The sequence below is a fragment of the Schistocerca gregaria genome, chromosome 3 (assembly GCF_023897955.1).
Source record: "Schistocerca gregaria isolate iqSchGreg1 chromosome 3, iqSchGreg1.2, whole genome shotgun sequence".
NCBI classification, from domain to species: Eukaryota; Metazoa; Arthropoda; class Insecta; order Orthoptera; family Acrididae; genus Schistocerca; species Schistocerca gregaria.
Window position 1 is genome coordinate 232,007,007 of NC_064922.1, and position 288,358 is coordinate 232,295,364.

Genomic DNA, 288,358 nt, shown 5'->3' on the forward strand with positions numbered 1-288,358 from the left:
AAGTTTCCTTTCTCATTCTTGTTCAGCTTAACAGACACTGGTGAGAAAGATGAATATATGTTGAATATCAGATATGAGTTTAAAAAAAAAAAGAAACAAATATCTTATGAAATGAAATGTATGACATTTTAATTGCGTAAGTATTTGTTCTAGTATCTATCCTCTCGTTTTATCTATCGTAAGAATGTGAAAACATTCTGCTCGATTATTCATCGGTACATACATACACTCCTGGAAATGGAAAAAAGAACACCGTGAATTCATTGTCCCAGGAAGGGGAAACTTTATTGACACATTCCTGGGGTCAGATAGATCACGTGATCACACTGACAGAACCACAGGCACATAGACACAGGCAACAGAGCATGCACAATGTCGGCACTAGTACAGTGTATATCCACCTTTCGCAGCAATGTAGGCTGCTATTCTCCCATGTAATTGTATTTCAGTTGGATTTTGATGAATATGTAATTTTAATATTGTGACGCACCACCATAATATCCTACACTCCTGGAAATGGAAAAAAGAACACATTGACACCGGTGTGTCAGACCCACCATACTTGCATGGACACTGCGAGAGGGCTGTACAAGCAATGATCACACGCACGGCACAGCGGACACACCAGGAACCGCGGTGTTGGCCGTCGAATGGCGCTAGCTGCGCAGCATTTGTGCACCGCCGCCGTCAGTATCAGCCAGTTTGCCGTGTCATACGGAGCTCCATCGCAGTCTTTAACACTGGTAGCATGCCGCGACAGCGTGGACGTGAACCGTATGTGCAGTTGACGGACTTTGAACGAGGGCGTATAGTGGGCATGCGGGAGGCCGGGTGGACGTACCGCCGAATTGCTCAACACGTGGGGCGTGAGGTCTCCACAGTACATCGATGTTGTCGCCAGTGGTCTGCGGAAGGTGCACGTGCCCGTCGACCTGGGACCGGACCGCAGCGACGCACGGATGCACGCCAAGACCGTAGGATCCTATGCAGTGCCGTAGGGGACCGCACCGCCACTTCCCAGCAATTTAGGGACACTGTTGCTCCTGGGGTATCGGCGAGGACCATTCGCAACCGTCTCCATGAAGCTGGGCTACGGTCCCGCACACCGTTAGGCCGTCTTCCGCTCAGATCCCAACATCGTGCAGCCCGCCTCCAGTGGTGTCGCGACAGGCGTGAATGGAGGGACGAATGGAGACGTGTCGTCTTCAGCGATGAGAGTCGCTTCTGCCTTGGTGCCAACTGAGGCGCCAGGTGGAAATGGCATGGCAAGCCGTTGCACAGGACTACATCCAGCATCTCTACGATCGTCTCCATGGGAGAATAGCAGCCTGCATTGCTGCGAAAGGTGGATATACACTGCACTAGTGCCGACATTGTGCATGCTCTGTTGCCTGTGTCTATGTGCCTGTGGTTCTGTCAGTGTGATCATGGGATGTATCTGACCCCAGGAATGTGTCAATAAAGTTTCCCCTTCCTGGGACAATGAATTCACGGTGTTCTTATTTCAATTTCCAGGAGTGTATATAGTGACCTATGAACGTGTTTAAGAATCACGATTAAACGTAATATTTTTCACATACAGTGCACGAAACATTGACAAAGGTGACAGAAATATTATGAGACTGGAATAGGGACTGAATCTATGACTTTGGATTTTTACGAACTTCCAGAATGATGGGGCCGCTTGCGTCAATAACTTCTGTTAATCAGTAGAACCCAAAACAAGTACAAGTTGTAATTTTTTTTCTTTTTATTCACTCGATGACTAGCTTTGGACCGAGACCCATTCTCAAATCATTATAACATAGTCGAAAATGGCATTTCCGAAGATATCAAAAATGTGCAATGAAGATTTACAGTTCATATAGATATCTGTATGTATAGTAAATGTTAGTTGCACATTTTTGACATATTCGGAAATGCCATTTCCGACTATGTTATGATGATTTGAAAATGGACCTCGGTCCGAAACTAGTCATCGAATGACTAAAAAGTAAAAATTTGCAAATTGGACTGGTTTTTTTGTTCAGCTGATTTGGATTGTTAGTTTAACACACACTCACCCATTTACAGATGTTGCAGAGTATTAAACAGTCAAAGATTTCCAACCATTGTAAATCTACGTCAGCCGTGACGCCTTCTCTTTCTCTCTGGCATCACCATGTGCGTCGGCAATTGGCCTTAGCTGGCTTTGCCGTTGCTGATCGGCCACGTGCAGTTTAAAAGAAGCGGGCTAATACGGCCTCAGAGGTCGGTTTTCAGCGAGGTTGCAGATGCTTAAGATCTCGTCCGGGGGAGGGCAGTGCTCTCGTGTGCCGAGCGTGGTGCAACTACGGTGATCGTAGAGATCTGGCTGCCCTGTAAACAGTGTGGGGCCCCTGTTGGTTTGGCGTGATGCGGGGGAGCGATACATCTGAGCGGGTCGGCGTGGCGAGGCTACTATGGCGTAGCAGAGCTGGTGTTGGCAGTGTCCGCAGTGAAGCCACTGCTGTCCGTGGGCGATTTCGGCATAGCTGTGGTTGTGTCTGGTCCTGTGGCATCTCGCAGTATCTTCAACCATCGGTCTGCTGGTGCCGATTGCGTCCTTTCCAGAGGCTGAGCCGTTTTAAGTTCTGTGCTCCGAAATACCAAGTTGGTGGTTACTTTTTTGTTGGAAACCTTACCGTGTTGTGTTTGCACTGCTTTACTTTGTGACTCAGCAGTACCCGAGTTCTGCCCCTTCTATTTTGTTATTCATTTTTAAATCAATTTGTTGTAAATTTTCATGTGGCCTGTGTTAACAGTTGTGCCATTAAAATGAGTTTCTAAGGTTGTGCCAGGCAGGTACCATTTTAAATATTTTAATGTGAAGCCAGTGAAAAACGCTAAGCACCTGTAGTTCTGATAGTGATTGTTAAACTACACTATGTGATCAAAAGTGTCCGGACACCCCGAAACACATACGTTTTTCATATTAAGTGCACTGTGCTGCCACCTGCTGCCAGGTACCCCATATTAGCAACCTCAGCAGTCATTATACATCGTAAGAGAGCACAATGGGGCATTCCGCGTAACTCACGGACTTCGAACGTGGTCACGTGATTGGGTGTCACTTGTGTCATACGTCTGTACCTGAGATTTCCACACTCCTAAACATCCCTAAGTCCACTGTTTCCGACGTGGACACGTACAGCTCAAAATCGTACAGGCCGACCTCGTCTGTTGACTGACAGAGATCGCCGACAGTTGAAGAGGGTCGTAATGTGTAAGAGGCAGGTATCTTTCCAGACCATCACACAGGAATTCCAAACTACATCAGAATCCATTGCAAGTGCTATGACAGTTAGGTGGGAGGTGAGAAAACCTCGATACCTGTTCTAAGTGTAGCACTCCGTGAAGATTGGGCTGCCATTCCCCAAAAAACCTTCCAGCACCTGACTGAACGTATGCCTCCGAGAGTGGAAGCTGTCAAGGCTAAGTGTGGGCCAAAACCATATTGAATTCCAGTATGACCGATGGAGGGCGACACGAACTTGTAAGTCATTTTCAGTCAGATGTCATTGTAGACACAGTAAATTTCAAATCTTACTGCTGAACGTTACTGGTATTCGGTATTACTTGGGTTAGTTAAGCCTCTTAATCACCCACTGCTTCTATAACTTTTTATATGTAGTTAAGTACTAATATGTCGTCAGTTTTCACTGTGGTTATTTAAAGAGGAAATGTATAATCCGACCAGTCGCAATTAACTTTCACGTACTTCTCTGGAAGTTGGTCTGTATGAGCCACAATACGTGCGTGTTTGTATTTACCGAAATAATTGATTCGTCTGATCGGTTAATTCGGTGTACGCTATCTTAAATTAGTGCTCCGTAAAAGGCTCATGGCTTCCAAACAGTCCAACGCTTGGATATAAACTTACCGGTTTTTCCATATGTTTTAGACTGCAACTTGTTTGTCTGTGGCGTGTCTGAGGCTGCCTTAGATGCTGCTGCCGTCGGGCGCAGTCAATGGGGCCTATTCTCTCCCAAAGATAAAAAATGTAAATGTCGTGTGGCTAGGGCGTCCCGTCGGGTAGACCGTTCCCCGGGTGCAAGTCTTTCGATTTGACTCCATTTCGGCGACTTGCACGTCGATGGGTATGAAATGATGATGATTAGGACAACACAACACCCAGTCCGTGAGCGGAGAAAATCAACGGCCCAGCCGGGAATCGAACCCGGGCCCTCAGGATTGATATTCTGTCGCTGACCACTTTTTTTTTTTCTTATCGTTGCGGTCGTCACATGATATCCGTTCAAGTTCGTTGTTGATCCTTTCACTCAGTTTTTTTATTAGAGAGGCCAACCAGCTCTCTGAACGAACACGAGCGACCATGCTGGCTTTTTTAACCTGACTAAGCTAAGGACATCACACACATCCATGCCGGAGGCAGGATTCGAACCTGCGACCGTAGCAGCAGCGCGGTTCCGGACTCAAGGGAAGAGAACCGCTCGGTCAGACCACTCAGCTACCGGGGGCGGACCTCCCAAGGGTGACGTAGTGCAACAACACAATGTTGATGAGAAAGTGCTTTCTTTACTGAGCCCTTCAGGCAGCAGAGTACACAGACTAAGATTTCTGTTTGAAAGTTTTCGTTTTTCCTACGCTTTAAAATTGTCTTGCTTAAGGTCACTTGACAAGGGATTGGTTGCGTCATTGTGATGATTAATTTTTATGGAATTGAGATATTTGAATCCGAAGCTTAAGTTCAGGTGAAATATAATTTCACTAGTCCTACTTATAAGTGATTTTGTTTTACGTTGATGTATTCATGGATAAACATTATATTTTCTTAAGAATTTATAGTTTTAATTATTGTATGTGCTATATTTCACGGGCTAATTACAGGTGCCTCCAATCTACAAATTCAATATATTGTCAGTTTTAGTTTTTCATTTTATTATTGCATTTTATTTAAATAAATTTTACTAGATAATAACCAGTTACTGTAGTCCTGAATATCTATGCTGAACCAATGATCCATGCTGTTATACTGAAGGAAATGAAGGAAGTAAAAAGAGTACTATTATATTGTATCCTTAAATGGGTTAGGTCCTCCAACTCCCTCAGCCGTGTGTTTTTCAATCACCTGTCACTATCCTTCTTTCTTATTCTCTTTCAGTGTTTTTTTTGGGTATGGTTCGTAGGATGGTAGTCTGAAATGAATAGGTTATGTCTAGCCAAAACCTGCGATATTGCAATAGATATTACGTGGTCTTCGGTGAAATGTTTGGCTTACATTGATTCAAATAAAAGGATTTACATCATTAACTGTGGTTTTATTAAAGCGGTAGTTGAAATTCATATCTCAATGTCAGTGCTGTACTTGCTCGTTACATCACAATTGTGTACCTACTCAGTGGCTTGCTATGAATTTTAATAATGTTTAACAATATTCTGGTTGTTGCTTAACACATTTAACTCCCAGTATTCGGGTCCTCAGCAGTCTGATCTCTCCGCAATCTGGCCCATATCAGGTACCTAGTCAGCCAAGGAGAAATGAAGTGGACTACAACGAACTATCAGACGCAACAATGTTGTGACGTAATTACTACGTTGAACATTGCTCTACATTCGAGGAGGAGCAGAAATTGACGAAGAATACGTTGCGAAGTGGCTGGAAGGGGATAACTGTGAGATAGACCAGATTTTAACATATGAAGAAATAATCAAAAGTGTGCAGAAAAGTAATGATGAAAGTGATGAAGGAGAGGACAAAGGAGGAGAGAGCGTGAAGATTTCTCACACTGTTGGTGTTGAAGCTGTAGACATATCCTTATGCGACAAGCAGATACACGCTGTATTGGTGTAATGCTTGTAAAGAGGTTGCGTGCTGGCATCGCGTATCATCATTGAGACAAGTATAAGTTGGGGACATGTTTCATAGTGAGTGATACTATTGTATACGTACACGCTCGAAAACTAAGTTTTCTATGAACATGAATGTATCCCCGGATTTAATAAAGTATAATCGCTATGTATCTAAACTAAATTTCAAACACAATCAATAATTCAGCATTTTCACTAATGCGGTACTCATATGTGCAAAGAATGACTGTATTATCGAGAGTCTAGTGTAATTCTCTACATTAGTCATCAACATAACAATGAAGTACAACTTCTCAACTGCCGATGGAAGACTACCTTCCATATAGAGTAAATTTATAGTTGTCAGGCTGCCTTTCTGTGAATCATATTCACTCAGCACTCTGGTTCTAATTTCCATCATAACAGATTTCTTCACTTTTGCTGACGGCGCATTTACTCTGCGCCCACATAAAATAACACAGGTCTAACCTCCATTTTAGTGCAGACGACTCCACCGCATTTTATTTATTCTATACTGTCGATGTTTTCTCGGCTACACTCAGACCTGCAAAAATGGGGCAAACAACACAATATAGTTCCAGAAAATACGATGTCAAGTAAAATCCCGCTCGACAAGAAGTGTGAGAGTAGAGATTGAGAGATATCAGATCAACAATGCTTTCAGAGGATTAGAAACCTTTTTAAGAAAAATACTCCAACACGGGAGTGGTAAAAAGTAACGCCACCGAATTTTTTATGTGAAAACTCTTAGATCTTTTTTAAATACAACAGATGCTATTAACATTCTCCTTATCTGCTCTTCATGTCTATATATCTGCAGTCGTCAGTTGCTAGAAGGCTCCAAATTGCACCATGTAGTATGGCGGTGTGTAACGTAACCATTTCGGTGCGTGAGAAACAGTGTACTGTAATCGAGCTTGAATTCGATGAGTTCGTCCACACACGGACGAACCTCTCCTTCATCATGACAATGGCAGACCACACACGAACTCTGCAACATCTACAACAATCAGACACTTGGGTTCAGTCACTGTATTCAATCATTCGCCGTTCAGATCCGCCATAACCTCATCCGCTTTTCAGCTGTTTCCAAAACGTGAACACCTTCGAGTACTTCACTTTCATAGTGATAAAGCGGTGCAAACAGAGGTGAGGTTGTGGCTCCGTCAATGGTTTCAAACGTTCTACAGTGATGGTGACAACAAACTGATCTCTCGCTGGGAGAAACGTGTTCGTCGCCTGGAAGACTATGTTGAGAAATGAATATGTAGACATGAAGAATAAAGACGTAGAATGTTAATAACTTCTCTCCTTTAAAAAGCTTTAAGAGTTTTCACATAAAAATTCGGAGGCACTACTTTTCAGTAAGAAAATGGTTTGGCATGTGAGAGGATGGGAGAGGGAAGAATACCAAGGAGAATGATGGAGTTCAAGATTGGGAGCAAGAAGCCATGAGGAAGACAGAGAACAAGATGGATTGATACAATAAAGATGAGTTTAAGGAGGAGAAACCTGCTATGGAACCAAATTGTTTAAGAAGAATGGTGGGGAAAAAAAAGTAAAGTGGCGAAGTACCATTGATACTCCAACCCGACCAGATGTTGGATAGAGGGGAACAAAGATGATTTACTTATCAGTACAACCTCGTATATTGGAAACTCTAAATTCAGAATTTTAAAACATACCTCCAACATCTTCAGTTCCTACACCTCACCAGTGCATAATGAAAGCAGATAAGAAATCTAAATTATAATTAAATTTTATAAGCCCTATTTTTTAAGTTTCAGAATAGATAATCTTAGCTGAAAAGCAGATATGATAACTGTAGGAATCAGCAGCCCACGAAAACTACAGCAACTGTCACATACACACGCTATAAAAATCTATAGTTTACCTGTGTGCAGTTTCCCAGTCGCTGTGCAAATGCACTTTATACCAGAGTCTAGAAATGTTTTGAACTGACTTGGCAGTGACCAACATAAGCGAAGCAATCCAAAATGCGCCACGAAGATGGAAGTTTTCTTTAAAATCTGCTACGATAGTAAAAACTTGTTAAGACTGAGTAATTACGATGTTTTGTGTATAAAATCCAAGATTTATACGTTTGTAAAAAGAACTGCAAATAATGAAAGGAAAGAATGTTGTGTCAGGCCTTTAAATGATACTTACTCTTTGGCTATTACAGCACGGCTGTGAACCTTTATGAAAACGTCAACCAGCTGGTTACCTCGTTACCAGAATTTAGTAATCTGTACGTAGAAGGAAGCACCACACCTCGGCGGCTGTAGGAAAAAGAGCTTAAACGTCTCCTCACCACGAAAATATGTCTCCTTTTTCAACACAGATTACGTACCAGAATATTGCATACACCCGATTTAAGGTTCACGAAAATCCCTTCAAAAATTCTTTTGGTACAAAATATTTATATGTCTATGAGTGAAAACGAGTTGCACAGCAAAAAACTTTCACAATTCAGGACGTATGAATGTTTACACGATACCTTTCAAAAACGAGTTCAGTGGGTCTCCATTTTACCTATAAAAAGAGCAGCACTCATTCATCAGCGGCAGCTGAATTGCTCTCTCGCAAAGGGGAGTTTAATTAGCCGACGGTGCGCACGCTATGCCGTTCGCCAGATTTTTCGTTAATTTAACGAATGCTAGTGCTGCTTTCATGTTTTAATCAATGAAGAATGTCAGCGCCAGCTTTATTAGCAAGAAATTAATATAAATAGAGACGTGTGAAATATAGGCAAGTTATCGCTTTGCTGTGAGCTGCAGTTTATTTCAGAATGACACAAATCATATTTCTAATATTCGCACAAGTACTCGAGGAGAACTACAGAAAAAATACGTTATACCTAATATTTGCATAAGAATAAAATATTAGTTTCAGTGGCAGTGCATATAGGAATTGTTTTATTTGTGGATAAAAAAGGGCAAGAATTTTAATTAATAATAAAAATAATAATAGTAAGCAGAAGACCCGGGTTCAAATCCAGGTCTGGCACAAGTTTTCAACTTGCCTCATTGATATAAATTAATGCCCACTGGCAGCTAATGTCTTTAATTCCTTTGTGTCTTGACTCATAGTAGCTGAAAGATGAAAGTGGTGTCTGCTCTTTTGGACATATCCGAAAGAACAGACACCATGTATAAAAAAACATGCCGCGGGCGATTAGCCGAGCGGTCTCAGGCGCTGCAGTCATGGACTTTGCGGCTGGTCCCGGCGGAGGTTCGAGTCCTCCATCGGGCATGGGTGTGTGTGTTTGTCCTTAGGATAGTTTAGGTTAAATAGTATGCACGCTTAGGGACTGATGACCTTAGCAGTTAAGTTCCATAAGATTTCACTCACATTTAACGTTTCTTTTCTAAAAACATGTGTTACTTGAAGAAATGCCTCTCTCTTTGGATTTTATCAGTCAGTTACAGAAGACGCATGGATGAACATGGGTTAAGTAACCGTGTGAAACGCCTAGTGCAAGGGATAAAACGCAAAAAGTTAAGTCGTGACCATCAGCTAGAGAGCTTGTATTTCCGCTTAAACCATCCTAAGACCATTTCTGCAGGTTTCCTAGTATTCGTTATTGTATTTACTTACCAGCTGAAAGTATGTAAATAATACATGACATCATGTGAAAAATCACGTATTACTTAAGTCTTGCTGATAATAAGACAGCAATCAGCGACTTTTATTAATTTTTACAGAACAGAACCTTAACCTATTTCTATGCTGGAAGATTTATCATTACACAACTGTCCACGTTTAATACAGTTTTTTCTGCGTCTTATTCTTTACAGCGGAATGTCAGTTTATACGACACTTTTAATACTAATAGCAAACGATTTCCAAGGTGGTAGCGTGGTGGTAACTTCGGGACTTAACTGAAAATCGAAAGTCTGAGGTTATAATGCTTTGTATCGCACAAGGCGGAAAACCCGAGGCGAATATTAACTACTTCAAAAGAGTTACATTACTCTCTTTGTAGACCCACAATTTGGATTCTGTCACATCGAAGTGACGTGTCACACGTCAGTGTAAGATGTGGCGTTCCTTAACGTTTCTTCTATTGGATGGAGCGCGAAAGAATTTTGTCTTACGGACTTCTGAACGTTATGCCGATAAAGTTACGCAGAGGGCTGCAGAGTATTCCTGGATTGAGCTGCTGCACACTAACTCTAGATTTTTTTGTGTAAATTTACGCAACATATTACACTTTTATCTATGAGTCTGTCACTTGAAATTTTTTAACGGGTCTTCATCTACATCTGCATCTACATGTACGTGATTACTCTGCTATTCACAATAAGATGCCTGTCTCTCTACCGTTCCACTCTCGAACGGCACGCGGGAAAATTGAGCAATTAAAATTTTCTGTGCGAGCCCTGATTTCTCTTATTTTATCGTGATTATCATTTCTCCCTATGCAGGTGGGTGCCAACAGAATGTTTTCGCAATCTGAGTAGAAAACTGGTGATTGAAATTTCACTAGAAGATCCCGTCACAACGAAAAAGTCTTTGTTTTAATCATTGCCACTCTAATTCACGTATCATGTCTGTGACACTATCTCCCCTATTTCGCAATAACACAAAACGAGCTGCCCTTCTTTGTACTTTTTCGGTGTCATCTGTCAGTCCAACCTGGTGCGGATCCCACACCGCACAGCAATACTATAGAATAGGGAGGATAAGCGTGGTGTAAGCAATCTCTTTGGTAGACCTGTTGCACCTTATAAGTGTTCTGCCAATGAATCACAGTCTTTGGTTTTCTCTACCCACAATATTATCTATGTGGTCGTTCCAATTTAGGTTATTTGTAATTGTAATCCCTAAGTATTTAGTTGAATTTACAGCCTTCAGATTTGTGTGACTTATCACGTAATCGAAATTTAGCTGATTTCTTTTAGTACTCATGTGAATAGCTTCACACTTTTTCAGGGTCAATTGCCACTTTTAGCAGCATACAGATATTTTATCTAAATGATTTTACAAGTATTTTTGATCAGCTGATGACTTTAAAAGACGGTAAATGACAGCATCATCTGCAAACAATCTAAGACGGCTATTCAGATTGTCTCCTATGTCGTTAACATAGATCAGGAACAATAGAAGGCCTATAACACTTCCTTGGGGAACGCCGCATATTAGTTCTGTTTTACTCGGTGACTTTCCGGCTATTACTACGAACTGTGACCTTTCTGATAGGAAATCATGAATCCAGTCACACAATTGAGGCGATATTCCGTAGGCACGCAATTTGGTTAGAAGACGCTTGTGAGGAACGGTGTCGAAAGCCTTCTGTAAATCTAAAAATATGGAATCAATTTGACATCCCCTGTCGATAGCACTTATTACTTCATGAGTATAAAGAGTTAGCTGTGTTTCACAAGAACGCTATTTTCTGAAACCGTGCTGACTATGTGTCAAGAAATCGTTTTCTTCGAGGTACTTCATAATGTTCGAATACAGTATATGTTACAAAACCCTACTGCCAGTTGATGTTAGTGATATAGACCTGTAATGACCTGTAATTCAGCGGATTACTCCTACTTCTCTTTTTGGGTGTTGGTGTGACTTGAGCAATTTTCCAGTCTTTAGGTACAGATCTTTCTGTAAGCGAGTAGTTGTATATAATTGCTATTCTTATTACAGTTTACTGCGAGATAAAGAAATCTTCGTCTACATCTACACTGTGCAAGTCAGCTGAAGGAGTCTGGCGGAGAATACTTCTGGTACCACTGAATCATACCCCAGTCCCTGTCCATGTTCGCGAATGGCGCTTGGGAAGAATGGTTGTCGGTAAATCGCTGAATTAGGTCTAATTTTTCAAACGTTTTCACTGTTTTCATTTCGTGAGACGTAAGTGGGTGGTAGTAATTCGTTTTCGGGTTGTTCCCGGAACATAGTCCGTCGTAATTTCAATAGTAAACTACTCTATGATGCACAATACCTCTCTTGTAGTGTCTGCCACTGTAGTTTCTTGAACATATCCGCAACATTCTTGGGTCGACTAAACGACTCGCTGACGAAACGCACCGCTCTCCGTTAGATCTTGTCTGTAACTTTCATGAAACCTACATGGTTACAGTATTAAACATAACCGGTACCTAAAAATCGGCCCAACAAGCGCCTTGTGAACCACTTATATCGTAGATGAGTTACATTTCCTTAAGATTCGTCCTACGAATCTCAGTGCGACATCTGTTTTTCCTGCTATCTGGTTTATGTGGTAATTCCACTCAGGGTCTCGCTCGATGGTTACTCCTAGATATTTTACGGCAGTTGCTGTTCCCAGCATGTTACAATAAATAGTGTAATTGTGCAGTAAAGGATAAATTATCTTGTCTATCTGTAATATGTCACATTTATTTACATTCAGTGTCAACCGTTAGCTCCTTCATCGTTCTTCAATGACCTGTAATTCTTTTGCGATTCACCAGCCGGTGCGGTTCTAGGCGCTTCAGTCGCTGGTTCGAATCCTGCCTCGGGCATGGATGTGTGTGATGTCCTTAGGTTAGTTAGGTTTAAGTAGTCCTAAGTTCTAGGGGACTGATGACCTCAGATGTTACGTCCCATGGTGCTCAGAGCCATTTGAACCCTTTTTTTATGATTCGCTATAGTCTGCTAGCGTTGCTACCTTCTTATATACAACCACATCATGTGCGATCAGCCTTATGAAGCCCACGAGATTTTCTACTATTTAATTTTTACAAACTATAATCAGTAACTGTCGTATCATATTTCCTCAGGGCACTCCAAAAATTACCTTTATATCCGTCGAATTTCTTTCTTTAAGAGTGGTGTGTTGAGTTCTCTCTGCAAGGCAGTCTTAACTCCAGTCGCAGATCTGTTCCGATGGTCAGTAGGCTAGTATTTATTTCACTAAACAGAAAATTTGGAACTTTTTGGTAAGGTCTTACGGGACCAAACTGCTGAGGTCATCGGTTCCTAAGCTCACGCACTACTTAAGCTAACTTAAAGTAACCTACGCTAAGGACAAAACACACAACCATGCCCGAGGGAGGACTCGAATCTCCGACGGCGGGAGAGGGGGGGGGGGGGGGGGGGGAGCCGTGCGTCCCGTGACAAGGCGCCTTACACCGCGTGGCTGGCCGGTGCGACACTAAACGGCAATACGTGGCTGTCGTAAATGACTTCCTAAAGTCAAGAAACGTTGCATCAACGTGAACGCCGATGTACTACAAACCTTCGTCAATGACATGCGCTGCTTTCCGGTCGGTAGGTATCATTCGTTGCTCCAGGAATCTACGGTAAACTGCTGCTGGAAGGAGGCTCAACATCACACTCGTTATGGAGGGATGTTGACTCAGTTTTTCAGGGTAGCAAATGGGAAGTGCCGTACAGAAAATGTCCCAGTGATCACCAGTGTGTGTGTGTGTGTGTGTGTGTGTATGTATGTGTGTGTGTGTGTCTGTGTGTGTGGGTGGGTGGGTGAGTGGGTGTGTGCGTGTGTGTGTGTGTGTGTGTGTGTGTGTGTGTGTGTGTGTGTGTAGTGAGTGAAGTGTTATGAAACAATGTGTGTATAGTGTGTGCAGTGACTGATAGTGAGATATGAGTGAACAATGTGGCATTACATTGTTTAATAAGTTATATATAAAAAAAGTATTGTGTACCAGAAGTAAATCTAATCATTGTCTCTAATTAGAAGTCTGTAAATATATGTGTATAGGAATTAGCTTATTTTAAATTGATCTAAATTTTTAAATACTTTGACGTCCTATAACCTTGTAAAAAGAGAGCTACCGATGAATAAAGCTGCTGTTACTACTACTACTAAGTTTTTTCGGATAATCTTAGTTGAATCTTACCGTAACTCATCTGGTCCGGATGCCTTTCCACCACTGTGTGATTATAGCTGCTTTTCTGTCTCACTGTCTGCCCTTTCGGAGTTCGAGAAGAGATTGAAAAGAGGGACTGTGTCACGATTTTTAGCGATTAAATGTTTTCGGAAAATCGAATTCAGTATTTCGTCGTTCTCGCTGTCTTCTTGTTTTTAGATGTCAGGATGGTCACTGAATGAGTTAACAATTGATTTCGAAAGGCTCGCTGATTTTACACAAGACCAACAATTTTCAGGGTTTTCAGTCAGAGTGGTTGGCAAAATTTTACATGCAGCAACTTCTTGTGTACGTTTCATGTGCGCTGCTCATCATAATCCGATTCCAATCACAAACCAGTGCATGCTGAGCAAATGTTTTGTGGGCAATTTGTTCCTGAAACTGACTTCAGCTTCCCAGTGCCCTACAAATAAATAGAAGCTTGCCAATTGCTTTGTCCACAATTAGATCTATATGGACGTTCCACATCATATCTGCCACGTATGTTTATGATTTGTTTACTTCCATATTCCATCGAGGGCACTTCTGGTTCCCCCATCATTTCCCCCTCCCGTGTTACATTCGCGATTGGTGCTGGATGGGTAGGGGGATGGTGGGGGAAGAACGACTCTTAGTGACACATGAGCTCTAATTTTACAAGACGTATCTGAAAGGCAATATGCAATGTCCTACTCTTCTTAAGACCTTCTGTTGAAACTCCTTCCTCAAGCCAGGTAATACGTACTTTCAAAGTATTTCATTAGAATCTGTAGTTTGAGGCAAGCTCTTTCTTATCTAATTTACAAAACAGTTCTCCATAGTTCACGTAAGGGCTATGTTGTGACTAATTTATAAAACGGTTCTCCATAGTTCACGTAAGGATTATATTGTACCTAAGTAGAAGTAAGGGATGGTTCCTAACAGCGGATAGTAATAGGTTGCACTATTTCGGATACCCGAAACTTGGCATGGGATTATATAAATAGACGTTCCGAATATTACTCCAGTCGGCGCTTTTCCAGTGTTTGAGGGACAAAGACGCGGAGCCGTTGGTGAGTTGGGCGTACTGCAGAGCCGCTACAATGGAAATTTCTGCAAATGGTTTCAAGAACTGTCACATCTACCCTTTTGACTCCCTGGTTTCATCATCTGTGGCTTTTCCTCCTGAGTAATCTGCAGCAAATTCAGATAAGACCTCAGAAGCCACAGCAGTACCATTATCGACGGCAGTTACTGAAGCGCAGGAAACAGCGTTTTCTACTTTTGAAAGTAGCCCAACTCCTGTAATTCCACCATGAAACTAACACCGAGAGCAGGTAAAGCAGTAGAGCTGACGTTATCTCGTTTCCAAAACGAGTCCGTCGCTAAAAGGAGAAAGAATGTACCAAGACAACAGAGAAGACACCACCCTCAACAAAACCTACTCCACGAACTTTATTTGATGCATTTGATAGACCTTCAACATCTGGGGCTGCTAAAAGGAAGCTCTTCGAAAGACAGAATGAGAGAAACATGAAGCAGCAGGTCATGGCGAGGAATACTCCGATTCAAGAGTTGATGAAACGATGTTGAGAGGCCCATCATCTGAATATGAAGAGGAAGAAGAGTGCATTTACTGCGATCTCTAAACAGACCTGGGCTAAGTGAATCGGTTGCTTTCGCTGGTGTTATGAGCTCTCTGCAGGTATCGACGATGATACTTGGGGAAGTTTTTAAATGTGATTTCTGTATTAAAAAACACAAAGGTTGAGTATTTTTCTTGTGATGACTGAAACGTCTGAGGATTAACCGACAGTTAAGCAGCACTCTTTGCCGTTGAAACGTACATTGGTGCAAATAAAGTGAAGGTTACCAATTAATTAAATATTAGTGTTAAATAGGGAACACGAACACCCGATACTAGAAACCATATTTTCTGGAGGTAAAAACCACACGTTTTAATGACACTACTGGCCATTAAAATTACTACACCAAGAAGAAATGCAGATAATAAACGGGTATTCATTGGACAAATATATTAAACTAGAACTGACATGTGATTACATTTTCACGCAATTTGGGTGCGTAGATCCTGAGAAATCAGTACCCATAACAACCACCTCTGGCCGTAATAACGGCCTTGATACGCCTGGGCATTGAGTCAAACAGAGCTTGGATGGCGTGTACAGGTACAGCTGCCCATGCAGCTTCAACACGATACTGCAGATCATCAAGAGTAGTGACTAGCGTATTGCGACTTGCCAGTTGCACGGCCACCATTGAGCAGACGTTTTCAGTTGGTGAGAGATCTGGAGAACGTGCTGGCCAGGGCAGCAGTCGAACATTCTCTGTATCCAGAAAAGCCCTTACAGGATCTACAACATGCGGTGGTGCATTATCCTGCTGAAATGTAGGGTTTCGCAGGGATCGAATGAACGGTAGAGCGACGGGACGTAACACATCTGAAATGTAACGTCCACTGTTCAAAGTGCCGTCAATGTGAACAAGAGGTGACCGAGACGTGTAACCAATGGCACCCCATACCGTCATGCCGGGTGATACGCCAGTATGGCGATGACGAATACAAGCTTCCAATGTGCGTTCACCGCGATTTCGCCAAACACGGATGCGACCATCATGATGCTGTTAACAGAACCTGGATTCATCCGAAAGGATGACGTTTTGCCATTCATGCACCCAGGTTCGTCGTTGAGTACACTATCGCAGGCGCTCCTGTCTGTGATGCAGCGTCAAGAGTAACCGCAGACATGGTCTCCGAGGTGATAGTCCAAGCTGCTGCGAACGTCGTCGAACTGTTCGTGCAATTGGTTGTTGTCTTGCAAACGTCCCTATCTGTTGACTCAGGGATCGAGACGTGACTGCACGATCTTTTACATCCATGCGGATAAGATGCCTGTCATCTCGACTGCTAGTGATACGAGGCTGTTGTAATCCAGCACGGCGTTCCGTATTACCCTCCTGAACCCACAGATTCCATATTCTGCTAACAGTTATTGGATCTCGACCAACGCGAGCAGCAATGTCCCGATATGATAAACCGCAATCCGACCATTATCAAAGTCAGAAACGTGTTGGTACGCATTTGTCCTCCTTACACGAGGCATCACAACAACGTTTCACCAGGCAACGCCGGTCAACTGCTGTTTGTGTATGAGAAATCAGTTGGAAACTTTCCTCATGTCAGCACGTTGTACGTGTCACCACCGGTGCCAACCTTGTGTGAATGCTCTGAAAAGCTAATCATTTGCATATCATAGCATCTTCTTCCTTCGTTTAAATTTGGCGTCTGTAGCACGTCGTCTTAGTGGTGTAGCAATTTTAACGAACAGTGGTGTACATTGAGGTGACGAAAGTCGTGAGATACATCATAGTATCGTGTCGGGCCTCCTTTTGTCCGGCGTAGAGCAGGAACTGACGTGGAATGGACTCAACAAGTGGTTTAAAGTCCCCTCCTGCCTCTATAGCCGTCCATATTTGCGAGAGCGTTGCCAGTACAGGATGTTGCGCACCAACTGACCTCTCGATTATGTCCCATAATTCTTTGATGGGATTCCTGTCAGGCGGTCTGAGTGGCCTGCTCATTAGCTCGCCTTTTCCAGAACGTTCTTCAAGCCAGTCAGGGATAAATGTGACCTGGTGACGTGACATCGTTGTTTGAGAACATGAAATCCTTGAGTGGCTGCAGTTGGTCTCCAAGTAGCCTAAAATAATCATTTCCAGTCAGTTATCGGTTCTGTTGGACCAGAGAACCCAGACCATTCCATGCAAACGCAGCCCAAATCATTAAGGCACCACCACCAGCTTGCACAGTGTCTTGTTGACAACCTGGATCCTTGAGTGCGTGGGATCTGCGCCACTCTCGAACCCTACCATCAGCTCTATCAACTGAAATCTGGACTCATCTAACAAGAACACGGTTTTTTAGTCGTCTAAAGTCTAACCTATGTGGTCACGTGCCCAAGGGCGGCGCTGCAAGTAATGTTGAACTGTTACCGAAAGCTCTCGCATCGGTCGCTACAGTAGCCCAACAACGCCAGATTATGCGAGACTGTCCTTACGACTACGTTCGTCGTACGTCCCACATTGATTTCTGCAGCTGTTTCACACAGCGTTGCTTGTGCGTTAGCACTGACAACACTACAAAAACGCCGCATTCGGTTCGTAAGCAAAGACCGTCGGCCACTGCTTTGTCCACGGTGAGAGATAAAGCCTGAGATTTGGCATTCTCGACACACTCTTGACATTGTAGATCTCGGCTGGCTCCACTACCATTCCGAGTTCTAAGTCTGTTAATTCCCATCGTGAGGTCATAATCACGTGGGAAATCACGTGAGTACAAACGACAGCTCGGCCAGTGCACTGCTCTTTGATACCATGTGTACGTGACACTAATGGCATCTGTATATGTGCTTATCGCTGTCGCACGACTTTTGTCATCTCAGCGTATTTGTTCAGCTATTAAAGAATGAGAAAATGTTCAGAAGATTTCTTGCAGTGGTAGCATTTAAATATTCCTTCGTAATGGTGTAACAGATTTTCCTCAATTTAAGGACTTCTCATTTATCAGTAATTTTAAATTCAAAAAGGGTACCAGACAATAGTACTTTTACCCTACTGTCGGTAGTGATTTATCGGCAACAGCGTAATCACACATTAATGTATCTCTTCCCCTATATAGTCGCAAGCCGTGCACAGCTCCGCGTTGTGGCCAAACGACGGCAATTAATAGACTTTTTACGCAAATTCATAGTCGGAGCTAGACGCATGGCACGTTCCATTTCAGAAACCGTTAGGAAATTCAATATTCCGAGATCCACAGTGTAAAGAGGGTACCAAGAATATAAGATTTCAGATATTCTCTCTCACCACACATAAAGCGGTGTTCGACGGCCTCCACTTAATGAACTAGAGCAGCGGCGTTTCTGTAGAGTTGTCTGTGCTAAAAGAGAAACAACACTTCATATATAAGCTCAGATATCGATGTGGGACGTACCAGGAATGTATCCGTCTGAACAGTGTGACGATATCTGGCGTTGTTGAGCTATGGCAGCAGGCGACCGAACTCGCTAACAGCCCATCACTTGCAGTGCCTCCCTCGCGCTCGTCACCACATCGATAAGAGTTTAGACGACTGGAAGCCGGCCGCCGTGGGCGAGCGGTTCTAGGTGCTGAGGTCTGGACTTGCGCGACCGCTACGGTCTCAGGTTCAAATCCTGCCTTGGCCATGGATGTGTGTGATGTCCTTAGGTTAGTTAGGTTTAAGTAGTTGTAAGTTCTAGGGGACTGATGACCTCAGATGTAAAGTCTCATAGTGCTCAGAGCCATTTGAACCATTTTTAGACAACTGGAAAACCGTGGTTTTATTAGATGAGTCCAGATTTCAGTTGATGGAACTGGTGGTAGGGTTCGAGTATGGCGCAGATCCCACGAAGCCAAGGACCCAGGTTCTCTACAAGGCACTGTGCAAGTTGTTATTGACTCCATAACGCTATGGGCTTTTTTTACATGGAATGGACTGGGTCCTCTGCTCCATCCGAAGCGATCATTGATTGTAAATGGTTATCTTTGGCTACTCGTGGACCATTTGTAGCCATTCATGGAATTCATGTTCTGAAACAATGGAATTTTTATGGATGACAATGCTCCATGTCACCGGTACAGTGGTTCGCAATTGATTCGAAAAACATTCTGGACAATCTGAACGAATGATTTCGTCACACAGATCGCCTGACATGAATCCCATGAAACATTAATTTTACGTAACTGAGAGGTCAGTTCGTACACAAAATCCTGTAGCAGCAACACCTTCTCAATTATGGACAACTATAGAGGCAACACACTTATCTTAGAAGCTAGATAAAGAAAAGGCAAACCTACATTTCTAGCATTTGTAGACTTGGAGAAGGCTTTTGTCAATGTTGACTGGAATTATCTCTTTCAAATTCTGAAGGTGGCGGGAGTAAAATACAGGGAGCGAAAGGCTATTTACAATTTGTACAGAAAACAGATGGCAGTTATAAGAGTCGAGGGACACGAAAGGGAAGCAGTGGTTTGGAAGGGAGTGAGACAGCGTTGTAGCCTCTCCCGATGTTATTCAATCTGTATATTGAGCAAGCAGTAAAGGAAACAAAAGAAAAATTCGGAGTAGGTATTAAAATCCATGGAGAAGAAATAAAAACTTTGAGGTTCGCCGATGACATTGTAATTCTGTCAGAGACAGCAAAGAATTTGAATGAGCATTTGAACGGAATGGACAGTGTCTTGAAGGGAGGATATAAGATGAACATCAACAAAAGCAAAACGAGGATAATGGAATGTAGTCTAATTAAGTCAGGTGATGCTGAGGGAATTGGATTAGGAAATGAGATACTTAAAGTAGTAAAGGAGTTTTGCTATTTGCGGAGCAAAATAACTGATGATGGTGGAAGTAGAGAGGATATAAAATGTAGACTGGCGATGGCAAGGAAAGCGTTTCTGAAGAAGCGAAATTTGTTAACATCGAGTATAGACTTAAGTGTCAGGAAATCGTTTCTGAAAGTATTTGTATGGAGTGTTGCCATGTATGAAAGTGAAACATGGGCGGTAAATAGTTTGGACAAGAAGAGAATAGAATCTTTCGAAATGTGGTGCTACAGAAGAATGCTGAAGATTAGATGGGTAGATCACATAACTAATGAGGAGGTATTGAATAGGATTGGGGAGAAGAGGAGTTTGTGGCACAACTTGACTAGAAGAAGGGATCGGTTGGAAGGGCATGTTCTGGGGCATCAAAGGATCACCAATTTAGTATTGGAGGGCAGCGTGGAGGGTAAAAATGGTAGAGGGAGACCAAGAGATGAATACACTAAGCAGATTCAGAAGGATGTAGGCTGCAGTACGTACTGGGAGATGAAGAAGCTTACACAGGATAGAGTAGCATGGAGAGCTGCATCAGACCAGTCTCAGGACTGAAGACCACAACAACAACAGAGGCAACATGGCTCAGTATTTCTGCAGGGGACTACCAACAGCTTGTTGAGTCCATCGACGTCGAGTTACTTCAGTACGTGGCTCAAGAGGAAATCCAACACATTATTAGGAGGTATTCTACGACTTTTATCATCTCCATGTTAAATCCTGAATTCTGTCAAAAATACGGTGCGATACTCGGCGAGTTGGTATTTTCGTCAATAAAAGACAGAGCGAACCAGTATCGAATGTCATCCGGAAGTCAAGGGAAACGGCATAATCTTACAGCAAGCGGCATCTCATGAACGAAAAGAACTAGTTGATTTCTGCAGGATCTCTGCAGAAACCATCTAGCTTTTTGTAAATGATATTTTATTTCTCCAAGGAGATTTACACGAGAGCATGAAAAGCGTTCCATAGCTCTGGAACACATTAACATCAACTGAGACATTGAATTATGGGCATCTGTCGGACGACCTTTCTTGGACAGTGGATACTCCATTTGCGGCTTAATCAATGATCTCATGTACACCTATGTTTTGTTGTGGGTTTCAGTCCGAAGACTGGTTTGATGTAGCTCTCCACGCTACTGTGCCCTGTGAAAGCCTCTTCCTCTCCAAATAACTACTGCAACTTATGTCTTTTTGAATCTGTTTGCTGTATTTATCTCTTGGTTTTCCTCTTCGATTTTTCCCCACAACATTTCCCCCCCAACTCTACATGGTGATCCCTTGAAGTCTCGGAATGTGTCCTATCAACGAGTCCCTTCTTCTGTTTAAGTTGTCCCACAAATTCCTTTTCTTTCCAATTCTATGCACTACCTCGTTATTAGTTATGTGATTTATCCATCTTATACCTGTATACAATTTAAAATTCCCCTTAGCGTTTTTCTACCTGTTAATCTCAGGAACTACTGTAGGGATTTCGATACGGTTTTCATTAATAGCTGGAGTGATTTACAAGGAAGCTTTATGTATATAATTTATTGCCGCTACAGGAGGCAAGTCAACTAGCTATAAATACTTACCTTTGCGAAGGTCGCTGGTTATTGTATAACTTCTTGAGAGTTAGCTGCAAATATTTGAATCGTACTGATTTTTGTCACAGTGAATTCGTCATAGAAACGAGTAATTTGAAAATATCTGAGACTACAGCTACTACCATTTACTACATCATTGATATATAACGTGAATATTAACGCTACCATCACACTTCTCTCAGACACATGTGCACTTGTGTCATTTTGTATGATTTTCCGTGCACAGTAATGTACTGTGTTACTTTAAAAAATTCTCAGTACAGACATAAATCTGACTTTATATCAATACAATTTTTTTTTACTAATTATCGGTGGGTTACTGAATTACAATATATCGGAAATTCAATACGCACTGAACCCTCAGTTTTACGTCTGTGAGTGTCTCTTAGTATACTTTTTCATTTAATTGGAGCAAATCATTGTCTTCTCAAGAGATATGCATTAACTTATAACTACATATGGAGTTATTCTCACTAGAATAATCCCACTTCTCTTATGCTCCAGAGGAGACTGAGTTCTTGGAATTAGAAGACGAATAGTTGATTAAATGTGCCATTCCAATGGATTCCTGCCAAACTGGTACGATGGGCAACTCTTTTTTTCTTTCATTTTAGGAGTTCTTATTTTCTTTCCCTCCCTCTACCCCTCTTCCAACGCCATCTCTTTTATTTTGCTCACTTGTTGAACGTGTACAAGCCAATGTTGTTTAAGAAATTGGTTTAAACTTCTGTCTTCATTCATTTTCGTTTCTAGATAAGGATTACAAAAAAATTAATTATCTGCATACTAATTTAGCATGTGGATGTAGTGTGATACATTTATTTATCATTCCATATCTTGCTGCTGTGCTAGTGATATACTAAAAATGGTATGAGCGCTAATGATTCTAATGTCGTACGCCCGAAAGATAATAATAATTCTCATCTGAACGATCTGCAGCTACTCCTATTTTAAACTGCAAGAAACTCCAACTATCTTCCATGTAGCTATCGTAAAGCTGCACAGAAATAAAAGCAGTGACAAACTTATCATCATATAGCAGTTCTAGAAATAATGGCTGCACTTCATGCAACACTACTATAAACTCCTGCTGAGTTTCCAGCATGATTGATCTCACCCCTACTCGAACTTTACTCGTGGTCTTGAAACTGTTCAAGACAGTCCGTTTTATTAACTCTCTGTCTTGTCAACGGGATTACATGAACTGTGATATTTTAATGTGTCTAGTTGGGGCGTCCTAATTTTTTTGTGAATAGTATGTTCAGAATTCAAATATTGCAATTTTTGAAGGCGTTCGATTGCCAGTGGATGAAAAAATGCCAGTGTTGTTGCCACAGTTCTCATTAATATGCGATGAGGGCGATTTATGATATCAAATGAAAAACAAAAGAACATAGACAGCACATAAATGCTCCATTAGTGTCATGGTCCATTGGATGCGTTTATTTGTATGAATCTATTACAGTTCCGAAGTCGTAATTCAGTGAGCATCGCTGGCTGATGCATAACGCCCGTCCGGACTAGAGTAGCGGTCGTTGCCCTCCCATCGCTTAACACCAAATGACGTACGTTTGACACCTACACTATATTCTCTCGCCCGCAGCTCGTTCTCGAAAAAGTTTCTCTATGGCCGATAACGTGGATGACGTGCCGTACATTCTGTATGGTCTCCACCCCCAGTATCGCAAGCAACTTGTCGCTGATGCTCCCAGTGTGTGACAAAACAGCATCCAGTTACTATGAAACTAATAACTACAATTATTACTTAAATAAAATTTTAAAATATTAAGTCCATAGGTAGTGTGGGGTGGTGGGTGAATTAATAGCTCGATGCTGTTACAAGAGCCTGAAATTTATTTTTGTGTTCAGCCAGAAAGCGATGGAGAACATAATGACCATAATTTCCAGTCTGAAAATCCACGTTTTTCATGTACTCATTCAAATAAAATACTCCTATTTGCTATTTACTCAGCGGGATCAGGAACTATGACTATAAATAAAAGTAGTGAGTTGTAACTGATTAATATATTTAGTAAAAGTTCAAACGTACAAAGCAATGTTCCAGATGATAATAATAATCCAGAATGAGATTTTCACTCTGCAGCGGAGTGTGCGCTGATATGAAACTTCCTGGCAGATTAAAACTGTGTGCCCGACCGAGACTCGAACTCGGGACCTTTGCCTTTCGCGGGCAAGTGCTCTACCATCTTTTTTTTTTTTTGTAATCTCATTTTGTTCGTTATTGTTCGTTTCAATTGTTCGTGGCGGACGCCACCTGACGCCCATTGAAGTTCGTTATTGATCCATTCACTCAGTTTTTTTATTACAGAGAGCGAATTTTTCACTTAAGGGAAACCATCTGAGCTACCTTTGCCTCCTGGTTCGCAGGAGAGCTTCTGTAAAGTTTGGAAGGTAGAAGACGGATACTGGCAGAAGTAAAGCTGTGAGTACCGGGCGTGAGTCGTGCTTCGGTAGCTCAGATGGTAGAACACTTGCCCGCGAAAGGCAAAGGTCCCGAGTTCGAGTCTCGGTCGGGCACACAGTTTTAATCTGCCAGGAAGTTTCAATAATAATAATAACAATAACAATAATAATAATCGCCCTATAGGAAACAGCACTATTAACAGTTCAGAGGCGACCTCTGCGGTAAGTTCCATGTAAAATGGACTATCGCCCTGACTTCTAATCATCTAAGTTAATTGCTCGTAACAAAAGTGGAAAATAATATCACCACTTGCCACGCAGTTTTCTCAACATAACGAGCACCACACAGACAGTTACTTCCGTTAAAACTCTCTTGGACGATGTACAGTTCTCGCGAGTTCACTTTCTGTTTTTTCCGGAAAAATGGGAGTCGTTATTATCAAGAAATATCCCAAATAAAGGGATCGGTAATTTTATTCGAATACATATGTTGAATTTCATTTGTTATCTTAAGTAAATTTCAGAGGGCCTTATTCACTGACATTGTTCTGGGCTGACCTTTGAACCATTTGGGTTCTGTTCTTCCTATAGAGCTATTTCAATAATGTTGTCTTTTTTAAGTTCCATCTTTAATTAATACGTTAAAGAAGCATGTGTTAATTTATAGCATACTTTCATACAGAAAATCTAAGATGGAATTCATGAAATCAGTGGTTCATTACCATCAAGTTTGTAGTCTGTAATGAGCGGGTACATCTCTGTTGGCTGGTTTGCAATTCAGTCTATAGAATATTGAGATGCACCCGCCGTGTCTGAAATTACGTTAAATTCTCTTGAAATCAATATTCTTTATCTGGCGATCACTTCGATCGGCCACCACGTGTGTAGATGAGAAGAATAGGTCGCCCTAGCACACAATGATGTTGAATAAAATATGTAATGAGGCAGTATAAAAGGTGGGGAGATTACTATATCATGCGCAGATTAAATCAAACTGCGGTCCAGATCAAGATATGGTATTTTGCGTGCCCTCTTGCCACTAGGTAGGTAGTGTTATACATCTCGCAGACGGCAAGTCACCTAAAATCTACAGAACAGAGCGAGAAGTGGTAATCGTGTGAAGTTATAATTAGTTATTTTGGGGATTAATTGTTTGTGTGTAGTGCAGCGGCGTGCTTGGACAGGAACTCATGTCATGATTCCCTAAGAGTAAGCTGTAATAATCACCAAGTCATAGGACGAGTCTTCATTTACCTACTGCCAGTCTGGAGTAGGTCCCTAGTTACGTGATACTTTTGCATTCAGTTTATCTGTTCTCGTGGTGCCAATTGCCTAAACACACTTTGCGATTACTCCTGCAGTGTTTAGAATATTTTGTCCCATACTGTCACTGAAATCATGTTCTCATGTGATAGGAGTATATGAGTGTCGAAGCATAACTGTGAAATTAGAGAACCCTATAATCCACAGAGTTCCGTATATTGGACTGCATCTCAGCATTCAATGCACATGGAATCATGTGTACATTTATTCAGTTACATTTACGAGCAGTAGCGCCATAGAGCGCATTTCATCTTACTCAGTATTATTCAGTATGCCAAGTGACAAACCGAATTATACGTACAGGTCACAAATGCTACCAAATTCAAATCACTTATATACCAAGCTTTTAATGTTCATCAGGCTCATATAAGTATGCTTGTCAATATACTTTCCTTGAAAGTATGAGAAACTGATAAAGTGGACCCACGATTTGGGGCCTCAAGGAGAGAAAGTTGTTCCCTCCTTTGGTCTGATAAAATATACAGGGTGGTCCATTGATTGTGACCGGGCCAAATATCTCACCGTCAAACGAAAAAACTACAAACAATGAAACTTGTCTAGCTTGAAGAGGGAAACCAGATGGCGCTATGGTTGGCCCGCTAGATGACGCTGCCGTAGGTCAAGCGTATATCAACTGATCATTTTTAAATAGGAACCCTAATTTTTATTACATATTCGTGTAGTACGTAAAGAAATATGAATGTTTTAGTTGGGCCACTTTTTTCGGTTTGTGATAGATGGCGCTGTAATAGTCACAAACATATGACTCACAATTTTAGAGGAATATTTGGTAACAGGTAGATTTTTTAAATTAAAATACAGAACGTAGGTACGTTTGAACATTTTATTTCGGTTCTTCCAATATGATACATGTACCTTTGTGAAGTTAACATTTCTGAGAACGCATGCTGTTACAGCGTGACTACCTGTAAATACCACATTAATGCAATAAATGCTCAAAATGATGTCCGTCAACCTCAATGCTGCGGTATGTTGATAATTTTTACTTATGGACGTCTGAAAGCAACTGAATAAAACACAATTTTAGTGCCATACGCGTTTCGCCTTTATTTTCTGCAAGGCATGATCAGTGGCCTGAAATATGTACATATGTTTGCTATTTAATTTACATTTTTGTCACTGTGCCTATAGGATATAAAAAGTTCTGGTGGTTTGCTATATCCTATTAAGTAGTAATGTTTTGATCTGTACTTACAGGTTGCGTGGACAATTTCTTACATATTACGCATTTTTTGTGTTGTTCTTCTTCTTATGAATGCCAATTTGCGGTTTTTTTTCCACATTCCACAGCACTATGAACTGAACGCTTGTTTCAATATAAGGTTTTGGTTTCCGTTGCCGACTGTCAAATGTTTTTGCCAAAGATCGAATGTTATTGCCAAACTTTCGAGTGTAATTATTGAAGTATCTGTGATCTGTTCGTATACGCATTTGTGTGTGCGTTTGTGTTTGTGTGTGTGTGTGTGTGTCCAGATGGTGAAGGGGGAAGAGTTTTTTTTTGTTTTATGTTATCATTTCCTTTATTAAGCGTAGTAGGGAGCCTGTGCTGATGTGTGTTTGTTCCTTTATCACATGTTTGTTTTCTGCTATGGCTTTCTGGATGTGGAAGTTTTCTTGCGTTTGTATAAGATGTTTGTCATGGTTGTATCGTGTTTCAAAATTCCTGCATGTTATGCCTATGTATATTGCATCACAACTTTGCCATTCAAGTTTATATACAGCGTGAGTCACCTAACAAAGTGAAATAAGTCCAAGTAAGACATTCATATTTTTTTCGTACTACGCGACTATGTAATAAAAAAATGGGGGTTCCTATTTTTAAAAACGCTGTTGATATCCGTTTGACCTATGGCAGCGCTATCTAGCGGGCCAACCATAGTGCCATCTCGTTTCCCCCTTCATGCTAGACGAGTTTCGTTCTTTGAATTTATTTCGTTTGACGCTTATTTAGTGAGATATTTGGCCCGGCCACTATCAATGGACCACACTGTAGAGAAAATTTATCGAGAATTCTCTCCAAAAGAAATCAGTGTGTCTCATCCACGCTATTTTAAGTAAAGTCGTTACCCGTTACCATTTGAATATTCATAGCTAGATACACTCATACACACACATTAAAAGAAAAGGGGGAAACAACGAATTCAAAAGCTTCCATTCTCTTCTCGCCTGAGTTGCTTATCATGCACGTCTCACTTCACAAAAAGGATATATTTAACACAAATACCTCCAGAGAAGACTCCCTACCGCTTAAATTTATATTTGATATTAACAAGCTCCACTTTTTCAGAATTCCTATTCCTCGTTATTGCCTGTCTGGATTTTATGTCCTCTCCGCATCAGGTATTTTGCTGCCCAAACAGTAAAACGTTTAGTGTCTTGTTTTCTAGTCGAATTCACTCCATATCTTTTACTCTTATAACTGCATTCGAATTACTACTGTAAATAACTTTTCACTAGCTGTATTTCACCCGTGGTACCATCAGAATTTCAGAGTGCATTGCAGTCAACATTGTCAAAACTTCCACTAAATCTAAAAATTCTGTAAATGTAGGTTTGCGTTCCTGTAACCTATCTTCTAATGTAAGTCTGTCTCTCCTGAACCCAAACTGATCTTCCCTATTTTTTCTCTAAATATTTTGAGTTTGTCGGGTCAACGCTGCGGGAGTCAGCACTGACACGAACAAGAAAGGAGAGTAGTTACAATGGCCGGTAACAGGTATCTAAAATTATCCGTAAAAAGAAAAGAAATTTAAATTCTTGATTCTTGGGCTTCCTGTGCCTCCTACATACAAGTACTTTGCTCTCTATTTCTACTTGCAGAACGCAGGCTAAATATTGGAAATTTGTGGTAAGGAGTATGGAACCAAACTGCTGAGGTTATCGGTCCCTTGGCTTACGCACTAGTTTATCTAACTTTAACTTACGCTAAGGACAATACATACACCCATGCCCGAGGGAGGATTCGAACCTCCAACGGGGGTAGCCACGGGAACCATGACAAGACCGCACGGCTACCACGCGCGGCCAGGCTAAATATCATCTTCCTATTACTCAGTACTGATGCTCTCGGAGTCTGCGGCAGAACTGGACCAAACAGCGATGGTCGGCAGGTGAAATCAGCGTTGACAGGGACCGCTGGAGGTATGCCGCTGTCCGCTCTTTCCACTGGAGCGCAAGTCAGCACTTTCTCGTTGCCGTTTCGCGGCGGTGCACTGGTCGGTGCGCAGTCGATGCTCCAGGACTGTACAGTGTCAGTATTTTTCAACCCTTTATTTACTAAACCGATGGTTAGTACTGACACTTGTTAGCACCTGCATTCTTTGGGAAAGGAATTACTACATCCTGACTGAAGTTTAAGGGTATTTCGCCTGTCTCATATGATTTGCACACCAGGCGGAATGATTTTGTCACTGCTGTCTCTCTCTCCCAAGTACCTCAACAATTCTGAGGAAATGGTTACTCCAGGGGGCCTGTTCTCACTTAGATATTTCCGTGCTCTGTCAAACTCTTATCGCTGTAATATACCTCCCATCTCATTTTCATTTGTTTACTCTTGCACTTCAACCTATTGCGTCAACACATCCGCTAGCGGCTTCACAATCTGTTGCTGGGGTCAATGCACGCCATCGACTGTATGAATTCTACTGAATAAAATACTTTGTTGTCACCACCACGTTTATGATTCGACGACAACTAGGGAACTGGTTCCTACCGTCCAGTCTAACATCATGGGAAGTCATATTGGCATTCTGACACCAGGAATATCTTGGCGTCATAATACATTATACTGCCTTCAAGCTCACTTTCCCCGTATAGTACTGCCGCTTGGTTAGAGGCGACATGTCACGGATTACGCGGTCACTCCCTCCGGAGGTTCGAATCCTCCCTCGGGCATGGGTGTGGGTGTTGTTCTTAGCATAAGTTAGTTCAAGTTAGATTACGTAGTGTGTAAGTCTAGGAACCGATGACCTCAGTAGTTTGGTCCCTTAAGAATTCACAGGTCCTGATATTCACACAGGTACTTCTATTTTCTCCAAAGGCCCCTTTAATTTTCCTTCTGGCTGCATCAACGTTCCTGTCTAGTTAGGCAAACTTCTACAACCCATTCTAGCCATTCTCGTCGACAAGGGAACGGTAAAAAATTCCACATACCAATTTGATTCATATTGACAGGATGTGTAGAGGATGACTTGGACTTGAACATACGAAAACGGAAAGACCCAGCTCTCAACCGCTTTCGAGAAAACCGCGTTTCGAAATTTTATACATTCTTATGTACACTGTATGGTCGCTAGTATTCAAGGAGTTAGCAACCGCGCGATTAAGCACTTAATAGCAGTCTGCCTTCGGCAGGGTAGCGGCAAGGATGTCTTGTTTGCGCCGCATCAAAAATGGTTCAAATGGCTCTCAGCACTAAGGGACTTAACCTCTGAGGTAATCAGTCACCTAGAACTTACAACTACTTAAACCTAACTAACCTAAGGACATCACACACATCCATGCCCGAGGCAGGATTCGAACCTGCGACCGTAGCGGTCGTGCGGTTCCAGACTGCAGCGCCTAGAACCGTTCGGCCAATCCGGCCGGTTTGCGCCTCATCCGCAGGTACGCGAGCGCGTGCGTTCTCTTCATATCTTCGCCACCGCTTAGTACTACGAACGTTCATCGACGTGCCATTGCCCACGTATTTCGAAAATCCACGATCAAGTTCAGTTTTTAGTCGATATATGCACTTTCCAGGGCCTTTGAAATTGAGTGCTTCCTTCTAAACGAAGCTCCATCTGATCACAAGGACATAGTAGGCATTCACCTCTCTATCACCGGTGGCGTCGTTTATGTCAAAATAACAAGCGACGCCACCTGTCATGACGTCGTGGCTAGATATGCCAGCGGCCTCGAGTTCAAACACAACGACGGACACATTGGAGCAGTCACCATCGATCACGCAAGGCTCCGGTTATGCTCCCTGTCTTCGAGCTTCCCTCTGGTGCCACTTAACGTTGTCGTTGCTGCCTTAAAACCATACGTAAAAGTGCTTTCCATGTAGCCAAAAAATGGAATACGTTCACAACATATCCAGTGCTTAACGGGGTCAGGGAATAAACGCGTGCCGTCATATATCAACATTGGTGGCCACCGAGCAATGATAATGTCTGACGAACAGCCACAAAGTGTTCCAGATGTAGCCAGGAAGGTAACGTCAGGCCAGCGTGTCTCTAACGACGCCTTACGCAACTCCCACTACCACACCAACTCCCATTCTCGCCTGCCTAAGTATGGGCTCTTTCCCTCCTGAGACGTCACCTTCCGACGTCAGATCAAGGACAGATTTGATCAATGACATGCTACGGTCAGAGAAAAAGCCAGACGCCGTTGCCAGCAGTCATTGCTGGCCCTAGCTTTTGATGCTATGGACGCAGAAGCTAAGATTGTGCTCACCTCTGCTTTCCTTTCGGAGACAAGTGCGACGGAAACCTACCATCCGAGTTCTGATTCTGAGTCACGTGTCCGCATGCAACACGAGCCGAAGAAGCAGAAAAAGCGACGTCGGACATACTCTGATGACTGTCTCCTGTGAACATCAACCAAGGAAGATGGACCTTTTGTGGTCACCAAGAGCAATGTGCATGCCGAGGCTGTACAACACTCCGTGGGCCTAGAGGCCGCAGCGCCCTATATTCTTCTCCCAGCCATGTCTCCACCCTACCATTGCCCGCAGATAACTCATGGGCTGACGACGCCGAAGAGGCCGAGATATCGAAGGCCGACAATGACAGGCAAGAGGGTGCCCCCCACGCTACCCAGGGACAACTCCGCCACAGCTCACAGGTCGCCTTCGCACCTTAGCAGCTGATGGTGACCTTTCACATAGGAGATGGAATTCTGGTGTACATAACTGCGAGCATCAAACAACACGTGTTACAGCTGTCACAGGACACGGTACACGCAGCTTCCATCGATATAGCCTCCATCCAAGAGGGCAACACAGCATTCTTCCCCGACACACACGATTACAATGCACTTACATCCCACGTATCACCCACTGCAGCGACATCGCGACACTCGACAAGGAGGAGGCTTTAGTGATACATGTAATCCTTCGCCGGCACAGGGAATTTTTCCAGACAGATTGAAACACGCAAATGTCAAATATCTTCATAAGAAAGGGGCAAGAGTGACTTAAATAATTATAGACCAATCTCATTGCTGACTTCATTTTCTAAAATATTCGAAAAAATTATGTATTAAGCCTAGCCTCACATTTAAATGAAAATAATTTACTCAGAATGTCACAGTTCGGATTCCGGAAGGGTTACTCGACTGAGGATGCTATCTACACATTTACTCATTAAATAGAACAAGCTCTAAATAACAAATTATCTCCAGTTGGTATTTTTTGTGATTTGTCCAAGGCATTTGACTGTGTGGATCACGTTCACTTTTAGAAAAACTCAAGTTTTATGGAATTGCAGGCTATACACACAGCTGGTTTGAATCATAATTAACGAACAGAAAGCAAAACATTGTGCTGAATAACACAAATAATGTTGGGAGGGCGGTAAATTCTAGTCAATGGGGAGTTATTACATTAAATTTTGGGTCCTCTGCTGTTCCTTATTCATGTGGATGACCTCTCACTTAACTAGTACTTTTTGCAGATGACACGAGTGTTATAATAAATCCCATTCCAGAAAAAGCAGCTGAAGATATTGTTAAGGATGTCTTTCAAAGAATTATTAAGTGGTTCTCAGAAAATGGACTCCCCCTTAATTTTGAAAAGCTCACTACACCCAGTTTTGTACACCGAATAGAGTCATACCGACAATTTATCTAGCATATGAACAGGGCACAGTTAACAGGGTAGATTTCTCCAAATGTTTGGGCGTTCACATTGATGACAACTTGAACTGGAAGAAGCATATTACTGAGCTTCTCAAACAATTAAGTTCAGCTTGTTTCGCTCTTCGTATAATCGCTAGTCTTGGTAATAAACAGGTCAGCCTCCTAACGTACTTTGCATATTTCCACTCAAGTAATGTCTTAAGGAATAGTTTTCTGGGGTAACTCACCACTCACCACTTTGATTGCTCAAAAGAGAGCAGCGAGAATAATTAACGGTGTTCACCCAAGGACGTCATGTAGGCACCTATTCAAGGAGTTACGTATTTTAACTGCACCATCAGAGTACACATATTCGCTAATGAAATTGGCTATAAATAATCCATCTCAATTCGTGAAGATTAGTGATGTTCATACGTACAGCACTAGAGGAAAAAATGGCCTGTCCTATCCGTTATTGAAGCTGTCAGTTGGTCAAAGAGGAGTACATTATTCAGCACAAAAATCTTTGATCATTTGACCAACAACATAAAGTGTCTGGCAAGTAGCAGATCAAGTTTTAAATCTAGCTTAAAATCATTTATTTTGCACAACTCCTTCTATTCCATGGGCGAGTTTCTGTTTCAGAACTGGTAAAATAAAAAAACAAAAATTGTTGCTCTAAATGTAGTTACATGTGTAGAACTAAAAATTTCAGTAATATCAATATTACAACTATTCATATATATGTAACCTCACTTGTTCCACATCATATCGTTAAAATATTCGTGAAAATTATCTACGGAACATGACATAAATAAACTAAAGTAAAATACAGGTAGATAATCTGTTCTGCCTCCTCAACGACAGAGGGATGGCACTCGCTGTGCTAGGGGTACGACTTATCAATGTCTGCACTCCATCAGGTTCTACACCCCGACGTGACTGTGCGCAACTATTTTTACGGAAGAAGTTGCTCCACGTTTACGGAACAGACATGATGAGATCAATCTTGGTAGCGAGTTTCATAGCGTCCTAGAGCCAAATGACCAGCTCCCATTAGATTCTCCACGTGCCAAACTAGGGGCTCGTTTCCAGGACCTTGGACAGGGGGATACTCAGGACCATACAAGGAGATCGTCCCGGGTTCACCCACTACACGAACCATTCATCCAGCCACGTAGATAGGATGTATGTATCTCGTCCACTTACTCTCGCGTTGCGAGATGTAGAGGTGTGGCCAACTACCTTTCACGACCATACCGCCTACATAAGAGTTGACGCCCTCCACCGCTAGTCGCCCTCTACAGCTAGCAGATTTGGCGAAGTCGAAGCCGCTGGAATCACAACACTGCTCTCTCCGAGTGCAAACTCGACCCGCCTCACAGGAGCGTTTCCCACAACATTAGACAGGTGGACTGCTTGAGCCAGACTGATCATCCGTCATACCATAATTGCATACAGCAGCGGTACTGCCGCATGGGAACAGCCGTCACTCGAATTAAACGTCTTACATGACTATACTTCGACGCCGTCCTCCCCAGAGAGACAGTGGTAAACAGAGCGAAGGGACTAATCGTGGCACACGTGCGCCGACAATTACAGGATGTAATTTTGTTCGCACACCGACGCCTGATAGGTTTGCGATGGACGACTCCGATCCATGTCACAGATGCGGATGACGGGCGGCGCTTTTCAACACAGCGGGACATCAGTGCACCATACTCTACTCGGCTCAAGACCCCGACCGACTGATGGTGATGGAGTCACACAGCAGATCTATGGCACGTTAACTCCTACCACGGCTGACGCCTTGATGACAGACGTTACGAAGAAGGAAGTGCTTGATGCCATCAGTAAAGGCGAGACACATACACTCCTGGAAATGGAAAAAAGAACACATTGACACCGGTGTGTCAGACCCACCATACTTGCTCCGGACACTGCGAGAGGGCTGTACAAGCAATGATCACACGCACGGCACAGCGGACACACCAGGAACCGCGGTGTTGGCCGTCGAATGGCGCTAGCTGCGCAACATTTGTGCACCGCCGCCGTCAGTGTCAGCCAGTTTGCCGTGGCATACGGAGCTCCATCGCAGTCTTTAACACTGGTAGCGTGCCGCGACAGCGTGGTCGTGAACCGTATGTGCAGTTGACGGACTTTGAGCGAGGGCGTATAGTGGGCATGCGGGAGGCCGGGTGGACGTACCGCCGAATTGCTCAACACGTGGGGCGTGAGGTCTCCACAGTACATCGATGTTGTCGCCAGTGGTCGGCGGAAGGTGCACGTGCCCGTCGACCTGGGACCGGACCGCAGCGACGCACGGATGCACACCAAGACCGTAGGATCCTACCCAGTGCCGTTGGGGGCCGCACCGCCACTTCCCAGTAAATTAGGGACACTGTTGCTCCTGGAGTATCGGCGAGGACCATTCGCAATCGTCTCCATGAAGCTGGGCTACGATCCCGCACACCGTTAGGCCGTCTTCCGCTCACGCCCCAACATCGTACAGCCCGCCTCCAGTGGTGTCGCGACAGGCGTGAATGGAGGGACGAATGGAGACGTGTCGTCTTCAGCGATGAGAGTCGCTTCTGCCTTGGTGCCAATGATGGTCGTATGCGTGTTTGGCGCCGTGCAGGTGAGCGCCACAATCAGGACTGCATACGACCGAGGCACACAGGGCCAACACCAGGCATCATGGTGTGGGGAGCGATCTCCTACACTGGCCGTACACCTCTGGTGATCGTCGAGGGGACACTGAATAGTGCACGCTACATCCAAACCGTCATCGAACCCATCGTTCTACCATTCCTAGACCGGCAAGGGAACTTGCTGTTCCAACAGGACATTGCACGTCCGCATGTATCCCGTGCCACCCAACGTGCTCTAGAAGGTGTAAGTCAACTACCCTGGCCAGCAAGATCTCCGGATCTGTCCCCCATTGAGCATGTTTGGGACTGGAGAAGCGTCGTCTCACGCGGTCTGCACGTCCAGCACGAACGCTGGTCCAACTGAGGCGCCAGGCGGAAATGGCATGGCAAGCCGGTCCACAGGACTACATCCAGCATCTCTACGATCGTCTCCATGGGAGAATAGCATTCTGCATTGCTGCGAAAGGTGGATATACACTGTACTAGTGCCGACATTGTGCATGCTCTGTTGGCTGTGTCTATGTGCCTGTGGTTCTGTCAGTGTGATCATGTGATGTATCTGACCCCAGGAATGTGTCAATAAAGTTTCCCCTTCCTGGGACAATGAATTCACGGTGTTCTTATTTCAATTTCCAGGAGTGTAGATCACCGGGCTTGGACGGGCGCGCTTTGGAGTTCTCTCGAACGTTCCAGTATTTACTCACACTGCATTGGTGATTCACCTTTCAAGACCCCTAATGTTCGTGGAGACATGAAATACCGCTACCTTCGTTGAAGGGATGATCATCTCCATCCCAAAACCGAAAGGTGGAGAATAGATTCATTATTATCGCTCATTAACTCTTCTTAGTTGTGACATGAAAGTATTCATCCACCTCTTGGCGGCACGAATCCTGTCGGAGTCTGTCTAGCGTCAGCTCATACGACCAAGCATCATTAGGAGGACCTAATATTATACAAGCTGCTTTATGTACATATGGTGATGTGATAGCTCTGGGGAAGACGGACAAATTACCAGGTACTCTGGCATCCCTAGACTTTATCCAGACCTTTGACCGACCATACTTACTTGACGCACACTCTCCTGAACCGCCATTCATTACCGTGGTCATATGGTTTCTTCGAAGGGCGACCTCCTAAGTCCTGATCAATGGCTGCCTTACGTGCCCTATTCCCCCCGTGCGTTCGGTGCGGCTGGGATACCCATTATCAACAATCCTGTGAGCACTGGCGCTTGAACCTCTGTTATGCAGCCTTCGTTAGAATATTAAGGGGAAAATGTTCCGCGGAGTTACATTTCGATGTACAGCCTAAGCCGACGATCAGATGGTTGTGCTTCGAAATGTCTCTGTCACAATGGAGTGAATACACACGTGCGGTATGGCCTCAGGTAGCGTCATTAATGTCGAAAAATCGGTCGCTATGAATGTAGAGGCAGGATTCAAAACGGTCTTTGACACCCCTCAGACTTTGTAACACAATTAAGTGTCTAGGCATCGAATCCAGTGGCGGCATACGGTGCGCAGGGGCCCTTAATTATCGGTGCCATCTGCAAAACATCAGGGCCCTCATAGTCGACCAACTGTCGCCGGCCATGGACATCATTCAACGAATGCACCCTGTCAATACCTGCCTGGTTTCTCGTCTCCCTCACCTGAGCCAGATGGTACCTATGCCAGCCAGGATTGTGCGACGTTCGTTAGCAACCTGCGGATCTCTCGTCACTACTGGAATGCTATCCAAGTTCTATTACGGATCCCTCACCCTCCCCCTTAATTGAGGGGGAACTCGGTCTCTCTCATGTCCATGACTAGGTGATGACCCTGTTCCTGAACATGCAGCTTAAGCTGTGGAGGACTTGAACCCACAGGGCCTAACAGGCCTCTTCCTGGAATCGCTTAAGCCATCTTCTCTCGCGCCCCTGGCGACCGAATGTTACTCCATCTTTATACCATCTAAGCCATTTTACATCGAATTTAGCTACGTCACATGACGACATGGGACATTTATCGTGTCCTCCAAAGGGTTCAACCCCCGAACGTCATAAATTTTGAGACACGTCCAATGGAAGGTCGTGTGGAAAACGATAAGGACGGGCCTGATGGATACTGATGTTCTGTCCACGTGGTGTGTAACTGTCAAATGCAAAAATGGAATACAATCAAAACTCCACCCGGTCAACATGGCAGACACACACAATTGCAGATCCCGTGGAACTCGGGTGCCCATCGTTCTTGCTGTGGAGAGGTGGGCGACATCCGGCACCTGGTTTGAAAAATCCAGGCCTACTTTCTCTGATTGACACCGGCGCATGTTTCTCCACAGGCCCTCCTTTCTCCCGAACGCTAGGGCAGGCGTGTCGATCAAGAGATACGCGGTTCATTATCTATGTCGGAATGATAACCAAAGACACCTTGGACTTCGAAATTACTTGCAAGAAAGACAAGCCAAAATTGTTTGCAACCCGAAGTATCAGCAGTTCTTTTTAAATTACATAGGCAGTGCTTACCGCAGTGAGAGACGACACCTGTCCATGAACTGAAGACTCCGAACATGCAGAACCACACTCTATGGAACTAATACATCTTTCAGTGAAGACATACCAAGCACCGGATGCATGAGGCGCCAGGGGTCGCTAAGGACCCCAGCCTTCTATCATCCCCTCCCCCCGTCGGAGAGGCTGTCTTTGTTTATTTCTTTTTCTTCCCTTTTCGTCGTAAAATAAAAATAACAATAACAACTAATAAAAAGTAATGAAAAATACAAACATAAATAAAACATCAAAATAAATTCTCGTTTCCCTATATTTACCCTTCCTTCGTTCCCAAAGTCAGTCACTGTATTCCCTGTGGGTGCACGGGAACACTGTGACCAGGCCTTGACATCCGATCCCTGTCCATTCCACCCCCCCCCCCCCTCCCCCCAACTCGTAGCTAAAGTGGTTCAAAAGCGCAAGATCTTTGTATCGAATCTGCGTGCCGGCACTACCTTTTCTTTCATTACCACGTAATCAGTACCACATTATCAGTATTTTCGTAACCTTTTCGTAACAATTTTCATAAGGACATTGGGCATAAAAAAGGATACATCTCTTTATGAGATCAGTATAGTCATTTTATTTGTATTATCGGATCTACATTTGTGACAAGTATAATATGCAACCTATGGGATAATGGACCAGTCAAAGTGATACTGATGACAGAGACATGGGAAAAAATAATTAATGCGAGAGATTGCGCTTGTAATTAACGCCAAATTTTTGGATGTGCATGTTTTTTATTTATTTGTTCTTTTTTTTTCAATGTATCTATTGCAAAACAAACTTGATTTATGTTCATAAACGGTTCTATGTCATCACGCAATTTTGTAACGTACCACGTACATCTATTGTCAGAATTACATCGGAATGGAAAAAAGTAGAAAGAAAGCGCAGCGAGATTCGATGCAAAGACCCCGTGCTTATGAAACTAAGCACTTACTCGCTCGGCTGCGGGGTCCGTAATTACTGTCAACCGTACAAAGTAGAAAGCCACGCATTAAATTTTCAAACTCGAATTCCTCTGAAACCATTTATAGTTGCGTCTTCCTCTTTACGTATGCTGAGGTCCCAGTCATGCCCTACACACCCATTCAATATAAATCAAATCCGCTAGGGGAAGTACGTACAGTCCCCTTGTTAGCTAAAAAATGGTTCAAATGGCTCTGAGCACTATGCGACTTAACTTCTGAGGTCATCAGTTGCCTAGAACTTAGAACTAATTAAACCGAACTAACCTAAGGACATCACACACACCCATGTCCGAGGCAAGATTCGAACCTGCGACCGCAGCGGTCGCCCGGTTCCAGACTGTAGCGCCTAGAACCGCACGGCCACTACAGCCGGCAGTCCCCTTGTTAGCCGCTTTACACTTTCTGTCAATCTCCGTTTCCTGATTGGCATATTCCGCTTCATCTGCTTCATTGTTCCATTTTTATATTAATTCAGTACCTCTTGTGTTTCCAAGGCTTTCTACTAGGTCTCGTCTTTTCGCCTATTTGCTCCTCTGCCTTCACTATTTTATATTTGAATGCTACCCATTCGTCTTCTGTTTTATTTCGTTCCCCTGTTTTAGTCAATTGTTGTCTAATGGTCCTCCTGAAACTCTCAACTGTTTCTGATTCTTCCAGTGCGTCCAGGTCTCATTCCTTTATTTCTCTGCTTATCTGTTATCTCTTCGTTACATTAACAGTTTTAGCTAAGCAATGACATTACTTTCTACATGAGGAATCTCTGACGAAACAAGCAGTGTCGCCTTTGGCGTACGGGAGACGTTCATAGAGAAAACTGTTCGCAACAGCTTCTGAAGGCCCCACGCCTGAAATAGTCGCAGTTCGCTGGACCTACCTGTTTGTTTGGTATTCCTTCCCGTGCAGGTATACGCTCCCGCAACATATTGCGTCGCTGACGGGGCAACAGCTCCCAGTATAAACATTCGACTTCGTATTTACGTTCACCTGCAGGCGCGAACGATCGGGAAAACCTATCCAATAAAGCGGCTGAACGTGTCTTTCGGGGCCTTCCTGCCATTCACGCGATACGACTTTACTTCTTACCCTATTCCTACGTCATTTGTAGCAACAGATCGCCTGGTACGAAAAGAAATCTCGCTAATTTGACACTAAGTAGTTCGTAAAAGCGTACTACGCCTCTGGTCACAAATATTTTTTCACATAAATTTTCATTACTGTCTGCAGTTTGGAGTAGTTTATATTGTTCATGATACGTAATTATACCCCAAATTATCAAGCCAGCTGTTCGATGGATATTACACTGGATAGTGCACTCTGGAAGATGTTTACATCTACAAATATCAAACTGGGCAATTCTAAATGAACTTACCGATCACTGACAGCTACAACTGCTTTATGCATAGTTATACATCGATAAAAAAATACAGATAATGGAAAGGAAGTTCAAAATTTCGATCTTTGTGTAAGCGATGTGAGTAGGAAGTCAGAACATACGCAGTAATACCTAAATGTAATATTCCGTCTCGTAAGTGAAAATGACAATCCCGTACAGAAGGCATTCGTGTTTGAATTTAACATCTGTAGTTCTGCCATCATAGAGAGGAGAAGATTTCGTCAGCGCTACAGTCAAGTACCTACAAATGCCAACAAGATTCGCAAATGGTATCGGCAGCTTGATGAAACAGGATGTTTGTGGAAACGGAAATGTACTATCTAGCCATATGTATCACCACAAGACGTTGAAAGACTTCGCCTTTTGTTTGAATGTAGTTCATAGAAATCGACGTACGAAGGCAGTATGGAGTTACAAATAACACAAACAACTAGCTGGCCTCTCCTCAAAACGAAGCTGAAATTGAAACAGTATGTAATTCAGATGAGACAGGAATGGACACAGGAAGACTATGTCATACATGTTTGCTTCAGAAATGTTGGTAGCCATGAAGGAAGGAACATTCGCTGAACATCATATTTTTAGCGATAAGGCAACCTTCCATACTAGTGGTCTGGATAACTGGCACAGCATTATAATATTGGGTACACAAACATCAGCGTGGCTCACCGAAACTTACTGTGTTCTGTGTAATGTCAGCTCAGAAGTCTCTGTGTTTCAACAAACATGTACCTGGGCATGTATGAACAATGGTTGATGCCGCAGATTGACATAAATTCCATAGATAATATCTTTCGATTTGACGGAAAACACCGCCCCAAATTTTCATGTGGAAGTCTGCATATTTATAAATCAATATCTTCCAAACTGTTGGTTCAGTCTAATAGGACATAGTGCCAATTTCTCACGTAGAAATCCAGACATTACACAGATGGATTTCTTAATACGGAGGTAAGTGAAAGATCTTACGTTTGAGTCTCCTTTCCCAAAAACATTTCCAGAACTCAAAACGCATATTTTCGCATGTGCTTGCGTCGGTTACTTCACGTATGCTACAGTAACCTAGCCTAACGTAAATGGACTGTCACTTTGACGTTTATCGTGTAATGCCGGAGTGTCATACAATACACCCACAATGTACGTAAAAAAACTTTTCAGAGAAATCAGGACTTCAGCCGCCTACAGGCATTCAAATAAAGCGATAGTGAGCGAGCGAAGTGGCGGAGTGGTTAGCGCACTGGACTCGCATTTGGGAGGACGACGGTTCAAACCCGCGTCCGGCCAACCTGATTCCCCTAGATCGCTACAGGCAATTGCCGGAATGGTTCGTTTGGAAGGGCATGGCCGATTTCCTTCCCCATTCTTTCCTAATCCAATGGACCGATGACCTCGCTGTTTGGTCCCCTCCCATAAACCAGCCAACCGACCAAATGAGCGGTGAAGGTTGAAAATCAGTGTCGCAACACGAGACGAAACAGAATGCCTGTTTACCTGAACACGCTTCCGGCCGCCTCGAATTCTGAACCTGTCAAACGCAAGTAGCGGCGTCATCCATTAGCCACACTACTCGTGCATTCGCTAAGTCCCGCTGCGTTTCGGAAGTCATGCTGCTCAAATGGTTCAAATGGCTCTGAGCACTATGGGACTTAACATCTGACGTCATCAGTCCCTTAGAACTTAGAACTACTTAAACCTAACTAACCTAAGGACATCACACACATCCATGCCCGAGGCAGGATTCGAACCTGCGACCGCAGCAGCAGCGCTGTTCCGGACTGAAGCGCCTAGAACGCCTAGAACCGCTCTGCAACAGCGGCCGGCATTTCAAGATCACAGGCTAATGCAAGCACCAGGTGCATCAGCACTGAGAGTACCTCGCTCATATGTATACACATATATGCATGGATTCCGTTTTTTCGGACGTTTGTATATATATGTATGTAAAAAGTCTGAACTCTCTTTAATATTCTCCATACCTGTATGCATTTTATAGTTATTTCTGTTTTACTCAATGTATTCATTTTAAATTTCTCTATGTCACACAACCTACATTACAGGGCACCATTCATCTGCATCTATTTCATTTGTGAACGGCGGTCGAGTAGAAGGGATTTTCAGGAGACAAAATGGTTCAAATGGCTCTGAGCACTATGGGACTTAACATCTGAGGTCATCAGTCCGCTAGAACTTAGAACTACTTAAACCTAACTAACCTAAGGACATCACAAACAACCGTGCCCTAGGCAAGATTCGAACCTGCGACCGTTGCGGTCGCGCGGTTCCAGACTGTAGCGCCTAGAACCGTTCGGTCACTCAGGCCGGCTTTTCAGGAGACCACCATAGAAATGCCGCGCGGGGTAGGCACGCGGTCTCAGGCGTCTTCACACGGCCAGCGCGGCTCTCCCCGTCGGGGCTTCGAGTCCTCCCTCGAGCATGGATGTGAGTGTGTCGTTCTTAGCGTAAGTTGGTTTAAGTTAGATTAAGTAGTGTGTAAGCTTAGCGAGCGATGACCTCAGCAGTTTGGTCCCATAAGACCTTATCACAAATTCCCAAATTTTTACTATACGGAGTTTATCTAATATTACCGCTATCGTTTCCGGTGATGCTTCCGGTAAGCAAAATAAAGCGAAGCCGTAAACTTTTTACGATAATACGTAATAAAAAGTACCACTACAACTGTGTCTTGAGAAAGTCTTGCTACACTACTGGCCATTAAAATTGCTACACCAAGAAGAAATGCAGATGATAAACGGCTATTCATTGGACAGATATATTATACTAGAACTGACATCTACATCTACATCTACATGACTACTCTGCAATTCACATTTAAGTGCTTGGCAGAGGGTTCATCGAACCACAATCATACTATCTCTCTACTATTCCAATCCCGAACAGCGAGCGGGAAAAACGAACACCTAAAACTTCCTGTTCGAGCTCTGATTTCTCTTATTTTATTTTGATGATCATTCCTACCTATGTAGGTTGGGCTCAACAAAATATTTTCACATTCGGAAGAGAAAGTTGGTGACTGAAATTTCGTAAAAAGGTCTCGCCGCGACGAAAAACGTCTATGCTGTAATGACTTCCATCCCAACTCGTGTATCATATCTGCCACACTCTCTCCCCTATAACGTGATAATACAAAACGAGCTGCCCTTTTTTGCACCCTTTCGATGTCCTCCGTCAATCCCACCTGGTAAGGATCCCACACCGCACAGCAATATTCTAACAGAGGACGAACGAGTGTAGTGTAGGCTGTCTCTTTAGTGGATTTGTTGCATCTTCTAAATGTCCTGCCAATGAAACGCAACCTTTGGCTCACCTTCCCGACAATATTATCTATGTGGTCCTTCCAACTGAAGTTGTTCGTAATTTTAACACCCAGGTACTTAGTTGAATTGACAGCCTTGAGAATTGTACTATTTATCGAGTAATCGAATTCCAACGGATTTCTTTTGGAACTCGTGTGGATCATCTCACACTTTTCGTTATTTAGCGTCAACTGCCACCTGACACACCATACAGCAATCTTCTCTAAATCGCTTTGCAACTGATACTGGTCTTCGGATGACCTTACTAGACGGTAAATTACAGCATCATCTGTGAACAATCTAAGAGAACTCCTCAGATTGTCACCCAGGTCATTTATATAGATCAGGAACAGCAGAGGTCCCAGGACGCTTCCCTGGGGAACACCTGATATCACTTCAGTTTTACTCGATGATTTGCCGTCTATTACTACGAACTGCGACCTTCCTGACAGGAAATCACGAATCCAGTCGCACAACTGAGACGATACCCCATAGCTCCGCAGCTTGATTAGAAGTCGCTTGTGAGGAACGGTGTCAAAAGCTTTCCGGAAATCTAGAAATACGGAATCAACTTGAGATCCCCTGTCGATAGCGACCATTACTTCGTGCGAATAAAGAGCTAGCTGCGTTGCACAAGAGCGATGTTTTCTGAAGCCATGCTGATTACGCGTCAATAGATCGTTCCCTTCGAGGTGATTCATAATGTTTGAATACAGTATATTCTCCAAAACCCTACTGCAAACCGACGTCAATGATATAGGTCTGTAGTTAAATGGATTACTCCTACTACCCTTCTTGAACACTGGTGCGACCTGCGCAATTTTCCAATCTGTAGGTACAGATCTATCGGTGAGCGAGCGGTTGTATATGAGTGCTAAGTAGGGAGCTATAGTATCAGCGTAATCTGAAAGGAAGCTAATCGGTATACAATCTGGACCTGAAGACTTGCCTGTATCAAGCGATTTGAGTTGCTTCGCAACCCCTAAGGTATCTACTTCTAAGAAACTCATGCTAGCAGATGTTCGTATTTCAAATTCTGGAATATTCCATTCGTTTTCCCTGGTGAAGGAATTTCGGAAAACTGCGTTCAATAACTCCGCTTTAGCGGCACAGTCGTCGATAACAGTACCATCGGCACTGCGCAGCGAAGGTATTGACTGCGTCTTGCCGCTTGTGTACTTTACATACGACCAGAATTTCTTCGGATTTTCTACCAAATTTCGAGACAATGTTTTGTTGTGAAACCTATTAAAGGCATCTCGCATCGAAGTAAGTGCCAAATTTCGCGCGTCTGTAAATTTTAGCCCATCTTCAGGATTTCGCGTTCTTCTGAACTTCGCATGCTTTTTCCGTTGCTTCTGCAACAGCGTTGGGACCTTTTTTGTGTACCACGGGGGATCCGTTCCATCTCTTACCAATTTATGTGATTACATTTTCATGCAATTTGGGTGCATAGATCCTGAGAAATCAGTACCCATAACAACCACTTCTGGCAGTAATAACGGCCTTGATACGCCTGGGCGCTGTCAAACAGAGCTTGGATGGCGTGTACGAGTACAGCAGGTGCCCAGGCAGCTTCAACACGATACCACAGTTTATCAAGTGTAGTGACTGATGTTTTGTGACGAGCCTGTTGCTCGGCCACCATTGACCAGACGTTTCCAATTGGTGAGAGATCTGGAGATAGGTGCTGGCCAGGGCAGCAGTCGAACATATTCTGTATCCAGAAAGGCCCGTTCTGGACCTGAAACATGAAGTCGTGCATTATCCTGCTGAAATTTAGGATTTCTCAGGGATCGAATGAAGGGTAGAGCCACGGGTCGTAACACATCTGAAATGTAACGTCCACTGTTCAAAGTGCCGTCAATGCAAACAAGAGGTGACCGAGACGTGTAACCAATGGCACCCCATACCGTCACGGCGGGTGATACGCCAGTATGGCGATGACGAATACACGCTTCCAACGTGCGTTCACCGCGATGTCGCCAAACACAAATGCGAACATCACGATGCTGTAAACAGAACTTGGATTCATCCGAAAAAATGAAGTTTTGCCATTCGTACATCCAGGTTCGTCGTTGAGTACTCCATCGCGGGCGCTCCTGTCTGCCTGTCTGTGATGCAGCGTCAAGAGTAACCGCAGCCATGGTCTCCGAGCGGGTAGTCCATGCTGCTGAAAACGTCGTCGAACTGTTCGTGCAGATGGTTGTTGTCTTGCAATCGTCCCCATCTGTTCACTGAGGATTCGAGACGTGGCTGCACGATCCGTTACAGCCATGCGGATAAGATGCCTGTCATCTCGACTGCTAGTGATACGAGGCCGTTGGGATCCAGCACGGCGTTCCGTATTACCCTCCTGAACCCTCCGTTTCCATATTCTGGTATTAGTCATTGGATCTCGACCAACGTGAGCAGCAATGTCACGATACGATAAACCGCAATTGCGATAGGCTACAATCCGATCTTTATCAGAGTCGCAAACGTTATGGTACGCATTTCTCCTCCTTACACGAGGCATCACCAACAACGTTTCTCCAGGCAACGCTGCTAAACTGCTGTTTGTGTATGTGAAATCGGTTCTAAACTTTCCTAATGTCAGCACAATGTTAGTGTCTTGACCAGTGCCAACCTTGTGTAAATGCTCTGAAAAGCTAATCATTTGCATATCCCAGCATCTTCTACCTGTCGGTTAAATTTCTCGTCTATATCACGTCATCTTCGTGGTGTAGCAATTGTAATGGCCAATAGTGTAGTTTCGGTGGCACATTACCGCCGTCCTCACGCCCCACCACTGCCAGGACTAGTAACAAAGATCCCACAGTAAATGTGCCAAGGAAATAAAAAACTCTTCTGGCGGTGGTGGTGCTTGAGAATGTCAGTAATGTGCCGCCTCAATTAGTCGCGTGATAGAATAGAGACATTCTCAAGGTACAGCTGTGGTGATACTTATTCTGTATGTACCATCAGCTGAAATCCCTCGTCTATACAATAAGATGGGCAACCACAATTATTTATAATAAGACTGTCGCGGAACTGACGCTTGTTAATGAATAGCACAGAACATGCTGGAAATAGCCACCGTTGACGTCGATGGGGTGCTGTACTCGGTTTATCAAACTACACGCATAGAAACTCTGCCTGAGGTCTAGCACCAATACCGTTTTCAGTGTCCTGCTGTAGTACTTCCAGCGCGTGTGAGGGCTATTTGAGTGCACCTGACCCTTCAATTTGATCCACAGGTTAAAATCACAGGGAAGTTCGGCCGTCGAGGACGAGTACTTATTGCATTCGACGTCACATTGGGCGACTTGCGCTTTGGAGATGGGGATGAAATGACGATGAGGACAACACAACACCCAGTCCCTGGGCGGGGGACATCTCCTGCCCCAGCCGGGAATCGAACCCGGGCCCCTTGGCGTGGCATTCCGCCGCGCTGACCACTCAGCTAACAGGGCAGACATCACAGGGAGAGGCATCAATCGATCGAGATGGGAAAGGGATGGCACTGTCTCTGCTAACTACCCTCTCCTCATCGAACATCTCATGCACTCGTGACAAGATTGTTAAGGCGGTGTACGATTTTGCGCGTCTTGCTGGGAAGCATCGTTTCGTGCTGGATTCAACAGGCCAATAAACAACTCTGCTTCACTCACTCGCTCAAATGCAAAGACACGAAAATGTACTAGGAACGGAGCATGTGGGAGATGCGTATGTGCAGAAACCTGACAGCAACCGATGGAGGCATCGAAATCACGGTTTACAGCAGCTTCGTGTCGTCGGCAGTTCTTACGTTCATTAACAAGTGTCTGTTCCACATCAGTTTTGTATTTTTCTTTTGTAATAACCATGCATCTGACTGATGTTTCGCGCCACTATTTAGTAAATATGACGAACAATATACTTATTATGTTTTAATAAAGGGAGATATAATATAAAAACAAATATATTTAAGCCATATCAACCAATAGATGTATACAGTAGGTGTCTTCCAGTATTCTATAAATTTAAAAAATGTTTTTAAAAATTAAAAAGTTTTGCCCACCTGACATAATGTAAATGTTTTAATAATAATAAGACTCACAAGGAGTGAACGTGGAAATTTTATTACTTGATGATAAATATGAAATAAGTCGGACGACAATGTAAGAATTTTACTTATGTTCCATTTTACATAATTAAATTTGAAGAGGTTTACATTCACTGAGGTTTATATGGAGTTCACATATGTGGCGCCATGTAACCAGCCGATGTGTTCTCTACACTGCCCGCCTTCCGCAAACATTAGTATTCAATGAACTGTGGATGAAGCCGGACCAACAGGCATTACATGAATTGATCAAAAATGATATGAGCTAAGACATTAATTGCAACTTTTTTATGACATCATCTAACTAGGTACCTGTTGTATTCTTAGCATTGAGAATAGCCAGTTTCTAGCTGAAATCTAGATCTGCCAGTCAAATTTCAAAAGGACGACTGATAGCTGAAATCTATTATTTACAAGTCAGTATAACAGTCGCTGCGTGCAACAGCCTCTGAATGGAGGGTAATCTGATGAGTTTTGTATATATTTTTCTGACCAGTTTTATTTACCCATCCTGCATGTGTGGACTGAAGAAATAGGCTTGTGTGCAAAACGAAAGTAATTTTCGCATGATGTTTCACAGCCACAAAGATAGCTTGATAAAACTTTGACCATACATGGAAACAAATTCTACAGTATAGTACAGGAGGAAACTGAAAAAAATACACAATAAGACATAGAGCCATGACGCTTTTGTTCAGAAACATTAACTATACTGAAGTCATCACGATTGATGACGGTCTCTATTGGACATTACAGAGGGCGGAACATGGTTCTTAATTGGATGTCTGATCACCAGAGTCGGAAACTCATGGTCTACAACGCGCTCCCATTCTGACTACAAGGTTGATGAGTTCTAATCAAGATGCGGCTGGCAACTGCTCTATTTTCTTTGGTGCAAATGGGCATGCTGTGGTTCGTCTCACCAACGCATGTCACACATTGTGGATGCGATTTAAGTCAGAGGAGCGGACTGGCCAGTCCAGTCATCAAATACCTTCTCATTCCAGGAGATGCTCCATCTGTGCAGCTCGATGGGGCAGCAAGTTGTCAAACTGAAGTCAGCGCCGAATGCACCCTGAAAAGATGCACATGGAAAAGGGTTACTGGTCCACAATAACGTTGACCGGTGAACGTATCGTGTTCAAAGATTTGGACGGGTGTATACCCAGGCAGTATTATGCCGCCACACAACACATTAACTGAGTCACCGAAACGGTTACGTTTAACACTGCTGGATGTACCCTCATATGGCAAGAGATGGTATGGGGAGACATAATGTTGCATGTTCCTACTTACCTTTGAAATCTGTACACTGACCAGTCAACGTTATCATGATACGGTACTACTTCTCCTACACAGGCGTCTTTTCAGGGTAGCATCTGTGTTGACTTCATTTTTAAGCTGACAATAAGAGATCACATCGAACAGGGCAAGTGGAACAGCTCTTGGAACGAGAGGATGTTCGGCGAATGAACTGGCTTGCCCTTTTTCCCGACCTAAATCCCATTGAACACAAGTAGGATGCGTTGGGAGACGTGTCAGAGAACGTCCACATGGGACAACGACCATCCAGTAATTATCAAACGTTTTCGTTAAGGAATGGAACGCCGTACCACAACAGTTCCTTACAAACCTTGAGGCCAGAATTGAGCACGTTGTAGATCATGCATTACTGTACGTGGTGATCACAGATCATTTTGTAATTCCCACTGGACTATCACACATCGCGGTGACTCCAGAGTAAAAGTGTCAATCCTGTCTGTCTCATTGCGTATTTCTTTCATTTATAATCTATACTACATTGTTTCTATGTATGGTTTAGGTTTCATAGAGATGTGTTGTTTGGCGGTAACACATCATGCGAAATTACTTTCATAGCTATGTTTTGCAAACCAGAGTAGTATTTTGGCATCGGTTATTTGTCCTAAGGACTGTTGTATCGCCATCACATGCATTAAGGGTTATCGTAGCTATCATTTAGATTGTTTGCTTTGATTTCTGCGAAATATATATGACAATAATTGCTGGAAAACGTGGCGCAAGTCACTTTATGCTGAAGTTTTATTTCAAAATAATCTAGAACATATGTCGGCATTTGTTTGCTGATACAATAGCGTCCAGTAAAACAGTCGATTGCTACCACGCGCGTATTTTGCACAACCTATTATCTCATAAACTGGCTATGTTTTGTCATGAAACTCGATGCGAGATAACGCCGTCGGAGGTATAGCGGGGCTTCTAATAGCCCCCACATAACAGAGCGTTTGTTGGCGTCAATTTGATTGTAACGACACAGATGCGGAGCGTTCAGTACTGTATTTTTGCCCAGTTTAAAAATTATTTTGCATAAACAGGGCCGTTACTGTTCGATTACACTAATGGTGAACAGTCGTTGCGCGATGCAACCTATGCTGTTTAACCGTGCCACTCCTTTTGAAGCTATACCGCAGTCTTCATACAAGAATTCCAACCTGCTATTATACCCTGAAGTATACCAGGACACTGAATGTGACCCATTAATAATGCAGTCTTACTTCGAAGGAAGTAATAAAATTGTGTATTCAAGCAAAACATCGACTGTAAATTGTGGCGTGGCCTTGAAGAGTGTTAAAATCGCGCCGTATAGGTTTAACACTCAAACGGAGTGGTGACTTCTTAGTAGCATAAATGGTGTTGTGGGGTCGAAAAGGATACCACTAAATTTTATCCATGAAAATTAATTTACTTTACTTTCATTGGAAATATTTATTTATGAATTCCTTAATTGCCTATGTTACAACACAAAACTTGAGTAAAACTAAACAAATCTCTATAAAAATCACAAAAGGAAAACAAGTTTATGCAACACTACTTAGCATTGAAATGAAATGCAATATAAAAGTTCAAACTAGTTTATTGTATCAGAAATAACACGAAACAGTAACAGATTGCTGTGAGATAAATATGTAGTGTTTAAAAATTAGCTGCATGTAATGAACATCAAGTATGAATTGATGCAGAGTTTTTCACAAATCGTCAATAACCACCCGCATTCTGCTCTCCACACTCTTTACAGACAACCGAAAGACAGGTTTGGCAAACAGGACGACTGCAGCAGGTACAATAATGGTTTGTCTTTCTCTCACTGGCACGTGGACAAAGAGTACATCGTTTCCTCATTGAATCCAGAGTGGATATTTGTGACTATGGGAGAGGTTTCTTCAAAAGTCCTGAGACTGTTACTCTTAGTTATTTTGGTAGTCTGCCTCTCATTGAGATAGGGTTCAGTAAGCTGCCTGGCAAGTATCTTGATGAATTCAAACCGGGAAATAGGTATCTACTTCTTGCAGGACGTTTGTATTACATACGAGTTACCTAGGCAGTAAAATAACCAATGACGGACGGAGCAAGGAGGACATCAAAAGCGGACTCGCTATGGCAAAAAAGGCATTTCTGGCCAAGAGAAGACTACTAATATCAAATACCGGCCTTAGTTTGAGGAAGAAATTTCTGAGGATGTACGTCTGGAGTACAGCATTGTATGGTAGTGAAACATGGACTGTGGGAAAACCACAACAGAAGAGAATCGAAGCATATGAGATGTGGTGCTATAGACGAATGTTGAAAATTAGGTGGACTGATAAGGTAAGGAATGAGGAGGTTCTACGCAGAATCGGAGAGGAAAGGAATATGTGGAAAACACTGATAAGAAGAAGGGACAGGATGATAGGACATCTGCTAAGACATGAGGGAATGACTTCCATGGTACTAGAGGGAGCTGTAGAATTCAAAAACTGTAGAGGAAGACAGAGACTGGAATACGACAAGCAAATAATTGAGGACGTAGGTTGCAAGTGCTACTCTGAAACGAAGAGGTTAGCACAGGAAAGGAATTCGTGGCGGGCCGCATCAAACCAGTCAGTAGACTGATGAAAAAAAAAAAAAAAAAAAAAAAAAAAAAAAAAAAAAAAAACGAGTTAACTCCGAGTATGTTCAGAACGGCATAAAATACAGCAAGAGGCCATCTGAACATGGCTGGAATTCGGATGGGATTTCCTTTTTGTTTTTCCTCAATGTACAAACATAGGTCAACTTTCATTTTCTCAACTCCGAAACTAATTCCATAGAGCCAAAGTAGTTGTCAGCTGTAATGTTACGGTTTGTACCGTAAATGGGCTTCGCTAGTCTCGGGACAGATTGAGTAGGTTTCTGAAATTTCTTTTCTTCTGGTGTCAAGCCAATGCCATCACTGTCTTTTCCAGTGTATAAATAGGCATTCAGAAGGTAATTTGTTTGAGCATCAGGGAAAATCATTATTTTCAGCGCATATTTCGCTGGTTTACTAGCCATTGTTGTTGTTGTTGTTGTTGTGGTGTTGTGGTCCTCAGTCCTGAGACTGGTTTGATGCAGCTCTCCATGCTACTCTATCCTGTGTAAGCTTCTTCATCTCCCAGTACCTACTGCAACATACATCCGTCTGAATCTGCTTAGTGTATTCATCTCTTGGTCTCCCTCTACGATTTTTACCCTCCACGCTGCCCTCCAATGCTAAATTTGTGATCTCTTGATGCCTCAAAACATGTCCTACCAACCGGTCCCTTCTTTTTGTCAAGTTGTGCCACAAACTCCTCTTCTCCCCAATTCTATTCAATACCTCCTCATTAGTTATGTGATCTACCTATCTAATCTTCAGCATTCTTCTGTAGCACCACATTTCGAAAGCTTCTATTCTCTTCTTGTCCAAACTATTTATCATCCATCTTTCACTTCCATACATGGCTACACTCCATACAAATACTTTCAGAAACGACTTCCTGACACTTAAATCTATACTCGATGTTAACAAATTTCTCTTTTCCAGAAACGCTTTCCTTGCCATTGCCAGTCTACATTTTATATCCTCTCTACTTCGACCATCATCAGTTACTTTACTCCCTAAATAGCAAAACTCCTTTACTACTTAAAGTGTCTCATTTCCTGATCTAATTCCCTCAGCATCACCCGATTTAATTTGACTACATTCCATTATTCTCGTTTTGCTTTTGTTGATGTTCATCTTATATCCTCCTTTCAAGACACTGTCCATTCCGTTCAACTGCTCTTCCAAGTCCTTTGCTGTCTCTGACAGAATTACAATGTCATCGGCGAACCTCAAAGTTCTTATTTCTTCTCCATGAATTTTAATACCTACTCCAAATTTTTCTTTTGCTTCCTTTACTGCTTGCTCAATATACAGATTGAATAACATCGGGGAGAGGCTACAACCCTGTCTCACTCCCTTCCCAACCACTGCTTCCCTTTCATGTCCCTCGACTCTTATAACTGCCATCTGGTTTCTGTACAAATTGTAAATAGCCTTACGCTCCCTGTATTTTACCCCTGCCACCTTTAGAATTTGAAAGAGAGTATTCCAGTCAACATTGTCAAAAGCTTTCTCTAAGTCTACAAATTCTAGAAACGTAGGTTTGCCTTTTCTTAATCTTTCTTCTAAGGTAAGTCGTAAGGTTAGTAATGCCTCACGTGTTCCAACATTTCTGCGGAATCCAAACTGATCTTCCCCAAGGTCCGCTTCTACCAGTTTTTCCATTCGTCTGTAAGGAATTCGCGTTAGTATTTTGCAGCTGTGACTTATTAAACTGATAGTTCGGTAATTTTCACATCTGTCAACACCTGCTTTCTTTGGGATTGGAATTATTATATTCTTCTTGAAGTCTGAGGGTATTTCACCTGTCTCATACATCTTGCTCAGCAGATGGTAGAGTTTTGTCATGACTGGCTCTCTCAAGGCCGTCAGTAATTCTAATGGAATGTTACTAGTCATATAAATCCTAAATGCGCATCTCCCACGAAAACCAAACAGCATTTCATCCATGCATGCATATGAACATATGTTACAAGATGCCTGAGAATTGTGAACCATTCTATCGAAAATCCAAGAAATCGCTGCTGCAGTGTCATTTTTCTTCCTTTCATCTCTGCTAGTAATGTCATCAAATCTTAGGCAGTAAAGCAATATCAGCACTCTATTCATGGATAGTGTAGAGCGGAAAATATCTCTTCCAGTGTCGTATGTTGCAAACATAGACTCCAGATTTTCATGATTAGATTTGAAAATGGCACTGGAGTATATTAATCCAAATAGTGCCCTAAGTTAATTGACGTTCAAGTCTCGTAGTTCTATGCGCTGCTGATCAGAAAACTTTGATCGATATGTAGAAATTTTCACATTGGTATGACTCACAATTTCTTCTAACGTATCTCTGGTAAACAAACACGCACACGCTTCCAATGGACTGCATGAGTCTCCCAATCGGCTTGCAGGGTCTTTCAGTGTAGGAACTTTTGTTATCAATTTGTGGGCTGGTGTTCTCACATTGCTTTGAGGTTCTAGAGTGGACCACTTACACCTATTTCTGCCAATGGAATTAGCTGATTCCCCTCTATGTTTATTTCCCTCTAATTTATCTGATTCTCTAGAGTCACGACTATGTTCTGTAGCAGTTTCATGTTCACTGTTGTAAGAAGAGTCATTTTCATCATCTAGATAATTTGCATCACAACCCTCTTCTCCTTCTTCTAGTTCTTCTACCGTTTTTCTCACACAGTTTGGAAAACTGACATACGTGAATGAGAGCTCGAAGCCATAGTAACACTGAAAATAAATGAAAAGACTCACTAAGCCTAAAAATAAAATGACATTTCGTTGGTAAGTAAACTTTTGGCGTAGGGAAAACAGAAACACTTAAGGTGTCGCGTGATCAATAATGGCACCACCCAAACTATACAGTTGTGCACTCAGAAAAAGAACAACTCGACAATGCTGACAGTTCGTCAAGACGTGTGTACAGTTTGACAGGTATCAACAATGACCCCACAACTACGTTTGAGGGTTAAGTAGGCTGTTTAGCGTTTTATTTTGGTAACGCCACATAGCTCTCTGTATGAAAATCACTGACTGTGCTGTGTACAGTCTGTGGCTGGTTGCCATTGTTGGAATGTTCGCTATTGTAGTGTTGGGGCCGGCCGCGGTGGTCTCGCGGTTCTAGGCGCGCAGTCCGGAACCGTGCGACTGCTACGGTCGCAGGTTCGAATCCTGCCTAGGGCATGGATGTGTGTGATGTCCTTAGGTTAGTTAGGTTTAAGTAGTTCTAAGTTCTAGGGGACTGATGACCACAGCAGTTGAGTCCCATAGTGCTCAGAGCCATTTGAACCATTTGTAGTGTTGGGCAGTTGAATGTGAACAGCGCGTAGCGTTGTGCAGTTGGAGGTGAGCCGCCAGCAGTGGTGGATGTGTGGAGAGAGATGGCAGAATTTTGAGAGCGGATGATCTGGACGTGTGTCCGTCAGAAGAAGGAAATTTGTAAGACTGGATGTCATGAACTGATATACGCCTTTTGAACACTATTAAGGTAAATACATTGTTTGTTCTTTATCAAAATCTTTCGTTTGACAACTATGCCTATCAGTTGTTAGTGCCTTCAGTAGTTAGAATCTTTTGTTTACCTGGCAGTAATGGCACACTCTGTATTGCAGTAGTTTGAGTAACGAAGATTTTTGTAAGTGATTCATGAAAGTCAGGGCAATTCTTTTGTGGGAGTTTTTGAAAGTCAGACTGCGTTGCGCTAAAAAAATTAAAAAAATAAAAATAACGTAAGAGGTTTACCAGCACAGTCATTCATAATTTTTCCAAAGGGACGTTTCACAGGGTGTTTATCATCTGTTGCATACATTGCCCAATAGCATGGAACCAGAGAACTTGTATGGTGCAAGCAATAATTTATGATGACGCCGTCTCCACCGCAGTATGACTCGAAGAACTGCATCAGCCTTGGGCTACTGGGATTGCTGAAAATACTCTCTTCGCTGGTCATCGGGACTCAGTTCGAAGTGAAACTCGTCAGTGATGGCAGTTCTACACCAGTCATCGAGATTCCAGGCCGAAGACGAGTCTGGAGACGCCCTGAACAACGGTGGCATACCAACGTGACTGTCGCCAACAACGGCCCAACAACCGGGGATCGTGGTCTGGGGTGCCATTCCTTTTCGCTGCAGGATCCCTTTGGCAGTACGTCGGCGATATTCTACTCCCCTTTTTGTTGCCCTTCATGACAAGCCATCCTGTGTTTACATATAAAGAAGATGGGCTTATCTTTTGACTAGAGTTTCTACTGCTTGTTTGCATGCTTCCCAAATCCTGTCTTGACCAACAAAGGCGACGGATCTCTCCTCTGTTGAGAACGTTTGCAACATTATGGGAACGCCCTCCAACCAGCTCGGGATTTTGACTATCTAACGCCCCAATGGTGTAAATGTTATTAAAAACTCGGTCGGGCACACAGTTTTAATCTGCCAGGAAGTTTCATATCAGCGTACACTCCGCTGCAGAGTGAAAATCTCTTTCTGGAAACATCCCCCAGGCTGTGGCTAAGCCATGTCTCCGCTATATCCTTTCTTTCAGGAGTGCTAGTTCTGCAGGTTCGCAGAAGAGCTTCTGTAAAGTTTGGAAGGTAGGAGACGAGATATTGGCAGAAGTAAAGCTGTGAGTACCGGGCGTGAGTCGTGCTTCGGTAGCTCAGATGGTAGAGCACTTGCCCGCGAAACGCAAAGGTCCCGAGTTCGAGTCTCGGTCGGGCACACAGTTTTAATCTGCCAGGAAGTTTCATATCAGCGCACACTCCGCTGCAGAGTGAAAATCTCATTCTGGGAACCTTGTCAATGTTCAGTGAAAATACGGATATTGGCTCACAAGGGGAAGGCCTCAGACACGGCCAACCGATTCGACTCAGATTTGGCAGGTCGCTTGTGTACAACCTAAAACGAAGGATTCTATTTTGGGTCAACACCTTCGCGTTTTTGAGAAAATCGCCCCTAAACGTTATGACAAGCGATCGACTGAAAATTGGCGGGATCGATAGATAATTGTAAATAGAGCATTTTTCATCATCAGGTGTGGGGTCCGAAAACGGATACTTTTCCAAAACTCGAGGTAAGAAACTTTTACAACTGCCGCTTCTGTACCCAAATGGTCAACGGCTTTCGCCAACAGCACCGATAGCGCCAACGGTCAAGGTAACTGGCTGCGATTCTCGAAAAAACGTAGTGGATGTTATTCTTTTAGTTTGTATTTTTCCATATCTCAATTGATAGGGATAGGAGGGTTAATAAGGTAAATAAATCAACAAGGAATGATAATAATAAGGTGGGCAAATAAATTTCTCAAACCTCTTGGGATAGTAAATAACTAAAATGTTACTCCAGGTCACTTTACAATGGCTCTTCCAGTCATTGTTACGTGTCCTCACTTTTCTTCGAACAACTAGATCGATGGTACTTGTCATATAAACATTCCAAACAAATGTACTCACGGCACCAAGACATTAAATGAATGCAATCTTTCGACAGCTAGACTGTTCCTTCTCTATGTTATGACGGAGAGGCAACCCGGGCAACATAACTCTCACCACGTGCATTCTACCCGTGCCTCGCTGTAAACAAGCGTCGCACGGTTGGCTGTCTGTGATCCCTCGTGAGGAAGTCGCAGCACTTTTACTCGGAGTTGTTTTCATGTGACAAGGCTTAAAAGTTTGATACTTTACTAACTCACGGCGTTTGGGAAATTAGTTTGCCTACCTTATTATTATCACTCCTTATTGATTTAATTACCTTATTAACCCTCCTATCCCTATGAATTGAGATATGGAAAAATACAAACCAAAAGAATAACATCCACTACTTTTCTTTGAGATTCGAACCCGGGATTTCCGATTCGCAGCCAGTTACCTTGGCCGCTGCGTTATTTTTTCTTTTTTTTACGATTACCACTTTTTCTTTTATTTTTTTGTATTTCTTTAATTTTTTTCGTTAATTTTTTTGAAAGCCCCTATAAATAAACTAAGTGCCACCGCCACTTTTCATCCTATAACAAAAAAAAAACTGGTCCACTTCAGGCGTTGGCTCCTAGCTAAACCTTCTCCAGAGAGCTGCCTATATACCAGGGAAATATGGGATATCAAGGTTAGGGCTATCTTTACAAACAATAAAATCTTCCTTTTTTAAAATTTTATTTTAATTTTTTTGTGTAGTTTTGTTGTGTATTTGTTCAGAGGCCTTCTGCGCCCCGATAGTAATATGTTGAGTCACGTCTTCTCGAAATTGATGTGTTCCGTTGAATTGTTAAGAAATGTTCATTGGCTCAAACAGGAAACCTTCTACTCTCTTGCTTAACACATTCCAGCTGCGAGGCGGCTCGTGGAAAGCACTCCCAAGGAAGTTCGAGAAAAATTGTCTGTATTTTGGGTGACGGACAACGACATAATGACGGTCATTGAGGTATGTCCAAAAATCGAGTACAGAGTCTACAGTTTGTCCAAATAGGTAGTGAATGGCATGTCCGTGAATCCAATTCATAGCATTGGTCTTTGTCCGAGGAAAATAGTCACGTTCCGGAAATACTAATGAAAGGGGAGTAATTCGATCCGGAATGTCCCGCGTTAGAAAAGCCACAATACGACGAATCAAGTGCCAAACCTCCGCCGCCGGTCCGCAAACAAACCAATGTTCATCATTGTCTGGCACTCCACACGTGGAACATAGAAGTGATTGGGCAAGGTGGATACGATGAAGGCGAAATTGGTTGATTTGCTTACCATTGACAGTTAGGTACCAGACAGATTGAACATTCGTGTCAAGGTAACAGGCGAACACCGCGCGCCATACTTGACTCCAGTCAACCCGGGGGAACTTTTATCAATCGGGTTAGGTGGACGACCTAATTGGAGGACATTGTACACTGCCTTTGTGTTGAGTAAAAGCTGTCTTGGTAAGGTGAGACGTAGATAACTGAGTTCAAGAAGGAAGTATCGTATATAATGTAACTGGGCCGGAACATCCGAGATCATCACTGGGGCTGACAGTGAGACCGGCGTATATGCCGTCAGGAGGAGACCAGTGAGGCTCGCTGGGCAACGTGTCCGTACCGTCAAATGGGAGCTGACAAATAGGGCTCGAGCTCTATCCGGCACGTGAAACAGACCTGTCCTACCTCGTTCACGGGGAAGAGTAAGGGTTGCATAGTTGACTTTGAACAACAGCCCAGAGCTGACGAAATATGCCATCGCTGCCAACATGCGACGAGTCACAGTAAGCGGGAAGGGTAGAACTTGTGCTACATGGGGAACTCGGGATGCGATATATACACTCCTGGAAATTGAAATAAGAACACTGTGAATTCATTGTCCCAGGATGGGGAAACTTTATTGACACATTCCTGGGGTCAGATACATCCCATGATCACACTGACAGAACCACAGGCACATAGACACAGGCAACAGAGCATGCACAATGTCGGCACTAGTACAGTGTATATCCACCTTTCGCAGCAATGCAGGCTGCTATTCTCCCATGGAGACGATCGTAGAGATGCTGGATGTAGTCCTGTGGAACGGCTTGCCATGACATTAACACCTGGCGCCTCAGTTGGACCAGCGTTCGTGCTGGACGTGCAGACCGCGTGAGACGACGCTTCATCCAGTCCCAAACATGCTCAATGGGGGACAGATCCGGAGATCTTGCTGGCCAGGGTAGTTGACTTACACCTTCTAGAGCACGTTGGGTGGCACGGGATACATGCGGACGTGCATTGTCCTGTTGGAACAGCAAGTTCCCTTGCCGGTCTAGGAATGGTAGAACGATGGGTTCGATGACGGTTTGGATGTACCGTGCACTATTCAGTGTCCCCTCGACGATCACCAGATGTGTACGGCCAGTGTAGGAGATCGCTCCCCAAACCATGATGCCGGGTGTTGGCCCTGTGTGCCTCGGTCGTATGCAGCCCTGATTGTGGCGCTCACCTGCACGGCGCCAAACACGCATACGACCATCATTGGCACCAAGACAGAAGCGACTCTCATCGCTGAAGACGACACGTCTCCATTCGTCCCTCCATTCACGCCTGTCGCGACACCACTGGAGGCGGGCTGCACGATGTTGGGGCGTGAGCGGAAGACGGCCTAACGGTGTGCGGGACCGTAGCCCAGCTTCATGGAGACGGTTGCGAATGGTCCTCGCCGATACCCCAGGAGCAACAGTGTCCCTAATTTGCTGGGAAGCGGCGGTGCGGTCCCCTACGGCACTGCGTAGGATCCTACGGTCTTGGCGTGCATCCGAGCGTCGCTGGGGTCCGGTCCCAGGTCGACGGGCACGTGCACCTTCCGCCGACCACTGGCGACAACATCGATGTACTGTGGAGACCCCCACGTGTTGAGCAATTCGGCGGTACGTCCACCCGACCTCCCGCATGCCCGCTATACGCCCTCGCTCAAAGTCCGTCAACTGCACATACGGTTCACGTCCACGCTTTCGCGGCATGCTACCAGTGTTAAAGACTGAGATGGAGCTCCGTATGCCACGGCAAACTGGCTGACACTGACGGCGGCGGTGCACAAATGCTGCGCAGCTAGCGCCATTCGACGGCCAACACCGCGGTTCCTGGTGTGTCCGCTGTGCCGTGCGTGTGATCATTGCTTGTACAGCCCTCTCGCAGTGTCCGGAGCAAGTCTGGTGGGTCTGACACACCGGTGTCAATGTGTTCTTTTTTCCATTTCCAGGAGTGTATATTGACATATCGAGCTCGTTGGAGAATATCTAGGGATCGAAGGGGATGGTCCATAAGACCTGCTCCGATCATTAAAAGGAGGCGTCGGCAGTTGATGGCGGCTGAACGCCGGAGATCAGATGAAAAATCTATTCGCAAACAGGGAATGGTATCAACGGTGGTGAGAGGTGTAACGCACTCCACGGGGAGTCCCGTGCAAATGAACATAACTTGTGACTTACGTACGTTTAAAGAGCAACCCGACGCCTCACCATAAGTCGCTACCCACGTCAAAACAGCTCGAAGCTCGTCGGCTTTACGTAAACACATGACTACAGCGTCAGCATAGGCCGTGAAACAGAATCGGTAGCGATCTATGGACAACCCTACCAAACGTTGTCTTAGTCCACATAGCAAGGATTCGAAGGAAAAGGCGTACAAAATCGCTGATAGAGGGCAACCTTGACGTACGGATCGACCTATTTTTATCGGTGGAGTGAGTCTGCCATTGTACATAATCCTGGAAGAGGCACCCCGCAGAAGGCGCATCACTACCGTGATAACGGCGACTGGGAAACCCATATGGTGGAGAACGGCCGTAAGGAACGAATGGCCAACCCTATCAAAAGCTTGACTAAATTCCAAAGACAAGGCGTTGTGGCTGGGTAACGGCGATCATATCCCTGTAGCGGCATAAAGCCGTGCGGATATTATTATCCCCTCCTAAAGATGCTTGGTCTGTGCGACACAACATATCGGGCAACGTTTTTAAGTCGTGCCGCCAAGAGGCGAGTGAAGATTTTCATATCACTGTTAAGCAGGGTGAGGGGGCGATAATCACTGATATTGTTGCCACCATGCGGTTTATGTACAGGAATAATAATTCCTTCCATGAAAGCATCCGGCACAGGTACTTCCGGAGACATCAGTTCCCGACAGATGGAGGTGAAGGTGGACTCTAGCAAATCACGGAAGGTGTGATAAAATTCGAGGGGAAGTCCGTCGGGTCCTGGGGAGCGATTGATGGTTCCTGCCCGGATCGCATCGCGGACTTCAGTCACCTCTGACGTCAAGTCAATGGCCGCATCTTCTGGGATACCACCGAAGTTGAGCTGTGTGACTTCCTCGATCAACTCTGGGGAATGTGGAATTGTGGCTTATAGCTGCTGGTAGTGGGCGTGAAGCACATTCCCTATTGCAGATTGGGTTACGTAGCAACGCCTCTCTTGATCTGTTAGGACGATTTTGGCGTTCTTGGATGATATGGTACATCGACGGATGTTCATGAGGCAAGCGATCAGCAGTACGAGATCGTACTATCTCTCCTTCCAAATGCCTTCGCATGAGATTGGAGATTTGGGCCTTAGCATGGTTCATCCTTGCATGGCGCTCAGGGGAGGCTGGCATCGTGGAGCATTCTCGTAGGATCCTGTAGTAAAAGTCGATAGTGCTCTTCCTCCAGGCGACAACATCTTTGCCATACCGGATCAAAGTTTTTCGAAGAGCAGGTTTTGCACACTGGATCCACCAGGATATGGTAGACCGATACGTGGGTCTGCGTCTATTACATGTGATCCAAGTGTCTTCCATTAAAAGTCGACAGTCAGGTGAATTAAGAAGCGCCGTGTTCAGTTTCCATAAACCACGTCCGTGCCATACTGCCTGTCTTGTGAGAACAACATCACAGAAGTAAGCCTCATGATCTGAGAAAGCAACAGGCCAGATTTCAGCCTGTCGAGTGTGTTGCATTAGGGATCGCGAGATCTAGATGCGATCCAGTCGGCTAGAGGAGTGCGCAGTGTAGTATGTAAAGACCAAAAGATCACCGTGAACATGTCTCCAAATGTCAACAAATTGAAGCTACGTGACGACTGTTTCCAGAGCTGCGCATGGTGAGTGACGAGGCAATTGATCCTGAGGTCGCTGGGTGCAGTTCGAAGTCTCCACCCATGACCCAGTCATCGTGTGGTCCCATAAAAAGGGGTGTAACTTCATTCGCGAAGAAGGCATTGCGTTCACGACGGTAGCTGGAGCCCGACGGCGCATAAATGTTGACGACGCGTACACCAAAGAGAGTAAGGGTCATACCTCTGCTGTTGGGGAGGTATAGGACATCTTCGGCAGGAAGACCTTCGCGTAAAATGATGGTAACACCACTACCGATGTCCGAAGTGGGAGAAAGATGCGCCGTGAAGCCATGTGGTGGTGAAAAATCGGTGACATGCACTTCCTGAAAAAGTGCAATATCTATGTCCGCATCATAAATCATATTACGGAGCAGCGCTAGTTTGTGGGGCGCACGAATGGTCGCGAGGTTAATCGTTGCGACACGATAATGCTGGTGTTGGAGTCCCACAGGCACAGGTGGGGCTTCTTCGTCGATCTTGCCGGGCCGCCGAAGAGGTTGCTATTGTGGAGAGTTTGCGGGCGCGGGAGCAACAGATGGGGGCGCCTCATCATCAGCACCGTCCATCCCAGTCCCTTCGATCTCCACGTCGTCTGCCCAGGAGACTGATACTGCGGTAGGGCATCGGCTGTGCACATCATCCACGTGGAGAGGAGACGTAGTTATCCGTATCTTTCTCTTTCGTGTCGACCATTGTTTTCGAAAATGTCGTTCAGAGTCTGATTGCGGGTGGCTTTCGTCTGACTCCGGACCAGTCTGAAGGAAAGCAGAAGTAGGCACCACTCCCGGCACTCATCTCAGTAGCATTTTCAGTCACAGTGCTGTAAAGATTCGGCAGGTCAGGCACCTCAGAAGGAATCTCAGTAGCGATTGCATCTACCTGATGAGACGACGTCAACAAAGCAGGAAGAACCTGTGGAGAGGTGCTACCTTCCTTGGCAACCTTGGCATATGTGACAGGGATCTGAGTGATCACCGCTGGGGTCGCTTCCCCTCCGGCCGGCGTCTGGATCAGGTGGCGTCGCATGCAGGCGGATCTGACGTGGCCTACTTGTCCACAACCCGCACATGTTCGGGGTTGGCCGTCGTACATGACAATGGCTCGCACCCCGCCAATTGTCAGGTGTGGTGGTATATGTTTTTTCAGTTCAATTTTGACCTGACGCACACCATTAAGGACATGGTAGGTCGTGAAGGTTTGCCATTCCTTCCTCTACGTAACTGATGACGTTACCGTATGGTTGTAACGCACAGACATCTTCGTCCGTCGGCACTTCAAAAGGTAGTACAAACACCCTAACCGTGCATTGACCGTAATCTGCGAGTTCAGGTGTTACAGCTCCGACGTGACCATCAGAGTATTTGAACTTAAGTCCATTGGCATGGCGGCGAATAACATCTTCACACACCTCGGTGTTTGTCATTTTAATATAAACGGCACTGCTCGTGATCGAAAAATGGATTCCGATAACGTGGTTAGGATCTAAACGAACTTCTTCACGTATGAACGTTTCAACTTCATGTGCACGAGGTCGCGCATGTTCAGCTGGGAAGGAAGCTTTAAGGGTCGCACGGCGGTAAGCGCTCAACATGTTGTTCACGGTGGACGGACACAAGCCTTAAAGCTCCGACGCGGAAGTCAACAACGCCTGCAGCGGAGCACGGGGCCGGCGCGCGGGGCGGTCCGCACGCTGCCACGGCTGAGAGCCGACTGTGCTATCGGCGCTGTAGACGACAGGCTTTAACCATGTGGTTACAGAGGCGGGAGTTGTAAAAGTTTCTTATCTCGATTTCTGGAAAACTATGCGTTTTCGAACCCCACACCTGATGATGAAAAATGCTCTATTTACAATTATCTATCGATTCCTCCAATTTTGAGTCGATCGCTCGTCATAACCTTTAGGGCTGATTTCCTCAAAAACGCGGGGGTGTTGACCCAAAATATCTGAGATTCCTTCGTTTTAGGTTGTACACAAGCGACCTGCCAAATCTGAGCCGAATCGGTTGGCCGTGTCTGAGGCCTTCCCCTTTTCTGATTCTGATTGAAAAACGATTTCTTTTAGAAAAACATTAATTTGATTTAAATAAACAAGACACGGACGACGATGATGATGATAATGATGATGATAATGATGTACTGATAAGGGGATATGCCAACACCTAATGCTTCAGTTTGAGAATTGTATTCAAAATAAAGTTTCACCTTCACAAAATTCTGATATGAAACATTTTATATTAACTTCAAAATTAGTGAACTTCTCAACTCTTCTACAATTATCACTTACCTTCGTAATTAAAAACACTTGGATTGCTACATGAGAAAAAGCCTGAGGTCGTTTGACAAAATAGTTTCCAAAATTTAACATCTCTGTATCAGGATTACAACATGTAAAATACAGCCAAATCCACATATCGCGTTGCTGCATACTTAAAACTAAATATACAAAATTTCACTACCTTACAAATTTTTTGAAGCTGCTTTCCCTTTGAGTTACAGTATAAATCGATTACTCTTCTATAATTTCCAATATTTGTTAACGATCAGTATCACTTCAATTCTTGATAATCTTATAACCTCACAAATTAATGATACATATTTAACATTTTTATAGAAATAACTACAACGTAACATTTACTGGCTCTGTGTCAGCATAAACAATATCATTCATCACTTCATTTTATAAAAACTGTGTTATGGTCAACAACTAAATTCTTCCAACTAGCCAATAGCTTTATGTCTTACATCCTAACTATAACAGATTGCAAAGGCAACTCCTAGTGCGCTCCGCGCCATCCTACTTACAACCGATTCTGCCACTCAGTCAGTGGTGTCAAAGACACAATCTCTCCTACGTATGCCAACCGTTACAGGCCATTTTTCTTGAATAATGTTACAAACTCGGGCTCCACGTACAAGTTGACCCCTCACAATTACACAGAATTTGTCGCGAAATTGAATGGCTCTGAGCACTATGGGTCTTAACATCTGTGGTCATCAGTCCCCTAGAACTTAGAACTACTTAAACCTAACTAACCTAAGGACATCACACACACCCATGCCCGAGGCAGGATTCGAACCTGCGACCGTAGCAGTCGCGCGGCTCCGGACTGATCACCTAGAACCGCGAGACCACCGCGGCCGGCTGTCGCGAAATTCCTCAGGAGGACAGCCAACAACATTGTCAATCAATTCCGAATAACTGACTTCATTAGGGCCATAGGTGGACAAAACCGTTATTGAGTTGCACAATGTGTGAAGCTCTTTTTCTTGAACAAGCCATCCATTTTTTCTGAAACTGTGATAGTTTGTTTGTCTGTACATTTACATCACTTTGTACTGATTTCCGTTCCATTCGGGCAGTTCCTTCATGGTGCCTCGTTATGTTTTTATTTTTTTTATTTTTATCTTATAGTGTATCTTGCGGAAAATAAATGCAAGCAAACGTAGCGTAACACTTGAGCAAATTGCATTAGAAGTGAATGGTACACAATTTGTACGAAACAAATATGTAATATTAAAACGAGGAGGTAAGGCAGACGCAGTAAAAACTGTGAACGAAGGAAAGGTGTAATATAATGAATTCGTGAAGTCCAGATGTAAAATCCAGTATAATGGGGCCTACGTTAACATACCTGACAAATTATGGGTAAGGACAAACGTCGAATCAGAACATCAACAAAGAGACTGATACCGCGCACCAAGTGCACCGCAGCAATTGAAAACCAGAACAAAAAATGGTTCAAATGGCTCTGAGCACTATGGGACTCAACTGCTGTGGTCATTAGTCCCCTAGAACTTAGAACTACTTAAACCTAACTAACCTAAGGACACCACACACATCCATGCCCGAGGCAGGATTCGAACCTGCGTCCGTAGCAGTCGCACGGTTCCGGACAGCGCGAAACCAGAACAAAGACACAACATGCATGGCAATTCCACATTCGAAACGCAACGCCGTAAAGGACACTATTTTAGCTAACTTCAACGATAACGTGGTTTCCAATCATATGAATACTCGCAGTTGCTGCAGTGTCATTGTTCTGTTGACAATTGTCGGCCGAATGCCCTCACATCAAATACACAAGACGAGAGTCACAAAACTTCTGCTCCCGTGTGCTACCCAAGTCCAGAAACAGGATGAAAGTGATTTTTTGCTTCACACTACGGGAGTCGACCAATCGAACTATTCCCTCCCAGTTCCCTCCCAGCGCCCCGAACTGGATGCACCGGTCAAAAGCTCCAGCGTTGCTAGAAGACACCTGCTCTTTCCTGTTTGCCGAAGAAGTGTCGCTCCCGCAGACATGGCCAACTGCTGACTGATCGTCTTTAAGTTGTCAAGTGACTTACACGTAGCACAAGTGCGCGATGTATGAAAGGAGCTCGCGACAAAAGCGACCGTCTTTCAACCGGAACGGCTACAAGATGTCTCATAAATGTACACACGCTTTTTACGACTGTGACACTAATATTTATTAAGATACGAGAAAAATTCAAAATTTTAAATAATGTGAGCAAATGTAGAAACGAACCGTTTACCAAAAGTGTTCAAATTGTTGATCATTGTGGTCGAGACACAGCTGTCAACGCAGATCGGTGGAATCCAACACGTTCCTAATTGTTGCAGTTGGTGTTTTCATTAACTTTAGCTGGTCTTCACGAAGGCAGTGGGGATGAGATTCAACCTGCTGGGAATACCATGGATTATTCATGTTGTAGGTTCAGGTAATTCTCACGAGTCACTGCATGCTCAAAAGACAAAGGTCCAGTCAAAATCAAATGCTAATAAAGCACGCCACAATGAATCTCCCTGTTGGTTTACACGGCGTTCCATTGTCGCGTGACAATTCTCAGTTGCACAGTAGGTGCAACTTTGACGATTAATTGAAGCATTTAACTTCAAAGTGGCCTCATAACTCCAAAGAACCTTGTATGGGAACAGGTTATCCTATGCGCTTCTTGATTGAAACCGCTCAAAAAATTCAATTCTGCGCTCATTATCATCCTCACTCAGAGGATGGAATAATCTAGGAATAAAATTTTCCATTGGATGCCCTTCAAAACGCGATGAACGCTCGTTTTTGAACTTCTGTCTCAAGAGCCGCTTACCGCACAGGCACTCTAGGGGACTGCTTCAATCTTTCGATAATTTCTTTTCCTGTTGTGGGATGGGTGGATGTTCGTGAACTTCCTGAATGCGGGCGTTCAGGACAGTTGTTCATCCTCAGACTTACGTTGCGAGTAATTGTGAGTCATGTTCGTGCATCTCGTTAAAACTTAATTTTGAACTGTCTTTGCACTTCACTTTCATTCTCAGTCTTGCAGTAGCACTTTAGGATGAACTTCGTTAATTGTTTATTTAATTACGACCCGAATTTCAAGTGACTGATTCTATGTCATTAACACATATTGCTGGACATCAAGCTCAAAATTGGCCACAATGAAGAAAAATATTAGCTCTCCACGAAATGCCAGATGTAATATGACCATCTTGTAATAATATCAGTAAATAATAGTGGGAGCACGTCATATTTGATAGAAACAGTTTTATGTTGGTATGTACACTCCTGGATATGGAAAAAATAACACATTGACACCGGTGTGTCAGACCCACCATACTTGCTCCGGACACTACGAGAGGGCTGTACAAGCAATGATCACACGCACGGCACAGCGGACACACCAGGAACCACGGTGTTGGCCGTCGAATGGCGCTAGCTGCGCGGCATTTGTGCACCGCCGCCGTCAGTGTCAGCCAGTTTGCCGTGGCATACGGAGCTCCATCGTAGTCTTTAACACTGGTACCATGCTACGACAGCGTGGACGTGAACCGTATGTGCAGTTGACGGACTTTGAGCGAGGGCGTATAGTGGGCATGCGGGAGGCCGGGTGGACGTACCGCCGAATTGCTCAACACGTGGCACGTGAGGTCTCCACAGTACATCGATGTTGTCGCCAGTGGTCGGCGGAAGGTGCACGTGCCCGTCGACCTGGGACCGGACCGCAGCGACGCACGGATGCAAGCCAAGACCATAGGATCCTACGCAGTGCCGTAGGGGACCGCACCGCCACTTCCCAGCAAATTAGGGACACTGTTGCTCCTGGGGTATCGGCGAGGACCATTCGCAACCGTCTCCATGAAGCTGGGCTACGGTCCCGCACACCGTTAGGCCGTCTTCCGCTCACGCCCCAACATCGTGCAGCCCGCCTCCAGTGGTGTCGCGACAGGCGTGAATAGAGGGACGAATGGAGACGTGTCGTCTTCAGCGATGAGAGTCGCTTCTGCCTTGGTGCCAAAGATGGTCGTATGCGTGTTTGGCGCTGTGCAAGTGAGCGCCACAATCAGGACTGCATACGACCGAGGCACACAGGGCCAACACACGGCATCATGGTGTGGGGAGCGATCTCCTACACTGGCCGTACACCTCTGGTGATCGTCGAGGGGACACTGAATAGTGCACGGTACATCCAAACCGTCATCGAACCCATCGTTCTACCATTCCTAGACCGGCAAGGGAACTTGCTGTTCCAACAGGACACTGCACGTCCGCATGTATCCCGTGCGACCCAACGTGCTCTAGAAGGTGTAAGTCAACTACCCTGGCCAGGAAGATCTCCGGATCTGTCCCCCATTGAGAATGTTTGGGACTGGATAAAGCGTCGTCTCACGCGGTCTGCACGTCCAGCACGAACGCTGGTCCAACTGAGGCGCCAGGTGGAAATGGCATGGCAAGCCGTTCCACAGGACTACATCCAGCATATCTACGATCGTCTCCATGGGAGAGTAGCAGCCTGTATTGGTGCGAAAGGTGAATATACACTGTACTAGTGCCGACGTTTTGCATGCTCTGTTGCCTGTGTCTATGTGCCTGTGGGTCTGTCAGTGTGATCATGTGATGTATCTGACCCCAGGAATGTGTCAATAAAGTTTTCCCTTCCTGGGACAATGAATTCACGGTGTTCTTATTTCAATTTCCAGGAGTGTATATTACTCGTACTCATAATAGTGAAATCAGACCGTATGAGTAATTACTTACACTCTTTGATTTCACCATCATTATGACTCAAAGAGTATGTGCTCATCTTTTATATACCAACATAAACCCGTTTTCACTAAATATGACGTGCTGCTAGTACTCATATTATTTATTGATCTTGTTACTAGATTGTGATTTTACATCTGGCATTTCGTGGGGAGCCAATATTTCACTTACATTATGGCCAATATCGATATGATGTCCTGCAATATATGTTAATGACATAAACTCAGTCACTTGAAAATGTCATAAAAGGCCGAAACCTGAGTCGTAAGTAAATAAACATTAACACAGTCGAATTGTTTTCATTTAAAAATTATTGCATGACTGTTGCTCAGAAACATCAAGAACTGTGTTCACTCTAGGTTCAGCCTGCCTTCATCCATTTTTCAAGCCATCGCACCTGAAAAAAGAAAAAAAAAGTTGTGCTTCTGAGTTGTAAAAGAATGTATACATTTTTTTATGGACGTCTCGTATATAAATTACTTGAAGGAGTAGCAAATGCCAGAGTGTGGTTTATTTGAGGAGCCCTAAGGAAATTTAATTCATTCACAAAATGCTAGTTTACATTATCTTCATTTGACTTACTCACGATTATTGCTCGTCTGTCAGTAACGCTTACCTCGTACGATTAACAGAGACCACAATGCAGTCGCCGTACCAATGTGGGGCGCGAGATGATGAGTCCACGACACCCTTACAGCACAGCGGTACATCGGCGATTTTCTACGTTCCGTGTTTGTTGCCGTACACGGAAAGCCATACTAGGCCTACGTTTCTGAAAGATGCTGCCCACCCGCACCCGGCGAGAGTTTATAATTCTTGTTTTATGTTCGCCAGACCTCACCTCGGCCAAATTTAGAGTATTACGGACAGGAGCCTCCACGTAGCTCGGGTTTTGACGATCTAACGAGCCAGTTGGATAGAATTTGTCACTATATCCCTTAGGAGCATATACAACAGCTCTATCAATTAATGTCAAACGGAGTAAGTGCTTGCATAAGGGCTAGTGGTTCAAATGGCTCTGAGCACTATGGAACTTAATATCTGAGGTCATCAGTCCCCTAGAACTTAGAACTACTTAAACATAACTAACCTAAGGACATCACACACATCCACGCCCGAGACAGGATTCGAACCTGCGACCGTAGTGGTCGCGCGGTTCCAGACTGAAGCGCTTAGAACCGCTCGGCCACACGGCCAGCCCGAGTTATTGACTTGCTCAACCAATTTTTCTGAAATTTTAATCATTTGTTTGTCTATACATGTTCATCACATATACCGATTTCCATCGCATTCAGTTAAATCCTTCGTGGTGCATCGTTAATTATTTTTATTTATTTACTTCAATTAATTTATTTATTCTTCTCACCGTGTATATTTTGGACCAATTGAAGGATGGAGGCGACTGGAGGATAAGGAAAAACTGCGAACTGTAGTTGCTGTACAAATCACTGGACGTTGTGGCTGTGATTGTAAGCAGTAGACTGAAGTTGACATGGACATGTAATTCGTCGAGAGGGCCAGATCACCAGTTGGTCAAAAAGACATCAAAGGTAACATACCAAGGAGAACACCACGTATGAGATGGTCTGACGGGATCAGAGAAGATATGATGTGAATAGTTAAAGAAGACACATGGACCGGAAAATATAGCTCAGGGCCAGATCGTTGGTCAAGAAGACATCAGAGGTAACGGATGAGATGGTCTGACGGGATCAGAGAAGGTATGATGGGAATAGCTGGAGAAGACACATGGACGGGAAAATATAGCGCAGGTCTACATCACCAGTTGGTCAAGAAGACGTCAGAGGTAACATACCAAGGGGAACACCATGGATGAGATGGTCTGACGGGATCAGAGATGATATGGTGGGAATAGCTGAAGAAGGTACAGTGACCGGAAAATATAGAGCAGGCTGATTAGCGAGGCCAAAGACCTAATGGGGTTTGTGTTGCCAGCTTAGTAAGCATTTCACAAAGTTTTTGTGAATCGTCGTTGTTTCACATCCTACGAACGCTACTCGGAAAGTAAGGCCCGATCGGCCACTAAATGGAAACCACAATGAAAACCAAAAGTGTTTTATTTGGAAGAGTTTGACACACCTTCCAGCCACGTCTCAACATAGTCGTAGCATTGTGCCGACTTTCCAGCGCGCTCGTCGTAGAAGGGCATTTCTCTACGCTGGTGCAGTTCGTTGTCTGTGCCAAAATGTTATCTTCATAGCCAGCGGTTTGTGTGAGCAGAGATGAACATCAGAGGGAGCCGAGTCCGCGCTGCATAGTGCGTTATCAAACATTTCCAGGGCCCGCCTGGTAGCCGCGCGGTCTGGGGCGCCTTGCCATGGTTCGCGCGGCTACCCCCGTCGGAGGTTCGAGTCCTCCCTCAGACATGGGTGTGTGTGTTGTCCTTAGCAAAAGTTTTTAAGTTAGGTTAACCTCAGCAGTTTGGTCCCATAGGAACTTACCACAAATTTTGCAAAAATATAATGTCTGATAGGATAGCCGCAATCAGTGATTTTACAGTGTTACTTATAATCCGGCTTGATCGCAAAATGTTTATTCGTATGACCGGTTTCGGCTCATCTAGAACCATCTTCAGATCTGTAACCATAATGATACTAATTTACTATTTCACGAATGCAAATCTTTTTCATCCTATCTAATCAACATAAAATGTACCAGAACGTACCTCATATTTCGGTTACAGGAGTAACCCATCCAAATACAGAAACTTTCACATGCTGCGTCACATTACATATGCACATATTGCATTCAGTAGATTTTTGTGATTAACTTCTATCTCCAAAAATACTAAATTAAAATCTCTAGATTTCAAGGTTAAAATCTGTACTTACCAAAATTAAAAAAAAAACACGCAGTAAAATTATCATTCTTATACGATCTAAAAACATAGGGCGGTTTCTACAGGGTGTTACAAAAAGATACGGCCAAACTTTAAGGAAACATTCCTCACACACAAAGAAAGAAAATATGTTACGTGGACATGTGTCCGGAAACGCTTACTTTCCATGTTAGAGCTCATTTTATTGCTTCTCTTCAAATCACATTAATCATGGAATGGAAACACACAGCAACAGAACGTACCAGCGTGACTTCAAATACTTTGTTACAGGAAATGTTCAAAATGTCCTCCGTTAGCGAGGATACATGCATCCTCCCTCCTTTGCATGGAATCCCTGATGCGCTGATGCAGCCCTGGAGAATGGCGTATTGTATCACGGCCGTCCACAATACGAGCACGAAAAGTCTCTTCATTTGGTACCGGGTTGCGTAGACAAGAGCTTTCAAATGCCCCCATAAATGAAAGTCAAGAGGGTTGAAGTCAGGAGAGCGTGGAGGCCATGGAATTGGTCCGCCTCTACCAATCCATCGGTCACCGAATCTGTTGTTGAGAAGCGTACGAACACTTCGACTGAAATGTGCAGGAGCTCCATCGTGCATGAACCACATGTTGCGTCGTACTTGTAAAGGCACATGTTCTAGCAGCACAAGTAGAGTATCCCGTGTGAAATCATGATAACGTGCTCCGTTGAGCGTAGGTGGAAGAACATGGGGCCCAATCAAGACAATGCCTGCCCAAACGTTCACAGAAAATCTGTGTTGATGGCGTGATTGCACAATTTCCTGCGGATTCTCGTCAGCCCACACATGTTGACTGTGAAAATTTACAATTTGATCGCGTTGGAATGAAGCCTCATCCGTAAAGAGAACATTTGCACTGAAATGAGGATTGACACATTGTTGGATGAACCGTTCGCAGAAGTGTACCCGTGGAGGCCAATCAGCTGCTGATAGTGCCTGCACACGCTGTACCTGGTACGGAAACAACTGGTTCTCCCGTAGCACTCTCCATAAAGCGACGTTACCTTGTACAGCAGCAACTTCTCTGACGCTGACATTAGAGTTATCGTCAACTGCACGAAGAATTGCGTCTATTGCAGGTGTCCTCGTCGTTCTAGGTCTTCCCCAGTCGCGAGTCATAGGCTGGAATGTTCCGTGTTCCCTAAGACGCCGATCAATTGTTTCGAACGTGTTCCTGTCAGGACACCTTCGTTCTGGAAATCTCTCGATACAAACGTACCGCGCCACCGCTATTGCCCCGTGCTAACCCATACATCAAATGGGCATCTGCCAACTCCGCATTTGTAAACATTGCACTGACTGTAAAACCACGTTCGTGATGAACACTAAGCTGTTGATGCTACGTACTGATGTGCTTGATGCTAGTACTGTAGAGCAATGAGTCGCATGTCAACACAAGTACCGAAGTCAACATTACCTTCCTTCAATTGGGCCAACTGGCGGTGAATCGAGGAAGTACAGTACATACTGAGGAAACTAAAATGAGCTCTAACATGGAAATTAAGCGTTTCCGGAGACATGTCCACATAACATCTTTTCTTTGTTTGTGTGTGAGGAATGTTTCCTGAAAGTTTCGCCATACCTTTTTGTAACACCCTGTATATCTATGGCGCTGGTATAGACTTGTTTTCCTGCACGTTCTGCATTCGTGGTTCCCGCCATTTCGGTGCTGTGCCGCGATCCGCTCGGTTGTCTGGCGTCCATCGCCGTGGGCAAGCGGGTCGTGCAGGAGGGCCTCGTCAACGACGCCAGGCGCTGCACGCATCTTCCAGCTTCTCCATCACACACCATCTCTCATCCCTCGGCCTGGACCTCCACACGCAACAGTTGTCATCTTAGTAAGTCGTCATAAATACTAAAATAGGCGTTATGATTGAACGCGCTTTGCTCGTTGAGGATTAAATGCGAATCTTTCTTTTTGTGGGTGTATACTTCAACAGGATGAAAAAGATTTGCATTCGTGAAATAGTAAATTAGTATCATTATCGTTACAGATCTGAAGATGGTTCTAGATGAACCGAAACCGGTCATATGAAAAAACATTTTGCAATCAAGACGGATTATAAGTAACATAACCACAAATTTCCAAATTTCAAACATTTCCCATCGAAAGCGCTGCTGTGGAATTCTCATTGCCCCTGTAGTATGCGACTGGGAATTTATCATGAAGAAGGAGATTCATGACAGGTGGGTTATGTTAGGTTGCATGAAATCAGTCGAAACTTAGCAGTGGGCAACCACACTTGGCCGGAGACGCTGTTGTTCTAGACACCTTGCGTGCACACTGAGTGCTCAGTAATGAAAAGAGCGACGTGATGCGACCGACGGGCACACCAGAGAGACTGCCCAACACATCTGTGCAAATCTTCATCGTTTCCATTTCGCGACCTATCGAGCCTTACTTTCCGAACAGTCCTCGTACCGTTAGACACTCTTAATGAAGGTAAAAACGATAGTATTTTTCGAAGAGAGAGTACTGAGCACTGCACGGCTTGTGTTCATGCCATTTATTGATTTTCATCTTCTATTACGGTACTGCCGCCTCCTTTTCTTATTCCATTTACTGGCGTCACTAACTTCCTGCCTTACTGGTCCGTGAGCGGCAGCAGCAGCAGCAGCGCGTATCGATAAGTGCACTGTCGTATCATCTGTGGAGCGACCGGTAGTATTTCCGGGTCCTTGTGTGTCTAGCAGTCAGTTGGAGACGGACCACCAGTGCAGTTGGGATCCAGCAACAGTGAAGTCGGGGACGGAGCGCCGGTGAGGCGCCGACGGCCAGTGCTCGCCGACCGCTGGCGACACACATGAACTGTCCGACGGAGGCGGATTGGAGCGGGACCACCGTTGGTTGGTCGTTCGGTTGGCCGTCTCACAGGCCGACGTATATTTGGTACTTTCACCGTTTACGGGCCTGGACAGATGGTCGGTTGGTGTGGAGCAACGAGGAAATCTCCGTGGCGCGTAGTTTGGCCGAGACCGCTGGAGGCGTCGACGCGTGGTCAGAGTGTGTTCTGCTGTTCCCATTGCTACGAGGTCCGTGGCTCACCGATCGTGGAAACGAAAGTTAAGTTTTGACTTAATCTACCAGCAAGTCACGACTGTTCACACTGTGTCGTTTGAATTACGTTCTCGGCTGTTGGGACATTCCCGCGAGCAACAACGTGTGTTTTCAAGTTGGCAAATTTTAGCCACCCTCCGGTGGAGTTTAACTGTACTCGGTAATTTTGAACTGAAGTGCACTAGCGAAATATTCTGCCTTGTGGCCGTTAATGTTCCACTTACCTGCCCTGGCCTTTGACGTAAATTCAGGCAGTGTATTTCCTCATCGTGTTGTTGCTGTCTAGCGTAGCGTGTAGTTTGACAGCTCAATGTATCATTGGTTGTGGGAGCCAATACTTTCTCCGTTGTTTCATTAATCTCCTGTTGTGTGCTGGTCGGCTGGAGCGGAAGTTATCGGTGGGTCCGTTGTCTGTCTGTCGGTTGGGTTGTCGTCGGATCGAGAATGGTTGGGCCGACTGCCTGTCTCAACCAAGCAGGCGTTAGTGTTTGAGTTACAGGCTGTCCCTTGGAAACTTCTGAGCGCCGTTGCGTGTACTGCCTTTTCTTATTTGTTCTTGTTGTTTGTATTTGTATGGCTTTTAGCCGATTTTTAAATTGAGGTTGTGTTTCCGCGAAGGCGTAAGATTGTTTGGGTCTTCAACCTAATTTAAAGAACTACTTTAAGCGAGGCCTTTGGCCTTTTTAAAAATCTGCACCTACATCTACATACATACTCCGTAATCCACCATAAGATGCGTGGCGGAGGGTACCTCGTACCACAACGAGCATCTTCTCTACCTGTTCAACTCCAAACAGAACGAGGGAAAAATGACTGCCTATATGCCTCTGTACGAGTCCTAATCTTTCTTATCTTATCTTTGTGGTCTTTCCGCGAAATGTAAGTTGGCGGCAGTAAAATTGCACTGCAGTCAGCCTCAAATGCTGGTTCTCCAAATTTCCTCAGTAGCGATTCACGAAAAGAACTCCTCCTTTCCTCTAGAGACTCCCACCCGAGTTCCTAAGACATTTTCGTATCACTCGCGTGATGATCAAACCTACCAGTAACAACTCTAGCAGCCCGCCTCTGAATTGCTTCTATGTTCTCCCTCAATCCGACCTGATAGGGATCCCAAACGCTCGAGCAGTACTCAAGAATAGGTCGTATTAGTGTTTTATAAGCGGTCTCCTTTACAGATGAACCACATCTTCCCAGAATTCTACCAATGAACCGAACACGACTATCTGCCTTCCCCACAACTGCAATTACATGCTTGTCTCACTTCATATCGCTCTGCAATGTTACGCCCAAATATTTAATCGACGTGATTGTGTCAAGCGCTACACTACTGATGGAGTATTCAAACATTACAGGATTCTTTTTCCTATTCATGTGCATTAATTTACATTTATCTATATTTAGAGTCCCCCCCTCCCATGAACCATGGACCTTGCCGTTGGTGGGGAGGCTTGCGTGCCTCAGCGATACAGATGGCCGTACCGCAGGTGCAACCACAACGGAGGGGTATCTGTTGAGAGGCCAGACAAACGTGTGGTTCCTGAAGAGGGGCAGCAGCCTTTTCAGTAGTTGCAGGGGCAACAGTCTGGATGATTGACTGATCTGGCATTCCAACATTGACCAAAACGGCCTTGCTGTGCTGGTACTGCGAACGGCTGAAAGCAAGGGAAAACTACAGCCGTAATTTTTCCCGAGGACATGCAGCTTTACTGTATGATTAAATGATGACGGCATCCTCTTGGGTAAAATATTCTGGAGGTAAAATAGGCCCCCATTCGGATCTCCGGGCGGGGACTACTCAGGAGGATGTCGTTATCAGGAGGAAGAAAACTGGCGTTCTACGGATCGGAGCGTGGAATATCAGATCCCTTAATCGGGCAGGTATGTTAGAAAATTTAAAAAGGGAAATGGATAGGTTAAAGTTAGATATAGTGGGAATTAGTGAAGTTCGGTGGCAGGAGGAACAAGACTTCTGGTCAGGTGACTACAGGGTTATAAACACAAAATCAAATAGGGGTAATGCAGGAGTAGGTTTAATAATGAATAGGAAAATAGGAATGCGGGTAAGCTACTACAAACAGCATAGTGAACGCATTATTGTGGCCAAGATAGATACGAAGCGCACACCTACTACAGTAGTACAAGTTTATATGCCAACTAGCTCTGCAGATGATGAAGAAATTGAAGAAATGTACGATGAAATAAAAGAAATTATTCAGATAGTGAAGGGAGACGAAAATTTAATAGTAATGGGTGACTGGAATTCGAGTGTAGGAAAAGGGAGAGAAGGAAACATAGTTGGTGAATATGGATTGGGGCTAAGAAATGAAAGAGGAAGCCGCCTAGTAGAATTTTGCACAGAGCACAACTTAATCATAGCTAACACTTGGTTTAAGAATCATGAAAGAAGGTTGTATACGTGGAAGAACCCTGGAGATACTAAAAGGTATCAAATAGATTATATGATGGTAAGACAGAGATTTAGGAACCAGGTTTTAAGTTGTAAGACATTTCCAGGGGCAGATGTGGACTCTGACCACAATCTATTGGTTATGACCTGTAGATTAAAACTGAAGAAACTGCAAAAATGTGGGAAATTAAGGAGATGGGACCTGGATAAACTGAATGAACCAGAGGTTGTACAGAGTTTCAGGGAGAGCATAAGGGAACAATTGACAGGAATAGGGGAAAGAAATACAGTAGAAGAAGAATGGGTAGCTCTGAGGGATGAAGTAGTGAAGGCAGCAGAGGATAAAGTAGGTAAAAAGATGAGGGCTGCTATAGATCCTTGGGTAACAGAAGAAATATTGAATTTAATTGATGAAAGGAGAAAATATAAAAATGCAGTAAATGAAGCAGGCACAAAGAATACAAAGGTCTCAAAAATGAGATCGACAGGAAGTGCAAAATGGCTAAACAGGGATGGCTAGAGGACAAATGTAAGGATGTAGAAGCTTATCTCACTAGGGGTAAGATAGATACTGCCTACAGGAAAATTAAAGAGACCTTTGGAGAGAAGAGAACCACGTGTATGAATATCAAGAGCTCAGATGACAACCCAGTTCTAAACAAAGAAGGGAAGGCGGAAAGGTGGAAGGAGTATATAGAAGGTTTATACAAGGGTGATGTACTTAAGGACAATATTATGGAAATGGAAGAGAATGTAGATGAAGACGAAATGGGAGATACGATACTGCGTGAAGAGTTTGACAGAGCACTGAAAGACCTGAGTCGAAACAAGGCCCCCGGAGTAGACAACATTCCATTAGAACTACTGACGGCCTTGGGAGAGCCAGTCATGACAAGACTCTACCAGCTGGTGAGCAAGATGTATGAGACAGGCGAAATACCTTGAGACTTCAAGAAGAATATAATAATTCCAATCCCAAAGAAGGCAGGTGCTGACAGATGTGAAAATTACCGAACTATCAGTTTAATAAGTCACAGCTGCAAAATACTAACGCGAATTCTTTACAGACGAATGGAAAAACTGGTAGATGCGGACCTCGGGGAGGATCAGTTTGGATTCCGTCGAAATGTTGGAACACGTGAGGCAATACTGACCTTACGACTTATCTTAGAAGAAAGATTAAGAAAAGGCAAACCTACGTTTCTTGCATTTGTAGACTTAGAGAAACCTTTTGACAACGTTGACTGGAATACTCTTTTTCAAATTCTAAAGGTGGCAGGGGTAAAATACAGGGAGCGAAAGGCTATTTACAATTTGTACAGAAACCAGATGGCAGTCATAAGAGTCGAGGGGCATGAAAGAGAAGCAGTGGTTGGGAAAGGAGTGAGTCAGGCTTGTAGCCTCTCCCCGATGTTATTCAATCTGTATATTGAGCAAGCAGTAAAGGAAACAAAAGAAAAATTTGGAGTAGGTATTAAAATTCATGGAGACGAAGTAAAAACTTTGAGGTTCGCCGATGACATTGTAATTCTGTCAGAGGCGGCAAAGGACTTGGAAGAGCAGTTGAACGGAATGGACAGTGTCTTGAAAGGAGGATATAAGATGAACGTCAACAAAAGCAAAACGAGGATAATGGAATGTAGTCAAATTAAATCGGGTGATGCTGAGGGAATTGGATTAGGAAATGAGACACTTCAAGTAGTAAAGGAGTTTTGCTATTTAGGAAGTAAAATAACTGATGATGGTCGAAGTAGAGAGGATATAAAATGTAGACTGGCAATGCGAAGGAAAGCGTTTCTGAAGAAGAGAAATTTGTTAACATCGAATATAGATTTATGTATCAGGAAGTCATTTCTGAAAGTATTTGTTTGGAGTGTAGCCATGTATGGAAGTGAAACATGGACGATAACTAGTTTGGACAAGAAGAGAATAGAAGCTTTCGAAATGTGGTGCTACAGAAGAATACTGAAGATAAGGTGGATAGATCACGTAACTAATGAGGAGGTATTGAATAGGATTGGGGAGAACAGAAGTTTGTGGCACAACTTGACTAGAAGAAGGGATCGGTTGGTAGGACATGTTTTGAGGCATCAAGGGATCACAAATTTAGCGTTGGAGGGCAGCGTGGAGGGTAAAAATCGTAGAGGGAGACCGAGAGATGAGTACACTAAGCAGATTCAGAAGGATGTAGGTTGCAGTAGGTACTGGGAGATGAAGCAGCTTGCACAGGATAGAGTAGCATGGAGAGCTGCATCAAACCAGTCTCAGGACTGAAGACAACAACAACAACATATTTAGAGTCAGCTGCCATTCTTTACACCAATCACAAAATTTTATTTTGTTAAGTCTTAAGTGATGGGCCTTCAGTCGATTTTGATTTAAAGTTGTTTTGCTCTTAAGGTGTCAGATTGTTTCGGATTTCAGCCGAATTAAAGAACTAATTTTAGGTAAGGCCTTCTCCCTTTTAAATTTTTTGATTTTGGTTGAAGTTTTAAGTTGTTGGCTTTCAGACGATTTTTAATTAAAGCATGAGATTGTAGGGCATATTCGGCCGGTTATTAACTTCTAAAAATTAATGCTGTGTTGTTGTTGTTTTTTTAATTTTCTTGGCTCTTGTAATGTTTAATCAAATAAATAAAGTTGTATGTTCGAGTGTAACTGACAGCCGCTTATTTTGGCCCCTTTCCACAATTTAAACTACCTGTCCTGTCCTGAGGGTTCTAACAACCATACCACAACAAAGGTCAAAATTTAATAATGATTGTAGTATTGCTCAGGCTGCTAAATTTTGCATTTTCGGGCAACAACAAAGTTATATTATGTGGCAGGTATCACTAGAGCACAGTTAATAAAGTCATTTCTTGAAATAATGGATAAACTAGACACTCATCTTTTCGTGTTTCCCACGTTGTGAACTCATGGCTCAATCGTCGAAAATCTAGGTAGTGATGATTCCAAGCTCGGATGCAAAGAAGCCTGCGATATTCAAAAGTTTTATAGGTGTGTTTCATAAACCATTCTTGAAGATTAAACTTTTGCAAGTTAGGGCAATGGTGATGTAAAAAATTGATCAGCATTCCGAATTTAAGTTATTCTTTTTTTATTACTTTTGTTGCAATATCACGTAACTGGTTGCAAAACATCACTTCACAATATAAAACATACTTGAAAATATCTTCCTCACTGTTCAAGTTCACATTTCATAAACTGACTACAATTTGCGTCTTTTTAACATGACGACCAAAGCTTGACTCTCCAATAACCGCTTACGCGCCCAAAAATTAGAGTTACAATTACATCAAAGGTCATAGTGACAAATGAAAGAATACACATAATAATAATATCCTTGTAATATGCAGGGTGTTACAAAAAGTTACGGCCAAACTTTCAGGAAACATTCCTCACACACAAAGAAAGAAAATATGTTATGTAGACATGTGTCCGGAAACGCTTAGTTTCCATGTTAGAGCTCATTTTAGTTTCATCAGTATGTACTATACTTTCTCGATTCACCGCCAGTTGGCACAATTGAAGAAAGGTAATGCTGCAATTGTGCAATCACGTCATCAACACAGATTTTCTGTGAACGTTTGGGCAGACATTGTTAGTGATGTCTTGATGGGACCCCATGTTCTTCCACCTACGCTCAATGGAGCACGTTATCATGATTTCATACGGGATACTCTACCTGTACTGCTAGAACATGTGCCTTTGCAAATACGACACAACATGTGGTTCATGCACGATGGAGCTCCTGCACATTTCGGTCGAAGTGTTCGTACGCTTCTCAATAACAGATTCGGTGACCGATGGATTGGTAGAGGCGGACCAATTCCATGGCCTCCACGCTCTCCTGACTTCAACCTTCTTGACTTTCATTTACGGGGGCATTTGAAAGCTCTTGTCTACGCAACCCGGTACCAAATGTAGAGACTCTTCGTGCTCGTATTCTGGACGGCTGTGGTACAATACGCCATTCTCCAGGGGTGCATCAGCGCATCAGGGATTCCATGCGACGGAGGGTGGATGCGTGTATCCTCGCTAACGGAGGACATTTTGAACATTTCCTGTAACAAAGTGTTTGAAGTCGCGCTGGTACGTTCTGTTGCTGTGTGTTTCCATTTCATGATTAATGTGGTTTGAAGAGAAGTAATAAAATGAACTCTAACATGGAAAGTAAGCGTTTCCGGACACAAGTCCACATAACATATTTTCTTTCTTTGTGTGTGAGGAGTGTTTCCTGAAAGTTTGGCCGTATCTTTTTGTAACACCCTGTAGATGTGTTTTATAAACGATTCTTGAAGATAAAACTTTTGCAAGTTAGGACAACGGTGACGTAAAAAAGTAATCAGCACTCCGAATTTAAGTTACACTTCTTTTTTATTACTTTTGTTGCAATATCACGTAACTCGTTCCAAAACATCATTTCACAATATAAAACATACTTGAAAATAGCTGCCGGCCGGGGTTGGCAGTGCGGTTCTAGGTGCTACAGTCTGGAACCGAGCGACCGTTGCGGTCGCAGGTTCGAATGCTGCGTTCGAATCCTGCCTCGGGCATGGATGTGTGTGATGTCCTTAGGTTAGTTAGGTTTAAGTAGTTCTAAGTTCTAGGGGACTGATGACCACAGATGTTAAGTCCCATAGCGCTCAGAGCCTCGAATCCTGCCTCGGGCATGGATGTGTGTGATGTCCTTAGGTTAGTTTGGTTTAATTGGTTCTAAGTTCTAGGGGACTGATGACTTCAGAAGTTAAGTCGCATAGTGCTCAGAGGCATGTGAACCAATTTGTGAAAATATCTTCCTCACTGTTAAAGTTCACATTTCATAAACTGACTACAATTTGCGGCTATTTAACATGACGACCAAAGCTTGACTCTCCAATGACCGCTTACGCGCCCAAAAATCAGAGTTACAAGTACGTCAAAGATCATAGTGACAAAAGAAAGAATACACATACGAATAATATCATTGCAATATGTACATATCGATGTATCGAAGTACCTCTACATTAATGAAATCAAATCGGAATTATATTGTAACAAATAAGCCCTCGGTCACAAATATTAAGTCAAAATTGACCTGGTTTCGACGCTACTATGAGCGTCGTCTTCAGAATTACACTAACTGTACTAAAACATTAGGTATATAGTACATTAATAAAATTAAAGCAGTACTTACAAGTCATATATTAAAAAAGATGTAAGCCGTAAAGGCGACGTCATGAACACCTTTTTATAGCCCGTACGACTGCTCCAAATCTGAATGTTGTCACAGAAATATGTTAGCTATTTTACAGAAACACAATAGAATACCGCAGGTATCGAGCGGTTGAGGTGAGGTGCCTCAATGGTTACGTAATTCAAGTACCATTACAGGGTGTATCAGGGTGTCTCGAGTACGTTTAAGTCAAAAACAAAAGAGTGTGCCGATGTTTGTGCCTTCCCCTCTAAATTGGCTGGATTGTGGAGGTGATGACGATCTCTGAGATCGAAACTTATGATGAGTAATATGTTTTTTTTAATTGAGGCACCGTTGAAGATTTTAAATTTCTGACCAGAGTTATCAGTACGATTACATTTGGGGTCCTGGCTTGAGAGCGCAGCGGCGTGTCCGGGCCAGCACCGTCCACCGCCTGGGTCCCCCTCCGTGGTCGGCGCCGGCGCTCTGGTCGCGGGCCCCGCTATATAAAGGCGGACGCCGAGCGTCGCGACGCACCGGCCGTAGCGCTGCACGCGGGACGGCAGCAGCAGCGGACGCAGACGCCAGCTCCACCACGCCGGCGACGGCGACGCCGACAACCACTGCACGACAGCTCTCCGGGAGCACCGCAAGGTTAGTGCGCTCGCGAGCCCTGCTGCGCCTTCGCCCGGCACTCGTCTTCACCGCATTGCGCCGTGTCTTTTCTGGTCCATCTGACTTTCGGTGCTACTTAGTCGTAGTACGACATGCTATCAAGTGCACAATACGCCATGCAGGTCTTTCATACCGAAGAAGCTGGCGGCAATGCTGAAGACAGTGGACTCGTATTCGGGAAGGGAAAGCTTACAATTTCCCGGGTTCTTCAATGCGCGTTATCCTTATAGATTTAAACGGTATTGTGTCCTTACTGATGGCGACGAGAGATCAAATCTGACCTATCTTCCTCTGGGTATCCTCTGATGTCGGTAATCTCTTACTGAATCTCGCGATGTCCTGACACTATAAAATGTGCTGTTACCTTTAAACCGGTTTCAGAACCCTTTTTCACTTGTTAAAATTGTTTCAATAAAACAGTTAGATTGCATGTAACTTGTAGACCTGATGACTGGTGTTGGTATCGTATAAGACCATCATATCACCTTTCTTTACTTACTCTCGTTTACAGACTAAAAAAGAATCGTCTGATAACGGTGTTACAAGAGACCGAAACTGGTCACCAAGCACATGCAATCTAGAACTTGAAATAATTTTAATATAATTTTATCGGTCACTGTGCTTCCCTAAGGGCAATGTTAAACAATTATTTTGTCATTTGACTGCTACTTTTATGAACTCTTCGAATACTACTTAGAAATCTCATTTCTATTGCAGTGTAAATATTGTACTACACAAGTCAGCAGTACGTGTGCTGCGAAACATGTCACAAATCTGCAACACTTCCTACAATGTTATAAGCTCGAAGTTAGCCTTCCGATTTCGTCCAAGTAACTGCAAAAATTCTAAATGGGTAGTGTTTAGTTATCAGTTAGCCTTTCTGCGGTTCTAGTGTCCCTTAGCTGAGAATTTAGTATTTTACGTAGTAAAGTAGAAAAAAGCATGTGTATTGCTTGTCATATTAACAAACGTAGCAACGATTCAAAATAATACTTAGAAAACTCATTTCTATTGTCAGCGTAAATATTGTACTAAGCTAGTCAGAAGTACGTGTGCTGCGAAACATGTCACAAATCTGCAACACATCCTACAATGTCATAAGCGCGAAATTAGCCCTTCGTTTAGGTCCAAGTAACCGCTAAAATTCTAAATGGATATTGTTTAGTTATGAATTAGCTTTTCTGCAGTTTTAGTGTTCCTTAGCTGAGAATTTAGTATTTCACGTAGTAAAGTAGGAAAAAACATGTGTATTGCTTGTCATATTAACAAACGTAGAAACGATTCATAATAAAAATATTACCCTTTCGTCCCTTAGACGGAAATCTTTGTGTGATAATTTGCGTTATCATAAACTCATGTTACAGATTATAGTGTGTGACATGAAATAATTGTGTAGCAAATTAAAATTCGTGCGACTCCTAGTCTTTAATTCAAATTTATTTTTAAATTTGGTTTCTAGTGTATAGTGTGTAGATTAATACGAACCTATCGCCTGTTAACCTAGGTCATGGTCGAATAATTCAAGAGGCTGACGTTGTATCCTCTGCCAACCAAGCGTTGACATGACGATAAGCATAACCATACGCAAATTATCTACTAGTGGGACTTTACAAATGCACCTCAGAAGCTACAAAATCAAAATACACCATGAGGCTGATAAATTCTTTCTACAGATTCGGTGGAACTTTTTATCTTCTGTTTCGTATCGTTCTGGCTGTGATTATATTGCATTTTACAGTAGCATATGTACTCCCAGTATAATTTTAATTTTAATTCGTTGTTTTTTTAGTACTTTTCAACTTACTTTGGAGCAAAAGCGTTTTGAAAAACCCTCGTGTGATTGTTTGAGCCTCGTTAAGGGGACTGTTATTTCTAGCCTTACTTCTTGCCCTGTACCCCTAAAGTAAATAACTAACGAAGAGCTAAATATTTATACAGCTGCAATAAAATATACCATTCTGCTTAATTAATGTACGTTATTAGTATTATTATGGCTTTAAAGGCGAGTTAGTCAATGTGACGTCTTTCGATCAATATCTTTTTCCTAAGTTCTTGCAGTTCTCTTTACGCTTATTCCATACTTTCTCGAAATTTTCTCATGCATTTGCAACTATGCAAGTCTCAAATAGTGAATTTTATAAATTTTTTTTGTATGTGGGACATTATTAATAACCACTGCGCTGTAGTTAGTATTTCAAGTAATGTACATCTTCGACTGAACTTTGGTTCATAACGCTGCTGTCTCCACAGTTCTATAGATACTAAGAAACAATTGAATTTAATAGAAATTTCGTTTGGGGAGTGTTTCCTCTGTATCACTTTACTTTTTATCGCTCTGTGCGTAATGTGTCGTTATGTTGTTTGTCATGTGACTTAGTTAAAATATTGCTATTCCATTAATAATCGGCTATTTGACAATTTATGAAACTTTAATCTTCGCAACGCCTATGAGACTGTGTTAACAGCAACGTTCTGGTCAAAAGGTTCCCCAGGGACGAGATCATAAGGTCCCTTAAACCCACAGAAGCACATGTAATTTCAACAAAGTGTTTCAAACCTTTTTATCTGTAACTTTCACAACTGTATCATATTATTGCCCATGCAATGGTGAGGTTAGGAACACGTGCAGGCTCTAGGTGCTTCAACTTTTTATAGGTTACGGAAGCATTTCACTTTTTTTATTAAAGCATCGGCAGTGACGTTTCAAATTCATTGACCAAAACACGATCGATGATGGTAAATACCATGTTTCGTACACGTCTCGGTTGTTTTCAGAGTGTAGATGCTATGACACAAAAAGTGAAACGGTGCGTTCACACAGCTCACAAGGTATGCCGAAAGGTTAATATGATGAGTAGTGCACCGATTCTTTCTGAACGACTTGTTTTTGCTGTAGTGTTTGTCGCACTTGGTTGATTCCCCTCAAAAAATGTAAAAATGAAACACACGAAATATACCTGCTTAAACATTCATATTCAGACTTGGATGTCAGTGCGAAAATCCGTTGTTTAATCGCACATCAGGTTTGAGTTATTTTAGAATTAATATCGGAAGAAAAGGCGTATGGCTACAAATGTCAATGCCGTCACTGAAGTACTGCATCAGCTGAATAAAAAATAGAGTAAGATCGAGTGTAGCCTTGTACTGAACGGGATTCTACTTTCGTTGACATATCTGTGAAAACATCGTGGTTAAGGAAATAAATTTGCATTGCAGAAGCGAAGTCCTAATCCATCGCTGATTTAGTTTTTCTGTGACTTTTCTAAATCTATTTTTAAAAAAATACCACGAGGTTTCCTTTTAAACCGAAACGGTCGATTTCCTTCATAAGCCGCTATTCCGTCGAATATTTAGACCCCGCTCACGTGGCATAGGAGTGCAATTGTTTAGCCAGTACAACACTTCTCAAAGTTTCTTACATCCACAAAATAGTAGGGGGTTAACAAATACGTTTTAAGAGTCAAAAAACATTTATATGCACTCAGAAAGATTGTTATGCTCATGCATGCTAGTTGTGGGAACAGACCTGTTAGTTCTTTGTCAGAATAGAATTGAAGAGTTTCCGACAATACTAAACAATGGTTTAGCCAAAAGTAGGACTATCGATGATGAATCAACGATGAACAGTAGAAAAGACCTGGACTTAACTAGGCAAGAATAATATAGTTTATCATATGTTTGACCGGTGCTCACACCAGCGTAAATTTTCAGAGAATTCCACAACAGCAGTTAGTGTCATTTGGGAAATAATCACTTGTAATTTACTGGCATTTCACCTGCAGTTTTTTCTTCCTTTATAGTCAACGAACATTTTGATTTCCCGTCAATCATTCCCTTTAGTCTGGTACTGAAGTATTACCATGTCACTATATTAGATTTAAGATATTTAGCACAAACCTTGTATTTTCCTGTAAGAAACATCTTAGATTGCTTGAATTCTTTAACTAATTTAACGATTCCGGGTAACAAATCTTTCTATATGAAGAACATGGAAGATATGTGTCTACTCTGCAAATCACACGTAAGTGCTTGGCAGAGGACTCACCGAACCACCTTCACAGTAATTCTCTATTATTTCAGTCTCGTATGGTTCGCCGAAAAGACGAAAACATATAGCTTTCCGTTCGAGCTCTGATTTACCTTATTTTATTGTGATGATTTTTCTATGTAGGTGGCGTCAAGAAAATATTTTTGCATTCGCAGGAGGAAGTTGGTGATTGAAATTTCGTGAGAAGGTTCTGCCGCACCAAACGCCTTTCTTTTAATGATGTCCACCCCAAATCCTGTATCATGTCAGTGATACTCTCTCCCCTATTTAGCGATTATGCAAAACGTGCTGCCCTTCTTTAAACTTTTTCGATGTATTCCGTCAGTCCTATCTGGTAAGGATACCACACCGCGCAGCAGTATTCTAAAAGAGGATGGACAAACGTACTGTAGGCAGTCTCCTTAGTAGATCTGTTACATTTTCTAAGCCAATAAAAAGCAGTCTTTGGTTAGCCTTCCCCACAACATTTTCTATGTGTTCCTCCCAGTTTAAGTTGTTAATAATTGTAATTCCAATGTATTTAGTTGAATTTACGGCCTTTAGATTTGAGTGATTTATTGGGTAACCGAAGTTTAACGGATTCCTTTTAGCACTCATGTGGATGACCTCACACTTTTCGTTATTTAGGGTCAACTGCCAATTTTCTCAGTATTCAGGTATCTTTTCTAAATCGTTTTGCAATCTGTTTTGATCTTCTGATGACTTTATTAGTTGGTAAACAACAGAATCGTCTGCAAACAACCTAAGACGGCTGTTCAAATTGTCTCCTAAATCGTTTATATAGATAAGGAACAGCAGAGAGCCTATAACACTACCTTGTGGAAAGCCAGAAATCACTTCTGCTTGATGACTTTCCCAGTTACCATGAACTATGATCTCTCTGACAGGAAATCACGAATCGTCACATAACTGAGACGATATTCCGTAAGCAAGCAATTTCACTAAAAGCCGTTTGTGTGGTACAGTGTCAGAAGCCTTTTTAAAAACTAGAAATACGGAACCAATTTGAAATCCCTTGTCAATAGCACTCAGAACTTCGCGTGAGTAAAGAACTAGTTGTGTTTCACAAGAACAATGTTTTATAAACCGTGTTGACTGTGTGTCAATAGACCGTTCTCTTCGCGTTATTCATGACGTTCGAACACAATATAGGTTCCAAAATCCTGCTGCATATCGACCATTATGATATGGGCCTGTAATTCAGTGGATTATGCCTACTGCCTTTCTTGAATATTGATATGACTAGTGCAACTTTCCAGTCCCAGTCTCTGGGTATGGATCTTTCGTCGAGCGAACGGTTTTATATGGCTGTTGAGTACAGAGCAGTTGCATCAGCATACTACCTAATTGGTATACAATCTGGAGAGGTAGACTTGCAAATAATACGGTTGAACAGAGAAAAAAATGACTAGAACCGCTCTCTTGCGATATGCAGTTAATTAACAGTAAGCGGCAAACTACATCAAATCTAAATCATGATTTTGGCTCTGAGTGCTCGCCTCAAAACATGGTTCAGTGTTTCGAATGAAATTAGACTTTTTCTCTATATCTCTTCACTCTCTCCATTTATTGTTCTTTTTTTACCTTTATTTTTCTAATCAAGTTTCACGTTGACCTACGGCATGGTTATTTTGTAAGGCTTACTGCAGCGTAAGAAATTGCACTCTACTACTGTATTGTGATGAACCCTTCCACACAGCTGACAGTATGTGATGGAGTGTTGCCTTGCTGGAATACGCACCTGCGAGTATGACGAGGATAATGTACGTTTGTATGGCTATGTTGCTGGAACTCTCTCAGACTTAGCTCATGCTATGGGTATATTAGCTGCATTTATGGGGTCTTTCAACCTCCGGAAGCGGCTCTAAATTTAAATAAGTAGATTTATATACATATATGTGTTGAGTACGATTCACCATGTCAATAGGCACATTTGCTCTAGCGGTGTATCAGATACCATCACCCTCTCTTCAATATGACGTCTGTTGTATGGTGTACCACGTTGTCACACTGCTCTCTGCAGGTACCGGCAGAAGATCGTCAGTGGAGATTTGTCTATAACTGTATGAAATTGTCTCCATATTGCAGTTTTTCACTTTGTGTGGAAATCAATGTAATGGCATGTACTTGTGGCTGTCCAGTGACTGAATTTCACTGATGGATAGCTTCCTTTTATGAACTTTTAAGCCGCGTCTACTTCATTCATTGTTAATAGTAGTTTCGTATAGTTTATTTCACATCCGGTTGCAATTGGTTCCTAAGTTTTGTACCGCAAAATTTTAGGAAATTTTGAATCTGTCAGGCATCGAATAGCCACCAAGGACTGGGGAAATGGTATGCAGATTTATGTAAATGCATTTGTCATGACATCGAAGATCACCTAACTTAATATCAGTATTGATAAAAGTATCTGTATTACCAGTAGTATCAGTATCAAGGAGAGAGAACGTGCCACAAAAAAAAGCAACTCAGTAGTCACGTTCCAGAGAATGGACAAGTGTTTCAGGGCGAAGTTACGAGTTATTATTAGTTTTCCTCTAGAAATCGAGATGATTATGATTTGCAATCTACAAATGAAACCTTTTGTTCACATTGTCGTTATAAGATATAGAATGTCAGTAGTGCCCATAAATGAGCTACATGTACGTAGCCTCTCTTCACAAAGTAGTAAATTCGCACCTGTATTTGGCTATATGCAGCCATTGTCCCAACAATTTGGAGAAACGTGGTACACGATATCCTGTTATCTCCCAGCTTCGGATCATTTCACGGTCTAATCTGGATACCGCGGGACTAATTGGAGGTTTCGGCGAATCGATTTCAATGTTTATAATCGATTTACCTGTGGGAAACCGACCTCTCGCCTCTATCTACGGTCAGATTACCTCAGACTACCTAGGCGGCGATACTAGAGTTATTGTTTTATGTTTGTGGCGAGCGGCGACAATTGACATAAAATACAGCTCTTTGCAAAGAACTGTTTTTATGTGCATCTGCTTATAATTTAACCTCATTTAAATATTGGGTTCGTTTTATGCTGCTATCGGACTACATTGGAGTAGTCATTGCGTTATCAACATGACGAGAAATCAACGGGAAAATTACGCCACAAAACGAGACATTCGTTGAATGACTTACAGCCTCTAGATGTTACTGTACCACTGTCAAATTTCTATGCAATGCAAGCGAACATTGAGACTGTTCACTACGCAACTCCAAAGTACAAATGAGCGCTACGAAAACCTACGTAAGTGCTATCCTCGAGAAGATTCTGCACTTAAAACAGCTCATTCCAGGTTATTATGCACGAATATATACAAGTGTGATCCGCATTTTTCTATGTATTCCAGTTTCATTAAAACCCAGAGAAATGTCTGTATGTTCCCCCCTTTTTCACTGTTTCAGCAGATAGTCCAAACACATAACACCTGTTTTCTGTAGTTATGGTACGATAACAGCTTTTGCCGGTACAGTGCTGTTTAACCGCTCAGCTTTCATAAAATGTTTAATTGTATGTGTTTGTTAATTTTTTTATTACAGATATGGTCTTAATATGTATTAATCTTTCTGAGTTCTCCCGCATTTTATAATTTCCAGATGCAATTTATGACAGTGCTGAAAATAGGTCCACGGAATTCTAAGACCATTTCGAATGATTTACTGAAAGATCCTTAAAAACTACACTAACATCATAAACAAATACATGATTGGAGTTTTTTCAGATGCACCTCCACGAGAGAACATTCATATTGCCAGGAATTCTTTTTTCTCATATTCTGGATCATCTTTTGTTTGCTTCTTTATCAAGCCCATTCGATCAGATCCATTCACCAAGACACTTGAATTTATCTGTCCTCTTGATTCTGCCAAACTTTATATTCCGGCGAGCTTCTACATCATGTTCGTATTCCACGTATTCCGTTTCTTCGTCGAAGGTAATGAGTCCTCTTTTTCTGGTATTTCGTATAGTTTTTATTAGAGGTTCTGCTTTATCGTTGGCTAACAGTACAAATCATTATCGAAAGTCGGATACTACACTTTCGAACCCTGTTTCTTTGGGTCTAAACAAATTCCTTCTACTCCATTTTCTTTCTTAGCTTCCTTGCAAGTTTTCGTTATTATTTCCAGACGATGTAAAAACAAAATTGGTGATAGTTCATCTTCCTGTCCAGTTTCTGTCTCAATCTGAATGGACTGTTACACTTCTCCATGGCAGTTTCCTATGGATATGGTTTCCATTAGCGTTTGCTTTATAATTGCCATAGTTTTTTCATCTACTTCCAACGCTTCCGAAATACTGAAAAGCGCTGCCCGTCAGTCGAGTCATCTGCTTGTGTAAAGTCAACGGACGCAAAAACATCATTTCTACCTCTTATTGCTTCTATTCTGAGGATGCTCTTCAGTAATAAAATCTGTTACGCTCTATGTCTTCCTTTCCTGAGGCCTCGTTGGTATTCGTCTATTTGATGGCCCGCTTGCTCTTCTATTATTGTGAAAGGTTGAAAATAATTTTTTTAATAATCTGGAGCTTCTCCACGCCCGTATTTGCAAGATGACAGTCACAAAATGTTCTGCACCCATACTTGCGAAGGTGGTAGTTTGCTATCGTGGGATTCACAGGATACCAATCTTCGATGTTACCCATAACTCTGGTTACCCAACAGGATGGCCCCATTTGGGATGTATTGCGTAGGCGGTTTGAAGGGCAAAGCGGAAAAAGTGCCAGGGTAATCCGTGGGAGACAATCCTCAGCGGCAGTGTAGACTGATAGTAGGGCTGTTGGTGGAATCTGTTGTTGGAAGCGGTAGTCATGCGAGGCTGCGTGGATACCTTGGTTCCCGTCATATCACCGAAATTAAGCTATGCCGGGCGCGGCCAGTATGTAGATGGGTAGCCATTGCGGTACGCCGTGCATTGTTAGCATATTTACCTTTACGGCAGAGAGGACAGAAGATTGGTTGGCGTGCAATTCCTGATCACCGAACCCTCCGCTAATGTAAACAATTCCGAACGGCTCCGCAGCATCTCTTGGAGTGAGGGCTTGTGCCACTGTTGCTGGCGACCGGATGGGGAGGTTAGGCTCGGCGGCTCCCCTGGTGCTCTTGGATAGGAGTAGCCTATCTGTAGGTTTTTCCGTCTCCTTTTTCTTATCGTCTCCAACACGAACATGGCAATACGCTACATCCATGTCCATTACAGTCATCTGCACTTAACAGATACCCTTGTGCACTTCGCGAAGGAAAGGTGCCTGTGGGCACGAAGGAACCTGCCATTTACGGTCTCCCAGCCATTCATGACAAACTACTTTATGCGAAGATGCAAGATTATTAGGGGGTGAGTTAGCGTTGTTGCTGGGCACATAAGATGACTGTTTGGTCAACGGCAGCGACCAAGATCCTGTAAGACGCCCAGCTCATCATCAGCAAGTTCAATTTGATTATAAAATCGACCGCTCAGTGAAAACTATCGTGTGGATTTTCTTTGAGGTTTGCATGTTGCCAGCTTCCCTGTGAAAGCCTGATGGTGGATTGTGTAACGGTAGATGGTGGAACCGATCAGTTGTTGCTGAAAGACTGGAGCACTGCGTCTTCGTATTTAAGCTTGCCGTAGGTGGTTAATTGTTCCTACAAAAGAGTGATTTTTGGTTTTTCATGTCTCAACCCGCGGTCGTGATCGTAGATCCCTTGGTTATCCCGAAATCACTTGTGTGGCGATTTTCTCGAATCCCTCCACGAGCGTTCCAAGGTGGAATTGTGGAATTCATCGAGAATGTGATCTGTGAGTGTGTATTGTCGAGCATTTCTTACAGTTCGTAGTACCTTGTTCTATATGCACTGTCCAATAACTATTAATGTGACCACACCCTACATTCGAAGTCGTCATGCAATAACCACTCACCGGCGGAAAGCGACCGCGCTAGCAGTGGAGGACTTGCAAAGTGTGCCCGGAGAGGGGGGGGGGGGGTAGGGACCGCGATAAAACTCGGTAGACGTTATCACAATGTGGAAAAGGGGCGATTTCAGTTTGTAACCTGTTCGAGTGCCGCCGTTGTTTAAGTATACCGTGCATGGCAAAATGGCACTATCCAAAACCGGCGCCTGGGCAACTGTGGTGAAAAACCGGCTGTAGACGACAGGGGTGAACGACTGCACAGGAGAAGAGTTCGGGCGAACACACGCTCAACTGCTGAGTAACTGAGCGCCCACATCAACCAAGGCACTACCAACAGCGTCTCCTCGAGTGTTCAGTAGGCGCCTGGTTTGTGCTTTCACGCTCACTGCTGCTCATCGGCGACGAAAGCTGGATTTGGCACGTCAAGACCGTACCTTGATTTCCGCTGGGTGGCGACAGGTGTCCTAGTCAGATGAATCACGTTTTATGTTCCATCAGACACATAGCAGTTGGCGTGTACAGCGTGAAACGTCTGAAAACAAACAAGGAAAGAGCGTTATAGTATGAGGAATGTTTTCGTGGCATTCCCTGGATTATCTCGTCATTGTGGAAGGCACAGTGGATCAACACAAGTATACATCTATCCTTGGGGGCTACGTAGCTACATGCAGTCTGTTTCTTTTCACGATGGCATCTTCCAGCAGGACAATGCACCGTGTCGCACAGCTCGTAATGTACTTGCGTTTTCCGAAGTGCAGCAGGATGAGTTTACCGTACACCGTGGCCATCAAACTCACAGGATTTAAGGGGGCACGTTAATGAAATTGACCAAACATGTCAATTTTCTATTTATTTTTTATTTGGTAGCACAACTCGTGGACAATAAGTTCCCAAAGTTTCAATGTTGAAATCGCATCCAAAGTGCCTGAAAATTAATTAAAAGTGCGACGCGGTCTCCCTGCCACGCCCACGTTTTGAAGTAGCCTTTCAACACTAGCTCAGTGAACAACGATTCTGTGTATTACTTTCAACAAAACGTGTGCGGGATACACCTAGAAGGGCGTGATACATATTCTTTGGTTTTATAGATCATCTCTGGCCGACCTGCATTTCTCAAAAAGTGTGTTCATGGCAAAACCCAAAATCCAGATGAGTCTCTAAATTCACGCATATGGAAACGATGCCCTAAAAACGCATTTGCATCTGCTACAGTTGTCAGAATTGCAACTTATGATGCAGTTATTGTATTTAATGATGGGAACGTCGGGAGGATGAAGGTATTATAAAGAATGAGTTTCAAGACATCCTGAGAAAAATAGATTTACAGCGCGTCTCTGCAGCTGAAAAGTCAGTGGAAGACCTGGTAAAGGAATGAAGACAGACAACAACAGACAACGAGAAACGAGAGGAGAAGCCTTGAAGAGAAAGACGACCCAGACTACAAATGTGGTGCCTTCTAAAAATGTGACGTAAGGAAAAAAGTTACGTTGAACTTTTAATTGGGTTTCCTAAAAAGTTTGTTTTTTAAAGTTTATGTACCTTTTCCTCAGATTCTATGAATGCTTGAATTATGAAATTTTGTACACATTTCCTGTAAACATAATAAACGTTGCCTCAAGAGCAAATTTTGAAATTATGATTTCAAGCTGAGGTATGGGGCAAATTGCTTGGAATTTTGCATGAATTTAAAATTGTACTTGTTGAATTACAGTTAAAAAATTATGAAAATTCTCCTATTTGATCTATTCCGAAAACCTCATGAGAGACGTTTCCAACATATAAAGAGATGAGACAGAGAAATTTATCTAGAAATCTCTTGAATAGTTTCTGAGAAAAAGGAACAAACAGTATTTTTTAAATAAAATTTCAAATTTCATTTAAAAAAAGAGTTGAATACATATAATAAAAGTATTTTATATGTAAATATGTTACTTTCATGTAAAACATGGTACAAAATTTCATTGCCATATCTCCCAAACTGTGGATTTGGTGCACTTATGAAATATTGTGTGTTTTTCATCAACGTCCCCCTTTAAACCCAATCAAGAATCTGTGCGAACAGTTCGATCGGACTATTCGCACCACGGACTCTTAACCGAGAAATCTAGCGCAGCCAGCAATGGCACTGGAGTAAGCATGGCTGCACATCCCTGTTGGTATCTTTCAAACGTCACTGACTCTCTTCCTGCATGTCTTGCATCGGTCTGTGCCTAGTCACATTAAGTAATTTCGAGGCGGCGCAAATGTGTTCATTTCATTTCATTTTGAGCTACATACCTCCAGTTTGGAACTGCATTGGTCGTCAGCCGACTAAGAAGTGCTATGTACATGGAACTAGTGACCCTTTTATTCAGAGTCCTTTGCTGTTAAGCATTGTATAGAGCTGTTTGTGCCTAGCGTGTGTTCGGTTGGTGACGCATCGAATGTGGTCCTTCAAGTAAGTTTCGGGTCCAGCCAGATCCCGAGGGACCTGACTTCCTCACAGAAGCATAGCAGCTGTGTGTGTAGTGTTCTTTTTTTACTACATTTTTTATGTTAGTGCAAAACGTTTCGGCCTGTGTGTGAACAGAACTGCTTCGAACTCGACGAGATTTATGATAAATACGCCTTTTTTTCAGTCAAGGCTCCACAGTTCTGTGTGCAGTCTGTAATTGTGATTTAAGTTTTAATAATTTCCAGTCCTGAGCCAGGGTAGGTGTGTTGTCAGCATAGATGGCTACCAAAATATTATCGGTTGTGGGACATCGATAATGTAGAAGCGAAACGGGAGCCCAGAATGCTACAGCCTTAATACCGTGATATGTCATTTGTTTGCCTTAAACGTCAAGTGTTGGAAGTTCCGCGAGACACGATTGTGTGAAACAGAAGATTGCGTCGGGGAAACAAACAAGACCGTTATGTCACAACCCGTAGAAAGCCCTTTCAGTGTCTAGAAATACAGACCGTTTTTGGAAAGAAAAGACCGCATTAGCTGTAAGTCACCTATTCAGAGGCGTGACCCGTTTCGCACCGAATTAGCTGCATTGTCAGGTGCAATAAAATCAAGTCATGTTCAGATCGAGAAAAGCTGCTTAGCCAAACTTTGCTGATTATGAGCGCTAGGTCACGCAATTCTATTTTCTCGATCTGAACACGATTTTATTGCGCCTGATGATGCAGCTGAAAAGCTGCGAAACTGGTCGTGCTTATAAATAAAGGGCTCGCTGCTAACGCGATCTTATCATTTCCAAATGATATATCCAGGTTGCGGCTGCCCCGACTTCAGAATCTGCTGCGTAATACCGTCGCTGTTGCCTTGTTTGTATCGTAGCTGTCGGCTACGTTTTCCGCTACGGGAATGAGTAGTTGTGCCGTCGATGATTCCCATCGGCGAACTGCTCTGACATCAGAGTAGTGATTAAGTGACTGGTGTACGTTAAGAAAATGTGAAATGAATAGACTTAGGCATTGGGCTTATGCATCTACACTAGGACTATAGTAATATCCACCTCGGTTACAGTTATAAAATTAATTCACTTAAGCTACAGTCTGATACACGAGGACGTATTGAAAACAAACGCCTCGGAATTTTTTATGTTAACACTCTTTAAGCTTTTTGCACTACTGGCCATTAAAATTGCTACACCAAGAAGAAATGCAGAGAACTTACATGTGATTACATTTTCACGCAATTTGGGTGCGTATCCTGAGAAATCAGTACCCACGACAACCACCTCTGGCCGTAATAACGGCCTTGATACGCCTGGGCATTGAGTCAGAGCTTGGATGGCGTGTACAGGTACAGCTGACCATGCAGCTCCAACACGATACCACAGTTCATCAAGAGTAGTGACTGGCGTATTGTGACGAGCCAGTTGCTCGGCCACCATTGACCAGACGTTTACAATTGGTGAGAGATCTGGAGAATGTGCTGGCCAGGGTAGCAGTCGAACATTTTCTGTATCCAGAAAGTCCCGTACAGGACCTGCAACATGCGGTCGTGCATTATCCTGCTGTAATGCATGGTTTCGCAAGGATGGAATGAATGGTAGAGCCATGGGTCGTAACACATCTGCAATGTAGCGTTCAAAGTGCCGTCAATGCGAACAAGAGGTGACCGAGACGTGTAACCAATGGCACCCCATAACATCACGCCGGGTGATGCGCCAGTATGGCGATAACGAACACACACTTCCAATGAGCGTTCACCGCGATGTCGCCAAACACGTATGCGACCATCATGATGCTGTAAACAGAACCTGAATTCATCCGAACAAATGACGTTTTGCCATTCGTGCACCTAGGTTCGTTGTTGAGTACACCATCGCAGGCGCTCCTGTCTGTGATGCAGCGTCAAGGGAACCGCAGCCATGGTCTCCGAGCTGACAGTCCATGCTGCTGCAAACGTCGATGAATTGTTCGTGCAGATGGTTGTTGTCTTGCAAACGTCCCCATCTGTTGACTCAGGGATCGAGACGTGCCTGCACGATCCGTTACGGCCATGCGCATAAGATGCCTGTCATCTCGACTGCTAGTGATACGAGGCCGCTGGGATCCAGCACGGCGTTCCATATTACCCTCCTGAAAACACCAATTCCATATTCTGCTAACAGTCATTAGATCTCCACCAACGCGAGCAGCAATGCAACTGGAAGCAGTTAATTCCATAAATTATCTGGGAGTACGCATTAGGAGTGATTTAAAATGGAATGATCATATAAAGTTGATCGTCGGTAAAGCAGATGCCAGACTGAGATTCATTGGAAGAATCCTAAGGAAATGCAATCCGACAACAAAGGAAGTAGGTTACAGTACGCTTGTTCGCCCAATGCTTGAATACTGCTCAGCAGTGTGGGATCCGCACCAGGTAGGGTTGATAGAAGAGATAGAGAAGATCCAACGGAGAGCAGCGCGCTTCGTTACAGGATCATTTAGTAATTGCGAAAGCGTTACGGAGATGATAGATAAACTCCAGTGGAAGACTCTGCAGGAGAGACGCTCAGTAGCTCGGTACGGGCTTTTGTTGAAGTTTCGAGAACATACCTTCACCGAAGAGTCAAGCAGTATATTGCTCCCTCCTACGTATATCTCGCGAAGAGACCATGAGGATAAAATCAGAGAGATTAGAGCCCACACAGAAGCATACCGACAATCCTTCTTTCCACGTACAATACGAGACTGGAATAGAAGGGAGAACCGATAGAGGTACTCAGGGTACCCTCCGCCACACACCGTCAGGTGGCTTGCGGGGTACGGATGTAGATGTAGATGTAGATACGATAAACCGCAATCGCGATAGGCTACAATCCAACCTTTATCAAAGTCGGAAACGAGATGTTACACATTTCTGATCCTTACACGAGGCATCACAACAACGTTCGTGTATGAGAAATCGATTGGAAACTTTCCTCATAGCACGTTGTAGGTGTCACCACCGGCGCCAACCTTGTGCGAATACTCTGAAAACCTAATTGTTTGCATATCTCAGCATCTTCTTCCTGTCGGTTAACTTTCGCGTCTGTAGCACGTCATCTTCGTGGTGTAGCAATTTTAATGGCCAGTAGTGTAATAAAACAAACGTTATTAATATTCAGCATCTTTATTCTTCATGTCTACATATTTGCAGTTTTCTGCCTTTAGAGGGCTTTGAATTGTAGCGTGTACCATGGCGGTGTGCAACGTAGCTACGCCGATGTGTGAGAAACGGCATGCAGTAACCGAGTTTCGAACGAGAAGGTTTCGGCCGCACGTGGAGCATTCTCGTCTTCAGCGTGACAATACAAGATTACACACAAGCGCTGCGACATCTCCAACAATCCGATGCCATGGATTCAGTGTCGTCGATCATCCTCCAAACGGCCCCGACTTGGCTCAATCCGATTTTCATCTGTTTCCAAAGCTTGAAGAGCGCCTTCGAGAACTTCATTTTGATAGTGAGGAGGCGTTGCAAGCAGAGGTGAGGCTGTAGCTGCGTCAACGAAGTAAAACATTCTACAGTGACATCAACAAACTGGTTTCTCTTTCGGAGAAATGTGTTCATCGCCACGGTGACTACGTTGAAAAATAAGTACGTAGCAAGCAGTATAAAGACGTATAATGTTAACAACGTTCGTTTAATTTAATAAGCTTTAATAGTTTTCACATAATACATTCAGAAGCATCACTTTTCATCACGCCCTCGTATTTCATATTTCTGTCTGATGGGATGAGATTATTGCTAGTCAAAGTATCGTTTCAGGCAAAAACCTAATTTTTTTTCAATGATGCATCCTTGTTTAGGAGGTTAATATCGGAACTAGAAATCTTCTGACATATACTCAGCAGTGGGAAGCCCTTTGGCCCGCTCCTAGTTCCCTGGAACCTGGCAGTAAAGTCTACGATCCGCTTTGCCAAACTGGCTTGCCAACAAACAGCACGACGAAACAAATACTGTGGAATGCACTGAGGCACATTTCAGTGCAGGTCGCACAAGTAATCAACGTTACTGTTTTCACACAAATCTACAAATGTACGTACATACGCCATGCTCAGGTACTTCTCTCGGCAAATGAATTGATAAAGCGCCAACACAATACATCGAACCAAATTTCATGGATTTTTTTCTTAAATGTAAGGGAAATGTCACAAATCGAAGAACTCTTGGCAAAAATTCTCTGTAGGGATTTCTCTTTCCCAAACTCGCTGAAACTAGACAGCTAACGTGAAGTGATACACAAATACAACAAACGCCTCCTTTATTTTATGAACTTTCATCCAGAATTTGCATTCAGCTTTTTGGTCTTGGTGTGGCGTGGGTGAAATTATTTTCAACTGGTCAGATCTAAATAACCACTAAGCGTGTTTCACATTCAGATCATTTTCGTATTCATTTACGTACAACTTTACTTTTCGTCTATTACTGTTACGGTTGTTATTGACATGTCTTACGCTTTTATGTAATTTACATGCTGATGTGATTCGTTCATTACTGCTTGGCTGGCATTTAACGTGACGTCGAGAATCTCCAATCAAGAAAAATGATTCAGTATATTTTCTGAAAAACTCTCCTAAAAATAGTAACTACTGTGAAATGTACCATACACACAAAGCTTAATCCCAACCTACGTTTCCACTAACTGTTGTCATAATTAACGTCATTTATTAACAATAAACAGTGCTCAAACACCTTCCCACAGAAGTAAGATCCTTTTCTCCACTATACTGAATAATCGATTACACTGGTTTCTAATAGAACCTAAACAAGGTTCTGAAACTTTGTCGCGTGTTGAAAATTGATTTATTCAACTGTCGGTGTGTTAATCATCGTACTGTATTGCGGTTGCACGGACAACGTGAACACAAACATCACCTCCGGTTGATCTATCACTGCTGAAGCCATGGTATAAAAGGAGTCAGCCGGGCAGAAAATAGATAGAATATTCAGTGGTATAAGTCCAATAGCTTGTGCCATGTTTGTACTTGCTGCTCAGTTACTCAAACGAAGCGCCCACTTAATTTCCAAAATCATTTATTTTGTGTGGGCTTTTAATGTATTTGTTTTACGATTGCTGAACTGCATAAACTGTGGTACCGTGCCTCTTGACACACTTCGTTCTGAATGATTTATTGACGCCAGAAATACGTCAAAAGTTGGTTATGGCTTCTAAAGACCGCATCCTTTCATTTTCAACCATGAAGAAGTGGGTGATCAAATTTAAACGCGCTGTGCTTCTTCTCCCTTATCTACATTCTAATAAAATTCCTTTAATATATTTTAGTGTCGTGGATGTTTCTGAGGGAAGGTACAATAAAGATATCCATTCGTGTCTGTCGTCAATTCTTTTGTATCTAACTTCCAATAAAATTCCTTTCCTCCAATTAAATGCAGTAGCTCGCTTGAATTTCCGCTACGATTCTCTGCTAAGCGCTCGTTAATGAGTCTTCTTAATCACACGTCTCATTTGGTCCTCTAACAAGCCTAAAAGCTCCTTCCGCGTTCCACTTCCTGCAAAAATGCTGCACTGCCGATAGACACTGACTCAGTTGGTATGGGTCCAAACACTAACGATTTCTTGAGTTATGTAGTACAGCTAATAATCGCATAGTTATAAGCCAGGGAACAACTATTGAGATTTATATTTCCGGCTGATGATATTACCAGGTTTAAGCCAGCGGTCCTGTTACAGAGTTCACAGGTAGCATACGAGGGTCGTTCTATAATCAATGCTCCACAATTTTTTTTCTCAGAATACATTCATTCTTAAGAATTAGAATTTTGTGTCAATATCAGTTAACATTTCTGTTACATGTACTGCTTTTCTACGTAGTGTCTGCCACAGTCTATGATGTAACAACTGCATTGTGTAACAGCATATGTTCTCTGTTGGTACAAGCCGTTGACCTATGCTCGAAGCCATGTTTTCACTGCGTGAATTACGCAGTCATCATCTTCAAAGTGTGTCCCACGTAATTAATTCTTAAGTTGTCCCAACTGCTGGAAATCCGAGGGAGCCAGGTCTTGCGTGTAGGGTGGATAAGGTAATGATTTGCAATAAAACTTGGCGATGCGTTTACGGATTGCAACGGATTGTGAGACTTCTGTCTGGGCGTGCTTTCTCCTGTTAGAGCAAGTTTTCTTTTATTTTTTTTATTTTTTTTTAATTTTCTGATTTTGTTCAGTGGTTTCACATATGCCCCTGAATTATCGCTTGACCATTTTGGCAACACATCCACGAGAATGACACTTTCAGTGTCTGAAGAGAGTGCCATTATCGCTTAACCAGCAGCAGCAGATGCCTAGAATTTTTTCCTTTCTGGTAATTGCTGGTGATGCCACTCCAGTAACTGCCTTTTTGTTTCAGAGTCATAGCGATGTACTTGGGTCTCGTCACCTGTAACAATCCTTGTCACAATGGCCTGTCCATTGACCTTGAACTGCCCCAGCAGTTCAGATAAAATGCATTCTCTTTAAAGCTTGCGGTTTGTTCTGGCATTCGTGGAACCCATCTTGAGCACACCTTTGAATATCCAAGAGCCTCAATCATTGCACACGTACTTACATCGCTCACCGATAGCTGTAGAGTCATATGTCGAGCTGTAACGCGACTGTGAGCACGAATAACGGCATCCGCACGATTCAGCATGTCGGGAGCAGTGGCTGTGACAGGACGACCTGAAGGTGACGAATCATGGAGCTCAGTTTCTGCTCTTCCCGACGCTTGAAGTCTCTTTAGCCATTGCCCAACTGTACTCCTGCCAACCGCATCAAAACCGTACACTACATTCAAACATTCAAATGTTTATACACTCCTGGAAATTGAAATAAGAACACCGTGAATTCATTGTCCCAGGAAGGGGAAACTACATTGACACATTCCTGTGGTCAGATACATCACATGATCACATTGACAGAACCACAGGCACATAGACACAGGCAACAGAGCATGCACAATGTCGGCACTAGTACAGTGTATATCCACCTTTCGCAGCAATGCAGGCTGCTATTCTCCCATGGAGACGATCGTAGAGATGCTGGATGTAGTCCTGTGGAACGGCTTGCCATGCTATTTCCACCTGGCGCCTCAGTTGGACCAGCGTTCGTGCTGGACATGCAGACCGCGTGAGACGACGCTTCATCCAGTCCCAAACATGCTCAATGGGGGACACATCCGGAGATCTTGCTGGCCAGGGTAGTTGACTTACACCTTCTAGAGCACGTTGGGTGGCACGGGATACATGCGGACGTGCATTGTCCTGTTGGAACAGAAAGTTCCCTTGCCGGTCTAGGAATGGTAGAACGATGGGTTCGATGACGGTTTGGATGTACCGTGCACTATTCAGTGTCCCCTCGACGATCACCAGAGGTGTACGGCCAGTGTAGGAGATCGCTCCCCACACCATGATGCCGGGTGTTGGCCCTGTGTGCCTCGGTCGTATGCAGTCCTGATTGTGGCGCTCACCTGTACTGCGCCAAACACGCATACGACCATCATTGGCACCAAGGCAGAAGCGACTCTCATCGCTGAAGACGACACGTCTCCATTCGTCTCTCCATTCACGCCTGTCGCGACACCACTGGAGGCGGGCTGCACGATGTTGGGGCGTGAGCGGAAGACGGCCTAACGGTGTGCGGGACCGTAGCCCAGCTTCATGGAGACGGTTGCGAATGGTCCTCGCCGATACCCCAGGAGCAACAGTGTCCCTAATTTTCTGGGAAGTGGCGGTGCGGTCCCCTACGGCACTGCGTAGGATCCTACGGTCTTGGCGTGCATCCGTGCGTCGCTGCGGTCCGGTCCCAGGTCGACGGGCACGTGCACCTTCCGCCGACCACTGGCGACAACATCGATGTACTGTGGAGACCTCACGCCCACGTGTTGAGCAATTCGGCGGTACGTCCACACGGCCTCCCGCATGCCCACTATACGCCCTCGCTCAAAGTCCGTCAACTGCACATACGGTTCACGTCCACGCTGTCGCGGCATGCTACCAGTGTTAAAGACTCCGATGGAGCTCAGTATGCCACGGCAAACTGGCTGACACTGACGGCGGCGGTGCACAAATGCTGCGCAGCTAGCGCCATTCGACGGCCAACACCGCGGTTCCTGGTGTGTCCGCTGTGCCGTGCGTGTGATCATTGCTTGTACAGCCCTCTCGCAGTTTCTGGAGCAAGTATGGTGGGTCTGACACACCGGTGTCAATGTGTTCTTTTTTCCATTTCCAGGAGTGTAGATCTTCTGTCTCCGCAACCAAGGATCAATTATAGTACGTTGCTTCTAACAGGTGTCTAGCATAGGGCCCCTATAGTTCTGCTCCACACCAGACAACAAATTTGAAGCACCTACATGGGCGTTTTCTTAAATATACACTGATGGCCGGCTAGGGTGGCCGAGCGGTTCTATTCGCTACAGTCTGGAAGCGCGCAACCGCTACGGTCGCAGGTTCGAATCCTGCCTCCGGCATGGATGTGTGTGATGTCGTTAGGTTAGTTAGGTTTAAGTAGTTCTAAGTTCTAAGGGACTGATGACCTCAGCAGTTAAGTCCCATAGCGCTCAGAGCCATTTGAACCATACACACTGATGAGCCAAAACATTACGATCACCTGCTTAATATGTAGTCTGTCCGTGCATGGGACGAAAAACATCACAGATTCTGCGTATCAGGGATCCGAAAGTTTGTTGGTAGGTTTGCGGACGTATGTGGCATTAGATGCGTACGCACGGGTCCTGTAATTCCCGTAAACAACGGGCCGCTGATTGCTGTACGCGCTGCTGGCGCTTGATAGCGACCCAGATGGGTTCCATAGGATTTACATCAGGCGAATTCGGTTGCCAAGACATCAATGTGAGTTCACTATCATGATTATCAAACCACTGTAGCGCGGTTCTGGCTCCAAGACATGGACAGTTATACTACTGAAAGATGACATCGCCATGGGGGAAAATAACAAGCATAAAAGGATGGAGGTGGTCCGCAGCTGTACGCATGTCCAATGCAAGCACAGAAGAATGTCTTCCATAGCATCATACTGCTCCCATCACCCTGAGTCCGTGGCGTGCTGCACGTTTCGAGCCACCGTTCACCTCGATGACGCTCTTTGTGGAGACGCCCGGCGACCTAGTGTAGCAAAAATGTGGTTCACCCGAAGAGCAGACACTCTTCCATTGATCGACATTTGAATCCCGATTGCCCTGTGCCCCCTGCAAACGTAATTGACGATGTCGCTGGGTCAACATGTGAACACGTAGGAGTGATCTGCTATGGAACACGCTGTTCAACAATGTACGATGTACAGCGTGCTCCCAAGCACTTGTGCGTGCACCAGCATTATACTCTTTCGGTAGAGATGCTACAGATCATTATCTGTCCTACTTTACACAGCAGACAAGCCTCCGAACCCGATGTTCTGTGAAGAGTCGTGGACGTCCATCCATTTAGCACCTAATGGTGGTTTCACTATCCTTCTAGCTCTTTCCACAGATGCTCACGACAGTAGCACATGAACATTCGATCAGCTTCGCCGTTTTCGAGATACTCGTTCACAGGCCTTGTGTAATAATAATCTGTCCTTTGCCAAAATCGATTATCTCAATGGATTTCCGGATTTGGGACCCATATCTTCGCTAGGGTGATCCCCCGTCCATGTCTGCTCAGCTTACATAGTTTTGATACCGCGTCTCGTGCCTGAAACACCTACAGGCGGCATCCAATGTCGCGATGGCATGATGGCGTGTATTAGCGACTGTAAAAGAAATTGGAGCATTCTTTATTGAACGATACTCGTGATAACTAAGGCAGTTGTTATTATAACCTCACTACTCTTCGATAACGCTGATCACTGCCCACATCTCGTGGTCGTGCGGTAGCGTTCTCGCTTCCCGCGCCCGGGTTCACGGGTTCGATTCCCGGCGGGGTTAGGGATTTTCTCTGCCTCGTGATGGCTGGGTGTTGTGTGTTGTCCATAGTTTAGTTAGGTTTAAGTTGTGCTAAGTTCTAGGGGACTGATGACCATAGATGTTAAGTCCCATAGTGCTCAGAGCCATTTGAACGATTTTGATCACTGGTACAAGCCATTAGACAGGAAATTGTTAGTACATAGGTCGGGCCAAAAATCACAGATATGTACCATGTTATTAAAATTAATCACGCTGCATTAAAAACATAAATAGTTTTGACAGTAAAATATTAGTTGTATGCTGTCTAGATCATGTGGACAATTTCGGTCGACAAGATGTGAAGCGAGCTAGTTTACATTGTTAGTTTGTATTTACGGCTCTATGCTGGTCGTTTAGAAGTTGTTTAGTCGTGGGCAAGTAAAGTTATTTATTTCTCTAGTGTTGCCAGTCTAGACGTTGTTGTTCTTCTCAATTCGCAGTTGATTGTCTCATCATCGAATGTATGTTGTTATCAACATAGTACAATGAAATACAGTGCAAACCATTATAACAGTCAAAAGACTCGTTTCGGCAGTGATATACTGAAATGAAAGGCCGACAAAAGTATATTTATAACTCATACTTTTTATGGAACTCAACAGACACTTCTGGAGCTAAGACTCACATTTTATTTGTGTAATTTGTGTTATTAGTGCTTAGGATTCAACTCTGAACGTATTGCAGTTAAAATTAATCTGTATAAAGATAATAGCAAATACACATTCTCGGTATTACCTGATATTTAAGCGATAAAGGCTTTTGAATGAAAAAGTTTTCCAATTAATAGAGTGAGACAGGAAGAATTCCACATTTTTTCAATCTTTTCACAACCGCTTCCGATCGTGTCACAAATAAAATAACATTTCATGGTTTCCAGGAGTTTATTGCAATTTCGAAACAATGATATTGCGCCTGAAGTCTATGAAAAGGCCGAGTTCCGAGAAACAAACTTGACGAATTCTTCAGTCTTCTAGTGGATTGGCCGACCAGAAATGAGCTGTCATGGAAATCCCGATCCGAAACCATAGAAACGTGCTCAGTGACAAAAAACAATTTCCCCCTTATTAATTGCAGTATTCTAGTTTAAATGCACTTATGACCCAATAATCTTGTGATGTGAAGTCGTTAAATAGATTTAGCTCAAGTTGGAACACTATTCCTGGGAAACAGCGATCAAACAGTTAGAACGAAAGTTTTTAAACACAGTCTAGCATTGCATGTAAGCTGTTAAAATTTAAAATTTATTAATGAGGTAACTGGTTTCGATCTTGGTACTATTATAATGACATTATTAGAGCTCTGTGAAAAGAGTAATGCAAAATTTAAGACGACAAGAGTGATGTACACAATTAATAATGTAACTAATCTAAGGTACGATTCCATATCTGCCCATGATAACTGACTGAGAGATTTACGAGGGGCAGCCCGCTACGTAGCGACAATAAACAGTGCTGACAAAGACAGGCGGGCCTAGATTATTTGTATTTTAAAACTTTTAGAGAAATAGATTGTTTTCATGAAGTGTATAAAATATGTTCCTGTGTACATAACTACTGCGTCAAAGCGTGTGAGTAATTCTGATTGTATACAGAAAGAAGATCAAAGGCAACCACTGAAACACACACGTCATATTCCTTAAGTAAGCGAACAGACGCGCGTTTCGTGTAACCCAGATAGATAGTCTGTCTACTGTCACGAATGTAAATATTTTTTAAAATTAGTGTCTGGTGTTATTTTCGCTCCATCGCGCTGACGTGAAGTGTCTAAACCTTGAAAGCATGACACAGGTGCTATTAGCGATGATAAAGACCTGGCTGTTAATACGCTGACGATATGTGACATCAATGCAAAACACATTGTCTGTGCCGTAAAACGTACAAAAACTTTGGTCGACTCGCTGCTGATTACCATGTGTGTGGTTCCCTTACGCTGAAGTCTGGTTGCGTTATTCGTATTGTCATTACTTGGATCAGACAAGAGATGTGCACAAACTAGACTGAAAATACCACTAGCCAGATGCATCTTTTTCCTCAAAGCTAACATTAAATTTTCGTGAAATGTTCTTCAAATAACTTTTTTTCATCTTCTGATTACATACACTAATGATCCAAAACATTATGACAATCTGCTTAACAGCGTGTTGGTGTACCTTCTGAACGAAGTATACCCGCGATTGTGCGCGAAGTGGATCCGACAAATCCTTGCTAGGTCTCGGGCCAGCTTTCTACACACAGTTCACCCAATTCCCGTATAGTGCGGCCGATGCTTTGTGTGTGCAGAGCTGTTGCCATATGTCGTGCCAGATGTTTTCCATCGGGTTGAGATCAGGCGAATTAGGTGGCCAAGACATCGACGTGAGTTCACTGGCAACCTCCTCAAACAACTGCAACGCGTTTCTGGCATTATGACGAGAACAATTATACTGCTGGAACATGCCATCGCTGCCGAGGAATATATCAAACGCGGACGGCTGCAGGGGATCCGAAATATCATCATCATCACCCTCTTCCTAACCTTCCAGCGAGCCGGGCGGCGTGTCTGTGAAAAATTTGCTTCCGTTTTGCTCTAACATGATACTGGGTGAGGTGCCCTATTTTCGGCTACGTAAAGAAAGCTAAGGACACGGTTGATTAAAAAGCTCCTAGAAATGACTGACGTATGTACCACATAATAGATTTTCGGTATACATAGACTTTTATAGCAAAATCCAACAGATTACGTTTCATAATTTGTGAAAGAAACTTGTGCACTTTGGAGAGCGTATTAAAAGTTTGCGCAGTTTCAGATAGTGTGGTACCTAATTTCGGATAGCGTTATTTCGTAAGAAAAAATCAAGACTGCATACCTGTAGGAATACTGTTTTATTACAAAAAGTAATGTTGGGATATTCCAATACGTTTACAATAACGACGCACTTAATAACTATATTGAGGATATCATCTGCAGCTTTCACATTTGTACACCTTCTAGCCAGGTTGCTCAGTCCTAGCAGACAGTTCATGTACCCAAAGGAAACATCCTAAACACCTTCTCCTCAAGTTTTCCGCTGCCCAACACTTTCTTTTCTTCCCAGTGTTCTCCTGAAAGGAAATAAAAAGCGAAATCTGTAAGGGGGCCCATTTCTCATATGGTCGATATGAGACACGTTAGCAATATCGAAAATTAGGCACCGGTACCACTTGACAAACAAGTTTGAATTAGCGAAACATGCAATGAATTATAGCAATTAAAAGCGACTTTCAATAAATATATGACTAATAAACGAGACTAAAATATCGAACTAATTGCAATCGAAGTAAGGAACCTTAGCAATATCCGAAATTAGGCACAGGAACCACTTGAAAAACAAGATTGAGCTACCGAAACATGTAACGAATTTTTTCATTTCAATGCTGCTCACAACTTTCATTAAATATTACATATCGGTGGTAAACAAGACTAAAATATCAAACTACTTACCATGCAACTCTGATGCTTAAGCAATGTCTACAAAGTATTACACTGAAGTGTAAGTTCTTAAGAAAAAAGAATCAGCTGCTAGCATGGAACGCGACTGGTGGTTAACGGAACGCTAAAATGGCGGAAGCACAAGGAATTCAGCCACATTTCGAATGGGCAGCACTGTCCAGGGAGCAGATACCCACCAGTCTGGTATTCGGCTACCAGCCGAAAATAATGCATGGCTAAGCCATGTCTCCAGTATATCCTTTCTTTCAGGAGTGCTAGTTCTGCAAGGTTCGCAGGAGAGATTCTGTAAAGTTTGGAAGGTAGGAGACGAGATACGGGCAGAAGTAAAGCTGTGAGTACCGACCGTGAGTCGTGTTTCGGTATCTCAGATGGTAGAGCACTTGCCCGCGAAAGGCAAAGGTCCCGAGTTCGAGTCTCGGTCGGGCACACAGTTTTAATCTGCCAGGAAGTTTCATATCAGCGCACACTTGCTGCAGAGTGAAAATCTCATTCTGGCATCTTGTTATTGTTTCCCAGATTTCTCCTACAGTCTAAGATCTTTCTTAACCTGATTCAGTGATCAGCCATCTTTTTTTTTGTCTTTTTACGTGTACATTTCTGTCCAACTATTGTTTTGGCAAGCAGTTATCCTTCATATTCTTCACATGTGAAGACCACCTGAGTTGTGCAGTACTCGGTCTCCCAGCCATTGTCAGATCCAGTTGCATCTCTGTTCTGGTGTCTCCGTTCCTAATTTTATATCTTCCTTTCTTCTGCAAGGCTGAACGCAGAGTGTTCATTTTGCATGCTTGTAACTTGCTCAGATCTGCCTTGTTATTTACTCAACACTCCTAGCTGTATGTCGTAGACACCAGGAGATACGTTTACTCTCACAGGAAGTGCCTTGTCCCAAAAAAGGTTCCGCACTTGAAAAAAATTACACAACATTCTTACTCTGTTTCTTACTTCTAGTTTGGAAGTTCCATTTCTTGATATTGTACTTCCCAGGTATACTACTGGCCATTAAAATTGCTTCACCAAGAAGAAATGCAGATGATAAACGGATATTCATTGGACAAATATATTATGCTAGAACTGACATGTGATTACATTTTCACAAAATTTGGGTGCATAAATCCTGAGAAATCAGTACCCAGAACAACCATCTCTGGCCGTAGTAACGGCCTTGATACACCTGGACATTGAGTCAAACAGAGTTTGGATGACGTGTACAGGTGCAGCTGCCCATGCAGCTTCAACACGATACCACAGTTCATCAAGAGTAGTGACTGGCGTATTGTGACGAGCCAGTTGCTCGGCCACCATTGACCAGACGTTTACAATTGGTGAGAGATCTGGAGAATGTGCTGGCCAGGGCAGCAGTCGAACATTTTCTGTATCCAGAAAGGCCCGTACAGGACTTGCAACATGCGGTCGTGCATTATCTTGCAGAAATATAGGGTTTCGCAGGGATCAAATGAAGGGTAGAGCCACGGGTCGCAACACATCTCAAATGTAAAGTCCACTGTTCAATCTGCCGTCAATGCGAACAAGAAGTGACCGAGACGTGTAACCAATGGCACCCCATACCATCACGCCGGGTGATACGCCAGTATGGCGATGACGAATACACGCTTCCAATGTGCGTTCACCGCGATTTCGCCAAACACGGATGCGACCATCATGATGCTGTAAACAGAACCTGGATTCGTCCGAAAAAATAACGTTTTGCCATTCGTGCATCCAGGTTCGTCGCTGAGTGCACTATCGCAAGCGCTCCTGTCTGTGATGCAGCGTCAAGGGTAACCGCAGCCATGGTCTCCGAGCTGACAGCCCATGCTGCTGCAAATGTCGTCGAATTGTTGGTGCAGTTGGTTGTTGTCTTGCAAACGTCCCTATCTGTTGACTCAGGGATCGAGACGTGACTGCACGATCTTTTACATCCATGCGTATAAGATGCCTGTCATCTCGACTGCTAGTGATACGAGGTCGTTGGGATCCAGCACGGCGTTGCGTATTACCCTCCTGAACCCACCGATTCCATATTCTGCTAACAGTCATTGGATCTCGGCCAGCGCGAGCAGCAATGTCGCGATACGATAAACCGCAATCGCGATAGACTACAATCCAACCTTTATCGAACTTGGAAACGTGATGGTACGCATTTCTCCTCCTTACACGAGGCATCACAACAACATTTCACCAGGCAAAGCCGGTTAACTGCTGTTTGTGTTTGAGCAATCGCTTGAAACTTTCCTCATGTCAGCACGATGTAGATGTCGTCACCGGCACCAACCTTGTGTGAATCCTCTGAAAAGCTAATCATTTGCATATTACAGCATCTTCTTTCAGTCGATTTAATTTCGCGTCTGTAGCATGTCATCTTCGTGGTGTAGAGTTTTTAATGGCCCGTAGTGTACATGGGCTAAAATTTCGCATCTGCCAACAGAAATTGGCAGTGAAAAAAAGTGTTGTATTACTTATTGAAAGCCTCTCGTATCTCTGAAAATATACTGAATGTTAATTCTTTGGACAAATCAAACTGGAGTTGCTTTCTCCTGAGACTATTTCGCTAGTATCGTGGAGGAAACATTAATACTGTTGCAATTAGCAGGGCTGTCGACGACTCTTCATCTGTCTTCATCTGGTGATACTATGGCAAATAGATGCTGACTACTAATGTTCCAACTGTCAAGTCTCTTGTCGATATCGTACCGCAGACTATTTCTGCTTTCCACATCCAAGATGGCCGCCGAGTGAGATCACAGGTATTTTCTTCATCCGCTAAAATAACTTATTTAAGAGGAAATAGTGCCAAGTTTAAATATTCTTTGTTTTTATTACTTGCTGTAGTGTCCGTTCTTGTCACACAACTGAATATTAGCGTCCAAGCAGAGCTTGTTCTTGAAAAAACTTGTTCTTTAGCTGAGGTCCCGATAATCGCGACATAACCCGTAATTTTGCGTGACATAAACACAACAAATTCTATTCAAGTTTTCTTGATAGTGCAAAAATCGTTTAAAAAAGACAGCTACTAGTTTCATCAGTGTCTATTGTGTCAATAAAAGTGTAATTAAACATTTCTAAATCGTATTTAACTAACACATTTCGTATTGTTTACTAGTTAGATAGACGCGATCTAGGTCTAAATTTTCCGAGTTATAAACGTTTAAAAACCTGACCAAACACGCCTGATAACTTAAATTCTCTAAAAGCAAAGTAATTACAAATTCATTCTTCTGTTTTTGCATCTCTAAATCAGTAGAAAAACAACAACCACCGCACATAAGATCTTTGTGTCGTTTTTTTTGCTTGCAGACATACAATCTCGCGACCTTGACAAATTTAAAACATTCTTTAAACTTAACTATTCTTTCGAAACTGACCATGAGTGAGAAATGTGGGAGCTGTTATAGGGTAGTGAGTAGAGGGATTTGTTGCCAATCTTGTAGGAAATATTTTCACTGGGGGGGGGATGCAGTGGGGGGAATGTTGGGAGAACAGAAGAGGCTCTCTCCTGGAACTGCAGAGTATGCAGTAGGAACATTTTGATTGGGGAGCAGGAAAGGAAAATCTGTGCCCTTCAGGCACAGTTGGAGGAAGCAAGGAAGGAACTGATAAGGATCAAGGGAAATAGGGGGGAGGAGGGTGGTTGGGAACTGGCAGCTGGTAGGAGGATAGGAAGAAAGAGAACGCGATCTGATAGTTTTATCATCAACACCAAAAACAGGTATCTGCCACTGCCAGAGTTAAGTGGAGAAGAGCCTCAGGTAGAACGAGGAGCAGGAAATGTGCAGCACACTTCAACCGAGGCCAAGAAGCCTAGGAATGTACAAAGTGTTAGGAAGAAGAAAGTGCTGCTGCTAGGTAGTAGCCATGGGCGAGGTGTAGGCCCTCAGTTACAGGAAAGTTTAGGGGCAGCGTACCAGGCCACCAGTATCTTCAAACCAAATGCAGGGCTAAGTCATGTGCTAGAGGACCTAGGGTCTTTATGTAAGGATTTTACAAAAGAGGACCATGTAGTGATAGTCGGTGGGGCGGGAAACAGTTTGGACAGGGATGGGGCATATGAAATAGGTGGTGACCTGGACAAGATAGCTTCCCTGACTCATGGCACCAATGTACACTTTGTTGAGCTGTTCCGGCGTCATGATCAGCCACGCCTTGATGGAGCTGTGAGGCGAATCAATGTGGGGCTGGGGATGGCTCTGAGGACGGCCAACTTTGCTCATGTTTCTCTGGTGCCCGTCGGGACTATCAACAGATGGGGTTTCACTAGGCATGGCCTACACCTAAACAGAACTGGGAAGGGAAGATTGGTACAGCTGATTCATGAAAGTATAGGGGGTGGATCTTGGGCCACACATGGTCAAATACCTGTTGTCATAGGTAGGAAAAGTAGGTCTTTTTTAGGATAAATCCAGACAACAGGTTCCCCTGCCTAAAGAGTATCTCTAGCAGTTCAAAAAATACTGAAACAATCACTCACAAGACAGATTATAACACTTCAAAAATCACACATACCAGATGTCACAAAGAAAAACAAACCATCGGAAAGAGTAACATGGGGCATTTCACAGACTTAACAATCCTCCATCAAAACATGCAATCAATAAAAAATAAAATACAAGCATTAGAAGTTGAGCTCCAATCTTTGAACTGCACAGTAGTTTGTATTACTGAGCACTGGTGTAGAGACACAGAAATCCAACATGTAGTATTATCATTGTATGAAAGGGCAAACTCTTACTGCAGAACTACTTCAAGGGGTGGAGGATCATGCATTTATATCAGAAAAGGAACACAGTTCAAATCTAGACATGACCTCAGTACAGTAAGTGAAGACAAACACATTGAAATATCAGCTATTGAATTATCAGGGCTCGATATCACCAAGAAACTAATTATTTTGTGTGTGTATAGATCTCCCAGTGGTAGTGTGGACACTTTTTTCAATAAATTAACAGAAGTTCTAGATAAAGTCTCAAGTACAAAGGTCAACATAATTCTGTGTGGGGACATAAACATCAACACTAATATCATAAATGAATCCAGCAGCACCTTCATAAATATCCTTCAAAGTTTTGGCATGTCCCTATTGGTCAATAGTGCAACAAGGGTTACTACAATGACTGCATCAGTAATTGACCATGTGGCCACAAATATAGACAGGGAAAAATGTGATGTAGCTGTAAAAGATCTCGGACTATCAGACCATCTCTGTCAAATAACAACAGTAAAATCAGGCATCCCTAAACTACAAGCCTATAAACGACATCTATCAGAAATCAAAATAAAAGATTTTTCAAAAGAACTAGAAAAACAAAGCTGGGATGAAGTGTATAAGGAAACCAATGTGAATATGAAATTCTCCAAATTCTCCACATTGTTTAAATTGAACTTTGAAACAGCATTTCCAAAAGTATGCATGACTGTATCAACATCTCACAAAAACAGATGGATAACAGCAGGTATTAAGAAGTCCTCCCAAACACTTAAACACCTCAGTTCCATGAAAAAGATTCACAATGATCCAGAATTCTTAAATTTCTATCATAGATACAAAAAGATTTATAGGAAGGTGCTGATTGCTGCAAAAAAGTCATTTAATGACAAAATAATATATAATGCAGAGAATAAAAGCAAAGCAGTCTGGGATGTTATAAAAAAGGAAACGGGGAGAGGAAAACAAACGCAGAATAACATACTGCTAAGGGAGGGGGATAAGGTAATAAATGATCCACAACACTTAGCAAACTATGTAAACGAGCATTTTTCAAGTATTGCAGAGAAGTTACAGCAAAAATTCCCCAAAACAAATATAACACCTGCAAAAATTGTTGCACTAGATACAATGATGTTACTTCCAACCACAGAGAATGAAGTCAATAAAACTGTTCAAAAGCTAAAAAATAAAAATTCAGAAGGCTTAGATGATGTACCAATGTGTGTACTGAAACAATGCATAGGGATTATACAAGGCCCATTAACAAATATAATAAATGAATCCTTCACATCAGGGACATTTCCAGAGCAGCTAAAACAGGCAAGAGTTGTACCTTTGCTTAAGAAAGGTAATGCAGAAGACATAGAAAATTACCGGCCCATTTCCCTGCTGTCAGCATTCTCAAAAATAATAGAAGCAATTATGAAAGACAGATTAATGAATTATCTGAATAAATACAATCTTTTAAGCAAATCACAGTTTGGTTTTCGAAGTGGCAAAAATACGGAGTCAGCCATAGTAGAATTCACAAAAGTTGTACTTAATGCTCTTGATAAAGATGAGTGTGTCACAGGCATATTTTTAGATCTTTCTAAGGCTTTTGATACAGTCGACCACAAGATTCTATTAAATAAATTAGAAGCATTAGGAATAAGAGGGGTAGCTAATGACTGGTTTCGAGCATACCTAACAGATAGGGTACAAAGAGTAGAGATAACACATACTTCAAATAGATCTAAACTTTTAGTAAAATACTTATCAGAACCAAAACATATTAATATAGGGGTTCCACAAGGTAGCATATTAGGACCAATACTATTCCTGATATACATCAATGACTTTCCCAGTAGTGTTACTCATGGTGAGAAAATTCTCTTCGCTGATGACAGCAATATTATAGTCACTGAGAGAACAAGAGAACTCCTTACCGAGAAAGCAAATGAAACTCTCAAGGAAGTTTACAATTGGTCAATAAGCAACAAATTGACATTAAACATAAAGAAAACTAATGCCATGTACTTCAGTTTGAAGAGGAAAAATGACAATGTTAAATTAAATGTAGATGGCACCTCTATAGACTGTGTAACAAATGCAAAATTTCTAGGAATGAATATTGACTCTCAGCTGAAGTGGTGCAAACACACAAAGGTACTTGCAAACAGAATGTCATCAGCATGTTAGGCCCTTAGAATTCTATCATCTGTGTGTAACATGCAGTGTCTTTTAGTTACATATTATTCATATGTACACTCAATTCTTAGCTATGGCATTCTTTTTTGGGGAACAAATCCACAAAATATGAACACAATTTTCAAACTCCAGAAAAGAGCCATAAGAATAATAACCAGAAATAGTAGTCGAGCTCATTGTAAAGATCTGTTCGAAACACTGGGAATTTTAACTGCTCCATGTGAACACATTTACCAGTCAGTTGTACACATCAAAAGTAACATTGGCAATTACTGCACAAACAGCTCTGTCCATGACCATGGAACAAGAGATAGACTCAACTTACATTTACCAAGAAAAAATAAACATAAAACTCAAAACAGCATTTTCTACCAAGGAATAAAACTGTACAATAAATTACCAAAAGAGATTAAAGAAATTTCAAAAATACACTTATTTAAGAAGGCAGCTAAAAAGTACCTGTTATGCAATACATTTTATACATTGAAGGATTACTTAGATAAAGCAGAGTAGGGGTTTGATAAAAAAATGTTATACAAACAAATAATAATAATAATGATGATTATAAAACATCCAATATTCCACATAACACCTTCACTTTATTATTTTTCTTCTTTTTTCCTTTCTAGAGACACTCTCCCCTCAAGCTATGCATAGCACAATACTAACACCTCTTCCTCTTTCTGAGCTCAACATCTCACTCATTATGAAGGGATGCTGACTCAGTTTTTCAGGATAGCAAATGGGAACTTGCAGTACAGAAAATGGCCCAAGGATCACCGGTGTGTGTGTGTGTGTGTGTGTGTGTGTGTGTGTGTGTGTGTGTGTGTAGTGAGTGAAGTGTTATGAAACAATGTGTGTATAGTGTGTGCAGTGACTGATAGTGAAATATGAGTGAATAGTGTGGCATTACATTATTTAATGAGTTATTTGTAAATAAATTATTGTATACCAGGAGTAAAATCTAATGATTGTCTCTAACTAGAAGTCTGTAAATATATGTGTATACGAATTAGCTTATTGTAAATTGATCTAAGCTTGTAAATACTTTGACATGTCCTATATCCTTGTAAAAAGAGATCTACGGATGAATAAAACTACTACTACTACTACTAACACTTTTAAATAATTGCAGGCGAAAAAAATTCGCGCTTCTTCTCCGACTTTCGAATCTCCTTTTATTTAATCCAGCAAAATCCTCTTAGGTTCGAGCTAACTTTTAATTTCATTGCGAACAGGCAGCTTGTTATCTCTCCTGCTTTCATTCTTCATTTTATGAAGTTATTTGACGTTTCTAGAATGCGACATGACCTGCAGAAGCTCACAAAAGATTCCAGAGAGCGGAGATCTCGCTTTAATGCACGTGATGTTCTGCCAAAACACTCGTTCGTTGGGAAATGTGGAGGGAAATATACTGAATACAGTGGACCAAATCTGTTGTTCTAGCAACGCAGCTGACTGCATTACACACAGTTAGCACTTCCCCTACTGAAATACAAGACTTTGCTGGTGGATTTTTTACGTACGCTCTGCTGTGTGATGAACCTAAATATGAACGCTTCACTCTATGCTGGAATTTCGTGCTTTGTTATCAACGTCGTTCTTTCCTGAAGGAAAGGACAGCTAAAAATAATGCACGACGCAACGTGGTTAGACATTTGTAAACACTAAGGAAATTAAATGCTGTAGATTGAAAAACTGATCGTTTTGTCATTCGGAAATACAACTCAATGTACGATAAAATCTATTCACTCCCACGCCACAAATACACTATCTTCGGCTCTTGAGGTCTCTCACTAACCAGTATTTTTCAGACTCGCAATGAGACCATTGTCATCTCGAATCGTTCTCCCACGCAATGGCCATTCATCTACATAAGTAAAAGATTGATGGCGTTTCATCATGGCTGTATGGAGTTGTAGTAGCAGCGTCCATTGGCCAATTATCTGAAGTATACAACCTGATTTTTGATGCCCCTTAAAGTTAAACTCGAGACTCTTTCAGTAGAACGAAAAATCAGTCTGAAGTCGCAAATTTTAGGTTTGTTATTCACTTGGTTGCTAGCTTCAGGCCGAGACTCATTTTAAAATCATCTAAATATAATGAAAAGTGGTATTTTCTGAAACGTGGAAACCATGTCAAAAATAGGTAACGAACAGTTACAGCGCATACAGTTTTATGTATGAGCTGTAAGTGTTTGTTGCACAATTTTGACACAGTTTCCACATCTTCGGAAATACCAATTTTTACTATGTTATGATGATTTCAAAATGGGTCATCGAGTGAATAAAAAAAGTAAAATTTGCGACTTCGGACTAGTTTTTCATTGCACTTATTGACAGAAGTTGCTGACCCACAGCTACTCCACTATGCCGGAAATTCGTCGAGAATCTTCGTCCGTAAGCTGGTTCTAAGACTGAAAGTATCGCTTTTTTGGTCTATAAAACCTAGCCGTCTCAGGAATCCCTGTAACCATCTATTTGTTGCGTAACCTGGCCAGTCACGAATTCTCTTCACGCGGTGACCCTGAATGCCTGAATGACGATGATTTGAAAATGGGTCTCGGCCCAAAACTAGCCATCGACTGACTTTTGCACTCTGGATCGCAATGAAACATCACACGTAATGGATCAGTGAAAGCGTTGTACCCACAGGAACTTCGAAAACCATCACAAACGTTTTTCCTGCGAGCACAACTATTTTTCCATCAAAATCGTTCATTTACGCTTAACTCAGATCTTTCTGCGATAGCGTGTGATTAATTATCTTTCTTTCTGTGATGCATCTGTCTTCTTGAGTAACTGCGTCAATGATTGCCCGTTTCTGCAGCTAGTGGCATTTGACAATGTACCTTGCTGATCACCGACGCTGCCACCAATAGACCGGACCGTCTGAAGCTAACAAAATCCAGAATAGCAACAACTTAACTGTGTAAAGGTTTTTTAAATTACCGCTTCCCCCACAAACTTTATTAACTATTGCATTACTTATTTATTTGGCGACATGTTTAGAGGGAAAACCTCATCTTAAGGCTAAATGGCATAACAAAAAAAATTATAATAAGGTCAACTGATGTTACATAGTCTTTACATAAATACTGTGGTTATCCTGTGGAAGAAGAGAATACTTAGTAAGAGGCGATCTCACTTTGGATGTTGGACTGAAGTTCGCATGAAAATGTTTTTTAGCTGTCACTCACTTTATTCTTCTGGCGTGGCAGTCTTGTTGTGATGCGCTGATGTGTTTCCATTTCCGTGGCCCTCTTGGCTTTCTTGGACAATGTTCATAAATTTTCACTGACGTAACAGTAACTTGGAAACACTATCACCAAAACAAATCTGTAGTGCAGTGGACAAGATGGCGGTCGAAATACAGCTGGTTTCGATTTGACTATCGATCTGTCAGATGTTTACATGTCTTCTGCACGTATTTTTATCGTATTACAGGAGTAGGTTGGCGAAATACATTACAAATTTAGCACCTTTACAATACTAGTGTACACATCATGATATAAACTATTTATTTTACATAGTTCTAAGCTATTGCTGGGGCTGGAGTCAAACGACTGTTACGTTATGTATCTTTTATTTTAAGAGTAGTGTAGTGAAATTGGAATAGACATGTGAATTTTTGATGTCTGGCATTTCATTCAGGATCTCGTTATCCCCCATGTGGCCATGGATGAATATTTCCATTTCTTCCAAGATGTCCATTTTCCAGCTCTTTTCTAAATTGTGTACTTTGAGATCGTTGTCTATTGTAAGACTGTGTCCTGTTTCATTTATATGTTTCGCTGCAGCTGATTCATTCGGTTCGCCAAGTCTCAGACAGTCAATGTGTTCTTTAAAGCGGGTTTTAAAATTTCTTCCCATTTGGCCAATGTAATATTTGTTGCCATGACTGCATGTAATCTTATAAATTCCTGATTTGTAAAGTTTCTATGTTGGATGTGAGACATCATGTATCAGTTTTTAAAGTTGTTGTTGGAAGCAAAGGCGATCCTGATGTATTTTTTAAACAGTTTGGCTATTTTGTCTGATATGACACCTAAATATGGTAACGTTATGTACGTGAGTTTTTGAATGTTGTGTGAGGAAGGTGTGTCACATTGTGGTTATATTTTGTTGTGCGTTGTGATAGTGTGTCTAAATCACATGATTTGTCAACTAACTCGTCTCGGTACATTGGCTCAGTGTGGTGTCACGTTGTAAATACATGGTGGCTTACTACGAACAACAGGAAAAGAGAATGAAGTATAGCTTAGGTACTAAGGGATCACTTCTCTCATATGCAAAATTATTCCCTTTGTTGCTTTACGCTACCAAGCTATAGTAGATTGTGCGTTGCGCTTTTAGCCAACTCTCACACATTTTTTACAGCAATTCTCCATCTTCATTACGTAATTTTCACAACACACAATTGTATGTCCACTTTTTCCATTTGCCACGTAATTTGTTAGAGTATTCAGTACAAAACTGAACTGTCGCCATATTACCACAATTTCCCCCCCCCCCCCCCCCAATTCTCACTTTCCCCCACCCAAATGAGTGAATTCCAAATCAAATTTGGTCTCGCTTAATGAATGGAGTATCTGGTCCTTCTGAAGATGCACTGCAAAGCTTTGTCTTCATGCAGAATTGTGACTCGTCAGGCGCTCTTGATTCGATCCTATTCATCCAACGAAATGTTATACACCTGGTAGCTCTCAACAAAGAATCACGACATCTGCGGAAAACTAATGTAAGTTCCCAGCTGCAAAACATATTAAAAATACTCTTTTCTGCCTTCGATTGCTTCCTGTTAAGAAAAAAATACCATAATCTGGAAATCAGTTCGACAAAAACACAGTGTATGCCAAAGTAGCTGGGTCGTAAATGAGAAAAATATTTTGGGCATAGTCTCAATCACTAAACTACAAGCACCTTTTTTTTCTCGCTCCTATGCCAATAAATGACACTGTCAATGAATTCCAAAACATTAAGGGAACTTCTGAGTGTTCCTCTGTGCTTGCTTACGTAAGATGGGAAGAGCAGTGCCACTGTTGGCAACGGATGGTTTATAGCTTCGTATACGATTGCTCGTTCTCCATGTCGAGATGGGCCTTTCCCTCAGTTACTCAGCCCAAAATGATACAAATTAGGACTCTGGTTTGTCATGCAGTTTATCTGTGAGACAATAATACGTCAAGAGCTTAGGCTCTCTAGTATCTCCTTAAATGATGACTATTTTTCTATATTTTGTAAAAAAATAAGTGCAGGATCTGACCTGTTATGCATAACAACAACCAATTCTCGGAACATTATTCTTCATTTCACTCACCACGTGTGTGTATAGCGAAGTTATTCAATGAAAATATTTTTTCATGTTAGCCACAATCGGTGGCAAAATATTCCTACAGTATCTTCAGAAAAAGTCCTTGCAGAACCAGTCTGTTGCAGCAGTCAAAAGTATTACGTAATAACTCTTTTTACTGTCACCTGTTCCCTCAAAAACGGATGGAAGCTATTTAATACTGAATTTCCGCTGTCTTCCCATGCTCCCAGTTTCATATATTCACTCCACCGTGATCTCTGATCCTATACCTAGAGCATATTTTGCGTATCGGAGCTGAACGCTGTTATGACTCTCTCAGCCGACGTGATTAACCCATCTTCCCTCTTTCGTCCTATTTCTCTCTCCTTCACTTCCTGTCTCTTTCCTGAGAGTGAAATAGGCCGAAACATTTGCGCTCGGGTGGCTTCGCCCGCTGGTATTACACAATTTCCGCTGATTGCGAGCACTTAAATTAGCTGAACGGTGAATCTCGGTCCAGTGACACGGTCAATTTTTCTGGAGGCGATGTAGGCCTAACGGATCTGCGGGTGAGTTCACGCCACTGCTTGATCACCACTGCAAAATGTGCTCGTAGAGGACATCTGTTCATTCAATTTCTTGGACTGTGATGACGGATATACAGTATATGTTAGTAAATGCCGACTTTCCTCGATCTGATCACTTATTCTGAAAGCTGCAGCTAGTATTATTGTACCTCACCTTTAGTCGTAAGGCATGTATACATTCTTCTTTTAACGCCATTGGCTACGCAGTCGCAGAACCAATTGAACTTATTTCTTGTACTACTTTCGGAGGTCAGGTTCGTTGTACATGGTGTTTGAAAAAGATTCAAAAATGGCTCCAAGCACTATGGGATTTAACATCTGAGGTCATCAGTCCCACAGACTTAGAACTACTTAAACCTAATTAACCTAAGAACATCATACACATCCATGCCCGACGCAAGATTCGAACCTGCGACCATAGCAGGTGCGCGGTTCCGGACTGAAGCGCCTAGAACCGAAAAAGAGCCTCCTCATTTCACAAGACTATATCTTCCACATGAATAAAGATGGAAACTTAATGTGAATTATAACTTTTGTGTTAGAGCACAAATTTTGGAATTGCGATACCAGCAGTCCGCATCTACCAGTGACATAGTGAACATGCAAAAAACGAAGTCAACACATGGCGACTATGACGTCATGCCATTGGCGATATATTGAAAGATAAACAACACAAACAGTTTTGATTAACGAAGAGCATCTCTTTCAGGGAAAAATAGTTCACATCGCAACTGTTAAATCTTAGCTATTGGAAGCTTGAATTAATTCTCGCTGTTGACAAAGATTGGGTTGTATTTCTACTGGTCCGGCGGTTCGAGCAGGTCGAGATACGGTACGCGCATAAATGTGCTTTGCAGCTGACAAAAACCCGTGTCTTGCAAATTATTTCTCTCGCTTGCTTGTGTTGATTTTGATGCTTACCACCACTATCAGCCATGGCAACCGTAAACAAGTGTAAAAACTTCACTAAATAACTAGCTACGATCAAGTATAATGATGGTATTGCATACAACATTCACAGCAGAGGGCCCAGAAAACTAGTGAACGTTCACTTGCTGTCGGAGAACAAGTGACGTAGGTACGCAGAACAAACCTTAACACGACCCTCCCATCGTTCGTGACTCCAGCTATATGGCAGCATAGCGGACAGTGACGCGAGAGCTGTTCGACAGTTGAAACATTAGGCTTTCAGGTCTATGTGTGACTTTCAACTGGAGTGAAAAGAACATACGTATTCAGTGGCCTGAAATGACGACTTTTGTACCTACAAAACAGCATTTGCGGGAAGTATTACTCTTATGCTTCCATCTGAAGTCAGCTGCTGTCGGAATTCAATGTTTGCTACTGGCAGCATACGAAGAACATGCATGCTCTGTCAAAAACAAAGTGCAGATATTGGTTTCGACGATTTAAAGACAACGATTTTGGGGTGAGTGACAAAATGCGGCCTGGACGGTATGGTATATGGTTCAAATGGCTCTGAGCACTATGGGATTTAACTTCTGAGGTCATCAGTCCCCTAGAACTTAGAACTACTTAAACTTAACTAACCTAAGGACATCATACACATCCATGCCCGAGGCAGGATTCGAACCTGCGACCGTAGCGGTCGCTCGGTTCCAGACCTTAGCGCCTAGAACCACTCGGCCACTCGAGTCGGCGGTGTGGTATGCCACGAGCAGCTGCAACCGGGGAAAACGGAGAGTTCTGAACGCTACGAAGCACAATTTCTCAGTATGAATTACGCACGTAAATACAAACGCCCGTGGTACGCTCAGAGACGTGACAAAAACATTGTGCTTCATGACAACGCCAAAACACGTGTTGCACACGTGAAGGAAACCTTGAAAGGACTTTGATGGGATGCTTTATCCCACTCACCATTCATTCATTCACTAGACATCGGCCCCTCCGACTGTTTGTTGCGGTCCTTGCAGCATGGCCTTTCTCAGTGTTCCGGCGTAACGACAAACGACGGCACGAAGATGAAGAACGCAAGAGCAGAGAAAGCTGTGAGACGAAGCCAGCCAATAGTACGCAAGAGCAGAGAAGGCTGTGAGACGAAGCCAGCCAATAGTACGCTGACTGAGACCACACCACGACGGGAGCGGCCTCTATCCGAAGAGAATATAAGCCCCGCTGCGGCCAACCTCGGCCTGACAGTAGAAGACGGACACTTTATTTATTTAATCGTATGGCTAGGGCCGCCCATCGGGCAGACCTTTCACCGGGTGCCACTCTTTCAATGTGACGCCACTTCGTCTCAGAGATAGGATGATGATGAGTACCGCACAACACCCAGTCTCTAGGCGGAGAAAATTTCCCGAACCAGCCGGGAATCGAACTCGGGCCCATAGGATTGACAATTCGTCACGCTGACCATTCACCTACCAGAGGCGGACAAGACGGACACTAGTAGACTCGGACTAGAAGAGAGCACTAGAAGAGCTGTTACTTGTGATCCATATCCATTACTTGCATGGACACTCCATATAGTGAAAGACATTGATTATTTGCATGTCGCCAACAGCTTGCGACATTACATTGTAAACCAAAGTTAAGTACTGTCAATATACTATATTGTAATAAAAACCATTAATGTGATTTGTTTGAATTGTTGCATAGGTATCCGAGAAAGCAGAATCCTTTAGGCCATCTATAAGAGACGAGTCTGCAGGACACCACACTCAGTAACATTAAACATCTTTTACGATTTCGAAAAATAGGTCCCCATCAGTGGATCACACCAAAAGGACCTGATTTTTTTAACGCGGGATCCATTTGTTGGCGGCAGAAAGTAGGAAAAGAATGTAGGTGTTGAAGAACACTAATCTCAAAATGGTTCAAATGGCTCTAAGCGCTATGGGACTTACCATCTGAGGTCATCAGTCCCCTAGACTTAGAACTACTAGAACCTAATTAACCTAAAGACATCACACACATCCATGCCCGAGGTAGGTTTCGAAGCTGCGACCGTAGTAGCAGCGCGGTTCCGGACTGAAGCGCCTAGAACCACTAGTCCACATCGACCGACCACTAATCTCAATAAAGTCTTTTACATGATTCCAGTAAAATAAACATGTTTCTTCTACCCAAGGACAGCGCGAAAAAATTCATGTAGCCAAAATATATGCATGAGAAAAGGTGAGCTTATCATCCAAGATTGCTTGTAAACGACCTTCATTGTTGATTAAAGGTTTCGTTGAGCGTGTTTACCATCTTCGGATCTGTAAACTCATTGATAAAATGTGAAATTATACAGAGATAAAATTAAGCATCCAAATGCAGATTCCTTGTAATAGCACAGCAGTGTTACAACATACCTCGGTAAAAGGTTATTACATGTATCCTCTACTAGCTGTACAAGCACTCTTTCGGAACCATTGGCAGGTATGTGAGGAACGAGATGACGATACTTGGGCAATTCAGAGCTAACACCACACTATACAGGATAATTCGTCAATGGACGTGTCCCATCCCACATCACACACTTCCGCCTACTTAAGTGCAGCCAGGGCACCGCTAGTCTGGCCAGGGGATGGTCGATACTAGCTGGAAAGTTGACAATTGCACCTACGGGTAAACTAGTGTTTCCATGTGCTTTTCACTTAAATTATTCATGTATTTTAATTACAGCATGATTCCCGTTACGTGCCGATAAAAGATTCCTAAACAGCTTTTTTTAACATTGTTGTACAAGAGTAACGAAAACAGAAACTAAAAATTACTCTCATTACGTTCACTTGCATAAGTGCGCTTTTGTAGAAGCTGCTTCACAGGTTGGTGCAATTTCCACAAAGTGATATACGAGTCAATAAATTTCTGTATTATAATATTTTGTAATTTAGCAAAAACTGCAGCCATAATTGTAAAATTATTAAAACTACGATAAAAATTATAAAAATACGTAGAAGTAAAGTTACAGTTCACTTAGCAATCTAAGATGCTGATGACAACCTGAATAATTAAATAACAAAATAATTACAGTGGTGGAGGAGACGGACGGAGTGAAGGAGATCGGAAGTTAGAGGGAGAAGGAGGAGATGAAGTATTGGAAGAGTAGAATAAATACATACCTACGCAATGCTGGGTACTCAGTTAGCATCATAAAAAATAGCGCTGTAATGAAATGGCATGCCGCTGTGGCCGAGCGGTCATAGGCGCTTCAGCCCGGAACCGTGCTGCTGCTACGGTCGCAGGTTTGAATCCTGCCTCGGGCAAGGACATGCGAGATGTACTTAGGTTTAAGTAGTTTCTAAGTCTAGGGGACTGATGACCTCAGATGTTAAGTCCCATAGTGCTTAGAGCCATTTGAACCATTTGTAATGAAATGCAATTCGAAATGGGCACACAAGCCATTACCATTACATCATTGGCCAAAGCCGACCGTTAGTATCGCAAAATCCTCTTGATCCCATTCTTTTTACTTACAAACGAACCGTTCGATTTTACAAGGATGTATCTTTCGCAAGAGTGCGCGCTCAACCTTGAGGTGCATTTTACAGTTCCGTTCTGGACTGAAATATTCATTTATCTTTCACAGGTGTTCAATGTGTATTCCAAGGGACACAATACATTCATTCAGATGTTAGCCAAATTCGTTTCATATTGTGGCCAATATGTCTGGAATCTGTGCATTCACTGTTTTTGCTGTGAGGCATCGCAGTTCACCCAAAAAGGAGATATTTAGACGGAGTGTTTCATTAACCCCACAAAAAAGTAACATACCTTGTGGTCAGGAGCCTCGGAGTCTAATGGTACAATGCGAGACACGTAGACCCTTAACAGATGCTCGCTAGTAAAAAAGAAGAAAGGCAGGGTTTAACGTCCCGTCGTCATCGAGGTCATCAGAAACAGAGCACCAGCTCGGATTGTGTCAAGGATGGGGAAGGATATCGGCCATGCTGTTTCAATGGAATCGTCCCGGCATTTACCTGGAATGAATTAGGGAAATAACGAAAAACCTAAATGGGGATGGTCGGACGCTGGTTTGAACCGTTGTCCTTTCGAATGCGGTCCAGTGTGCTAACAACTGTTCCACCTCGCTCGGTGGCTCATTGGTTACAAAGGCACGCCACACAGGTGTCACTGAATTCCACCTGTTGAAACGGAGAGTGCAAAAGGTCACACAATGGCTAATCGACGAGCCGGTGGGGGAACTAACTCCACTATGTAGGCCTCTGCCGGCGACAAAATAAACTTACAGTTTCGATGCGTAGCCTAAAATTCGCCAACTCTCTGTCTTCATTCGTGTTGATGAGATACTCTTGTGGAACGGGGTTATTCTTTTTGAAACCCATCAATAAATTCGACAAAAACAAAATTATAAGTTGAAAGGTATGTGCTAAGATCTGATCAGGGTAGATCCAGAAAATAAAGTCGATAGCTGCGAACAGCAAGATGGAATGAGCATAACATCTTTTAGTAGGAGGATCTTTGATGGTTAAGGGAGCTGGGCGCGTGCCTGGCTCTCTTAGCCATCAAAGATCCTCCTACTCAAAGATATCATATTCTTTCTACCTTGCGGTTGGCAACTATCACTTTATTTTCTGGTTCTACCCTGATCAGGCCTTAGCACATACTTTTCAAAGTTATTTGTCATAAGGTATTTGCACACAGCTTGTTTGACTATACACAGTGTCCTTAGGCTGCAACAATTAACTTGCCCGCAGTGGACAACTAGTTTGCCACAGATGTGTTCTTGCGCTCCGCCGGTAGAAAACATGGGTAGAGCTGCAGAGCTTCGCACATCCGGGTTTTGAACAATGAAAGAAACAACTCTCGACTTGAATAGACTCAGTGTATTACTATCTGCCGGTTAAGAGACGTATTGCATCATCGAGTAATGTAGCGCAGTGCAATATACTGTGCATACCGAACGGCATTTGGCTTGAAACTCCAACGTGCAGTCAGCATTGGGTCCCACCCCTTTGAGTATACTGGAATAAAAGGATCAGGCACGAGCAATGTAAATGATACCACCTCCAGCGAATGAGGCAGGAGCTACTGTTGCTCGTCCATTACGTGATGAGAATCCCGGCTCATGTTGCCGGAAGTTTGTTTTGTGAAACTACGGTTGCACTTCACCGACGTCTGATACAGATACCAACGGAACTGTACAGGGCCAGCTGCGAAATACGTACTGCTACGGCCGATACGCTAACAGAGAGCAGCATATATTACACACGCAGCGTTGTGTGCTAAACTTTGTAACATGATACAAGAGTGAAAGGAATTTCTCGAAGTAAACTGAGCTCTTCTGAAAACGTATCTCCGGTCTGTCAATGGAATTTAGTTATTGCGGCTTCAGTTTCGAATGCCACTCACCTTTAGAAAGATGAGTAATACTTGGAATTGCAGTCATAATAATGCTTGACAGCCACAAGTACAAAACGAAAATGCCACAATAATTACATGAAACCTGTAGAAACATCCCATATCAGCCGTTTGCATTTTTAATATCCCCCTTAGCATTGATGTTATACGTCGCAAAACCAACGTCCATACTGTGCAACAGTGCAAGCCTCACGTGTAGCTGAAACTATAAAGTAACCCCTTGTGCGCCTTCTCGGAAGTTACACCGCCAGGGTAGATTATAGGTACGCACATAGACTGTTAAGACAGAACAGCATCATTAAAAGTATACTGAATCCGAAGTATAAGGTTAGAAATTAGTGACTGGGCTTTTCATCGAGAAACCTACTAGGCTCTTCAAACGAAAAGCATCTGGTGCTACAGCAAAGGAATTACTATTTACTGAAAATGATTTTCAGATGATATTCCTTAAGCTCTGTGAGTGAAATATACATGCGTTTTCAGAAGAGTTCAGTTTACTTCGAGAAAATCCTTTCTAAATTTTCAGAAATCATGAAAAGTTTTAAAAATAATATTAATGGTCAGAAAACCGAAATTCTAATAGTAAGCAGACAAAAAATTAGGGTCTCATGAACAAATAAACCGAGTTGGGTCACATACGATCGCTGTTTCCGGAATCCATGTTGATTCCTACAGCCTCATTTATACCGTCACGTCACGTCCAGACACGATTTCTGCCATTTTGTCACGTCTCCACATCGAACTATCTCACATTGCTCCTTGCCACTCGACTGTCAAACACAAACAATTTTATTGTCATGACAGCAGTGGAGGATCACAAGCATAGGGAACTGCTACCAGTTGTACACTATTTCCAATGCTCCAAAGCGACTAGTGTGCTATTTTAATAGGAGTGAGTAACATTTTGTCCTATGAGACTAATGCTCCAAGAGGCACGTGAATCCACGAGTTTCATATTATGAGCCAGCAAAGCCGTACAGCATAATCGTCCGATATGAGCTAGTGTTCTGTGGATCTAGGCGTCGACGGGAATTCAAAATCTAGCGGCCTATCATTAATTTTTGTGCATCACGACCCGACTGGCACGTGCTGACTTTAATTCCACAAGTTACGCATTGACTCTTCACATCGGTTATCATCAGTGCCGTATTCTATACACTGTCTCGGGCTATTGATAATGTAGAGGCCCCAGTAGCTTTGACGTCAACGGAGTGAGAAACGTTTAGCAGCTGTCGACGCAGAGCTGCAGCTTTTGGAACTGACTCGCGCCTCGCAATTACGGTCGTTTTAGAGGCGTAGAGTACTGCGCTCCCGGGAGAAGGCTGCGCTCTTTAAGGCTCGAGCGCTTCTTGGAGGGCGGCCATTAGCGCCTCTCGTGAACCCCGGACCCACAATGCAGCGCGCGCCCGCTGCCCGCTGCTGTGGTCCTCGGTGCGCACCAGGGAGAAGCTCACTGGAAAATGCCGTCAAAACGACGTGCGTTTGTCCAGCATACTTGTGCTCTGCCATAGAGTTTCTTGGTAGCATCGAGTTTTGTGGAAGTAAGGTGTGTGAAAGGGGGCTTAAGGTTGGTTGAAGGGGATGGCGAGGCGGAGTCGGAGTCGAAGCTGACTAGCTACAGGGTGGCGCACGAAATGTGTTATCAATTGTTTCTTTCACAATTTACGACGCACGTTACATATCCCGCTGGGATCCCTACAGCAGTACCAGCAGAGGATGGAAAAACAAATGAGTTACGAAATGACGTGTAATTGACGATACTGTCGCTAGGAGACTAGTTAGCAGCAATGGCGGACAATGGAAGACTGACGACACAGCAACGATCGGCAATTGTATTACTTTTTCAAGAAACGAAAAGCCTTGTTGTGACTCAGAGGCGTTTTCGACAACAGTTTAACACACGGTGAGTCCCTTGCTAGAAGTTGTACGATAAATTTGTACAGGAAGGAACAGTATTGGAAGCGAAGCCACCTCGGCCTAAGCCTGTTTGTTCGCCGGAGAATAGTGAAGTGTCTTACCACTTGCTGTACAGAGAAGTCCCGGGAAATGGTGTAGAAAGGCAACAGTGCAACTGGGAAGATCCAGACGCTCCGTCCAACGCATTATTAAGTGACCTCCATATGTTCCCATATAAGATGACCTGTGCACAGAAGCTCACTGAAGAACACAAGCAGCAGAGACTACTGTTTGCTCAGTGAGCAGAGGATAGGGAAGAAACTCTCAACAAAGTTTGATTTTTAGACGAGGTGCATTTTAATGTAGACGGTGTGGTTAACAAACAAAATGTACCCTTTTCGGCCACTGAAAACCCACAAGTGCTTCATGAGCGACAATATTATGCTCCGAGGATTACAGCGTGGGCAGCAATTTCCAGTGACAGAGGAGCATGCTTCGCCATAGCTTCATTCCACAGCTTCTTGCCACTCCCTTGCCCTTCAACACGCAGTGGTTCATGCAAGATGCAGCAAGGCCACATATTGCAAACACTGTGTTGGAGTTTTTACGCGAGCGTTTTGACATGCGGATCATTTTACTCAGGTTTCCAGGTCGCTTCAATGACGGACAAAATTGACCCCCGATAGTCCAGACCTCAGACTTTTTTCTTTGGGGGTACCTAAAGGAAAAAAATTACTCGAAACGTCCACGTGATTTAATGGAACTCACAAGAGTTATTTTTCAAGCTTGTAGTTAAATTACGGAAGACATGTGCCGTAGGGTAAATCACTGACTTCAGTGTTCGTTTGAAGGAAGTTAGGAAACGAAATGGTGGACATATTGAGCATGTGCTGAGTTAGAACAACTCTCCATGGACAGCTCTTCATTGTAGTATATGTTCCTTCCACATTGTATTGACAATAAAGTTTATACTAAAATGTAGACTTTCACGGCCGGAAATATCATGTCCATTATAATTATTCTGGCTGTTATGCCGTGGTCGGTTGATGAATTTTGTCTCAATTCCCAACGTTTGGTCTCCCACTGCGGGAGACTTCTTCAAGGGGGTCCGTAGGTCGATAGAAGGTCCAACACCCCAATGGCTCGCTAGCCACACGTGTAACCAATGGCACCCCATACCATCACGCCGGGTGATACGCCAGTATGGCAATGACGAATACACGCTTCCAATGTGCGTTCACGGCGATGTCGCCAAACCCGGATGCGACCATCATGATGCTGTAAACAGAACCTGGATTCATCCGAAAAAAATGATGTTTTGCCATTCGTTCACCCAGGTTCGTCGTTGAGTACACCATCGCAGGCGCTCCTGTCTGTGATGCAGCGTCAAAGGTAACCGCAGCCACGGTCTCCGAGCTGATAGTCCATGCTGCTGCAAACGTCGTCGAACAGTTCGTGAAGATGGTTTTTGTCTTGCAAACGTCGCCATCTGTCAACTCAGGGATCGAACGTGGCTGCACGATCCGTTTCAGCCATGCGGATAAGATGCCTGTAATACGAGGCCGTTAGGATCCAGCACGGCGTTCCGTATTACCCTCCTGAACGCGCCGATTCCATATTCTGCTAAGAGTCATTGGTTCTCGACCAACGCGAGCAGCAATGTCGCGATACGATAAACCGCAATCGCGATAGGCTACAGTCCGACCTTTATCAAAATCAGAAACATGATGGTACGCTTTTCTCCTCTTACACGAGGCATCACAGCAACATTTCACCAGGCAACGCCGGTCAACTGCTGTTTGTGTATGAGAAATCGGTTGGAAGCTTTCCTCATGTCAGGACGTTGTAGGTGTCGCCACCGGCACCTTGTGTGAATGCTCTGAAAAGCTAATCATTTTCATATCACAGCATCTTCTTTCTGTCGGTTAAATTTCGCGTCTTTAGCACGTCATCTTCGTGGTGTAGCAATTTTATAGCCAGTAGTGTATATAATCAAAGGTACCCCACGAATTTCCTTTCGTGTAGCTCTCGGAAGGATGATACCTCGAGCACTGACCAGATGGCTCGGAGCTGGCTTGTATGTGAGGCAGCTATCCACGCGACCACTACACCAGCGTACGAGTACGTTTTGGCTGACGTGTTGCCGAGAGCTAACAGAGCCAGTGGCAATCGGCCAAGTTGGTGGCGAGGGCGGCGGCGGCGGCGGCGACAGGTCACTGCGTGGGCGGCGGGCGGCACGGCGGCAGCAGGGAGTCCCGAGATCGATGCCGGGCTGGCCCGGGACGCGCCAGGGACGCCCTCCGGAAGGGCACCGCCTGCTGGCGCCGCACCTCTCCAGCCCTGTCCACCGCTGGAGACTCCAGTCTAGCCTGTCTGACACAGCTGCGGCTGCTGTAGATCCGCGTATGTACTGGAAGAGAATGCTGCCACGTGCCATTTGCAGCACCCGGCTTTACACACACATATTTCGCGTGACAGGTAGTTCCAAATGGCGGAGGAAGATTTGCTGCCTCTTCTTCGTCGGATTTTACATCGTACTCGTCTGTAAATAATCTCGCAGTCAAAAGAACGCTGAATACTAACCTCCATGTTTCTCCCTTAACCATATTGTGACCAATCCGTACAAGCCCGTCGAGAACCAGTCCAGTCACATTAATATAACTGGACAGTGCACGTGTAACGATATTATAAAAAAATCGACACTCCCAGCCACACACACACACACACACACACACACACACACACAAACACAGTGCCCCTTTACCTTCCCTCCTTCCGTCCCCATCCAACGCCCCACTCTATAGCTCCCATGATCTTTCACTCTGCCCTCTTTCGCATAAGTAAGTACATGTGCAGTGCGCTACAGTGTTATGTGCAGTGAAATGTTTATATGCAACCTGTCAGTTGGCTACCTGTACTATGTGCATCTAATACTTACAGAAGAACATATGCATACATAAAAAGGAGATAAAATTGAAAGTAAGTGTAAAAAATAGCCTTATATTTTAAATAGATAATTTAAGTGAGATGCCAAGAATCACTACAAATGGCCAATCTAAATATGTACAGCTGAATAATTTTCTTTGTATTTTGGACCACTGAATGTGCCTAGCATGAAAAGGCGAAACATGTTCGGTAGACACAACTAAAACATCCAGTGGCAAAACGCGGCTTTTTTCTTATCTCCATGAAAATGCGTAACTGAAGCGGCAACTGAGGAAAAATGGCCTCAAGTGCTAAGAATATCACTCAGAAAAATTTTAGAGTCGAAGAGAAGGCTTATGATTCACAGCGACTGGACACACACAGAACAGAACAGTTCTTTTATTTTCTTTCTTACAGTAGTTACCAGAGGGTATTTTCACCCTTTTTTTTTTAGAATTTCTTTCCTGTCTTCCTCCTCCAGCATCACGTTTCAAATATCTTCAAACGTCTTTTGTGCGCACCAGTATTTCACTTTTGCGAATCTTACAAGGTCACGCTCCAGGCAAAACTTTTACTGAATTTCTGTTTAGTTCTCACAGTTAAGTTCCTAATGAAAGTAGCGCCTATTTATTGCAAAAGCCTCCCTTTGCCAACTCAGTTCTGCACTTTATGTCGACTTAACTTTTACCATCTGTGATGATTCCACTTCCTAACTAGTTAAAGGTATTTACTTGTCTACGTGGTACATTATTAATTTTAATGTCTACTGCAATATTTTGGTGGTTGCAAGCTGTAATTTCCGTCTTCTCTGTACAAATTTTGGCACTTAGTTTTTCTATATACCTCCGCATAGCAACCAGTCACTCTGGCCACAGAGCTACGGTGGCAGACACCATCTCCACTTAACAAATACCAGAAACTATAACAAGTGTGTCCTGAAAGATTGCCAGCACTTCTTCTTACCTTCTCTATATGCGATCATTCTGCACACGATCAGTTTGTGAATGAAACGAGAAGGAAATATGAAGATATCTTCTGAATTAAATTTTCAGCGATGCGTAGAATGTAGATGTGTAAATGCACAAACACTAGTTCAGTTATTTGTTAATTTTTTATTTATCCTGAGCAGATTAGGGCCTTAAGGCCCTCTCAATTAGGTGAGGAAACATGTCAAACGGGTTGTTTGGGAGGAGGAAATCGGCAGTGGCATTCGTGGAAGAACCTTCGGGATGTTATATTCAACTTATTCAAGAAAAGAACAGGCAAATCTAAATGAAGATGGTTGGACAGATAAACAACTCCGCTCTTAGCGAAGAAAATCCTAGCTTTTCCAACAACGCAGAGACTTTCTGAATGAGCTAAATCAAGTAGAAAAACCGTGCGCATCTATACTACTTACTGTACCTCATTAACGATCGTCTTCTTGTTGATGCACGCAGCAGAGAAGCGTTTAACAAAACGCCGACTACGACTTGTAACTGAAGGACAGCGCACAATCTTTCTTACAAAGTCCAGCGTATTGAAATGAGACACGATGTATTTCAGTCCGGGTTTTAATGGATCCGAAATGGTCACGGATCACTCAATTTGTAACGCAGCCAACAGGACGTAAATTCTACACCGAGAGCTCTTGCACGAGAATCCACCATTTCATTTTTAGCGTCGAACAGCTGTGTAGGCAGGTCTGTAGCGCCTGGTTTTCCTTCTTATCGTGTACATCCCTCATCTTTTGCTCTCCGAACTGAAACTGTGTGCTACGAAAGAATGTGGCATAAGTTGCAAGTAACGAAATTTGGCGCTCCGTTTATGAATAGCAGCTGAAATGAAAAGATGCACCCTTCTCTACGCGAAAAAATTTCATAAAAAATAAAAACCAAAAAATTCGCAGAAACGATACTGCGAAACTAAGGGCTGCTACGTATTCTGAAAGCTGCCAAGCAATATTATCGTACTTTCACTATAAATCTGAAGAGTTCCATAGCATTGAATGAGTCTCGCAAATCTAGAAACACGGACTCTACCTGCACGGCTGAAAATGTTATTCGCTATATAATGCTTATGAAAATAGCAAACAAGTTGTCACAGCTTCCAGTGTGTTTTAGACGAAAGACTTAGTGACGCCATAAATTTTTTTCGAATAATGTACACAATATTAAGTTTTACGTATGCCTGTAGCAGAGTTGTTATTTTTCATTTTGGCGCTGTACCCTTTCTTTAAGTGTACGAAGCTCGGATGAAATCTCACATTTCTTGTGCACTGTTTATCGTGTGAGGTTTCTCAGGCGAAAAGTCTCGGTTATATAACAGGTGCAGTCTGTCTCAACCACAGTTATTTCACCAAAGCAACAGGCTCGCCGATATAAGACTTAAAATCAACTTCTTTGGAATAACCTTAAACTGCAACATGTATCCTAAATATCTAGGTGTAATATTTCCCCGCTCTCTAACATACAAGAAATATCTTGAAAAGACTGAGAAAAGGAACTGGAAACAAACATAACTAGAAACATGGCTGGCAGGAGATGAGGTGTGCAAGCAAACACTTAACATATACAGCAGTACACGACCCCGAATATTGCGCTCGTGTGAGGGCTGTAAGCAGTCATATCACAAGAGTAATGTACAGGTTAACAGTGCAATGAGAAATATCACTGGCAGTTCCATGGCGTCATGAGACGTCTAATGTGACACCATCTGATTTCAGATGGCGGACAGTTGGCCGTGAATGCAATAAGATATGCAACTGATGTGTTCCATTAAAAAAAAATCGTTTCTGACCTCGCACCACGCGAAGGTGCATGTTGTTTTGTAACCAGCAAGTACTGCTGGCTGTGATTGTAACGGACACAGTCAGTGAAGTGGGTGGAGTGGCACGGAATGCCCTCATCCCTGTGATGCAAACGGAGGAGCTACTTGGATGAGGAATAGCAGCTCCCAGGTCTGGGAAGCCGAGAATGGCCTGGAGAACAGTGTGCTGACACCATGCCCCTCCATACCGCATGCAAATGACGACAATGAGCAGCGACAACGGTACTTCTACGAATCTCGCTGCGTCTGCGCCACCAGTAGCCATAATGACGGTGATAAGCCTGAAGATGGTCTGAGGAAAGGGCCGAAACCGGTTGCTTATAAAAGAAAAATCTGAAAACGCGATCGAGACTGTTTTTATTGATTTTTAGCATTTTATATTGATCGCTCTGCTCCAGTCAAGTAATCTTTCTAAAATTTTAGGTACTTTATTGTGTCAACAACGCTGTACCAATTATTTGTGTTGCTCGCTTGCGCCGGCATTGTTATTAAAATAGGACTGATCGCTTTCTCCATTTTCCGTAATAACACAAGATTTCAAAGCAATGCAAATTTTACTAACAAAAATTATTCGCTCTCTAAAACAGCTTTATACAGGGTTATTGAGATATTTTCACAATGCTTTGCACACACATACAAAAACTCAAAAAGTTTTTTAGGCAATCACAAATGTTCGATATGTACCCCTGTAGTGATTCGGGAGACATCAAGCCGATAATCAAGTTCCTCCCACACTCGGCTCAGCATGTCCCAATCAATGAGTTCGAAAGCATCGTTGATGCGAGCTCGCAGTTTTGGCACGTTTCTTGGTAGAGGAGGTTTAAACACAAGAGGATTGTGACAAAAAAAATGCCTCCCACACCTTGACGGAAGTGTCCTTAACTTTTTTGGATGCAACATAATTACTGATATGAATTGCTGATCATGATCTCCACCACGAACTATCCATCGGTTTTCCAATCTCCTGTTTAAGAAATGCCGAACATCATGATGGAAGTGCGGTGGAACACCATCCTGTTGAAAGATGAAGTCGGCACTGTCGGTTTCCAGTTGTGGCATGAGCCAATTTTCCAGCATGTCCAGATACACGTTTTCTGTAACATTTTTTTCGCAAAAGAAAAAGGGGCCGTAAACTTTAAACCATGAGATTGCACAAAACACGTTAACTTTTGGTGAATTGCGAATTTGCTGCACGAATGCGTGAGGATTCTCTACCGCCCAGATCAGCACATTGTGTCTGTTCACTTCACCATTAAGAAAAAATGTTGCTTCATCACTGAAAACAAGTTTCGCACTGAACGCATCCTCTTCCATGAGCTGTTGCAACCGCGCCAAAAATTCAAAGCGTTTGACTTTGTCATCGGGTGTCAGGGCTTGTAGCAATTGTAAACGGTAAGGCTTCTGCTTTAGCCTTTCCCTCAAGATTTTCCAAACCGTCGGCTGTGGTACGTTTAGCTCCCTGCTTGCTTTATTCGTCGACTTCCGCGGGCTACGCGTGAAACTTGCCCGGACGCGTTCAACCGTTTCTTCGCTCACTGCAGGCCGACCCGTTGATTTCCCCTTACAGAGGCATCCAGAAGCTTTCAACTGCGCATACCATCGCCGAATGGAGTTAGCAGTTGGTGGATCTTTGTTGAACTTCGTCCTGAAGTGTCGTTGCACTGTTATGACTGACTGATGTGAGTGCATTTCAAGCACGACATACGCTTTCTCGGCTCCTGTCGCCATTTTGTCTCACTGCGCTCTCGAGCGCTCTGGCGACGGAAACCCGAACTGCGGCTTTTTTATACGTATCTGTAGTGTGTCGTGACCATATGTCAATGAATGGAGCTATAGTGAATTTATGAAATCGCTTCAATCATTTGTAATAGCCCTGTATTATAACGAAAAATTTTAGCATTTATGCTCTGGCTTTCCGATATTCCGTTTTTTACGCGGTTATTAATAAAGAATTTTAAAAAAACTGATATTACTGAGACCGACCAAATACCGAAAAATACCAGTTCAGAACTAAAACACCGGTATGAGTTTTAACCGACCGGTTTTTCCTATTCCTACCCCTGACCTGAAATACTGCGCTATGGCTCGTAAACTCACATACGACAGATTTTCAAGAACAAGTACTAGCATGAATACCCCCTCTTGTACCGATAATTCCCTCTCTCAGCAATCATCCTTAACGGAGCCTTTCATTACCACATTTTAATCTACCACTTCGCATGTGAATAGGAAAAGTACATGTGTGTGTGTGTAGTAGGACCGCTGCAATGACAGACACAAAACTTGATTGACAAAATTAAGTAGTTAAAACGACGAATATGTGACTGCAAGTTTAAAGAGCGTTGTCAGTATCATCTGTCAGCTACCACCGCCTACGATACACCCAGATGTCAAGCATAAAACATTCAGGCAGCAGTTGAGCCAGAGTTTATCTTGAAGCCAACAGAAAATTAATCATGAGTTTGTCAGGAACTTGCGAAGCGCAATATGAGCGTCATGACTTCATCACATATACATGGCGCTCTCCCCTGCCACTGGCGAAATTACTGAGTGGCGCAGTAATTCCTACTGACGTCACGCTGAAGCGGCCCTGGGCGTGCATTAACATGGGCGTCTACTCCGCTACACCGCGGGAGGCGCCCTCTACACGTCAGCTGCTTGACAGACAAGTAACCAAGCAGTTAGGTGGCCAGTGACGGTAGCTTCAGACCACTGAAGTCGCGACACTGTTGCGACGCGGAGTTGTACTAGCAGTCCACCAGAAAGTAGGCAGTCTGAACGTGTCTGACTGCGTTTGAAGCTTCGCCAGACTAATTATGCTTCCCAGCGTCTTTTCGGCGCCCCTCCCCTCCCCTCCCTCACGCCCCTTCCACTATAACTTATGCAGTGACCTTCAATTCCAACTCCCCTGCTTTCCCGAGCACTCATTTTCTAAGCCCACGCACCTGTCTTCCTCGTGCAAATACGGCTCAGGTAACTATAACTTTAATTCGACAAACATCTTCAGTTGCAGTAAGAGCGTTAGGCCGTAGTAGTAATAATCAAATCACAATTCATGGCGATATTGACACAAACTTTTGCCGTTTCGGAAATTATATTCATTTTGAAAAGTGAACTTGTACGCTCGCATTTTGTGGCGACATAGACAAATATGTTTGTTGTTTCGGAAATTATATTCATTTAGAAAAGTGAACTTATGCGATGGGCAGAGATAATGTACTACCGCACTGGTCACGGTTATTATCTATGGCAATGGGTAAGCAAATTATCCAGTTAATAAGTTCTTTAAAGAAATAAAATGGTACTTCTAATTTGAAAAGGAAGTCTCTTATTCGTGACTAATAAGCTACCTTTACAGGTTTGAAGTTGGGCATCAATGATGCCCTTTTGCCTGTGACAATTAAAAGTCCCCTTTATGTTTAAAATTTCCAGAAACAGTACGTTTTATCGCGAAATCCGTACGTATTCACGAAATCAGCTAAAAAACCTTTCAAACGATACCTGTACGATTAGTTGAGGAAAATGAATGTTGACTCTATTGTTCCTGATCTATATTGACGACATAGGCGTCAATATGAGTAGCCGTCTTAGATTGTTCGCAGATGATGCTGTCATTTACCGTCTTGTAAAGTCATCAGATGATCAAAACGACTTGCAAAATGATTTGGATAAGATACCTGTATGGTGCGATAAGTGGCAATTGACCCTGAATAAAGAAAAGTGTGAAGTTATTCACATGAGTACAAAAAGAAATCGGCTAAATTTCGATTACGCGATAAGTCACACAAATAAGGCCGCAAATTGGAACGATCACACAATATTCAGGGTAGAGCAAACCAAAGACTGCGATTTATTGGCAGAACCCTTAGAAGGTACAACAGGTCTACCAAAGAGACTGCTTACACCACGCTTATCCTCCCTATTCTGGAGTATTGCTGTGCGGTGTGGGATCCGCATCAGGTGGGACTGACGGATGACATCGAAAACGTACAAAGAAGGGCAGCTCTTTTTTGTATTATTGTGAAACAGGGGAGATAGTATCACAGACATGATACATTAAAACAATGGCGTTTTTCGTTGCGACGGGACCTTCTCATGAAATTTTAATCACCAGTTTTCTCCTCCGATTGCGAAGACATTCTGTTGGCACCCACCTACATATGGAGAAACGATCGTCACGATAAAATAAGAGAAATCAGGGCTCGCACGGAAAAATTTAAGTGCTCGTTTTTCCCGCGTGCTGTTCGAGAGTGGAAGGTGGTTCATTGAACCCTGTGCCAGGCACTTTATTGCGAATAGCAGAGTAATCGCGTTGATGTGGATGCAGATGTAAACTTTAGAAATGATAAATATGATTGGGGATGTGCCCTGTTTGGATAATTAATTTTTAATTAATCAGTCATTTACGAAAAAATACGAAAATCGAATGACACAATTTCAGAGACTTTATTAGTCTCATATAGATATGATTTTATGAATATAGATTGCAGCAACCAATGTAAATTTGTACCAAGGCCGGGAATCAAACCAAGGTCTCCTGCTTGCTAGGCAGGTGCGTTAGAGAATTACTATGGAGAAGGAAGGGGTGCCAGGGCAGCCGTGCAGTTGTGTGAACAACCGTGCCAAGTTGTCTTAGTGGCTAACGTACCTATCTAGGAAGGAGACCCTGGTTCGATTCCTGGTGTTGGTACAAATTTTCACTGTCCACTTCAAAATCATATGAAAATCGTCTCCTACTAAACACATTTCATTATGCATACTCAAGTGGCTGCCTCAAAGAGTCTGTAGTCAGCAAGCTGTCTGCTGGAGTGCTATCTACAGCTCTCGGTGGAAACTTTTAGTTAAGTCTCAGCATATCGTCTGAGCTTTGACGTTAGTCAGTCAGTAGGGAAATTTGAAGGCCGCGTGGTCGGCAGGTAAAGAGTCTTCTTCGGATTGCTGCTGCGAGGACGTGCCGATCTGTTCAGTATAGACGCTTTGCCTTTGGTAATAAAACTGGCATATTGAACGGACTTCTTGCGGTCTCGCACGTTAGCATTGCATCTACGGAAGCTACGTTATGTGGTTCTTTAAATTATGGAACATTATACGAGGGTAATCCCAAAAGTAAGGTCTCCTATTTTTTTTATAAGTACAGAAAACTCTGTTTGTGTGGCAGATGGTCACACTGTTATGAAGAGTGTTTCACGCACTGTGTGTAAACATGCGCACGCCGCTTGGTAGCCATTGAGAATGGAGCTACCGTTGGATGCTACCGCCAAGTGCGAATTGCGCGCAGTTATTGCGTTTTTGAACGCAAGGGGCACTGCGCCGATTGAAATCCATAGCCAATTGATGGAAGTGTATGGTGAGTCGTGCATGGATGTCACAAATGTTCGCAAGTGGTGTAGAGAATTTGCAGCTGGTCAGAACGATATTCGCGACGAACAAAGGAGCGGGAGACCGCCAGTTTCTGAGGAGACAGTGTTGAAGTTTGAGCAAAGCATGCTTGAAGATCGGCAGGTCACCCTGGATGATATCTGCACGTTGGTTTTCTGAAGCACCGCTCACAGAATTTTAACGGAAACATTGAACTACCGGAAGGTGTGCGCAAGATGGGTGCTACGCATGCTGACTGAGGACCACATGCGGCGACGAGTTGATGCTTCCCGCGCATTTCTTCACCGCATTGCAGCGGACCAGGGCAACTTTCTGGACTCAATTGTCAAGGGTCACGAAACCTGGGCATATCACTTTATAGCTGAGACCAGCAACAATCACGCCAGTGGCGGCAACCTTCTTCGCCAAACACAGTCTGCCGGTAAATTCGTGACAACCATAATTTGGGATCGGAAAAGGGTTGTGTGGGTCGACTTTATGCCCACTGGGACGACAATTAACGCTGACAGGCACTGTGAGACTCGGTAAAAACTCAAACGGGCAATTCAGAACCGGAGAAGAGGAATATTGAGCAAGGGCGTACACATTCTCCATGACAACGCTCGCCCACAGATAGCTCGGCAAACCGTTGCTCTCCTGCAAGAGTTTCAGAGGAACATAATCACCCACCCACCTTATAGTCCTGACTTGGCGCCCAGTGACTATCACCTGTTCCCTAGGTTAAAAGAACATTTGGTTGGAAAGCGATTCAGCTCTGACGACGAGGTGAAAGAAGAGGTTCATAACTTTCTGAACAGCATAGTGGCGAGCTGGTGTGACATGGGCATACAAAAACTGCCACAGCGTCTACAAAAATACATCGACAGAAATGGTGATTATAGCTAAATGTTCAAGTTGTAAACTAATGTAAACCACTGTAGAAATAAACAGGTCTATGTACCTATAAAAAAAATAGGAGACATTATTTTGGGATTACCCTCGCATGTCTTTAGCTCGACACTTCGTAGCTGCACTTCACGTGGCCAACGTTGGGGCTTCCTTCGAGTTAGCGACTTTCATAGAAGACGTGGGAATCACATCCAGTTTTCATTCAGTCATCCGTCCGCCCCCGGTAGCTGAGTGGTCAGCGCTATGGACTGTCAACCCTAAGGGCCCGGGTTCGATTCCCGGCTGGGTCGGAGATTTTCTCCGCTCAGGGACTGGGTGTTGTGTTGTCCTAATCATCATCATTTCATCCCCATCGATGCGCAAGTAGCCGATGTGGCGTCAAATCGAAAGACTTGCACCAGGCGAGCGGTCTACCCGACGGGAGGCCCTCGTCACACGCCGTTATTATTATTTCATTCAGTCATCTGAGTTCGCATGGTGCTTCAGTCGTTGCTCTTCCATTCATAAAATAACGTTTCAGGCGTTCATGTCAATAAGTGGTGATTTTGTCTATTGCACATGGACTGTGATGTAAACCCAAGTGATCCAGTGAAAGGGATTTGTGTATAAACCGGGGACTTCACTGTAAGGGTGGACATTGTGCTGAGCGCGCGGCTACAACTGCACGACTTTCACTGGCGGTTGTTTCCCTTCCGCAGCGGGACTAGTATCGCCTGCGTGCAGGTTCAGACAAAGGTGGAGTGTATTACCTCGTGTAAACGTGAGCCTCAGCTTCAGAGAAGCTTAATTCTGGGCTATTTAGCAGCATTTGACCACGTCACCCAAGGGTCTTCACTTCTGAGAACTCTGGCAGAAGGAGATGGTCACCTTCAATAGATTCACGTCACATAAAAACAAAAACTCTACCTCACATTATTACCTTGATGGAAGTCACTTTTCTGGTTAGGTTTTATTTTTAAATTACCATTTTATCTCAGTATTTAGCTTTCTCTATTACTAAATTAACTTTAAACGAAAACAGCTGATTCTTCTTTGAATCTTTTCTATGCACTCCGTAAATCCTATCTGATACGGATCCCAGATTGACGAGCAATATTCAAGAACTGTTTAACTACAGCGTTCGTGGGGGAGTGCATTCACTGGGAATTCTTCCAAAGAATATCAGTCTGGCATCTGCCTCACCTGCGTTTAGTTTTACGTTGCCTTTCCACTTCAAACTGCTCTGCCTGAGTACCCCCACATTTCTTACCGGTTTGATTGCTTCTAGTTTGCAATAATGTAACCATAGAATAAAGGGTCTTTGTGCTTATTTACAGGGTCGCAATTATTGAACTACGTGAAGTAAATTCGTCATAACTTCTGAACGGTTTGCATTAGGGCGTTCAAACTGCACGGTTGGCCGCGGGGCGTGACGAGAATTAGTATGCAGATATGGTTTGGCTTAGCGACGAAGCCCACTTTGATTTGGATCGGTTCGTCAATACGCAAAACTGGCGCATTTGGGGGACTGAGAATCCGCAGTTCACCCTCAACGGGTGACTGTGTGGTGTTCACTGTCTAGTCACAGAGTAATCAGTGGGATATTCCTTGATGGCGCGGTGACTACTGAACGGTACGTGATGGTTTTGGAAGATGATTGCACCCTCATTATCCAAAGTGACCCCAATTTCGACAAGATGTCGCTCCAGGCAAATGCCGGGATGGTTCCTTTCAAAGGGCACGGCCGACTTCCTTCCCCGTCCTTCCCTAACCCGATGAGACCGATGACCTCACTGTCTGGTCTCCTTCCACAAAACAACCAACCATCGATAAGATGCGGTTCATGCAAGACGGAGCTCGGCCCCATCGAAGCAGGGGAGTGTTTGATGTCCTGGAGGAGCACTTTGGGAACGACATTCTGGCTCTGGGGTACCCAGAGGCCACTGTGCGTGGGCCTTGATTGATCGCCGTATTCTCCGGACCTGAACTAAAAACATGAGACTCCTTTTTGTGGGTCTATATTGAAGGCAAGGTGTACAGCAATAACACGAAAACCATTGCTGAGGTGAAAGGAGCCATTCAGGAGGTCATCGACAGAATCGATGATTTGACACTTCAGAGCATCTTGCAGTATTTCGCTATTCGTCTGCGCCACATCGTCGCCAATGATGGAAGGCACATCGTACAAGTGATAACCTAAATCCGAATATCTGTAGTGACGTTTACATGTTGAATAAAGTGTGAGCACGCTGTAGTTTGCAACTAATTTACATTTTGTACATATAGTTCAATAATTGTCATTCTGCACGCTCAGTGTGTTACATTCGTTGATGTTGAGGGTCAACTGTCTATTCCTGCATCAAGCGTCGACCCTAAGCAGCTCATCAGGTGCAGTGAACCAAGCACTTGCAGAATGATACAGTACACTTTGGCCACGATAAAATTACTCTTCTTGCCAAGGCTATCCGGAGCGTTAGCAAGCGGAACTTGACCCTACATTACGACAGCCAACGGCAGAGGAGCGGTGAAACGAAGACAGCGCAGACTCTTTCCCGCAGTGCTGGCACCGTACCCGTGTTCTGTGCTTATACGGTGGCAGATGTGACACACACGGAAATACTGGCAGCGCTCGCAGACAAATGAATATCTTCCAACTAGTGTCGATTTGCTCCGCTACTGTTAGCACCAGTGAAAAGAGTCAGCTTACAGTAGACAAACTCTACACTTCTCTTAAATTGCTGCCAACGCCCTTTTTTAATATCTCGGTCGTCACAAGAGTGGCGAGAATGAATCTACCCGCTATTGGGCGTATAGACGTGGGCGCCGTGAGTCCGTGACGCTCTCAAAACACACACACAGTGCGCTGCTCCTGACGAAGAGGGCGCTCGGGTTAAGTGCTCTTAAAACTCCGATACGCAGTGGGGCAATCGATCGCCGGCGGGCGCTCAGCCGTAGTCGACTCACCACGCCCCCTGTCCCAACAGTCCAAGCTGGGTATGAGGCCAGCGTCCTCCGCTCCCTCTCCTAGCTACCTGTCACCAATTAGTTCTGTCAGACAAAACAGTCACTGAATGCTACTCCAATGCCTTAGATTTTATAACTGCGCAGTACTTCCAAAGACTGGTGGGCGTGTAGTGGAGCAGCTAGTGCGTTCCATTCTCCTTTTTCTAGTGACTGTGTCCCGTATCTACATCTACATGACTACTCTGCAATTCACATTTAAGTGCTTGGCAGAGGGTTCATCGAACCACAATCATACTATCTCTCTACTATTCCACTCCCGAACAGAGAGCGGGAAAAACGAACACCTAAACCTTTCTGTTCGAGCTCTCATTTCTCTTATTTTATTTTGATGATCATTCCTACCTATGTAGGTTGGGCCCAACAAAATATTTCCGCATTCGGAAGAGAAAGTTGGTGACTGAAATTTCGAAAAAAGGTCTCGCCGCGACGAAAAACGTCTATGCTTTAATGACTTCCATCCCAACTCGTGTATCATATCTGCCACACTCTCTCCCCTATAACGTGATAATACAAAACGAGCTGCCCTTTTTTGCACCCTTTCGATGTCCTCCGTCAATCCCACCTGGTAAGGATCCCACACCGCGCAGCAATAACAGAGGACGAACGAGTGTAGTGTAAGCTGTCTCTTTAGTGGACTTGTTGCATCTTCTAAGTGTCCTGCCAATGAAACGCAACCTTTGGCTCGCCTTCCCGACGATATTATCTATGTGGTCCTTCCAACTGAAGTTGTTCGTAATTTTAACACCCAGGTACTTAGTTGAATTGACAGCCTTGAGAATTGTACTATTTATCGAGTAATCGAATTCCAACGGATTTCTTTTGGAACTCATGTGGATCATCTCACACTTTTCGTTATTTAGCGTCAACTGCCACCTGACACACCATACAGCAATCTTTTCTAAATCGCTTTGCAACTGATACTGGTCTTCGGATGACCTTACTAGACGGTAAATTACAGCATCATCTGCGAACAGTCTAAGAGAACTGCTCAGATTGTCACCCAGGTCATTTATATAGATCAGGAACAGTAGAGGTCACAGAACGCTTCCCTGGGGAACACCTGATATCACTTCAGTTTTACTCGATGATTTGCCGTCTATTACTCTGAACTGCGATCTTCCTGACAGGAAATCACGAATCCAGTCGCACAACTGAGACGATACCCCATAGCTCCGCAGCTTGATTAGAAGTCGCTTATGAGCAACGGTGTCAAAAGCTTTCCGGAAATCTAGAAATACGGAATCAACTTGAGATCCCCTGTCGATAGCGGCCATTACTTCGTGCGAATAAAGAGCTAGCTGCGTTGCACAAGAGCGATGTTTTCTGAAGCCATGCTGATTACGTGTCAATAAATCGTTCCCTTCGAGGTGATTCATAATGTTTGAATACAGTATATGCTCCAAAACCCTACTGCAAACCGACGTCAATGATATAGGTCTGTAGTTAAATGGATTACTCCTACTACCATTCTTGTACACTAAGAAGGGCCGGCATGGCTATTAGCGGATTTGGCATGTTTAACTTAAGACATAGCCGGATGTCCTTCATGTCGCCCCCCGTTACATCCCTGGAGCAGAATGAGTGTGTCCCCCAGCTGTCGGCGTGTAGTATGATTCAAGTGAAAGTGAGTGACAGGTTTTCTAATGTTTGTGAATATTATAAATTACGCGAGTCTTTGACGCCAGCCCAGTATTCTCTTAGTGGGATGTGTGAAACCGCCTAAAAACCACATCTAGGCTCGCCAGCACACCGGCCATGGTCGTTCATCCTTCGGGCGGATTCCATCTAGGGTCGGCGCACCTTGCCGTCCAGAGCGGGTAGATAGTGCCGTGCCATTATGTTACAGTATCAAAGAAGTTTAGTCACAAGACTATTAGTGACGCCATTTTGCACAGCAGGTACAGAAATATTTGTTTTAAAACTTCAAAACGCAGTTTTCTTCCTGCAATACGATATTTATTTACGTTCTCCACGCGTTTCACCTGTTATAATAAAGGTATATTCATTCTATTTATTCTGGAAAGTACAATTTTGTTTTTTCATATGATACAGATCCGAAACAGTTTATACATAATTTTTGCTACTTACAGTTTATCTCGCCTACGTACGGATTATCTCATCAAAATGCGTGTTCTCTCTTTCTGGTCATGGACTAGAGGGAGAAATTCAGCTATACATATCACAAATCAGTACACACTCTCTTCGTAATTTTAGAATTGTAGTTTTAACACTTGGCGTCACCATCTCTGTCTCATGTTAATCATTTCTTTTTTAGATATACACTAAACCGAACAAGCTCGATAATCTGAATTACTGACTATAATGCTCGCCAGAATCCACAGATTTGGCCCAGTAATAGTTGTACTTCCTTTGTAAAGTTACCTGACCTCATCTCCTCTTCATCAGTATATGCCAATAATGTCGTATGTATAAAGGATAGTCAAATGAAAACGAGACAGCTGGAAAAAAGTAAGCAAACTGTTTATTATTCCAAAAATTATCGCCACAACTACATTTTTCAGACAGTGAACCACGACTGTTCTCAAAAGTGGACCTCTTCGCCCGAAGCAAATCGACGGCCACGAATGTATCTCTTCGGGGCTCCCAAAATATGGAAATCGCATGGGGAGAGATTGGGATTGTATGGAGGATTTGCAAGGGCATCCCAGAGAAATTTCTGCAGTACCCTTCTTGTCTTGTAGTGGCATAAATGTATTAATAGTTATGGCGATTACTTTTTAAATAACAAACAGTCTGCTTACTTTTTTTTCGTCTGTCTCGTTTTCATTTGACTGCCCTTTGATATCATGAAAATCTTATTTCCGGCCAACAAAGGGCAGAGTGGTGAAAAGAACAACCTACCAAGAATATAAGTATACATTCGTTGCTCCTTGGAAGACGTTTACAATATACAATACGTGTTAGGTTCTTATAATACGAGCAGTCTCTTGTGTTATGCGAAGGTATTACATCCAAGTCCTCGAAAGCAACATTCTGAGAGCACGTAAAGAAGCAACTTATGTTGTAACGTTAATACTCAGGGCCATACTGAACGGGGGATAGGGGAAGGTGGTGTAACCTCCCAACAGTTTATTTCCGTAACCTCGCAATAAAAAAATCTGTCTAACCCCCCAATGAAATGTGACTCATATAATCTTCCAATAATTAAGTGACTGTGAACCTGAACTGGTAGATCCGGACGTCAGCAACGCTATGTCATGGCCCTGAAAAGTCATTCTGAATAAATTGAAAATTCTTACCTCAATGAAGTCGCCGGATAACGCGTATATATCTGCTCCAATAAGAAATTTTTCTGGCACAGCCCAGTGCAATGCTGGCCGATAGATTTGTCATGTATAAAAAGAAACAACTAATTTTTCTTTACAACAATCGGGATGACCATGGATAGAAGAAATTAGTAAAATCTTTCAATTCATCTGAATGATTGTCAAAAGTTATTTTTATAGGAAAGATTATTATTAAAAGTTCAACTGTACTCTGGAATATTTAATGAGAGAATGGTATAAAAAAATTTAAAAAATGTAAAAATTGGGTACAATAAAGACAAAATTAGCCTGAATTGTTTGGGATTTGCAGATGATCTGGCACTACTAGCCAACAACATTGAAGAGGCTAGGGATCAACTCACAAATCTCCAAAATATTGCAGGAAAAGTAGGATTAACAATTTCATTTGAAAAAACAAAAATAATGGCAACAGACCCCCTTGTAATAAATAGTGTACAGATGTGTGGCACTGATATAGAAATTGTAAAACAATTTAAGTACCTTGGAGAAAATATAACCTATAACTTAAATGAAAAAATGTCCTGGACAGAGAGAACTAATAAATTATCAAGAGCCCAAAAAGTATCCAGAAACACATACAACAAAAAATGTTTGTCAATAAATACAAAATTAAAACTTTACAAGACGGTTGTCCAACCAGAAATAACCTATGGAAGTGAAACCCTGTTTAAGCTAAATCAAAAGAACAACACAGACAAAATTCTAAAAATAGAAAGAAGAATAATAAGGGCATGCATCAATAAAAAGTACCAAAAAGCAGAAGAATGGCGTATTGTCCCAAATTCAATAGTATATCAGGAGATAAAACCAGTAATGGATACCATGAGAAAGAAGAGAATATCATTTTTTGGCCATCTATTGAGAACACCTGAAGACAGATTAATACGCAAAATTTTGAAGAAACTCTGGAAACAAAAACAACAACCTGTCTGGATAAAGGAAATAAAAGAAGACATGAAAGAACTAGACATAACGCTGGAGGACTTGAAAACCAAATCAAAACAAGTAAATAAATTAAAAAATAGAAATATTAGATTCCTGTCAAAAATTGATAAAAGAGAAACAACTAAAAGGGTATTTTCAGAAGAGGAACGAAAACAAAGATCGGATAGAATGAAGAAATACTGGAAAGCCAAGAAGGAAAAAACAATGAGAAATCTTAGGAAGACCGGAAAGAAATTGACTGAAGTGGTCCAATGAGGCAGTAAAAGCACAATAATAATAATAATAATAATAATAATAATAATAATAGTAATAAAAGATTTTTTAAAAACATTTACACGGGTCTTGATATAACAACAGTGCAAAATCAGTTGTTACAAATTACATATGCGAGCAGCTGCTTTTACCTTATACTACATCGCTCATGGACCGCCATCGCTCTCCACGACCGGCCCAACTGCCCGACTGCCAGTTACTCCTACTACTCCTACACTGCTCTCTGGTCTGCGATTCTATTGTAGCTTACATATGGCAGGCAGTGCCTGAGCAATCCTTCGAAACTGCATGTGCTCGAGTGCGCTAGCAATAAATTCCTTAGTCATGGACCTCTTCAGTGACTACGCCAACGGACGCCAAAAATGTTCGACGGATCACTTTTACCAAATTTGTTACCTTCTTTGCAAAACGTTTAGCACTGAGATTTTCGAAGAGCCATCTCTTCACACTTCTCTTTTTAAATGCTCTCGAAAGTTATTTTTTTGTGTGACCCAAGTGCTTTCTGAATTAAAAAATTTACGAATGTTATCCAAGCAGCAAAAACATCCTCCACATAACAGTCCATCACTTGTCGAAATGCTGGAGTGTTTTTAAGGGTACTCCTACTGTCGTTACAACGGATAACTTACACTGATCAGCGAGAACATTATGACCACTGGCCTACTATCGATATAAACCCCTCCAGGAGATATCAGCGTAACGTAGCGAGGAATGACTGCTAGTCAGACACGCGCACGGTCCATGTAGTATCAGTGAGCGTGCTGTCCGTCTGTAGACTGGGGAAGACACGATCTATATGAGTTTCACCGAGGGCAGTTTGTAGTGGCCCAGAGGCTCGACATGAGCATTTTGGAAACTGCAAGACTTGTTGGGTGTTCGAGGAGTGCTGTGGCGAGTGTCTTCAATACATGTTGAAACGAAAGGGAACAATGTTCAGACGTTGTGGTGTTGGGTCCTCATAATACAGGGACATCGTAGACTGGGCAGACGTAAAAATATTACAGGCGGCGAACTGTGGCGGAACTGACATCAGACTTCAATGGTGGGCAGGGTACAAGTGTGTCTGATCACACGGCGCACCGAATACTCCTAACGATGGGCCTCCGCTGCCGACGACCAATGCATATGCCAATGCTAACACCATAACATCGGCTACTACTACTGAAATAGGCCACTGAACAGCCCCACTGGACATTGGCGCAGTGGCAGAGCGTTCCGTGGTCTAATGAATCCCTATACCTTCTTCGTCATGCTGGTGGGAGGGCACGAATCAGTCCTCTTCGTGGTGAATGGCTCCTTGACACCTGTACTGCAGGACGGAGACAAGCTGGCGGCAGCTACATTATGCTCTGGAGAACGTTCACCTGGGTATCCATGGGTCCAGTGGAGCTCGCACAAGGCACCATGACGTACACTGATTGCGGACAACGTACACCCCTTCAGGACATCGATGTTTTACGACGGCAGTGGCTTTTCTTTTCAGCAAGATTATGCCCCATGTCACAAGGCCAAGAATGGCCCTCCAGCTCCCCAGATCTGAACCCAATGGAACACATCTGGGATGTGACTGAACGTGGCGTCAGAGCTCATTGCTGTCTCCCCCTCCCCCCCCCCCCCCTCCCACTTGAAAGTTACGGGAATGTTGTGTACATAGTTCCATGTAGTCAGCGCGTACACAACTTTCCCACTAGAGCGCGCCCCGCTAAGCACAACAACGCAGGCGCAGCGCTCGTCCATCTCCGCACTACGAGGTGGCGCTGCCTAAGAGACGGACCGAATTGTGCTTCCACCGATCTGCGTATTAATATGTAATGCAGCCAATGAGATTGCTGCTAACGTAAAATCTTTTCTCCCCGCGGATCACACTCGCGCAGTGATACCTGAACCCGTGAGGTATTATAAAGAGTGTACAGAACTCCGATTAGTCAGTCTGCATTTGTCTGCTCCAGTCTGTACCAGTCTGCATTAGTCAGTACCAGTCTATAGTCAAGTTTCAGTCTGCGCCTAATAAGATTACCATATTCCTGTACATAGCCATGAAGATAAATGAATAAACACTTTGTCCAGTATAAGAGATATGTGAGAATAAGATTAACGTACCCAGACCAAAGGAACTTCGGATTATCAATTGTAAATAGCTTCCAGAATCAAGTCAAGTAATGTTTATGCTTATTATTATTTTAATAAACGTGTGTGAAAATTAATCAAGTTCTGTTTAAACTTGGTCACCGTCAATCTGCTACTCTAAGCGCGCAAGTGGCATTTCTATCGTCTGACCTAACGGCAGAAGATAAACACGCGACGATAAGACCACGAGACATATTGCTGACAGTCGCCTACTTCGCTAGAGCGACAAGTCAAATAATCTGATGGTGTGTGTATCAAAGGCCTTACAGCACGCACACCACATTGAATTAGGTGACTTGTGTGTGTGCAGATGTGGTACCTACTCCCTCCAGTGACCTACCAAGGCCTTACTGCTTCGATGGCAAGACGCGTCGCCGCTGTCATCCGTACCAAAGTGGACATACCGGCAACTACGCAGGTGGTCATAATGTTCTGGTTAGGTTAGGTTAGTGTCTTTTTAACGTCCCGTCGACAACGAGGTCATTAGAGACGGAGCGCAAGCTCGGGTTAGGGAAGGATGGGGAAGGAAATCGGCCGTGCCCTTTCAATGGAACCATCCCAGCATTTGCCTGAAACGATTTAGGGAAATCACGGAAAACCTAAATCAGGATGGCTGGAGACGGGATTGAACCGTCGTCCTCCCAAATGCGAGCATAATGTTCTGGCTGATCAATATACCTGTATACATATCGTTGCACGTTCAGTCTCGACCCATGTAACGTCTGGCAGAGCAGTGTTCCAAAACCACATCTTGTTAGGTGTACGTTTGAAGTTATGGGAGCACAGAACACGGTTAACAGTTCATGTTCACTTAGAGGCATCGCATTTCTCGCTCCGAAGTCCCGGTGGTCGCTTTTGCGTGTGAGCAAGTGCGTCGCGAGCTTCACGGCGGAGCATAATGTAACGCAATCGCGCGGTGCACAAAAGCCCCTTTGAGTTCCGGCGCTGTTAGGCGATGCCAGCACCGTGCTGTTCCCCTCACTTAACTGCCTCGCAGCAGTACCCTTCTAACAGCGACACGTCTTTCAATCCGTCCGCGCAGTAAACAAAGTTACGTCTACCCATTTCTCTTCAGTCTCCTTTCCCAGTCAGATATCTGTTGTACGCGATACACACCGCAAGTTCAGCCAAGTATTAATTTGTTTGACAGCTACAACGTTCAAGAAAAAGTTTCGTTTGACACATGTCGTCGCTGCATATTTAAAGTTACTGAGAGCTCAATTTCAGGCACTGCATTCAACATTAGCGTTTTGTTTTTGGTAGTTTCAGTGCGAAGACAGGCTTGGTGCGGCTCTTCACGCTGCCCTATTCCGTGCAAGTTCTTTATCTCTGGATGACTACCTCAGCCTACATCCTTCTGCACTTTCTTCTTTCCCCCCCGGCCCTTCCGCCACAACTCCACAGCTCCCACACAGCATTCGATTATCAGGCTGACGATTCCTTGACGCCTCACAATGTGTCCTGTCAACCTATCCTTTCTTCTACTCAAGTTGTGTCACAAATTTATTTTCCCGTCATTTCGATAAATTATCCTCCGCCCCCCCCCCCCCCTCCACACACACACACAGCTACTATTAGTTATACGATCTACCCATCTAATTTTCAGCATTCTTCTGCAGCGCCACATTTCAAAAGATTCTATTCACTTCTTGTCTGAATTATTTATTGTCCACATTTCACTCCCGTTACAAGGCTACACTCTACACAAATATCTTCAGAAACGATTTCCTAACACGTAAATTCATATTCCACTTTTACAACTGGTTCAACTGGCTCTGAGCACTATGGGACTTAACTTCTGAGGTCATCAGTCCCCTAGAACTTAGAACTACTTAAACCTAACTAACCTAAGGACATCACACACATCCATGCCCGAGGCAGGATTCGAACCTGCGGCGGTAGCGGTCGCGCAGTTCCAGACTGTAGCGCCTAGAACCGCTCGGCCACTCCGCCACTTTTACAGCTTTTTCTTCTACAGATACGCCTTTCCTTCTGAATTATGTACATTCTCTTCTTGGACCATCGTCATTACTTTGTTGCTCACTTAGCGCAACTGATCTACTACACGTATTTCCAGGGTCTTATCTTTTAATCCGATTTGCTCACATTCATCTGATTCGACTAGACTAAATTTCACTACTTTTGATTTACTTTAAGTGATTTTCCGAATCTTTCACTGTCTCTCACAGAATTACGATACTTTTCCACACCTTCTAGTGCTTTGTTCTCCTCGAATTGCAACTCATTTTCCGGATTTATTCTTGATTTTGTTGTTGTTGTTGTTTTTGGGGAAGGAGACCAGACAGCGATGTCAACGGTCTCATCGCATTAGGGAAGGCTGGGGAAGGAAGTCGGCCGTGCCCTTTCAAAGGAACCATCCCGGCATTTGCCTGGAGCGATTTAGGGAAATCACGGAAACCCTAAATCACGATGGCCGGACGCGGGATTTTGGTTTTCTTTACTGTTTGCTCGGTGTACAGATTGAGTAACATCGGGGATAGGCTACAACTCTCTCTCACTTCCTTTACAGCTATTGATTCTCTGTCATGTTCTTCGGCTCTTACATTGCAGTCTGGTTTCTGTACAAGTTTTGTACAACCGTTCGTTCCTCGCCTTTTATGCCTGCTAAAACTAAAAAAATAAAAACTCGTCCCGAACAGGCCATGAAGGCTCAACGGTACTGACCGACCGCCGTGTTATCTTCAGCTCATAGGCGTCACTGGATGCGGATCTGGAGGGGCATGTGGTCAGCACACCGATCTCCCGGCCGTAAGGCAGTTTTCGAGACCGTAGCCGCTACTTCTCAATGAAGTAGCTCCTCAGTTTGCCTCACAAGGGCTGAATGCACCCCGCTTACCAACAGCGCTCAGCAGAGCGGATGGTCACCCATTCAAGTTCTAGCCCAGCCCGACAGCGCTTAACTTTGGTGATCTGACGGGAACCGGTGTTACCACTGCGCCAAAGCCGTTGGCATTTTATGCCTGCTACCTTCAGAACTTCCAAGAATGTATTCCAGCCAACATTTCCAAAACCTTTCTCTAAACACGTAGGTTTACCTTCTTTCTTTCTTCTAAGATAAATCGATGGGTCACTATCGCCTCGCGGGTGTCCACATGACTCCATAACCCAAACTGTTGTGCCTCGAGGTCGGCTTCTATAAGTCATCCTAGACTTCCGTAAATAATTCGTATCAGTTTTTTGCATCTTATCTTAGAGTGTAAATACTTTATTAATGCTTAACGCAAATAGTAAAACTCCATACTATTTGCATTGTCTGTCTTTAACGGTCTACTATGCAATGTCCTTGAGACGTGCATGCATCTTTGAAGCACACTGCATGGTGGACCGTTAAACCAGTGTCCAAATAGTATTTACACGCCTAGTCAAAGACCGCAACAGTAATAAGTCAGTCTCTTCCTGTACGGAATCACAGCGTTTGTGCAAGTTCAGCATTTTATCCGTCTTCAGCAACTGTAATAGTATATAATGAAATAATTAGCAAGCAGTTGCATAAAAAAATTTAATTTCTTTACTGGTTTTGGGCACTTAGTGCCCGTCTTCAGAAGGCTGTACAGGAAATACACCGGAAATAATTAGAAGTCAATAAGAATATTAAAATTAGGGATAAAAAGTTTTAAAATATTTTAAAAATTAAAAGATAAAAAATGGTACATTCTTATTTATGCCTATCGCATTATTAGAGAGCGACAATAATAAACTTCAAACAGCAAAATGTCAAAATGCAGGAGCAATATGTAATGCAATACTGAATCCGTTAATACAATAACAGCTCTTAGATTCGTACACGTAGTCCACAGTGTCTGCATAAAACTAGAACAAAGAAGCAAAACAAGAAGTGGAGCCATGACGCCAGAACATGAGCCAATCAGCCAATGACATTCATGTCTTGAAGTTGGTCTCAGAGTGGGGCTGAAAGTACGATAAAATAATAAAACAAGTAACTATAGTTGTCATAAGGCATAAACAAAATTGTAAGTGGATACAAGCAGCGTAGTAAATAATATTAAAAAAACCTAACGATAAATCAAGTAAGTTAATATAGACAATAAGCGGCGCTATGGATGGGAAATTTGGGAACTAATCTCCATATAGCTGTAGCGGGGTCAGTAGCATGCTTGTTGGGAATTTGTCAACTGAAACAAAGTGCGCAGCGCATCATGAGGCTTGAACATGTGACTGGAGTATGTAGAGGCACTATTCTCAATCATTAGCTAAGATTAAGTATCGGAAGGTGATTGTACATGAAAAGCGAGTATTGGACGTGGGCAAACGGTGACATATGGGAGTTTGGATCGGTCCGGAAGCGTGTCCAGGTAGCCGAATTCGTTAAGGCGACCGCTCGTGTAGAGCGAAAATCTCGGACTCGAGTCCCGGCCCGGGACAAATTTGTATAATATGTTGCCAAATAATTCTACAGGTGTAGTCTCGTCGTATTCGAATACATTTCTTGTGGTACAGCACCTATTGTGGAGGCTACTTATATCTGAGTGTGGGGTTTGGCTCAAATGTTACAGGCAAATTGAGTGGAGAAGTCTTACTACTTTTGTTTCGAGAGAAATTTTGTTTGTGTTTTCATAGTAATGCTCACCACAAACGAAATAAAGATATACAGGACAATATCTTTCGTAATTTTTCTCTTACAGAAGGAAAGAGTTCTTAAAGTACGTCATTACATCTTAACTCGTGAAGCATTCGCCAAAGTTGAGTTATAACGTCTGCACTATGATTCCACTTTTATTATTAATGCATTTGAACTATCATAAACTCAGTGTTCTGTCTTAATATGTCACAGCACACATAATAATGCGCAATACCTCGGAGATACATGATGTGTCTATGTAAAGAACAGATTAACTATATGTTTAAGTTTCGCTTTTGGGTAGCTACGAAACGAAGTTCAGTCCGACAGGGAAGAACTTCCAGAGTTAACGACTCTCAGTCTTATCAAAAGTGCATGGGGAAACTCTGCACAGAAGTATAAGATAAAAGACTATTTCTTCAAGGGACGAACAAAAGAGGTTGACGAAAGAGGAGCTACTCGGCAAGGTGGATGTATTGCTACGACACTGACCTTGCAGCAGTTTCATATCCCCTTTCAGCAATTCAGAAATACGTTTTCCGTCGTTGCTGTAAATGATTAGGGCGATTGTCGCATTGTTGCATTTCAAAAGGTCAATGTCGAATTTCTGCACGTCGTTACTCATATCGAGTTTGAGCTATGTCGCTGATGACTTCGGTAATTCCAGCCTTCCTTCATTCCGTATCTGAAGACAGTCGGTTGTGTATCTACGACGGTCAACACCTTGGTCATTAGAAGTGTCTTGCTGTGACACTAATTTTTCCCAGTTTTACGGGCACCAATTCTGGAATAAATTGCTTCAGTCGCCCCAGACGTACGTTGTATATCACTGTCTTGCACCCCCTACCCAACAAACACACTTTCGCTTCTAAGGGTGGAAATTTATCGGGACTGTCAACAGTAAGCCAAGCGACTCCCAAGGCTATGAATTTAATGCAAATGTCGGTCGTTAAGGAATATTTTTACACGTCACGGCTACTAATCCCCACACTCATCCCTGGAGGTGGTACGGATAGTACTCCAAATAATTACAAAAATAATGAGTTACATAAATAGAATGGTGCTTATTAACGTTTAAAACATCCGAAGCGACATAGGTAACGCTCTGACAAGTAATGTAATACAAGATACATGGGGCTGCAAATGTCAGGAAATACCCTGAAAGTGGGTGACAAATGTTGAGCATGTGATGTCGCCAGATGACCCACTTTGCACACGTGCTGAGCCTGTCTGTCAATCGCACCTGATCATTCCAAACGAAGTGACTCATTCACGTCGGTGTAGCTTTGGGCGTCTGTGCGCGACTTCTGCGCGTGAAGCTCAAGATTCAAGTCTTGCCTCTGGTAGGCGGTATTTTTTTCATTGCGTTAGACAATTATGTGTTTACACTGAGGTAGGATCTATTATTTTATTCGTCGATCTCGCTGTCCCCTCTGGTTAATTGCAAAATAGAGTGCAACAGAAACTTACCGTATTGCGTCACAAGTAAAGGAGTGTAAGCTTCCCAGTTTCGTCTTTGTCAGAAAATTAACTACGTTTTCCTTACTAAATAAAAGAAGTAAACACAAAATAAGTGTAGCTTTTGCTTGGTTGCAGAGAGTACACTAGCTTTGCAACTGCTACGTTTACAATAGATTACATTTACAAAGAGCGTTCGAAATTGGTACCGATGTGCAGCAAAATGTAGCCCTGCCACCTACCGCCGAGTGTAGGATCGACAAGCCGAGCCGCTGCACGTGCGGCGAGGCACAGGAGAAAGGCAGGCCGTGGCACGTGGGTCATAGCACGTGACACTGTAGGTCTTGCAAGTCCCAGCAGCCGTCTCCAGTGCGGAAAGATGATTGTTTCAGACGGGTTTAGTAATTCTTGACCGCGTGCTTAAATGTATGCAAGGTCTTGACAGCACACGACAAAGTTAAGACCTTTAGCGTGCACCTGTTGAAGTACATATTGGTTCATTGATTTCCCATGGGCCCAACACAGACCCGAGCTTCTGCAAGCCGACTAGTATGACGTCACAAGTCCGTTGCGTGATCAGTATTTTTCGTGGGTCCCGATATTCAACAAGGTACGTCATCTGGTGACACACATTTGTCACTTTTGGGCATTTCCACATTTGTCACTTTTGGGTATTTCCCGACATTTGCGGCCACATGCATCTTATATTAAATTACTTGTGGCAACGGCGTCTACGACGCTTCGGCTGTTTTTAAATGTTAATAAGAATCAGCCCGTATAGTTACATCAATCACCTTGATTTGCAGCTCCTTGTGTTGGCCGCGTTTGCAGTTAAAATTGTTGGATGTGAGGTCCGCCAGTTATGCAACACACCGTTTTCCTCAATACCCAAACATGTTTCGGCGCCACTGTGCCATCATCAGTGGGTTTTCGTTTTTATTTATTCTGCAATGTGAACATTTTTGTTCAATGATTATAAAATTATGTGCATTTTTAGTTCAAACAACAGATCGTTTCTCTTTGTAAATACCTTTACATTTGGTGTGCATGAATTTTCTGGATCACTTGTGTGAAGTACTACAGGTAGCTTGCCATCTGCAACCAAACGATGTTGATGAGATTTTTTATTTATTTTTATTTTTTATTTTTTTATTTTATTTTTTATTTATTTATTTATTTATTTATTTATTTATTTATTTTTGCTGGGAGTTAACCTATCTTCTAGAATATAATTCAGTTTTTCGCGATGTTTTCGCGCCTTTATTAGTTTCTATGTACTTTTTCGTGTGGCACGTACTTCCATTCTCAGCATAATGCTGAGGTGGTGTGATGCACACGTATCTATAACAAGCATTATTCACAAATAACGTAGTAAAACACTTTTCACTTCACCAGAACACAGGGTGATTGTGGTTTGTTATGTGTGCTGTCCTTAGGTTAGTTAGGTTTAAGTAGTTCTAAGTTCTAGGGGACTGATGACCATAGATGTTAAGTCCCATAGCGCTCAGAGCCATTTTGTGGTTTGTTATGTGTCCCAGCCCGGTCAGTGTTCATTTGTTCACCAGAGAGTTCCGCGCCAAGTTTGAATTTTGTTTGCATTTTATCTTTGTGTGTGTGTGTGTGTGTGTGTGTGTGTGTGTGTGTGTTTTCTGTGCGCTTCTTAGCTGTGTATGTCGATTTTTATATGGTATTCCTTTTGTGTGTAAATGGATAGTTACAAAATTTGGCTGAAACTGCTGTAGACGATCCTGGGTTACGCAGCTGTGTCACTAACTCTCCACCCCCACCTCCAAGACCATGAGCGTAGGCGGTTCTTACCCTTCAAAAATCTGCGCGTGCGAGCGCGCACTTCACCAAAGTTACATCGCAGTGGTATGAATGTTACAGGTATGCATAGAAGACGAAGAAACAAATATTCATTTTATGTATTAGACAGGGTGGCTAAATATTGGGGCAGATTTCCCTGTCTGGGAGGGGGAGGGGGAACCTGTTGGAGCTGCTTTGCGGTTGGGTAACGAGTGTTTGTGGGTGTAGGGACGCTGCGATGTGCTGACGAAGGCGCGGCAGCGCACCAGGATTTTTGAATAGGGGGGGAACAACACTGGTGTCTAAATCAAATCCATCGATTACCGGTCAGCTGGGTATTTACCGTTACGGAACGGGCTGTCAGGCAGAATTCAGTCTGCTTCCCGGAGAGCAGTCTGTTCCGTAGCAGCCACGTTTATTGCCTCAGCAGCGGGCCGGTGCTGTTGGGTAGCTTGCGCGCAGAGTTACAGCAACAAATGTCAATTCCCGGGAAGATCGTCTTTCGATGCGCTCCACGCAACTCGCCGGGGTTCGCGCGTAGGTGGCTGATCAAAGTCATGCGCGAAAACACACACATACACACACAGCACACACACACACACACACACACACAGGAGTGTTTGTTTCCTCTCTGCCGGAAAAAGACGTGCTCGTTTACGTCCGCGTCCTCGCCATTGGCATTGGAAGAGAAACAGGCGGCTGCTATAGATAACAAGAGCGAGACTACGTCTCAGCCAGTGCTTGGTCGAACGTCTGCAGTGACGTAATCACCTTTCTGGTTCTTGCGGAGAACGACCCGAGAATACTCCACAGTCCGTCGTCCACCCTAAGGTTCCAATTAGAACCGTTTTGGTGTGGATCGTCTTTGTTTTCGACGTCGTACTGCTTATCACACATGTTTATCAGAGGTAATGAAATTAATAATCACTTTCAAAGCGTTATTTCTCAAAAACCTGCGAAATCTCAGTCGTGAATCATAAAACGAGGGTATTACGTCACAGGTCGGTTAAAATATCCGATTGGTTAAACACTTATTTCCCGTATCGCACTTCACGAAAATCTTTGTGGCTAATACACTAATTTCCCGACAATCGTAAATGAACTCTTACTTAAAATGAGGACATTACTCCGAAAATAATGTAAAGTCTATCAAGCTTTCCTGATATTCTACGAAATTTATTTATTTAATCATGAACCAACATTCGGCGTCTTGGGGTATCGTCAGGAAACACGTGTATGTCGCAAACAGAGATAAAGCGATGTGTGGCTTACACAGATATTACCATAGACCACAGATAACATAGACTGCGTATGACATTTTACTGAGACAAACATCTAAGTCACGTGATTCGGGGCACGAAGCCGAGTATGTGCACAGTTTTTAATATACTTTTTACCGCTCAAATGTTGTGCTTTGTACTAAAAGCGGAAGTGATGACTTTCACATGTGATCAGATAAGTGTTGTTTTGTATCCTGCTCATTAGGTAAACCGCCCAAAATATCAATTGTCAAAGAAAGTACTTTAAAATACTAGCAGAGATGTTTCCATTATTTGAAAGTTAGAATGTATGCTGATTCTTAGATGTAAAACTCAATTAAAGACTAACGTTTTAAAATGACAGAACGTTAATATGTAACTCACTACAGGAATTCTCTACAAGAGGTTTTAATATATTATGACGATTGTTTTGGAATCTGTGCTGGATTAAGCAAAAGTCATAAGATACAAACGCTTATTATGGATGTAAACGGATTTCATTTCTTATAAAAGCGTAATGAAACATTTCATACATTTGGTGAGCAATCGTCAGAAATTTAATGCTGCCTGCCACACCAATAGTTCGTCTTCTATTCCTGTGGAAGCGGGGAATTACGACTGATAGTGCAACGAAAACAGGCATTCACCAAATAGCAGTAATTCTCTCATTTATGAAGAAGAACTCAGTACTTTCCAAATGGCCACGTGTAATAACGATAACCGTCGCATTAGTATTAGGAATTTCGGAAAAATTAAATTAATTGTGCTAGCGCTCGGCGTATAGTAGCAGTACGACAAGTCATTTTATTGTTAAAGTGCATGCTTGATTCCAGTTGTAAACCAGAAAATTGTCAGCTCCACTTCGCATACCGCATAATGGCAGTGATTCGGCTTGCTGCAAGGAGTCACGTGACTTACATGTTGGTTTCAAACGTCAACGCGGCAGAGATTGTTATCTATGGTCTACGGATATCACCATGGAGGTAGAAAAAGGAGCGAGGTGTCATTATGTCACAAACATGAAGCCGATGTCCGCCATCTTCACTAGCCCAAACATTAGGTTCACGGCGGTGATAACTTCCCCGTGACGTAACTCTGACGGGCCGTGCCCATTTTCGACCGTGCTGGGTGCTTTGATTATGTAGAGACGTAGCTGCTTCATCAAAATGCCAGTTTTCGTTGTTTACGGTTGTACTAATCGATCCGACCATAATCTTAAGTTTAAAGGAATCACGTTTCATTCGTAAGTGCAGCAATTTAAGCAATACTTTCTTTTGTAAACATGAATTATTGTTGCATTGTTCACTTTTATTGTAATGGTTTTATTTCTGTCATTTGACTTTCGATTTGACTTTTAATCAGTGTCCGTTCTTTCTCTCGTTTCCTGTGTTTTTCACTGCTTCCAAATCGCAAATGCCCCACATGCAAGAGACACTGTCAGCAGTCCAGTCCCAGCACCACACACGGCTACGTAACAGCGCCGATTGTTGGGGCAGCATCTCATGCCCTAAACTTCTCTCGACGAAAATTATTGTTCATTGTTCACATCTCTTCACCCTTTAAAAAATATTCTGGATAGAACAGCTGGAGACAGCCGTCATGTGTGCGTGAGTTTTGTGTGTGTGTCTGTATGAATGTGTATGTGTGCTGTGGTTCCTTTCTGAAGAAGGGATTGGCTGAAAATTTATGTGAACACTCTTTTTGCTGTGCCTGCCTTGTGCTCGTCGTATGTGTATCGAGCTATCATTATTCCCTCATTAATTTTGTTACAAATAATCCACCGCATTTCAACAGGAACAATGATGTACATAATTACAATACCAGAAGAAAAAAATTATATTCATTGTGCCAACTTAAGGTTGTCTGTAGTACAAACAGGGGTTCACAATGCTGCAACCAGAAGTATTGGTTCAAATGGCTCTGAGCACTATGGGACTTAACTCCTGAGGTCATCAGTCCCTAGAACTCAGAACTACTTAACCCTAACTAACCTAAGGACATCACACAACACCCAGCCATCACGAGGCAGAGAAAATTCCTGACCCCGCCGGGAATCGAACCCGGGAACCTGGGCGTGGGAAGCGAGAACGCTACCGCACGACCACGAGATGCGGGCACCATAAGTATTGATGTCTTACCAAGTGATATAAAAGTCCCGACACACAGCGAAGTAAAATTTTAAACTAAACTGAAAACGCTCCGCCGGACGTTGTGGCCGAGCGGTTCTATGCGCTTCAGTCTAGAACCGCTCTCTTGCTACGGTCGCAGGTTCGAATCCTGCCTCGGGCACGGATGGATGTGTGTGCTGTCCTTACGTTAGTTAGGTTTATGTAGTTCTAAGTCTCGGGGACTGATGACCTCAGATGTTAAGTCCCATAGTGCTTGGAGCCATTTGAACCATTTTGAAAAAGTTTGTTTATGGTAACTCCTCCTATTCCGCAGTAGATTATCTATTACTGTAATGTAAATGGTGATGGTTCGGAATTACTAGCATCTCTGTGTCTTTAATTAATAAACGTAAAAACTAATAAATTATCAGCAAGGAGGCATGTTTACAAAAAAATGATGGCAGTATATAGTGACCCGTTGCATATCATTACGATTTATCGTGCAAATAGCACATGGAACATGAAACTAAATAACTATCTGTTGGTATATTACGAATCATGTTATAGGCTTATATACTTTGAAAACCTCAAAATGAAATTAAAAAGTAAAATCAAACAGATGATCAAAGTATACGTGCATTTCAATTCTGCTGTATTTGGTTATTCCCAAAAAATTGACAGAGTTACTGGGGAGAAATATTCTGGGAAAAGAAGCAAGTAAGCTGTCATTACTAAAACGTTACTCACATACATGTCCAAGCAAAATAAATATTTTAAGGGGTCTTAAGAGTTTTTTTTATATTTATCTAAATTAGCCTATAGGCGTGAGCTGTGTTGTGTTATTGTAAAACCTAAGTAATTTTTCGCTTTGAAATTTCTGACTTCGCTTATGTAAGAATACTGAATGGAAAAAATATCGACGATTACGTGGAACATTTCCAATTGTCACGAAAACAAAGGATAATTATAAAAATAAAAATTAAGAAATCACGATATCCACTCGTGTAATATGAGTGACTGCGGCGAAAATAGGTAACTTATGATGTTAGCAGACGACGATGCCGTCAAAGCTTTCTACCCGAGAGACCTCAACGTGCCGTGTTGTCACGAGACGGTCAGCTGACGGTCTGTATGAAGGCTGCCATTTGAAATGCATTATGAAATATTTCTACGTGACATGAAATGACGTGGCGTGACGGCCATTGTGAAATGGCGTTGAACAAACAACTTAGTCCCGAGATCACATTACAATTCGAGTTTAATGCTGTCAACATGAGCAGAGCACAATGCTCTCTCCAGAGGTGTTTCTACTCTGAGGTGTGGTACAGTGTGTTTACAAAGAAAATATTACATTTTACAATTAACAATTACCAATGGATTAAAATTAAAGTTGAGTTATCTATCGTAATCTAACACTTTTATACCAGAAACATAGTTTAGTAGCAGGGAAAAATAAAATTGTGTTTGGTTATTTAAAAAACAAAGCTGGCATTCCTTGTCATATATTTATTGATTTCATTACTATATCTGTAGCTATCTTTGATTGCTGTGTAAGTGGCACGTCATCTCGTCTGTAGTTTCAACATTCAGTTATCATCTGTCGATGGCCTAAGAATCCGAAAGTTGACTCGTTTTTAAATAAATGATATTTTGCAGAACATCAAAAACGTGCTTCCAATTTAAAATTTTTGTCGTGTTCTGTCAAGCAGCATTGGAAAGTTCAGTTAATTAGTTCTTAGTCACAACAACAACAATGATCTTTTTTGTATAACATTTGAAGAAATTCACAGGATGCTGCGGTTCAGAAGGAAAAATAAGTTTGCCAGGGACGTCTTAAAAAGGGTAGTCATAAAAATTCAAAGGGTAAGTGTACGAAATTCGTCAAGCTGCCATTAGAAAATGGCGCTCTTGGATGATTGGGACGCAGCCTAAGTAAACGCCATTCGACCCTTACCGTAGCTAATCGCAGTATGGATTTGGACTCGTTTGCGCAAAAGTTCTAAATAACTGCAGATGCGAGTCTTAATGTCGAGATACTAATGTAACTGCTGCACTATCCGTAAAATTTCGTTTATACAATGGTGCTGACATTTAAAGCTAAGCGATTTTACGTCAAATGTTAAGTTAGTGACTGTTATGACGTAAAATAAATAATTAGAAACCGATCACCCATAATATCGTCACAGCAAGTGAACCATCCTTATTTAACCGACCGTTTCTCAATTCAAGCATTGCTGACATATCACAAATGGAATAATAAGTCTCTTTAGTATACGTTCCACACAGAAAGATGCTCATTTTTATATTCCCTCGTTTTTCATTTTGCTAGAGCCCACAGAAAGACACACGTGAAACGGCATCAAAGGAGTTACCTCACGATGTGCCAATGTTATGTCCGAGGAATGTACAGGTTAACCAAGTTAGCCGTTACGCTGCATATGATCCTACGTTGTAATAAATAACGCAACACCTGTGGTACGGAGTCCAAACTACGTTTAGTGTTCGACAGAATAATTTATTCGGACTTAGCGTCAGTGGCTTTAATGAGACGCGTCTTCAACAGTTTTTTTGAACGTGTGTAAATGTAGGACACTGAAGCATTTCCCACGCTGATAAACAGCTTATTCAAGATAACTCTCCGCTTCATCGTCCGAGTTGCAAAACTTGACAGATAATTCAATGAAGTGCGGAAATACTGCAGCGCTCCGCTGAAATATAGCTCTCAGCCATAACAGGCCATCGATATGGATATTATTTGCTGCATATTAAACTACCTCCTATCTAAATTCTTCCAACTTTATATAACAGAAAAAGCTATGAGGCTATGTGCTGGAAAATGTCCAGTGATTGCAGAAATGAAATACTATTACATTGGTCTACGCTTTAAAGACGAGACTCAGACGAGAGGCCATTACTTATTTGCAAACAAAGGTGTAGAAATTAGATATGTAGGCTTCTGAGTGTAGCGTCAGTGTCAGTAAAATTCTATAATGTATGTATCCATGTAAAGCGCTTGAAATGCTACAATATTAATGTAATCGACGTCTGAGGGGGACTACATCAGTACCAAAGCAATATAATTGTATATTATACACTGAAGCGCCAAATAAACTGGTATAGGCATGTGTATTCAAATACTGAGATATGTAAACAGGCAGAATACGGCGCTGTTGTCGACCACGCCTGTATAAGACTACACCTGTCTGGCGCAGTTGTTAGATCGATTACTGCTGCTACAATAGTAGGTTATCGAGATTGAAATGACTTTGAACTTGGTTTTATAATCGGTGCACGACACAGCATCACCGAGGTAGAGATGAAGTGGAGATTTTCCGGTACGACCATTTCACGACTGTCCCGTGAATATCAGGAATCCGGTGAAACATGACATCCCACATCGCAGCGGCTGGAGGAAGATCCTGCAAGAACATGACCAACGACGACTGAAGAGAATCGTTCAATGTGACAGAAGACACATTGCTGCAGATTTCAATGCTGGTCCATCAACAAGTGTGAGCGTGCGAAACTTCCAACGAAACATAACCGATACAGGCTTTCGGAGCCGAAAGCCATATAGTGTACCCTTGGTGACTGCACGACACAAAGCTTTACGCCTAGCCTGGGTCCGTAAACACCGACATTGGACTGTTGATGCCTGGAAACCTGTTGCCTGATCGGACAAGTCTCGTTTCAAATTGTATGGAGCGTATGGACGCGTACGGGTATGGAGACAACCTCATGAATCAATAGACCCTGCAAGTCAGCACGGGACTGTTGAGGCTGGTGGAAGCTCTGTGATAATGTGAGGAATGAGCATTTGGAGTGATATGGGATCTCTGATTCGTCTAGATACGACCCTGACAGGTGACACGTACGTAAGCATTCTGTCTGATTACCTGCGTACATTCATGCCCATTGTACATTCCGACGGACTTTGTCAATTCCAGCAGGACCATGCGACACCCCACACGTCCGTAATTGCTACAGAGTGGCTGCACAAGCACTCTTCTGAGTTGAAACACTTTCGCTGTCCACTAAACTCCACAGACATGAACATTATTGAGGTTATTTGGGGTCGTGCGGTAGCGTTCTCGCTTCCCACGCCCGGGTTCCCGGGTTCGATTCCCAGCGGGGTCTGGGATTTCCTCCACCTCGTGATGACTGGGTGTTGTATGATGTCTTTAGGTTAGTTAGGTTTAAGTAGTTCTAAGTTCTAGGGGACTGATGACCATAGATGTTAAGTCCCATAGTGCTCAGATCCATTTGAGCTTATTTGGGATGCTTCGCAACGAGCTGTGCTCAACCCTCTCGTACTCTTACGGATTTATGGAGAGCCCTGCAGGATTCACAGTGTAAGTTCCCTCCAGCACTAGTCCATGCCTCGTCGTGTTTCGGCATACACGGTATTAGCCAGGTTTACCAGTTTCTTTGGCTCTTCAGTGTATAATTGTATATCATATTATTCTATTCTAGTACCCATTCTAAGTATTTTGTTCGATAATGTGGCAATAGACCCAGAGGGATTTAAATGGCGTCTGCTGATAGTTCTCAGGATTCCTGGAACAGTGTTTCTTTCAATTATTTCCGTGTTGTCTCTTATCTCCACTAGGTGCCAGATTCCTATAGCTAGAAGAAATGCAGACTCTTCTTTTTTTATTTCTTCTTTGGACTTCGGTTTAGTTAACCATGCATGGCATGTGTGTTTCGAATGGAATATATCGCTAAAGATTATATTCCAGTTTAGTCTGATGCTAAATAAAACCTTCTCCGTTTTCAAGCCGCGCCATTTCTAATAAAATCCTCGACCTTCGACAACCGTCTCCATCGTCGCCATCAGACGAAAAACCTGCAGACCGCGAGGCTGGTACGGTGTTCGGTTTCTAAAGGCGCGGCAACAGCGTCGGGAACCTTCTAGCCGAGGGCCGAACTGCGCAAGCGCACGAAGGCGAGTTACGCAGCCTCTGGTAGCACGGGCCACTGCGGGTAGCTGGCTCCCCGCCTGAGAGGTTGCTGCAACTCGTAAGGACCTGCTGTGCCACGTGCTGTTATGCAAGCCACGGTGCTACAACTCCTTTCTGACAGGCTGCACAGTCCGACATGTTTGCTCCAATTCTCAGGATTCGGTACTGTTTACCTTGTGACTAGTTAACCTATTCAAGCAACTTTTTATAGTTCTTATAAAATATTTGATATTGCATGTAACAAGGTACCGAATGGCTCAAATGGCTCTAAGCACTAGGGGACTTAAATCTGAGGTCATCAGTCCCCTAGAAGTTAGAACTACTTAAACATAACTAACCTAAGGACATCACACACATCCATGCCCGTGGCAGGATTCGAACTTGCGACCGTAGCAGCTGCGCGGTTCCGGACCGAAGCGCCTAGAACCGCTCGGCCACAGCGAAGTGTACCGAACAGTAATTAATTTGTTCAGAGGTATTTATAATGACCTTTTTATGTAACAGAAAAACTGAAACGTAATATTACACCGCTGTAGAAATGTAGGCTCGGAAACTGTGTGGTAGTTTGTCAATACACCAATTGTAAATTATGTGTATCTGGAATTCACGCTGTTATTAATCGTCTTTACCATTACTGTAAAAATAATCAACATAACTTGTTGTCTGTTGAGCTATAATGAAAATTTTATTCTTTTAAAGGTTATGTTACTTGTGTAGATTTCCTCCCATTGACCAATCCTCTATAAAAATATCTTAATTACCTCTCGTCCTACAGGGCCTGTATGAAAAAAAAACAGAGTAAAGTATTATTCAGTCTGTGTATGGATGATTATGATAACGACTTATAAATGTATATGTCGTGTGACTACGGCCTCCCGTCGGGTAGACCGTCCGCCGGGTGCAAGTCTTTCGATTTGACGCCACTTCGGCGACTTGCGCGTCGATGGGGATGAAATGATGATGATTAGGACAACACAACGCCCAGTCCCTGAGCGGATAAAATCTCCGACCCAGCCGGGAATCGAACCCGGGCCCTTTTTTTTCGTGCATTCATTTTGCTCCGAATTGTTCGTTGCGTTTGGTCTGGGCGTACATAACAGGACATCCGTTCAGGTTGATCGTTGATTCCTTGACTCAGTTTCTTTATTACAAAGAGCACACAGCCTTCTGACCGAACAGGCTGAGCTACCGTGCCGGTGGGTCCTTACGATTGACATTCTGTCGCGCTGACCACTCAGCTACCGAGGCGGATGACCTATAAATACGCCATGATAAAAATTCCCCTCCACTTTGCCAATTGCGAAACTATTTCAGGTATCCAAAAGTTTTGAGGCGGACTGTATCAATACAGTTTTCGACTGGGGGAAGAAACGCGATTGTATACAATTGGTTTCATATTTATAACTACTTTTATCGATATATCATTAAAATACACAATTCCGTTTAGTCACTGTAGCAATTTATGGTCCACCTTTTTCTTCGTTCGATGTGGCTTGGAAATGTAAACGCGAAAACCATTTTTTCAGTAGTTAGTGCACTTAACAGCTGAGCAGCCACCAATATTTTCGACGAATTCTTCATTATATTTAATTAGAACTTTGCACTCCCACTGTGACTGACATGTAAACTAGTTGGTTGGTTGATTGATTGATTTGGGGGAAGGGACCGAACAGAGAGGTCCCGGTCCCATAGAATTAAGGAAGGATGGGAAAGGACGTCGGCCGTGTATTTCTGTGGCTGAATCCAAAAATGACTTTGAGCACTATATGACTTAAAATCTGAGGTAATCAGTCCCCTAGAACTTAGAACTACTTAAACCTAACTAAGCTAGGGACATCACACATATCCATGCCCGAGACAGGATTCGAACTTGCGACCGTAGCGGTCTGTGGCTGGATTCTTTCTTCCCCAAATCATATATGAACCACATATAAATTACTTCCTCTGCACGAATGGACCATTAAATAGATTCGACGAAAAAGTGGACTTATTACTTTTTCCGCTGCGATCTTCGTTTATTATCAGTACAACAGATTAAAATACAGATCGCATCTGTGTATGGTTTAACATAAAGAAAATAGGAGATGGATATTCTTCTGCAAACTACTCTCCATTAGTCACAATTGACATTAACAACGTTTATAAGAGCTGATTGAAACTGTTGACAAAATGTGCTCTTAAGCGGCTGAAACAATTCTCTCACGTTTATCAGGATGACAGCCGAAATGTGGTGCATACAGCTGCAACCTGCAACCATGATGTTTGCCCGTCCTCTCCAAGTAGAGTTTGCAGCACGAGATCTTACCCTGTGCAATGACGACTCGTTGAAAACATGGATCTCAGTCTAAGGCGACGATGAAGTCACCACCAGTTCCTATTCATTTAGATTTCTTCTCGCCATTCAGTTTTTGCTGCATCAATTGGAAGTATTTCCGAACTAAATCTTTGCGAGTCAAATTGTTAATACGATCCTTGTTGATTCCCAAATTACCGAATAAAATAGCCCAGCATATCGGCTCACATACGGGAGGAGAGGAATCATATCCTCAGCAAATCCTATTTGCATTTGTGTTTGTTGTGGCTTCTCGAAGTTGATTAAGTCGAATACCGAGAAGCAACCGATTTGGGCTTGTTCATTACCTCTAATAACCTGGTCTTCGATCGGGCATTAAAAGTTCATCCTCCTCCCTTTCCCAAATCCTCCGATATCAGTGTCAGACATGATCGTTGCTGGTGTACGCGTATTACGACCTGTAATGTACGATTAACGCAATTAATGGCCGTGAGTGGAGCGCCAAAAGTTCCTTTTGGTGTTGTTTTAACAATATCATTAGCATTGCTGATATCGTGAAGCATGAATACAGCTGCTTGAAGTCGACCGTTAGAGTGTTCCAAATCGTTTGGCTTCTTCACTGGGTATCTGAGGTGACTCGGTGATTCTGGAAACCTAACATAGAAAATTTGATTGCAAGAGTGTCTTGACTCACTTGACACCTACGCTGATTAAGATAAGCGTTAGCTCATTCTTCGACGAGTCTGTTTTGTGACGATTACTAAGAGTCGAAATCGATAAACTGTTGTAAAGTCTATTCAGTGCGACCGAGACAATTGTAACAACAAAGGGATTTTTGAAAAAAGTTGGCTGCTCCAATTTGACAATGTCAGATTTCATTGTGTATATTCTAGTCATGATTGTTATGATTCACTTATCTGGTTCTGATGGTGTAAGAGTCGAAATCGGTAAACTGTTATGAAGTCCATTCAGTGCGATCAAGACAATTGTGCATACAAAGAGGTGTTTCAGAACAGCTGGCGTGCTTCAATTTGACTATGTCAGATTTCATTTGTTTATCACCGTCAATGTTGTTTTTCTGAACACGTAGCAGAACAGATACTACAAATAACACACAGAATTCATTCAAGATTGCAGCAATGAGCACCAAATATTAATATTTGTCTCAGTTTTCATGAAACTAAACTTAGGTAAGGTGACTTTCATGTATGGTATTTAATCACGTGTCAGCTGCTTCGCTTGCTGACCTGCTTTCTGCGCTGTCGGACAGGCCGCGCTGACGTCACACCTCACAATATGGGAGGGGTGTAGGACCGGGGCTCGGAGGTATGACGTCAGACTGCGACGTCATCCTTGTATCGATCGCGGAGTGTGTTGGCAGCGCCGGCTGGGGGTTCACCGGACGGGCTATATTTAGACGGGGACCGCGGAGTGCCAATTCGCAGGCGCTGCCGCGCCCCTCACACCTGTCCAGCACACGTTCCGGATAGTACGCCAAAACAAGATTCCAGTGCCGCTTAATCTGAACTCATATTAAATCCTGGCCGCTGCTCGACCGCAGGTCGGCGGGACTGTTTCTGACGTATTTCAGGTGAATGCAGTCACTATCAGCCTTTCATATCATATATCATAACCAACGTCCGAACGAAAGAGTAGTAGGTCCTATTATAAAACAGAAAAAAGTGGATAGTTTCAGATACCTAGGTCGAATAGTGCAGATGAATAGAAGCGAAAACGAAGACAAAGGTAATTTCAAGAAAATCTAATCTCAGGAAGTATAGCACAGTGATAAAAATCGAATGTCTACACACAGTTATATGTATCATAGAAAAGATTGAACGGAGAGAAACCGAGAAGTTTAAACGGAAGATGCTTCGAAAAATAATGGTTCCCAAGACTTGCCACACAGGCTAAGAGGAAGAGATAACGAACAGCTGATGGGGCCAATAAAACGCCGACCAAAGTTCTACGGACACCTGTTCAGAATGTATGCAATCCGACTACCGAAGCAGATTTTTTTAATGTAAAGCACAATGGATCTAATGTCTCCGATAAATGACCCAAGTAGGTAAGAAAGTACGTCAACGGAATTGTACTAAAGTATGTAAGACATCTCTGACCGATCAAAGAAAAAAGCACTGATTAAAAAGTTTAAGGGCTTCCACGATGAGTAAAAGTAGAATAGCGGCTAGACAGACAAGAGGAGGCAGGCGGACAGAGAATGAATGCTATGCTTCTGGACTGCAATAAGGGCTTCAAGAAATGCCTTGCAGTTATCTGACTTAGGAACATCTTCCATAGGTCATATGAACGGTTCTTTTATCGAAACGAAATGGAACGAGTCAGTTTACAGGATATATGTACACGGTTACTCTAAACGTTAATCAACATACCATGCAGTCTTTAAATGAAAATTCGTCCTTGGAACAGAAGGAGTTATCGTGGACAAATAATTTTAAATTGTATTTAAAATTTTCTTTGCTACCTAACAACATTTTCTGTTATTGCGCAAATAGCAAAAAGTTGTTGTTGAGCATAATGAACTTCTTTCTAAGCCACTTACAGCTTCAACAATTGGTGACAAAGGTAATTCTTTCCTCTATTATCTTAGGTATGGACTGCACTATTCTTGTCAAATTGTGATGGATCACTTATGACTCTAAAACGAGAAAAAAATCATACACAGTAAAATAGGGGAAAAAGCTATTTCATATGGGCTATTCGTTCTCAGAATTCTTGAACTTTTCCATTAGGAAAGACAGGACAACTGCATGTTTATTGTACCGTCATTTAGGTAAAAAATCACATCTGAAAAATGAGATAGTCTCCTCTCATTTTACTGAACGTGTAAACTTATACGCTCACTATTGTAGGTCTTTCTATCGCGCTGCTGATTGTTACTACAAGAACTCGTGTGAAAGTGCTGTAGACATTTCAGAATTAAAATAGTGTATTCCAGTCAAGATCGTGATCCCTGATCGCCAGGACGAATGTGTTGCTACAACCCTGGTGCATTTATAGCACGGGAAGCAAGCAGCGCGTACCATCTGTACTAGGTACCTGTCAGAGAAACGACAGGATAGTTGAAGTCATGTTCGCAGGACTAAACAGATATGTTCATTTTGGATGAGGAACAAAGACCGATAGAAGCTGGATGGAGCGAATAGGCAAACGACATTCGCGGGACAGGATGGGCGGAGCCAGTGCGTTTTAGGTGCGAAGAATGCTGGAGGGATTCACGTTAGAGATTATGCTCCTTATGCCCAAAGAGTATCGTCGGACAAAAGTGCCATCGGCTTTACGTGTTGTCGGGGGTTTAGTGTCGTGATATTACTGGTGCGTGCACAGAAGAGGTCTGGGAAAGAAAGAGTTTGTAGCTCAACCAGTGGGCAGAATGCTACAATTGCTAATTAGGAAAATGGAGATCTGAGCATGTTGACCCGAAGCCACCCTCTTTGAAGGGACTCCATTCTTAGCGGTCTGATGCAGTTTACTGCATTTTGGGTATACGCTGCTGCACTTAAGTGGCTGTTATAACTGACTTCTTGATTATCAGTTTGATCTTCTTGGTAGCGTTTATAAAATTATGCTTGCCTTCATCTTTTGGCCATACCGCCTACGCAGTAGAGGCACTGGTCGCCCGTAGCGGTCTGCTTATTAAGTTCACCCTCCGAGGCGGGATTTTGAGGGTTTGCACGAGGTAGTCGCTGTACAGGATTTGGACGCATTTCAGGAAACAGGCTGCAAAGTTACCTGGTACTTAATGCTTTGTTTTGAAAGCCGTTGTAGTTTTGCGATGAGAGTGACTAGTGCTGCAGACTAGAAAAGGTAGGCATAGTGCATCACGGGCCGAATATTGGAGTTGTAAATTAACAGACCGCGTTCAATGGACAGAGACGATTTTTCTCTAAGCTGATACAGTGCTCTTATGCTCTATATGGCAGGCGTTGTTCTAGAATCCATCAACACGCTGTCTTCCCGTCAACCTCCGATCAGGAGGCTGTTCTTCATCGGTGAATAGAGTGTCGTTCACTCGGCGAGTAGTAGTGCTAGATCTTCGGCTCCACTGAACCCCACTCCGGATCCAGAGTCCACTTGTCGACGTCTCGACAAGCGATTAATTATATCTGGTGATTGGCTCAATGGCTCAAATGGCTCTAAGCACTATGGGACTTAACATCTGAGGTCATCAGTCCCCTAGAACTACTCAAACCTAACTAACCTATGGACATCGCACACATCCATGCCCGAGGCAGCATTCGAACCTGCCACCGAAGCAGGGCGGTTGCGGACTGAAGAGCCGAGAACCGCTCGGTCACAGCGGCCGGCTGGTGATTGGCTTCAGAGCATTATGGCGGTTTCAGCTTCACATGCACTGAGGTGGCCAAAGTCACTGGATGGCGATATGTACCTACACAGATGGAGGTAGTGACGCGTACATAAGATATAAAAGGATAGTGCATTGACGGAGCTGTTACTTCTACTCGGGTGATTAATGCAAAATGGTTTCCGTCGTGATTATGGCCGCCCGAAGGGAATTTACAGACTCTGAACGCGGAATAGTAGTTGGAGCCAGACGCATGGGACATTCCATTTCGGAAATCGTTAGGAAATTCAATATTCCTACATCCACAGTGCCAAAAGCGTGCCAAGAACACCAAATTTCAGGCATTACCTCTCACCAGGAACAATGCAGTGGGCTATGGCCTGCAGTTAACGACCGAGAGCTGTGGCTTTTGCGTAGAGTTGTCAGTGTTAACAGAGAAGCAACAATGTATGAAATGACAGCACAAATCAATCTGCGAGGTGCGACAACTTGTAAGGTAGGATAGTGCGGCGGAATTTGGCGTTAATGGACTACGGCAGCAGATGGTCCATGCGAGTGCCTTTGCTAACAACACGTTCACCGCAGCGCCTCTCCTGGGCTCGCGCCATATCAGATGGACCCTAGACGACTCGAAGACAGTGGCCTGGTCATACGAGTCCCGATTTCCGCTGGTAAGAGTATGGCTCAGACCTCACACAGCCATGAACCCAAGTTGTCGACAAGGCTCTGTGCAAGCTGATGGTGGTTCCATAACGGCGTGAGCTATATTTACGTGGAGTAAACTGGTTCCTGTAGTCCAGCTGAAGCGATCATACGCTGGAAATGGTTACATTCGGCTACCTATAGACCACTTGCAGCCATTCGAGGACTTTATGTTCCCAAACATGTCACCTGGCCACAATTGTTAGAGACTGATTTCTATAATATTCTGGACAATTGAGAAACGAATGATTTGGCCACGCACATTGCCTGACAGCAATGCCACCGAACATTCACGAGACATACTCTAGAGGCCATTACGTGCACATAATCCTGCACCTCTAACACTTTCGCAATTATGGACGGCTATGGCTCAATGTTTCTGTGTGGATTTCCTACGACTTGTTGAGGACGTGCCACGTCGAGTTTCTGGACTGCGCCGGAAGAAAGGAGGTCCGACGCGATGTTAGATATTAGGAGATATCCCATGACATTTTTAAAACTGAGTGAACGCACTTGATGATGCATGGTGAAGATGGGGCCGGCCACTGTGGCCGAGCGGTTCTAGGCGCTTCAGTCTGGAACCGCGCTGCTGCTACGGTCGTAGGTTCGAATCCTGCCTCAGGCATGGATGAGTGTGATGTCCTTAAGTTAGTTAGGTTTGAGTAGTTCCAAGTCTAGGGGTCTGATGACCTCAGATGTTAAGTCCCATAGTGCCATTTGAACCATTTTTTTAAGATGGGAGCTGAGTACTGTTGACATTTCAAAATTAGAATAGTGTATTCCAGTCAAAATTATCAAAAGCTTTTTGGTATTCTGTAAATGGTATTAACACAGTTTTGCCTTTCTTCAGTCTTAGATAAATCACAGGGTCAGTATTGCGTTCCCTGTGCCTCCATTCCTCGGAAACCCAACCTGATTCTCCCCGAAGTTGGCCTCTACCAGTCTTTGCATTCTCCTGTAAGTAATCGTGTAAATATTTTACAGCCTTGAGATACTAACTGATGGAATTGTTCTATTCTCTGTCACTGGCGGCACCGCTCCTCCCGCCGCAGGTTCGATTCCTCCCTCGGGCATGGGTGTGTGTGTTGTTGTTAGCGTAGGTTTGTTTAAGTTGGTTTAAGTAGTGTATAAGTCTAAGGACCGGTGACCTGAGCAGTTTGGTCCCTAAGGTATTCAGACACATCTGAACATTTGTATTATTCTCACATGCGACAGTGGAGCGAAAAAGGGGGACAAATGCGAAGGACTTTCACACGGGTTCTTCTTTTTTACATAGTAATCTGTGCTCTCGGAAGCAGGTGAGAGTCCTGATTACTAACCTGTACGCCTGAAAGCGTTCTAAAAGCCTTGTGAAGTTCCCGTTAAGCTTTTGCAGCGTTAGAAAGACGAGAGAGGAAAAGGCGAGTGGCAGAACATGAAGGGACGTGTGTAGACGCAGCGACGGGGTGCAGCGAGAGGGTGGGGTCGGTAATCACAAGGTGGCGGGCCGCGCCCTGCGAGGGGCCAATCGACCTATGTACACAGCGGGAGCCGGCGGGGCGTAATAAGCCAGAGAGCCGGCCTAGAGAGGGGACCGCCTCCGCTGTACCGTAGTCCACCCCGTAGTATACCGTTATGTACATCGCGCTGCGACAAGACACCGCACCACGCTAGAGTGCCCTCAACGGTTAACTCGCCTCGCTAACGGAAGCCTCAACACGCGACAGTTCCGGACATACGCTACTGACAAACATGTCGCAATTATGTTGCGGCATACCTTGCACATTATTCTTTGTACACGGGGCGTTGTTTAAGTAGGCCAGCCTTTTTTATCTCGGCTATTTTCGATTGAAAAAGTGCAGAATTTATTTTGGAACATCGTGGAATATACCCGCTTCAGCCATTACAGTTTCACGAAGCAGTAGGAAGCGACGCTATATGTATAAAATTACGTCTTAACGAAGGTGCGTTCCAAGCGGAGAGCGGTCATTGAGCTCTTTTCTTTTCTTTTCTGATATTTCTATCTTTTTTTTTCTTCACAAAAGCAGATATTCATAGGCGCTTGCAGGACTTTTACGAAGACCTAGCAGTGAACAAGGTCACGCAAACCTGTCCGGTCTCCCGCGTGCAATGTTCGAACATGCGGACACTCTCATTTGAGGCGATCGACGGATCACAATCAAACTCCTGGCAGCCCAACTTGACGTCTCTGTTGGTAGTGCTGACACATTCGTCCACCAGGTGGGGTACTCAGAGGTCTGTATCGTCTAATAGACAATGAAGAGCAACGAAGGGCTGCCTGTGTGGAATTGCTTCCGCGTTACGAGGCTGAAGGTGACAATTTGCTGTCGAACATCGTCTCAGGCACTGAAATGTGGGTTTATCACTTCGAACCAGAAACGAAACGACCGTCCATGGAGTGACGTCGCACCCGTATCCTCCGAAGAAAACAGTTCAAAACCCCCAGCCGGTAAAGTCGCAACGATGGTCGGCTCAGACAGTGAAGGGCTTATTTTGTTTGACGTCCTCCCTCATGGTGCAATGATCAGTTCTGAAGTGTATTGTACTACCCTCAGGAAATTGAAGAAACGACTTCAGCGTGTTCGTCGCCACAAAAATGCAAATAGACTTCTCGTTCTTCTCGACAAGTCATAGCTCAGTCGAGAGTGTGCACTCGAGAGCGGCTCACAAAACTTCATTGGACTGTTCTCCCTCATCCATCGTACATCCCAGTCCTCGTCGCACCTTCCGATTTCTGTCTGGCCTACTGAAGGACCCACTCCGCGGAGAGCAGTACGTGGATGACTCGGGAAGTTACTGACGCAGTAAGGCGTTGGCTCCGACGTCGGCTACTAGAGTGGCGGCATGCGGGCATACAGGCTCTCCGAATAAGGTGGCATAGCGTCGTCGCACTGTGCTCAGATTATGATCAAAGATAGGGTTTTGTAGCAAAGAGTACGGAATAATACAGTGTGTTGGAATCCTGAATAAAATCAACCTGCAGTCAGACAAAAAATTGTTGCCTTATTTATCGAATGCCCCTCGTATTTTCATCTACATCTATAACCTGGAAGCCACTCTAAAGTCAACAAAGCAAGCCCTTAATGCTGCTTCAGCTTGCTAAATAACTGCAATTGACCTGTTACGCAAACTTTCTTGTCGTGTTTCGGACAAGGCCAGAAAAAGTGCCATGTCAAATTGTAACTCTACTACAGTAGGATATTCTAAGGAAGGGCCATGCTCGAAACCTGTCAATAAACTTTTCGTAACAAGTGGTGTCTTGAAACTTCCTGGCAGATTGAAACTGTGTCGGACCGGGTCTCGAATCTGGGATCTTCACCTTTCACGTGCTGTACCAATAGAACTACTCGAGCACGACTCACGATCCCTCCTCACAGCTTTAAATCCGCCAGGAATTCGACTCCCACATTCCATACTTGACAGGAGTTCTCCTCCGCGACTTGCGGGTGCAGCAGTCCCTGCAAAAAGTATATTGTGGGGACATGGCTTAGCCACAGCCGCATGGGTGGGATTGTTTCTAGAACGAATATTCACTTTGCAGCAGAGTATGCGGTGATATAAAATTTCCTGGCTGATCCCGGTCCCTCACAGACCTTTAATCTGCCGATCACAGAAGGGAAGTTTCATATCATCGCACTCTCCACTGAAGAGTGAATATTAAAAAAAAAAAGAAATAAAAAAAGAAAGTTCAAATGTGTGTGAATTCCTAAGGGACCAAACTGCTGAGGTCATCGGTCTCTAGACTTACACACTACTTAATCTAACTTATGCTAAGAACAACACACACGCCGATGCCCGAGGGAGGACTCGAACCTCCGGCGGGAGGAGCCACGCAGTCCGTGACATGACGCCTCAAACCGCGCGGCCACTCGGCTTGGCAATGAATATTCATTCTGGATATGGAGTCTTGCTATTTAGCGAACTGAAAGAGAGTGCTTATATAATCGGACAGTAAAATGGTCGTAAGTATGAGCGACCTTGTGGTCACTTCAACCACTTCCCATTGTACCACGTACTAGAAATTCTTCCAGTGTCAATAGCGTAAAGAGTGCGAGAAGAATGAATGTTTAACTAACTCTGTGCTCACAGTATTTAGTCTAATCTTGTCTTCGCGGCCCCTACGTTAGTGATACTAGGGAACTGTACTATATTCGTAGAGTCTGCACTTAATACTGGTTCCTACAGCTTTGTAACGAGGCATTGGCGGGTGGTTGTGGACTGTTTCAGCAGTCTGCCAGACGACGTTTTACAGCATTTCCGTGACGGTCTTCCGTTGGTCAGACAAACCAGGGAGGATTCGTGCTGCCATTTTTTGTCTACGTCCGGTATCCCTTGGTGGTCTTATTTGGTACTGGTCCAACATGCTTGAGCAATATTCTAGAATGAATCGCACGGGTGATATTGAAAAGCTGCAGTTTACTCACAATTTTCGTTCAGAATGTTGGATAGAAATCAAAATAGTTAATAGTGGATTCGAATTACAAACAGGGAATTTAAAGAAGAATAGAAATGAGATAAAACAAATGAAACTGTCAGTATCACAAATACATTATATTTCGAGCACAAGCGACTTACTATGAGTAATGGGGATCACGAGAGGATAACAGCTTTGGATAGTGATGTATATATCTGCTTTCACAGTATGCGAGCCATTTTATAATTTGTGGTGGAGGTTATCTAGTGTGCCATTGTCACTTCCATCATTTCCTGTTCCACTCGCGAATGTTAGCGGGATGAACGGGGCTGGTAAACCTCAATGTGAGATCTAATCAATATCATTTTATCTTCGTGATCTTTTAGCGGGATGTGCGTAAGACGAAGTAATATATTAATTGACTCTTTTACAAAATACGTTCACTGAATTTTAGCAGTAAACAATAGCGTGGTGTATAGCTCCTCTCATAACATCTGCAACTGGAACTGGAAGAGCATCACTGCACCGCGTTCGTGTTTACTAAACGAATCAGCGACGAAACATACTGTTCTTCTTTGGATCTTCTCCGCTTCTTCCTCCATCAGGCTTTCCTAGTAAACGTCTCAAGCTGACGATCAATATGCAAGTATCAATCGAAGAAGACTTTCGTAAGCTACATCCTTCGTCGGTGTACTACGGTTTCTGAAGATTTTCCCAACGAATCTTGGTCTCGTATCTTCCTGTACTACAATTTGTTTTATGAGGTCGTTCGCCTTTAAATCGCTCCATATGCATACTCGCTTGTTCTACAATCGGGTAAACACGTAATAATAGGTCTTTCCGCTTAATTACGTGCAATACGACATCATTGTTTATGTCGAGTGTCAAATGCTAATCCGCCCAAGAAGCACCGATGGTCTCCAGATCTTCCTGAGTTTCGCTAAAGATTTGTACCGTTGCAACTTTGCTGTATACAACACTATCGTCCATGTACAGCGTCATGAAGCTTCCAATCTTACCTACCAGTTCATTTACATATAGAGTGGTTGGTAACGGTGCTGTAACAGTCTATGAGTTTCTTTTACGTCTGAAGATTTTCCACCGTTACGATTAACGTGCCACATTTGATATGCTAGGAACTCCAACCACAAAGCTGAACTGATATTCCGTGTTTGCGTATTTTGTGCATTACGGAACGGTGCTAAATTCCTTAGGGAAGTCAAGGAACACTTGGGCGCTGGTACGTAGACTGATTGCGTATTCCTTGACTTTCGGAAGACGTCCCACAGACTCATTCTGTGTTTCAGTTGTCTTCCACCACGTTTGCGAGAACTTTTCTATTAATTGTGCCAGATAAGTAGCTTTCCTTCTGTGTAGCAGGTCACTCACTCTCACACATCCATAATTTCTAGAACTAAGTAACTTTCTTTGCTAACAAGTGGCAACAGCAACACGAATGTAACTTTATATAGTTCTGTCCCATATGCGTGTTGTCTGATGCCGAGTAGGGAGAACTGTTCTGTTTAGAGTACCAGATGATTTTCTTACCTCAGCCTAACCGGTAACTCCCTCGAATTTGATGAGGTTGCTGAATTTCTTCACTGAGGAGTGGCGACCCTGCCAGAAAAATAGCTTTAAATAGTGCCACTCCTTTCGCTTTCCAGTGCTTTAGTATTGTGATGTCTCATTAGGGAGAACTGCTCTGTTACAGGTGCCATATAATTTTATTTCCTGGCTGAGGAGCGGCAACTGAGACAGTAAAATTACTGTAGATGGTGCTTGCTGTACCTTACCCTTTTGGTCTGATGTCTCAGTAGGGAGAAATGGTCCATTGATGGTGCTAGATAATTTGTTTTCCCTCGGTCTAGCAGGTCAAATCCTTACACAGACAAAATTTCAAGCACTCTCTTCACCGAGAAGTGACAACCGTGACAGGAAAATAACGTTAGATTGTGCTGTCGGATAATGTCTGAGTAGGAAGAACTGTTGCAGTAATAGCACCAGATAATTTGCTTCCCTCCTTCCAGCTAGTCGTTCTCTTGTGTAGACTCAGAATTGGAAGCACTCGCCAACTATCTTCGCTGAAGAGTGGCGACCGTGCCAGGACAGGCACTTGTGCGGCGGCTACAGAAAGGAGATACAAAGGAGCCTCCATCACGGCCCTCGCGCTAATCGGCAGCAACGGGCAGCGACAGCCCCCTAAGGTCAGGGGTGACGTGCGATGGCCGCTATATTTAGCACATGAATTGCCAGGGGTGGAGGGAGGCGAGCGAGGGGGTGAGCTGCGCCGCACGGCTGCCCTGTCTCTGTTGCAATTTCACGGCCCGCGGACCCGCTCCATGCGCCGCCGGGAATGCAGCAGACTGGATACACTATCACTGGCACACTTCATTGAGCAGCAGGCGGCGCGTGGCGCGATACTTCACGGCTTCGCAAGTGTGCTGACGTGGCTATTGGCCCTGGAGATTGGTGCTTTATTTTGGTGGCCCTATTATCGTAGAAGTGTAGATAAAAGCCCGCGAACAACTCTGCTTCTTATTAACAAAGTTCTTGGAATCAGTTGGTGATCATTACGAGCTTATTTACATCTGTACTGAATAAGTCACCTTACGGAGTTCAGCGGAGGGCACTTCTGGTACCGCTGACCTTTCCTCCCTTCCCCTGTTCTATTCGTGAAGGGTCCATGGGAAGCACGAGCGTGGTAAAACTTCCGTATGAGCTCCAATTTCTGGTCGTAGGCTTTTTACGAGTCATATGCAGGAGGAAGTAATATGGCACCTGACTCTTCTCAGAACTAAAAACCTCTCCGTGATGCACAAAACGTCCCTTGTCACCCATTAGAGTTTGTTTAGCTGTAATGGAGAATCAGTAGAACACGTGTTGTATACGTCACATATTTTGTGGATGAATTACTCATGATTAACACTCTTCCGATGAATCTCACCCTGTCATTTCCTACAATTTATTCTATCTAGTCATTCCACTTTAAGTCACCCCTGGTGCTTCTTTCTAGCTGTCTTAGAATTATTACTATTTGCAGTCAACTTTTCGCCATGAGCTTAATCAAACATTAATAGATATTTTTGCCTGTTATGGACAATATGTTTGTCAGACTCGACGTCCATCACCAGTCCTACACAGATCTCCTTACATTTCCCTGAGGTCTTCTGTATTGAAATCTTCCAAAAGACAGCAGCTTCATTTGCGATCAGCCTTCTGGAGTTATGTGACAACTATACGAAAGTGGCGCTTAGGCTTTATTACAACCGATACTGAACTTTGTTCCACTAGTTCCGAGATAGTTTCTGATGAAGAAACAATGTAACAAACAGATAAAAACAATATTAAGAAACTACACAGTATTATTCACAAAAATTCTATTTATTTTCAAGGGGGACCACTTCTGTGCATTCTGGACGCTGAACAATCTAGCTGCGTCTAGCAGACATCACGTCAATTTCTTTTCGTGAAGTTTCTGTCGACACCCCGTATTGCAGTAACCTTCTTTGTAAACTAACAATATTATTTTATCGAAAGGCCAAAGCAGTGGTATTATGCTGGAATCAAATTTTAATGAAAATAGCAAATAGAGTAGAATGATTGAAAAAATGAGGTTTCAACTTAGTAGTTCGTTAAAACACTACAAACAGATGCAGATGGAAATACATTGGCTTCACTTTAGAATACAACCGAGCAATATCTCGATCGAAAATTACGGTTCCAAGACAATATATTTTATGCTGGTGGAATCCCAAAGCCCCTAAATATTTGAAAATTTTCATATTTCATACAGACCAAGAGTTGCTGATCAAACAATATGAGGTACCATATATCTTGCGTCGTGGTGGTCAGTTAATCGAAAGCCATGATGAGAAAAGGTTTTGGTCATCAGCAGCTTCTGGTAGTACAGAAACATGATTTATTTTTAATTATCAAGATAGTTACATGTAGAGAGAAGAGGTGTTTAACTAAACCTGAGTCCCAATATGACTGTGACAGCATTCACACAGTGTAGAGACAATGAAATGCGGACAATGATTGCTTTCTGAGACCGCGACGTGGGCACTTCAAGTCACCTCTGTTTTGTAGGTCGCAAAATATCTCATTAGTTGCCAATTTATTACTTTATTATTCTTGTCACTTAACTTGTCTCACTATGAAGATTTCGAGTGTTTTCTCCCCAGAATAAGACGCCATCCTGTCGCCGTCCATTGGAGGGGATGCCTCTTCACAGCCTTGAGAACTGCTACCAGTTATACATACTATCATGAAACGCATTCGAGTATAGAATACGGAAAACATTCAGCTGTATATCCGAATAACAACAGTGAACATTTGTGCCAGACCGGTACATGAACACGGATTTTCCGCTTTACGCTAGCGGTCGCCTTCTTTTTTAATTTCATTTTGTTCGCTTTCGTTCGTTACATGTTGCTCATGCGTCACAACCTACATTCGTACACTCATTATGTGATTCCCGTACAGGGGACGTCGATACCAGGCAGCGACTTTCAGTTAAAATGTCCTCTCCTGTACGGGAATTACAAAATGTGTACGAGAGCAGGTTGTGATGCATGAACGACGACATATGGAAGTTAGGATCTGCACGGGAGAACTGCAGGGATAGCCAAATCGATTATGGTGGCCGCTCGCATAAAGCGGAAAATCCGGGTTCGTGACCAGGTCCGGAACGAATTTTCACTGTCGTCATTCCCTTGTACAATTGATGGTTGTTCGTATTTGCAACCTGGAATACGTTTCATGTATTTCGTAACGGCTGTATTCACCGCAGAGTTCTTCTTAACAAAAGATGCACCGCAGAATCATAATTATACTATTCCTAATTGGAGGACTGCGTCTTCACCGTTCTTGTGATTCATCGCTGATGTCTTGACGCTGTTACTCTCGTCTGGGCCTTCCATATTTATGTCCTCTGGAGAGGGGTTGTTCCAGTATTGTTAAGCAAACCAGAAAATTGGCTGCTTGTTGGTCCAAAGGCCTCATTATATATTCCGTTCACCCCATCATATCTGATGGGATCCCTTATCCGCTATTCGAGGGACGTGCCTGATACGGGTAACAAGGTTCCTCATTAAAAGAATTCTACATAAACGACGCGAAGTCATTCTGCAAACACAGATTGCTTTTATTGACGTCAGTAAAGCTTTTAACTGGCTCACTACAAACATAATATGTAAAACAATGGAAGAAACAGCAGTCATTCTGCAAACACAGATTGCTTTTATTGACGTCAGTAAAGCTTTTAACTGGCTCACTACAAACATAATATGTAAAACAATGGAAGAAACAGCACCCTCCCCCCCTCCACCTCCCCAGGATGGAAGTAGTGAACCCCAGCTGTCTGCGTCTAGTGTGAATCGTGAAATAGTGTGAACGTGTTTCAAATGCCTGCGAGTCGTGAAACTGAGGCGGGACGTGGAGAGCAGCCCGGTATTCACCTAGTAGGATGTGGAAAACAGCCTAAAAACCATATCCAGGCTAGCTGGCCGGCACAACGGCCGTCGTCGTTAATCCGCCGGGCGGATTCGATCTGGGGCCGGCATGCCCACCCGAGTCCAGGAATCAGCGCGTTAGCGCTCTCGGCTACCCTGGCGGGTAATCAAAAACTTATACGAATATTAGAAAATAATCATAAACAGAGGTAGCTTAAGAAACAGAAGAGGGAAAAATAAACAAGGCGTCAGGCACGTATGCAGCTTGGGACCGACAATATTTAACACCTGTAACGAGGATCTCATAAAAAATGAAAGAATAAAGTAAATGAAGGCACAAAAGTGGAAAGAAACTATCATCTAAACACTATGCTCTGTGCAGATAATGTAGTCTTAATAGAATAATGAAGTAAACTTACAATTGGTGTGGGGATTATATCAACTAGGAAGACACTAAACTGAAAATATGCAGCACTAAAACTAAATTTACGGCTCACTATGGAAAACACCCAGTCCGATCAGAAATTGTTATCGAAGACAAGGCACTGGAACATGTTTCAGGTTTTAGATATTTTGTGTGCGATAATAAGTTTGACTAACGACAATGGTGTAGAGAATAAAATCAATAAAGTTAGGCACATATGTGGAAGTACAAATAAAACTGTAAAGAACAAGACGAGGAGAGAGACAAGATTAAGTTTTTACAAAACAGTGACTGTGCCTTTCTTAGGCTACGGCAGTGAATCTTAGACTGAAAAAAGGGAAAACAAAAACAACGTATAAGCGACTGAAGAGAGATTTTTAATATCTGTCAAAAGTTGCTCGAGGAGGGATCTTATGAAAAACAAGAATATTCGAGGAAAATTAGAAATATATAATTTAAACGACAAAGTGGAAGAATATAGGGAGATATGGAGGCAACAACTTAAACGTGTTTGTAAACAAGTATAAGCGCCTAGGAAAAACAAACAATAGAGGAGGGAAAAATTGTATTACAAATGCAAAACCGGGACAGGTATAGTGCGTAAGTATTGGAGGAAGAAGAAAAAGGAGTAGAGGACACAGTTCGCGACCTCGCCCTGCAGTCAATATGTATTTGAGATGGGGTACTAGAGGTGCCACGTATTCAAGATTGTTCTTGGATGTCGTTCATCACGATCTTCCCGGGACACCCGCAGAAATTCGAGGAAGGACGTTTTACTCCTCTTTCTCGGCTTTTCTGATACCCTATTTCTTCCAGTTGTTCCAAGAGAAGTGCAAGCATGTGCAATTTACTACAGTATAAGTAATGCACAAAGAAATATTTACTGCAAGAAACTTACCCTATGTACTTTTAGCACACATAGAACAACAAATGACCGCATGAACTGGACACAAACATGAATACGAGTAAGAATAAGTTCAGGTGCAAAAATCGGAAGTTTTCTTATCTTTATAGTAGAACAATTGAGGACAATAGACGCAAATATACGACGATATCACTAGACACTAGAATGAGATTTTCACTCTGCAGCGGAGTGTGCGCTGATATGAAACTTCCTGGGAGATTAAAACTGTGTGCCCGACCGGGACTCGAACTCGGGACCTTTGCCTTTCGCGGGCAAGTGCTCTACCAACTGAACTATCGATGCACGACTCACGGCGGGTACTCACAGCTTCACTTCTGCCAGTCTCTCGTCTCCTGCAGGAGAGCTTCTGTAAAGTTTGGAAGGTAGGAGACGAGAGACTGGCAGAAGTAAAGCTGTGAGTACCGGCCGTGAGTCGTGCATCGGTAGCTCAGTTGGTAGAACACTTGCCCGCCAAAGGCAAAGGTCCCGAGTTCGAGTCTCGGTCGGGCACACAGTTTTAATCATTAGACACTGATGAAAAAAAATTCTAACACGAAGAACTAGTTGTGCGACATAAACGAAAGTTGATAGGCGTATTTCTACATCTGAAGGATGAAGTCTGTTCAAATTTCGCGCAAGTCGCATAAAGGTGGCGCAGTAGCGCAACTACGAGGATGCATGTCACGTTTGTTTTAACCACACGCTGTAACTCTCGTAACTTTGACAATGGGCGCGGTGAGTTGCTGTTACTCAAGAATGCCGTTAAGGTGACAGGCGCCATTATCAACGCCACTGAGTTCGAATGAGGCCATGTAATAGGGCTACGAGATGGTAGATGTTCCTTCTGAGATATTGGAGAAAGTCTTGGCAGGATAGGAATCACTGTATATACACAGATCAAAAAACTTTTTGCATCACCCCGGTTCCCAGAACTCCTGAAGATAGACGTTGACTGTGGATATTGTATCACAGACACAGCCCCTTTGGCTGTTGAGAGATGTCACTAAATCCGCCCAAAGATGTAAACAACTATGCACGAATAGCGCCTATTAGACGGAGAGGGCCCGACAGCCGATCAGTTCCAGCCATTCCATCAGGAAGGAGGTACACGGCTCGTGTTGTCTGTAGTTCAACCACGCCTAGACGGTCAATACTGCGGTTCGATCGCGTCCGCCTTCTCACTTTGTGTTAGGATGGTCTCTCAACAATGGAAGTGTCCAGGCGTCTGGAGTGAACCAAAGCGATATTCTTCGGACATGGAGGAGATACAGAGAGACTGGAACTGTCGATGACGTTCCTCGCTGGGGCCGCCCAAGGGCTACTACTGCAGTGGATGACCGCTACCGACGGATTATTGCTCGGAGGAACCCTGACAGCAAGGCCACCATGTTGAATAATGTTTTTCGTGTAGCCACAGGACGTCGCCTTAGGACTCAAACTGTGCGCAATAGGCTGCATGATGCTTAAGTACGCTCCCGACGTCCATGGCGAGGTCCATTTTTGCAGCCACGACACCATTTAGCGCGGTACAGGTGGGCCCAACAACGTTCCGAATGGACCGCTCACGTTTGGCATCATATTCTCTTCACCGATGAGTGACGTATATGCCTTCAACCAGAAAATCGTCGGACACGTGTTTGGAGCCAATCCGGTTAGGTTCAAAGCCTTCGACACACTGTCCAGCGAGTGCAGCAAGGTGAAGGTTTTCCGATGTTTTGGAGTGGCATTATGTGGGACCGACGTATGCCGCTGGTGGTCAAGGAAGGAGCTATAACGGCAGTACGATACGTCAACGCCATCCTCCGATCGATAGTGCAACCATATCGGCAGCGTATTGACGAAGCATTCGTCTTCATGGATCACAATTCGCGCCCTCATCGTGCACATCTTGTGAGTGGCGTCCTTCAGGATAACGACATCATTCGACTAGAGTGATCATGTTCTCCACACATGAACCCTATCGAACATGCCTGGGGTACAGTGAAAAGTGCTGTTTATGGACGATGTGACCCACCAACAGCTCTGTGGGATCAACTCCTAATCGCCGTTGACGAGTGGGACAATCTGGACCAACAGTGCCTTGATGAACTTGTGGATAGTATGTCACGACGAAAACACACACGTATAAGTGCAAGAGAACGTGCTACTGGGTATTAGAGGTACCTGTGTGTTCAGCAGTCTGGACCACCACCTCTGAAGGCCTCGCTGTACGGAGGTACAAAATGCAATGCGTGGTTTTCATGAGCAATACAAAGGGCGGAAATGATATTTATGTTGATCTCTATTTCAATTTTCTGTACAGGTTGCCGACCTCTCGGAACCTAGGTGATGCAAAACTTTATTTGTTGCGTGTAATTTCTCGCAGCGGTGATCATGATCATGTTTATGCAAGGTCACAAGAAGACCAGTCACCGGATGGCACTACCGAGAGGGAAGACCATCGTGTAGGCGTGTGGCTCTGGAGCGTCATACTACATCTGCAGCAGAAATCCGAACAGCAGTTGGCACTTCAGTGATACAACGAACCGTTACAAATCGGTTATTTGAAGAATAACTCTAAGGCAGACACCCTGTAGAGTGCATTCAACTGACCCCAGACCACTGCCATTTACAGCTTCAGTGGTTTCAAATGCGAGAGGGCTCACTGGAGGGCACGTTCGAGAACTGTTGCATTTTCTGATGAAAGCTGGTTCTGTTTCGGTGCCAGTAATGGTCATGTGTGGGTTACAAGGAAGTCAATAGCGGATCTACAACGAACCTATCTCCTTGCTAGACACATTGACCCTACCCACAAAGTTATGGAGTAGACTTTTTATGACAGCAGGAGCACTGTCACTGTTATTCCACTCACCCTGACTACAGATCTGTATGCCAATCTGGTGATTCGACCTATTGTAGTGACATTCATGAACAGCATTCCAGAGGGTGTTTTCCATCAGGATAACGCTCGCTCACACACCACTATTGTAACCTAGCATGCCTTACAGAGCGTTAACATGTTGCATCAGCCTGCTCGATCACCGGATCTGTCATACTAGACATCATTGGATGACAACTCCAGCGTCACCCACTACCAGAATTAACCGTCGCTGTATTGACCGACCTAGTGCAACAGGTGTGCAGGTGTGAAACTCCACACACTCCCATAAACTGACATCCAGCACCCGAACAGCACAATGCAAGCACGTCTACATGCTTGCATTCAACATTCTGGCTGTGGTGTTTTTTTATTTATTGAATTTCTATTCCCCCCAAAGTGGGTGGGCTGGCAGCAGATTAGTAAGCTGCTCTTCAGCCTACAGAATTTGTAAATCATAAGAAGATAAGAAACAATAAATCAAGCGATAAAACGGTGACATGTACTGTAAAACGGCGTAAAATAGTGGAAAGCAAAGGGCGGACGATGCAAATAAAATATACAGGAAGCAGACAGGTAAAATTTAAAGAGAGACAATTATAAATACACGGCGGCAGTCTGGTTTCTGTTCGCAAGAGATATAAAAATTACACCCAGCGACAGCGTGATGTCCGTTTGCAACACTTCGGGAAAGACGCACAACACTTAACAATCACTGGAAACACCGCACTAAGAAGTCGGCACAAAGATGACACACCACAGCCAAGGTCAGTGGGGGGGGGGGGGGGACATTGAAAGATGAGGGGGGAAAATGGGGGGAGGTAAGGGAAAACGAAAGGGTGAGGGGGAACCGACGGAGGGAGAGGATTCATAGGGGGGGGGGGGGCAGGGCAGAGGCGAGAAGGAATGGGGAAAGGCAAAAGAGGGCAAACACAAAAGACTTGGGGGAGAGAAGGGAGGAGGAGGGAGGGTAGGTGGGGAAAAACAAGATGGAAGTGGGCGATAGGGGGCTGTGGTGGTGTTGTGTACATAGCTCTGCATAGTTAGCGCTTACACAACCTTCCCACTAGAGTGCGCCCCACTAAGCACAACAGCGCAGGCGCAGCGCTCGTCCGTCTCCACATTACAAGATGGTGCTGCCATAGAGACGGACCAAATTCTGCTTCCACCGATCCACATATTAATATGTAACACAGCCAATGAGATTGCTGCTAACGTAGAACCTTTTCTCCTCGCGGATCACACTGGCGCAGTGATAGATGAACGCACGAGGTATTATAATGAGTGTACAGACCTCCGATTAGTCGGTCTGCATTTGTCTGCACCAGTCTGTACCAGTCTGCATTTGTCTGCAAGAGTCTGTACCAGTCTGTATTAGTCTGTACCAGTCTGTACGAGTTCTACATTTGCCTGTACCAGTCTATAGTCAAGTTTCGGTTTGCACCTAATAAGATTACCATATTCCTGTACATAGCCATGAAGATAAATTTATAGACACTTTTGTCAAGTATCAGAGACATATGTGAGAATAAGATTAACGTATCAATACCACGGGAATTCAGAATGTCAATTGTATACAGCATCCAGAACCAAGTTAAGTAATATTTGTGCTTGTTATTATTTTAATAAATGTGTGTGAAAATTAATCAAGTTCTGTTTAAAGTTGGTCACCGTCAATCTGCTACTCTAAGCGTGCAAGAGGCATTTTTATCTTCTGACCTAACTGGAGAAGATAAACACGCCACGATAAGACCACGAGACATATTGCTGATACTCGCCTACTTCATTAGAGTGACAAGTCAAATAATCGGATGGTGTGTGTACTGAAGGTCTTACAGTATGCACACCACAGGTGCCTTTTTTTCCTTTATTGAATTTCGATTCCCCCCAAAGGAGATGGGCTGGCAGGAGCTTAGTATGCTTCTCTTCAGCCTACAGAATTTGTAAAATATAAGAAAATAAGAAACAACAAAAGCAGGCGATAAAACGGTGAAGTAATTTGTAAAATGGCTTAAAATTGTGGAAAGTTAAGACGTAAAACAAAGGGTGGGCGATGTTAATAAAATACACAGGAAGAGACTGGTATAGTAGTAGACAGGCGATTGAAGAAACACGGTGACAAAATGGTTCAAATGGCTCTGAGCACTATGGGACTTAACTGCTGTGGTCATCAGTCCCCTAGAACTTAGAACTACTTAAACCTAACTAACCTAAGGACAACACACACATCCATGCCCGAGGCAGGATTCGAAGCAGCGACCGTAGCGGTCGCGTGACTCCAGACTGTAGGGCCTAGCACCGCTCGGCCACTCTGGCCGCCAAAACTCTGTGACAGTCCGTTCGCAACACTTCGGAAAAGACCCACATCACTTAACAATCACTGGAAACACTGCACTAAAAAGTTTGGTACGAAGATGACACAGCACAGCCAAGGGCAGATGGGGTTGGGGGGGGGGGGGGGGGCGCCGCATAGACAGATGAGCGGGGAAAAAAGGGGGAGGTGAGGGAAAACGAAAGGGGGAGGGGGGACCGACGGTGGGAGAGGACTCACAAGAGGGGGGGGGGGGGGGTCAGGGCAGACGCGTGAGGAAATGGGGAAAGGCACAGGAGGGAAAACGCAAAGGGGCTCGCGGGAGAGAAGGGAGGCGGAGAGAGGGTTGTTGGGGGAAAAAACAGGATGGAAGGGGAGATAAGGGGGCTGTGGTGGTTACACCGGTTATTAATGTACCAGCATTTCACATTTGCAATGGCTTATCTCGCGCTTATAATAACCTGTGTTAATCACTTACAGATGTAACCTATACGAATGCATTCCCGTAATTTCATCATTCTACATTAATTATTTTTGATGTTGCGTTTTTGTTCCTTCAGTGTATGTTGTGCTCGGCTATACAGACAGCGTGTACTTTGCCGCCAGGATGCGCGGCGGTCCGCGGTCGCAGGCGCAGCAGGCGGCGGCCGAGTCGATGCACCGCGTGCAGGAGGTGGCGCTGCCCGAGCTGTCGCTGTCTGCCGAGTACTCGGTGTCGCGCACGCTGGCCGAGGGCTGCTTCGCGCGCATCCTGCTCGCCACGCACCGCCGTACGGGCACCACCGTCGTGCTCAAGGCTGTCCACGCCGAGCTCACCAGCGTGGCAGACTTCCAGCGCGAGTTCCACTACAGCTACCGCGTCAGCCCGCACCCCGCCGTGCTCTCCGTCTACCCCGTCGCCTTCCGCGCAGACGGCTGCTACGTCTTCGCCCAGGTACGTTGATCCGCCTTACCACTGCGTACTCGTCATACCAGTGTGCGACTGGCAGGGGGGGATGGGGGGCGGGGGGTGGGGGGAGTAAAACTTGACATATAATTATATTTGTGGAGCCGAACACTGGAACTTTTTAATACAGTCTTACTATTAATATGCTTGCTTATTAATTTTGAAAAACTGTTATGTAGTAGTTAAGCATTTGAAAACATTTAGAACTAAATCATCATTCTCATGTTGTCACTGTTGCTTTCGTCTAAAGTGCGTCATCCGTTTACTTGCGAGGGAAGTAGTGTGGCAGTTATACCGCAGCAGCCGTAGCGCATCGTTGGGTGAGCTGGGGGCTGAAATTCCCACCCCCGGCCCTCACAGAGGGTGGTGCCCGGCCCGGTACCTGTGCAAAAATTTTCCGTTAGGCCACGTTTTTGCAAATGGCATGGCGCGGACTAACGCGCCTGGAACGAAAGCGCGAAGTAGTGCGAAGTGGGCAACGCTACCTACCAGACGGGATCGGACAGTCTGACTTGGCTAGCCGCGAAGCACGTGGATGGAGTTTAACACAGGCTCCCCAGCACCGCGTACTCCAAATTAATTGGTGCCGTTCGTTTGTTGCCTCGCGTCCATCAAACACACGGTGAACTTCACACGTTCCCGCTTCAGTAGTGAGTTAAGTGCTTCCGGCCGTGTAAGAACTACGGAATTTCAGAACGTCATTCAAACAAAGCAAAATTTCTGAATTCCTTAAGAGCAGATTCGAGGTGCTGGAATATCCACCGTACAATCCAGACCTGGCTCCAAACAACTTTCACGTGTTTGGACCCTTAACGGAAGCACTACAGGGAAGAAGATTTGAAAGTGATGAAGACGTCATTGCTGCGGTGCAAAATTGGTTACAGATGCAACCTAAAAACGTGTTTTCTGATGAAAAAAAAAGTCTTGTAAAATGTCGGGGAAACTGCATTGAAGTCCAGGGAGGTTACGTAGAAAAATAAAGCATGTTTCAGTTTTCTATCATCAGAATAAGTACAGCTTTTCACAAATGTGTCTTTACTTTCTGAATTCCCCTCGTATACCTGTATGTAGATTATTTTGTAAATAAGCTTTACCTATAATGTACTTTTAAATATATTACAAAGGATGGTTTTTCTGAGAGTGCATACGCGAGAACAGTGAGTTTCGGCATTAACATCTATTTATAAATAAGTGTTTAACCATGGGTAACGCCACGGTCCAAGCAAGTAAAATATATAATTATACTAACCCCCTAAGACATCCCCCCCACTGGTAAAAGCACAAATCGCACACTGCGTCATACCGATGCTACTGTTCCTGGTCTGCAGCACATGTCCAATAAGTAGTGACAGGAAAGAATCAGTTGGACGAATGCTATGAAAACACACTCCAAACCGACGTTTCGCGTAAGTCACATGCAACGAAAATCTGTAACGTATAAATCTGTGTGTGGCGTGTTTATAATTATGTATCATTTATATTTTAGGATAATTAATCTGTAAAAAAACACACCACATGTCACAAAGAAAGCGTGTAAACCGTCTGGGGATGAATCACAACGATTCTAAACCAGTAGCGATACCCTTTGAATAAAGGAACTGAAAGTAAATTTGTGTCTTCAAACGACAGCCACGGTCTCTATCATGTCATCATATGACAAAATTGCAGGAAAGTATCTTTTTCCTTCATGACAAAATTCTGTGTTTTTATACGTCCGTCATTTTGACTCGGGGTCTGAGAGACTACGGCCATTCACAATTGTAAGAAAATGAAGCACCTGCAGCCGCCATTATTATGTTACATTGTATGTAGGCTGTTTAGCTTTTTATGTTGGTAACGCCTTGTAGCGCTCCATATGAAAATCACTGGCTGTGCTGTGTGCAGTCTGTGGCTGGTTTGCATTGTTATAACTTGCTATTGTGTTGGGCAGTTGGCTGTTAACAGGGCGTAGCGTTGCGTGTAAGTACACTGTTTAGGTTTTTATGTTGGTAATGCCATGTACCCCTCCCCCTCCCCCATGAACCATGGACCTTGCCGTTGGTGGGGAGGCTTTCGTGCCTCAGCGATACAGATAGCCTTACCGTTGGTACAACCACAACAGAGGGGTATCTGTTGAGAGGCCAGACAAACGTGTGGTTCCTGAAGAGGGGCAGCAGCCTTTTCAGTAGTTGCAAGGGCAACAGTCTGGATGATTGACTGATCTGGCCTTGTAACAATAACCAAAACGGCCTTGCTGTGCTGGTACTGCGAACGGCTGAAAGCAAGGGGAAACTATGGCCGTAATTTTTCCCGAGGGCATGCAGCTTTACTGTATGATTAAGTGTGATGGCGTCCTCTTGGGTAAAATATTCCGGAGGTAAAATAGTCCACAATTCGGATCTCCGGGCGGGGACTACTCAAGAGGATGACGTTATCAGGAGAAAGAAAACTGGCGTTCTACGGATCGGAGCGTGGAATATCAGATCCCTTAATCAGGCAGATAGGTTAGCAAATTTAAAAAGGGAAATGGATATGTTAAGGTTAGATATAGTGGGAATTAGTGAAGTTCGGTGGCAGGAGGAACAAGATTTCTGGTTAGGTGGCTACTGGGCTATAAACACAAAATCAAATAGGTGTAATGCAGAAGTAGGTTTAATAATGAATAGGAAAATAGTAATGCGGGTAAGCTTCTACAAAAAGCATAGTGAACGCATTATTGTGGCCAAGATAGATACGAAGCCCACACCTACTACAGTAGTACAAGTTTATATGCCAACTAGCTCTGCAGAAGACGAAGAAATTGAAGAAATATATGATGAAATAAAAGAAATTATTCAGATAGTGAAGGGAGACGAAAATTTAATAGTCATGGATGACTGGAATTCGAGTGCAGGAAAAGGGAGAGAAGGAAACGTAGTAGGTGGATATGGATTGGGGCTAAGAAATGAAAGAGGAAGCCGCCTGGTAGAGTTTTGCACAGAGCACAACTTAATCATAGGTAACACTTGGTTTAAGAATCATGAAAGAAGGCTGTATACATGGAAGAATCCTGGAGATACTAAAAGGTATCAGATAGATTATATAATGGTAAGACAGACATTTAGGAACCAGGTTTGAAATTGTAAGACATTTCCAGGGGCAGATGTGGACTCTGACTACAATCTATTGGTTATGAACTGTAGATTAAAACTGAAGAAACTGCAAAAAGGGGGGAATTTAAGGAGATGGGACCTAGATAAACTGAAAGAACCAGAGGTTGTACAGAGTTTCAGGGAGAGCATAAGGGAACAGTTGACAGGAATGGGGGAAAGAAATACAGTAGAAGAAGAATGGGCAGCTTTGAGGGATGAAGTAGTGACGGCAGCACAGGATCAAGTAGGTAAAAAGACGAGGGCTAATAGAAATCCTTGGGTAACAGAAGAAATATTGAATTTAATTGATGAAAAGAGAAAATATAAAAATGCAGTAAATGAAGCAGGCAAAAAGGAGTACAAACGTCTCAAAAATGAGATCGACAGGAACTGCAGAATGGCTTAGCAGGGATAGCTAGAGGACAAATGTAAGGATCTACAGGTTTATCTCACTAGGGGTAAGATAGATACTGCCTACAGGAAAATTAAAAAGACCTTTGGAGATAGGAGAACCACTTGTATGAACATCAAGAGCTCAGATGGAAACCCAGTTCTAAGCAAGGAAGGGAAGGCAGAAAGGTGGAAGGAGTATATAGAGGGTCTATACAAGGGCGATGTACTTGAGGACAATATTATGGAAATGGAAGAGGATGTAGATGATGAAATGGGAGATACGATACTGCGTGGAGAGTTTGACGGAGCACTGAAAGACCTGAGTCGAAACAAGGCCCCCAGAGTAGACAACATTCCATTGGAACTACTGACGGCCTTGGGAGAGCCAGTCCTGACAAAACTCTATCATCTGGTGAGCAAGATGTATGAACCAGGCGAAATACCCTCAGACTTCAAGAAGAATATAATAATTCCAGTCCCAAAGAAAGCAGGTGTTGACAGATGTGAAAATTACAGAACAATCAGTTTAATAAGCCACAGCTGCAAAATACTAACACGAATTCTTTACAGACGAATGGAAAAACTAGTAGAAGCTGACCTCGGGGAAGATCAGTTTGGCTTCCGTAGATATATTGGAACACGTGAGGCAATACTAACCTTACGACTTATCTTAGAAGAAAGATTAAGAAAAGGCAAACCTACGTTTCTAGCATTTGTGGACTTAGAGAAAGCTTTTGACAATGTCGACTGGAATACTCTCTTTCAAATTCTAAAGGTGGCAGGGGTAAAATCCAGGGAGCGAACGGCTATTTATAATCTGTACAGAAACCAGATGGCAGTTATAAGAGTCGAGGGACATGAAAGGGAAGCTGTGGTTGGGAAGGGAGTGAGACAGGGTTGTAGTCTCTCCCCGGTGTTATTCAATCTGTATATTGAGCAAGCAGTGAAGGAAACAAATGAAAAATTCGGAGTAGGTATTAAAATCCATGGAGAAGAAATAAAAACTTTGAGGCTAGCCGATGACATTGTAATTCTGTCAGAGACGGCAAAGGACCTGGAAGAGCAGTTGAATGGAATGGACAGTGTCTTGAAAGGAGGGTATAAGACGAACATCAATAAAAGCAAAACGAGGGTAATGGATTGTAGTAGAATTAAATCGGGTGATGCAGAGGGAATTAAATTAGGAAATGAGACACTTAAAGTAGTAAAGGAGTTTTACTATTTGGGGAGCAAAATAACTGATGATGGTCGAAGTAGAGAGGATATAAAATGTAGACTGTCAATGTCAAGGAAAGCGTTTCTAAAGAAGAGAAATTTGTTAACATCGAGTATAGATTTAAGTGTCAGGAAGTCTTTTCTGAAAGTATTTGTATTTAGTGCAGCCATGTATGGAAGTGAAACATGGACGATAAATAGTTTGGACAAGAAGAGAACAGAAGCTTTCGAAATGTGGTGCTACAGAGGAATGATTAAAATTAGATGGGTAGATCACATAACTAATGAGGAAGTGTTGAATAGGATTGGGGAGAAGAGAAGTTAGTGACACAACTTGACCAGGAGAAGGGATCGGTTGGTAGGACATGTTCTGAGGCATCAAGGGATCACCAATTTAGTATTGGAGGGCAGTGTGGAAGGTAGAAATCGTAGAGGGAGACCAAGAGATGAAAACACTAAGCAGATTCAGAGGGATGTAGGTTGCAGTAGGTACTGGGTGATGAAGAAGCTTGCACAGGATAGAGTAGCATGGAGAGCTGCATCAAACCAGTCTCAGGACTGAAGACCACAACAACAACAACAATGCCACGTAGCGCTCTATATGAAAATCACTGACTGTGCTGTGTGCAGTCTGTGGCTGGTCTGCATTGGTGTATGCCATTGTAGTGTTGGGCAGCGGCAGCTGGATGCTAACAGCGCGTAGCGTTGCGCAGTTGGAGGTAAGCCGCCAGCAGTGGTGGATGTGGGGAGAGAGATAGCGGAGTTTTGAGAGCGGATGATCTGGACGTGTGTCCACCAGAGACAGTAAATTTGTAAGACTGGATGTCATGAACTGATATATATATTATGACTGTTCAACGTTATTAAGGTAAATACATTGTTTGTTCTTTATCAAAATCCCATTTGCTAACTATGCTTATCAGTAGTTAGTCCCTTCAATAGTTAGAATCCTTTATTTATCTGGCAGTATTGGCGGTCGCTGTATTGCAGTAGCTCGAGTAACGAAGATTTTTGTGAGGAAAGTGATTCATGAAAGGTATAGTTTATCGTTAGTCAGTGCCATTCTTGTGTAGGGATTATTAAAAGTCTGATTACACGTTGCGCTAAAAATATTGTGTGTCAATTTAGTGATGATCAGAATAAGTAAAGAGAGAAATGTCGGAGTACGTTCAGTTTTGTTCAGCTGATTGAAAATCAAATAACGTAAGGGGTTTACCATCACAATAATTCAATAATTTTTCTAAGGGGATGTTTCATATGGAGCGCTACATGGCGTTACCAACATAAAAACCTAAACAGCCTACTTACAACTTGCTGTGTAGCTACCAGTTTCGGCGCTTCAGTGCACCAGGCCTCAGCTGATGCTGAAGGGGTATTGTATTGTATGTTAGCCGGGGACCTCGAAACGACGGAGAGGCTCCGTCTCCGCCGCAACCGCAGTGGTCCACAACCCCACGAAGACTACCGCAGTCCACTTCACCCCTCCGCCGCCCCACACCAAACCCAGGGTTACTATGTGGTTCGCCCCCCCCCCCCTCCCCCCCCCCCTCCCAGGGAACGTTCAAATGCCTCTGAGCACTATGGGACTCAACTGCTGTGGTCATCAGCCGCCTAGAATTTAGAACTACTTAAACCTAACTAACCTAAGCACACCACACACATCCATGCCCGAGGCAGGATTCGAACTTGCGACCGTAGCAGTCGCACGGTTCCAGACTGCGCGCCTAGAACCGCGAGACCACCGCGGCCGACCCAGGGAACGTCTCACACCATATGGTGCCAGGGAACGTCTCACACCATACGAGTGTAACCCCTATGTTTTGCGTGGTAGAGTAATGGTGTATGTGGAGAACTTGTTTGCGCAGCAATCGCCGACATAGTCTAACTGAGGCGGAATAAGGGGAATCTGTCCGCATTCGCCGAGGCAGATGGAAAACAGCCTAAAAACCATCCACAGACTAGCCATTTCATCGGACCTCGACGCAAATCCGCCGGGCGGATTCGTGCCGGGCACAAGACGCTCCTTCCCGCCCGGATGGCCGTGCGTTAAGCCGTCGGCACAGGACCGTGCTGTCGAACGTTAACGTTGAGCGTGCCCCAAGTTCAACGTGCTGCTGAACGCTCAGGAGTGATGCGACTTGTGTATACGGTACGTGGGCCTCAACATGGTATACGCGATCGCAACGCACTCCAGCGGCAGTTGAGGGATGTCTCTAGTTCGTAAACCACACTGTTTACTCAACGGGCGCGCGTAAAAATTCCACGTTAGCTCTATTAAAACGCACATTTTCTCCATCGTCCACGAAACGGAAAGTACCACGACCAATCAGTAAGGATAGAGACATATAATGTTCTATTACAAACAGTGCGGTAGAAATTTGGAATACTTCTCCGCACAAGATAAACTTTATTTCATCACTCCCACATTTTATTAAAACCCCAACGTCAGTCTTACGTGATCACTGTTCCTACCCAGTAGCAGAATCTTTGCAACCCGTGAATTACGAAACGTAAAAGAAAAAGGAGCAAAATAGCTTTACACAAATAGCGCAAGGGGTCCTGTAAATCAAGCCAATCGAACAAAGTCACCCCACAAAAAAGGTGAACTTGTATTTACATAACATCAAATATTATAGTCTATACTAAACTAAACTAAAAATAAACTATCAGAACCTAATAAAAACGCGAATGTTAGAAAAAAAGTGGTCGTGTCTGGACGCGAACCACCACCCCAACAAAATAACTCTATACAGGACAGTGACGCTATTCATTACGCTTTTTTTCTTTTTTAATCTCGTTTTGTTCGCTTATGTTCGTTGCATCTGCTCGGGGCGGACGTTGTAACACACCCGTTTTAGTTAATTGTTGATCGATTAACTCAGTTTTTTTATTACAGAGGGCAGCTAACCCTGTGACCGAACACGCTGAGCTACGGTGCCGGCTAAAACCTTAATCGTGGATGTGTTACTAACTGCAACTTAATTATAACAAATTGTACCAAGAACAATGCGTTTTGGGTGGATCTTCAGTGTGTTGCTGCCTTCAAACAGCCTACTCTCATTATACGCAAGTTACAATGATTCTTTTGCCACGAATATGATGTTTCTCATTATTTTATTGGAACGAATCACACAGTTACAACGGGTTTTGCAGTGATTCTCAATTTTATGGTGCTCGGAACGGTATATATTCATGTACGCTTGAAATGAATACCAATATGGCACCTCGCAACTCTGTACTGAAGGGAGACGCCGTGCGTGTGACGTAGGTGGCGTTGCGCCATCTCATTGCTCAACGCTCAGACGCACGCTCAGAATTTCTGACAAGCCAGATATTGCTCTGCACGTTCTGAAAGACTCCCGAACGTGCTATTCCACGCCATGACGTCAGAAATTCGGGACGCTCAAGGCTCAACGCTCGGATGCGCGGTCCGTGTGCCGACGGCTTTAGACCGCACAGCCAACAGGGCGGGATGCTGAAGGGGTTATCACGAAACTAGTAGCTACACAATAAATCATAAGGACGGCTGTAACTGTTTCATTTTCTTACAAACTCTTTGTTATTTTTTGGCAAATTTTGTGCTGCTTTTTGCCAAATTTGATGCTTTTTTCTGCCAAATTTTGTGTTGTTTCTTGTCAAAGTATGCGTTTCTTGCCAAAATCCGTGTTTTTTTCGCGAAATTCTGTGATGATTATTCTTTCATAGTTCGGTGGTTTTTGCCATCTTCGGTGTTGTCTGGTTTTTGCCAGATTCGGTGTTATTTTTATTTTTGCTAAGTTTCGTGTTATTTGGCTTTTTGCCAAGTTCGGTGTTGTTCGGTTTTTTACCAAATTCAGTGCTGTTATTTTGGTCGAGTTGGTGCTTTTGCGAAATTTGAGGTTGTTTTTACTAACTTCGATGTTGTTTTTTCCAAATTCGTTGGGTTTTTTTACCAAATCTGGTGTTGATTTTTGACAAGTTAGATGCTGTCTTTTGCGAAATTCAGTGGTGTCTCTGTGGCAAATTCGGTGTTGTTTGTTGGCCAAACTTTTGGTTTTCTTTTGCCAAATTAGTGGCGTCTCTTTGCTGATTTCGGTGTTGTTTACATCGTCAAATCAAAGTCAGTTCCGCACGAAATGAGCAGTTAGTTTAAGATCGTACAAGAACCCCCAGGTTAGAGGAGATTAGCAGCCAAAATGCAGCTTTGGCATTCAATGCATCGCCTACGAATATTAGCCAAATGTCGTCCTTGTTTTTATAAGTTTTATACATTGCAAAATTACAGATTTCGCAATATGTCATAAAAGTCGCTGATTTCCCTAAAAACCGCTAATTTCGCGTTATTTTTCGCGTTGTTGTTTTCGCGAAATTTTCATCTCCCTACCATAAAGTCATCAATAAATACGAGGGTGTTCCGAAAGTAATGCCAGCGAAGAATTTATTCTGTTCTAAATATCGGCTACATGTCATGCACATCAATCGGTCCACTTTCCCGTTTCGCTGACACGGTGTGTAATGTAACAACGTATGTCGGTGCGTGAGAAAGAGCATCCTGTAATCGAGTTTCTAGTCGCAGAAAATTTGCCTCCATTTGAAATCCATAGAAGATGTTAAAGAACTCGTCAGACAAAATCGTCGGTTACTACACAGCTCACAGGTATGTGTGGCATATCACGAGAGTGTGTTCTGGCCGTCTCTGCAGAACTGCCATACCGAAAACTGTGTGCTTCGTGGATGCCTCGAATGCTCATTCCTGACATTTATAGAGGGTACTGCTCATGTGTCGATAATTTCTTTTGCGTTTTGAGCGAGAGAGTGATGGGTTCCTTAGCAAAATTGTGGCAAGCGATGAAAGAGAGCATCAGTGCAGTTCCGCCACAGAAGTGCCATCAGCCAGGTCATGTTCAAGGAGTTCTGGGATATTTAAGGTGTGTATTCGGGACTCATGCCTATAAGCACCACCATAAACTCTGCAAGGTATGCGAGAGCCTCAGTAAAATGAAAGCAAGAATTCGAAGAATTCATCGACACATGGAGCACCTTCACACCTTCAGCATGACAACACACGAGCGCTGCGACATCTGCAACAATCCGACGCCCTTGGTTCAGTGACATGGATCATCCTCCATATAGTCTCGTTCCCATCCGATTTTCATCTGTCTCCCGACTCCATACAGTCCCGACTTGGCCCCATCCCATTTTTGTCTGTTTCCAAACCTTAAAGAACACCCCCGAGGACTTAACCTTGATAGTTATGAAGCGGTGCAAGCAGAGGTGAGGACGTGACACCGTCAACAAGGTCAAACGTTCTACAATGACGGTATCAACAAACTGGTCTCTCGTTGCAAGAAATGTGTTCATCGCGCCGCGCGTGATTAGCCGAGCGGTCTCAAGTGCTGCAGTCATGGACTGTGCGGCTGGTCCCGGCGGAGGTTCGAGTCCTCCCTGGGGCATGGGTATGTGTGTTTGTCCTTACGATAATTTAGGTTAAGTAGTGTGTAAGCTTAGCGACTCATGACCTTAGCAGTTAAGTCCCATAAAATTTCACACACACCTGAACATCATCTGTGTTCGTCGCCAGGTTGACTATGTTTATAAACAAATATGTAGACTTGCAGGATAAAGACATATTACAGAGGGCTTTATGGGTTCAAATGGCTCTGAGCACTATGGGACTTAACATCTATGGTCATCAGTCCCCTAGAACTTTGCACTACTTAAACCTAACTAACCTAAGGACAGCACACAACACTCAGTCATCACGAGGCAGAGAAAATCCCTGACCCCGCTGGGAATCGAACCCGGGAACCCGGGCGTGGGAAGCGAGAACGCTACCGCACGACCACGAGCTGCAGACGCGCTTTATAGTTTCCCGGGAATTACGCCAGATAATACTGTAAAAGCAAAACGTGGGAGCCAGCCTTGGCGGCACTAAGGAATCGTCAGCCAAAGATTAGCAACTGCACCGAGTCAACGCGGATGGGAAACCTTTGCGCAGATGCTTAAATCGCGCGCCAAGACCTCGCTCCCGGCCGCATTTTCCCGCGCTGCGGCGCGCTTTCGCAGACCGCGACCCGTTTCTCTAGAAGAGGGCTCTGATATTCGACGCCGTCTACGATTGGTCTTCGATGACGCCATGCCCCCGCTGGCGCCTGCGCTGTTCTAAAAAGCTAACATATAAATAGGCGAGCTCTTCAGCGACGCGACAGTAGCTCCTGAAGATGGGGGGTCAGTTGTCTCGCTGAAATATTCTGATGTTTTTACAATATTATCCGGCGTAATTCCTGGGAACCTATCAAGCAGGTGCAGTGCCGGGAAAGCCTCAAACATCACACGTATTACTGAGCTTTTATAGTTTGCACATAAAAAAGTCGGAGGTATTACTTTTCAGCACACCAACGAAGAAATACGCACATAAGATGTTCATATTTTGTTTTTGCAGCTTAATGTTCCAGCATCAAATTGGAAAAGGATCCTTTTCTACCTAACAGTTATTCAAATTCTCGCCCAGCCCGCGTATCGATAGATATACGCAGTCAGAGATCGTTAGGCCTCTGTAGATATCGATTTGTAGATATCGACGAAGCCGGCATCTGAGATGGAAGTGCCCACTGAAGCGATACCTCTGACAATTATCTACTTACATACTCCAGAAGACACATTACGGTGCATGGCAGAGGGTACCTTGGACCACTGCTAGTCATTCGCTTCTCGTTCCACTCGGAAATGGAGGGAGAGAAAAACGAGTCTCTACATGCCTCTGCACGATCCATAATTTCTCTTATCTTGCCTTCGCGCTCCTTGCATGGATTTTACGTTGGCAGCAATGTTCTCAATTATTTGTTGGATGTATTCCAGTCTCTGTCTTCCTCTCCAGCTTTTACCCTCTGTGGTAACATAGAAGTATTTTCCTTATGACGTAAAATATGTCCTATCATCCTATCCCTTCTCCTTGTAATTGATTTTCATATGTTCGCCACTTATGCAGACAACCTCCTCATTCCTTACATTACCAGCCCGCCCAATTCTCAGTATACTTCTATAGCAACACATCCCAAACGCTTCGACTGTTATCTTTTCCAGTTATCCCACACCCATGATTCACTGCCAACCAATATTATGCTCAAAACGTACGTTCTCAGCAATTTCTTCCTCAGCTGAAGACCTATATTTGACATTACCAAATTTCTCTCGCCCAAGAATGCTCTTTTTGTCTGTGTTAATCTGCTTTTTATGACTTCTTTGCTTCGCTAGTCATGTGGTACTTCGCTTCTAAGGTTGCAAAATTTCTTCGTCTGCTTGATAGTCCCGATTTACGATGTTGAGTTTACCGCTTACCGTATTTACCGCTCACCGTATAAATAATATGCGATTGCGACTGACAAAGTTATCATAGACTGTCTGGCACTGTCCGTGGTGCTGCCATCCAGTGAAAAATTTAGTACTCCTCTCCTGTCCACACAGTCATTATACATGTCTCGTGCCGGCAGGTCCATTAGCGCAGCAGAGTTCTGCCAGAGACGTCTTCTCCACTACGAACGGTGCAGCGGATTCCCCCGTCGTCGCCCGAGCCCCGGTACATTTCGCTCCACTCCCTGCCACGACATTGTTCCCAGCGAGCATTCGCGGCACCCTGGTTTTCCTGAAAGGATGGAAGACGAGCGAGCACCTTCTACTGTTTCTTACGTCATCCTCCTCCCCTCCCCCCCCCCCCCCACCACCACCACCTCCCACCCCTTCCTCGATTTTCCGTTCCCCAGCCGGTAGCCCCGAAGAGGTGATGTCTTTAGTACATAGACTTACGTTGAATATTAGTAATGTTCGAATCCCCGCCCGACCATCAATATTGTAGTTTCCCTGGCTTTCCTAAATTAATTAAGGCTAGTGGTGAGATGCTTGCTTTGAAAAGGGTACGACCGAATTCCTTGCCCATCCTTGTCTGTTACGAGACTGTGTTCCGTCTCTGATGACCTGGTTGTTGACAGTAGGTTACGAAGCAAATCTGACTTTCTTCTGCCCATCGGGAGCATTGCGTTTTCTTTGGAATTCGTTTAGTACTTATCCTCTAGCAAACATTTTCGTGCGTTACAAAACTGTTGGCTCACACTTTTTCTGATGTAGTCATGAGGCAAGGCCGTGTATCAGCTATAACATTTCAGTTCGTTGTATGGGGTCCTAACGAAACATACGGAACATTCTTTGTTCTTTGGTGCTCTACACCGAGATGACCAAAATCACGGGATAGCGATATGCACATACACAGGTGGCGGAGTACCACGTACACAAAATGTAAAAGGGCAGTGCATTGGTGGAGCTGTCATTTGCTCTCACGTAATTCGTGTGATAAGGTTTCAGATGTGATTACAGCTGCACGACTGGGTTTTACAGACTCCGAACGCGGAATGGTATTTGGTGCCAGACGCATGGGACATTCTGTTACGGAAATCGTTAGGAAATTCAATATTTCTAGGGGCTATGGCAGCAGATGAGCGACGCTAGTGCCTTTGCTAACAGCACGACATCGCCTCAGCACCTCTCTGGGCTCGTGACCATATCGGTTGGAACCTATAATACTGGAAAACCAGCGCCTGGTCAGATGAATCCCCATTTCGGTTGGTAAGAGCTGGTGGAAAGGTTCAAGTGTGACGCTGACTGCTCGAAGCCATGGACCGGCGATGCCCAAAAGGCACTGGCACTGTGCAAGCCGATGGTGGCTTTTGTAGTGCTTTGTTAGCCTTTCTCAAGTGAGAAACGTGTCGACGAGCTGAACCACGCCAGCGGAAACTACAACAAGGTAATCAGCCATAACGTTGTGGTCTGTGTTCACATGGAACGGACTGGGCGCTCTGCACCAGCTGAACCAATCATTGACTGGAAATGGTTACGTTCGGCTACATGGAGACCGTTTGAAGCCATTAATGGACTTCATGTTCTCAAACGACGATTCCCCAGGTCACCAGGCCACATCTGTTGGCGATTGGTTTGAACAACAGTCTCAAAAATTCTAGAGAATGATTTGGCTACCCAGTTCGCTCGACATGAATCCCATGTGGCTTTTATGGGACGTATTTGAAAGGTCAGTTCGTGCACCGGCAACACTTCGCAATTGTGGACGGCTATAGAGGTGGTTCAATTTCCGCAGGGGACTTCCAGCGACTTGAGTCCATACCTCGTCCACCTGCTTCACTACACCGGCAGAAGTAGATCCGACACGATATGAGGAGGTATCCCACGACTTTTGCCATCTCAGTGCAAAGCAGCTGTGTTTGCAGAAAGACTCATAGGAATGGAATCTGTTTGTTTCTTCAAAAGTAATATTCTTCTCAATTCCTTTATCCATACATATCTCACCATGTCTGTGCCATTAGGGGTGGATCATTAGCTTTATTCTTCCCATTTCTTCTTTTCCTAAGCATTTTTCTCTCATAGCACTGGATTCGCTTTTCAGGATTTGGCAAGATTTATTTAATTATTTAACTTCGCGCGCGAATGTCCTTCGTCAAGGAAGGGAAGTCGTGTGTACCCGGACGCCAACTCTGTGTACTAAGTTTTACACCCTGTATAGCCCCAAACCAATGTATTCTTGCTACTTTAGTGTATGAAGAACAAGCAAAAATATTAAGCAAAGTTGCAGCAGCAACTCTACAAATGTTATATATGGCATAAATGCACCCGGTATTTGCGGCGGGTAGGATTCAAAATCACTTGACCTACGTTTCAACCCACATAAACAGGTCTTCTTCAGAAGTCTTATTACGTTTTACATGCTGATCCTGATGTTCTGCCAATAGGGTTATAATTAAAACTTACAAGATGGCTGTTTTTACGATTGTCACATTTAATTATCACTAAGCCTTCAGGCAGCCCATTAGGATCAGCATATAAAAGGTAATAAGATTTTTGAAGAAGGCCGGTTTATATGTGTTGAAACCTAGGTCAAGAGCTTTTGACTGCTTCCTTCCGTATCTGGTGGCTGTTTTTATTGCATGTATCAAAATTTCGTTATTTGTTATCTTTCGGGGTGCTGAAATTTTAATGGTCATGAATGTGGGTTGGCCTAAACTGTAATTATTTCGTTGCAACTTTATTAACACTTACGACTATTTGTCCAAAACGTCCATACGTACACCACCATGCTAATATATTTAAGATTTGAAGCTCCCATACAGATCACTGATATTCCTATAGTGCTCCTCACGAGAACTGCAACGTAACTGCCGCGTAACTGCCAACTGATTGCCCAGGGAGGACAGCACAGCCCGTTGCTTTGACCAGTTCGTTGTTTGTCTTTCCGTGTGTTTGCAGAATAACAGTCGAAAATACCAGCGACCTCACTTTGGTGGAGCGCTTAGTGACTGGTGTGTCGATCCTTGAACTGAAGCACAACGAAAACATTGCACAACTTCAAACGCCTTCATGTCCTCCAGCTCACGCGGTTTATCAGCTGCAGTGTCCGTTTTCAAGCGGAGTTGCACTGTGTTAGAGGTGGGTCGTTCACGAACTAACAGGTCCAAAGGAACAGTTCACTAAGATGAACGGGACGAGCGAGGAACGAATTTTAAGGAACGGTCAGAGTTCACTTCGGTCGCGGCTTTCTACTTATAGTTCCCGGGAACGGGATACGGTCGGTCTCGTTCGCGAACGCCACGTTGGCCGGTCTCGTTCCCTCCTCGGTCTCGTTTCCATCTGTTTCGGTCTCGCTCGGCCGGACTCGTCCTTCTTTACGTGACCACTCGTCGCAGTTCCTCTGCCGACTGCTCACAGTTAGTCCACTATCGAGTTGTTGTTCGTTTCGTTCGCTTCGCACGCCCATTCTAGATCTGTTGCAAACCTTTTTTGAACTCCAGACTTCTGGTTATTTTCGTATTCTATTCAGTGTCCACGACCGGTAATTAAAATGTATTTTATAATTACACAAATTACATAAAAATTACGTCGTATGTAATACATACATCTTTTCAGGTAACAAAACAGCGTATCAGCTTACTCACTATTTCGATAAAAAGCAGAAGAAATATTTGTAAAAAGGCAAGATTCTGTTATTAGACATGCAAAGGACATCGACACAGCACACACGAGTGACAATTTTCCGTCTTTTTTTGGTCCAAGGTAAAAGAGAATGTTCATTGTTACGGAAGGCAGACCGCCTTACAACCGAATGAAGCCCGCACTTCGTAATCGAGTGTATGTTGTCACAATTTGCAAAGAGAATATGATAACTCCTACAATATTATTTCAGTGGTACAGGGTGGCGCACGAAAAATCGGACCCGAGTATATACTGCCCATTGTCGCTTACCAGTCATCTATTGTTTCGAAGTTGTTTGCAATAGCTTATTTTTTATTTCTTCAATGCCTAATTAATACATGTTTATCTATTCTGCTCGTAGCGGTCAACTGATCGTGCGTAAGTGGCTAGCGATGTGTACTTGGGCCCGGTTTTTTGTGTTCCACCTTCTATTTCACTGCGATCAGCCACATAACGCTACAAGATGTTTTGCACAATCACGAAAATTACAAGTGTGTGAGAATTCTGTTATGAATAAAAACTCTGTACTTCAGGGGGGAGGAAGTGCGCCTTCTTAGTGCCTTCCATTTTCGGTCGCCTATGTTACTAATTTTCAGTTTTTCATATGAACCATATACCACGCACAATGAACGGTGAACGAGTAAAAAGAACGGTTCACAAAAAAGAGCGATCACCACTGAACTAGTGCCCAAGGATGAACGACTTTGCCCATCTCTACACTGTGTCCCTTTTAATTCCAAGTTCTGCAGCACGCCTTCTGCTTGATTCACAGGGTGTGCCCACCGCTAACGCACTAGCTTCAGCACACGTTTCCCTTCAGTTTGCTGGACGACCAAGGGTGACAGGAGGGGGTTGGGGGGGAGGGTGAGAAAAAGGGCGCATCGAAAACACTTTACAGGCGAAAAGCTTTCTTCCCACATTACGAAACGTGGGAAGAAACGTTACGAAACCTATCCATCTCTGTGTGATGTTTTCGTTGTGCTTCCGTTCACAGATCGACACACTAGTCGCTAAGCGCTCCTGCAAAGGGAAGTCACTGGTATCTGCCACCAAACACACGGAAAGACAAACGACAAAGTGATCAAAGCAACGGGCTGTGTTGTCCTCCCTGGGCAGTCAGTTCGCAGTTACGCGGCAGTCACGTTGCAGTTCTCGTGAGGAGCGCTATAGGCGTATCAATGATCTTCAAATGTGAAATATATTAGCGCCTTAGATTCTTACAAGCATTTAGTTCAGGTGTAAAGGGAGCTCCTGGCCACGCTACTCAGAGTGACACACGGAAGACGGACGGTTTTGATCCGCTAGTGCTGAGAGCGCGGTGGTGGAAGAAGATCGTAGCGAGGGTTGTTCTTCTCCACACAACACGCCATTTCAGTTACAATGGGGTAGTGGGACTTGCAACATCGTTTGTTTGCCTGACACTTTCGTTATAAGTGGTGAGTCGTTAAGGCTACGAAGCGAATGTTTTGTGTACAATTCACTCTGGCTCGACATGGAGTTATTCCGAGTCGTAATGCAATCCTCAGGTGAATGGAGCATTTCAGATCAGCTGGGAAGGTAATGGATAACAAGCGTACTGGCCCGACACACACTGTAGTGACGTGGAGAAATATCGCAAGGGTAAGGAAAGCGATAGTCAGAGGCGAGCTAGACGTTGTGAATCGCTTGGACGAAATTTGCATAAATTAAAATTTCATCTGCACAAACATCTTATTGTGCAACAACTAAAGCCAACTGGTTTTGCTGTACGCGAAGACTTTACCTGGAGAATTAAAGCGATTTTGATAACGTGATTTTATAGGTGAACGATGAAGCTCATTTTCATTTAAACGGGACCGTCAGTACGCAAAATTTGCGTTCCTGGGCTCCTGAGCATCCACACCGTATACACTCCCAAACGGGTATAGACTGCTATACTCTCGTGTGATTCGGTATTATTTGGCTGCTAATTTTTCAGGGAAAAAGGGGCCACAATCACTTTCAATTCGGTTCGATACATTCATACGCTTTAAAAGTTCTTGAAACCAGAGCTTAGAAGATGAAGAATCCCTTTAAAAGATGTTTGGTTCAAGCAGGATGGCGCTACATCACACACCGCGATACGCTTCAACGGCAGTTCGTCAACGAATGTTTCATGGACAGCTTACCTCACGTTCTAGCAATGTTCCTTGGCCTCCCAGATCTCCAGACTTGTCAGCGTGTGCCTTTTGTCTGCGGGGTACCTTAAAAGCTGTGTGTTTAACAAGAAACCACGAAATCTGGACCAGTTGAAGGATGCGATCATTCGAGAAACTGGTGCCATCCCTGCAGAGAAATGGATTCATGTGATTGGGGATTTGGAGAAGAGACTTGTATCGAGCATTCAAAATGATGGGCATCACCACGACGACATTATTTGTTACAAATCGGCCAGAATTAAAGGCCAAATTATGAACTTTGATTTAATGTGAATAAACGTACATTAATTTTAAGGTTGACCAAGTATTCTCTATTTAAAAACGCGCCGGCCGCTGTGGCCGAGCAGTTCTAGGCGCTTCAGTCCGGAACCGCGCGACTGCTACGGTCGCAGGTTCGAATCCTGCCCCTGGCAAGGATGTGTGTGATGTCCTTAGGTTAGTTAGCTTTAAGTAGTTCTAAGTCTAGAGGACTGATGACCTCAGATGTTAAGTTCCATAGTGCTCAGAGCCGCTTGAACCATTCGTGTGTCATAATGTACGGCACAATTTGCAGATGACGAACTCATGTTGTATATGTGGTGGGGGAGGATGGAACTGAAAGCTGTAGTTGAATGACACCTGTGTTACATTCATGTCCTTCGAGACATAGCAACTCTGTAGCACGGCCCTAGCACTCACTTTTATGTCTATGAGCAGTATTGGCCTGGCAGCTGTGATGAGAGCACACTGTATGACCTGTGTGGCGTTTGCTGGCAGGAGTACGCGCCGCTGGGAGACCTGTCCGGGGCGGTGAAGGCGGGAGGTCTGCCCGAGGAGCAGGTGAAGCGCGTCGCCTCGCAGATCGGCTCGGCACTCGACTTCCTGCACTCCAAGCAGATCGTGCATCGCGACGTCAAGCTGGAGAACGTGCTCGTCTTCACCGCCGACATGACCAAGGTAAGCCATTCGTTATGACCGCTGTGTACAACGCACCGCTGCAACACGTGGTCATGGTGAGCTGTTCAGTGTACTCGCTTTTCCTCGTTATTTATTTCTTTTACTTTTGTCAGACTTCTGGCTCTCACTATGTGACCTGGCAATCAGGGGAAGACAGGATTCGGTTGCGATTGTGGACGGGGCCGTAGTCAGTTACTATTGGTTGCCTTCTATACTTACACACATTTATTTCAAAACAGGTTAATTTAAAAAAGAAAAAACAAGCAACTGATCACCAAACGAGTGAAATAAAATGATGGTAAACCTTGTAAGACAACCTTTACACTTAAAATACAGATACAGCAGATAATGTTTTAAAAACAAGCCATTGTGATCACGGCTGAAGGCCTTATACGCCAAGAATGGCAATAAATTAAGAATGTTTAAGAACTCGCTGCATTTTACAACTTACAAATATTAAAGTATTACAGGTAAGTAGCCACAAACACAGCAGAAGGCATCACGACCTTTAATGTAGGCATTACAAAGTATTATACTAAATAATAAAATAATTAAACACAAGGACCAGTCACAGACGGTGCTCCAGGAATCGACTTCTGAGAACAAACACTTTCGCGAGCGATGAGATAGGCAGCCAAGAGTTGCATTCACTTCACAAGATGGTAACTCAGACAAGTGGCAGTCCAACGAATGACTAATGATAAATTGCTGAACTTACCTGACGTCCGACAGACCAAATACAACGATGGAACAATACGTCAAAGCCGGAAACGGCGGTCTGCACTACGTCCGCAGAATACAGTGTTTAGAGCGCCCGGAACGAGAAAGGCATGACTACCACCAGAGTAGAAAAAAATCACCAACCGGCCTACAATCAAGAAAGCTGTCAAAACTATACACCTTACCGGACAACAGCGGCAGGAAACGTACACTGCCGTTCCATACACCAACCCCCAAGGCAGGTAGCTTGGGCTTTAGCGGAACCAGGCAGGAAAAATACCGCTGGATGAACTTAACAAATTGTAACAAGCTGAAAGCAGTAACTAGTAATAAGAAGTCCAGGAAAGCTAATCAGATCCGCCCTCCCCAAGCACTCAACTCGCCGCTCTTCACCTCGGCGACACTACGAGCAGCAACACCACCCAAGTCACTGGAAAGTCGTGAGATATCACAATGCTGCAGGTTTCTCTACTTGAATTCAAGTGCACTTATTTTAAAGCTTGCAGCATCCGTTTTACGACGAGGCCGTACACCCTCGTGACCACAGCCCTTCCATCCGGCACTCCATGCGTGCCGCCAGCAGTTCCGGCGTGTTCTGGCAATGTGCGGACCTGTCTCCCCCTGAGTCACCACACGAACTGCCGACTCACGGGACGCGGAAGAACTACGACCGCCGCTGCTGCCACTAGCGGACAGGCAACGCTTGTGAAACGGAGTGGCGCCTGTCAAGACGAGAAGAAGAGAAACAACCGGAACCATGCCAGCTAAACGATACGGTCCGGCCTTCAACAGAGGAAGGAAACCTACAAAGCACCAACGCGAGCCGCAGCACGTCTCGGACTACGTAGACTTTCCCAGCGTATTAGCTGGTGATATTCTTGTCAGGTGTGCAGTCGGCTCAAGCAGTCATCTGGACACAAAATTGCCGCGGTCCACCTGGCCACCAACTTCCGTTGATTACGCTGTTTGCTGATATCACAGTAACTGGATCGCACTGTGAAACGGAGGTCCTATTATATGCCGCGGAATGCCAACATCGCTTGCGCCAGAAATCATCGCTGCTGTCCCGTACTGTAAATCAAGGTACAGGGTCACCAGCGATGAGAGGCGGCAAAACCGATGAATCACTACCCGGTACCAAAGTTGGTACATTCTGCAGGCTGAATCAACGGACGATGTCGTTTAATGTTACACGAAACGGGGTGCAAGACTTACTTCACGGGTAGCCCCTGTCTCTATTCATAATGCTATCTGCTAGTCTAATTCGAATAGATTGTTTTATTTGACACATTCCGAACAACGACGTGCATGGGCAACCATTTGTGTCTTAGTATATAATAGTTTGCGTTTTTCGTTAACATAATAGGCTACTCTGCCACCACAGATTTCCCTGGCTGCAACAAACGTGCGTGGTGTTGATACTCAGTAAATCCATCGTGCAAATAGTGTGGCCAATACACTTTTCCCTACAATGGTAAGCGATTTGGTAAAAACCTGCTTCCCTAAAACCTAGGTCAACTTTTACCGTACCAAGGAGCGCTAAATCATATTATATCTTTTCCAAATCCGTCGTGCCTTTGTAGATATGTACCCAGAATATGGAACGAAACTAAGTGATCTACAAGCATCTTCCACTGATTTCGTCGAAGGTCCGTACTCAAAGGCACGACATATGTGTTTGTCTAAGGAGCCTTTCTACCTCAACATGACAGTAAGGAGTTTCAGCTCTGGTGTCAAGTTATCTGGGTCTGAGTTGGTGTAAACCCTCTTTGCAAAATCCGCAGGTGCGACACACGGGGGTCTTCTTGGCTCGGAATGAGGACGCACTGTTTTGTGGGAAAAAGTATATTGGTCAAATTATTCGCACCATTCGCAATAGATGTACTGAGCACCAGCGCCACAAACGACTGTTGCAGCCTGAGAAATCTGCAATGGCGTACTATCTTACCAAGGGGCACAAAATGTTATAAAAAGCAAATTGATGCCCCTTCGTCTCGCTACTGCGACGGTGTTTTAAAAGAATCCTTTGAAATTAGATTAGCAGAGTCCATTGTAAATAGAGACAGTGCATTAATTTGATGTGAAAGCGGTGCTGACAGACAATAAAAGCGGGTTAGTAGCTGTGAGCTGTCTGGGGTTAGTTAACCTTGCAGTACTGCGCAACTGTTTCACCAGGTATCCAGTCTAGCTTACCAGATTCTCAACCAGACTAAGATTAATTATAATCTTTTAATAGTCATACGACAACCGGTGATATATATATATATATATATATATATATATATATATATATATATATATATATATATATATATATATATATATAAGAGAATTTAAATAAAAAGAAATAAATCAGTTTATATTTGGAAATTTATTTTAACATTGATCATTGAAATTTCAGCATATTAAACTTGATTCATGACTAAAATGGTGCCTTATTTAGGATTGTGAAAATGTGAGATTGTAATCTTACGGAACACATCAAATATGGAGCCAAGATTGGGAGACTGCATACAACACTGCATTCATAAAATAACACACGAAGAACGTTGAAACATATGCAAGAGGAAATTAACCACAACCAACCGATTCAATTTTCACCCAAAGAAGTTAAGTTCGTAGCGCAATCCGGTCCGTCATGTAATTACCAGACACTGGTATACTAAATTCATACTAATTCTCTGTGAAATCTTCCCGAAAAGAATAGCTGAGGGCTACTTTGATGATTACACCACATGCTTCACGTGGTCAACTTGGCTTACACAAAGAGTGTAACTCCACAATAAATCTGATAATTAAAATAAATTAGATCGTAAAGCATTTTACAAAAGAAAAACCTTGAACTGGTTACTATCGTCTTACTATTAACCTGATGGGTCAAACAACTGTATAAGCACGTAGTACTGGTCTCACAAAGTACACCCCACGTGGGTTGAACATAAAGAAAAGTTGCTATATTGAAAAATATTGTCAAGACGAGACTTTATAATCTCACGCACATTCGCATTTAAGATTGATGATCTTAGAGTTACTGATCAACACGTGGTTCCACTTTACTCACAAAGTAATGACAAAGCAACTACCGGAATATATTCTGAACTTCACACTCGAATTACGCTGCGTTGCAATTTAAGATAACATTAGATATTTTAGAGCTAAACCTGAAATAAATGTGATTAAATTTTCATTTAGGCTAAACTTAAGACATCCATTGTCCTACGGACTTAGCAGACACGCGCTTAGCCGGAGATCTTACCACTTCAGACGCTCGCCACGGACAGACTGACCTGGGCTCCTACCAAGGGTGCTTCCCAAATACAAACGGAAGTGACCAGAGAGGCAGCTCCCTATGCCAACATGACAAGGGACGGACAGGACAATACTAAGGATAGAAACCTCTTTGCTTTTAGAAAGCGTAGCTACCTGTTCTGACGTTGGTCCTAGTGTTCTCTAGCAGACAGGCTTGTCTGCTACCATCCAGCATGCAACTAGAAATATATTTGCTCATTCATTCTTTCATAGAGAAGGGAAGGGGGATGACAGTATCTTATTATATACTGTATATAAAAGAAAGCGGATGTAGGTTCCGTATGAGACTGCGTGACATGAACTACATATATGAATTACATATAAACTGTGTTTTAAAGTGTAGTAGTGTGACAGATCGTTCTTGTTCATGTGTAAAAGTAACACGTTCCACTACTCAGTCTCCTCCCAGATAGTCAGAAACGCCACAGTAAATTTAGAAGAGGAATTTATGCAGTAAATGGCAACAGATTTAAGAAATGAACATGAAAGGAATCCAACAGAGACCTTTCAACAGGGTCTACCCATTAAGTAGGCTAAAACTTGCAATCATATTTTATCCGACAAAAAACAACGCTCATTGACTCGTCCGACAAGAGGTATCGTTACTGGAACTCAAAAGCGATTTACTGGTTTTTCCTCTTTCACCGCTGCTGGTGCTTTACGTTCACTTGCGCTGGCGGGCAGCAACGACGATCTCTGGCGCACGCGCTGTTCGTCTTCCGTGGTGTATAAAAGGACCACAGCTTCACGGCTTGAATCGTCTGATCGCCTCCTTCCTCTCTCAACGCCCTTCCTATGTTAACGTCCACCACACCGATTCCTATACCTTCTACCACTCCGCAGGTGCGCCCCAACCCAAGGTTCTGTCCTCTCCTCTCTTCTCTACCTTCTATATACTGGACATGCCGTCGCCATGCCAATGATACTGCCTTCCTTGCCCTCGCCCCCACCCTTCAACACTCTCAACGCCTTCTCCAATCCCATCTTGACCTCCTCACTGCTTGGTGCAGCCAGGGCTGCTCAAGGTCAATCCTTCGAGGCAATCATTATAGGCCCCATCACCCCTTCCTTCCATCTCCTGGGTTTTTACATCTACGGCTGTCCCATTGCTCTCACCCCACCCTTAAATACCTTGGCGTCACCCTCGACCGCCACCTATCCTGGAACTCCGCCCCCCCCCCCCCCCCGCCCCCATCTCCAGATAGTCCAAGCCAAGACACAAACCCATCTTTGCCTCCTCAAACTCCTTTTCTGACGAACATGGGGTCTGGACCCCTCCACTATACTCGTCCGTCCCATCCTTTGCTATGCCCACCTCGCCTAGATCTCTGACCCTCCCACCTATTATAAGGCCCTTCAAATCCTTCAATGCCTTGCACTCCATCTCACCTATCACATTGGTCTCCCATCCCCCACGTGGATCCTTTATGACCTAATTCCTTTCCCACAACTCCTCCTTTTCCTTGAACTGATATGGATCCTTTACACCTCCCACAAGCTTGATCCTCCCCACCTGCTTGTCTCTCTCATCCTCTCCCACCCTAATATGCTGCCGCGCCTGTACTCTCGCATCCCACCTGCTGTTCATCTCCACACTCTCCACACCCTTGTCCAAGGTGGCTTCTGTCGAATTCCCCGTCCTGATGATGCCCTCGTTCCTTCCATATACTCCTCCTATCAGCTCTAATCCTCCCCTTCCTTTCCTTCCTTCCCCCTTTTCCTCCAGGGCTCCCTCTCCCCTTCCTCACCTTCCTTTCACCCTCCCCCTCCTCTCTCCCAGTTCTCCCACTCCCTCCCCCCTCCCCCCTCCCCAGGCTTATACACCTGACCCTACCCTCTTCCCTTCCCTCACCCTTCCTTTCTCCCAGTGGCTTCTTACTTCCCCCTGCCCATCCCCTGCACCCAGTGGCAGCCCCCCCCCCCCCCACCCCCACTCATCAGTGTGTTCAGTGTGACGAAGATCGTCACCATTGTGCTACAGTGTTCTCTTCATCTATGTGCATAAGTTTTTTCTTTGGTGTGCTCCTTCGTTCGTGTGTAAAACTGTTTGTCTACGTTTGTGTGCACTTTTGAACTTGTTTGTAAGACCAGTGCCTTTATTTTATTTCTTATATTTCTCACCTGTTTCTTACCATTCGTGTATGTATGTTTTCCTCTCTTCATGTTTACTCTCTGTTCTTCTTTTGGCCGAAGAGTGCCATATGTAGGCCCCTGCCAGCCTGCCTCGCATGAGGCAAGAAATTACAATAAAGAAAAAAACTGTTTGAATCAGTTTTGTCCCTGATCTTGTACATTCTGTATACATCAAATCTGCTATGCACACTAAAAGTCCAACTGTCAATATATGTAGACGACATGGCTTTATACTCAAACAGTCGTGCCACACATATCGTGAAGCGTAGATCACAACAGGCCATCAGTTGTCTCATAGAATGGGTTACGAAATGGAGACTAACGCTTAACGTGCCAAAAAACAAGCAGCCGCTTTCAAGCGGAGGAGAGCAATTGAAGCACTACTACCTGTTCGGCTCAGAGGGACACTCATTACCTCAGGCACAACGGCTCGCTCATGCGGCGAGAACATATCTGCGAGAAGAACTGTAAAGCACAGGAGGCCTCTGCCCTGTGCTCAGCCTAAGGTAGACTCTACCACCAACGACCGGCCTCGCTATTTTCAAGATCCTCATTCAACTGCACCTGGAGTACGAAGTAACTGTGTGAGGAAATGCGGCAGACAGCCATATCAACAAGCGACAAAGACTCCAGAACAGATCCCTACGTATGGCTCTGCATTAACTGAAAGATTACCCCAGCCAACAGCTACAGTATCTACCCTCACTGGAGAGCAATCTCTTCGAGAACGATTCCAAGAAACAGGAAGGCCGTTTTATGCCAGAAACGAAATTGCCACAAATGGCAACATTCGTGCTCTGGGACAACAACTGCACTGGAGATGTGTACTCGGATGGCTTGACCTGTGGCAGCGATGACATTCGTCCGCCACACATGGCAGGCCCAAAGAATAGCAAGAGTAGTAACAAGCTCATGCAAGACCCAATCAGTTAGGACAAACGCAAGACTCTTCCCAGTTTACGTTGAACAATCACAAAAGTCGCGATAAAAAATACTAACTATAAACGTCGACTGCAGAAAAAGCACAACGTGCTCGCATTACATTACCAACGGGATGAGATGGGAGCCCTCAAGGAACAAGGGACAGAAAGGTATGGTTCAATTCCGGCAACCTAAGCAACCAGCATTCTCACCTGACGATGGCGGCCTGGTGGACCTCGGAAATATTGTGTCTGGATGACTGGATGATCCAGCTGCCGTCTTGACAACAGTATCATCAGACTAGATTGACTGGTCGTGGCTGCACCACCCCGTTGTCTTCCACAGATCTGACAGTACCAGGCGATGAAAATGAAAGAAGCTTGCCTCAGTTTCTGAGCGCAGTAAATGTCAACAGGGCGAGTTCTGCTTTCAGGGCGTCCCTGGATTGTTTGGACACAGGGAAAGGTCGAGTATATCACAACGCTAACAATATAGAAATAAGTAGTACCAAAATTATTGATATATTCCGAAATTAGAACAAAGAAAACTATTTATTCGAGGTCCCCCTTCACTATCGTTATGTGATGACAATAGGTACAGAACACTTGCATTGAAGCTAGTTAGTTAGATCAAAGTGGAGGAAGAGTACTGAATCATAGAGAAATCAAGAGGACAAAGAGGAAGATTCCAGTGAATTTTAACCCCGTAGGTGTCGTTGGATTGCCGTAGTGGCGCGAAACGCTTGCACTGTTGCTTATGGATGACATATTGTCACGAGAAATTCCGCAGTTGTTCAATTTTTTTAAAAAATATTTATAACTGTCTCAGCTGCAAACAGTCACACTTGTTAATTAGTTTCCGTCACATGCAATTGTCATCTTCAGATCTGATTAATCACGAGTTGTGAAAAGGAAAATTTTTTTATTAAGAAAACATAGTCAAAGCAGTAAAACAGAGGTTACAGTAGAGTAGTACGCATGTGCCGACATTCCATGACATCCAGTATTTTACCAAAGCTACTATGCATTGTATCCGTAGTGTACGGAGAGTCAGATTGTCCATGTGGTCCTTTTCGGGTGTTTTCCGTCTATTGCCTGGACCCACTCGTTCAGGCTACTGTGAACATGAACCGGCGCGTTTTTTCTAATATCCCAAGTCAGGAAGTTTTGACCTCTCTCCGATTTACTCATGCCGTGTTGACACATATATTCCTCGTTGGAGGAACACTCAGTCGTCCTATTGTACCTCGACTGGCCCAGTACGACACCGTGTCATTCCCAATCTGAAATGCCTGGGACCGTTTGAAACAGTGAGTGGAACAACTATCAAGTTGCTTTCACTTTAGTAGCTTCATGGCATGTGTGGCGTCATCCGGATATGGCGTACCCCAAATAACTTGTAGAGTCTTTCTCTTCGCCGAAATGAGGCCATTATTAAGACTAAGACTACAGGTATTGTTACACGGGTTTGAGATGATACCTCCAGCGAGAAATTGAATTATTTTTCCCGTTTGCTTATAAAGTCTGAGGAAACAAAACAGTTGTGAGTATTCTTCAGCTGTAAGATCGTTACCAGATAGTGGCCACAAGTGCAGTCAACAGCTGGGAAGAATGTGCGCGGCGGCAAATTCGGCTGCGAGTGTGGTGACGTGGTCCAGACAAAACAATAAACGCTGTTCTAAAATCATTTTCAACAGGAAGGGGTTCGAGCGACGTAAATATACTGGATCGTGTAGCCGCTGTACTGCACTGATACACCCGAAACAGTATCAATCACATTCTCCACTTGTTTGTACATAACATTAATACTCGTACTTTGCAAACAGCTACCGAAACGTGTGTTTTCGATGGGATATACATTTCGTTTCATCCAGTTAAATCATCGCCAAAGGCAGGAGTAATTCGTCCGATTATTGTTTTTGATACAGATGTGATGCCTACATACGTTTTACATTTTAACAGAATTTTCCGCTTTGACACTGGTGCTTTAGATGAAATGAAATGATCGTATGGCATTTATTGGCCGGAATATCCCCCTCGGGGTTCGGCCGCCGTTATTGCAAGTCTTTTTATAGTTGACGCCACTTCAGCGATTTGCGTTTTAATGATGATGAAGATGATGATGATAAAGGACACACAACACTCACTCCCCTGGCGGGAATCGAACCCGGGCCCCTTTGCGTGGTAGGCGGTAACGCTATCGATGCGCTACGGAGGCGGACGGTGCTTTAGATAAAAAATAAAGAGAGAGGTCATAAAAGGTGAACAGTGAAGTAAAGGGTGCCCCTTAAAGCACGCAACGTTTCAGCGCGTAATAACAAACAACTTTATTGGTGGAATTAAGTAATTTACGTATTATTGCAGTGTATATCAGTGGTCATGTACGAAATATGGTATTACTATCAACGCCTGTAGCTGAGTGGTCAGCACGGTTTCGATTCCAGTTACTGGTGGCAATATTGGTACGGGGCGCACTTAGGGACTGTTGATATATTTTTAATATTGGAAGTCCGATATATCGATGTTTGAAAAAGTACCCTTATCTGTGCTCGATATATCGAAAAAGTAACGATATATCTACGGGAAAAACATCGACGGATCGGCCAATAAAAATATCGGTTCAACATTGTAAATATACTGTCAGTTTTAGAGCCGTATATTTAAGCACTGATTTATTATTAGATATTCTGTACGTCATCAAGCTAATAGCATGTTTATCCCACTTACAGGAAGAATTGGAGCGAAAACAATGAAATTTCACGCTTGGCTATAGCCACATTGCTAACAATGGTAACTGCATGTAAATGGCACAATAAAAGGTGTCCCATGGATCCGTCCTTAGGTTTCTTCAAATATCGGATTTGTCCGAAACACTTAATGTCGACTTCCCTATTCTTCCATTTCTGCAAACGCTAGCGAACTAGCAGCTGTGGCGTCAAACTTACGTAGTGAAGTTAAACGTTGCAGTTTCTACTAGTAGCACCGAGCGCAGATTACGTCACTATTTTCTCTCACACGTCCTCGCCCACTGGAAAGGCCGGTCTTGTCATTTAGAGTTTTGTTCATCATTTTCATCAACTGTTTCTGAAGAATTCCGATGTGAAGAAACAGCTCACTAGTTACGTTAAAAATTGTTCTCTTGGTTCACGCAACTGGTGTGCTGTTTCTTTGCATTGAAAATCTTGTTATTCCATTCACACCGCCACCAGTAGTGCTGGCTCTGACCACTATGGGACTAAACATCTGAGGTCATCAGTCCCCTAGAACTTAGAACTACTTAAACCTAACTAAACTAAGGACATCAAATGTTCAAATGTGTGAGAAATCTTATGGGACTTAAATGCTAAGGTCATCAGTCCCTAAGCTTACGCACTACTTAACCTAAATTATCCTAAGGACAAACACACACACACACCCGTGCCGGAGGGAGGACTCGAACCTCCGCCTGGACCAGCCGCACAGTCCGTGACTGCAGCGCCTGAGACCGCTCGGCTAATTCGCGCGAATCTAAGGACATCACACACATCCACGCCCGAGGCAGGAATCGAACCTGTGACCGTAGCAGTTGTGCGGTTCCGGACTGAAGCGCCTAGAACCGCTCGGCCACCACTGCAGGCTGTTTCTGTGCTCTAAATTTCGCAATTTTGCTTCTTCTCGACATCATTCAACAGTAAAATGCGTCTTATCAGTGGCTATCATCGGTTTTGATGAAACTGTTGCTTGTTCATTGTTTGGAAAACACCAAAAGGGCACGTGCTCTCGGAGTTTTTCGTGAGTACTTTTCGCTTAAGCTCTTGTGTAAGTTGGATTTTATAGGCACAAAGGTGCAGATCGTCTTTGAGAATTTGTTGCACGCTGGTTTTGGGAATATCCAATCGTGAATGTCGGCGAACAGATTACACTGGACTTACAGAAACTATCAGCCACGACGACGATGATTCCCGTACAACAACTGACACGAGGACACCCCAAGGATTCAATGGCCACAACCGAACCGGTTTTACTAATTTAGCGGTCGGTTTCATCACATTCAACTTGCAAGCTGTGACCTGGTCGCGAATCGAACAGTGACCCGAAAATGTAGAATAAATTTCTTTTATTTCACGCCTGTTGTCACAAGTGCTATGTCTGGCCTACGACATCGTCAAAGGCTCCTTAAATTGAAGTAGCAAATCAGTACCGAGACCTGGAGATGTCACTGCTGACCGAAACTGGTGGTCTGAGGGCCTACAAGTTTGTGACCGCAGAGGTGAAATAAAATAAGTTTATTCTACATTCATGCTCATAAATTAAGGATAATGCTGATACATGGTGAAACAACGCTCTGGTGGGCGGTTTGCGTGCTTAAATCACATCGGGGTATGACCATGCCGTGCATTTGACATGCAGTCGTCGCACGGTGGCGCGGGCAGCAGTCCACATACGCAGAGGTGTGTTGGTGCATGTCAGACTACGGTGCAGCGAGTAAGTGTGCAAATGTTTTCATACGCGCTAATGGTGACTGTGTGTTGAAAATAGCTCAAAGAACACATATTGATGACGTTATGAGGGGTAGAATACTAGGGCGACTGGAGGCTGGTCAAACTCAGTAGGTTGTAGCACGGGCTCTCCGTGTGCCACAAAGTGTGATCTTACGATTATGGCAACGATTTTAGCAGACAGGAAACGTGTCCAGGCGCTACAGTATGGGACGTCCATAGTGTACAACACCACAAGAAGACCGATATCTCACCATCAGTGCCTGCAGACGGCCACGGAGTACAGCAGGTAGCTTTGCTCAGGACCTTACCGCAGCCACTAGAACAGTTGTCTCCAGACACACAGTCTACAGACGACTGAACAGATATGGTTCATTCTCCTGGAGACCTGCAAGGTGCATACCACTGACCCCTGGTCAAGAACGCAGTACCTGGTCATTGGAACAGTGGTCGCAGGTTATGTTCACGGACGAGTCCAGGTATAGTCTGAATAGTGATTCTCACCGAGTTTTGAACCAGGAACCAGATACCAACAGCTTAATGCCCTTGAAAGGGACCTGTATGGAGGTCGTGGCTTCATTGTGTGGGGTGGGTTTCTGACTGGTACACGTACACCCCTGCATCTCTTTGACAGAGGGACTGTAACAGGTCAGATGTGTCGGGACGTCATTTTGCACCAGTATGTCCACCTTTTCAGGGGTGCAGTGGGTCCCACCTTCCTCCTGATGGATAATAAGGCACGGCCCTACCGAGCTGCCATGGTGTAGGAGTACCTTGAAACAGAAGATATCAGGCGAATGGAGTGGCCTGCCTGTTCTCCAGACCTAAGCCCCATCGAGCACGTCTGGTATGCTCTCGGTCGACGTATCGCTGCCTTCAAACCCCTAGGCACTTCAGGAGCTCCGACAGGCACTGGTGCAAGAATTGGAGGCTATACCCCAGCAGCTGCTCGACCACCTGATCCAGAGTATGCCAATCTATTGTGCGGTCTGTGTAAGTGTGCATGGTGATCATATTCCATACTGATGTCGGGGTACAGGCGAAGGAAACAGTGCCGTTTTGTAGAACATGTGTTTCGGGACGGTTTTCTCAACTTACCATTAATACTGTGGACTTAGAGATCTGTGTCGTGTGTGTTCCCTAAGTGCCGATGCTATTAGCACCAGTTTTGTGTAGTGCCACGTTATGTGGCACCACATTCTGCAATTATCCTTAATTTATGAGCATGAGTGAACATTTTCGGGTCACTGTGCCACTCGCGACCATGTCGCAGCTTGTAGAACTAGTGCCATGTCTGGCATACGACAGAGTCAAAAGGTATATTAGCCAGGTGTACCAGTTTCTTCAGTGTATGTTAACAGACGGCAGTGAGGCACAGTGTCAGACGTTTTATGGAAATCTAGAAATAAGGAATCTGATGCTCTTCTTCCCTTCATCCCCGATCCACACATCAGCTCCCTCATGCAGTCTTGTGAGTTGCCTCCTGTACTACAGACTCTATCGCAGTAAGCACCGGAAATTCCAGCACGTTCGGTACACTGAAGCTGCCGCCTTTGCCGCAGGTGAAGCTGTGTGACTTCGGGTCTGCGCGGCGCGAGGGCTCGCTGGTGTCGCGGGCGCGCTGCACGTGGCAGTGGTGCCAACCGCCCGAGGTGTGCGCGGTGCTGAGCCGCGAGCGCTACCACTGCCGCACGGCGGGCGACGCGTGGCAGCTGGCCGTGCTCGTGGTGGTATGCCTGGCCGCGTCGCCGCCGTGGCAGGCGGCCGACCACATCTCGGACGCCGACTACGCCGCCTTCTCGCGCTGGCAGCGCCGCCGCTCGACGCGCCTGCCGCCGCTCTTCCGCCGCTTCACGCCGCGGTTCCTCAGGCTGCTCAGGTACGATAAATAACACCAACAACCTTCCTCGGCTATTACTGACAGCGTCAGGAGCAAACTACTAACGACTGCTTAATTTCACTGTATCACGTCCACAGTTAATATTCGAACTAGAGGTACATGAAGAAAACTCCAGAATGAGATTTTCACTCTGCAGCGGAGTGTGCGCTGATATGAAACTTCCTGGCAGATTAAAACTGTGTGCCGGACCGAGACTCGAACTCGGGACCTTTGCCTTTCGCGGGCAAGTGCTCTACCAACTGACCAACCCAAGCACGACTCACGCCCCCTCCCCAAGCTTTACTTCTGCCACTACCTTGTCTCCTATCTTCCAAACTTTATAGAAGCTCTGCTGCGAACCTTGCAGAACTAGCACTCCTGAAAAAAAAGGTCCCGAGTTCGAGTCTCGGTCTGGCCCACAGTGTTAATCTGCCAGGAAGTTTCATATCAGCGTACACTCCGCTGCAGAATTAAAATCTCATTCTGGAAACATGCCCCAGGCTGTGGCTAAGCCATGTCTCCGCATTATCCTTTCTTTCAGGAGTGCTAGTTCTGCAAGGTTCGCAGGAGAGCTTCTGTAAAGTTTGGAAGCTCGGAGACGAGCTACTGGCAGAAGTAAAGCTGTGGGGACGGGTCGTGCTTCGGTGGTTCAGTTGGTAGAGCACTTGCCCGCGAAAGGCAAAGGTCCCGAGTTCGAGTCTCGGTCCAGCACACAGTTTTAATCTGCCAGACAGTTTCATAAATAAAACTATCTGCTGTAGGATAAGCAACGAAATTTAAAAAGAACTTCGTAGTATGAGTCAACTTATCACTATGACGTTGCATCTACCTCTGGCCTCATTCGGTTAGGAAGAGTGTCATAAAGCCGTAGCATCCTCTCCTGACGCAATTTGACCCACTACTGTTGCAACCCGTCGTTGGTATCCTGGAGACTGGCTCTGGGGTGGAGTTGATATCTGAGCTGGTGTAACCAATGCTACACTACTGGCCATTAAAATTGCTACACCACGATGATGACGTGCTACAGACGCGAAATTTAAACGACAGGAGGAAGATGCTGTGACATGCAAATGATTACCGTTTCAGAGCATTCACACAAGGTTGGCAACGGTGGCGACACCTACAACGTGCTGACATAAGGAAAGTTTCCAACTGATTTCTCATACACAAACAGCAGTTGACCGGCATTGCCTGGTGAAATGTTGTTGTGATGCCCCGTGGAAGAAGGAGAAATGCGTACTATCACGTTTCCGACTTTGATAAAGGTCGGATTGTAGCCTATCGCGATTACGGTTTATCGTATCGCGACATTGCTGCTCACGTTGGTCGAGATGCAATGACTGCTAGCAGAATATGGAATCGGTAGGTTCAGAAGGGTAATACGGAACGCCGTGCTGGAACCCAGTGACCACGTATCACTAGCAGTCGAGATGACAGACATCTTATCCTCATGGCTGGAACGAATCGTGCAGCCACGTCTCGATCCCTGAGTCAACAGATGGGGACGTTTTCAAGACAACAACCATCTGCACGAACAAATCGACGACGTTTGCAGCGGCACGGACTATCAGCTCATAGACCATGGCTGCGGTTACCCTTGACGCTGCATCACAGACAGGAGCGCCTGCGATGGTGTACTCAAAGACGAACCTGGGTGCACGAATAGAAAAACGTAATTTTTTCGCATGAATCCAGGTTCTATTTACGGCATCATGATGGTCGCATCCGTTTTTGGGGACATCGTGGTGAACCTACATTGGAAGCGTGTATTTGTCATCGCCATACTGGCGTATCACCTGGCGTGATGGTATGGGGTGCCATTGGTTACACGTCTCGGTTACCTCTTGTTCGCATTGACGCACTTTGAACAGCGGACGTTTCATTTCAGATGTGGTACGACCCGTGGCTCTACCGTTCATTCAATCCTTGCAAATCCTTGCAAAGCAGGATATTGCAGGGCCGCATGTTGTAGGTCCTGTACGGGCCTTCCTGGATACAGAAAATGTTCGACTGCTGCCCTGGCTAGCACATTCTCCAGATCTCTCACCAATTGAAAACGTCTGGTCAATGGTGGCCGAGCAACTGGCTCGTCACAATACGCCAGTCACTACTCTTGATGAACTGTGGTATCGTGTTGAAGCCGCATGGGCAGCTGTACCTGTACACGCCATCCAAGCTCTGTTTGACTCAATGCCCTGGATTATCAAGGCCGTTATTACGGCCAGAGGTGGTCGTTCTGGGTACTGGTTTCTCAGGATCTATGCACCCAAATTGCGTGAAAATGTAATCACACGTCAGTTCTAGTATAATATATTTGTCCAATGAATAACCGTTTATCATCTGCATTTCTTCTTGGTGTAGCAATTTTAATGGCCAGTAGTGTATATTGGTCACAGGACTCGGCATTCTACAGGCAAAAGAATTACCTCGAAAACACACAGACACTTTGGAATGTTGTTTAGATATTATTGAATGAATGCAAGACTGAGGAACGGATGCTTAACTGGAGTTATCGTGTAGCGTGTTGTAAATGCAAGCGGTGTACTTACTCTGTGTTATTGTTAACAAAATCTTTATACGAATTGATTTGGCAGTGCAAGTCCCAATACCAGTAACGAAATACAGTCACTGCAAAATTCATTCAACACCTTAGGCACTAAATCCTCTGGCCATGTTCAAAACTGATAACTTTGGTTCCTGTGCACATAACAAATAAATTAAATTATCTTACCTCTAAAGCAGCAACAGAGGAACGCGATATATTGTCGTCTCTCATGAAAAAAATAAAAATATGCCAGCTACAGGCTGAGCAGTGTACAATGCTGGCCGTAATACTTTCAAATGTACATGAAATGCTTTTGGCTGATAAATGGAACATTTAAGAACCGTCATTGAAAACTATATGACCTGGACAGGAAGTTGGTACTGATTGTAGGGAATTACTAACACTGACTTTTTAGTGAAACTGTATTCCAGGTTAGACTTGACTTTGAAACAAGAGATAGTCAGAGGAAGAAAGAAAAGAAACCAGCTGCTGTCAGAGACCGTTTAGAAGTATATCCATAAAAGCTTTATGTTACCTACCATTTGCAACAAACCGCACAGTTTGACCTAGCATAGTTCCTTAGAAATAAATGTTTGTAATCAGAGAAAGACCTTGTGCTCACGCTGCGTACAGTGTGTGTCAAAAGGTATGTTATAAGGCGAGGTGGTAGGTAGATGGGTACAATGTGAGCATATTGTGCTAATTAACTTGCGTTCGAAAACGCTTCATATGCGTGTTTAATTCACATAAATAAATTGCTCAATATTATAGCCACTAACTTTGATACATTTTCTGTATCGCCCGATGATGCCTTGCCAAACCCATGCTCCTGCTATGTCACGGACGACTCCAGCTGACACTTGAATTCGTGCCACAAGATCTTGTGGGGTCTCCTTTCGTGTAGCTTACACCATGGTTGTAATGTACGTCCAAAAGTGGAAATCCAATTGTGTCAGGCCTGGTGAGCGATGGTGCCAGGCTATTGGGTTTTCACGTCCAATCCACGTGTTGCCAAAGGTGTGGCCACATACCATGCTATCGAAGTGTGCTGGAAGGCCATTCTTGTGGAACCGCATGGCACGAACAATGTCCAAAAGCACCGCGAACAACTACCCACATGTGATCTATCACAGAAATATAAGGTAATTGGGGCCGTCACCATTCACAGGTATGAGGTACGAACCTTTGACGTGATCATCAGTGAGATCTGTCCACACATCGAGAGCAAAGCGATGTTGGTGGTCTTGGATACGCAGCCCATGAGGAATTTCATAAGCTGTCCGTTTCACGTAGACGCTTCTCTAGTCCAGCAAACATGACGTAGGTTGTGTGATGCCTGTTGGAATAGCCTTCCTCATAGAGCCGGTAAGTTTCTCTCGCATTGCTTTGGGCTCCCCGCACTCTGCAGCCGCCATTGTTCATTCTCGTTTTACCGTAGTCATACAAATGACAGAAAACTACGTACAGTATGAAACTACGGAACACAATACAGTACTATACACTAGTGTTGTCTGCGGAAGACTGTGGAGTGGTGTGTATGTCATGTAACAAGTGAAGTAGTATCACTGTTAAACAAACCGACCAACAGCGCACACAGTATTCCCTCTGCTCCTTTTCTGTGTTGGTTGTTTATCCACAGGTCCATTTCAGGTGCCCTAGCACGTTAACAGTCACAGAGGGATTGCAATTGATATTATCTCCTTTACTCCTTGCCTAGATTGTGTGGTCTTAACTGTCTACATTCTACTCTATATTTCAGAGACGCTAACACATAAACGAAGCATTATTAACATATTTTTATTAGCAAAACATCCTGACATGGTACCTATCTACCAACTACCATACCTTGTAACATACCTACTGACGCACTCTGCATTAACCACATACTGCACATACTACCCATACTGTCGCAAGCCAGAATCCATCGTAACACTACGAAAATATATATGTGACTTATGCACTAATGATAAATTTAAAAATCTTCTAAATCTAGTTTATGGACTTAAAAAGCTATTTGAAATGGTATACAGTTTCCTATATTTGTGTTTAACCTGTAAAGTATTTAATGACAATGATGTTATATGTTGATAATTATTACTTTGTATCCGTCTAACTACCACTCAAACTACCGTATGTTACGTCCCATACTGGTTTCGCCTTTATTATTTGCAAGGAATCTTTAGTCACCTGTGTTTCTAATATTTTGTTTTACGAACTGGGCGTTATATGTGGTGATTATAAACATTTCTGGTTATTTCTATTTCCCAGTGACTTATTTTAATACTTTAAATTTCTACTTATAAATTTCGTAGGTGCTGCTCTATACGAATTCTTTATACGATTTTGCTGCTGTTTTTCTTTTTCTTGTTGCCATAGTATGATTAGGGGTATGAATGTATACTGTTTTTCATTTCTCGTATTACCTTTATCAGATGGCCTGCGTTGATATGTGTCTGGTTGTTTATACCCTGTTTGTTCTGTGCAACAGGGTTCTAGATATGACAGTGTTCGTGCATTAGTATAAGACATTTGTTGTAGAGGTCTTAAATTGACATTATGATGGTTTTGCATTTTAAGCGCTCTGAAAATGTGGACAGGTTTGTTTCATAATTCCAACAGCTGAAGTGTTCTTTGTAACATATTTTGAAATGCCTGATGTCATGCCTATGTATACTGCATCGTAATTTTGACATTCATACTTGTATATTACTGATCCCTGAAATTTGCTTCTACTGAGTGGTGGTTAGTCCAAGTTACCTTTGGTGTTTACACAGTTTTATATGCCATATGGAGGCCCCATTTTTCTAGTATGTTTGGTACTTGTTTGTTACTTAATACGTGTAAGTTATAGTGTACATTATTTCATGAAAAAAATAAAAACATGCCAACTACAGGCTCAGCAGTGTACAATGCGTGGAAGTTATAGTGTACAATGCTTGTCATTGTAAACACATCACTTATTGGAAGTGTAAACAAACCAGTCTACTTTTTCTGAGTGCTTAAAATGCCTTAACTATCATCCTATCAGCTTAGAACAAGACATGAAAATCGTCAAGATAAATAAACACGATAAATGCCTTACACCAGTGCAGGTAACGATAAGGCCGTTGGTGAGAAAAACAGGTGATAAATGACCAGACACATATCAATACAAACGTTCTGCTAAACTTAATAAATGATATGAAAAAAGTATTTTATCCACCATCAGCAGCAGCTGTATTTCTATTTCTTGAATTTATCAGCAATCAGGTGGACAAACTAAATTTTATTCCCTTTACCAATTTCAAGCATCTAGCGTCCTTTTGAAAAAGGGCGCTAGCTGCCTGAACCCGTTAACGGAAATAAAGTTTCTTTTGTGCAATTGGTTGCTGACTATTTCAGTAAATATGAAAACGTCTCCATTTATACACTTAATTTAACAGCATCTACGAAATTTATAAGTGTAGATCAAAAGCGTTAATACGTCAAAAATGCGAAAGTGTCAGTACTGTGTATAAGCTCAGTGTCCCATACGCAAAGAAGTAGTAAAAATACACGATTATGTATATACCTGGGTTGGATAAAAAGTAGTGTACGTGACATGGCACGCCCTCCGTCTGTAGCTGACAGCAGATCAGTTGAAGTGGTACAATGAGCGGCAAGGGCTGTGTTGTGAGGTAGTTGCTGGCTGTACTGTAAAAGCGCAGAAGACCCTAACAGTATGTTCAGGAAACACGATCAAAGTCCGTAGGCAAAAACTGAAGTGGCACATGGTCGGAGCGCACAACAACGCTCCCTTCTGCCACTGCATCCCATGACCCTTATTGGCAGCGCACGATTCCACAGGGCTAACTCCGTGCAGAAGCTCTTGGGTATGTCGGGGTGGGAGGTACTGGAACATCCACCGTATTCATACGTTAGAAGGCTGTGCGATTTCGACCTATTCACCGTAATGAGGGAATCTCTCGTAAAAAGCGCTACAGTACATCTACGTCTAGCTGCTCGCAGATACTCAGCAAAGCACCTTACGATGCGTGGCGGAGGGTACTGCTTATCATTTCCTCTCCTGTTCAAATCGCAAATAGAGCGAGGGATAAACGACTGTCTATGCGCTCCGCATGAGCCCTAATGTCTCGTATCTTATCTTCGTGGTGGTTGCGCGCCATGTATGTTGGCGACAGAATCGTTCTACAGTCAGCTTCAAATCCCGGTTCTCTAAATTTTCTCAACAGTGTTTCTCGAAAAAGACGTTGTCTTCCTTCCGGAGATTCCCATTTGTGTCTCGAAGCATCTCCATAACACTTGGGTGTTGTTCGAACCTACCGGTAACGAGTGTAGCTGCCCGCCTCTAAATTACTTTAACGTCTTCCTTCAAACCGACCTGTTACGGATCCCAAACACTGGAGCGGTATTCATGAATAAATCGCACTAGCGTCCTATACGCGGTCTTCTTAACAGATGAACCACTCTTTTCTAAAATTCTCCCAAGACAAGACGAGAGAATACATTATCCGTGTCCTAGGGCGGTTCTTGAGAGACATCGACACAGGTGGACAATTTCTGTGGGAGGGACGGGGGGAGGTGATGGACATGCTAGGCGATTATATTGAGGGCATGTAATATGGTGAACGTCTGTGAGTAACCGCCGTGTTGCCACTACTTTCTTCCAATCCAATATTTAGAACGACTGAAGATGCCTTGCAGATAATAAGGGCGAAACTGGTATGACAAGAAAATTCGTTTCATTCAACTGCACGAAGGTCACTCCAAAATAAAAGCACACTATTTTTTTTAAAATCCATCTTTCATTCTACTTGTTTGAAAGTTTTACAGTGTTTAGATACATCCTTTAGGAACGATATTTTCATTTCTCCACATAATTTCCATCCCTCTCAACTGCCTTACGCCATCTTGGAACCAGCGCCTGTACACCCGCACGGTAAAATTCTGGACCAACCTGTTGGAGCCACTGTTTGGCAGCGTGCACAAGGGAGTCATCATCTTCAAACCTTGTTCCGAGAAGAGAGTCTTTCAGTTTCCCAAAGAGATTACAGTCACATGGAGCCAGGTCAGGACTGGAAGGCGGGTGTTTCAGTGTTGTCCATCCGAGTTTTGTGATCGCTTCCGTGGTTTTTTGACTGACGTGTGGCCGTGCATTGTCGTGCAACAGCAAAACAACCTGCTTTTGCCGATGTGGTCGAACGCGACTCAGTCGAGGTTGAAGGTTCTTCAGTGTCGTCACACATTCATCAGAATTTATGGTGGTTCCACTTGGCATGATGTCCACAAGCAATAGTCCTTCGGAATCGAAAAACACCGTAGCCATAACTTTTCCAAGAGAAGGTGTGGTTTTGAATTTTTTTTTCTTGGGTGAATTTGAATGATGCCACTCCATTGATTGCCTCTTCGTCTCCGGTGAAAAATGATGGAGCCATGTTTCATCACCTGTCACAATTGGTTCAAATGGCTCTGAGCACTATGGGACTTAATTTCTGAGGTCATCAGTCCGCTAGAACTTAAAACTACTTAAAACTAACTAACCTAAGGACATCACACACGTCCATGCCCGAGGCAGGATTCGAACATGCGACCGTAGCGGTCGCGCGGTTCCAGAATGTAGCGCCTAGAACCGCTCCAAGAAATTCATCTCCACCATTCTCGTACTGTTCCAAAAGTTCGCTGCATACCGTTTTTCTTGTTTCTTTGTGAGCCAGTGTCAACATGCTGGGAACCCACTCAGTACAAACATTTTTAACGACAACTGTTTCAGTATTGTGCAAACACTTCATTCCCCTATCCCAACGTAGCGTGACAATTCGTTCACTGTGATGCGATACACCTTTTTCAACGTCTTGCGGATGTTTCCCACTATCTCGTTTTCACAGAACAGGAATTCTATGACAGCACATTGTTTCTGACGAACGTCAAGTGCAGCAGCCACCTTGAAGACATGCTGTGACGGCGCCACTCACGGGAACAGATTCAAGTAACAAGGAGACGGCACGACCGTGGGGTCGGGGATTTGTCCGAAATTTTGTGTGGTGAAAGAGGACCCGTAACACGTCACGTGGTTAAAATATTAGGACGCACTACCCTGAAAATCCCGGGAAAAGTCGATCCAAAGTTTCTTAGGTGCCTTATGAGTATAAAATGTTAGTCTATTACTGAGCCGCCCTCTGGCCTAGATGTTTAGGGCGCAACGGCCTTGCCGCAGTGGATACACCGGTTCCCGTGAGATCACCGAAGTTAAGCGCTGTGGGTCGTGGCCGGTACTTGGATGGGTAACCATCCAGCCGCCATGCGCTGTTGCCATAAAAAATGCCGGCACGGTAGCTCAGCGTGTTCGGTCAGAAGATTAGCTGCCCTCTGTAACAAAAAAACTGAGTTAATCGATCAACAACGAACTTAAACGGATGTCTTACGACGTCCGCCCCTAGCAGATTCAACGAACAAAAGCGAACAAAATGAGATTAAAAAAAAAGGCTCGGACTGTTAAGCCAGAGGTCTTTTTTTTTCTTTTGTTTCATTTTCTTTTGTTATTACACCAATTATTCAGAAAGTTTACCAAACCTACTTTATCTTTAACAAATTAGTTACATTAATGAATAAAAATTATTTTCTTTTTGTCCAACAACACAATTCATGGCGGTGGGTTTTCCATTTTTTACTGTAAATTATATGAGGAGAAACATTGGGTTTTTAATCAGAATAACAAAGGCGATTGGGAAACGTCCAGTTTTTATACATATAATAATTCTAAACAAGAACCGCAGTGGTAATTATCGTAAAAACAAACAAAGCAGTAAGTTTTGCATCTTGCGCAACATATAACAGCAGATTTTCTTCAATCACAAGGGCCTTTGCAATCAATCTGTACAAAAACATGCCCCATTAACATTTACGAAAATGTTTTGAGTTTCTGATAATTTTGAGGCAAACCAGGCATATTGAATCATGTCTCGGAATGTTGGTGACGGTAATTGATGGTGAATTATAGAATGATTTTTTATACAATCTTCCGGGAAATTAATTTCACGATTGTCCTGTAACAATGCGCTGCAATTTTGCAAGCAACAGAAGGGGAAAAAAAAGTGCCGGAGGAGGAATAGAATCCGAGACTTACGGCGTAAGGGTCTGAGCGCTAACCATGTAGGCCAGACGGCAGCTCGGCAACGGACTAACATTTTATACTGACAAGGCCCCAGGAGTAGACAACTTTCCATTAGAACTACTGACAGCCTTGGGAGAGCCAGTCCTAACGAAACTCTATCATCTGGTGAGCAAGATGTATTGGAACAGGCGAAATACCCTCAGACTTCAAGAAGAATATAATAATTCCAATCCCAAAGAAAGCAGGTGTTGACAGATGTGAAAATTACCGAACAATCAGTTTAATAAGACACAGCTGCAAAATACTAACACGAATTCTTTACAGAAGAATGGAAAAACTAGTAGAAGCTGACCTCGGGGAAGATCAGTTTGGATTCCGTAGAAATACTGGAACGCGTGAGGCAATACTGACCTTACGACTTATCTTAGAAGAAAGATTAAGGAAAGGCAAACCTACGTTTATAGCATTTGTAGACTTAGATAAAGCTTTTGACAATGTTGACTGGAATACTCTCTTTCCAATTCTAAAGGTGGCAGGGGTAAAATACAAGGAGCGAAAGGCTATTTACAATTTGTACAGAAACTAGATGGCAGTTATAAGAGTCGAGGGAGATGAAAGGGAAGCAGTGGTTGGGAAGGGAATAAGGCAGGGTTGTAGCCTCTCCCCGATGTTATTCAATCTGTATATTGAGCAAGCAGTAAACGAAACAAAAGAAAAATTCGGAGTAGGTATTAAAATCCAGGGAGAAGAAATAAAAACTTTGAGGCTCGCCGATGTCATTGTAATTCTGTCAGAGACAGCAAAGGACCTGGAAGAGCAGTTGTACGGAATGGACAGTGTCTTGAAAGGAGGGTATAAGATGAACATCAACAAAAGCAAAACGAAGATAATGGAATGTAGTCGAATTAAGTCGGGTGATGCTGAGGGAATTAGATTAGGAAATGAGACACTTAAAGTAGTAAAGGAGTTTTTCTATTTGGAGAGCAAAATAACTGATGATGGTCGAAGTAGAGAGGATATAAAGTGTAGACTGGCAATGGCAAGGAAAGCGTTTCTGAAGAAGAGAAATTTGTTAACATAGAGTATAGATTTAAGTGTCAGGAAGTCGTTTCTGAAAGTATTTGTATGGAATGCAGCCATGTATGGAAGTGAAACATGGGCGATAAATAGTTTGGACAAGAAGAGAATAGAAGCTTTTGAAATGTGGTGCTACAGAAGAATGCTGAAGATTATATGGGTAGATCACACAACTAATGAGGAGGTATTGAATAGAATTGGGGAGAAGAGGAGTTTGTGGCACAACTTGACGAGAAGAAGGGATCGGTTGGTAGGACATGTTCTGAGACATCAAGGGATCACAAATTTAGAATTAGAGGGCAGCGTGGAGGGTAAAAATCGTAGAGGGAGACCAAAAGATGACTACACTAAGCAGATTCAGAAGGATGTAGGTTGCAGTAGGTACTGGGAGATGAAGAAGCTTGCACAGGATAGAGTAGCATGGAGAGCTGCATCAAACCAGTCTAAGGACTGAAGAGCACAACAACAACGACAAGGCTCCTAAGAAACTTTGGATTGATTTTTTCCGAGGTTTTCCGAGTAGTACGTCCTAATATTTTAACCAAGTGAGATGTTAGGGGTATTCTTTCACCACACAAATTTTCGTACAAATCCCGGACCCCACGGTCGTGCAGTCTCCTTGTAAGTTATAAAACAAGCGGGAAGGATGTATCTACACACTGTAAAACTTTCACACATGCAGAATGAAAACTGTATTTTTACCAAAAATAGTGTATGTGTCTTTTGGAGTGACCCTCGTAACTGGACGGATGGAAGGTAATAACTACGATAAAAGGACGAGTGAGGACGACGACGAGAGTTAAAGACGGTGCGCGGTGTGGCTTGCAGGCGGCTGCTGGAGCACAAGGTGGAGAAGCGGGCGCCCGTGTCGGAGGTGGAGAAGTACCTGAAGGACACGTGGCTGGTGGGCGGCTCCAGCGCGAGCGCCGGCGCCGGCGGCCACGTGGCGACGGCGTCCGGCGCCGACACTTCGTCGAGCGCGGCGCTGCACGGCCGCGGCCAGCAGCCCAGCAGCGCCCTCGTGGAGGAGGACGAGGGCAAGGGCCGGCTGCGCAAGCTGCTCTCCAGCTACGGGCTCGAGACCACCGTCGACCAGCGGTTGGTGGCGCGCCGCGTCTGGGAGTGGGTGCTCGCGTGCGAGCCCGCAGAGACGGCTCTCGACGGGGTCTGAACCAGGTGCTCCTCCGTTTAGGAGACCCCCCTGCCCCGCTGCCCTCGCGCAGCGACGACTGAGCGCCGCCCTCTCGGCGCAGGGCAGACCGTTCGGTGGTCTGGTGCAACGTGTGGCGTGGCTAAACGGAGTGAGGCAGCGGTTCGACGGCGGGCCAGCTACAGTGCCGAGTGTAGAATGGTCTGGTGAACCCTCACACCCCCTGAACTGTGATATACGCGCTGTGAAACAATATAATGTGTAGTGTGATACTGTGGGGAGGGGGTTTGGCCTGTGTCAAGTGCAATATTTAACTTAACCGTACAGTGCAAACGACCACAGATTTTTGCCCTGTGCTAGAATCTGTATTACATTCCATTGGCTCCATATCTGTTCTTTCAAATATTGTTCCGCTTAAAAGATTCGTCACTTGAAAGCAGAAGTTATCATCTCTACAGGAACATCTGAAAGTATAGTTCACGTCATGTCTGTAGGCGCCTGTGCAGAGAGAGAAAGAGAGAGAGAGAGAGAGAGAGAGAGAGAGAGAGAGAGAGAGAGAGAAGAGAAAGAGAGGGAGAGAGAGACACTTTCGGGAAGCGCGGAGGGGATGAGTTTTACTTCCGTGGGGCGCTAGATTTGGCGCACACACCTTCCATGTTGGAAGACCTTACAAAGTGTTGCTGCGGACAATTAAAGACTAAAATCACTGCGCTTCTGAAGTGTGAGGTCGTCCCAGTCAGGAGGGAAATGTTAACCGTCATCCAACGCTGTTCTCTTCAAGGTGCCCCTGGGAATACTAAATCTCATTGGCGGGTTCAAAGCTGGGCCCCCTTCTGACGTGACTCTTGGTGTGATTCTCTCTTGTAGTAATTGCGGTGCAAACAAATTCGGATGACAAATCGACACCGAAGGCAGCTAGCAAACTAACTGAATGGTGTGAGAAGGGAGAGAGAGATGGAGGACATCATGTGACTAGTATGGCAGGTGGTGTCATGTACGAAAAAATTGACACCATATAATTAAGGCGGTAAGAGCCAATCATCCCTTCAGTAAAGATGCGCACTAAGCTCGAACTCTTACAGGAATCGACGAGATGCTGCCAGTTACGATTCTAATGAGCAGGGGTGCTGTATTAGTAGTACATGGTGTAAGTTGAGACTCTAGGTTAGACGGGAGGAATGTTAGGGTAGTCCGTGCAGTTGTAGTGACCACTGCGTCCGGATCAATGCATGTGCCAAGTAAGCAGGAGGCTAAGCGGGTTCGAATCCCAGTCCAGCATAGATGTTCAATTTCCCCCATTAATATACATCAGTTCTCACTGCCAGCTGATATTTTTAATTCCTTTTTGTCTTGCTCCATGATACACCACCATTACTACTCACTACACAGCCGCTATTTACTGCAGTAGTAAGGTCTGCGTATTTCGGAGGCTGTACAGAGATGTTTTCCGAGTATTTTGGTATCAGGTATGGATCGTTACAAAGTAATTTTCTAATTTACTCAGTTTGTCACTCCTGTTACCTTTGCTGCTGTGAAAATATCTATTCAGTAATGAAAAAGAGTGCAATATCCAGTCACCAAAACGCGCAATACGGAATACAGAGTAAAGCAATTACCCTCGGATGCATACAGAAGTATAGTGGTGTGGTTGCCGTCGCTATGGGAACTACCCAGTGTAGCATTACAGTGCATTTCTTCCATTGCATTCAGTTAATCTTTACACGAGATACGTACCAGTAAACCTATCCATACCATTGTGTGAATCACTGTAAACGTAGAACAGACACTGCTGGCAAAGACAAACCTGACGCAAAACCGAGCAGTACCTAGATGCTCAATGTGGGTGACTGCCATGTGGTGGACCCAGGTTCAAGGCCCAGTACTGCCAGGGTTTTTTCATCGTTGGGAAGACTGGAATGGGGTCGAATCAGCATCCTGATGCCAATTCCTCGGATGAGAAATAGCGGCTCCAAGCTCTACAGATCCCACAATGGCCAAAGAGCGGTGTGCTGACACCACGTGCCCCCATGCCGATTTCTAGTCATGCCATTGGCTGAGGATAACACGGCTGTCAGTCGTTCTCGATTGGCACGTCTAGGCCAGAACGGCCGAGTGTTATGAGTGAGTGGAACAAATTTGTTTCAAAATCCAAATATCCTGGACACAGCCGACATCTGTATTCTTGTGCAGATGTTTTCAGTGCAACACACATACAAAGATAAATGAGGAAAGAAATCAAAATGAGATGCGACTACTTTGTACCAAAATATCGGACACAACGCCTCCGTCATACCAAAATAATTTCAGTGCCTGTGAACATCCTCAGAGAGCTTGTCGGTGGAATTCAGTTCGCCTTATAGTATTCAATTACGATTAGCTAGGGTTACTGGGAAGTAATACACTGGTGAATGTAATTGACACTCGTTTTTCACCCAGTGTTAGTAATACTTTAAAACAGTGTGAACCAGCAGCCTCCACTTCCTAGCAGTGATACCATTTCAGTGTCAACAAATCGCAGCGCAGTCTGTACCCAGTGGTAGACAGTCGCCTTACGAGGTATCGAATACAGAGCTTCGTAATGCTGATTAAGTAAGCCTGTCATCAGACGCTGGTCACTACACAGTTACGATCACCTGATGCTTAATCTTTTCCCTAACGTATCATGCTGAAAGCCAATGATCTCTTCAGTGCAGATGCGCACCAAGGTCGAACTCTTACAGGAATAGCCGAGATGCCGTGAGTAATGAGGCTGAAGAGCAGGAGCACACTACATCAGTAGTGTGTGGTACAAGTTGAGAATTTGGGTCAGACGGGAGGCATGCTAGGGAGTCTGTGCGGTTTCAGTGCTCACACAGTAATATGGATGGCTTAGTAGTCATCGCATCTGCCTAGTAAACAGGAAACCTGGGTTCGAATCCCAGTCCGCCACAATTTTTCAACTTGCCGCCCACTAGCAGCTAATGACTTTAATTCCTTTGTGTCTTGGAGGCAGATGTGTTAGTACAATGCATTACTGTGTTTCTTAACATCAGCATTCGAAACTGGAGAAGTTACATCTGTCTGACGTAGCTACTCAGCTGTCAGCTGCTCCGAGGGGAACGATTGGTCTCAGTGATTCTCTCGCTCCCCCCCCCCCCCCCTCCCCCTTCATCGCTGACGTTTCTTAGTGGTACCAGGTTTCGAACCCCATCTTCGAAATGGAATACTGGTTTACTGATCTCTCAGTTACAAAAACGCCATGCGAAAGTTTTCCTCCAGTTTTCTGCTTCTTCAAATGGTCTCGAGACTCCGCATTTGCAGCCACGTCACACAGCTGTCACAAAGGATGAGAATAGCCAACGAGAATCCCGAAAAAACCTCACAGACCTTAGAAAATCGTGAAAAATTTAAATACAGCTCTGACGTGAGTATAATTAGAAGTGTGTATCGCTGATTGAGAATGAACCATTGTGCTTAACATACAACACGTATTTTGAGCCATGAAAGATACTCAAATTGCTAGCAGATATAAGAATCACCTGTAAAAGATACGAGTTGATGTTGATTCACAATTAAAGATTCAATTTTGAAAAGTTTATAGCCTGACGTCTGAATTGCGTTATCCGCAATGAAGCAGCGCTTTATGAATTGGAACAAGCATATAAAATAGTTGGCAAGGCGCACACAGAGACAGACTAATATGTTATTTCGTGTGATGGCACTGCTTTCATAGGGACGAATCTTTGAAAAAAAAAACAATGTTACTCTAATACCTTCATCGAATGAGTTGTGCTTTCCCGAAAGACCAGTTAGGGAAATTAATCACAGTTTCGAGAAGGAATTTTTTTCTGAATGTAAAGTGAATTTTTCTTTTTTGAATTTGGGAACCATGCTATATCGGATTGGAAGAAGAGTATCTGATCAAAAGACGTTCGTTTATCAGATACATTCATTTTATTTTACATTTCAATGAACTGACTATGGCATTAATGAGGAAAGGGAGCTCTAATTACTCCCTGCTTTTTACGATCAAGAGAATAGAAATTCTCTGAACTACTGTATACATTTTCACTGTATTTTATACAAGTATGCATTTTATGACATCGTCATATAACTTGGCAATTCTGCATATACACTGTATACTTACAACAACTGATAAAGTGTTAGCGAAAAAACTTTATATAATATATGGAACAATGTAAATAGAAAATCTTGCTCACGCTATTAGATCCAGTCCACATGAAAGATGTATATTTGTAACAGAACCTGTTTCATACAGATCTGTTTATTGTAGATTTCTATACAAATTTGTACCGTTATAGCTTTGTTATGATCTTTGTAATGGAATTTATGCATGTAATATGTATACAAGCACCCATTCAACATCGTGCTCACAAACACTGTAGGCTCATATTAGACATGTATTGATTACTTATACTTCGACTTGCTCGTACTGAAAAAACGATGGGACAATATTTCGATAGCTATTTTGTAATGCAAGAACTTTTAATGGTTTTTGAGACAGAGACATTCGTTGAACTCAGACGTGTGTTGTAATCTGTGGAAGTCGCCTAAAATCTTTGATGTACTTTTCTGTAGATGGTTATATTCTGATGAACGTTTTGTCCACACCATGAGGCAATATAACAACTGATAGGATTATAATCTTGTGGATTTCTGTGACTGTTTGAATGAGAAAAAAGATGTAGTTTAATTTCATCATAAATTGGAACCATTAAAGTAGTGCAAATATAATTATTTGCACGCAAATCAATGCTACAACGGGATCAAGCGCAGTCTGCTAAGAGATACATTGCTCCAGAGCGCTATATCTACGTAATTCAGATGGCTGACTTGGGGATGAATATCAGTATTTCATTTCTATAAATGTTACAGTTCTCCTTCGACAAAATGATTAGTATAGAAACGCTTACGATTCTAGTTTTAATCAAAAGAATATTATTTTAAAAGAATAACCAGCTCATAAGTTTCAGAAATAACTTTCTCTTCCATTGAGTCCGACAGTCATATTCTCACAAACTCTCATTATACATCCTACATGATGAGTCTTCAAATGTTTCGCGCACATACGAGCAGCTACTTCCTGCGAATTGTGTTGCAGCCACATATATGCCGACAATGTTCAGACTGAACATAGATTTACTCTAATGACAATACTACTGTAAATTATTCAGTTGAGCTAAATAAAGCCACATCCCACACCAACATTCTTTCTCAAAGTGGCTTAGGAAAAGGTTTCATGAATGTTGAGACTAACTTGGAGTCAATTTTGAGTATGCAGACTGTGAGGTTGATATTAAACAGCAGCCTCTGTTCTTTCAGTGTCTTCACTGTCTTTAAATGCATAGTTTTTATATAAGTTTCTATCCTTCCATTTTGTATACTATTTAATAAGGAAAATTTGCGCATCTAAACTATTCTGGACGAAAAATCCTGTATGGTACTTGAAAGCACAGGAATGAGAGAAAACTGATCTCAAATAGTTAATGTTTTCTGTAATTCTCCACGACAACTCCTTAACGGAATTGAATCACGGATACTGTAGGTAAAATATCATTGTTGTAGCAATATTTTTTGTGTGATGTATGGTAAGTGGTTCAATGGCACATAGACATCAACGTTATTTTTAGATACAAAACTGTTTAAGCACCATAGTCAGCAGCATCGATCTGTTAATAAACTAGAATAATTTATAGGCTGCATAGTGTCTCCACTGTTGATAGTATTTTTGTAAGACTTCTTGGAAGGAACAAGAACAGAAAAATGTATTAGCAGCCCTCTGTCCCATGTCTTCCTAGATATGTTATTGTGCGATGTGAAAATGAAATGTACATTTGTGAAATAAAGTGTGGATGATTTCATTTAATGTGAGCCTCATTATTGTAATACCTCACAACAAAAGAACCGACCACTTCTCCTTTGTCCGAATAGTAAATCGATCAAATTATAACATTCCTTTTCTTTAATTATTTTGAATGAAGCTATTATCCCAATGCTAATCTTTATACTTGAAATGAAATTCAGAATACACATACAAAATTCGTCCACATACATATCTTTGACACACACAAAATTTACTTAACAGGAAACAGCTACAACTAGTAAAATTGTAATGCTATTTCTAGTTAAAAAGCTTTATCATTAATGTATTACCAGCGGTATCCGAAGATTTCCGCACACAACCGGTTAATGGAGAAATGTACTTGGTCGGAAGGGATGGGTACACTGTCTCTCTCCTGCCTCTCGCTCCACGGAAACAGTTCCACACTAGTAGCGCGTAAAATGCACGTCAATCTCACGAAATTACACAAATTAGTAAGAAATTTCGTCATCCAGCTGTATCAACAGTTACGCCTTGATCAAAATCTAAATCTGTATATTTTGAAACTTCTTTATTTAAATGTTTGTGTGTCTGTACTTAAATTACAGAACAACTGAGAAGATGAAACTTCTGAGTTATTTGATTCTGAAACAGCTGAGCAAAACTGAACGTATTGACCCTACTTTCTCTTTACTTTTTTTTATCATGTCAACACTGACCCACAATATTGTAGCTCAACGCAATCTGACTGCTCAGAAAAATTACAACCTGACTTCAAATAATTAATTCAGAAGAATGGCCCTGACTAAAAAGAAATCTTTACAATAACCTATACATTTCATTAAGTACTTACTTCACACAAATGTTCATTACGTGAACTACTTCAATACAGCGAGCGTCAGTATTGCCAGCTAAATAAAAAATTCTAACTACTGAAGCAGCTTACTACTAATAGGCATGTGGTTAGCAAAGGAGAGATTTTGTTGCAAACAAAATAATGTATTTTTACCTTAATAAGGTGACATCTAGTTCAGACACGAATCTAAATCGTCAGTGACATCCAGTACAGAAAATCATGAATAATTTTCAATCTCCAAGTCGGATACTTCCAGGTCGTTAGCCTACGCTAACACTTCAGACCTCTACCCTCCATCAATGCTAACTTCTCACATTTAACATCCATCACTGCTGGCTGTTCACCACAACTGTCCGACAGTACTTCCAACTCTGCTGGTGACTAACTTCCAACACTACTGACGATTAACTTCCAACTAGTCCGACCAGTCACAGACACTCTTACAAAGAAAGCGCAGTCAGAGATTCAATGCAAAGCGCTACACAGCGCTGCCAACACAGAAGCATCCACACTAACAATTTCTAAGACTTTTGTCTCCATTCGTTTACATTTGCATATTACTCTACAGTAGCACTGATCTTCATCCCATATGAAATAACAATCAAAAAGAACAAAAAACGTTCCTTTGCTTTTAATTAATACTTTATTGCACGACATATATAACTGCTTTGCAGGTTTTCTTGACAACTGTACTGTTGCACTTGCTGATATTTCAACACGAAACATGACTCAAATGACCTTCCTGTCGCCAGAAATTTCAGTTATTCCCAACCTTTTTCCAACCGCATTTTCCTCTATAATTGTTGTGTTCTCTTTCACTGTTGTCCTGTGATACCATTAATAATTTTTCTTAAGCCACAAGAGGCATCAGATATCAATGAGCAAGTGGAGTGTGCCGTTGTTGTATTCTCAACTATTCATCTACCTTTAGTTTTAGTTGTAGCTTTTTGACAGTCTTAGTTAATTAAATGGCTACAAACACTTGATCGTTGTTCGACATCTTGGCTTCTTGAAATAGCGTTGCTAAATGAAAATGCTGACATAACTATTTATGTTGTGATGGTGGCTTCAGTCTAATGAAGGATTTATAATATAGTATTGTTAATAAATATGGAATATGTGGAGACCCCATATGTTATGATGGTGTCTGGGAAAATGAGGACATTGCGGTTTGAAAGCGAAGATTTGTGGACACCACCAGCTGGAGAAAGGCCTTCCCTCGTCCCGAGGAGGTGCTCAAAGTACCTGACAAAGACGCTGTCTACATATCGCTGTGCCCGCATTTCTCCTGCTGTTTCTTCCACTGCAGCCAAAGATGTACATCCTATCAGCTGACGAACGTACGAGGCAGTGTTGCTGCTGATCTCTGGTTCAGCTGTGTCTCGTGTATCCAATATGGCCCCTCCTCCCCCTTGAATATCACCACATTCGCCGTTAAATTATTGAAGTTGGGTAAATGAGTGAACAATCGCCGTACTTCGGCAATTTTGTGAAAATCAAATCTATGTAGCACAGTATATAGAAGGGTGCTTAATCGAGCTTGATACTAAATTCACAGACACTGGTTTCCTTAGAACATATATGTCACTCTGTTGTTATTTGTACAAATGACCGATTGTTTATTAATTGCTAATTACAATAAATTCGATCTTCTATACCCACAAAATTCAACGCCTAGCACGTGTCTTGTCCTCTGAAACAATGTCCTTTCTTGTTTATGAAGTACACTAGATACACACGCTCTTTAACAGTTCCTTTTAAGCGTAACCATTCGGTCTCCAACAGTGTAGACTAATTAAAATTGCATTCCATACACATAATAAATTTTTAACGTCTTCTATTGTAACATTACTTATCTCTAGCTGAACGCGTCCACAAGGAGTCCTCCAAAGGCCATCGCTAAAGCCTAGTTTAGACGACGACATTGGGTTGCTCCACTCGTTGCGTGGAATGAGTTGCACACAAGTGCTTTCGTATATGACTGTAGACATGGAGACATCAGTATACACTTTCGTTTCGTCGTTTTGTGGGTCCCTGAGTCGTGTCTGCAACGAAAGTTTTGGCAGCTGCACGTCGGACGAGTTGTTATGGAGTTAAAGCTTGTTGCGTGGAATCGCTGCATAAGAAAAAAATAAGAAAGATGTTTGCATTCGTGACTGGATGCAGAAAAGACGTCAGCTCGGTTGTTCAGCATCCTTGCTGAAATCATTTATAACGGAATATCCAAGAACTTCTTTTAATTATCTTAGAATGTCATAAGAACTGTTCACGTTTCTTCTAAATTGAGTTAATTATGCGATAAGGAATAAAGGTACTCTAATGCATGAAGAACTGTCTTCAGAACTGAAATTACATATCATAATGCGTGCACTGTAATCGATAACACTTGGCATACTATAAGATACGGTTTTAGGTGGTGATGACGATATTTCATTAACACCAATAATTATTAACATTAACAGCAATAATAATTAAAATTAGCAACAATAATTACTCGAAACAGGCCGCATTAAGAAGAGAATGGTTTGCAAACTACTCTCTTGAAGAGAGATCTTCACAGTGGCAATATTTCAAAATTCTAACATAAGTGTCTAGCAAGAAAATTAGGATTGTGTCAGTATATTCGCATTGTGAAGGGACAGATCATGATAAGATGAATAGTTTTTATGAGGCACTCAGTGATGTAGTTGTTAGAGTAAAGGACAAGGACAGTGTTCTGCTCATGGGTGAATTTAATGCCAGGATTGGAAATCGAACAGAAGGGTATGAAAAGGTTATGGGCAAATTTGGAGAGGATATGGAGGCCAACAGAAACGGGAAACAACTCTTGGATTTCTGTGCCAGTATGGGCTTAGTAATCACAAACTCCTTTTTTAAACATAAGAAAATTCACCGGTATACTTGGGAAGGCAGGGGAACCATATCTGTCATTGACTATATAATAACAGATCAGGAATTCAGGAAGGCTGTGAGGGACACACGTGTATTCAGGGGATTCTTTGATGACACTGATCATTATTTAATCTGCAGTGAAATTGGGATTGTGAGGCCGAAAGTGCAGGAGGTCAGGTCCATATGTAGGAGGATAAGAGTGGAGAAACTTCAGAGTAAGGAAATAAGGCGCAAGTACATAACAGCGATCTCAGAAAGGTACCAGTTAGTTGAATGTAGTCAATTACAGTCACTGGAAAAGGAATGGACAAGGTACAGGGACACAGTACTAGAAGTGGCTAAAGAATGTCTTGGAACAGTAGTGTGTAAAAGTAGGACGAAGCAAACTGCTTGGTAGAATGACACAGTCAAGGCAGCCTGTAAAAGGAAAAAGAAGGCGTATCAAAAATGGCTACAAACTAGAACTCAGGTAGACAGAGAAAGTTATGTTGAAGAAAGAAACAAAGCCAAACAGATAATTGCAGCATCCAAGAAGAAATCTTGGGAAGACTTTGGAAACAGGTTGGAGACTATAGGTCAAGCTGCTGGAAAACCATTCTGGAGTGTAATTAGCAGTCTTCGAAAGGGAGGTAAGAAGGAAATGACAAGTATTTTGGACAGGTCAGGAAAACTGCTGGTGAATCCTGTGGATGTCTTGGGCAGATGCAGGCAATATTTTGAAGAGTTGCTCAATTTAGGTGAAAATACGATCAGTAATGTTTCAGATTTCGATGTAGAATGGGATAGGAATGATGATGGAAATAGGATCACATTTGAGGAAGTGGAGAAAATGGTCAATAGATTGCAGTGCAATAAAGCAGCTGGAGTGGATGAAATTAAGTCAGAACTCATCAAATACAGTGGAGTGTCAGGTCTTAAATGACTACACAGGATAATTGAAATGGCCTGGGTGTTGGGACAGGTTCCATCAGACTGGACAAAAGCAGTAATCACACCAATCTTTAAACATGGAAACAGAAAAGGTTGTAACAACTACAGAGGTATCTCTTTAATCAGCGTCGTGGGTAAAATCTTCTCAGGTATTGTTGAAAGGAAAGTGCGAGTATTAGTTGAGGATCAATTGGATGAAAATCAATGTGGGTTTAGGCCTCTTAGATGTTGTCAGGACCAGATCTTTAGCTTCCAGCAAATGGAGAAGTGTTATGAGTGGAACAGGGAATTGTATCTATGCTTTATAGATCTAGAAAAGGCATATGACTGGGTTCCTAGGAGGAAGTTATTGTCTGTTATACGAGATTATGGAATAGGAGGTAAACTTTTGTAAGCAATTAAAGGTCTTTACATGGATAGTCAGGCAGCAGTTAGAGTTGACAGTAAATTGAGTTCATGGTTCAGAGTAGTTTCAGGGGTAAGACAAGGCTGCAACCTGTCTCCACTGTTGTTGATATTATTTATGGATCATATGTTGAAAACAATAGACTGACTGGGTGAGATTAAGATATGTGAACACAAAATAAGCAGTCTTGCATATGCGGATGACTTAGTTGTGATGGCAGATTCAATTGAAAGTTTGCAAAGTAATATTTCAGAGCTATATCAGAAATGTAAGGACTTTAGTATGAATATTAGCAACTCCAAAACGAAAGTAATGTCAGTGGGAAAGAAATATAAACGGACTGAGTGCCAAATAGGAGGAACAAAGTTAGTACAGGTGGACGGTTTCAAGTGCTTAAGATGCATATTCTCACAGGATGGCAACATAGTGAAAGAACTGGAAGCGAGGTGAGCGCTCAGCTACGATCTACTCTCTTCTGCAAGAAGGAAGTCAGTACCAAGACTAAGTTATCTGTGCACCGTTCAATCTTTCGACCAACTTTGTTGTACCGGAGCGAAAGCTGGGTGAATTCAGGTTACCTTATCAACAAGGTTGAGGTTACGGATATAAAAGTAGCTAGGATGATGGCAGGTACTAGTAGATGGGAACAATGGCAGGAGGGTGTCCACAACGAGGAAATTAAAGAAAAACTGGGAATGAACTCTATAGATGTAGCAGTCAGGGCGAACAGGCTTAGATGGTAGGGCCATGTTACACGCATGGTAGAAGCAAGGTTACCCAAGAGACTCATGGGTTCAGCAGTAGAGGGTAGGAGGAGTCGGGGCAGACCAAGGAGAAGGTACCTGGATTCGGTTAAGAGTGATTTTGAAGTAATAGGTTTAACATCAGAAGAGGCACCAATGTTAGCACTGAATAGGGGATCGTGGAGACTGAATGCTGAAAGGCATAATCAGTCTTAAATGATGATTATGATGATGATGTGAATGGGGAGCGCTGCTGCCACTTTTTAAGCAGATGAATATTGAATAAAGAATGCAGCTTCTTGAATTTGTATAGCCTTCCCTACTGTCAACTTCATTAACAAATAGTTGGCCAACTCAAACGATGGGATTTTAGTCTTGTAGACGAGAGCATTGCCACAGCTAGAATTTCTTGTAATTTTCTTAATTCATTTGTATATGTGTTCCTAACTCAATAAATTTTGCCCTGCAGCTCAGATATTAAAAAAACATCTAAGTTATGATCGCACATGACTGTATCAGCGGCAGCAATATGTTGCTTATTTTTGTAATCAGCATCACTGAAATCCCACAAATACCTATGAAAAGCATAGATATCCAAAAAGCGAACATTGTTCACCGTTCCCCACTTCGCGGCGCACATGCTGAGTGGGCGGTAGCGCAGTTGCCTGCAACCTAGGGTCGTCGTGTAAACTGGGCTTAACCTCTTGCGTAACACTGTCATTCAACTGTCTGCGGTTACTTCAAACCACATTCCACGCCGATGATCAGTTCCAGTTTTCTTTCCTGTAACTTCATCCGCCTCTCACACATAAGACCACTCGTTAGCCCAAAAATAGCATCACATTTCCCTCCACTCAACCGTCCTTCAACTGTTCCCTTCTCCATAGGGCTGGTCAAACAATATATTTCATCCAAGCGGTGCGAGTACAAACAGTCCGCGAGAAAGTACCAACTAGCTACAACAACAGCATACAGCTCTGCTTAAATTCTGACACTTTCATGAAACGCAGGAGTAAATAGAATTAAATCCTACTTCCGTGCGAACTCCATTGTATGCAAACAAATATGCAGTAAGAGTTGTCATACAGTATGTACGAATTCATAAACATTCATTGTGATTTTTATGTAAAGCTAACAGTCGAAGGCGAAAATGCTGTCCGTCGAAAAATAATACTCTAAAAGCAAAACAATGTTTTGTTTGGGTATTAGAGGGTATAATTATTCACCAAATGAGTTACAAATGAGTTTTTCGATCACTGTCCGCTTATCACGAAAACAGGTTAAAAATGTAACCAATTTTTATTGAGCTTAAAAATAATTTAGTAAGATTAATTTGAAACAAGGAACGAATTAAATATCCAGTAAACGAAGTAAATCATATTAAACTGATTGTAACTGCGATCGGGGTAATAAATTACATGGTAGAGATAGCAACAGGAAACGTACCTAGATTACAAGACAGGTGAAAGCTGGATAACTGGTTTCGGTAGTGATTACGATCTTTTACTTACTTAGTAGTTGTGGTTTTCATACCTTACCTGCAATATAGAAGACACTGTAATCCCTGGTTCACAGTTATTATTCTTCATTAAAATTCGTATTCCATTAATAATGCTGAGACACATCATCGAGGTCGTATCGACAGGGGTCGCCAGATTGCACTGCGGTCTAAAACTGAAATAGAGGTTCCTCGAACTGTGACATAAATGCTAGAGAAGTTGAAATGGCTCTGAGCACTATGGGACTTAACATCTGACGTCATCAGTCCCCTAGAACTTAGAACTACTTAAACCTAACTAAGCTAAGGACACCACACACATGTATGCCCGAGGCGGGATTTGAACCTGCGGCCGTAGTGGTCGCGCGGTTCCAGACTGTAGCGCCTAGAAGTACGTCGTGCTGAAGCACAGCACTACTTCTCCCACTTCCTCTGATTTTACACTGATATTAATTTGTATCTGCTACTGTCGGATGTCCAGTGGGATGCCATTGTTTTCGGAACACGATATTTCGACAGCGTATCTTGCCGTCATCTTCAGGTGATACCTGTAGAAAGAGCGTCTTTCCTACAGTCCGGCGTCCTTTATATTCTTATCGGCCCCTCCCTTCCTCCTGTGCCGGTTGCTCGCTGTGACGGGTAGCGGAGGGCGGTGGGAGGGGGAGAGGCGGGGGCGGAGCCGCCTGATGCGGGGCCTAAACTCTGGTCCCTGCGGCCTGCGTCGGATGTGAAAATCGTTCTCGGTCGACACTGCGATTTTAGCTGTCTGAGTGCTGGGTCCCAAGCTTTGCTGGGGCTGAATCCAGTGACTCTGTTTATGAGCCCTTCAGTCTCCTTCAGAACACAGTCCCAAAACGATGAGGTCTGTCATAGCACTACGGTTTCTTCATACTTCATGGAATCCCCTGCAACCCCAGATTTTGTTGGGTGCTTAAATTCAGTGTGTCTTCTCTTCCTTCCATCTTTCATCGATTCTCCCCAGTGTAGCCCTTACCGCATTTACATGGAACACGTAATACAGAAAACACCCGGTTTATGGAGCCCCAAGTCGTCTTTCACCGTACGTAACAGAGCACGCGTTTTCGAAGGTGGTTACATTGAGGCAAGATTCAGCCGATTTTGTTGGATACCTTGTTAACATAAGGCAGATACGCCATTGTTTTTTACTCCTCGTCGTTTTCTGTCTGCTGGGCTTGTACTTTTTGCCTGAAAGAAAGCCAGATTTTTCTCTCGTCGCATCTGTTCTTCTCGGAAAAAGGGTGCTTGAGGTGATTAAGCTCCCTCGGTAGGCTTTCTTCAAGAGATAAGGCGCTGGTCCTGCCTACCACTGTACGTGGAGGATGACGGTAGCTGGCATCGTGGAGATACAAATCATTGTGGATGGCTTTCCTGTACGCACTGTGTCCCATATTCCCGTCCCTTCTGTGCTTGACTAAGAAATCCAAAAAGGGAATTTCGCCATTCTTTTGCACATCCATGGTGAATTTTATACTAGGATGGAGAGAGTTCAGATGTTCAAGGATCTCCTGAATCCTTTCACTTCCATGTGGCCAAAACATAATTGTATCATCAACGTATCTGAAAAAGCATGTGGGCTTCAGTGCATAAACCGAGGTAGGTGGCGCACTGGTTAACACACTGGACTCACATCCAGGAGGATGACAGTTCAATCCCGCATCCGGCCATCCTGATTTAAGTCTTCCGTGAATTCCCTAAATTTATCCAGGCGAATGCTGGGATGGTTCCTTTGAAAGGGCACGGCTGACTTCCTTCCTCGTCCTTCCCTAATCCGATGAGACTGATAACCTCGCTGTTTGGGCTCTTCCCCCAAACAATCCAATCCAATCAGTGCATCTGTTTCTAAAACTTCCTCTTTGAAAGCGTCCATAAACAACTGGTGACACAGGGCACGCCATCCTTTTGTTCATAATAGGTGCCACTGAAGAGGAAGAATGTTGATGTGATGACAAAGACGAAGAGATTAGACATTGTCGGGTTGAATTTCTCCCTGATCAACTTGAGGGAATCAGCAAGTGGCACTCAGGTGGAATTTGTTTATGGAAGACTTCGAAGAGAAAGACCTCAACTCAGCTGCAGAAAAGCAGGTATGCTATTTCACATATGTTGATGGCACGTATGTTATGTGGCCGCATGGGAGAGAAGGACTTCAGAAGTTCCTTCAACATCTGAACTCTCTGCATCCTATTATTAAAAAAAAATGGCTCTGAGTGCTATGGGACTTAATATCTGTGGTCATCAGTCCCCTATAACTTATAACTACTTAAACCTAACTAACCTAAGGACATCACACACATCCATGCCCGAGGCAGGATTCGAACCTGAGACCGTAGCGGTGCGCGGTTTTAGACTGTAGCGCCTAGAATCGCTCGGCCACTCCGGCCGGCGAGTAGGATAGGTTTTGCATTTTATGACATTACGTTTAGGTATAAAATGACCACTTGAGGTACACATCGGAAAGCTATCAAATCATGGGACCAAATTTTTCTGTCTCCAAAACTATAGCTCGTCAGGTGTTTCTATCTTAATGCAGTCGCTCGTACTCGCGATTACAAAATAGCGATTTGTCATCATATTATCATAATTTTCAGGCTGAGTCCTTCACTCTGTAAAGGAGTGTGTGCTGTTTTGAAACTACGTGGTAGACTTAAACTGTTCTCTGTTCTTGGATTCAGACCCAGAGCCTTACCTTTTAAAAGACTGTTTCCGGAAACAAGATCCTGATAGACCAGGAAGCTTGTATGATGCCTCTTTTTATATGGTAAGTGTATACCCATGCTGCTACTTTCAGTGGTCGCTGGACTCCACAGAAAAGTTTCCCATTTCGCAAAACGTGTAACATCCAAAGAAAGTAATAGTATACAATCTGTCTATTCTCCGATATGGTTCGTCACAGACACGCGTACTTAAACGCCACAGAATATCTTTTAGCATCTGAAATGTCACACTAATAATCACTGACTCACTTTCCCTATAGTGAACCTCAATTCTAAACTCACAAACATTTAGTTTCCATCTGATCAGCAGGATATGTTCTCAGCATAGTGTATCCATTAATTCATTCTTTAAAAAAAAAAACACTGGTAATGCCATGCTGTCGCCAAATATAGTATCAGAATGGGGAAGTAGTTGCTCTTCGGAAGGTGAAAATGGTTCTGATTGAACTATCGATTTTGCAAGCTAGCCTACGGTGGCGGCAGTTCTCCGTCTGCCAAACGACTAAAACGTCGTAACCAGCACGCCCAAGACGTGCCACATTTGCCAATAGCGCAAGGAAATGTGACATTCATTAGCTAGTGGCCAATGTGTGGAACACACAATGAGCTGGATAACTTGGCATAAAATTAATTTATTTCCTTCAAACCCACAACAAAATAAATGACATCGTAGGGAATGAGAATGGGTTTCATTGAAAAAAAGATAACAAGGACCTGTTGTTGTTGTTGTTGTTGTTGTGGTCTTCAGTCCTAAGACTGGTTTCATGCAGCTCTCCGTGCTACTCTATCCTGTGGAAGCGTCTTCATCTCCCAATACCTACTGCAACCTACATCCTACTGAATCTGCTTAGTGTAGTCATCTCTTGGTCTCCCTCTACGATTTTTACCCTCCACGCTGCCCTCTAATTCTAAATTTGTGATCCCTTGATGTCTCAGAACATGTCCTCCCAACCGGTCCCTTCTTCTCGTCAAGTTGTGCCACAAACTCCTCTTCTCCCCAATTCTATTCAATACCTCCTCATTGGTTGTGTGATCTACCCATATAATCTTCAGCATTCTTCTGTAGCACCACATTTCAAAAGCTTCTATTCTCTTCTTGTCCAAACTATTTATCACCCCTGTTTCACTTCCATACATGGCTGCATTCCATACAAATACTTTCAGAAACGACTTCCTGACACTTAAATCTATACTCTATGTTAACAAATTTCTCTTCTTCAGAAACGCTTTCCTTGCCATTGCCAGTCTACACTTTATATCCTCTCTACTTCGACCATCATCAGTTATTTTGCTCTCCAAATAGAAAAACTCCTTTACTACTTTAAGTGTCTCATTTCCTAATCTAATTCCCTCAGCATTACCCGACTTAATTCGACTACATTCCATTATCTTCGTTTTGCTTTTGTTGATGTTCATCTTATACCCTCCTTTCATCACACTGTCCATTCCGTACAACTGCTCTTCCAAGTCCTTTGCTGTCTCTGACAGAATTACAATGACATCGGCGAACCTCAAAGTTTTTATTTCTTCTCCCTGGATTTTAATACCTACTCCGAATTTTTCTTTTGTTTCGTTTACTGCTTGCTCAATATACAGATTGAATAACGTCGGGGAGAGGTTACAACCCTGCCTTACTCCCTTCCCAACCACTGCTTCCCTTTCATGTCCCTCGACTCTTATAACTGCCATCTGGTTTCTGTACAAATTGTAAATAGCCTTTCGCTCCTTGTATTTTACCCCTGCCACCTTTAGAATTGGAAAGACAGTATTCCAGTCAACATTGTCAAAAGCTTTATCTAAGTCTACAAATGCTATAAACGTACGTTTGCCGTTCCTTAATCTTTCTTCTAAGATAAGTCGTAAGGTCAGTATTGCCTCACGCGTTCCAGTATTTCTACGGAATCCAAACTGATCTTCCCCGAGGTCAGCTTCTACCAGTTTTTCCATTCGTATGTAGAGAATACGCGTTAGTATTTTGCATCCGTGACTTATTAAACTGATTGTTCGGTAATTTTCACATCTGTCAGCACCTGCTTTCTTTGGGATCGGAATTATTATATTCTTCTTGAAGTCTGAGGGTATTTCGCCTGTCTCATACATCTTGCTCACCAGATGGTAGAGTTTTGTCAGGACTGGCTCTCCCAAGGCCGTTAGTAGTTCTAATGGAATGTTGTCTATCCCAGGGGCCTTGTTTCGACTCAGGTCTTTCAGTGCTCTCTCAAACTCTTCACGCAGTATCGTATCTCCCATTTCATCTTCATCTACATCCACTTCCATTTCCATATTATTGTCCTCAAGTACATTGCCCTTGTATAGGCCCTCTATATACTCCCTCCACCTTTCTGCTTTCTCTTCTTTGCTTAGAACTGGGTTTCTATCGGAGCTCTTGATATTCATACAAGTGGTACTCTTTTCTCCAAAGGTCTAATTTTCCTGTAGGCTGTATCTATCTTACCCCTAGTGAGACAACCCTCTATATCCTTACATTTGTCCTCTAGCCATCCCTCCTTAGCCATTCTTCACTTCCTGTCGATCTCGTTTTTTAGACGTCTGTATTCCTTTTTGCCTGCTTCATTTACTGCATTTTTATATTTTCTCCTTTCATCAGTAAAATTCAGTATTTCTTCTGTTACCCAAGGATTTCTACTATCCCTCGTCTTTTTACCTACTTGATCCTCTGCTGCTTTCACCACTTCATCCCTCAATGCTACCCATTCTTCTTCTACTGTATTTCTTTCCCCCATTCCTGTCAATTGTTCCCTTATGCTCACCCTGGAACTCTGTTCAACCTCTTGTTCTTTCAGTTTATCCATACCCCATCTCCTTTAATTAATACCTTTTTGCAGTTTCTTCAGTTTCAATCTACAGTTCATAACCAATAGATTGCGATCAGAGTCCACATCTGCCCCTAAAAATGTCTTACAATTTAAAACCTGTTTCCTTAATCTCTGTCTTGCCATTATATAATCTATCTGAAACCTGCCAGTATCTGCAGGCTTCTTCCATGTATACAACCTTCTTTTATTATTCTTGAACCAAGTGTTAGCTATGATTAAGTTGTGCTCTGTGCAAAATTCTACCAGGCGGCTTCCTCTTTCATTTCTTAGCCCCAATCCATATTCACCTACTACGTTTCCTTCTTTCCCTTTTCCTACTACCGAATTCCAGTCAGCAATGACTATTAAATTTTCGTCTCCCTTCACTATCTGAATAATTTCTTTTATTTCATCATACATTTCTTCAATTTCTTCGTCATCTGCAGAGCTAGTTGGCATATAAACTTGTACTACTGTAACAGTCGTGGGCTTCGTGTCCATCTTGGCCACAATAATGCATTCACTATGCTGCTTGTAGTAGCTTACCCGCACTCCTACTTTTATTATTAAACCTATTCCTGCATTACCCTTTTTTGATTTTGTATTTATAACCCTGTATTCACCTGACCAGAAGTCTTGTTCCCGCTGCCACCGAACTTCACTAATTCCCACTATATCTAACTTTAACCTATCCATTTCCCTTTTTAAATTTTCTAACCTACCTGCCCGACTAAGGGATCTCACATTCCATGCTCCGATCCGCAGAACGCCAGTTTTCTTTCTCCTGATAACGATGTCCTCTTGAGTAGTCCCCGCTTGGAGATCCGAATGGGGGACTATTTTACCTCCGGAATATTTTACCCAAGAGGACGCCATTATCATTTAATCATTCAGTAAAGCTGCATGCCCTCGGGAAAAAAGGACCTATACTATCACAAAGAGATTTATTAACTAAGATCAAGGTCAAGAGACAACAAACATATAAACAGTAACTTCAGCCAGTCTACAAGTGCTCCCATTCTTACACTGATTTTAGAAACAGTCTGTAGTTTCTCCTCATAAGTTACTCTAACTACTTCATCTATAACATCCTGAGGTAGCATCACAGTTCAAAAGCTACTTATCACTTCCGTACAAGGCTACTCATCATATAAAACTTTTAGAAAATTATTCCTTACGCTCAAATTTGTACTCCATGTCAACAAATTCCTCTTTTTCGGAAATGCTTTTCATCAAAAACAGCCAGTCTGCGTTTTATACAATCTCTGCTTCGGCCACCATCCGTTATTCTGCTGCTGAAACAGGAAATTCATTACTAGTTTCAGTGTCTCGATTCCTAATCTAATTCCTTCAGCGTCACCTGATTTAATCCGACTACGTCCCGTTGTTGATGGTCATCATATAACCTCTTTTCAGGCACTATCCATTCCCTCCAGTTGTTCTTTCCAGTTCTTCGCTCTCTCTGGCAGGATTAGAATATCTTCGACAAACCACAAAGTTTCAATTTCCGTCTCCTGAACATTAATTCCCTTTCCAAATTTCTTCTTGTTTCCTTGATGGCTGGTTCAAATGGCTCTGAGCACTATGGGACTTAACATCTGTGGTCATCAGTCCCCTAGAACTTAGAACTACTTAAACCTAACTAGCCTAAGGACATCACACACATCCATGCCCGAGGCAGGCATTCGAACCTGCGACCGTAGCAGTCGCGCGGTTCCGGACTGAGCGCCTAGAACCGCTAGACCACCGCGGCCGGCTTGTTTCCTTGACTGCTTGATCAACGTTACCGCGTGGTTCAAGGTGGTAAGGCCCACATATTTCTGGCGACTGCTTAAATCTGTGTCAGTACCAAGGGTAGTGGCCTGGTGCAAAGTTTTGTTAAAGAAAGTTTAATATTCATACTGTGTTTCAAGTTTTACCTCCCCCCTGTGCAGTTAACGCGAGTTTTCCTCCAATGAAGTTCTTTTAATCCTATCCTTTCCTCCCATCCTAGTTGTTAATGTACTTGCTTGTGTGGGGCTACCTTGCTTGCGTTAGTTCGCACTTGGGTCGCTGAAAGAATCGCGCTGGCCGGTGTTCTGTAAACTGTACCCAGTGCAATCTACAGCCAGTGAAAGTTTCACCCAGAAGAGGTTGAGGAAGGCTCCACTAATCCCCCGTCCCAGCTCGACGACTTGCCCAGCAGGTAGAAGGGCCAAGGGTCCGCCCTGGGCCGCCCTTGCGTGGGATGCTGTCGGAGAGGACTAGAGATGCTACAACAGGAATTGTAATGCCTAAATTTTACAATCGGAAGTGATAATATTTTTTTTATATCCTGTCGGACGCAATAACAACTTTTTTTACTTACTACCAGATCTTCATGAAATAGAACGTAAAACGTTAAAACTGAATCACAAACACGGATTTTAAAAATCGTGTGCCTTCTACTCGACGAAGTATACTTTAAAATAAAATATCACCCATACCCGTGTATCAGCATATGGTACATTAATGTACATAAGATATGTTGTCATTCTAACGAAAAAAGACCATTATGCATATATGCAGGGTGAACCAAAACTCCATCGACAAATTGCAGGCTGTCCATGGATATTTTCCGAGCATTTTGGTGTCAGCGCCCCGCGGTCTCCCGTGACTCGCTACAGAGTAATTACATATCTTTGGACTTCTTAGCCCTTATATCAGTACTACATTGAAAACATCTGCACAACAGTGAAAATGTCGACGATGCTGTGCGGCTGGTCCTGGCGGAGGTTCGAGTCCTCCCTCGGACGTGGGGGTGTGTGTTTGTCCTTAGGATAGTTTAGGTTAAGTAGTGTGTAAGCATAGGGGCTGATGACCTTAGCAGTTAAGTCCCATAAGATTTCACACACATTTGAACATTTTTGTCGAAGATGTGACCTGTGTGACTTGTTCGAAAGCAAACGTGTTCCTTTAACTCACGGCACCTTTTACTGACAACACTAAGGCCAATTTTATTCTTCGCCTTTAAGGTTGCGTTCCTTACTGCTCGGTCCAGTCTCGGATATGTTTTTCAGTTTGTGTTGGTTGTACGTTAACAGTGATACACAGCAGTGTAGATGGATTTACTGATGAATCGGGCGATATACATCTTGTCTACCGGTTCACTGAATGCTAGGGAAAGAATGCACAACTACGACATGCTCAGCACGTTAATAACATAACAGTAGCTCCACATTTGTACACAGGCGCCCATGAATAACCGGATCCTTTCGTATTATTACGTTTCGTTGATTAGATATTACAAGGTTTTTCATTAATGTGAAAGTAATTTCACAGAAACGAAGATAATTCTGGTAACAGAGCCTAATGTCATGATAACATTATTAGTTTATAACAAGCCACCCCGAGATAGCTGATCTCTTATATCAAAATACAAAATATTGCTGAATCACCTCTGAAGTTTGGTTGGTGCTCTGGTTCACCTGTGTAGGTGACACGAGTTGTACCTACCTTCTTCTCTCATTCCTACCGCCACCTGTGCGCCTTCTCTATATGTGACTTAAAAACACGAAATTAATTTTCTTTGTAACAATAATCCTGCGTATACATCTATACTGCGCAAAGCACTGCGAAATACATAGTAGAGGGTACTTACCATTGTAAAAGTTGGTGAGGTTTCTTCCCGTTCCATTCACGTATGGGGTGCGGGAAACATCGCTTCTTGAACGTCTCAGTGGACGTTTTAACTAGTCTAAACTTGTTCTCGCGGTCACGAGGGGACCGATACGTGGAGGTTGTACTATATTCTTAGGTTCGTTATTTAAAGCTTGTTCTTGAAACTTACTAACTGAGCTTCCTCAATATAGTTTCTCCCGAGCTTCAAGCATCTGTCAGTTCAGTTTCATCACTGGTGAAATAAACGTGTGACCGTAAGTACTGATTTTCTCTTTTTATGCTGAATATCCTTGTAAGTCCTATTTGTTACGGGCCTCATACACTTGAGCAATATTCTAGGATGGGTTGCACGTGCGTTTTATATTCATTCTCGTCTGTAGGCTGAATGCCTTTATTTAGTATCCTACCAATGAGCCAAAGTCTGCTAACTACTATTGATCCTATGTGATCATTCCATTTCATATCCCTAAAAATCATTAACGTCAGATATTTATATGAGTTGACCGATTCCAACTGTGACACGATGAGGTTTTAGTCGTAGTATACCACGTTGTTTTCGTGTTTTCAAGTGCAGAATTTTACGTTTGGGAACTTTTAAAGCAATTTCCTCATCTTTACACTAATATGGAATCCTAGCTTGATCTAACTGAATATTCATGCATTTTTTCATATAATATCTAATTACAGGCAACTACATCATCTGAGAGCAGTCTGAGGTTACTGAAACGGGGTTCCCAATATACTTCCCTGGGGCATACTCAATGTTACTGTATTCGAAAATTATGAAGTACCTCCAAGAAAACGATTTATTGACACATAGTCAGTACGGATTCATAAAATATCTTTATACCCATGAAGTAATGAGTGCTATCGACAGGGGATGTGAAATTGATTCAGTTTTTTTAGATTTTCAGAAGGCTTTCGACACCGTTCCTCACAAGTGTCTTCTAATCAAACTGCGTGCCTGAGGAGTATCGCCTCAGTTGTGCGACTGGATTCATGATTTCCTATCAGAAAGGTCACAGTTCGTAGCAATAGACGGGAAGTCATCGAGTAAAACAGAAGTAATATCCGGCGTTGCGTAAGGAAGTGTTATAGGCCCTCTATTGTTCCTGATCTATATTAACGTCATTGGAGACAATCTGAGTAGCTGTCTTAGATTGTTTGCAGATGACGCTGTCATTTACCGTCTTGTAATGTCATCAGATGACCAAAACTAATTGCAAAATGATTTAGATAAGATATCTGTATGCTGCGAAAAGTGGCAATTGATCCTCAATAAGGAAAAGTGTGAAGTTATTCGCATGAGTACTAAAAGAAATCCGCTAAATTTCAATTACACAATAAGTCACACAAATCTGAAGGCTGTAAATTCAACTAAATACTTAGGGATTACAATTACAAATAACCTAAACTGGAATGACCACATGGATAATGTTGTGGGTAGAGCAAACCAAAGACTGCGTTTAGTTGGCAGTACACTTAGAAGGTGTAACAGGTATACTAAAGAGACTGCTTACACCACGTTTGTCGGCCCTATTCTGGAGTATTGCTGTGCGGTGTGGGATCCGCATTAGGTTGGACTGACGGAAGACATCGAAAAAGTACAAAAAAGGGCAGCTCGTTTTGTATTATTGCGAAATAGGGGACATTCTGCCACAGACATGATACGGTAATTGGAGAGCCATTGGCGTTTTTCGTTGCGGCGGGATCTCCTCATGAAATTTCAATCACCAGTTTTCTCCTATGATTGCGGAAACGTTCTGTTGGCATCCACCTACATAGGAAGAAATGATCATCACAATAAAATAAGAGAAATCAGGGCTCGCACAAAAAAAATTAATTGCTCGTTTCCCATGCGCCGAAGGTGGTTCATTGAATCCTCTGCCAAGCACTTTATTGTGAATAGCAGAGTAATCACGTAGATGTAGATGTACTTCTACTTCTGTTGATGAGACTCCATCCAAGATAACTTGGGTCCTCCCAATCAAAAAGTCCTCAGTCCAGTCACAAATTTCGCTTGATACCCCATTTGGTCGCACTTTTGATAGTAAGCGTAGATTAGATACTGAGTCGCAAAGCTTTTCGAAAATCGATAAATACTGCACCTGCCTTGATCCATCGCTTTCAGTAAGTTAAGTGAAAAAACATCGAGTTGGGTTTCACGTGGTCGATGTTTTTAAAATGCATCCTGTTTGGCATGGAGAAGATACCTCATCACTTTTTAGCTCAGAATATGTTATAAGATTGTACAACAAATGGATTTCAATGATATTAAACGTATGTTTTGTAGTTCATATGTGACATGCTTCTCGTAGATTGGTGCTTTCTACCAGCCATTGGACACAGCCTTTTTTTTTTTTTTTTTTTTTTTGAGGGATCTGTGACAGATTATGGTTAAAAGAGACGATAACTCAGACTGAAATATGGTATAGGATCTGATAGGGATTCCGTCAGGTGCTGAAACTTTGTCAAATTTTAGGGACTACAGTTTTATCACCATCACTAACACTAAAATCTACAGCACTTCTCTTTGCAGAGGGGCAAGAACTATATAAGAGCAATAGTCATGGATAATTGAGCAATTCATTGCGAATTATAAAATTGTCTTTCCAGTAAGATACACTTTAAAAGAAGAGGTATTTATCACAACATACTTAACATCATAACTTACATAACAAAAGAAACGACTATTTTAAGGTGACAAGCTTAACGATTTTTATAATGAAATGATAAGCAACCAATTGCAAATGGTTAATTATTATTTCATTATATACGGACACCGTTGCTGAGGATGGATAAAATACTAAACATAATGATTTCTCATATGAGGACAGAAAAGGCATGGTAATGTTACTGATGACAAAGCCACTAAAGCGGAGTTACGAAATACGGTATTCCGTAATTCCTTCGCCGAACAAAACGAAGTAAATATTCCAGAATTCGAATGAAGAACAATTGTCAACGTGAGCTGCCTATGAATAAAAATGGCTCTGAGCACTATGGGTCTTAACTTCTGAGGTCAACAGACCCCAGAACTTAGAACTACTTAAACCTAACTAACATGAGGACATCACACACATCCATGCCCGAGGCAGGATTCGAATTTGCGACCGTAGCGGTCCGGCGGCTCCAAGCTGTAGCGCCTAGAACCGCTCGGACACCCTGGTCTGCCCTACGAATAAATGTCCTTCGTCTAGTGAAGCAGCTCAAATACCGTAACGAAGGCAAGTCTTCCGGTCCAGATCATATTCTACTTAGGTTCCTCTCAGAGTATGCTTAGCTCCATGTTTAGCACTCATACCAGACAACAGCTCGATCAACGAAAATCCGTACCTAAAGACTAGAAAGTTGCACAGGTCACACCAATACTCAGTTGAGGAAATAGAAGTAGTCCGCTGAATTGGAGACATGTACCACTCACGTCGATCTGCAGTAACATTTTTGAACATATATTGGGTTCGAATATTGAGAATTACTTTGAGGAAAAAGATCTCTCGACAAACAATAACATGGATTCAGAAAATTGTGAAACTCCATTAGGTCTTTATTCTCACGAAGTAATGAGTGGTATGGACCGGGGATTCATTGCATATTTGTAGATTTCCAATAGGCTTTCCATACCGTTCCTTACAAGTGGCTTCTAATCAAATTGCGTCCCTATGTTGTATCGTCACAGTTATGCCACTGGATTCGTGATTTCCTGTCAGAAAGCTCACAGTTCGTAGTGACTGACGCAGTAATTTAGGATACAATATGAGCATCGATCTTAGATTTCTTGCATGTGGTACTGTCATTTACCGTCTAGTAAAATCATCGGATTTTCAAAACCAATTGCAAGATGATTTAAAAAATATTCGAATGGAGCGAAAAGCGGCAGTTAAATAATTAAAAGTGTGAAATGGCTCTGAGCACTATGGGACTTAACATCTAAGGTCATCAGTCCCCTAGAATTAGAACTATTTAAACCTAAGGACATCACACACATCCATACCCGAGGCTGGATTCGAACCTGCGACCGTAGCGGTCGCGCGGTTCCAGACAGAAGCGCCTAGAACCGCTCGGCCACAACGGCCGGCAGTTTGAAATAATCACATGAGTATCCCACTGTGGGTGTAGGGAGGGGGTGAGAAAGGACTTGGGGTGCATGTAGACTGTGACGTAGTGAGCACGTGGTTCCCGTGTAAACTGGGTACAAACTCACAGATTTGTGGTTGAGAGCAGATTTCACTGGGCGCAGTTTTCATATATCCGTAATGTCCAGTCCGCACACCTGCGATTCGGAAGGGACACCTAGACATCGGGCGACACACCTTGATGTGTGTAAACTATTCCGGAGGGACTCAGTCAGAATATTGTGCCTGTTGCAACTAGTATTGGCAACTAAATGGCAGAGTTAAATTTTTCATTGGGGTGGGAAACTGGCCTTGGGTCTTTAATATTTCATGTAATAACTGAAAAATTTCTGTTTCTCATGTTCCAAGAAGTTGTTTACTGTACTTTGTTGTTCTTGTATCAGGTCTGTTACTGTGTTGATCAATGTATAGTTTTAAGTGCCCAATCTTCCCTTAATTATATATTGTTCTGATTCTTACTGCTCTAAGGCAATATTATTGATAAAATGATGATTATTCTAGTAATTTTGATAGTGTTAATTTTCTTTAAGGATGCAATTTTTAATTCGGCTAGTCGTGCTTAAGGTCTTGGCTCACTGTGGTAAATCAATTTGATTTTCTTTTTGTAAAACGAAAAAATTAATGTACAGTTTGAAACGTCCCCTTAGAAAAATTAATGAATGACTGTGCTTATAAACCTCTTACATTATTTGATTTTCAAACAGCTGAGCAGAACTGAACGTACTCAGATATTTCGCTCTTTACCTATTCTGATCAACACTAAACTGACACACAATATTTTTTTCGCAACGCAATCTGACTTTTAAAAACCCCTACAAAAGAATGGCCCTGAGTAACAATAACCTATACTTTTCATGAACCACTTACCTCACAAAAATCTTCGTTACTCAACCGACTGCAATACAGTGAGCGCCAATACTGGTAGCTAAATAAGAGATTCTAACTACGGAAGACACTAACTACGGATTGGCGTAATTAGCAAATGAAAGATTTTGATAAAGAACAAATAATATATTTACCTTAATAGTGTTCAAAAATCATAATACATATGTCAGTTCATGACATCCAGTCTTACAAATTTACTGTCTCTGTTGGACACACGTCCAGATCATCCGCTCTCAACACTCCGTCATCTCTCTCCCCACATCCACCACTGCTGGCGGCTCACCTCCAACTGCGCAACGCTAGCGCTGTTAACAGCCAACTGCCCAACATTACAATACCAAATGTTGCAACAATGCCGACCAGCCTCATACTGCACACAGCACAGTCAGTGATTTTCATACAGAGCGCTGCGTGGCGTTACCAACATAAAAATCTAAACAGCCTACTTACAAGTTTTATTCCAAGCGTAAGCCAACCTGGGAACATTGATTATGATGTAATTACTTAGAGTCATATTACATAGTGTTGAGATCAGTAAAGTGAATTCCGGGTTAATGTATGGTTTAAATTATCCTTCCTATACTTGATTATTTGTTTAATTAAATGTTGTTTCCTCAATGGTTATTATATGGTTGTGTTTGAAATTAATGCTGTTTAACAAGATGGGGTCAAGATATTCCACGTGAGTATTTTCCTAGAAATTTCTTGGGAGCAAGTGGCGTGTAGGGTAATTTGCTCAGATCACACTCATAGAGCAGTTTAACTTGTCTGTTAAATTTTTCTGTAGGTGGCATCTTTCTTTCTCCTAGTCATGCATATTTGTATTGCCTTGGATTTATCTTCTAGCCACTGCTGTTTATGTCTCCCTCTATAGCTTAGATGTTAGCGACTCTGACAGTAATGTGGAGAGCCCGGATTCGATTCTGAGAATTACTAGGGGGGACTGGAACGGAGTGCACTCAGCTTCGTGACGCCAGGTGAGAAGCCACTTGAATGGGAAGTAGCGGCTCCAGGGACTAGACAGCGACAAGCACCATGACAGCCATGGGCTGACCGCAGGCCCTTCCCCTATGCATTCAAATGAAGCTTTTGTCAGAGGAGGTCACGGTGGCCGGTCGCTCCCGATTGACTCGCCTGACAAACAACACGGAGCTCTGCTTTTATTTTCATTCACCCTCAGCCATTCTGCATTTTCTGTCAAACTCATTTTTTAGATGTTTGTATTTCCTTTCATCTGCTGCGTATGCTACATTTTTTTATATTTTCCTCTTTCGACAATTTAATCCAGTTTCACCTGACTCATCCAAGGGTTTCTTTTAGGACTCGTCTTTTTAGTTGTTTGATCCTCTGCTGCCTTCACTATATCACTTTCAAAGCTACCCATATTAGCCTTACATTCTATATGTTTCTCCAGCTGCAGTCAATCACTGCATAATGCTCCCTCTAAAATTCTCAACAACCTCCGGTTCTTTCAACATATCCGAGTCCCATCTCTCTAGTTATCTTACTTCTTACAATTTGTTTAGGTTTTGATCTGCAGTGCGTAACTAATACATTAAGGTCAGAGTCCACATGTGCCCCAGGAAATGTCTTGAAGGTTAAAAATTATTTTCGAAATCTGTGGTTTCCCGTTATGTCATCTACAGTAAAAAGACAAAGAAATTGGTACACTTGCCTAATGTCCTGTAGGGTCCCAACGAGCACAAACAAGTGCTGCAACACGACGTAGCATGGACTCGACTAATGTCTGAAATTGCAGGGCTCTCCATAAAGGGGTGACGATCTCTTTTGAACGTAACGTTGAAAGGTATCGCAGATATGCTCAATAATGTTCATGTCTGAGGAGTTTGGTGGCCAGTGGAAGTGTTTAACCTCAGAAGAGTCTGCCCCAGGTAACTGAGTGGTCAGCGCGACAGAATGTCAATCCTAAGGGCCGGGTTCGATTTCCGGCTGGGTCGGAGATTTTCTCCGCTCAGGGACTCAGTGTTATGTTGTCCTAATCGTCATCATTTCATCCCCATCGACGCGCAAGTCGCCGAAGTGGTGTCAAATCGTCTTGCACCCGGCGAACAGTCTACCCTTCGGGAGGCCATAGTCACACCTCAGAAGAGTGTTCCTGAAGCCACTCTGTTGCAATTCTGCACGTGTGAGGTGTTGCATTGTCCTTCTGCAATTCCCCAAGTCCATCGGAATGCACAATGAATATGAATGAATGCAGGTGATCAGACAGGATGCTTATGTGTCACCTATCAGGGGTCCCATAGCACTCAAACTGCACTTCCCACACCGTTACAGAGGCTCCACCAGCTTGAACAGTGCCCCATTGACATGCAAGGTCCATGGATTCATGAGGTTGTCTCCATGCACATAAACGTCCATCCGCTCGATAGAAGTGGAAACGAGACTCGTCCGACCAGACAGCATGTTTCCAGTGATCAACAGTCCAGTGTGGTTTTGTGCAGGTTACACGAGTGAGCCTTCGCCTCTGAAAGTCCATCTCGACAATGTTTCCTTGAATGATTCGCATGCTGATACTTGTCGATGTCGCTGAACTGAAATCTGCAGCAATTTGAGGAAGAGCTGCTCGTCTGTCACGTTGAATGCATTGGATCCGTTCTTGCATGTTCTTTTTCCGGCAGCAGAGATGTAGGAGTTTTGTAGTTTTAACGGATTCCTGATACTGACAGTACACTCGTGAAATGGTCGTACGAAAATCCCCACTTCATCGCCACCTCGGAGATGCTGTGGCCCATCGCGTGAGTGCCGACTATAACACCACGTTCAAACTCACTTAAATCTTGAAAACCTTCCATTGTAGCAGCAATAAGCGATCTAACTGCGGCAGACGCTGGTTGTCTTATATAGGCGTCGCCGACCGCAGCACCGTATTCTGCCTGTTTACGTATCTCTGCATTGAATACGCATGTCTATACAAGTTTCTTTGGGGCTTCTGTGTATTTGAAACCGTCCTGCGTCTCCAGGTCTTTTCCACGTACTCACCCAATTATGGTCTGTGCAAAATTCTACATGAGGCTTCATCTTCCATACCTTTATCCCAGCCCATGCGCTACTATTTTATCCCTTCATCCTTTACCTACTACCAATTCCGGTCCTCCATCACTTGTTGTTGTTGTTGTTGTCTTCAGTCCTGAGACTGGTTTGATGCAGCTCTCCATGCTACTCTATCCCGTGCAAGCCTCTTCATCTCCCAGTATTTTCTGCAACCTACATCCTTCTGAATCTGCTTGGTGTAATGATCTCTTGGTCTCCCTCCACGATTCTTACCCTCCACGCTGCCCTCCAATACTAAATTGGTGATCCCTTGATGCCTCAGAACATGTCCTACCAACCGATCCCTTCTTCTGATCAAGTTGTGCCACAAACTTCTCTTCTCCCCAATCCTATTCAGCATTCTTCTGTAGCACCACATTTCGAAAGCTTCTATTCTCTTCTTGTCCAAACTATTTATCGTCCATGTTTCACTCCCATACATGGCTACACTCCATACAAATACTTTCAGAAAAGACTCCCTGACACTTAAATCTATACTCGATGTTAACAAATTTCTCTTCTTCAGAAACGCCTTCCTTGCCATTGCCAGTCTATATTTTATATCCTCTCTACTTCGACCATCATCAGTTATTTTGCTCCCCAAATAGGAAAACTCCTTTACTACTTTAAGTGTCTCATTTCTTAATCTAATTCCCTCAGCATCACCCGACTTAATTCGACTACATTCCATTATCCTCGTTTAATAACATTGCCAGTCTACATTTTATATCCTCTCTACTTCGACCATCATCAGTTATTTTCCTCTCCAAATAGGAAACCTCCTTTACTACTTTAAGCGTCTCATTTCCTAATCTAATTCCCTCAGCATCACCTGACTTAATTCGACTACATTCCATTATCCTCATTTTGCTTTTGTTGATGTTCATCTTACATACTCCTCTCAAGACACTGTCCATTCCATTCAACTGCTCTTCCAAGTCCTTTGCTGTCTCTGACAGAATTACAATGTCATCGGCGAACCTCAAAGTTTTTATTTCTTCTCCATGGATTTTAATACCTACTCCGAATTTTTCTTTTGTTTCCTTTACTGCTTGCTCAATATACAGATTGAATAACATCGGGGAGAGGCTAAAACCCTGTCTCACTCCCTTCCTAACCCCTGCTTCCCTTTCATGTCCCTCGACTCTTATAACTGCCATCTGGTTTCTGTACAAATTGTAAATAGCCTTTCGCTCCCTGTATTTTACCCCTGCCACCATTAGAATTTGAAAGGGAGTATTCCAGTCAACATTGTCAAAAGCTTTCTATAAGTCTACAGATGCTAGAAACGTAGGTTTGCCTTTCCTTAATCTTTCTTCTAAGATAAGTCGTAAGGTCAGTATTGCCTCACGTGTTCCAATATTTCTACGGAATCCAAACTGATCTTCCCCGAGGTCAGCTTCTACTAGTTTTTTCCATTCGTCTGTAAAGAATTCGTGTTAGTATTTTGCAGCTGTGGCTTATTAAACTGATTGTTCGGTAATTTTCACATCTGTCAACACCTGCTTTCTTTGGGATTGGAATTATTACATTTTTCTTGAAGTCTGAGGGTATTTCGCCTGTTTCATACATCTTGCTCAACAGATGGTAGAGTTTTGTCAGGACTGGTTTTCCCAAGGCCGTCAGTAGTTCCAATGGAATGTTGTCTACTCCGGGGGCCTTGTTTTGACTCAGGTCTTTCAGTGCCCTGTCAAACTCTTCACGCAGTATCGTATCTCCCATTTCATCTTCATCTACATCCTCTTCCATTTGCATAATATTGTCCTCAACTACATCACCCTTGTATAAACCCTCTATATACTCCTTCCACCTTTCTGCTTTCCCTTCTTTGCTTAGAACATCACTTAATTATCTGAATAATTTCCGTTATCTCATAATATGTTCTTTCAGTATGTTCATATCATATGAAACTGGTAACCATAGAACAAAAAACTTGTAATGTGGATGTTGGCTTCGTGTCTATCTAGACTACGATAATGCGTTCACTTCTCTGTTCACAAAAGCTTACTCCCATTTCTGTTTTCTTACTCATTAACAGACCTATTCCTGCATTGCCGCTCTTTGGTTTTTTATTTGTAATCACGTACTCACCTGATCAGAACACTGTTCTTCTCTGATATATTTAACTTTAAGTTACCCATTACCATTTTTAAATTCTCTAACCTACCCACCTGATTAAGGAACCTAATAGTCCACGTTTTGACTTGTAGAATACCTCTTTTGTGTTTCCGGTTTTTCCAAATAACGCAATGGGGGAAAAAAAGCGACTCACTTTGCAACAGACCATGGTACATTTCATCTTCCGTGCAGACGAGGGTACTGTTTGCATTTATGGACAACGAAATAGAAAATCAAATTCGATATTAATTACGGCACCCTTACAAAATTTACTTTGTAGGCCTAAATTCAACATAAATTTGAAGTTGCTATCTCCAGTGCAACTTTTAAAGTGCAAATGCTCGCAAAAATATGAACTTCGCTGTTGAAATTTTTGAGGAACAGATTCGAAAAGTAAGTGGAATAGAAGCTAGACGATTACATACTGAAAATTAATATTTGACCTGGATGCAAATGAAAGATAGTGGTGCTGTGTTTCATTCTGACTCGAACGCCTCAAGCAGTTCCAGAAATCTTGGTTTATACTCGATTTTTAGTCTGACCCACACATTCATTAAAAACAACTAGGTCAATCATTGACGCTAGTGTGGGGTTCCCACACTGAAGTCGCCAATTACAGGGAAACTGTACGTTTGGGCTTAGTAAATGAAGTAAATATCTGAAAAAGGTTTATACACAATGAATTAACACATGCAAATAGCCGGCCGGAGTGGTCGTGCGATTATAGGCGCTACAGTCTGGAACCAGACTACCGCTACGGTCGCAGGTTCGAATCCTGCCTCGGGCATGGATGTGTGTGATGTCCTTAGGTTAGTTAGGTTTAATTAGTTCTAAGTTCTAGGCGACTGATGACCTCAGAAGTTAAGTCGCATAGTGCTCAGAGCCATTTGAACCATTTTTGAACATGCAAATAACGTTCATAAAGACTCTATACCCATGTTAGAAGCAAGTGTGGAAAATGAAAAGGCCAGTTCAAGTTATATGGGAGATACAGTGACTAAGATCCAAACTAGTTGCCGGCCTCCGTAGCCATGCGGTTCTAGGAGCTTCAGCCTGGAACCGCGCGACCGCTACGGCCGCAGATTCGAATCCTGCCTCGGGCATGGATGTGTGTAATGTCCTTAGGTTAGTTAGGTTTAAGTCGTTCTAAGTCCTAGGGGACTGATGACCTCAGATGTTAAGTCCCATAGTGCTCAGAGCCATTTGAACCATTTTGAACCAAACTAGTTGAAGTAAAAAAATGGCTAAATTGAGGAAAGGAAAGTACTTAAAATTGTACCTGAAACGCCCTGCTAAACCCGCAGGACAGGAAAAGTAGTAGGAATTGTGAAAGGGGGCCAGAATGAGCGACCGTCAGTTACACTCCAAACATAACACTTTATTTAGTTGTCCAAACATTACAGCGCTACGTCTAAGCTTGACCATCGACTTGAGACAGAAGGCTCTAGGCTTTAACCTTAAATAGTATTTAAAGCCAAGCGATGTAAGACTTGACTAGTCTGATAGATTAAGTTTCTTAAAAGCGGCTGAAGGCCGATACATTTAAAACAAAACTACAATAACGTTTTAATAGGTAGAAGGCCCAAGCTTTATGACCAATAAGACACCTTTAGTCCGGAACTACGCGGCTACTACGGTCGTAGATTCGAATCCTGCCTCGGGCATGGCTGTGTGTGATGTCCTTAGGTTAGTTAGGTTTAAGACGTTCTAAGTTCTAGGGGACTGATGACCTCAGATGTTACGTCCCATAGTGCTCAGAGCCATTTGATTCATTTGAAACCATACTCCAAAACGGCTCAAGGCCTTTGTATAAAAAAAAAACTGCAAGCAATTTTCCAAGGTAGAAGGCCCAAAGCTTTTAAACTTAAATAGTATTTAAGCCCAAGTGATGTAAAACTTGATAAGTAAGAATCAAATATTTTAAAGCGGCTGAAGGCCCATGATTTTAACAACGATACAACTACGATAAATTTTCAACAGGTAGAAAGCCCACAGCTTTATCTTCCAGAAGGTAATACTTGACAAGTAAGATCCTTAAAACAGGCAGAAGTCCCATGCTTTACTTTCAGACAATGTAGGACTTGCCCAATTTAGAAAAACTTACTATTAAAATGGATGAAGGCATTTCATTTTAAAAACAAAATTACAAGAATTCAAATTCCAACCATCGGGTTTTGACACATGCTTGATATCAACCGAAAATAAGCATATCTTGGTGGGAGAGCACTACTTTCCCCAATTTTTAAGTTTAATTGCCTTATTTTGTGTTTCCTTCAGTTCTGTTTTCTTTTTTATTTGTCTACATGTTAGTGAACAATTTATTAAGCTGTGTAACACTATAATCTTTGCTAGTTCCGAGACAGTACTCCGGTGCAAAAGTATATGCATTCTTCTTTTCTCATACTACGTTCAATATTCTGGATCAGTGGTTCTTAAAGTGTGTGCCAGGGTGCATTGGTGCGCCCTAGAATATTTACGGGTGCGCCCTGTAATATTTTAGGAAAACATATGGCCAAATACAAAAGAACAAATAGCTAATCGATTTTATCTATTTCACGACCGGTGTAATGCGTAACGAGTCCCTAATTTTTGTCTAATAGTTCAGTTTGGTTAAGTAAACAAGGTGGTTTATTCTCCTCGTAGTGTCGACAGTATTAGGAACGTTTCTCGCAACATAATGCTTCATGGTCATTCATAATTAATAAATGCCTCAAATGCCATTTTCTTCAACTCCTTGCACTAGAACTGCATTACAATAGCCTTACCTTAATTTTACAATATTTGATAGAAATAATGCATTCTTAGCAAACCCTTTTTACTTTCGTGTACAAAATATAACTATCTTAGTCGCTGGTGGGTACCAGCGCGCACAGGCATCCGTGGGTGACCAGCACTAGTCATGAAATTTCCCTAACCATCCCTCCCCCCCCCCCCCACCCCTCTCGGCATCCTTCGCCCTGTAGGCGCCGTGCAAATTATTTTCGTACGCCTCGTTCCGTGCCTTATTTAGGTAGTCAAACGGTACATCTGTATCGCTCTTAAAGTTTGAAAATAAACATTGAGTTAATCCACAGTGTTGTCAAGCGTTAATGGATTTTTGGTCAGATCCAAACGTTCAGACTCAGGAGCAAACGGTGACAAAATATTTGACGACTGACGGATTTTTTCCGACGGAAACTCTTACGGATATTTTCTGAACGTATCGTGCTTTTGTTCAGCAGTTGATTTGCCTATGGGAATTTTTCTTTTATGATGGTAGCTATGCCGAAATTGAGCCTTGTAGGTTACGCACGTGATCACAACTTGTCCACAGAATTCGGTAAGTTTCGTGTCTTTCCCAATGATTGAGAAGCTATTCCACCTTACTCTGAGCGAGGTTGCAACAGTACGTAAGAAGTGAATTGCATCTTATTATTATTGGTCATTATGATCAATTAGTGCATAAAAAATTATAAATAGCATAGGCGACCAGTCACTTTTAACAGTATTTTATTGAAAATGCATACCATTCTGTTGTCAATAAAGCATTATTGAAAAGGGAAACCGGGAGAGGAAATTATCCTTGAGAGCTGCTTATTGTTTCACCTAGAGCTGTCCGTGACTAAAATAATTTCATATCATGTTCTTTGCTACAGATGAGTAGCACATCTGAACATGATCGTCATTGTTCAGGAGGCCTTGCTACTTCTGAGCGTCATTTCCAGTGCAGATTAGTGATCCAGCGGATTCATGACAAGCTTCCAGCACGGCTAACGGAACTTGAAAATTATCGTTGGCAGGTATGTTAACCCATGGAGGCACAAGAACCCAGGCCCAGAAGGAAAAGGCGCTTTCATTGTTGTGCCCTTGACGTTATCGCAGAGCTTTCAGGTAATATGTCAGTGAGATGTTGTTAGCGTACGTGGGACTCGCGTTTTGTGTACAGCGCACTGCTTATTTTCATAGCGCTAGAAGTGAATATTATATGCAAAATACAATCAAATAATATGGACAGTTTTCTGAAAAACAAACATCCCGTCGAAGTATCCGATTCTGGAAGTGAACAAACGCTAAGTGCAAGTAAGAAAGCAAAACAGCAGCCTACCCGTAAGTACAATGAAAGCTACTTAAGCTATGGTTTCACTATGTTTGGTATGCGGGATAAAATGGCAAATGAATCTCTGTTTCCTAGTAAACTGAACAAACATTTTAAAATAATGCATTCACGCTTGTAAGATAAACTTGTAAGTTATTTCAAGAGCTTGTCTGAACACCAAACAAGGGCAGCAAATTATTTTAAAAGTGTAATGTCTGTTTCTGATAAAGCTCTGATTGCTTCCTATCAAATCTCTGAACTAATAGCAAAGAGTATGAAAGCTATACTATAGGTGAGTCACTTATTTTGCGTGCTTGCAAATAAATGGTCATGACGATGCTAGGAAATGAAGCAGTTATGAAAATAAACAAGATTCCTTTGTCGAATGATACAGTTCGCAGACGTATTGTAAAAATCTCTACTGAAATTGAGAAAAATGTATGCAGTAATAAACTCAAGCACTCAAACTTTGACTCTGTCAAGGGCCTTATTTCTTTTGTAAAAAAAACAAAATGAACATGTTATCTTAACTCACTGCTTTCTTCGTAGGGACACCTTAATAGCAAAAACATTGGTTGAAAAATTGAGAGAAGTCTTAGAGTAAGTTGTTCAAATGGTATATTTCATTAGACCCGTCAAAATCCGTTTATTCGAAAAACTATGTATCGATATGGATTCAGAACACAGACTGTTGCTTTTACACACAAAAGTAAGGTGGTTGTCGAGGGGGAATATACTTACCCGTGTGTATGAGCTACGAAAAGAACATCTAATATTTTTCGAAGAAATGAAACATTTACATTTTTGCAACTACCTTCGGAGTCAATTTTGGATTGCCAGATTGCAGAATTTGGCCGATATATTTCAGCAGTTCAACATTTTGAATACTAGCATGCAAGGCAAAGAAGAAAATATCCTCACATCCACCGACAAAATTAAAGCGTTTTACAGAAGACTATAAATACGGAAACGAAAAGCTGTTCAAGGTAACTTGGAAATGTTCCCGTTGGTAAGGAGCACGTGCATAAATGAAATACTTCCAATAGTGGTAGATCATTTAGTAAGTTCAGAGGAGAAACTGAGTTCATACTTTCCATTCCTCAACGTTGAACAGTACGATTGAATTCGAATCCCATTCATGGAAATTTCCAGTGATTTCTGCTTAACATTAACAGAAGAAGAAGAACTGGCAGCTATATCTACTAACCGTGGACAGATGACTTAAGCATAAGGAATTATCTCATGAAGCCTTTTGGATTTCTATAAAAGAAGAATGTGTGTCGATATCTAAAAAGGCTTTGAACATTTTACTTCAATTTTTACGGTGTATTTATGTGAATCAGAATTTTCTGCTCTCACCACAATTAAATGTAATAAGAGAGGAACTCTTCAGTGTATTGACGTAAAAATGAGAGTTTGTCTTTCAAATATATCTGCAAACATTGAAGATATCTCGAGGACATATTAGGCTCGTGTTCCTCATAAATGCCAGAAAGAGTAGACGTAAAGTTTGTTTCATTTGTATTTCTTTGTTACTTTTCTCTATTATTTGAATTTATCGTTAGTTTTATTGCATTATTTCATTTAAATATACTTCAATTAATAGTTTCTCTTGCCTTTCGTCTTAGCAGGGTAGGAGGTAATACGGCGCTCGGCCGTCAGATTTGTGTGACAATCGTGCTTCATGAATCTCTCACATTTTCACATTTTCGTACAAAAATTATTTGTTCATATTGTGATAATGGATGTTTTTTTCTATCATGAGTTGTATTTTCTGTAGTCTGGGCGTGAAATTCAAAATAAAATGACTTAATTGTTATTTTATCACAGTATTTATTTCCTGTATTGACTGTTGTAAAATATTCGTATTCCTCAGAAATGTGTATGTAGTGCGCCCTTAATTATTTGCGGCCTTTTAAATGCGTCCGAAGCTCAAAAAGTTTGAGAACCTCTATTATAGAACCGTAAAACATTGTCATGTGCTCAGATATCAAACTGACGAAGAGTGCTTTGTTACTTGGAGTCTTGTCGGGATCTTCACTTTCACTGGAAGACCTGTCGATAACTGGCTCTTAAACTAGCAAGATCTGCGCGTCACTATCCTCTACATGCAACTAACGTTTAGTATGACTGCAACGGGTCAAGATGGTACGGGAGGGGGCCGGGTCAGACACGGAATAACTTCGATTTGTCGCGAACAAGCGAACGCTGACTCACAGTGAAAAACAATGCGTATCTTGCCCTTTTATCTACCTCTGTAGAACCTACTTGCATTTTTCGACTGAACAGGATACACCTACCCAGACTTGGCTTTTAATTATTCACTTCACAATTAGTTAGCGCTAATTCTATGTCCTAGAGACAACTAACAAGGGAAGCACCCGAGCTCGAAAGAATAAATAAAATAAAAAGTATTTGAAAATAGGTAGATAAATCTGTTCTACCACCCATCGAGATCCTTTATCTGTGAAATTCTGCATTTGTGTACAATCTATGTTTGAAGATTATCTAATCTAAAGCACAGGTCAGTGAAGAAACAGTACTGTGTAACAGACAGTTATGACCAGAAGTGGAGTTTCTGCGAATTGATTGAATGACAGCCGAATGGAACAGCTCATGACAAGTATCTGTGTAATGGGTACTCACTGTGGCATTTGACATGAGGCTTCTGTAGCGCGGATACTCTGAAAACGACGTCGCAAGGCCACTCGTTGGCGTGACAGGTATGCCTACTGTTCCATTTAGCTGTATTTTAATCACTTTATTGAATTATTACATTTACATTTCAATGACGAATAAGAGGATAACGGACATAAACGCAGAAAATTTTGTTTTGGGAAATACGACTGAGTAAGAAATGCAAACACACTGAAGGAAACGTTTAGCTTTTTGTATGAGTGGATGGTCTCTCGTCGATATGAATTAATAAATTCTTCACAGGTTTCCAGCCGCTTTCAGGCGGTTAAAATCCCGCAACCTTCCGACCGAGCTCTCGTTGGCCATTGCCAAGTTGTAAACGATTGTTATGTCTCCGTGGCCTCGCCCTTATACACTCCTGGAAATTGAAATAAGAACACCGTGAATTCATTGTCCCAGGAAGGGGAAACTTTATTGACACATTCCTGGGGTCTGAGACATCACATGATCACACTGACAGAACCACAGGCACATAGACACAGGCAACACAGCATGCACAATGTCGGCACTAGTACAGTGTGTATCCACCTTTCGCAGCAATGCAGGCTGCTATTCTCCCATGGAGACGATCGTAGAGATGCTGGATGTAGTCCTGTGGAACGGCTTGCCATGCCATTTCCACCTGGCGCCTCAGTTGGACCAGCGTTCGTGCTGGACATGCAGACCGCGTGAGACGACGCTTCATCCAGTCCCAAACATGGGGGTCAGATCCGGAGATCTTGCTGGCCAGGGTAGTTGACTTACACCTTCTAGAGCACGTTGGGTGGCACGGGATACATGCGGACGTGCATTGTCCTGTTGGAACAGCAAGTTCCCTTGCCGGTCTAGGAATGGTAGAACGATGGGTTCGATGACGGTTTGGATGTACCGTGCACTATTCAGTGTCCCCTCGACGATCACCAGAGGTGTACGGCCAGTGTAGGAGATCGCTCCCCACACCATGATGCCGGGTGTTGGCCCTGTGTGCCTCGGTCGTATGCAGTCCTGATTGTGGCGCTCACCTGCACGGCGCCAAACACGCATACGACCATCATTGGCACCAAGGCAGAAGCGACTCTCATCGCTGAGGACGACACGTCTCCATTCGTCCCTCCATTCACGCCTGTCGCGACACCACTGGAGGCGGGCTGAACGATGTTGGGGCGTGAGCGGAAGACGGCCTAACGGTGTGCGGGACCGTAGCCCAGCTTCACGGAGATGGTTGCGAATGGTCCTCGCCGATACCCCAGGAGCAACAGTGTCCCTAATTTGCTGGGAAGTGGCGGTGCGGTCCCCTACGTCACTGCGTAGGATCCTACGGTCTTAGCGTGCATCAGTGCGTCGCTGCGGTCCGGTCCCAGGTCGACGGGCACGTGCACCTTCCGCCGACCATTGGCGACAACATCGATGTACTGTGGAGACCTCACGCCCCACGTGTTGAGCAATTCGGCGGTACGCCCACCCGGCCTCCCGCATGCCTACTATACGCCCCCGCTCAAAGTCCGTCAACTGCACATACGGTTCACGTCCACGCTGTCGCGGCATGCTACCAGTATTAAAGACTGCGATGGAGCTCCGTATGCCACGGCAAACTGGCTGACACTGACGGCGGCGGTGCACAAATGCTGCGCAGCTAGCGCCATTCGACGGCCAACACCGCGGCTCCTGGTGTGTCCGCTGTGCCGTGCGTGTGATCATTGCTTGTACAGCCCTCTCGCAGTGTCCGGAGCAAGTATGGTGGGTCTGACACACCGGTGTCAATGTGTTCTTTTTTCCGTTTCCAGGAGTGTATAATCGTGCCGCTGGCTGTTACATCACTGGTGCTCTCTGCCTCGCTCGTGGGGCTTTAACCACCCCACGTGGTTGAAACCGGAGAAAATTTTATTAGTTTAGCATTTTGCCAAATAGTACCTCATTCCACATCTACACAGATACTCTGCAAGACACAGCGTGGTATGTGGCGGAGGGTACCCTGCACCACTAGTAGTCATTTCCTTTCCCGTTCCACTCCCCTCCATATGAGCCCTAATTTCTTGTATCTTATCTGCGTGGACCTTGCGCCCAATATGTGTTGGCGGCAGTAGAATCGTTCGGCAGTCAGCTTCAGATGCCGCTTCTCTAAATTTTCTCAACAGCGTTGCTGGAGAAGAACGTCACCTTCCCTCCAGGGATTCCCTTTTTAGTTCCCGAAGCATGTCCGTAACACTGATGTGTTGTTCAAAACCACCGCTAACTCATTCGGAGCCCATCTCTGGACTGCTTCGATGTCTTGCTTCAATCCGACCTGGTACGGATCGAAAAAACTTGAGAAGTACTAAAGAACGACTTTTTTTTCTTTAAAATCAGTTCTGCCGGTAGACTGTTGTTTATTTACAGTGTTACATTTACACTTACACTGAGTCCAAAGACTAAGGTCACCAGCTTATAACAGGAATTTCTTTGACTAAGACAATTTGACACTTAGTCAGCTGTCATTCAGTCAAGATGGTGTACACAGAAATGAAACGAAGCAGTAGGCTCTGCCAGAAACATCGACACTTAGACAATGTGTCTAATAGTGTATTTTAATACGACAGTATGCCATCCAAGGCAATTTATAACACTTGTAAGTAAGCATTACAAATATGGATTGTTATACAGTTATATCACTTGTTATGTATTTCACTATTATTGTCTAACCTGCTTTCAGAGAACACTTGATAATGGCACTTTGAAGCTGAAATCATGTTTGTGTACGTGTAAATGTAACACGTAAATAAACAACAGTCTAACGGCGGTACTGATTTTAAAGAAATTTATTATGACTGTGGTCCCGCATTATGAAAACATTAGTAAAGAAGGAGGTCGCACCAGGTCCTATATGCTGTCTCCCTTACAGGTGAACCACACTCTTAGACAATGTGTCTAATAGTGTATTTTAATACGACAGCATGCCATCCCAGGCAATTTATAACACTTGTAAGTAAGCATTACAAATATGGATTGTTATACAGTTATATCACTTGTTATGTATTTCACGATTATTGTCTAATCTGTTTTCAGAGAACACGTGATAATGGCACTTTGAAACCGAAATCATGTTTGTGTACGTGTAAATGTAACACGTAAATAAACAACAGTCTAACGGCGGTACTTACTTTAAAGAAATTTATTATGACTGTGGTCCCGCATTATGAAAACATTACTAAAGAAGGAGGTCGCACCAGGTCCTATATGCTGTCTCCCTTACAGGTGAACCACACTCTCTTAAAGTTCTCCCAAAAAACCTTTCCTACCACAGTTCAAAACACGCTCGTTCCATCTCATATCACTCGCTTTGCAACGATACGCCCAGACATCTAAACGACTTGACTTTGTCAAGTAGGGCACTAGTAACATTATATCCGAACAGTACAGTTTTGATCTTCCAACTCGTCAGCGTTAACTTACATGTTTCCACATTTAGGGCTAGCAGCCATTCATCACGCCAACTGGAAATTTTGTCTAAGTCGTCTTGTATCTTCCTACAGTGACTCAACTTCGACACCTTACCGTACACCGTCATCATCAGCAAACAATCGCAAACTGCTGCCCACCATGTCCGCCATATCATTTATGTAAGTAGAGAAAAACATCGGTCCTATCACGTTTCCTTGGGACACTCCTGGCTTATGACGCTTTAGAATCTGTCGATCACAATTGTGTGCTACGCAACTTGTAGCGTCGCTAGTTGTTCCGAGCGAACGTTTGTTTTAGGATTGCTCGCTGCATGTGACTTCGGGGGCTGACATCTAGCGGCCTACCCGGGAGACACACGAGCACCTGGCACTGCCTGCCATGGGAAAGCTGTTCAGTGTCTCTTACTAAAGGTGTAGTCACCACCTGTAAGAACCTAAATAAACGATTATTAAATATTATTCAACCATTTTGAAAATCGGTACACTACCTTTTGTTTTTCAGGAGAAGATTGTATAAAAATGTCAACATTGTAACTATCATAGTTAAAAAAGTCAAAAACCCACACTAAGGGAATTAAAATCAGTTAGGAACTATAATAGTTTATCTTTTCGTATCAGTTAAACATCATCAACAGAACTCTCAGTGTGCAGGATTAATTAATTGAGATTTTCATATTAAAACTTTAATTATTTTTCGTTTTCGTAATATAAAAATCAGACAAAATTATTATTTGTGTCTAACATTGTTGTGGGAGTAAATGTGAGTAAATGAGAGTGAGTACGTGGGACATTCGTCAAATTTTAATATTGCATTATATACTGTCTTAAGTAACTTGCAAGAGTTACACAAGCCTGTCGTGGGAAAACGATCCTAGGGGATTTACCCACTTTGCTGATGACGTACTTCTAGGTGTGATTGCTATCGTAACATAGCAGCCAGAAAGTCAGCTGGAGTAAAATCTGTATCTAAAGTATATTTCCAGAATTATTGTCTTTTTGTCTCGTTTATTGAACATTACTTTAATATTTGTATATCAGATTGATGCAAATCTATCTGTGTGTAAGGACTGGTGCAGGCCACTTTTGGCGCGAGTATGATCGTGAGCGAGCATTCTGATTGACAGCGAGTATGATCAGCCGATCAGAATTGAGACGGTTCCCGCTCGTTACCTGACAGATATACTGGGAGTGAAGCTGGAAGAAGGAGTCGTTCGCTAGCTTTGAACTTGGACGGTTATTAGTGCTAGTCAGAATAATGTGTAAGATGAAGAATTACTTAGTGTTTGAGTATTGGTGAGCTAAGTCGATAGCAGTTGTTGTTGAAGACTGCTTGGCAAAATTTCAGAGAAATATCTGTTGGACAGATATTTACGTGTGAAATATTGGCCTTCATAATATCAGCATGGCATGTTTCAGTATTCAACCACTCAGCATTTTTTGGCGAGCAGTTTCTTTTTTAGAAATCCACAAGAAGGACCGAATGTAATAACTCTTATTAGTGGTGGGATTAATGACTGTGAGAACGTTGTTTAATTCGGGTCGGATTTGGACAGATTTCTGGCTGCTGTGCATGTGAAATGTGTGTATGAATGTGAACTGAAAGGTAATAGCAAATAGTTTAAATGTGTACTAAATAGTACCTTTTCTCTGGCTGTCAAGGACAAAATAAATATTTTTGTGTTAAAATTTCGGACATTCTTTTCCAGAAGTCAATCCATTTTCTTACCGCCCGATAAAATTTTTAATACTGTATTTCTACAGAAATGTCTTTCATAACTAGAGTTACTTGGCCTCAGTAATTGTAGATATTAGGTGGTGTTTTCATCAACGCTGCTTTCACGTCGTCTTGTAAGTATCTACATTGCAGAGTGAAGGGACATTGAACAGACGCCGTTCTGAGATAGGTGAATTTTAATTTGCAGCTTGCTTCACTCAGTGCTAACGAACATTATTAAAACCCCGCCACACCGCAGACTTTTCCTTCTGTGGCCTGTACTTCTGTAATACTATATTTAGATACGTTACGCTTCAGTCACCTTTTGTACGTAAATGCAGAGTTTTGCAGATAAATAACCGATATTCCTATTTTCAAACCATTTTCATTCAGTTTTAGCCTTCTCATGTAATTGGACTCTATGTTTTATTCACACCGCTCATTGAGTTCAACGGCGGATCAATGCTCTTTACTACAATGGATGTTTATTACCAGGAGTATGGTGGCGATCTGGGAGAAGCCTCATTCTTCCAGTATTTTTGAGAGGCACAGCAGTGTTATTGCTGGTGTCGTGGTGAGGGGAGCCATTGCATACGACTTCAGGTCACGGCAGATAGTGACAGAGAATTCTGAATGCATAACGGTACGTCGTGGACAATCCGCATCATCATGTGTTACCTCTCGTGAGACTGTTTCATGGTGCCCTCAACAGGAGAAAGCTTGCCCACACACGGCAAGTGTGTCAACGAACTGTCGGGGAGATGTTAAGGTACTCAAAAATGGTTCTGAGCACTATGGGACTTAACGTCTGAGGTCATCATTCACCCTGGAACTTAGAACTACTTAAACCTAACTAACCTAAGGACATCACACATATCCATGCCCGAGGCAGTATTCGAACCTGGGACCGTAGCGGTCGCGCGGTTCCAGACTGCAGCGCCTGGAATCGCTCAGTCACTCCGGCCGGCTTAAGGTACTCCCATGGACAGCAAGATCCCCAGACCTGTCCGCAGTGAAACGTGTTGGAGCAGCTCCGACCCAGAGAAAGTAACCAGGTTGTCATGGACCAGTACGACATCTGTGGGCCAGACCAGCTAGCCTCGGGAGAGGATACAAAGACTCTACAAGGCCCCCCACTACTGAATCACTGGATGCATCCAGGCCAGAGGAGATGCAACGTACTACTGAGGCTCATAGTGCCAAGTTCTTTGTAAATTTGATACGATTCTGGAATCACTGAAATAAGTTCACATACCCTCTCATTCCGTTTCCTACTCCCCTTCTGGGTGTTGCTCAGTCAGTGTATTTGATATGAAGGCAGCATTTTGCCGCGGAAAATGACAGTTACGGCAAGAAAGGAAGAATGAATTGATTGTTGGTGTTACTAACGGTCATCCTGCTTTACCTCCTCTGCATTACTGCAGATGACGTGTCACTGAGCACATTTGTTCTGTGCATGCAGTACCCGTGAGGAGCCTATTTGCTTCCACTGCACAGTGTGGAATACGAAGGTTCTGTTATAGTTCACTAACCTGCTGTCTTCAAGTTGATGTCCCCAGCGCACAAAAAAGCAAGCAGGTCGTAGGTTCTGTATCTCGAGGCTGAAACTGACTTTTAGTGAGGTTCTGAAATAAAGTATGACTTCTTTGGGATGCCACTCGCGTATTTTAATATAGCCACACGAGAAGACTACATGATCTTAATACAACACCTTCTGATACAACAAAGTACATGATTAAACACAATGTTTACGAAAATGTATCTTTACACTATTTGTGGCACGTGTCTGTGCCTCATGACTACCAGAGTGAATCTTTTAATACTGAATACTGGCAAACACATTCCTGCGACAGACTACATGTCTGTTCTTCTGGACTACCTAATCCAGTGACGAACAGCCCGAAACACTTCACGCGCCATATCAGAAAGGGCGTGACCCAAACGCTTCCGAAGTGCTTCGTCTTCAATTTCGTCAGCCTTTAGTTTTTGATTTAAATTGTTTTTAATAATTCTAAAATGACTGATTGATAGTCAGCTGTTGAGGGATGTTTATATTAAAAAGTGAAGTGATTCCAATGAGTAGTTCAACTAATAATAATAACTATACTCTGTTTTGGCGCCCTTGCTTCGAACACAGCAGCCAATCACAGAGCAGTAGCATTATGCAGGCGGTCTTTCTCACGGGAGTGGTACCGAATCTAACATGTGTCACAGGTACCTCACACCACATTTCGTCATCTATATACTTCTTGCATCGCCACTGCTCTGGGAACAGCTTCTTGGAGCATAATATGATGGATGACTAAGGCAGGAATATTACACAGTGATCTTGTTTTATAATTACGAGGATAAAACAGTCTCCATCAAGTTTTCTTATTTAACCGTGATGACTGGTTTCGACCCAATTAAGCCATCTTCAGATCTTAAACCGAAACATGGAAGGACGGTTGCTGCCACTACCGTCAATTGGGGCGCGGCTTCATTTGAGATTAGCTTAGCGGCTACTGCATCTCTCGCGTAAACTGTATGGCCTGTTGAGATTTTTTGTTTTTATTTAATCCAGTTCTTATGTTGTTCACAAATAGCAACACGTTCTAAGCTTTTCTCGCTAATTAGGGCTATTTAAGTATAGTCTTTTCCGAATGTACTTCTGACGTAAAAGTGAATTGGTAGCTGGAGTCTAAAGTTCTTGTGGAGGTATTTCCATAGCAACTTTCACCCACTAACAAATATCTCTTTATATCTAACAGAGAAGTGAAGCGCCAATTTTCATAAATTTAGCTCTAAAATTTTTACGTGTAACGAAATATTCTTCAAAAATTTCCGTCCCGTATTGCAGTCCGTTAGGAGTTGAATTCCCAGAAACACTGAAACACGTCTTTTTTTGTCGAGTGGTCAGATGCCAATTGTCGTAGATGTAGCCTTAAAAATCCTTTAGTAGTTCTTTAGAAATTATTTCTGTTTTTTAAAAAAATCACCCACTATTGCACTCTGTTAGTGGTTGAAACTCAAAAAATAATGAAACACGTTTTTTATTTTTTGACTGATAAATCAAATAGCAGTTTTCGTAGTTGTAGCTTCAAAATTCCCTTAATAGCAAAAGCCTTTCATCCCCTATTTCACCTCCATAGGAGTGGGATTTCGGGTAATCCCTTCTTATACGACGCCTGCAGTATAAGATACATACCTTCTCCGAATTTCAACATTCTATCCTTAGCGGTTTGGGCTGGGCTAGTATGAGTCAGTCAGTCAGTCAGTCAGTCACGACACTGCCGTTTTTATATTGGGATAAGATATGTAAAGATAAGCTGGAGCAACTAAGGACAACACTAGGAGACAGTAGGCAGAACGTCTACACCTACATTTACATCTACATTTATACTCAGCAAGCCACCCAACGGTGTGTGGCGGAGGGCACTTTACGTGCCACTGTCATTACCTCCCTTTTCTGTTCCAGTCGCGTATGGTTCGCGGGAAGAACGACTATCTGAAAGCCTCCGTGCGCCCTCGAATCTCTCTAATTTTACATTCGTGATCTCCTCGAGACGTTTAAGTAGGGGGAAGCAATATATTCGATACCTCATCCAGAAACGCACCCTCTCGAAGCCTGGCGAGCAACCTACACCGCGATGCAGAGCGCCTCTCTTGCAGAGTCTGCCACTTGAGTTTGCTAAACATTTCGTAACGCTATCACGGTTACCAAATAACTCTGTGATGAAACGCGCCGCTCTTCTTTGGATCTTCTCTACCTTCTCCATCAACCCGATCTGGTACGGATCCCACACTGATGAGCAATACTCAAGTATAGGTCAAACGAGTGTTTTGTAAGCCACCTCCTTTGTTGATGGACTACATTTTCTAAGGGAAATCATCGATGCTAAAGCCTTGCCAAGTGATGAGTCAGGTGAAAGCGGCAGATGTTGAGGCATTGTCCAATTTATCAATGGAAGGAAATAAAATGGAAAAACTGTTGTGGTTGGCAGGAGAGCCAACCGTGTTTTTCTAAAGGAGGCCGAAATGCACGCGTCTCAGCTCACGCAGGCTGGCGTGAGGTCTGGAACATGACAAGGGAATTAGAATTGAGAAAAAACGGACGTAGCTGGTGGAATACTTAACTTTAATCCATTAATGGAGAACGTCGCTCTTTATGGTACATGATTCACAATACCAATAGTACAGATACTGGCGCCTTGCTAGGTCGTAGCAAATAACGTAGCTGAAGGCTCGGCAAATGAGAGCGTAGAAGTCAGTGAACCATCGCTAGCAAAATCGGCTGTACAACTGGGGCGAGTGCTACGAAGTCTCTCTAGACCTGCCGTGTGGCGGCGCTCGGTCTGCAATCACCGATATGGCGACACGCGGGTCCGACGTATACTGAAACGTCCCCTTTGAAAAATTATTACAAGACTGTGCTTAAACTGACACACAATATTTTTTTAGCGCAACGCAATCTGACTTTCAAAAATCCCTACGAAAGAATGGCCCTGACTAACATTAACCTATACATTTCACAAATCACTTACCTCACAAAAATCTTCGTTACTCAAGCTACTGCAATACCGCGAGCGCCACTACTGCCAGCTAAATAAAAGATTCAAACTACGGAAGGCACTAACTACTGAGGCACAGTTAGCAAATGAAAGATTTTAATAGAGAACAAACAATGTATTTATCTTAATAGTCTAAATATATATGATAGTTCATGACATCCAGTCTTACAAATTACAAAACTCCGCCATCTCTCTCCCCACGTCCACCACTGCTGGCGGCTCACCTCCAACTGCGCAACGCTACGCGCTGTTAGCATCCAGCTACCGCTGCCCAATACTACACTACAATGGCAGGCAACAATGCAAACTAAACACAGACTGCGCACAGCACAGCCAGTGATTTTCATACAGAGCGCTACGTGGCGGCGGCGTTACCAATAAAAAATCCTAAACAGCCTACTTACATAGCCCCCATGCTCCCCACAAAAAATTTTAGAAATTGTTTTGGGCACTGGCCAATAATGATTTGATAAAATTTTTCATAATTACTATAACAAAGATATCAAATGCACACATTTATCGATAGAATGTTGGTCAAAAGCTAAAATTCTCTCACAGTCCATAAAGACAGTCCTGATCGTTCATCATAGAAAAATTGGAGTGTTTTTTTCAAAGTCTGAGCAATAAAAGAAATTGCACTTGGAAGTAGTGGATTTCTAAGCAGTCTTGAAGAAGTAGTGTTGTCCTTCCAACGAAAGACAGTGCTGACTCTTGACATGCAGACAGGTAATAGGCCACAGCAGAGTCAGTCGACGTTGAAGACTATCGGTAGGTAGGTCATCACAGAGCAGACCCACTGTAGTCCTGGTAGAGATTACTATTGGTGGGCCACCAGAGATGCAGACCCACTGCAATCCTTGTAGAAATAATGGTATTGGTGGGTCATCAAAGGTGTAGACCCACTGTAGTCCTTGTAGAGATGGCCAGCAGCCATCTGTTTGACTGTGCAGGCGCACAATCACCATTGAAGAGTCTTGCGGATAATATAACAAGTCCATAACCACCACTTGTGCACTCAGAAAAATTGTTTTTGAAATGTCCTTAGAACCAGCAATGCTGTTATCCAGTCCCTTACTGAGCTATTAACACACGTGTAAACACTATCAGTCCATACTTCTCACATATTGTCCATATACTATGACCAACAGAAACGTGTGCAGTGAAATGTAATTTACAAGTTACTTAATTTGATGAACTGGTGTCAATTACATTTTTATAACATAAGAATACAATAACAAAGGTACAAAATACATCTTTAAAGAACATAACAATACAGATAACATTTGCAGTAGTACAGGCTTTACAAAAGAATCGAAATAGCAAATACATCTACATCTACATCTACATGACTACTCTGCAACTCACATTTAAGTGCTTGGCAGAGGGTTCATCGAACCACAATCATACTATCTCTCTACTATTCCACTCCCGAACAGCGAGCGGGAAAAACGAACACCTAAACCTTTCTGTTCGAGCTCTGATTTCTCTTATTTTATTTTGATGATCATTCCTACCTATGTAGGTTGGGCTCAACAAAATATTTTCGCATTCGGAAGAGAAAGTTGGTGACTGAAATTTCGTAAAAAGCTCTCGCCGCGACGAAAAACGTGTTACAAAAATTACGACATAAGTACATACATAAAAGATCAGAATAACTTTTGAAACATCAACTTCACACATGAGCATTAGAACAAAACAGAATAAATAATGTGTAAACATCTTTACGAAGTAAATAACATGTTATTAACGCAAATTATATTTGAGGATAACAGTATTCCTCATCATAGTGAACGTAGCTTAGTATTAGAAAAATTCTGCAACGTAAGTGTTATCAGATAAACATATAAAGACAGGAAGAACATAAATACACAAGGGTACACAAACATATAGTGGGATAACACAAGGAAAGGGCAGGGTTTGTTTTACTGCAGTATTTTGCAAACAAACTTTCTTTACTTCTCGGAGATCTCCCTTCGTTCTTCATTATTTCCAAAAAGTCCTATCTATACCTGCTTTCTGTACTTTTTTCATAAATCCTCTCAGTGCATTTCTTCAAATTCATCGCAACTCATTCTCTTATATAGGTTACCCCTTCTTAAGCTAACTTAAATCTACTGAGCTCAGATGCTAAACTAAGGGACGAGGCAATGCAGCAGCACAAAACAATTAACACAAACAGCAATGATAAAAAAATGGAAATTGGCAAAAAAAGGCAGCAACATTACAACTAATATAAGGCAATGCGCAGCAAACAAGAAAAATAAATCAGTAATAAAATTGGCTTAACCTAGTAATACAAAGTGACATTCAGTAGCACTATCAATGGCAAACAGCAGCAGCTCACGCAGAAAAAATGTTACACTAAAGACAACAATGCAGATAAGGACAATGTCTATTCACATCTTAATGTCTATGCAATTAAAGTGGTGCACCACAACTTATTCTATTAAATAAATTACCAAGTACTTGAAAAGAAAATTATGTATGCAGTTCCTGTTACTAGTCCCTTCTTATTGTTCTTTCCTTTCCAAGTGCTCCTTTTTTTTTAAGAATGTGGATCATAAAATTATTATTTAACAGATCTGTTGACAGAAAGTTTTCACATTAGCAAATGCATTTACTTTTATTTTATAAAACCAATGCTGTAACACAGCTGGAAAACAGATATCAAATGAAACAAGCAACTATGAAAGGCAAAGCATAAAAATATCATTCAATAGTCATGTGACATTTCATATGTTAGTACAAATTCTCTCAACTCTCGTAGAAAGACGCTTGTCATTGTCAGGTATGCATATGTAAGAAAATATCTTTCCAAGTAATGAGCGTGTCGTTTTTGCGATGCTTTCTACAAAGGAATTTCAATAGCGAGGGTAATGGCCTCTTTATTTTTTTCTCCACCTGTGCCTCTGAAAGGCACACACTAATGGCTTGTTTCCCGGTGGCTGTCGCCCAGCTGGGTGCCCACGACGCATTACGCGCAGGTGGTCTCTTAACTGTCTTACCGAAATATTTACGACAC

The 288,358-nt window shown here is 43.2% G+C and overlaps 1 protein-coding gene across 1 annotated transcript; it reads left to right on the plus strand.

Annotated features, from left to right (window-relative positions):
• Nucleotides 1–82,801: 82,801 nt before the first annotated feature.
• LOC126356015 (serine/threonine-protein kinase meng-po) lies at nt 82,802–242,224 on the plus strand. Its single transcript, XM_050006666.1, has 5 exons — nt 82,802–82,916; nt 191,880–192,207; nt 210,878–211,057; nt 224,180–224,496; nt 236,037–242,224. Exons 2-5 carry the CDS (start codon nt 191,881–191,883, stop codon nt 236,377–236,379), a joined length of 1,167 nt encoding a protein of 388 aa, XP_049862623.1. The 5' UTR covers nt 82,802–82,916; nt 191,880; the 3' UTR covers nt 236,380–242,224.
• Nucleotides 242,225–288,358: the final 46,134 nt, after the last annotated feature.

Coding starts and splice junctions, on each gene's coding strand:
- LOC126356015 (XM_050006666.1), top strand. CDS start 191,881: ATGCGCGGCGGTCCGCGGTCGCAGGCGCAGCAGGCGGCGGCCGAGTCG. Junction 192,208..210,877: donor GCTGCTACGTCTTCGCCCAG/GTACGTTGATCC, acceptor GTTTGCTGGCAG/GAGTACGCGCCGCTGGGAGA. Junction 224,497..236,036: donor CGGTTCCTCAGGCTGCTCAG/GTACGATAAATA, acceptor TGTGGCTTGCAG/GCGGCTGCTGGAGCACAAGG.